The sequence below is a fragment of the Colossoma macropomum genome, unplaced genomic scaffold (assembly GCF_904425465.1).
Source record: "Colossoma macropomum unplaced genomic scaffold, Colossoma_macropomum, whole genome shotgun sequence".
NCBI lineage: Eukaryota > Metazoa > Chordata > Actinopteri > Characiformes > Serrasalmidae > Colossoma > Colossoma macropomum.
Genome location: NW_023494803.1, coordinates 36,163,171 through 36,419,810, shown reverse-complemented (window position 1 = coordinate 36,419,810; position 256,640 = coordinate 36,163,171). Strand labels below are relative to the sequence as shown.

Below are 256,640 nucleotides of genomic sequence, written 5' to 3'. Positions count from 1 at the left end.
TTTGTACTGAATTCAGTCATGGCCAGTCCAACCCACAAGTTAGGTCTCCCCCATGACATGTTGGTGAACTGGCTGTTGAAGGCACATCAGCTCAGAGTCAGGTGAAGTATTACCACATCTTTTCAAACTGCCACTAAGGCAATGTCACAGCTCAACACGTTTGGAGGAGAACACTAACTGCCAATTTTGTTACATCAGACTGCTCCTGAGTCTAGCATTGAGCTGAGTAATAGGGGAGAGGGAGGGCCATCCTACCCACCCCACAGAGAATGTGAGGCCAATTATGCTCTCTTGGGCTCTCATCCACTGATGTCTGTGGCATTGCTGGGGATTGAACTTGTGATGAACTCCCTTCAACAGAGCCAACGCTTAGATAGTTATGCCACTCAGGAGCTCCTTGACTGTGTTGTAAGAGTGAGGACTGGAGAACTGTGGGGAGATTTTGGCCATTTAAGGGGTTAAAGAACCATCCATTAAAAATAAAGTGGTTCTTCTAAGGCATTGCTCCAAAGAACCTTTTTAGCACCATTATTCTATAGGGAGTGTATAGAGAGCAGAGTATTAGGTGGTCTCCAGGTCGAAACTGGAATATGCTCAGAACCATTCAGAACCATTACTTCTTATTTTCACCACACAAATTTATCAGTCTGAAGTTACTCATACCATCAAAACAGCCTGTCATTAAGGTTGGCACAAACCCCTGATTGATGGTTGATTGAATGTCCAGATGACAGGTGCAGCCTAGGTTAATTTTCAGCACTGCAGCTCAATATTACTTTGAGGACTTCAAACTGAGACACGTATTGACACGGATCCCTTCAATTTACCAAAGCAAAACAGAGTGAGAAACACAACACTGTCTGAAACCTGCAGCACTCTGCTCTTCACGAAACCTTTCACTCTGCCACATTACCTTGTAGCTGTCTCTGGACCTAATAATTGGTGTTAGTCAGTGGAACATCCAATATTTATAATTTCTGCTCACTCACTCTGATCGTTCCATTTTCTGTGAGCATGAACCAATGGTGTAATTTAATACAGTTGCAGAGAAACATCTTGGAAAAGTTGCTCATGAAACCCGAGCCCCTCCTGAGACTCTCCGGATAAAAAATGGTTCAGGCCCTGAGTGCACGCCAACAGAGCTGTCTCTATGGCAACCAGACTCTTTCTCCTCCCCCCTTACACATCCAACTGTTTAATGTCAGTATAATTGGTTCAGTATATCAGCAGTGAATTACTGTATTATATGCTCTTCTATATGCTAAGAGAAAACATGCCTTGATTGAATGCTGTCTGAGCACACTCGGTTTTCATCATGTGCTTCCCTGATTGATTTTCCACAAATCATATTGGGAGCTAGCATCATTGGTGCCAGAGCCGATACACAGTTGCTGTGTGTCAATTTTCAAGCCATAGCTTGTATCTAAATGAATAGATTTTCATCATATTTCCCATCTGTGAAGACTGGCCTCATATCAGAACAACCCAAATACCTCCCTAAGTAGGTCTTCACAGGCTCGACTTGTACATTTGCAAATCTATTCTGATTATTTTCATCAGTCTTGCTGTAAGACATGTCTTTTCTACTTCCAGTCAGTGCCCACATCGCAGGCAGTGAAGCATTAACGGGACAGGGCTCTTCCAGTTCTTTAACTCCCTTAAATTTCTGATTCATTCACGCCTGGGGCAAAGGCAGAGAGGAACCGTTTCCTTTAAAAGTGGGCCAAAAGCACGGGGCCAGCGTGATGCTCCTTTCCAACTGGAGCCCTTTCTGAGAGAAAGAGAAGGGGGATTACTAACATAATACTGCACCCTGCATGTTCTCTGCAGCCAGGACCCTCCCAGGGGTCTGCTTGAGTCCTCACAAAAGCATTGATCCCTTGTTATTGATCGGCTTTATGTACCACTTTTTCTTCCTCTTCTCTCGTCCATCATGCTGTGTGCTTCACCACTGGCCTGTCTGCATACCGTGGCATGTCGGGACTGCAGATGTGTTTGGATAAGAGTCAGCGTGAAGCTCACAGCAGGCCGTAGTTTGGTCCATTTGATGTGGACGTGTTAGCTTCGTCTCAATGTCTGCAATGAAAGGTTAGCAACCACTTAGCCTGAGTTTCAGGGTTTGATGGGTTTCGTAAATTAATGTGGTCAAGAACCACCTGCTTTGACAGGAAAGGGCCATTTGCCATTGTACAAATCGACAAACAGTAGTTGTTTTTGTGTGATGTGTAAAAAAGCCAACTTTTTTTCTTTATCGCCTTCTTCTTATTATTCTACGCACAAAAAATATATTTTTTTTTGCCATTAAATTTAAGGTGGCACTGAATTTAAGGTGGCAGTGAATTTAAGGTATCAGTAAATTTAAGGTAGCAGTAAAATTAAGATGCAGTGAATTTAAAGCATCAATAAATTAAGGTGGCAGTAAATTTAAGGTAGCCCTGAATTTAAGGTATCAATAAATTTAAGGTGACAGTAAATTTAAGGTTGCACTGAATTTAAGGTGGCGGTGAATTTAAGGTGACGGTAGATTTAAGGTAGCACTGAATTTAAGGTGGTGCTGAATTTAAGGTGTCAGTAAATTTGAGGTGGCAGTGAATTTCAGGTGGCAGTAGATTTGAGATATCAGTAAACGTAAGGTGGCACTGGATTCAAGGTGGCAGTGGATTTAATAGCATAGCAACCACCTAGCAACACCTAACCAATGACTTTGGATACCATAGCACCATAGCAACCGCATAGCAACATCTAACACTTTAGCAACCATCAACAGTCTTGCACAATTTTAACGTTTTGACATAATTAGCTGGCTTTTTCAAACTTCCCCTTTCTAGTATACATTCTAGAGTCCGTATACCTCTGTGGGAGGAGCCTCTGAGTCTGAGATTGGAAACCACTGCACTTGATCTTTCATTTTGGCTGATAAAAAGTGGTACATGGCCTCCAGCTGCAGCTGCTGTTATAAGTCTCGCAGCCATTGCTTTTTATGTTCGAGTTAAGAACAGTGGGGCATAGGGCAGTTAAACTTGAATGGGTTCTGCTGTGTCACTTTGCTGAGTCAAATGTGCCAGATCGATACGGTGACAGGCTCACTGCCCTTTATGAACCTCCAGTCATTTATTTGTTCTCCCTGTCACTGGCCACTAATTACACTTCACACCTTATGGAGCGCTACACAACTACTGTGCAAACCTTCGCTTTTGATCATACAGACCTGATCCCCACTCTCTGATCATGATCTACACTTTAAAAGGGTTATTTAAGGGTTCTTTAGGAAAGGCAAAGGTTACATGCACCATTCTACCAAATTAGTTCAAACTGCAGAAAAACGCAAAATAATAAACTAAATAAGTCATTCTTTATAGGTTACTTTCTGTTGGGAGGTGGCTGCTAATTTTGTATTTTCTATTCCAACATCGGCTTTTTTATTTATTTAAAAGTGAAGTTGAAAGATTGTACTTATCAGGAGTGTTAGATTAAAAAAAAAAGTAAATGCATATCATTACTATAATACACTACAGAGCCTCATTTTAGCCACATTTTTGTAGTGACAAAATAGAATGTGCAGTTGTTTATCTTAATAAAATAAACATAACTAATGCATAAGGTCACTCAAGGTAAAAGCATTTTAGCCTAAAAAAGTCAGTAAAATGTCCTAAATGTGGCTTTGAAACAATTCAGTGCAATGGTCCATATGAAGAGTTTGTTTGCCAAAAATGATAAACAATTTTCAGCACTTTACCTGCTTGTTTTATGTTAAAGAATGTTAAATTTTGCACTTAAACAAAACATTTTTTCATTAAATGGCTTTTGTTCAACTCTGAAATATGAAATGACTATTTGAGTTATCTGCCTTCACCAAAAAAAAACAAAATTAAAAAAAAAAAATAATAATAATAATAAAGCTTTTCAATTAAGTTTAATTTTGTAACTTACCTGTATTCTGTTGAGTTATTTTTACTTAAAGAACTACTGCAGATTGATTGATATTACCTGAAATGCACAATAAAAAAACATGATTTATTAAAATGAATTAAAATGGAGGTATTTGTTTTTGCAAATGAACTTTTCATATATAGAACTATGACACTCACAGAACTATTTGCACGTTTAAATGTTTTATTTTTGTGGTTCAGTAAATGGTTCTTTTTATGGTTTTAATGGTTTACCTTTCTGGCTAAATCATATTTTTTAATGAGGCTTTCTTAGGCCTTGCTTTACAACGCAACAACTCCTTTAAATGTAGTTAAACAGAGCTTGTATTCTCTCTGTGGCTGCTGCAGCTGAGTTTTGTGGTCTGCACACAGATTAACTTCCTCCGAACAGAGCAGTCTGTCTATTTGTCTATGTCACCATTTTGTCAACTTCAGTAAAGAGGAGTGGGCTGCTTAACGTTCTAGTGCAGCTTTAACATGGACACTAGTCATTAGTGAACTCGTGAGCCATGAATCACTAACTGATAGACAGACCACAGAGTGGACAGACAGGCAGGATCAATGAGAGGTGCATCTGCTGTGCTGTCCCATTCATACAGCCCCGCTGACCTTTGGCTCAAAACTGACAACACGCTAAAGTGCTAAGAAGCTTCAGTGCCACACATGATTAGAGTGGTAACATCACAATGTCTTATTGGTCTCAACAGCATTAGAAGGTATTAACAAATTTTCTAACTACAAATTATAAATACTGCTTAATATTTATACCATTTTGTACCATATTGTTATTATTATTCAATAACTACAGGGAAAACCATGCAAGCTGGCTGAATTTTCGTAGCCTTTTTGTCTGTCAGCAGAAAATGCAGATATTTTGAATCAATATAATTAAACAAAATATTTTTTCCGGTATCTCTGTTATCAGATTAACCAGTGTTGAGCTGCTAGTGAGCAATGATTGGTGAAAGGGGGGCAGTTCAATTCTCTCCACAACAAAAGCCTGAGATGCAGTTTTCTTGATTTAAATAAAGTGCAACAATAATAAATGACATTTAAACAGTAAAAACACTTTCACATGCCTGCCCATCTATGAAGATAAACATCCAGTTTGGTACAGGTTTCATAAATTATACAAATTTCTTTCAAAATATATTCTGACAACAATATTGAAGAATGAAAAAATACATCGATCTGTGAAAAAAGCATTGTATGGCTACTGTGAAAAATGGTTAATTTAGGTCAGCATATTTGTATGAATCAAAAAAATAACTGAATAATTGATGTATAAGAAGTGCTGTAGTTCAGTATTCATGATCAGAGACACAAGAAGGAGATTCGTACTGTATTGTCAGTACACTTATCCAAATTAAGGTTTGCATAGGATTTAGTACCACAGGCGTTTAATTTAGGTCAGCAAATTTGCATGAATCAATAATAACAATAAAAATAATAACATAAAATAATGTATAGCTAGTGCTATAGGTCAGTGTTGTATTGCAGTCAATACACTGAACACAGTTACATCCAAACTAAAGTCTGTATAGGAGTGAATTTGTATAAATCAATAAAAATAACTGAATAACTGATGTACATCAAGGGCTGTCTCAACAGCATTAGAATTTATTTACTGTGTTTCTCACTACAAATACCCTTCAGTATTCATGATCAGACACAGAAAAAGCAGGTTTGTAGTTTATAGTGGTCACTACGCTCGCTACAGTTACATTCAAACTAAAGTTTGCATAGGATCTAATACCACAGGCCTTTAATTTAGGTCAGCAAATTTGTATGAATCAATACTACTACAACTACAACTACTACTACTACTACTACTACTACTACTACTAATAATAATAATAATAATAATAATAATAAACAGAGTAAATGATGCATAACAAGTGCTGTAGGTCAGTATTCATGACCGGAGACAAAAAAGCAAATCTGTATTGTATGGCAGTCAATACACTTGTCAGTTATATTCAAACTAGCGTTTGCACAGGATTCAGTACCACAGGCCTTTAATTTAGGTCAGCAAATGTGTATAAATCAATAAAAATAAGTGAGTAACAGGTGTACAACAAGGGCTGTCTCCACAGCATTACAATTTATTTACTGTGTCTGTAACTACAAATGATACATACCCTTCAATATACATGATCAGACACAGAAGAGGCAGGTTTGTGGTGTATTGTGGTCACTATACTCGCTACGGTTACATTCAAAATAAAGTTGTCACAGGATTCAATATCACAGGCCTTTAATTGAGGTCAGCAAATTTGTATGAATCAATAAAAATAACGGAATAATTGATGTATAACAAGTGCTGTAGGTCAGTATTCATGGTCGGAGACAGAAAAAAAGCAAATCTATATTGTATGGCAGTCACTACACTCACAATTACATTCAAACTAGCATTTGCACAGGATTCAGTACCACAGGCCATTAGTTTAGGTCAGCAAATGTGTATAAATCAATAAAAATAAGTGAGTAACAGATGTACAACAAGGGCTGTCTCCACAGCATTACAATTTATTTACTGTGTCTGTAACTACAAATGATACATACCCTTCAATATTCGTGATCGGACACAGAAGAAGCAGATTTGTATTGTATTGTGGTCACTGCACTCTCTACAGTTACATCCAAACTAAAGTTTGCACAGGATTCAGTACCGCAGGCCTTTAATTTAGGTCAGCAAATTTGTATGAATAAACAAAAATAACTGAATTAAATCTCTGGGAGTTGTGGTTTATGGTTTTTGTCTTGGAGTACAGACTGTATGTGCAGACCTATTTCTGCCCACAGAGTAAACACAGCGTCTGGGAATAGCAATGTGCTTGCCAGACAAAAAGACAGGAAGACACAACAATCTTATTCCCAGTGTACTTCTTTCAAACCTTCTTTTGGATGAGAAACAAGTCAAGAAAGTTTACTTGAGTGTATAAGACTGTATTGGCAAACAGTGCATGGTGAAGACTGAGCGAGGGAATGACTGAATGCACGGTATGAATGAGTGCACTGTGTGAAATAATGAATGAGCCGCAGGAGCCTGATGAATATAGACCTTCACCTTTAGCTAACAGCCTGCCCCTCCTCCCCGTCCCAACACACCGAGAGTCAGTTAACCCACTAAAATCGCAGCCTTGTTACATACTAAAGCTTATTATTCAGCAACTACAGGGACTTCAATGCATACTGGCTGAGCTATTCTTAGGTTAAAGAAGTGTGTATTCAAACTTTGGGCCTGCCCGTGGGCTCTAGCCATTTAAGGGGTTAAGTAAAAAAAACATCTTAACCAGCCGTTTTCTGCTCCTGTAATGATGTATCAAGGCTTGCAAAAGAGAGCAGCACCTTTTAATGCGCTCGGAGCATAAAAAAGGGTGATAAGAGGCACTTTAGAGGCTGCCAGTGCTATTTACCCAGGCTAATTGAGCCAAACCCCCTGTAATACTGTAATATGGATTTCAACAGGTCGTGCTCTGTTTGCACATATAATTAGAGTTCTCTGAGTGCGCTCTCAGCCGCTGAAGAAATGACAAAGAGGAAAAGGGGAAGCAGTATGGAGGGATGTATTGGGGAGGGGGGCTGGGTTGTAAGCTCTGGTGTATTCAGCATTGCTAACTGCCTGGGTGCTATCAGGTCCAGGTGCAGGCTGACACACTGTGCTTTTAACCACTTTAGATTAGCGACTGGCGCGAGCGCAAGGCCTCTCCTGCGTTGAAGGACACAGTGTACTCACACTCTATACATAACCATATTATAAAGAGGGTTTGTGGTGCCACCTCATTAAAGTGACTTCAAAGAGTAATTGCCTCATTAATGTAACTTCAAAGACTAATCAGCGGTAAATTCCTATTTTACTGATGATACATGTGCCATTTTTTTCTCATGCACACACCAGACAAATGAATTAATCATCTAGAAAGTAAGAACATCCTCGTCAAAATCAATAATTATCAACTCATCGCTGCGTGATACCCCCTGACCCACTTTATGCAGCGGTGATACCGTACTGCCCAACATACCGAGCTCAGGTTTTTGATGAAATGAGACCCTGTCTGACACTAGCAGTTCTGTGACCTTTGGAAATGGATATATAGACTGCCTTTCAAAGGTTTGTCATAAGGTGTGTCCCAATTCAGGGGCTGCATCCTTCAAAGGACGTGGTTCAAGAAGGCGTGTCCTTCGAAGGCTGCGTAGACCTGTGACGGCTGAACCGAAACGAGACGGTCTGCTCTACGGCGGATTCCCTGTTTGCGTCACAGCACCGCTGTTCCCGCACTTAGCATCGCATTATGAAATGCCGCTCCTGTCAAGTTCTTTTAAAGTTCTTTAAAGATGTAGACAGAAACTTTGATTTTAGTTTTTTTTATTTTTTTCATTTATTAGAGCTGGAGATGCCTCTCTCTGTCTGCTCCTTGCTCCCTAAACCAAAACGTTGCGAAGGATCCACCCATTGGATCCTTTGTTGCCACGGAAAAGAAGGACACATTTCTCAGTCACGTATGAAGGAGGCTTCGAAATAGGACAGCCGAGTCATGCCGGTGTGACGCAATTGGCCTTCAAATGCAGCCTCCGTAGGGTGCAGCCCCTGAATTGGGACACATTGGGACACAACAGAGTCACCTGGACATTTACCATGATCTCTCCCCAGTTCCAGCTCCACCCCTGACTCCACCCACTCATAATCCTAAACACTTACACTCCTTGCTTTAACATGTTAAGTTGTTGCAAAAAGAAAAAGAAAACATGCTCATTCAAAAATGAAAAGCATTTTGGAAATCTAAGTGTCCCCAAACTTTTGACAGGCAGCATATGTAGTCTACAGACTCAAACTGGGCCTCAAAATGTATCTTATTATATATAAGGAGTATTTTGACTTGAATCTCTTTAAGCCACAAAAAGGATGAATCGTTAGATTTGGTGTGTGTTTGCATGAGGTTGTGCTGAGGTGACAGAGCTTCATCTGTCTGCCTGTGTCTGTATAAATCAACTATGATTCTGCTGGAATCCTTTCCATTATGTTTGGGCTCTTGTGTGGCTAAACTCAGCTTACGGCTGAAAGAAGGAGAAAAGTATCTATAAATCATGTTTAATAAGCTCCCCGTAGGAAGATCAATATGCTCATAGCACCCCAGAACTCGGCTCCACTGTTAGCATTCGTCAGTGACAAGCGCTCTCTGAGTAACGCTTTGCTCAGAGGGGATATTTTCACAAAACTGCAGTTGATTCTGCCACAGATGGCAGCAAAGCGAACAGGGGAAAGTTCCTATTTGGCAGTTAGTGCACCCTTCGTATCTAAATCTTGATCAAAAACATTCTCCTTTTTTTCTGCTTCACTTCTGTAGTCCAAATTGTACAATCAACAATATTTGTGTGAAGGGCATATTTTGAAGATCAGACAGAACATACAACATACAGAGCTCTTTGCTCAGTTATTTATCTGTTACGCTTAAAAGGGGAATAATCAGGAAAGCGTCTTAACACAGTTGTTAGATGATTTGAGAGAGTACCTACACTCACTGGCCATGTTGTCAAAACAATCTATCAGCCTCCTCTACCCTGAAAGGGACCACCACAGGACCACCACTGACCAGATATTATGGGGGCTGTGGATCATTCTCAGCACAGTAGTGATACCAACATGTTAATTAGGCATGTACCAATACGACATATCGTATTGTATAACATTGTATTGCACTGCATTATACAAATAAATCATGATAAGCGCACGGTTAATGTGTTAGCTTTGGGCTTTGGGTTAACTTTAAAGCACAGCTTTTGTTTCAAATATTGTACTTTTATAAGGCTGAATGCTCCAATAAACTGAAAACAGAAACATTAACATATTAATATTTATAGGCATATTTTAATGCATGTCTTATTTTTGCTAAATCAAATTCAAAATGTTTCTAATTGAGACAGCACTGTATTGAATCAAATGAAATTATGTTTTTGTGCATCCGTAATCCCTGAGTGGTGCTGCTGACTGAAAATGTCCAGCCAAGACTGGTCCAGTGGTCAGAAACTGACCACTGATTAAGGTATAGAGGATGAAATAAGACATAGGAGCCATAGTCTTTTACTATACACCTACACGGTAGACCAACAAGGTAGGTGTGTCTAATAAAGTAGACAGTGAGGGCCGGACGCATGTACTGCGCATAGCCTCGCCCACTAACTGCAGGCCCGTAAGGCACAGTGAAATAATGGAGCTGTCAACATGCTCGCAAAATGAAAGTTCAGTGTTGAAGGGTGTCTTCCTCACCAAAACATTCTACAGAGGTGTTGTTTAACTCTGACTAAGAAAACAGAGTTTGTGAAATGACAACACAGAGAACATGTGCATAATGTAGCCGCATCACAGGGTATTATGCAGAGCGGTTTCTCAAATGCGGGACCAGAGAATTTAAACAGTGTAATTCTGCTGGTCAACATTCTTTAAGCACATGTTCAGTGCTCATCTAGCCGCTGCATCTGATAAAGGAAGTATCTCGACAACATGTCTTTTTAGACCTAAAGCAAATTTATAGCTGGCTTTAAAACGAGTAGGCAAATTGATGCAAAACTGGTCAACCCTGGTCAAATCTCAAAACGTTGTGTAGTATGTAATTAGCCATATGCAAGGCACGAAATACAGGGGGCCCTGTGGGGGGGAGGGAGAGTTTGAGACCCCCTAATTAACCTCTTGAACCACTTGAATGTGTCAAAATCAAAATTCTGGGGGGTGCCTGAAATTATGCTTATTATACTGTTATGCTGTTCATTTGGGTAAAATAGACATTCAATTACAAAATCTGGGAAATTCAGTGCTTCAAGAAATGCTCAGCTTCGCAGCCAGCCAATGCTGGAGTAGCCAGCCAACATGGGACCCGCTCGAATACCAGGCCGCACGTGTAGTATCTCCACCCACTTTTTATGCATTATCCTCCCGAAAATGCATACGCATGAGAAAGAGAAGCACATTTGTTTTTCCAAGCACACTGCTCATTTAGGCTCAAGCACCACTTTTGTATATAACATGAAGGCAGAATTTGTGTGTCCGATTTGCTGCCATAAAAAGTTTAGCCATAGGCTTGGACCCTGAGTGTACACAGTCTACACAGTATCTGGTCAGTGGTGGTCCTTGTTTGGATCCTTTCCACAGATGGATGGGGTTAAGGGGGGTTGATGAACTGTGCAGCAACAAATGGACTCTAGTCAGTAATTATAAACCAACAAAGCATTATGTAGCTACAAAGCCAAAGGTAGAGTCGTCTGCAACATTTGTAGGTATATATATTGTAGTACATAAGTAGTAAATAATTACATATCCTCTGCATAGGACACGCTTCTGCACACTTTAATGAGCAATTATTGTTTATTTCCAGAATTTAACGAATTGGGACATAAGAAAAGAAAACATCATAAAAAGTGGCCAGTGCAAAAGTTATGGCACATTTTATATCTGATTTTTTCTGGTATGTTAAACACAGCAAATAAATAGAAATCTACAGAAAAATGCTATACTTTAGTTTGTTACCTGTAGAGGATGTGTCAATATTTTCACTTAGAAATTCAATAAAACATGTAATTTAAGCCGAGGTGCTTAAACTTTTGTAGCTGTTTCTAATAAACGAATACATTTTCTAATACATTTTCATTCAGCTGTTACACTGCTTGAGAGAGGTGAAACTCAACTGTCAACTGTACAGTAGGAAAAAAGTAAAGCTGTATATATATATATATCTCCTGCCCTGCTCTCACCCTGCTTCCTCTGTTCATATTCCTCCTGGACATCAGACGGGCATGTTAACACTGACCACCTCCCCGTAACAGCTGGTTAGAGAGGCGCGCAGGCCGATCTTGACCAGATTGCTCGCTTAGGTGGACACGTCTCTCATCTTCTGACCACTTCCAGCACAGAGCCACTTCAAACGGCTGCGGCTGACGGAGGACAGAGAACAGAGTGCCTCTCTCTCTCTCTCTCTCACTCTCTCTCTCTCTCTGCAGACAGCACACTCTGTAGCGACACTCTGTATGTGCACGCAGGTAGAGCAAGGAGCAAGGTCCCTCATTTGTATCTGCCAAGACTGATTAATGATATTTCATCCTCTCCATGTTCTCCTTTTCTTTTCGCTGCTTCTCTCTCTCCCCTGCACTCCTTCTCTCGTTCTCATTTGCCTACAGCTGCTGAATCGCAGGGACTGCACTGGCGAGGATGACTTCATTTAGGCCACATCAAACTGCATCATAATGACACATGCATGCACAAACACGGCGGCACTGTACTCTCTGCGTGCATGTTTACATTAGGCGTGCCATAGCCTTTACAGCAAGCAAGCACATCAAGGTGCTGCTGCTGAGGCTGATTCATTAACCCTCCCACTGACACACATACACGCGCAACCCTGTTCCGAGGAGCGCAGGTTGTCTATCACGTTGGTGCAGTAGCTACGAGAGCCAATTAGAAGTGCTAATCAGCCTAAAGCGCCACTTTCTACCGCAGTCCAAACAAGCGATATCTCTCTCTCGCTCTGCGGTTGTTGTCTTGTTGTCCCTCCCCCTCGTGATGACTAAATTACTCCTGATTACGTTGGTTCTGGCCGGTAACTGTCAGACGTGGAATTATTTTCTCCGCTGTCAATCTACAGCAACTTCAAGAAAAAGCGTCTCAGCGAGCACAATGGAGCATGTTCTGTTCCTTCCCATGGCTGTCATTAACAGCAGGCGCCCGATGTTTTATTCGTCAGTTTTTCATTCCACTGGCGAGACTTAAATTTGAACCACACTGCAACATAGCACTGTGTCGCTTTCGCCATACAGAGTTTGGACCATTGTGCCCCTCTCCTTACACACACGCACAACACAGCAATTGAACGGTGGGATTCACTTAATCTAGTTTCAAAAGAGGAAGGTAAAGATTAAACCGGCTCGTTCCTGATCATTTTCGAGGAGCAGACCATCGCTGAGAATGAGCCATGTGTGGATTAAACACATATTTGATTAAAACTGCATTTGATTATTTTTTTTCCTCCAAGTCCATTTCCTTCCGCGCTGCCTCCTGAGCCCCCCTGATGGATTTGTGGGTAGGAGCGTGCGTGCACTGTGTCGTACAGATGAGGACTCGGGACTGATTACAAAAACAAATTAATCTTTATTCAGACGGGAGTGCAGTAAATCTCTCAAAACACAAACAAGTATTTACAGCTCCATAATCGTGTGTAACAAGAGGAGTCCCATAAAATCCTCTAGAAGAGTGCGCCCTGGCTTTTTAATGTAAGGCTGCAGAGGGGCGGTTTTGAGCAAAACTGATTAAAAGCAGAATCTGATTACGATCGTTCATATTCAGCTCTGAAAGCCACCTGCCTGTTTCTCAGGTGCAAATGGGTTTAGTGAGGAGGATTATAAGACATCCGACACTCGGCATGCTGTGTAATGGGACAAAACATGAGGTATACACGAGGAGTCTTCTGGAAATGCCTGGAGAGCACCTTGCAGGAGAAAGAACAGAGCTTAACTATACTGCAGGAAAGATGAGAGAGGGCAAGAGAGAAGAGCACGACCTAGTAAATTAAACCTGGCGAGATTGGGTTTATCCTTAATGCAGCTTGTAAGACAACTGAACAATAGAAATGTGGGTGTCCCTATTACGCAGCGCAGTCTTGCACTGACTGGATCGATATGACATCAAAGCTCATCATCAAACTCAACTCAAGGCATTGAAGCTAGTCTGCCTTTCAATAGTCAAGGCCAGGGTGCACTCTCCTAAGTGCTGACCGCTGCCTATCAGAGAGCGAGGGGTGAGCATTTACCTGCTTAAATAGTGAACAATGAGAAACAGAAAATATTTACATTGAAGCATGTACAGTGTAAGTCCAGATGCCTTGGAGCTCTTACAGCTGTTCCTTGACATTTCTTCACAGCATCTCAGTGGTTGACCAATCCATAGGTCATAACGTTCTCAAAGTCCTTGAAGCTGATATGGCCGTCCGAGTCGTGGTCCACATGTCTGTCGGGAGAGAAAATTCACAAAGTAACTCAAGGCAAAGACTCTCAAAAAACAACATGTGGCTCCTCTTTTACTGCCCTGGATTAGTAAAATAATCCACCTTTGCAGTAAAACAAAGCTCTGCTGATCGTTTAACACAGTTTAACAATACATGGTCTTAAAGCTGGAGTTAATGTAGAACTGCTAATTCACCCTTTAACTCTGAAGGTGAAATAGCAATATATAGCAACGCAGACAACAACCTTGCCTAGCTAGTGGCTAATGAAAAGGCAAAGAGAAAGATTTAAGATGAACATCGATAATTTGGAGACGAACTGACTTATTTGCGTTTATAATCACTCCAGCTGGTTTCCTGATACGTTTAATCTGCAGCGAGACACTGCCAAACACTGGAAAGTCGCAAAGCTTAAGTCAGTTTCTTGTTTGAATTTTCCTGTTCCACCTTAAATGGTGAAGCAGTTACGTTCATTTAAGGTGTAACGGAAAAATTAGAACAAGAAGCTGGCGAATGAGAAGTTGACTTCAGCCTCATAACAAGCTGAACTTTGAGAGACATTTTACAAGAAACTGTTCTACTTTTGAGGAAAAGTTTCCTGCTGGAGATGCGAGAAAAGTGGCTATAGCTGAGCTAAAGCTTAAAGTCTGCGTTTTTGTTCATATTTTTAGCCTATAGTAGTACATTAGCACATACTGAGACATATTTAGAGACAAGATGGTAAAATAGACTACCATCAAAATGTTGTGGCTCCCAAGGTGGTTTGATGTTTACTGAAAGGACGAAAGGGCTCTTTTTCACATTTGGGTAGCCAACCCCGGCAGGTGTGGGTAATATTTTTAATATTTTCTACAACACTCACCAAATACATGCTTGCATCTGTAACATAATATTAATTCTTAATATAATAGAAGAACTATAATCCACATAATTCTAAAACAGGTGTACTGCATGATACGATTAAAAAGTGCATCCCACCCTGCTGTAGCTTTTAGAAAAATGCTGAGTATACCTAGTTGGCCGTGATTATGGATCAAGGTCTAAGTTTCATCAGAAACTTAGATGATCTGCATTCAGATGTGTGGGAACTCAGTAAGCAGGGATGGAAATTGTAGTCAAAAGCGCAACTCGGTCACTGCGATGCTTGTTCATTAGTGTGATATGTAAAGAAAAACAGAAGAGCAACAGTTCCTCAGGTGACTGAGAATGTCTATGTAGCACACGATCAGACCGTCTCTGCAATATTATAGCAGGGCTGCATTGCATAAACCCCTCTTTACAAAGACAAATGCACATTTGAGAATTCAGTGGTGTAAAAACCATCAACACTGGTCAACAGAGTTGTGGAAATAGTGATCTGGCCAGATGAGTCATCTTTCACCAAAAGTGAGACTGCATGCGTGGTGTTCAGCCCTGAATGCTTAACCCCTACAGTGAGGGGGTCTGCTTGTTCTGTTATCCTACGGGGGGCAATGTGCTGCCATGGTTTGGGTCCACTTGTCTGCTTATAGGGAAGGGTCACTGCAAATCAATGCAAAGTTATTTGGTCTTTGCAGTCACCAGATTTCAATGCAACTGAACACTAATAGAGGTTTTGGAAGTGTTAGCATTCACCACCATCATCAAAACATCAATTGAGGGAATATCTTTTGGATAATTTGTGTTCCATCATATACGTCAAGGTACGCTGAAGCTGTTCTGGTGGCTTGTGGTGGCAACTTACTGAGACACTTTACCTTTACATTGGTTTTTCTTTCGTAATTTGTTGCATTTCTCATGATGCATATTGTGTATCGTGAAGATATTGTGATGTGATGTCTCTTATCGTGATGTTATGTGTTGTCTACCTTTAGGCAACAGCGTGATCTTGTTAGTTAATGAATCCTAAACACAAGTGCAAAGTAGCCTGAAACAAACTGCACACAGCCAGAATGCCACCAACACAGAAAAACTGAAGGCTTTATTGAGCAACTGTCAGTGACTGATATTAGCTCAAAGCGAAAACAGGAAAAGCAATAAAAAAAACTGTTTCAGCTTCCTCCCTCAAATTCAATATGGCATGCTGTGTTTAATTTCGACACCGGTCATCTTCATCAGTATCACTCTCGGTAATGCAAGCTGTGTATGACACAGTGTTATTCTGGAACAAATACATATATTGATAAATGCCTAGCCAGTACGTTTCCTATGCCCTCAGATTGTATAAAATGGTCATTTGAAGCTTGCAGTCCCACTTGTTTCCAGTGCCGGTGGCTATGTGCTGTAATAACAGAATGGCAGCAGTGGTGGCAAGCCCACACACTCCTCTCCCTCCTGAGCTGCTCGTCTTGCACTGTAAAGCCACAAGTGAGAGCTGCCTGATTGACTTGAGTGAGCCGGCGCTTGACTTATTTCATGTCCTGATGGAGGTCCTTCCCCAGACAGGTGGTGGGCGTGGGAGGGAGGAGAGCCGCTCATTTTCAGCCGACTGAGCCTTTTATCAGGCCTGAGGGTGAAGGCATGCACTAAGAGCAGCCAGCCCAGTGGAAGAAGCTCCAGCAGCAGGGCAGGGTTTACACTTTTTCCCCTGGCAGCCCTGGATATGGGTGATGAGGGAGAGAGTAGCACAGACGGTGCTGCTGAACGCTTGCAGGAAATGCTCAGATTATAGTGACTTCAAATGAGAGCTAGCCATTTCATTTCCAGTAAGATTGTTGTTTTTGGTGGTGATGCTGGCACACCGTGAGCCTCATTATTAGCACACAGTAAGGTATGTAATACAAGCCATTCGGATTCCTCTAAATAATGCAAACCATAGTAATACAAACCATATAGATGAAGTGGCATAGCCACAATGTCATTTTAAGAGGGGCCTGGTTACAAGTTGAGGGGGATAACTAGGAAGTATTGCTCCTAGTTATCCTCCTTAGTAGCCTATTGGTCACAAAAATGGAACAGTCCTAATGAGGCTAAATGGAGAGCAAAAATGGAGCCCACTGCGTTGTGTTTGTTGCGTTTGCATTTCTTCATGGAAATGGAGGAGATGTTCTTATCTAGTACGATAAAATACACATACAAATACTTCTAAATAAAATACGATATATGGGCGACATACGATCTATGGACGAACGCTTTAATTGATCAGTCATTTTACACTTTATAAGGTAACGAAGACGAATTCAAGGAATGTGAACAACTTACATTTTAAAACAAGCTCTGCTCCAACGGCTTTGTTTTCCGTCATTTGTGTACATAGAACTGTGGGTAACCGGAAGGATACACCTGAAGTGTCCTTGAAATCGCTCAGAACGGAGGCTGCATTTCTAGGCCGAATACGAAGGATCCTTCAGTTTGGAACAGCCTGCTACGATGTAGCAGCCGAGAAGTGCAGCCTAGGCTTTGGAACGCAGCTAGAGATTTCCTAATTATTTTTTTCTGTAGTACTGAGCTTTGTTTTCTTCATGACAATCAACTTACCTATTCACTAGTCAGGTAGGTGGTAACCTGTGCTAGGAACAAGCAAGCAGCGCAGCTAAGTTCCAAAATCTGCAGAAACAGCTAAACAGGGTAATACAGTGTTTACACGTTGGTGTTGTCCATGCCCGTGACATCCAATGGCAGGATGCAGCGGTGTACCACGTTACCAAGAAAACAGCAGCTGCTTAAAACTGGTGACGATCAAAAGGCAGCTTTGGTGGTCACTTTTATTTGCTTATGGTGGAAGAAGGCACAAGGATGTAAGATCTCAGCACTTTTGGCTCATCCTGTACAATAAGAGTGCAAGGTGAATTACATTTTGAAACATCTGAAGCATTAGGGCATCAGGACAGCATTTGAGCAGTGAAAAGGAAGGGGGGCTTCCAGATAAGTAGGCCTGCCCCTGATATAGAGTACAATATATAATACAAACCATATAGAATACCCTAAATAATACAAATCATATAGAATACACTACATAATACAAACCATCTCAAGTGCATTATGTAAAAACACTGGCTGGATTAAGTATGTGGACTCCATTATGTAATACAAGACCATTGGTGATCACCCTGCACAAACACACCTTAATTCAGTAAGTTACAAGGTTTAATAGCTGTGTTAGAAGACAACCTGTGCGAGACTCTCGAATTGGAATCGGACACCCTTGGAAATATGTAATACAAGCCAATAGACTCTCTCCAGTATTAAATATAGATAATACATCTGAACTAGATATACTACCTGTATAACACTGTATGTGTAACAAATAATGGTTCATGTACTGTGTAGAAATCAAGGATCATCAAGTTTTGCTGTCTTTATTCCAATTTAAAGACGTGACTTTAGCCACTGTCCTATCCTCTACACACTCCAGAGCCATCTCAATGGACCAGAGAGGAAATGTTTCTGTGTGCTCTCAGAGCGAGCAAACGCTCGATGGCATCGGCAGACGAGTGAGGATGAACGAGCAGATAAAGACGATGCGAGAGCAAACTGAATTGCATCAGTGCAGGGAAGGAGGGAATTACAGACTATTGGAAGAGCTTTCTTTTTCACTCAGTGCCCACTTCTCCATTGGAGATTAAACTCAAATGGCCATACTGTTGCTGGAGTGGAATCTCCTATTTCCTGCTCATTGGATCTTCCTTCCTCCATCCGCCGCTTATTGCCAACACCATGTCACGCAAATCTGAGAGCATCCGTGTTGCCCCATCTGATAAGACCAAGCGTACATGCAGAATTCATTAAGTGGACGTTGTAGCTGAAGCCAGAATCAATCCAGGGTGAAAGTCACTACAAGAAAACCCGTCTCTTCTCCTGTGGGTGAACAAAAGAACAAACATGGGTGGGGATACTCACGGGGGGGAGGCTGTGTGTTTTCCTGCCTCATTCTCTCACTGTGTGATTTCTCTATTACTCCGAGCAGCAGACTGATCGAGTGCAAACACAGCAGATGTGAGGGAAATTTGGTAGCAACAGGGAGGAGAATTAAAACAACATTAAGTATCCAGCAACTGGAAAATCACACTTTCTTGTTCCATGCGGGTGACTCCCGTTCAAATGGAAGTGTGCTACGGATCTAATTAGATTCTAATGCAGTCCTCCCCATGGAGGAGAACCATTGAGATGTCCTCAGTGCTGCTCTTCAGAGACCCTACATCTCTCCACTGCTCTCAACACATGCCTAAGACACCCAACGGTACTTCAGCACTGGCAGAACTGATGCTGCAGCCATAATCACTAAACTTGCTATTAAGAACTGATTAGGGTGAATGACTGCATGTGCTAGCAATCTAATTAAGCAGTGATTGTGACCGCTTTATGTATCACTGTGTTTGTCTGACTTATCTAACAAGAACGTCGAAGCAAGATGTCAGGCAAACTTGAAGACACAATAGAGATTCTTCAGGCTGCTTCTTCTGATAGCCTGCCAGACACAGTTATCTAAGCACTGTCAGTCAATGGAAAAGTCTACAAAATCTTTATCAGGGCCAGGGCTGTGATATGTCCCCAGAAAATAGTGACAGTGGCAGATCTCAAATTATGTTACTGACAATGGTGGCCTGTACCTTTGGATGTTCAACTGAAGCTCTTTCTACCACAGTCACCAACTCTGGAGAACTAGAGTGCTGCCAAGTTCAGCTCCAACCCAAAAGTCTGAAACCTAAACACACATTAGGGGCATTCAGACAGTGCCTATTTTGCGAGTTTGGACTGTGCCTTCAACATGTGGTGATAGAGTGCCAGTCGACCCCCCCTTGTAACTGTGGCAGGACTGTCATGGGACTGAGGAACAGGAAGGAGATGGGGTGGTGGTGGGGATTCTGAGAACTTTGTCATGGGAAACGGAAGGTAAGGATGTGAATTTATAGGGTGTTAGATTGGAGGGTGAGGGGTTTCAGGCATGCTTCTCCTCCCAAACTTCAGTTATTCCATAACTCCATTTAAATGCAAAATGTGCCTTGTCTCATGACTAAAAAGAAGCAGGATGCATTTCTTAAGGAGGCAAGTAAACACAATTAATTGACAAGTGGGTAAACACAAGAGAGTGATTTGAAAGAACACAAAAGGCTAAGATAAATGATAAGCATTGCAAAACTGACATAAACGAAGTTGACGTTTTTCAACTTAAATGTATGGTTTAAAACTGCAAGGTGTGCTGTGCAGGCTAGACGGTGTGTATTGCTCTCTAGACGACAATGCAAAAAAGCACACTTGAGGCATTGTCTAAACGCCTCCATATTCAGCTTATAAAGCCTTGTGAAAAACACTGATTATCTAGAGCAAGTGGGGTTGATTAGGGTTGGAATAAAACTTTAACGTAAGGTAGATCACTGTTCTAAAATATACTGTATAATATATACTACCAACTAAAACTACCAACTTTGCATGACGTCGATCAGGAGCATTTCTCAGTCGTTCAACAAATCACCTTGTTTCATGAAACTTGTTTCAAAGTTGCAACTGTTGGGGCTGAGTCTCAAACGAGTTGAAAATAAGTTGCAGGATACGTTACTTTATGCAGTGCAAGTGAAATTTAGTTTAATGTAAGTGTCAAGCAACTAGAGTTGCATAAAAGTTTCACCATGTAAAGCTAGCCTACACCCCTACATAGTATAGTACACTCTTGTCTCCTGGACCTGGACTGCTAGCTGTCCCTAAGTTCACACACACACACACACACACACACACACACACACACACACACACACACATCTTTTGAGCCGCTTATCCTTCCGGGTCACGGGGGGAGCTGGAGCCTATCCCAGCAGTCATTGGGTGGAAGGCAGGATACACCCTGGACAGGTCGTCCCTAAATTCAGATTATTCAAAAGTGGAGGCGGACCTTTTAGCATCATAGCCCCTAAACTCTGTATCCTAGCTCTTATAATCTGGCTCTTAAATTCCACTTTTCTCCATTTTTTAGTTCTCTTTTATTCCTGTTAAAACTGTTTTTGTTCATTTTCATTTAACGCTGTGATCCACACACTCAGGCAGTGACCAGGCTTCAGTGAGTGATGAGGAATTTCCTGGAAACTGAGCAGTGATGAAAGCTCACTCAAGCATGCAGATCTTCTAATTACTGCATTGTCATAGCTAGAATACCGTCATAATCAGAATAATACCACCCGGCTATGGGATGTTGTTTTCATTATGATGCCGCGTGGCAGCTGTATCTGTGAAAGCTCAGCCAATTGACTCGTCCAAGAAGCAGCCAAACTCATCCAGACTTCTCAGAAACACTTGCCGCCTGTGATCGGTGCTCTTTCAGATAACGTGTGCTGTAAAGGAGTGAAATAGAACCTGGACAAACAGAACAGCAGGAGCGCCAGGCTTCTTAAGCACATAGGATTTGTGCTGGGACAGAATCACAGTGGAACCGCGAATGGGAAAGAAGACTGGGCAGCATGTCCTCAGCAAAAATGTGTTGGACAACCCTAACTGAGATAAATATTGCCTGGCCAATGTGTTGCTCTCACTTTTCCGTGCCAGAATTCCCCGCGGAGGATGCAGCACTCTTCCCAGGAGACACAGCCCGGTAATGACATCATCAACGCGCACCAGAGGCACAGGTATATTAATCTGAGGGCTGCTTGGCTGTTCTTTTATTTTTTTCATTTTATTCTTTGCTTTTTCTTTTTTTTTTTGAAAAGGGAGCTGTGGGAAAAGAGGCATGGCAGAATGCAGGCGCTACTCTGTCATTGTCAGAAGAAGCACACTTAGCTCCCATACTGACGCTGCAGAAAAGTGAGAGAAAAGATGCTCGGCCAGCTTCGCTTGCACGACCTCTCTGCGCAAACACTTAGTGCTGAACGTTATGATTTAGAGTGCAGAAAAGCATGTGTCCAAATTGTGCTATGAGGCAGTAAATCAAAGTTAGCTATGATGTCAGCTGCTAAAATGCATGGATCCAACATCTGGTTTACTAATATATGGTTTTTAGGACTTTACATACGAAGCATGACTTTTTGCTTTACTTGGACAAGAATGAAGTTAAACGTGTATTCCAAATGTTAAGAAGAGCCATTTTGTCTTTTCAACAAAAATCAAACCACCTTGGGAGCCACGACATTTTATGTCCATTTTACAATCCTGGCTGTAAAAATGCCCCAGTATGTGCTAATCTACTAGTATAGGCTAAAAAAACATAATATAAAACAAAACACACACTTACTTTGCTCTGCTGTCTGCTTTAGCTCAGCTGTAGCAGCTTTCTCGCATCTCTGGCAGGATACTTTTTCGCAAAAGTAAAATAACGTTAGTTTCTTGTAAAACATCTCTCAATGATGATTTTTTACAAGGCTGAAGTCAGCTTCTCACTCACCAGCTTCTTGTTCGAATTTTCCCGTTCTACTTTAAATGGTGCCTGATGCGGCAGAATGTATCTGCTGCACCATTTTAGGTTGGAATGGAAGAATGTGAACAGGCTTTGAAGTTGGTTTGTTTTGATTTGTTTTTTTATTTGTAGTGATACTGACAGATAAGAAACGTTTGACATCTATACAATGCCACGTACACTATTTGCACTATTTTCTATAAATTTGATTTTTTGTCTGGTTAGGGTTATTGTGTAAGGTTCCTTTTAAAAAGAAGCAGAACAACTCAATACATTCAAAACAAGCTTTTTTAGGTTTATGTTGACATACTTTTACAACCCTGTTTCCAAAAAAGTTATGACGTTGTGCAAAATGTAAATAAAATACAATGCAATGAATAGTATTTTCCCGTACTTGCTTGATACAGGACTTAGCTGCTCAATATTTTTGAGTCTCCATTTGCCATTTATTTTGCTTCATAATGACCAAATAGTTTAAGTTGGTGACAGATCTGGACAGCAGGCAGGCCAGTTTAGCACCCAGACTCTTTTACTATGGAGTTATGTTGTTGTAATACATGCAGAATGTGGTTTGGCACTGTCTCACTGAAATAAGCAGGGCTTTCCTGAAAAAGACATCATCTGGATGGCAGCATTATAAATATAAATATCATTCAGCATTAATGGTGCCTTCACAGATGCGCACATCACTCATGCTATGCACCCATCACAGATGCTGGCTTTTGAACTCTGATGCTGATAGCAAGCCAGATGGCCCCTTTCCTCTTTAGCCCAGAAGACGTGGTGTCCATGATTTCCAAAAAGAATTTCAAATTTTGATTAGTTTGACCACAGGACACTTTTCCACTTCGCCTCAGTCCATTTTAAATGAGCTCAAGCCCAGAGAAGAGGATGGTGTTTTTGGATTCTGTGTATATAAGGATTCTTCTTTGCATAGCAGAATTTCAACTTGCAAAAAAAAGGTTTACTTAATTGTGGAAAATATGTGTTTCAGTAGTGACAATTCTTTATGCTCCACACTGATTTTCCAACTTTGGGACACATTTACTTCAAAACAATGGGATCTAACTGCTCATCATGTGTCCATTAGGGACAAGGATGCAATCTTATTTCCTTCTATAAAATGCAGGGGTGTGGCTAAAAAATATGATTCCACTTATGTACTGAAATTCTTTGTGTTTCAGCAGTGACATAAAAAACACTGGACAGCAATTCTGAAAAAAACAACACTGAAAATCCCCCAAAATTTAAATGTTATTTTCACAAGTTGAAATTTATGAGTTAGGGTTTGGGACAGCTTCCAACAGAAAGTGCCCTATAAATTATGGTTTTGTACATATTTAGCTTATTACTATCTCAGTTAATGCTTTGGGATTTAATAGATCATAAAATAATTCCTTTTTTACTATGGGACCACAGTTTGAACTAATTTGGTAGAATAATTTAATGAATGGTTTGCACTATCACTAGCTTCACCCGTATGATCCGTCTCTGAGGGTATCCAAGTTCAGCAATATGTCCTAGGGCAGTGTTTCTCAACGCTGGTCCTGGAGGCCCACTGCTCTGCACTTTTTAGTGTCTTCTCTGCTGCCAATACACCTGATCACACTAATCAGCTCATTAACAGCTCATTATTGAGTTAAAGTGGTGGGAAAAGAACCAGGGTTGAGAAACACTGTCCTAAGGCACGGTACTGGTCACTTACTCTGTACCATACTGCACAGCCCGGTGGAAAAATGGCAATAGGGTAGCAGCACTCAGGAAGTATGAGTTTATTAACCTTACTAATGCTAAAATCATCTGAAACTCTGATATATTTGGAAAATGTAGTTCTATTGAGTTTTATCAATACTGCCCAGCATTACGGATGCTATCTCGTAATTGCAAACATTGTGCTCCTGCAGGTTGGGAGGCAGTGGGAGAGCAATCGTGCTACTGAGCCATGCTCTGATTGTGCCTTAATTGGGACAACTCACTGCGCTCGTAGTGCTTCTCCTTTTCATGCCCCCCCTCCACTCCCTTCAGGAAGGATAAGGCTGGGGCCGTGGTCTCGGAGCGTGGCGTTTTCTTCTCTGATCGATGGAGAGCTGCCGCGCCACGGGAGAGATGTTACGGCTACAGCCCCCTTTTTAGATTAACTAAATCACTTCCATTAAAAGCGGTGCGCCACGCTGTCATGGCAACCCCTGAAAGCATCAATGGGAGTTGTGAAATGTGCAGCAGAAATGTTCTTCCCTGCCCATAGCCCCCAGACGTGATATTGATGCCGCTGTCATGGGTGGCTGGCTTTCGCCTCCGCCGCTACCTGCTGAGCCTACAAACGAGAGGAGGCTTAGGCCTGGCAGTGTACGACAAGCATCCATACATCTAATCCCAGCGCATACATACATAATCCCAAAGCTGCTTAAACACAGGCGCCGTCGCACTCATCTGTCGCTACACAGCGCTTTCTTCAAACAACACGGCAGATCAACAGACACTGTGATTAAAACTTCGTCATGGCTTTTAGAGCTACATTCGCACCACAAAATCAAGAAAGATGCAAAGAAAAGTGGAAAAAGCCTGTAATCTGACTAGATTGCCTTTAGTAAATGATACACACCAGGTACGTCCACTATGTATTTACACTCAGTCGCCTACCAGATATGTACATCATATCTGGTAGGTTTACAAACACTGACCGTAGCTCTAATCTATAGCTGAAAAATTTATCTGCCTCCTGCTATCCCATCCATCAGTGGAAAAGGACCACCACAGGGCCACTGCTGGCCAGATATGACCTGAGTAGTGGGCCATTCTCAGCACTGTAATGACTCCAACCATGGGCGACATTTGAGATTTATGTTGGGGGTAAGCCATCTCAGTCAACTCTATAGTAAGTATAAAACTTATATATAACAACCTATATTTATCAAAATATATTAATCAAAGTCCTGGCTTAGTGAAGCGACTGAGCCACTATTTAGGCTTTTGAATGCAGCATAATTTAAACTTACTGACTGCAGTGTTTTTGATAGTACACTGCATTGCATGAGAACTCCTCGCATCAGAATGCAGACTGCCCCCTAGTGTCATGGAGATGAGTCTCTATACATAGTAGATAGTTTTGATAAATGTCAATATTCCATAAAGTGAGTTGACGAACACTTTAGCGGGGGCAAATGTCCCCACAAATGTTGCCCATGACTCCAACATTGCAGTCGCACAGGACTGTAACGCACTAGTATGAGCGTATCTGCCATGGTGGTGTTGTCACTGCTGGCTTGAGAGTGGTCCACCAACCAAAAATATCCAGCCAACAGTGGTCCTGTGATGTAAAACTGACCACTCCAGAAGAAGAAGACTAACTGTACACCTACAAGTAAAATGAAATGGCCATTTTATAACAATGAACACTATCCCTAAGGCTTCAGTAGATCCTTTTTGCACTTTTAAGGGCCATACAGGATATGAGATATGGAAACTGTGGGCTGATGCCAGTATTCTGTGCATAAAGTAATGTGCAAAAGTCAGAGACCATCTTCGTTTATCAAATTTCATATATCAAAATAACATACAAGTGATTCTTTTTTTAACATAAGGAAAAAAACAGAAGACATTTCACAGCAAGTTACGCAGAAGCCTCAACAACGAAACATATATATATATTTTTTTTCTACTCTTCATCTTTATTACACTTTTATTAAGTTCAGTCTTAGAAGTTGGTTGCAGTTTCTACTTTTCACAATCTAAATAATCCCAAACACATTCAACGATGCTGACTTCTGGACTCTGGGGTGGCCAGTACATTGTTCTGAGAATACACAAGAACACTCTTTGTAGCAAATGTTCCTCTTTTTTGTCTATTTCCTTTTCTCAGTGAGGCTTCTCACAGTGGAAGGATGGACAGAAACATTGGTGGATGTTTTCAGATCTGAAGCAGCTTGATTTTCTCCTCTCTCTCAAAGATGAAAGCTTTAAGTGCTGCTTATCTGATGGGGACAGTTTTGGTGTCTACCAGGTCTTGCATGGTTGCTTGGAGCCCCATTTTCTCAGTAGTATTTTATGATTTTCTTAATTCCAGGTTTGGAAACTCCTGTTTTCCACTTATTTTCCTTTGACTTTCTCCAAATCGATTATCTTATATCCAACCTCCTCAGAAATACTGATACTGATATGATTCTGATAGCATCGTCCACCCATCCTTTGTTTTCTTTCTCTCTTTACTCCAGTTGCGCCACATGTCTGCAGCACCAGGCGGCCAGCACTGGAGGACAGAGAGCTGTGCCAGCAAGGACAGCCTATTCTTAAACATCCTGCAGGAGTGGACAGAAAACTAAGCTGTTCCTCCAGCAGCTCCACACACATCCCCGGAGAGAGCTCATGCCAAACAGCCAAACACACAGGCTGCCAAACCCTGCAGCCGCTCTCACACACACACTGGCATAGGGACACAGACACACTCATGAGACAATTACTAGTGCTTTAATCGGGACGGAAATTTTGGCCTGTGCCCGAAAACAGCCCAAGAAATTCCTGCCAGAGTCTGACCCGTCTCACATCATCAAGTTCAGAGTCCGGACGCAAACCAAGTCCGACAAAATTCTGTCTGAACTTGACCCGAACCACATCAAGTTTTGAGTCCAAATCTGATCCAAACTCAACAAAATTCTGTCTGAAACTGACCCAAACTTACCCATCATCACTAAAAGGCAAAAAAAAACACACATTTTCAAAGATGATGGTTAGATTATCATGTAGCAACAATAACAGTCATCATTAGATCAAAAAATAATGCAAAATAATGATAATAAAACAATACTTTGTCCAAAATTAAACTTAAATTTCACTTTAATGAATTTATTCATCAAGCAGTGCTTCCAAACAACATCCCAAAGATTTTTAGTCCGGATAAACTTTCCACAACGTGCTGTTCTCTTGCTGCACAGTGCTGATATAGTGAAAAGTTAGCCTTCAAAGTTAGCCGTCATCTGTTTAATCCTAACACTCTTCTGTACATAAACATTTTACATATCACATAATAAATTAAAATGACTAAACAAATTAAACTGTACTCTCCTGAATCAAGTCACGTTTTATTTACCTTGTGGGATCTCACGGACCTCGGTGCTGAATTCTGTAAACAATACAAGTGGGCCACTCTAGCATACCAGATTAAAACCCCAAACGCAGGAGAAAATTCAGGGTAAAATGTGTTAAATGTGCAAGGGGGGGGGCTGTGACAACCCAGACTTTGAATGTGAAAGCATTCGGGTCCCATTAGGTTCAGACAAATACATTATATGTGAAAATGGTTGTAGACACTTGCTTATCAGTACCATGTTTACATGCAGCCTAATAATGTGTTAATAATCTGACTAATAGCTCAAACGGAATAGAATAGGTCAATGTATACACCTCAATCGGAACAGACTAGTCTGACTGAGGCCATTCTGAATACAATTTCTATCCAATTGAACAAGGTGGGTAATAGCCACGTAAACGTCTGTATCCTGTTACATTCCCAAACAGAACGTTTATGTCTGATCTTTAAAAGACGGTGGTGGGACGGGCGTCCAGCGTATGTGTCTCAGAACACAACGTCTTCCTCTCGGCCTTCTTTAATAAGTACGTTTTCCTGAGTCTGACCTCAGTCTTAATCTATAATTGGAATGAATTCAGTCGGATTGGCAAAAATCTTTGCATATAAACACAGCCATTGTTTCTTCTGAAATGAAGGGTATTAATAGGGAGTTTGTCCCCCTTTTCTGCTGTAACAGCCTTTACTTTTCTGGGATGGTTTTGCACTAGATGTTGGAACACTGCTGTGAGGATTCGATTGCATTCAGCCATGAGAGCATTAGTGAGGTCAGGAACTGATGTTGGCTTCTAGATCACAAACACAACTCCACTGCATCCCAAAGGTGTTGGATGGAGCTCCATCACTCCAGAGAATGCAGTTCCACTGCTCCACAGCTTAATTCTGGGGGGCTTTATACCCCTCTAGCTGACACTTGGCATCGGGAAGGGTGACCTGAAGCACATGTGCGGCTGCTTCAGAGTGTCCCACTGTATTGGTCAATGCTTTTCTATGGAGACTACACAATTATATGTGATTATATGCATGCAACTGAACATGTGTATCAGCAATGGGTGTACCTCAAATTAGCTAAATTATAAGTGGTGTCTGGACACTTTTGGGCATACAGTGTATGTCAAGCTCTAATACATACACATGCATGGACAGACACAAAGACACAGACACCATGCAGATGTACACCTGGCATTCTAGCACAAAGCACTGAAATACTGCATGCAGAATGAAGGCAGCAGATTGTGTCATGCCATACTGAAATCCTGACACGTTCACGGCACAAAAGCCGTAAAGGCGCAGCTTGTGGTTATAAATTAGAATCTGCTTACTGGGAGGAAAGATTGATGACTGCACTATGTGCATCCCGTGACTCTCCTGCTTAGTTAATAGGGGGATTGCAGTGACTTTTCACATCTGCAATCATGCAAGTTACTGAGCAGGCAGGTTCTTAAAGGGAATTAAAAGAGACGTCAGGGAGACATCCTCACAAAACTTGTTGGCCAATTGGAGGGTGAGGCAATTTGTCTGGAGGGTCTGCAGGTGGTAAATGGATTATGTAACTGGGAGCGAGAGCCACACAGACGCAGTTTCTTAGAGCATGCAGACACAAATGAGGGGAGTGCTTATGTTTTTTCTTGCTTTTCTTTTTTTTCTTTTCCAAGACCATAGATTCCTAATAAATGTTTACCACTCGCTTTGGCCCCAACACACTCAACAACAATCCGTTTAAGTCATGGGAGAGGAAAAAAGTCAATTTATTTAAATCCGTTTCTTATCCTGAAAAGTCATCCTGGCTCCAGCACCGTCCCAAGCCACTGGCTCCATTTGGCATTGCTGTCATCTTCAGCCATCTCCATAATAACTCCTGGTCTTAACCCAGTCCCTATTGCAGGGAAGCTGATATTCAATCATCATCTGCTCCAGGAGAGACCAATTCACTGTTTATACTACTTCACAATTTAGCCCACTTTAAAAGACTGCCGCCGCAAGAGGCTATGAGACAAAGAGAGACAGAGAGAGAGAGAGAGAGAGAGAGAGAGGGAGAGGGAGAGAGAGAGAAAGAAAGAGAACTGGAAGCGCTTAACAAAACGCCAGATTCATCATCAAATTTGCTCAGTGTTTAATCAGCCAGTGTAATGAGAGGGAGACAGAGCTGTAGTCTATTCAGGCCCAGTCATTCCTCCTCTGCCTATTGACACTATTCAAACACTCAGCTGTTCTAGCTCTCACGGCACTTCACAGGCCTCCACAGCAAAAGCCTCTCAATGGCATGCGCCTCTGAGAGACCGGCTGCTCTCTGACAAGCGGAGGGCACATTCACCTAAACAAAGCATACGAGGCTCCAGAATGTGCAACCTGCGCTGGTACAAACTGATGCTATTGATCCAGTGCCAGTATTGTTCTTCGTCTGGCTCGGAGCACAGACCACGTAGGACAAAACGGAGGCAAAACACAGGCGCACAAAGTAATCAGGCCTTTTTTCTCTCCCTGGAGGGACGCTTGCAGACATCTCCTGCAGCACCTCGAGCTTCATGCCAAGCAGCAGGATATCTGGCAGGAGCAGGGCGCATTCCTCGAGACAAAAAAGCATGGCCTCCGCCTCCAAATCGGCATAAGAGTAGCAAAAACACATTCTTTACGCCTGGAAGAGCGACATGGTCAAAATCAAGCCAAAATATTAACTGCAAAATCATTTTATTAGTAAAATCAAGTGTAAAAGTCACTACACTACACAAAAAAGTGAAGCAAGGTGCATTCCCATAGATAAAAAAGCATGGCCTCTGCCTCTAAATTTGCATTTCTAATTATCAAAAGCACATATCTTATGCATGGAAGAGGGACATGGTCAAAATCAAGTTTAAAAAAAGTGTAAAAATGACTTTTCTAGTGAAATCAAGTGTAAAAATCAATACACTACACAAAAAATGAAGCAAAGTGGATTCCTCACCACAAGAAAATATGGCCTCTGCCTCTAAATCAGCATATCTAAACTATCAAAAGCAAATTCTTCACGCCTGGAAAAGGGACATGGTCAAAATCAAGTGTTACAATGACTTTACTAGTAAAAGTCAAGCGTAAAATCACTATACTACACCAAAAAGTGAAGCAGGAGGAATTCCCAAGACAAAAAGCATGGCCTCCACCTCTAAATCTGCATATCTGAATACTAAAAGAATGTCTGAAAGTGGGACATGATCAAAATAAAGTAAAAATCAAGTGTAAAAATGATTTTACTAGTAAAATAAAGCGTACAAATCACTACACTACACCAAACAGTAAAGCAGGGTGCATACCTCGAAACAATGAGGCATGGCCTCAACCTTTAAATCAGCATATCTAAGTATCGAATGCACATTCTTCATGCTTAGAAGAGAAATATGGTCAGAATCAAGTCAAAGCCAAGTGTAAAAATGACTGTACTAGTAAAATCATGTTTTAAAATGACAGTAAGTAGAAAAGCTTAAAACCCAGGAGAGCGCGTAGGCGTTTGAGTGTCAGGCCTTAGTGTTGGGCAAAGATGAGAAATCCAGAGTAGAACTGAGGCTCCATATTAGGAAGCCCTGCTGGGGATGAAATGACCCCACTATTGAGGAGGTAAGGATGGCAGCTTTTCCATACACACTCTTGTGTGTGCTGATTAGCAGGAGTGGGCGCTCCCGCCTGAGTCGGGCCAGTGGACTGATGGGACATCACCAGGGTTCCACGCCGCTTTCATTAACACTCCATCTCACTCACCTGAGGGGAGCTGAAATATGAAATCAAATATAAAGAGCAGCCAAGAGAGAGAATTTCTAAGTGCGCAACACACACGCCAAAACTCTAAGACACTTGCCCCCACATACACAGCAGAACACACGCAGCCACTTTTAACACACACACATACACCAACACTCTGTAGCGTGGTGCTGCATAGCAAACAGTACTAAGCGCAGCTACACCACAGCAGAAGTAATACAGTGAGAGCGCAAATGAACACCAAGATCATTTTACCCCCTACTCTTATAATGTGAAATAAAACTTTCAACATAATTAAGTGAATTCATTGTATTTGGTAATATACAGCTAAATATAGCTAAAATATACAGGGTCAAAATGATGTGACTAGGCAAGAAATTAGCTGAGGTAACAGATGATTAGCATTGGTCTGTTTATCTTAAAGTAATAGTTCTGCAAAAAATGTACACAATTTTTCGACTTATTTCAAAAGCAGCTGAGACACGTCTGGTGTCCAAATTTCGCCTCTTTATTTTTAAATCAGAGCTATGAGACAAACATTGCTAACAAACGCAAGCTTCCTCAAAACTTCTCTAAACCTGCCAGAATCCAGGTCTTCATTAAGATCGTATAGACTTGTCGAGCTGTGGTTTTGAGCAAAGTATGACTTACTGTGAGCTATAACAACTGTACACTTCACAGTGTAGCTGGACGCTGCAGGCAGCCATTTTAGACAACAGGTGTCTAAGCTGAATTCCTACTCCATTTTGCATGTACAATGTCACACAGGCATAGGCATAAATAATATGTTTAGGATTTTTGTTCTTTCTATTTATAACTGTTAATCTTGAAACAGAAGCTATAGGTCTAAAAATAGAAACAATGGAAACTGCAAATGTAATCTAGCTTCTATAGGCCTACATGTGCATGCACGCACAGGGGAGTTGGATTCTGCATTCGGCACAACACTTGTTTTCTAAAACGGCTGCCCCAGTACTCAGCTGGTGGTTTCTGCAGATTTTTATAATTCAAGTTAACCACATCAACAAATCTGCACAACCTTAATGAAGAACTGGAAAATGTTTAACAGTGCTGAGAAACGTTTTGGGGAAGTATTTACAGAAAATATTTGAGTGACTATTGAATTTTAGTGTTAGCAACGTTAGCCTTGTAAGGGAAGTGCTAAACTAAAGAAGCAAAATTGTGTACGTGGAAAAATTATGTAAATTTGACTTCTTAATGAATTACTTTAAAGATTGTAGACTGGCTGCCTTTCTTGGTGTAAATTTCAAGCCTATTGTGATCTACTGTTGCATTTTTATGGTCTGGTTCTGAGTTTAATGTACACTATTAAAAAAGATGGTTCTTTAAGGTTTCTTTAATAAACAAATTGGTTCTGTATGGAGCCATGAACACTGAAAAAAACCCTTTGCGTGATTAAAGGGTTCTTTCAGACTGATGAACATAGCACTGTATATGGTTCTATATACACTGTAACAATAGCAGAACGCTTTTTGGTGTTACATGGAAACCTTTTCACAAAGGATTTATATAGAACCATTTACAACACATTGTCCATCAATCTGAAGAACCACTTCACCATGCAAAGAACCCTTTAATCAGGCAAATAGTGAGTATATAGATTGTTCATGGTTCTATATAGAATCATTGTCTTTACTAAAGCACACTTCAAGAACCATCTTTTTAAAGAGTGTATGTGCCATGCGCCCATCCCCTGGGCCCTGATGACAGCCGTGAGAACCCTGAACACCGCCGAGGGATGTGAGTGACGGCGGGAGGAGGACATCAGCCACAAGGAGCGTGTGATGATGACAGCCGCGAGAGGAACGAACTCAGAACATGAGTCCCAAACTCCGCTGCCCAGGCCCTGCCCCCTGTTCCGCAGTGAGGCCGCTAGACTACACCTCATGTTCCATCCAGCAGTGATGGGGAGGTGGAGCTACAAGCGCTGTCCTTCTCGGCTCTGGTGCCTTTTAAAAAGAGCAGAGAGGGAACACTGGAAGAGAAAAGGGACGAGTAGCAGCAGTGAAAGACTGCGGAGCGGAAGAGCCCGGTTTGAGAAATGGACTGAAAAGTCTAGCTTTGAAGCCACTGAAAAGTGGCCAGCTTTGGTTTTGTTTCAGTTTGAGTTGTTTGTGTTTACTGTGAGTGAAAAAAAGGCTCCTGCAGACGTTTCTCCTGCCTCCAGCGTTCTTCCTGAGCCTGGGGTAGCACACGGCGTGCTACAGTGTAGTAAGTATAAAATGCTGAGTGGCGTGCTGCGGCGCTCAGAGAAATTGAGCATTGGTGAAAGTCATCAAGCGACAGCGCGTGTCGACAGCAAATGGCGATGTGTGCACCTTCAAAAAGCAACAGATTTGAATTTTCGGAAGCTGTACGATGCATTGTGGCCTCGCACACACACGTCAAAACACATGTGGCCTTATGCACTTTTCACCACACAGACTCTCCTAAGTGAGACTCCTTAGCACATCCATGCACTCCAGCACTCCTCTGGTTACGTATTCAGATCAAACGCTCCATAGTATTCTCCAGCTGAAGAAAAGCAGGCTGATCCTTGCAGCTCCTTGTGCTTGTGTGTTCTTGCTGGATGTTCCTCTGTGCTTTGTGGATGAGGGGGGAGCTTTCTCTTTGTATCTTAAAATACGCCTCTTTGCTTCTTTACCGAGCTTCTATTTCTTTTGTCACAGACTGTTGGATGAAAGACCTTCATCTTTTAAGGAGGCCCGTCGAGGCGCGTCACATGCGACTGTCAGAATCAGTGGAAATGCAGAGTGCTTTTGGGAATTTGTGTTTTTAATTCAATTTCTCTTTGCCGTCTAGACTGGTGCTCTAAGACGAGCACCGTAGCCACACTCTCTGTTGCTCCCCACAGTGACATATGCCACTCTATGTTGCTCCAAAGCTGACATATTTCCCCCGGTACTGTACAGCAGGAAACTCAGGGAGAGCCAAATGAGTACACGTCCTCCAAAGGTCTCCTAACGGACTGCCAAAAGAGGTGGATGGGGCGTCAGTGGCCGTGAGAAGCCTTGTGGGAGCACTACAGCGGGCACATCATGTTAAACATCATCTCTGGGCTATTTTGCCTCAGAGGCAGACTGCATTCCTAATTTGTGCCATTGTCCGCACACATTTATGGCTCCTTCTCTCCTCCCTTCTTCTTCTCCCTCTCAAAAAGTCAACACATGCTTGGGAGGAAATTCAAATGTGGAGCATTGCAGTAAATGTCAGGAACAATGTGGGTCTTTGAGATCAGTGATGTGAGTGCGGGGGTTGTCAAAGACGAGGTCCAGCGATGCTTTCAGATAAGGACGTCCTTCTACCCGTGGGCTTCTCACAATGAATACGAGGAGGGGATGCAAGACGAGAAAAGAAGTTACAATGCCACAGTAAGAGTAAAGTAATGTAGCGTTAATCCACCGGAAGTCTAAAATTAAAGCGAATTTTGCCTTCAACACAAATGTAGCTGATTAGCCAAGACTTGGCTGATGGACACGAGCAAAACAGTAATAGAACTTATCCTGAAACCTGAATTTTATCTATACTTTTTGTCCATTTTTATAGATAACAGTATGTCTTACAGTGTCAGAAACCACATAAGCAAACAGGCCCAAGCACAGACATTTAGGGGGGCATGAGCTCAAGGTAAAAAAGGGGCAACATAGATGTTAATTAAACATAATTTAATTTTTACAGCATTTTGAAACCACTCTTATAAAGATATGCAGTGTTACCATGTGTAAAAGAAAACTAAATAGTTTAGAAGTTTTCACCACTGCAGCCAGAAACACTAGAGTTACTTTCCAAACTGGGACTTCAATCCCAAATCTCCAGCATACAAGGGCATAATGTTAGCCACTATGCTATCTAATTGTTTTTAGCCACTACATAACTTTTTAACTAGCCTAAGAACAGTAATAGGCTACAATGACTTTAGCATATAGGCTAACTTAATACGGTAAGCTTTGGCCATTTGAACAACTTTATAAGCTGCAAAGATGGGATTTTACCAAACCATACCAAAGTTTAAAAAAGCTAGCTTAGAGTATGTTTACTTTTTCTGCTTTAAGCAGGCTTTTCTGTGGGAGTACTGCATTACTTGCTTTGAACCCCAATCTCCAGCATACAAGGCTATACATTTAGCCACTGTTTTTAATTGTTTTAATTGTTTTTTATCTAATCCGTTGTAACTGTAATTAAGAGCTGCACAAAGCCTGGCGTGATAGTTCTATGATAACAAAAGCACACTTTTGAAAATTATTACTACCCCTTGCTGCTGCCGCCATTATACTTGGTTGTTTTCCAAAATAACCAAATTATACAACAGTGGCATTTTTTAAAGAGACATTTTATTGCAATAATATTTATACATCAACAAAGAGGGCACTAGTACAGTCTGAGCACCAAAGAGCAGGGGCTCAAGCCTCCCTTGGGGTCTGTACATGTGTCTGTAAGCAAGTCTATTTGAGACTACTTAACAACTCAACACAGTTTGCAGCAAGTGTGTCATGATTTAGGCATTCATTTTGCAGTGTTAATTGGTGAGGTGTAAGCTTGCAGTATTTATTAGCCACATTAGCTTTGTAGCAGTGCAAAGCTTAAAAATGCTAGTGATAGTATCAGGAATCACCAATAGTTTGTATCTACTAGCTTTGAAGTTGGACTTAAACATGCACTACTGCACTATTTGCAGCTTTGGGATGCATAAAAGGAAAACATATATGCCTCATAATCTCACAATCAGTCTTCTTTTAAATGTTTAGTCCTATATCAGTGCTGATATGGTGCATGGCTTCTGAACATTCTAAATCAGTGTGTGGCAGCATTTTTACTGTTGTTGTGCTTATTAAACAGATATAATAAACTGAATTTGTCAGCTTTTTAACTGACTTTTCGTTCCCACCTTAAATGGTAGCAATTACTTCTGCACTATTTAAGGTGGAACGGAAAGTTCAAGTAAGAAGCTGGCAAATAGGCAACCAACTTCAACCTTGTGATAAATCTATGTTGCAATGCCCAGAACATCTTTCCTCATGAAACATGACTGCTGGCTTAACTGGCTGATGTGCCATCAAAACTGTAAAAATCTTAAAGGTAACTGAACACAGCCAAAGAATAAGCTACAATAAAAGCAGCATACAGGTGAAATTATGTTAAGCTTTAGCTATTTGAACAACAAGCGATTTATAGCCTATAAATTATAGCCTATATTTTTTTTAGAAAAAGCTAGCTTCACAAGTTAACAAGTTTCTCACCAGAAACACAAGCATGTTTACCTTTCCACTTTAAGCAGGCTTCTCTGTGGTATTACCACATTACTTGCCTCAACTGTAGCAGCCTCCTCAGTCTGTAGGTTAATAACAATATTTGAGGCACCTTTGAAGCAATATTTGAGGCAATATTTGAGGCAATATTTTTCGTAAGCACTTTTTTGGGGAAAGTAGCGCTTGCTTGCCTGCCACCATGTGCCCCTCAAAACAGTACAGTCGATGGGGATGGCTAAGGAGCGCGATCTGACTATGGTATATTGCACTCACAACTCTATAAAGAAGCAAACTTCAGGCACCAAACATGTCTTGGCTGACTGTTTCCATATGGGGAAAGGAAAACTGTGTAAATCAGATTATTTGACTACTGCTTTAAATTGGGAACCATTGGTTATCACTGCTACCACTACTTCTAAGTAAGGAGTTTTTTGTCAGCTCACATAAAGTGCATAACAGCAAAAATAACAGCACTAACTGTGATGTTAGCTTACTTAGAGAGAAAAAAACTAAAAAATACACAGACACTGAGGATCTTAAATGAGGCCGCAGATAGCAGAGATATGCAGAAACCCAGAGGGAAATAAAAACAGGAAGTATCATTTATTCAGGAGGGAGATCGAGTTTTAAATCAAAAGGAGAAAAAAACTCTGTCTCTTTTCCCATATTACTTTTTAAAGCTAAAAGCAAGTCCCCAGTCCAGTTCTCAGAGAGCTCATTGTTTAAGGTGATTGATAGTAATTAGGTAAAATGAGGTCACATACTGGATAGACTTACCTTCATTAGAGCAGTATTTACTGCCTCTTCTCTTTCTCCTTAAGTCTGTTTAAAGCTAAAGGAAATCTCATGCAGGTTTTTCATGCAATAAACAAGTAGATAAACATAAAAAATAAATGCAGCCAGACTGCAATTGAAACACTACAGGAATAATCACTTTCTCAGTCATTTGTGGACACTGTGAAAAACAGCACCACAGCAAATAACTTTGTCTTCTTCTTCCTGGTGAGATACTACATTCTCCCCTAACAAGCCAAGTGTTGGATCTTGCTAATCTGATTTAATGGCAAGTGGATACATTACATCTTATTCTAATGCCTCTCCAGAAGAGAAGAGCACTTCTCGGTTGGGCTCAAGTCCAGCGTCATTAAAAGTCAGGGGCGACACGATCTTTAAACGGGCAGGAGAAAAATCTATATCTCCGGAATGAGCATCTGTTGGAAATCAAAGCAGCGCTGGAGTGTCCTTGAAATCAAACGAAAGAGGAACTGTTGAAAGGGAGTGAGGTGGGCCTCAACTCCCTGGAGATCAGCATCGAGTCCTTCATGTAGCTGAGAGAACATTACACATGCCCTCTGACTGGTGTCCTCCCCAGAATTCTTCTAGAGGAGAACACGGTGCTTCCTTTAAAGACGAATAGAAAGGGCGTGCACTCACCTACACATCCACACAGAGGTAGAGGCCTTCAAGGTTGCTTTAGACTGATACTGAACTTCAGGGGAAGAGAAACATTTGGACCGAATGAGCATTTGAAAACACAGTCAGTTGGAGAACAGATGGAGACTCTTTTAGAACTACTACTCCGAGATGTTTGGCATGCTTCTGTGCTGTACTGACAGGCGGGGAATAAGGGGACAGTGTGGGTTCCTTAAAGGACTCATGTCATAAAAAAACAAACACTCCTTTTTTTAAACTTTTTAAAAATAATTTGATATGTAAACACTGTTAAATTTTCCATAGATGGAAACTAAGCTGTAAAAAAGTTTTGAGTTGATTATATGAAAAACAGGTATTTATGTTATGTTTTTTAACTCATTTTCCTGGTTTGACCCTTCAAACTATCTGTAGTTCCCTGCTGAAGCCCAGCTGCTCACACACTGTATGTTACTATGACTCTGTGGTCCTCTCGCTCTATACAGCATCTAAATGGTAAGTTCCAATGATGGCTCTATTGATAAAATCAGTAATTTCCAGCTACTGCAATGCTGGAGATGAATTTGTTTATCACCAAAGTATCAATCTAAAGTATTATTTACAAGCAAAATACACCACTGGCGCAGCAATGTCAGTAATTCGGCAGACTGTGCTGGACAGTGCTTGCTGGAGTATAACTAAAAAAGCAACAGTAAAATGGAAAGCCACAGTCCCACGAGAAACAAGAAAGGAAAAAGAGGAGCTGGAACATCTAACCACTGTTACTCTAACTGGACATCAGTGATGAAAGCTGGAAACTGCATCACCTTCATCACCTGCATCATCTTCATCTTCATGTTCAGGTGTTCAGCTTCATGTGAACTCTGCATTCACACAATGAAAGTAATTTTACTGAATTACTGAAAGCAATAAATACATTCTGATTAAGTTTATTTTGTCCATTCATATACAGTTGTGCGCAAAAGTTTGGGTGCCTGGGTCAAATGACATCATGTCTTCTACAGAGGACACGTTTCTGCACATTTTAATGCACAATTACTGTTTATTTGCTGAATTTAACATCTTGAGAAAAATAAAGCATAAAATATGGTGCAAAAGTTATGGCACATTTTATATTTTAGGCTTCATTTTTTTTCTAATATTTGAAACTATTGCAAATAGGGGTGGGAGTGGGTAGCGCTGTCACCTCACAGCAAGAAGGGCCTGGGTGGCCGGGGTCCTTTCTGTGTGGAGTTTGCATGTTCTCCCTGTGCCTGCATGGGTTTCTTCCCACAGTCCAAACTCATGCAGTCAGGCCAACTGGAGATCTTAAAGTGCCCCTAGGTGTGAATGTGTGTGTGAATGTATATGTCTGTGTGTCTGCACTATGATAGACTGGCGACCTGTCCAGGGTGTTTCCTGCCTTCCGCCCAATGACTGCTGGGATAGGCTCCAGCACACCCCGCGACCCAGAAGGATAAGCGGCTTAGATAGTGTGCCTGAGTGTATTGCAAATAAAAAGTGTGCACTAAATGCCATATTTAAGTGTGCTGTCTGTAGAGGATGTATCAACACATTCACAAAACATAATCTGTCCATTCAAGCTCTCATAGACATGTAACAATAACACAATGAGAAAAAAAGTACTGATTTTAAATTAAGAAAATTTTTCGTTATTTGAGCAAATAAAACAAATGTGATTAATCGTGATTAACTACACAAAATGTGATTAATTGTAATGAATTATTTTTATTATTTGTTAGCCCTGATTTACATACATCTACCTATTCAGCATGTAGCAGTTAACCCTCCCCATTCACAAGTTATAAGGAGTGTTTCAGCCCATACAGCTTTGTGAAGCACAACACAGGGCCAATCAGAACAGAGATAAAGAGATGTTGGGAAATAGTTGTGTAAAAATGAATTATGGCTGGTGGATCACAAGGATAAAAAATAAAATACAAGAAAAATGTAGGATATGACTCCTTTAAGGAAGTAAAACTTGTAACCCTGAACAATGACAGCACAACTCCAGGACCTATTCTGACATCACTATCAAAACTATGACTCAGCGCTTTACTGGATGACTCAGGCATCTTCCAATGGCACCTACCCAACTCGCCCTGGTTAAAATCATTGTTACATTCGAACCAAGTAACTGAACTTGTATTCATCCTTATATTCATCTCCACACTCATTCTCAGTCATCTGACAAGAGGTTTTGAAATCATACAACAAAACAGCACTCAACTGAACGGCAGACACAATAGCACGATTTCCAAATAAAAACTTGACAAGTCAGGTCACAATCAAGAATTAGAGTGACAAAAGCTGATGATGGCGATGCAAAACATTCCAAAGAACCTCATGGCCTTGTGCTAACTGCGGCCTTCTCTCAAACATATTTACATTTTCAGCACAAATGGAAATCCAGATATGGCACAGAGGGGGTAAACAGGCCCTGCTAAAGAAAAACACGGCTGATTGAGCCCTTGTCTCATTTGATTACAGGTTTTATATATCAACTACGAGAGGGGGAACAGCCAGCACGGAGTGTTCACAACTCTGCCGCTCCACGGAGCAAAAGCTGAGGGATCCTGCACTGCAATTCATTCATTAGCATGCTAATTACATCCATTCACAAACGAAAATACCCAGAAATACCCAGTGCTGCGTCAAACAGCAGTGGAAAACAGGAATCCATCAACGCCTCTGCGGCGAGCCGGTGGTGCCTCCTTCATGTCAGATTTGGAACGTTATCAGCTCCATCCACACCGTTTTTAAGTGTGCCGCAGAATGATGTGGTAATATTTGTTAACCAATTGGCCCTGAAAATTTGACGGAATGTGATTAGTGCTCAGTGTGAATGAAGTCGGTGCTTGGATGAGCCCTGTCAAATTTCCGCTGACGAGTGAAGAGATTATAGCAGCATTTAAATGCCAGTTTAATTTTTGGGACTCTTTTTTGACACTTCATCTTTTTTTTTCAAAGAACAGCACGATATGTAATTTACCTTCAACCTAAAACTGCAAAAAGAAATTAAATGAAGTGAAGGGATACAAATTCTTCCCTCGAGACTTTAAAAAATATTCCCTATCAATTACCGAGGAAACTTCACTGTTACCAGGAATAAACCGGAGCCATATCCTTTACCGCACTCATAATAGTGATTCCCTGAATTTACTTAAATGCGTACTGTACTGTACTGTGCAAAACTCAGAGACCACCCTTCATTTATTAAAAGAAGTTTTAGGTATAAGTTATTCATTTTTAGCAAATATTTCTGAAGAGATCAGATATAAGATAATCCACCTGCATAAGTGGATTAGTAGAAAATAGGTGGAAACTGAAAACTTATTTTAAGAATTTCCAAAATTGAAGTTTAAAAAAATGATTAAAACAATGGACTGGCCTCTCCAGAGCCCAGTCTTCAACACCACTGAATGTGTTTGGGATTATTTGGAAGCAGAAAATTCCTAAGACTGAACTTTGGAAGTATGGAAAAATATCCCTGCAGATTTCTTTGAAGAATATCTGAAAGCAAGATACAGAACCTGTAATGAAGACAAAGTGTGGACCTTATATTGCCTTATATATTCTTTATATATCTTATATTTCATCTTTGAGACTTCTGTGTAATTTTTTGTAAAATATATGTTTTCTATTTTTTTCTGATGATAGTGTTTTGAGTGGCAATTAAATAAATGAAGAGGCAATGGTATGTACAATGAGTGAACAGCTGTTACACTTTGAGTCTACGTTCTGCCACTTATCATGAGCGGCATGCCACCAGAATCATGTACAAAATAGACTCTTGCCATGTTTTTCACTCGTGAGTCTGCAAATAATGTCGCTTCTGGTTTAAAACCAGTGTTTTACAGCAACAGAGCGTTAAAAACCGAGAGAGGAGCAGGCTACTACATGCACATTACAGCAACAAGAAACACCGGCACATTCACAGCACTATAAAATATGTAAGTAGTCCACAAAAACTGAAGCTATAAGTTCAGAAGGTATAGCATTACGCAATTCACTGCAGAATATTAAACTGGTATCCAAATCATCAAATTGTATCATAAGCAAATATTAAACACACTATAAAATGGTCATTTGAAAAAAGTAGACCAAAAAGCAAAACATGTCAATCCAGAACGTCACAGTGGCTGTGTTTATATGCAAAGATTCTTGCCGATCCGATTGAATACATTCCGATTATAGATTAAAAGAGAGGTGTTTATATGCTCACTCTACTCAACAATCTGATGGAAATCTAAGTTTACATGCACACAAGTAATCTGATCTAATAGAGAACCACTCAGTTTAGACGTGTTGTTAACTACTTTAAAATGATGTCAGACTCAGGAAAACATACCTCCCACGTACTTATTAAAGAAGGCCGAGAGGAAGACGTCGTGTTCTGATACACATAAGCTGGACGTCCGTCCCACCGGCGTCTTTTACAGATCAGAGCATAAACTCCGTCCCCTCTGCAGACCAGTTTCTGCTCCCACCATGTTGAACGTTATAAACTTTCGCTATGACGCGAAGAACATGTGCAGAACGTACTTTCCGATTGGGAATGTAATCAGATACAGCTGTCGACATGACTATTATTGTTCTGTTTAATGGATTATTTACAGGATTACCCACCTCGTTCAATCAGACAGAAATTGTATTCCGAATGGCCTCAATCGGACTAGTCTATTCCGACTGAGGTGTTTACATGGATGTATTCTATTCCGATTGAGCTATTAGTCGGATTATTAACAGATTATTAGGCTGCATGTAAACATGGCTATTGTGTACATATTAAAATGAAGTCATTCTACCGTAGCATTATTTGGCAGTCTAACATACATTACCTAAATTATGCATCTGTATTATCTACGAAAACAAAAAGGTTGGTTCGGTATTGGCTGATACTCAACATTAAAGTACTTAGATCAGATCAGTGAGCAAAAAAATTACCTCAACACATTCTGTCTTTCAGGTCACGCAGGTTTGACAATCCTTGTGTGAATGTATAATGCGGAAATGATGTACACATCTGAATCAAATAAACGACTTGCAGTGCATTACTTTGTACAGTAGCTAGATCGGCTGTGTGCTTCCAGTGCAGTCTTTCGGAAAACGAAATGCCTGATGTATCACAGCAATAGAGCAGCTCCTCTGCACACTGTCAGGTCATCGTTAACAGATGGAGAAAGAGGGCACTGCTAGCGTTTTAAATGATTACCTCAAATTGCTCATGACACATGCAATGCAAGGTGCTCGGTAGTGCACGATCCTGGCTTTAAGACATACTGCCTTGAGGCGTACACTGTGTTCAAAGGCTTTTGATTAGAAAGTAACTGATGAGGACACTACCTCCCTCTTCCTGTGGTGGGAGACAGTCCTAATGGCTGCATGGGGAAGCTTGCTTTCTAAGCTACAGAGACACTACAAAGCAAATTAAAGACTTTTAAACCGTCATTAATTAAAGTCATAAAATTCCAATGTAAAGCCTACTAGGAAGAAATTATCCCCTAATGTACATTCATCAAATTCTACCTCATTCAAGCTGAGAATCTGTGCACAACGCACAACACACTTTCACTAAACTGTCAATGAAAGGGAGGAAAATAATCAAATAAATCAATGTGATTTTGAACTTTTGGATGGCAAACAATAAGAGCAAACGTTTATGCTTCTAAGTTGTTTCTAAGACAGCTAAATGCTGTAACTTTACCCTGGTACATTCTAACACAACAGAAAGACATGTAGGAGTACTTTAAGCACAAATTCCACCATTTTTCTCTTATATTTCTGTATAAGTCAAAGGCTGTGATGTAAACAGAGTCATTCAGAGAGATTTGATTGGAATGGTTGCATTGCTGCAAGTTACCTACACAGATTCCTTTACAGTGATGGTAATAGTATTTAGAGGTCACAATGTCTATAACGCAAATATAGCCATTTTATTTTTTATTTAAAATGACCATCAAACATGCATGTGTCTTCTGTGTTTCATACGTAATGCTGGTATTGGCAAAATAGCAGTAAATCTAAAAATTATTTTTTTTTGGGACTATTTTGCCTTACAACAACCTGCATGTATGTCTCTGCCATGAATGGACTGGTATTTAAGCCAAAACCTTACCTCAAAACTACAAAAAATAATGTTTCACACATCACACAGTGCTACAAAACTGGCGTTATCAGTAACAAAGAGTTCAAAACTGAGAGAAAGGAGTGGCTACAGCATGCACAGTGGAGCAATATGAAATTCTAGAGCGTTCATGGCACTATAAAAAAGTTATTTCACAAAAGTACACACAAAAAACAGAAGATATAAGTTCAGAAAGCGTACTATTACTCATGTATCAAAAATTAAGTACTTTCACTGCAGAATGTTAAAGTAGCCAAACCATCAAGTAGGTCCAGTTATATTATAAGCCAATATTAACACACTATAAAATGGTCATTTAAAAAAGAAAGAGGCTTTTAGAGGTTCTTCAGATGTTCGGTTCCTATCAAAACCATTTTGAGCAATTCTGACCTGGTAAGTTTCTCCAGAATGGCACATTTCACATCAAACCACTTTGAAAGACTTTGTCAACATAGTAACCATTTAATTATGCAAAAGATTTTGAAAACTGGGTGGAATTCCCCTTTAAACACAGATATGGCCCTTCCCCATTTTCTCTGCTTATTCCTGGCTTCATGTTACTGGGCAGAGAGTGGCGTTTGCCCTGGAAAAGAGATTAAAGAGGAAATATGTAGCAGTGTACCCATGGCTTAGCTGGAACACAGAGATGCATAATCCCTTGTTGCCAGGCCAGGAGGAGCCCGAGAGAAAGCTCATGCGCCGTGAGCCGCTCGGGAATCTCACGCGACCATCTCTAACGTCGTTGCGCCCCCCGTTCTCGCAGAACAGCTGCTGGACGGACGCCACCTCTCTGACCACTCGACACAAGAGTCCACCAGCTCCATTAAGCCGCAGGCACATCTGTGACAAAGCCCTAATCACTTCAGTAGAGGTAGCTCGTGGCATTCTGAACTTGATTATAAGATCAGGAGCATTGAGAGATGGTAATCATTTAATCCTCTCAGAACACAGAGGAGCCTGATTTCTCAAGCACTCCAGCGTTTCCTATTATAGAGCTCATTATTGGATGGAGGGGGGAAAAAAGAAGCACCAGAAAACAATTTAGAGCTAGGGAGGAAAAAAAAAAAATTATGTCTACGATGCCTGCTCCTAAAATAAACATTTCATTCGGAAAAGTGCGCTCTGTGTTTGATGATGACAAACAGAAAATTCACGCAAGAATGTGAAATCATCTTTACCAAGATAGAATCTTTGCAAAGCCTTTGCAAACCACGCACTAACAGATTGTGCACTTTCTCCGCAGAAGCAGAGCCGTACGTCGCTTTATAACGGAGGGGCACGGCGTGCTCCTGACGACTGGACGGAAAAGAAGCACTTTACACTGAGAGCCCATCTGCCACTGTGTAAAATAACACAATGGGGAGGAGAGCAGAGCCGTGAAAAACACACAAATGTGCGCCCGCTCCGACCAGCGTGGTGAGAGAAGGAACGCATGGCGCCGGTTATGGGGTAGTGAGTGGCCGTTTTCCTCGTCCAGGATGGAGGATTTGCCCCTGCCGCCATGGCAGAGTGGTTAATGGCCTCTCTGCGGAGTTGAGCACCTTGAAACTGGACTCTAATTGCCCCCAGCATCCGGGCAGGAGGCAGAATGGAGCCTGGGCGAACCGGTCCATGGCAGAGAGACGAGCCCTCACAGCCTATTTGCTGGTGGAGAAGGATCTGTGTGAGGCCAAGAGGGTCCTAATGCTCTCAGATGGCTCCATCAGCCTGTCAGTCAAAACACAACACACACACACACGGCAGATCACACACTCTCACAGCCTCAGCAGCCTCAGCAGCCGGCCCACCACAGAGAGAGGAGCAACTACACCTCCTTCAGTTTCAAAGACAAGTCTGAGAGAGAGAGAGAGAGAGAGAGAGAGAGAGAGAGAGAAAATAGGCTGAAGAGAGAGAGAGTAGAGAGAACGAGAGAGAGAGACAAAGAGAGCGAAAGAGGGAGAGAGAGGGAGAGAAAAAGAAGGAGAGAGGAAAGGAAAGTGAGAGAAACAGAGAAAAAGGGGAGGAGGGAAACAGAGAGAGAGAGAAGGGGAGATGAGAGACAGAGAGAAAGAAACAGAGAGGTAGAGAGAGGGGAGAAAGTGAGAGGGTGAGAGTGAGACAGAACAAGAAAGAGAGAGAAATATAAAGACAAAGAGTGAGAGAGATACAGAGGGGCAGAGAAAGAGAGACAAAGAGAGAAACAGAGGAAGGGAGAGACAAAGGGGAATTGAAAGTGAGAGAAAGAGGGGAGGAAAAGAGATGGAAACAGAGAGAGAGCAAGAGTGCAAGAGAACGGAAAGAAAGGGGGGAGAGGGGGGACAAAAAGAGTGAGGGAAATGGAGAGAAAGGGGAGAAAAAAGAGAGAAATAGGGAAAAAGGAGAGTAACAGAAAGAGAAAGCGAAAGAGAAATAACTACAGTTAAAATACAGAAGCAGAAGAGAAAGTGCATGATGCTTTTACCTACTCTCTCTCTCTCTCTCTCTCTCTCTCTCTCTCTCTCTCCCTCTCCCTCTCCCTCTCCCTCTCTCTGCACTCGGCAACTCAAATGTCAACAACAGATAAACACAAGGGATGTTTGTTTCTGGTTTACCTGAACTGGAGCAGTGCTGATTGAAGTGAAACAAACTCCTGGTTTTTTGTTTACCGTCTCCCAGCAGGAAGTGTGCAGCTTCCTGACGGTTCTCTCTCGTTCTCTCTCTCTCTCTCTCTCTCTCTCTCTCTCTCTCTCTTTCTCTCTCTCTCTCTCCCTCCAATAGTAAAGTGCCAGTCTTAGAGACGCCACAGAAATGGAAAACGAGCCCGTCTCTGCTCGGCGATAACCCATGCCCTTGCTCAAGGCTCTTTCACTGTATAATCTGCCTCAGATCTCCTCACTGAAGTCGGCTTGTTTGATAGAAAGGCCTGTGCGGGGCCACACCAGCTCAACACGTAGGGAACCTGTGGAGGGTCTGGTGAAAAACGTTAACCTATCTACACCCTTCCTCTTCACTTTCTGATGGTGCTTCTACTTCTGCTACTGACAGCAGAGACAGACTCTGAGGCCGTCAAAGGTGAAGGAAAGGTTTGTTTTTAGCAGCCGCTCACATCCTGAAGGTAACACTGGTGTCCCTGCCTGTTCTTGACTGATGGAGCTGTTACATGAGACACCCAAATGGTTTCTTTGTTTCTCAGACCACCTAAGAGCGGGCAGGAAACAAAGAGCTCAGCTATTTAATTTTTTTTTAATGGTATATTGCAGTGAAAGTCTATTTAACCCATACACTTCCAGAGTTCCTATTGTTTTACTGTATTATTTAAATGTAATTACATAATTACATACATAGTTACACAATGAATTACATTTCCATTCAATTTATACTCTGTATTGACAGGTTCCAGTCTGCACTTCCAGCTTTTTTGTTGTGTTGATGTGTTGAACTTTTCATCAAATTAAAATCATAATAAAATAACTCCTCTTCCACTTACACGTGCTGATATAATATTTATCGAGAGTTTCGAGTCCACACCTTCAACAGAATATCTCCACTTGTTTTAAAAAGCTACCATTGAGAAATAATTAATAGCAAATTAAACCATATTTTGCTTTACAAGAGACCCGACAAGATCAATGGGAGTCCAGAAGTGTACACATATATGAATAATAAGAATTTGGATCATAAGGTCAAAAATGACCATGTGATACAGCCTGATGTAGTGGTACAGGGTCATTCTGAGTCTTAAATAATGGGCTCATATCATAGAAAAAATGAACTGATTTTTTTTTAATTCACTGTTCCTGTGATGTCATGAGACCCACAATTACACATATCCATCTATTCAGCCTTCAGCAGTTTAGCTTCATCCATTCACAATGAAGTTGTAAGGAGTGATTCAGTCCAGACTGCTTTTGAATGAGGCAAAATAATTGTAATATGAATTGTAATAAAACTTTGGGCCTGCCGGCAGGCCCCAGCCTTTTAAGTGGTTAATGCATTTTACATCAGAGGTTTTCAAAGTTTTATAGGTTTTGTTTTTCCATGATAGTAAAGCGAAATGAAGTTCATTTAAGTCATAAGAAGAAACTACATTGTTTCTGTACCACTACAGCTTGCAAAGAATTCCTGTGTGCATAAACAGAGGTTATACTTTCAGCATTGAATGTCATGCAATTGATGAATATCAAGATTCTATCCAGACTGAGATTATCCACATAATAATCCAGGTGTAAACACACCCAAAACAGATCCAAAGCTGATCTCTAAAACCACTTCAGGAGGTCTGAGATGCACTTCAGCCAGATGTTTATAAGTGCATCCATCTTTCCAAGCCACATTCGACAACCAAAACCCCTCCCTTCTTTTGAACAGGAAAGAAAAAATGAGAAAAAAAAAACAACACAGTGAGTTGGTTGTTGTGCACGAACTGATCTGCATTATACGCGCAACACAGCAATCAGATTTCAATCAGACCAACCAGAAACGCATTTGATTAACAAGTGTAAAGGCACTGTTTAAAATCTTATCAGGTTACAGTCCAGATACAAGTCGCATAAAATGACCAGGTGTAAATGGGGCAAAGCTTCAAGGTTACCTTTCTGCTGTTTGCCGTGAGGTGCACGCTACTTAAAGCATGAAATATTTGCATTTGTCAACCAGCATCACAGAAATGTCCAGCTTGCATATTGCATCTGGGACAAAATAAGCTTGGTTCAGCCCAGTTTGTGCTGTTGATATTTCACGTTGAATGATAGCATGCAGTAGGCTAACAGTAAGCTGACTACTGTTAAGGTAATTCTAATGCAAAGTTATAGGCCTATTAATTTTTAATACTGAAGTACTAATATTGACAAGATTTTTAGTATGCCACCCTAGCACCCCATGCTGCTAGCGGTGATATATCATGCAATGGCACCTATCATGTAATGGCAACTAAATATGTAACAGCGTAGGCCTATGCACACTTAATTCTTTTATCATAGTATGCTATTTCCCCCAAAATAAAAAACAGTCATAGTGAAATTCTACTGATTTTAGACATTTCTGCAAAATTCACTGGTTGAGATGTATACATAGTCCCTTAAGGGCATTTTGATGTGAAATGGTTAATTATAGGGAAACTTACTGACTAAGATTTCTTTACAGTGGTGGCGATAGGAACCAGGGGTCACAAAGTCTACAAACATAGTCATTGTATTTACTATCTAAAACTATGAGTGAACCTATATGTGTCTTGACAAAAAGGTGCAAAAACCGCAAATCTAAAGTTTTCTTTGGTGACTATTTTGTATTAACACACTGCATGTACCTCTCCACCCTGGGTGGTTAAAAATATGTTTTATACCAAAGAAATTATCTCAATACTTGGGTAAAGCAATGTCTCAGACATTCCGCTACTGTCGGAAGAAAACCTCGTATCTCCATTTTTGTTGTTTTTCAGTTTTTGACATAATTTGAAAATGCCTGTTGCTTTTTATATCGTGTGTAAATTTCACGAAGGATGGACCAAAAGAAACGGCCCAACATGACTTGGAAAAAAGTCTGGTTCCTTTGACTCACATTAAAAGTGAAGTGGGTTTTTCCTTTTCCTGGAAAGTTACCATTTTGGAGATATGAGGTTTTCTTCCAACAACAGCGATATATCTAACCATTTCATGTAATAACTTTCTGTGAGGGAGCTTTCAGAGGCATTAAAGAAGTCTGGTTCCTATCACCATCACTGTAAACAATTCTGACTCGGTAAGTTTGTCTAGAAAGGAGCATTTCACCCTGAATCGCTCTGAATGACTTTGTTCCCAATTATTTAACTATGAAGAAACTTTGAAAAATCAGCAAAATTTCCTTTTAAAGACTTTTATGACAAGTTTATGACTTACTTCACAAATTTTAAGATAAATACAAGACAAATACTACCTCTACATGTGGATTCTGGCATGAAAAAGTTTGGGAACCCCAGTTTTACACAGACACAGCCAGAAAAAGCTAGCTAAAATTCTTTGCTCTTTGAACTTTTCATGGCAATCACACAAGCAAGCTAAAGGACATGTGGTTGGTACAGTGTAGTGGGCAACACCTTTGCCCTTCACACTACAGAATTGGGTTTGATCTCCTCCTATCCCATGTCAGTTACAGTGCTTGAGCAAGAGCGTCTGCTTAATGCCATAAATGCAAGACATAGTTTTCTGTGTTAGCTTTTGCAGCTTGGGACATTGTTGCAGGAACAGTTTCAGCCTTGTGTCCATGCTACTCTTAGTATGCACAAAACTATTTCCTCCTCAGCAGCACCCACAGCTTTCTACTGCTGACAGAAGACACTGGCCACAAGCCATTACAGGAGACTGCTAGACCTACACCAGCATTCATTTTTCCCCAGAAGTTTGATGAACTCACGCAGTTAGTCTATATAAATCCTGCTGTGTGCAAGTGACTGTCTGCATAAAGTTTGTGTTGTGTATTCCCTTGCCTGACCCCTGGCACTCTCTTCCATATCAGTGGTTGAAAATGACTGTCCTAAAGGAGAGAATATGTGTGCATTAGCATTTTTGACTCTGTGCCCATTCTGTGGGCCAGAAGCACAGCTTCATCTAAAAAGGACTCATCATCTCTATTTGCTATGGGACTTACAAGCTTAACAACGTCATGATTTTAACTGATACGCTCTTAAATATCCCCATAGTTCCAGCATCAAACTGTGACATCAGTGGAATGAACCTGGAGTTAATGTGAAAAGAAACTGTAGTGCGAGTACAGTAGCCGAGCGGCTCATCTCTGAGATACTGTGCAAAACCACAACAGGTGTGAAAGTCATTATGTAGTAGAAGCAAAGCAGAAGAGAAGCAGACTGAATGTACTCCATTTGCTTTGCTGGTCTGAAATATATGCACTAGAATGAGAATATCTGACAGACAATGTACACATGCATTGTTTTAAGGAGTAGTTTTTTTATATATTTATATTGGGGCTTTATTAAGGTCTTGTTCTATATCTTGTTCAGTTGTAATTCACTATGCATTGAGCTTTATTCACTATGAACTGGATTTGGATTTGTTATGTAAAATGCACTAATAACTGCATTAATATTTAATATTTAATTTTATGTTGTACCATTTTAATGCAAACATTAAGCATGAATTATCATCTACATTTACAATTTTTTAGCGTAAAATTGGCACCATTTGTGTCCTAAGGGTTATGGGTAGCATGTCTGATTTGTGCCAGAAACTGGTGCAAAAAAAAACTATGTTTTGGCTGATCGACTACACTTGGGTAAGGAGAGAGAGAGATGAGGACTAGAGCTGTACTCGAGCTGCATGTTGACGTAACTCATAGCTTGACTTGGACGAATGCTTAACTGAGTTGTGACTCAACTTGGTAAATTTCAGCCAGAAGAAAAAACACGAATAAAACTGACTGATTTAAGATTATCTTAATGCTGTAAATGAATAAAACATTTGGCTTCCAATCTTGCATGTGTGATTTTGTCTTTTAGTTTTAGTAAAGTCATGTGAAGTCTTGGGGTTTGAAGGCACTGCATTACAAGTATTGTAATATATTTACGTTATTACCATGGCAACTGTAAGCACCGCCACAATTTTTTTTTAGATAAGTGAACTCGCACTCCAGACTCGAAACTCAACCCACACTTGCACCCTGGAGACTCAAGACTCAACCTGGACTTGCACCGACACTGTTGTACTGTTGTACCTCAAAGACTCAAGACTGAACTCGGACTTGTAGTCCAGAGACTCGAGAATCAGCTCGGACTCACACCTCAAACACTCGAGACTTGACTCGGACTTGAACCTCAGAGACTCAAGATTCGACTTGGACCCATATGCCAGAGACTCGAGACTCAACTTAGACTCTCACCTCAGAGACCCGAGACTTGACTCCGACTCATACCCTGGAGACTCAAGAATCGATTCAGACTCACAATTCAAAGACTCAAGACTCGACTTGGACTCATACCCTGGAGACTTAAGAATCGATTCGGCTCGCACCTCAGAGATTTGGGACTTGACTTGGACTCGAACCTCAGAGACTCAGGATTCGACTTGGACTCATATGCCAGAGACTCGAGACTCAACTTGGAGTCTCACCTCAGAGACCCGAGACTCGACTCATATCCTGGAGACTCAAGAATCGTTTCGGACTCGCACCTCAGAAACTCGAGACTCAACTTGGAGTCTCACCTCAGGGACTCGACTTGGACTCGCACCTCAAAGACTCGGCACAGACTTTTACCACAGAGACTTGAGACTCGACTTGGACTCAGACCTTAGAGACTTGAGACTCGACTCAGACTTTCACCTCAGAAACTGGAGACTCAACTTAGACTTGTACCCTGGAGACTTGAGATTCAGCTCAGACTTGCTGCTCAGAGGCCTGAGATTCGACTTGGACTAGTATAAAGTGACTTGTTAACATCTTTGCGGCAACCGTGTGAACTTTTCAACCAAACTATTCCTTTAAAGATAAGGGTGGAGAGGGACATCACAAGTGATCACAACAATGTCCACTGTCAGTTACGAGATTGTATCACTGCCGTTATATCAACTCCATTTATTTTTGCCATTTGAAAACACCAGCTGCCCTTTGCATTGTATGGACATTTCATAATGAATATACCAAGAGAAAAAGTTCAGATTTATTTGGAATAAAGTCTTGTTACATTACTGTACATTAAGAATAAGAGCCCTTTTTCATTCTCCTATAAATCTACCATTTCAGATAAACAAGATTTTGTTATGACAGCAAAGACATTTAAGAACGTCAAGAATAAAAGATAATCTACTGGATGTAATGTGTGCCACGTCTACTGAAGAGGTTGAAAGAATTTTTTTTTCAAGAAAAAGGCTGGAAAGTAACACAGAATACCTCCCAGTGGTCAGAGAAGGAAGTGTTTTGTGAATGATATAAAAGAAACCTTTGATTCCTGAAGACCAGCACTAAGCTTGAGGAGTTAAAGGCACTGTTCCTGTATGTGGCTGAGCAGTGCTTTAACCCAGTCCTCCACCACCGGTTCCTTCTCTTCTCCTAACATACCGAGACGAGCACGCACACATGTGAACGAACACACACGCGCGCCTTCCTCAGGGACCCCTGTCTTTATTATCACAGCCCAGCAGCTGACTGTTTCCATGGCTCTGCGAGATGGATTAATCACACCATTTAATGTGTTTATTTCTCCCTGTCCAGGAGGCAGAGGAGGCGGGTGCGCTCTAACTGGCTTTGTGCACTCTTTAATTGGCATGAGAGGGGGGCTTGCTGTGCAATGACCCCCAAGTGAGGCGTAGCCACGAAGGTGTGTGTACCTCGTGCCGTACAGCAGCGCCTGAGCCTCGAGGTGCTCCCTCACACGCTCCCTCAATTTCCTAAAATCTCCGCGCTGATGTGCTAAATAAAATCCTCCCCGAATAAGAAGAGTGATAGAATGTCACATCTACAAATGGCTCGAATTCTGTTTCCAAGACAACGGCTGAGAATGCCCACAGAGCGCGTGCAGGAGAGCCCACTGTGAACAATTTTCTGTTACACTTCTTTTCGAGGGAACCTACAGAGGAGTCTACACCTCTAAATCACCTTGAATGACCACACATAAACACAGCCATAGACATTACAAACATGTGGGGGGGCATATACAGTACATATGTGCATACATATATTCACCCATGCATATATTCAGACACGTACAGTACTGTGCAAAAGTCAGAGACCGCGCTTCATTCACTTAAAGGGAACTCCACAGCTTTTTCAGAATTTCTACATAATTCAATTGCTGAGACATAAATGAAGTCAGTAAAAGGGGATTCCACCAGTTTTTCAAATTTTCTGCATGATTTAGTGATTAAGGTGTAAACAAAGCCATTCAGAGTGATTTGATATGAAATGGTTCTTTGTAGAGAAACTTACCAACTCATTTCTTTACAGTGGTGATGATAGGAACTAGGGGTTGTGATGTCTACAACACAGATACAGCCATTATATTTACCACCCAAAACCACCAGTGAACCTACCTGTGCCTTCTGAGTTTTATATGTAATGCTGATGGTGGTAAAATAGTGAAACATCTGAAAAAGAAATTGTTCTCTTTGGGTACTACTTGCTTCACAATGACCTGCATGTACCATTCCTCCATGAACGACTTTTAGAAAATACCTTCTAGGCTGAAAACACATCTCAAAACTATCGTAAACAATGTCTCAGGCATTAGGCAGTGTACACATAACCATTTCATGTAATAACCTTCTGTGAGAAGGAATTTAGGGGCATTAAACCCTGAAAAGTTTTCAAAAATTGGTGGAATGTTAACAACACAAATATAGCCATTTTAATTACTATCCAAGACCACCAGTGAACCTACATGTCTTCTGAGTTTTTATATGAAATGTTGATAGTGAGTGCGTTTGCATGCACTTAATTATCTGATCGTAATAGGATTTCTGCAGTTATCTGATTATTCTAATGGTCATATAAACAGCATACTCCGATTTCTTAGATCGGAGTAAGGTCAAGAAATCTGATTAAGAAATCTGATAAAGAGAGCTGGATTTTAGCTCAGTAATCAGATTTCTCAGTGCATGTAAACTCTTACTCTGATTTCTTTTGGATTTCAGACGGTGGTACCGGAAATAAGCAAGCAACATTGCTGCGGGACGCAGCAATACACCTTTGGAGAGACACTGAAATCAACTACATGCTTGACGAAATGAAGGATTTAAATATTCTTCATCTTCTAGGTGATGTATATTCATAATTTTACGTAAAGTGGGTCGTTGTGGGAAGTTTCAGTTTTACATTATGTTTACGTCACGTCTTCTTCTGTAAAAAGCAGAAATCCGACTACTGCCCGACTCATTTAGACCTGGAGTTTCCCCATTATCTGATTACTTATGTCCACGTAAACGTGTTGATCGGGTTACTGACAAAATCTCATTTTCTGCAGTTATTGGATTATTAAGTACATGTAAACGCACTCATTGATAATGTTGATAACAAGAAAAGGAAATAGACAAAATAGAAGAAAATCTTACAAAGAAGCTGCTGGGTCTCTCAAAACAATGTACTGGCCACCCCAGAGTCCAGACCCCAACATCACAATGTGTTTGGATTGTGAGGAGCAGAAAATATAACCAACTTGTTAGACTGAACTTTGTAGATGAGAAAAATATCCCTGCAGATTTCTTTGAAAAACTGAAAGCACATCTTCCTAATAAAGGAAAAGGGTGTTCAAATTAAATACTGAAAAACATTTTATATTTAGTTGTTATGGCTTCTGTGTAATTTTCTGTTTAATTCATGTTTCCTGACAAAAAGGAATACTTAATTATTTAATGGCCATTTTGACTGGGAATGAAATGAATGAAAGGCATTCTCTCCACTTCTGCACAGTACTATAACAGTTATTAATGAATACAATAATGATAACTGATGATAAGTGATTCTAACTGTAGTGCATGCACACACACACACACACACACGTACAAAAGCATGTGGAGAGATTTTAAAAGTGTGTTATACAACATTGCTCGCTCGCAACTGGTACTGAGCGAAAAGATCACAGGCTCACGCTTGGTCTTTATAGACCACGGTGAATCCGTGTTGAGCTCAATTCTTTTTTTCAGTCTGCAGCGTTTGCTCACAGGTCCATATTATGGTCCGTTAATTGGCGCGCAATAAGCCCGTGCCTTTCTTCCTTTCCCGTCTGTACAGGATAATTACACCTGCATGTGTCTGATAGCTTTATTCGTAGGACAATCCTTTCAGTTATCCTCTTTGATCAGTTTGAGAAAAGGCACTTTTGGTCTGTCATCTCCATCTTTTCCAAAGCCCCCTTCTCCCTCTCTCTCCCACTCTTTCTCTCTTTTTCTCTCTCTCATGCTTTGCTTGCAGACGGGGAGGGACGTGTGTTTGACAGCTCGGGGAGCCGAGAATAATCTGAATCTGACTGCAAGCTTTTAAAGATGTATAGAAAACGGCTCACTCAGATGTTGCACCACTCAATTTCCAGTCTCTCACTGGAGGAAAAATAAGGTGCCATGTTGAAGCAAAACTAACTTTTCCTTTTTCCCCAGCTTATGTTTAATTCATACGTGTAAAGCTGTTCCTACTCATGTAGAGGTGGAAAAAAGTAATCTGGTCAAAAGTAATTTTTTCTTCCCAACAATTCCCAGTACAGTCTGCAGTACGACTGTAGCATGTAGAAAACGTCTTGTACGTATGTACTGTTCTCCATCAGACTGCCCCAGTGGTCTTAACTAACCAGGTCCTACTCCATATGTAGCTGGAACCCCTTGAACATGAATATAAACCCCTTGAGAAATGCTGCTGTGAGAAATCTGCAGCAAGCATTCAGGCAACCTGCTCTAGATTGCTAGGGACTTTTTCGAGCTTCTGGAAAAAAAAATAATAATAAAACAATATTGTGGCATGACCCTGTGCAAGAAATACCTGGCTACACAAGACTGTACAACTGTACCATAAAGCCATAGTTAAAAGGGCATTCCAGCCTAAAATTAGTGTTTAATATGTCACGTATCATGTTATGTAGTATTGCAGCGCAGGATTTGGGTCCTTTGGCCTCATCGGTTCAACAGAATTCATGATTATATATGTTTTCATTCATCAGTGTTCACTACAATGCCCAGTATGTATAATGTGAATATGTCATCACTGGGAATCTCTGTGGTGTCTACCAATTCCAACTGATCTATAGGCTATGGCCACTGATCTATAGGCTAATACAAACAACCAAGCCAGCATTAATGTAACTCTTACCTCAGTCGTCAAACAAAATTGTAAAGAAAACAGTGATTCTATCTTTATTCAGTACAAAATGGACAGCAGAGACAAGTTTTTTACCCTTTCAGCCAAAAGAAAGTGGTCTATAAGACATGAGCACAAAGATCCGCATGCTGCCTTTGCTAACGTGTTTTAGCTTGTTGTCCTCCTCATCTGAACTTTTTTGAAAAAAGTTCTATATAGCACCTAAAAGGGCTCTTCTACTGTTACAAACTTGACACTATAACAACAGCAGAACCCTTTTTGGTGTTACATGGAAACCTTTTCAAAAGGGGTCTACAAAGAACCATGTACACACATTTTCTGTCAGTCTGAAGAACCATGTCACCATGCAAAGAACCCTTCAAAAAGGCGAATAGTTCTTTTGTCAAGCTTGTAACAACAGAAGAACCACTTTTGGGTGCTATATAGAACCCTTTTCAAAATGATTCTATATTGAACCATCTATAGCACATTCATGCACATTTTCCATCAATCTGAAGAACACTTTCACGATGCAAAGAAGCATTTAATCATGCAAAGGGTTCTTTGAGAGTACATGGTTCTATGTAGAACCACTTTCTTAACTAAAGAACCCCTGAAGCACCATCTTTATAAGGGTGTAGGATGCAAGCAAGCATGTTCACAACAGATGTAGCAATGATTTTAAATTTATACTGGAGCACCAATACAAATGAAAAGTCAGATTTAGTGTTTTCCTCTTATGCCAAACTCAGTCTCCCAAGACTTGTTGCTTCTTTATTGGACAAAAAATGTACAAAAGTACAGATAAAATTCAGGCTTTAATGTGGCTGCTACTACTGTTTTTGGCTATGCGAAGTACTTTTTCCCATTTTCATAGATAATAGTATGGCGCAGAGTGTCAGAAACTACATAAGCAAGTTTATTGGAGAGTACTTAACAACTCAGCACTGCAGTTTGCATGATGCTAATAGGTGGTCACAAGCTTTCCTTACTTGTTAGCTACATTAGCCTTAGAACTCCGGCGCAAAGCTAAAGAAGCAAACTTAGGACACTAAACATGTCTGCTGATCAACTACATCTGAGGTAGTGGGGAAATTGTGTAAATTTCATTTTCAAAACATTGTACTGAAACACTCTGACAAGACTTCTTAACATTCTCCAAAAGTCTTCTTGAGAAAATGGCAAAAAAGTGCACTAGGCCCAGGTCTTCACAGCTTCTGCCAGTTTTATTTGCCCTCGTTCCTTCAGCCTAAGAGACGACACTTACACAAACCTGTGTCACACACTCCGCCTTAAATCCCAAGTGCAAAAACGTTAATGGCCTGTGGCTTTGAAGCAGCCTTTCCATGTGGAGGATGTTTAATAATAAAAAGGTAAAAGCGGAAAAGGCTGATGAGAGAGAGGCCTTCCCACAGTTCCCCAGAGCCTCTGCTCCGTCACAGCCAATCAGGAGAGAGGCTCCTGCTGCTCTGGGCACAGGCACGCTAAGAGGAAGTCTACTTTTTCTTGCTCTTGCCTACATATTGCTTCAAAAACCAGCCTCCCGAAGCTAAACTTAAAGCTGCAGGGTGCTGAAGTGACTGGACTCTCAGCCCTGTGGTTAAACCGGGGGGAAAAGGACAGTGCTGCGTTCACAGCATGTGCTCTACCGCGTCCTCTCAGGAGAACCATCAACCCTGCCCAGTGACCTTCAGGGCACGGTGGGCACTGGGCCGTGCATCCAGACTGGCCAGGGCAGAATTGGACAATCAGCATAGTGCCTGCAGAGATCAAAGCTATTCTGACCCTCCATATGGAGAGTGGCTTTGAGAGACACTCCACTGGAAAGCCTCACAGGTAATGGAAGTTCTTACAGAGGCCTGGGGTGAGCAGAAATGAGGAACTGAGGATGAGGGGCAGATGAAAGACGGCCACCTGCTCTCCATGAGGGAGCGCTGCCCTGCTCTCGGAAAGGGAAGTTTTTGATGAAAGTTTTTTCTTTTCCTTCTTAGCTGTCTAGGATGTCGCTTAAGCTTTGGATACCATTATGTTACCATAACATCAAAAGCATTTACTGGGGGAAAAGAACTGCTCACTTAGAGTCTAAAGAAGAAACTTTTTCAAAACTTCCAGACCTTATTAAGCTAATATAAAGTCCTGTTTCTGTACATGCGCATGTAGTACAGCTGGACAGTCTAGACTTCAAGGGGCTGTTCACTTACTTACTCTTCTCTTACGCATAGCAGGGGTTAGAGGCGGTTCATTTTTTCCGAGGCTCCTTCAAGACTGTGATCTTAAGTGGCTCAGACAGCCCTTATCCACTCTCTACTGCTCTCCACCATCCGCTCAGAAGGACTACTCATTCAAATAGCAATAATGGCTCACGTCAAACTGAAGCAGCATAATCATATTTTTGTTTGAAATACAACAGAATAATGAGATAGAAACAGCCAAAGGAAGTTCTTCAGAGATGCTCGCCCACTTAGAAGGGGGAGGAGAGTACACAGCAGACGCAGGGATGGAACAGCATATGAAGCATTATAGGCCCTAACAAATGGAGTGCTTACTTTGATATCTGTTTGGCTCCACTGACTTTGGACTTGAACCACTCAGCTGCATGATAAAGAATAGCATTTCAGCATGTCGGGAAAACTCAGGCAGTGTGCCTCAGCGCCGGCCCTTCACTCTGAGTGCAGAAAAGAATGGCAGGTCATTCATTAGCACTTTAATTACCTGGGAGGTAACAGGCCCTTTTAAAGAGCTAGCGCAGTTAAAGTCGGCAGCATGAGCAGACTGGCCCGTTTACAAGCCTGGCAGCTTTTCACACTTCTGTCTGAAACATTCTCATTCCAGTCAAGGGAGGCTGCAAAACGCGGAGGACGGGTGCGTTATTTTGTGGAGTTACGAAGTGACACTGACAGACAGGGCGCTGTTCGTGCCATAGCTACTGTAGCTTCTCCGGGCGCCAGATGCCTGCTGCGGTTTTCTTCCACTCGCTTTAACACGTTTCAACCAAGCAAGACACAGTTTATCAAAAACTTCAAAGCTGCTGACAGGTTTATCCAAATCGGACTAATCCCTGTCCAAATCAACCACTACTTTCAAAACGGTGTGATTTCTTCACGGAATTAAAGTTTCAGTGTAGGAAAACTTATCATTAGAATCAGAATGGACAGATTCAGTCAGTGTACATTTACAAATCACAGGCTTTTCAAAATTATTCTTTAAAAAAATCATAATAATAAATGATCATTGCATGCAGAGATGTCTGGACACTGCGTCACTATGATATGTCACTCAGCACCAAAGAGAGATATTTCCTACACTTTTAAAAAAGATGGTTCTTCAGGAGTTCTTTAGTAAAGAAAATGGTTCTACAGAGAACCATGAACACTCAAAGAAGCCTTTGCATCGTTAAAGGGTTCTTTGCATCGTGAATAGGTTCTTCATATTGATGGGGAATGTGCTGAAGATTTTTCTTTTAAAAAGGGTTTTACATAGCACCAAAAGAGTTCTGCTATTGCTACAAGCTTGACATCTTTATAACAGAAGAACCCTTTTACAGTTTATAACTTTATTTTTATTCATTTTTGTACATTTTCACTTGATATATTGTTGGCCATGTCTCAGCTACATTGTAAATGAGGGTTTCCCCCAACGTACTCTGAGTTTAAATACAGGAAATTAAAAAAAAACAGTATGATGTTTTACTAACTTGCTAACTAAATTTGCCATGGATGAGCTCACTAAAGGAGAACTGTTAAAATCCCATTTTTTCCACTGTAGAAACATTGTAGAAACATAATGACCCATTTGTTACTTAAAATAAAAAGCACACTGGTCATACACAGTGTGGAGTTCACAGTAGTAGTTTGGGTTATGAATTAAAGAGGACAGGCACGCTTTCTCTTCAAGCAGGTGTTTCGCGGCAGTGTGAGAGGGTTTGGTTCAGGAGCTGCATTCAGGCTTTAATGTCATGCCTGTTCATGACCTCTGACTAGCACAAAGCATACTGTCACTTTCAGAACAAAACCTTGTTTCTCGATTTTTCATAATTTCTTTTTTTCATTATTTAAAAATGCAAGCTCCAGTTTATACTGTTTCAAAATTTCTTGAAGAACGGGCCAACAGAAACTGATTCTAATTATTAATAATAATAATAAACTATTCTTACACACACAGAAACATGAACAATATGGATTTTTTGAGAGTTCTTGGCTAAGTTTGGCTTGGACTTGGTATAGCTACTGGAGACAGAGCGCTGACCCACCACAGAGACGGAGAAGCACCCGCTCATCTTCAAAGTAGGTTGTTGACGCCAAGACTGAAATTTTTAAGGTCAGAAGGAAAATAGACTAATCAGGCATAATATTATGACCACCTCCTTGTTTCTACACTCATTGTCCATTTTATCAGCTCCACTTACTATATAGGTGCACTTTGTAGTTCTACAGTTACAGACTGTAGTCCATCTGTTTCTCTGCATACTTTGTTAGCCCCCTTTTACCCTGTTCTTCAGTGGTCAGGACCCCCATAGACCCCCACAGAGCAGGTACTATTTGGGTGGTGGATCATTCTCAGCACTGCAGTAACACTGATGTGGTGGTGGTGTGTTAGTGTGTGTTGTGCTGGTCTGAGTAGATCAGACAGAGCAGTGCTGCTGGAGTTTTTAAACACCTCAGTGTTGCTGCTGGACTGAGAATAGTCCACCAACCAAAAATTTCCAGCCTACAGCGTCCTGTGGGCAGCGTCCTGTGACCACTGATAAAGGACTAGAGGATGACCAACACAAACTGTGCAGCAGCAGATGAGCTATCGTCTCTGACTCTACATCTACAAGGTGGACTGACAAGTTAGGAGTGTCTAATAGAGTGGACAGTGAGTGGACACAGTGTTTAAAACCTCCAGCAGCACTGCTGTCTGATCCACTCAGACCAGCACAACACACACTAACACACCACCACCACATCAGTGTTACTGCAGTGCTGAGAATGATCCACCACCCAAATAGTGCCTGCTCTGTGAGGGTCCATGGGGGTCCTGACCACTGAAGAACAGGGTAAAAGGGGGCTAACAAAGTATGCAGAGAAACAGATGGACTACAGTCTGTAATTGTAGAACTACAAAGTGCACCTATATAGTAAGTGGAGCTGATAAAATGGACAATGAGTGTAGAAACAAAAAGGGGGTCATAATGTTATGCCTGATTGGTGTATGTGATCCAATGCAGTGTGACAGATTTACGTAAATAAATAAATAAACAGCAGTGAAAAAGAGCCCTCAATCCAATGAACAAATCAATTCTGATGAAAAAAAGCGGGAGTGACCTTGTTCAGGTGGAGATAAATCTCTAAAGATGATCTGATTTTAGCTGTATTGGTCCAAACCCCGGACAGAGGGGAGATCATTTTAGATGATAGCTCTAATTAGCTCTAAAGGACAGCTCTGACATTTTTAGCTAATAACCTCACTAGTCTGACGTGCAATAAACACATTCAGACACTTCTGGATTGAACGGGTCTTGCAGAATTTCTTCTGGGACGTGAATGTCCATTCTCAAACATGACAGCAGTTACTTCTCACATTTTGAAAGCCAACAGACATAGTTATTTTGGCTGTAGTGTAAAGACGATCTGCTTCAGTTCATATCAGGCCAAAAGCACATGTATGCATTTTATGTGTGACAACATGCAACATAAAAGCCGTAATGCTGGTGTTGTCCTTTAATGGCCTGATTTATTCCGTACATGAGAAGCTCCTTGAATCGCTGGCATGATTACGATCTTCCTGGTAGACATCAAACGCATAAAATCTGGCGTCTTATGTGCGGCATCAAAACACCCGCAGGTGGAAATTAAACGAATAGCATTAGAACGAGAAATAAATATAGCACTGTAATCTGCCAAATGCATGGAACACAGGAGCGTCATGCTCGTTTTTAACGCACGCCCCTCCTCCAAAGGCAGGAAAATAATGAAACAAACAACAGGTAAACTACATTTTCCAGTATCGCACGTGCTTATCTAGCAGCTCCAGGGAGATTGGGGCCAATGTTTTGTGGAACACTGCGGAACAACTGCTCCCTCTCAGATGGGGCTTTGCAAGCAGGTCTTCTGATGGACATATCGGCCTGTCTTTATTAGCCCTGAGCTCAGAGAGAGAGAGAACCCCCCCCAGCCCAGCAGCCGGCCGCTATCTCCCTCAGACAGCGCACCATCGCCCTCTCCGTGGCCCTATTTAAAAGACACTTATATTTTTGCTTCGAGGAACGCGCTCCTCCGCTACCGCAGGAGATCTCTGATAGCCACACACACCAAAAAAAAAGGGAAGTGAATGAAAAAAAGCTTCTCATTAGAATTCATACAAGGTGAATGTATGCCAGCGGAGTCCAGTATAACTGTCATGGCAACTACATTCGCTACAAAGATCCCAAAGGAATCACCCCCCCCACACACACACACACTATCCGCACCCTCGTCTAAGCCACAGATTAAAAGGAAGTGAAGGAAATTCCTACTGGAGATCTTACATTAAAGCAATAGTTCTGTGAAAAATCTAATTTACACAATTTTCCCCTTAGCTCGAATGTAGTCGATCAGAAAAGACATGTTTGGTGTTCGAAGCTTCTTTAGTTTTGCACTGGAACTTCAAGGCTCATGCATGGGTGTAACGGTCTTTTAAAAAGTGCTGGGAACTAAAAAAAAGGCTAATTTGGCTGTTGATTTTCAAAACAGTGCTGCACCATGGATATGCACAGTCAAACACATATTCACCAGCAGAATTTTATATTTTTTAATTCTGTGTTTATGACTGATCTACACTCACTTCTTAAAAAGCGACAAAGCCTTCACCTTTGGAAATAAAAGAGCAGCACTGTAACTGTATTGCAGGGTAGATACATTATTTTTATATGCATTTTAAAGATATTAGAAATGTGTGTAGCTCTTATTAAACACTTCCAGTTTTAGCTGAGCTAGTATGTGAAACTATTCTCCATTTCTGTTCTAAGCTGCCACTCTAAACATTTAATGGTTTGCCACTTTAAATGTAGGTTTATCCTGTAAAATACACTATATATGACCGAAAGTATGTGGACACCCGATCCTGTTCATCACACCTATATGATGAGCTTGTTGGACATCACATTCCAAAACCATGGGTATTAATATGGAGTTGCCCCACCTTCTGCAGCTATAACGGCCTCCACTCTTTTGGGAAATCTTTCCACAAGATTTTGGAGTGTGTCAGTGGGAATTTTTGCCCATTCAGTCAAAAGAGTGTTTGGGAGGTCAGGCTCTGATGTTGGATGAGAGGGCCTGGCTTATAATCGACATTTCAATTCATCCCAAAGGTGTCAAGGGGATTGAGGTCAGGGCCCTTTGCAGGCCACTGGAGCTCCTCCACACCAAACTTATTAAACTATGTTTTTATGAACCACACTGTGTGCTCAGGGACACAGTCATCCTGGAACAGGAGTCTCCCTCAAACTGTTGCCACAAAGTTGGAAGCATGTAAATGGTTAAAACGTCTCTGTATGCTGTAACATTAACATTACGCTGCATTGGAACTAAAGGACCCAAACCCTAAAAAACAGCCTCAGACCATTAACCCTCTTCCACCAAACTCTACTGTTGGCACTACATGTTCCAGTAGGTAGTGTTCTCCCAGCGAAACCCAGAATTGTCCAATAGACTGCCAGATAGTGAAGCAGTATTCATCACTCCAAAGAAAACATTTCCACTGCTCCTGAGTCCAGTGACAGTGTGCTTTATACCGCTCCAGCTGACGTTTGGCATTGTGCATAGTGATCTTCTGCTTGTGTGCAGCTGTTCGGCCATGGAAACAAAGTTCCTAAAGATCCTGATGTTAGGCATTTTTTATGTGCTCACTCTGCAATTTTGTGTTGTCTACCGCTTTGTGGCTGAGCTGTTGTTGCTCCTAGATGCTTCCATTTTACAATTATAGCATGTGGGCAAAAATGTCATGGACTAAATTGTGGCAAAGGTGGCATCCTGTGACAGCGTCACTACTGCCACTGTTTGTCTTTAAAGATTGGTATATGGGTATATGTTTGCAATGGGTGTGGCTAAAACACTTAAATAATTAGGAGAGGTGTTCACATGCTTTTGGCTATTAGTGTAGCCTGGTGGCGTACAGCTGTTGTTGTGAAAAAAAATTATTAAAAATTTTCAGTACAAAAAAACACAACAAAACATATGTACATAGAGCCGCACAAATAAATTAATTCAAGTAAGTACAAAAAAGTAAAACAAATTCAAACTAGACAAGGTCCTGCTCCAATTTATTTTTTTTGACCGAGTCAATTGCCACAGACCAAGGGGCCACCATCTCAGCCTTTGCTCAGTTCAATCTGGCATTGGCCGCTCCATTACCAAAAAGTCCATAAAACTGTGCAAGACTCAGTTCTGAACAAAATTTCAACATGGCTTTTTCACTGCTGTCAAAGAAGCTGTTGCTGTTTTCTTTTGACAGTTTCAAGTTAAGTGCTCAACCAAAACCAAACAGAAACAAGGCTGGGTGTAAAGGAAGATCTACATTTAAAAGAAAAGTGAGCAGGAAAGCTGTTGCTTCCCAGAGATGTTTCACTGGGGGACCCTTCAGAAAACATGTATACATGTTCTGAGAGCATCTAGAGAGCATTTAGAACAACATTTATCAGTGCAAAGTTTCACTTGGAATATCTGGTGAGGCGTCTTATAAAATTTGTCTGCAAATTTATAGAAGATCAGCTGACGAGGAAAATTTTTTAGATGAAATGAACGTATTCAGATCTAATCCCAGTCCAGATCTAAGTCATCTATGGCTATGTCACCGCTCCAAAGTTTTGATATATCAAGCACGTGGTGAAGTAAATTTGTTACAAACAGTACATACCAAACCCCCAAATACGGATGTAACTGGGAAAAAGCTAAGCAAAAGATGTGTTTCTAGAGGAGTGTCCCATGGGACCCCATATGCCTGCAGTGCTACATGAAGCCTAAGACACAAGAAATAACAGAAGCTTGGGATGGAACGGGAAGCTTACACCTTCTGTAAACTCAATATATGATACAATTATTGTTGTTTCCAAATAAAAAATAAGAACTTATCCTATATTACCCTGAAAAGTTACATTTGTCTTAATATCCAGTTATCAGACGGCACAACCCACTGCATTCACCTCTCATCAGAAGAAACAGCATTTAACTGCTTTTTCATTATTATCTCATTATACACCACGGCAGAACTGTTTTTATTACTGTAGAATACCCACCAGAGTGTCATGTGTCAATGTTAAATCAGGAATGACCAAAGATACTTTTCTGCATTGTTTGAGTGGCATTTTTAGAAAGCAGTGGACTACTACATAAAAACTATTGTGTAAAATATAAACACACTTTCAAAAAGTGGTAGGGAAAAATTGGCCATTTCAAAAAGTCGTCCACAGTGTCCCCAGTATTCCCAGTAAAAATAATGCCTATGGGCTAATATAGCTAGTGGGCAGTGGAAGCTTATACCCTAACAATTAGCATCATGCAAAAAACATGTCTAAATGATCTCATACATGTCTCAAACTGTGTTAAGTGGTTAAGTAATCTCTAATAGACATGCCTATGTGGTTTCTGACACTATGCAACATACAGTTATCTATAACTGGATCTATAACTGGAGCATGGCACCTCGTGAAAAACAATAGCAGCAGCTATTTTGAAGCCAAGATTTTGTCCAAACTCTTATGCAATTTTAAAAATAACCATATGCCTTGACTGTTAGATTACAATCTAAATCTGAATTCTCACCGAACCACTGTTTTCACAGAAGATGATCGATTTACACAGGATAGATTATGCATGTAGATTTCAGCCAAAACAACCATAGAGACTTGTAACATGCGCTGGTGTTGTCCTCACAAACCTGACAGACAAGACAGAGGGCAAGGCAGGAGATGTACCATCACTAACCAGATGTAAAATATGTCCTTATTTCGTCTGTGTATGTGTGTTTGGTTTATGTGTGTGTGGTTTGTGTTTATGAAGCACTCTCAGTAAGTAGCGTGGCACGCCAGCCAGCCAGACTTCTTTAGAGCAGCAGCTGGGGGAGCAGCCACAGGCAGAGGGCAGCACTCTGCTAACCCATTCGTCCACTCCAGGGGGAACGAATGTGATTACTGCATTACCCTCTGGCAACCCAGCCTGCATTCGGAGTCTGCCCTGCACCAGGCCGCTCCCTTTGAATCAAAAACAAGCCTGTGGAGGAGCACAGCGCCAGACGGTAAACTAACGAAAAAAAATAAATAAAACGAATTATATTTCAATGAAAGAAACAGCTAAGCAGACTGAAGAAAGCTCCACTCCAATCTGTGCGCTCTTTTATTCTTAGCGAGCTCATAGATGAGACAAAAAAACTCTGTGACAGAAGGAGTAAAATGTATTGAAATGAAACATAAATAAATTGATCGACTCTACAAAGGCACAAGGAGGTCCAGCGCACTATAAAATATAGTAAAACAAAATGATGCATTGATTTACTGGATTGCAATGTATCCAACATTTCTACATTAATAAAATATATTATATCAATTGGATGTAAACTTTGGGAAATTTTTTCGACTGATAGCCGGCAATTAATAGTTAACAGGCAAGCCTAAATCAATGACCTGACCCGTCAAAATATCAGTTATAAAACAGATAGTTCTGGTTCTGAAATCTGATTGGCTGAGCCATGTTTGATGCCATTGTAAAATATAAGCTCACTTACGAGTGCACACATCAACTGAATTCTGCATTAAGACAGCAAGATATTATAAAGTGTTCGTTTATGGACTGTGGAACATGCAAGAATGTATATCAAGCACACAACCTGAAACTGTATTAAACACTCCCTACATAAGAACCCAGTTATGCTTAAACAAAGGCTTAACTATGATATATTCATGATTATATGACCAAAACTAAAATGATAACTACTGAAAGTTCACCATGCGTGTGTTCCGGTGTAAGTATGCTGGCGCAATAGGTTGCTGCTTTACAATGGTTTTGTTTGCTGTGTTTTGTTTGTGTGTATTGTTTTAATATTCCCATGCTGGCTGAGGAGTCTGCCATCGTATCCACCAAGATAGCAACCGAGAATGACTTTCCCCCATGGTCCAGAGGCTTTTTGAGCTGATTGCTGGAATGACATTACTTTGCAGCTACAAGGCTGCCTGGACCGGCCATTTGAGTGATGCTACACTGGCAAATACATGGCTTCTTGGGCTGGCCGCTTCAGTGACGCTACATCGTAGCTTTGAGGCTGCCTGGGCTGGTCGCTTGAGCGACACTATATCATAGCTATGAGGCTGCCTGGACTGGCTGTTTGAAGGATGCTACACTGCAGTTATGAGGCTGCCAGGACTGGTGCTGTTCAGCTGTGAGAGTGACGCTACACCGCAGCTATGAAGCTGCCTGGGTTGTCTGCTTGAGCAAAGCTCTTTTTTCCCGACAGCATTGGTCGAACATTGTTTATTTAATGGTTAACAATTACCTGGTTAATCATTTACATCCCTAAAATCAACAGTGTTGTCCTTCAGGTTACTCTTTTTGGCACTTATTGTGTTGGTACATCACATCCATGTGCACATGTGAATCAATTACATTCAATACATCACCTTTAATTCAGTGTGGTTACAGTTTGTGTGGTTGTAGGAGTGATCCCGCTCTGTCAACACTGACGTGACTCCCAGAAGCCACATTTCAGTTAACCATTAGGTGCTTTTTGAACACCAAGCACATTACTGCTTCGACTGCCTCATTGTGCTTTCATTAAGCTCAGTGTGTCGGCGAGAGGAGGAAAAAAGGAGCTACTTTAAGGGATTTATGCACTCCGAGCTTCTATGGGCAGGCAATAAAACTGCAGGCCAGTGATGCCTCCTTTCACAGTGCTACAAAAAGGAAATGTAATTACCTTGATATGGTGGCAAAAGAAAAGGGCAAACTCTCAATATGCAGTAAACGCACTCACGCTGAGAGCAGGCAAGGCTAATTGTGCAGCTGATCTGTACGAGTTTCCCTCTCTCACTCGCCCTGGTCATGAAGGAGCACCCACTCTAGGCTCACATGAATGGCCTGCAACCTGCCTAGGCTGGAGACTCCTGAGCCTGGAAGCCACCAAAGATGCGGGGCTACACAGTGGGCAATTCCCCTTTGTGAAAAATAGAGGTGCAAAAATCAGTTTGAGAGGTACTTGCTGGTAACCTCTTCCTTGGCTTCAGGCAATCACATTGTGAAGCAATTTGCATGAATATTTTGGAGGAGCTGAAAAAAGCCATCATTGGTTAATAGGAGACAGAAAACTGCTACAGAAGTTTAATTTAAGAATGCTAATTAATTCACTTATTCATCAGCCTTCATTTCAGCTGATTAAAGGGACTCGGAAGACAGAGGCAGAGCAAGCAGCAAGTTTTTTTTCGGGGAGTCTTCGGGTAAACTGCCACTAATCTTTTACAGTCAAGTGCTGCAATGTCGAGAGATATATAATTACATTTCTCTTTGATAAGGGCAAGTGCTTTCATATTCCGCCTTCTCAAGCTATTCTCTTCGGTTTACTCAATTTCAAAAGTAATAGAGGCAAAGTGACAGAGACAAATGCAACTACTTTACGTTCGATATCTTTAATAAAACAGAGGTAACCAAACTCAAATTTGACCTTGAAAGAAAACAACATCTGGCTCACTCGTTCAAACTGCCATTTATTGCTATTCTAAACTAAGGCGAAAAAAAGATAATGACACCAATTATCACTATTATAATTACTCTAATTTGCTTTGTTAAATTGTGCTTTTCCTACTGTCTGAGTGGACATTTGTCTGCGCGGTTGAATTAAAGCCAGGAACGTTCAAGACAAGACAATGCGAAAGCAGAGGCTGCTGGGCGAGCCTCCTCGTAGTTACTAAAGCACTGCAAGAATGCGTGCAGCAGGTATTTATGGAAAGGCGATGACAGATAGTTGCTCTGGAAACAGTGACAACAAAAGAGAAGGAGAGCAGAGAAGAGGAGAAGACGTGGAGAAAGAGAGAAAGAGAGAGAGAGAGAGAGAGAGAGAGAGAGAGAAAAAAAAGCCCAACTGCAGGCGCTGCTCAAGGTGTGATGGTACCAGCTCTGCGTACCCCGTCGCCATGGCAACAAGCGGCAGCGGGGAGAGATGACGGTGTTAACATTCATTCAGAGAGGCGGCACACGTCCATAAATCTCCCGCACATAAAGAGGCACCAGCCTCTCCGCTAATGGTGCGAAGCCTGCAGGGTGCTCCATTGTTCTGCTATAATTATGACAAAAAGGACAGGACAAGGGTGTTGCTCTTTTCTTCACAAAGAACCGCAAACATACGCACGCGCCAGCACATTTAAATGGAGGCTTCAGCTGGTCTCAAGGTGCACATGAAGAGCAGATCTGACAACAAACACACACTCACACACACACGGACACACAAAGTCGTGCGTGCCCCTCTGAAGGAGGCACCAGAGGCAAGCGTTCTCATTTATCACTTTGTTGTGATAATCTGTCCTAAACACAGCCCTGGGCTTGCAGATAAACTCTGAACACAACAGTCGAGCTGGGCCTCGTATCTCTCGCTCTTTCCACTTTTCTTTCACTCTTTTTTTCTTTTTTTTCTGGGGAATTTCATCTCTCCATCCTGCCCAGCCGTTGCCTGGCATGCTGGTTTAGCAGCAGCATCATGACTGCGGAGAGGAGAGCGCTAGGAGGGTGGAGGGGGGCAACAAAAGAAGATGGCACAGTGGCGTGAAGGTTACGACTTTGAGTGTGCTTATTTGGTGCTGGCTGGGGACCTATAAACAAACAAAATAAAACAGACACAAAGGCTGAACAGCACCAGGTCTAGCGTTTCTATCACTAACTCAGACAGCTAGAAGTTACATTTGAGACTTCTGCACATACTTCATCATCTGAGTAGGGTTCAGCCGATATACTGGTTGGCTGATGATATTGGCTGACATTGCCAACCCGGGGTTTTACATGCTATAGGTGAAAATATTACAAGTTATGTACTAAAAGGCAGGCCTTTAATTTTTTACGGTGGATGCAAAAAGATTGTCAATTCTGCTTTTAATTCTGCTCTCGCCTGTAATTGCCGAGACTTCTGTTGTTGCATTTATTTGACGCTGTACATTTAATTTAGTTGTCACAAATTACCTCTTTGAATAAAGAGGAACGAAAGATGCCATAGTGTCCACCCCTAATCTATTCCAACAACAGCATGCCACTCGTGAACGAAAGATGAAGCGACCTATCCATGTTCTGCCTAACAAACAAGTTCTTTCATAGCACTTCTTGATAGGTTGGACAAGCTTTGTTGTTAAAAATTACTATTTAATGAGAAACTGTAGTGCACAAATCAACGTTTATTAAAGGGCACATATTATACAATTTTCTTTTATTTTATGTTTTTTCCTTTAAGATTCACTCATGACATTTCCATGGGTTTATCGTAATTCATTTTCACATGCGCCTTTTCCAATCCCTACCCATCCCTTAGCATTAAACAGGTTGTTTTAGTTTCCATGCTTTTAATACTGATATATGTAAATGAGCTCTGTTCTGAATGGCTGCCCTGTATTTGCCTCACTCAAAAAGCAGTCAAAGCTGAAAAACTTCTTATAACTTCAGTGAGAATGAACAGGGCTAAAGTAGACTGAATAGGTGTACATATGCAAATGTGTTGTTTTTTGTGACATCACAAAAACAATGAATTAAAAACAGGCTGTTTTTGCAGCTTAGTTTCTACATTCAAACTGGGGACTGAAAGCTACTTTTTGAAACTTTAACAATACTTACATTCTATATCAACTCTTTAATAAATAAAATGGAGGAAAATTTAGTTTTTGATGATTCACACATACACACAGACACACACACACATCATCTAAACCGCTTATCCTTCTGGGTCGCGGGGGGTGGTGGAGCCTATCCCAGCTGTCATTGGGCAGAATGCAGGACACACCCTGGACAGGTCGCCAGTCCATCACAGGGCAGACAGACAGACATACATTCACACACACATTCACACCTAGGAACAATTTAGCATGTCCGATTGGCCTGACTGCATGTCTTTGGACTGTGGGAGGAAACCAGAGTACCCAGAGGAAACCCATGCAGACACGAGGAGAACATGCAAGCTCCACACAGAAGGGACCCTGGTTGCCTAGCTGGGAATCGAACCCAGGCCCTTCTTGGTTTCTGATGATACAGAAATATGTACATTATTCAAACTGATCTACAGTGTTCGTTTAGAACTGCTGCAGAACGCAGAGTCTTCTGTTTAAACTATTCCCTCAATCTGACTTTTAACAAATACGCAAAATAAGTATCATTTGAAATTAATAACGCACTTTAAATGCAGGTATTTTGACCAAAAAAAATGGAATTTCCACTCCAATTTCTCATTAGATTAAATGGGGTTATTGCCAACATACAGTAAAGCTTGTCTACCCTCACAACAGCAGTTCCAAAAGAATGCCTTTGTGGGTGGGGTATGAATCGCTCAGCTACTAATTCAACTTTTATGATCACCAACAAGCAGAATGTATCTCCGTCCTCTATTTCAGCTGATGTACACAGAGCATTAGTGAGCTGAGCCAGAGATTTGTGTGGTAACACAGCCATGCTGCTCTCAGCAGTAACTGCACCACGCCACCATATCCTAACTGCAGAGGATGACTCACAGCCACCACAGCATTAAATCTCCACACGCACACGCACAGTCCCCAGCGTGAGGAGGCCCACGTCACACCTCAGAGAGGTTCCAGGGTTTCTCCTCACACAGAGGGAAGAGACAGCATGCCCTCTCACTGCTACAGCCAGCCTTCACATCCTCTCTCCAAAACAGCAAAGAGGTGGTAATAATGTGTTACAAAAACTGCAGATGCAAGCAGACAGCCCAAACCTCTTGGTACACCACAAAACACACACACGGATAAATACAGAAAAAGCTGAGCGGGAGATGCTAGGCTTGGTATTGGCTGGGATTCGGTAATAGATCTCAGCCTGGTGATAAATGTTTGGAATGAGTGTGAACGCACACAGAAGCAGGCTCCACCTGTTGGAAAATGGAGCTCACTTTAGAGTGGAGAGTGGGGGGTTGTTTGGGGGGTGAGGGGGGTCGAAAGAGAAAAGATTTTGGGTGTGAATAATCTGGGGGAGACGATGCAGCTGAGGGAGTGCGAGGAGGCCGTGGCATGGACACCTCACTAGCCTCACTATGCTTACCTATGCTGTAAAAACATGATCTGATGTTTAAACTTTACCAGGCTGATGGACTTTAAATAATAAGTTAAAACAAATTATTGTTCTGTTATGAGAGATTCAATGGACGCCAAACTGTAAGGCAGCCAGATTATGTAACTTTTTAACCTCTTAAATAAATTATTACATTTTAAAGCTCATAATTTAGTATATACTTGAAAAACAATGCAAACTAAAAACTCTGACCAAAAGTATCAAAACCGCTTATCCTTCTGGGTCACGGGGGGAGCTGGAGCCTATCCCAGCAGTCATTGGGTGGAAGGCAGGAAATACCCTGGACAGGTCACCAGTCCATCGCAGAGCAGAATGGATTACTCAAATGACTGAAATAACCTGTCAGATGAGGAAAGCAATAAGCTAAAAGCTAAAGTTAGTAGGGATGCTACCTGGTTATCTAGGTTGGTACGTGAGTTTGGCTTCTTTTCTCTAGTTGAAGGTGAAAACCTGTCCCTGGTGTCTATTTTGTCATATAAATATAGAATCACTGTTTCATTATACACACTCACAGTCACATATGTGGTGTATCCTGCCTTCCGCCCAATGACAGCTGGGATAGGCTCCAGCACCCCACCGCGACCCAGAAGGATAAGCGGTTTAGATGATGTATGTATGTATGTGTATGTTTCATTATAAATTTGTTTGATGGTCGAGGTAAGAGTTGCAGTACTGATAGCTTTACTAGTCTATAGATCAGTGGCTAGCCTAGTAGTCAGGATTGGTTGATACTATAGGGCTTTGTAATGGTTATATGATGCTTTTGCATAATACATGTGTGGTATTTTAGTGAGAGAACACTGATGTACGAAAACATGAACATAGCATAAAATCATAAATTCCGGCAAACCAACGAGGCTAGAGGATATAATACTGCTCTAAAGATGTTTTAGGCCAGTTGTAGGACCATAGTGAGTTCACTGGTGGTTCTTGTTCATTAAAAAATTTTTTTTTCTTCTCCTTTTTTTTTTACAGTGTACAATAGTGGCTCTCGAGGTGGTTCTCCAACCTGCCTCTAACCTGCTTCCCTGCATTGCCTCCCTTACCTAACACTAATGTAAGTGATCCTACCAATCAAGGACTGGTCGAGGGTTTGGTGGTATAATGGTAATCAGGTATACTGCAGTATTTAAAAATGATGCTGGTATTTAAAAATGATGATGGTAGTTCAAAATTATGACAAGTCAAATTTTTATTCTACATGTGAACGGCCAAATAAACATATTCCACCAATTCGTAATTTTAGAGGGCTCATCGATTGGTGGTGTGAGAGCTCACTGACTAGAAACATGGGGAAAATCAGAACCAGGAAAAACCTCAAAAACTACGCATGACTAGTCACATGACTTACCCCCTGTATACCGTGGTAATATTTGGAGACGGTTTAAAGATATGAAACAAGTTGATACTGCCCAACCCTAGACTGGACTCGACAGGATGGTAGATCTCCTGAACTAGAGTTGCTAACAGCTTGCCTTTTATAAAAAAAATCTGAAAAATGATTTCCACAGTTACTCTTCAATTAAATGATTTTAAAAAAATAATAATTTGAGTGTATTTTGCGATGTCAAAGTGTCTTTTTTTGTCTGAAGAATAAATTTTACCTAAATAATCATTTGAACGATTGTTAAAAGCACATACTGAAACTCTTTTGGCCCAAAGGAGGTTTAAACAAATGAAAGGTTTGAGCGCTGATAAGTGCTGACATCACAATAAGGGGATAAGATGCATGGGCTTTGGTGTTATTATCATAGTAGATTATTTGTCAATTAAACCTTCAGTTTTGCCGTCGTTTACAAAGAGAAATTGAAATATCTCTACAGATTTCTATTTAATATGTTAAATTATTGCAAAATGACAAAGAAAACATGTTCACTTACTAACCGCTTAAACCTTAAGGGCCCGTAGGGGACCAATATTTCAAAATCTTACATTCATCATCACTACATAATTTATATTAGTTTCATTTTAGCTACCAAATAATTTATGCTGAATAATAAGACTTATGATTTATACCTGAATAATAAACCTAGAGTTCAAGGCATTTAAAAAAAAATGGGAAAGTGTCCCCAACCTTTCACTGGGCAGTGCACACACACATACATAATGTTTGCAAAACTAACTGCACCAGTAGCAGAGTGCTGAAACTTCAGTGGGGTGTTTGATCTGAGCTTGGGTTTAACATCAACATCCATTGATGAACTCCAGAATAGGGAAGCGAGGAAGAATGGCGTTCTGCACGCCAAACACGAGAGACGAAAGAGAGGAAACACTGAAGAGAAGATCAGAGAGCACATCACTCACTGAATGATGCATCAACACAGAGGCATGGCTTCAGCCGCTCGCTCTTACCGAAAGGCCTCCAGCACCGTTCTGTCCGGCAGGCGGGGAGCCACACGCGCAAAGACGCTTTTGAAGTCCTCCAACTTCAGGAACCCACGACCTGGAGAAAGAGCGCAAACTTAGGCTTAACAATCAGACCCAGAATCATCAAAAACACATCAAAAGACATTTACTGTAGGTCTTGGCAGAATTTACAGCAGCACAATGGAATAAAGCACACTGAGGGGAAAGGGATGAGCAGCCTCTTGCAGCATGTTCTGAAGAATATCTGTAATTGTATCTGTAGTGTCTTATAATCCCCTTCTGTCTTTAACCATTGGAAGTCTAGAAGTCTAAAGTTAGAAGTCTATTCAAATTCAAATTCAAGTCATAAAAAATATTTTCTCTTTTACTTACAAACACAAAAGCGGTATTGCTTGAAAGTTTAGAATATAGGCTTTTGACAGAATGTCTCCATTCGTTTGCAATGAGTTGAGAGGAAAAATTAATAAAGTAAAATTTCGATTTTTTTTTGCAGGCTGATTACATCAGCCGATATTGACGACCCATTGCTGATAGTGTGCTAATTGATTTATAAGAGACAACTAACAAAAATCAAAACTGTAAATGTTAATGTTTTTATTATAATACGGAGCCCTGCTGGTGACATCCCATATAAATAAGAATAATGCATGGCCACTCTTTATTAACACGTGGGAATGAGATCCTAATGCGTGGCCACGACTTAGTAAGGTGTGGGAATGAGATAATTAAGTCATGGCCACTGCTTTGTAAGGCATGGGTACTTAGTAAGGCATGTCTTACTAAGCCGTCACAACTTAATTATCTTGTTCCCATGCTTTACTCAGTCCTGGCCACGCGTTATTTTTATTTATACAGGATGTTACCAGTGGGGATCTGTATTATAAATATTTATGGTGTTTATATTATATATGAATTTGAGAGTCGACAATCTGTCGAATATCTGTCAGTGAAGCACTGTTTATCTAAAGGAGTACAAAATTAAACAAAAATATAAATATAAAATAAATCTAATATTATATCTGTCAATTTAGTCAGTTATTCGAACTTCTATCTCATTAAAATTGGTATTGGACATAACATTTTTATATTGGTAGGGCTTCAATAAAATGACAGCACATGTTTGTTTATCGCCAGCGGTAACTGAAACTTCTAAGAGTTAAAAATGAACTGGTTTTCCCAGTTTCCTCTTCTCACTGTAGGGCTGGTAAGTGTTTGTTGTTGGCTGAGAGACGAGTCTGCTTAAGTCTCAGTGAGTCTCGCGGAGCTGCTTCCTGAGAGTTTTCCGCGTGTCATTCTCAATGGCTGGCACTGAGGACTTTGATTCGCGGGAAATAGCTCCCCTGAGGAGCTTTAGAGCGCTAGCAGCCAAAGTCAGGGCTGAGAGCGGAATATGTTTAGCGCATCTGCTGAAGCAATGAGGGTTGCGGTGTGGCTCTGAGCTCTGGGATCAGACAGGTGCTGTGGAACACACCGCCTGGCACTTGTAAGCATTCCAGCCTGAAAACAACAAGCTACTGACCACTAACTACACCACACTTCCAAAGCCTGCTCTGAAAGCACCAATAATCACCACAACAACATGAAGCTAATAAGCAAAGGAGAAAACAAACACCTGCACAAGGGAAAGCCTATATTATTATTGTTTTAGTACAGGGTTTGTCAATCAACTACATTTTATGCTATAAAAAATCTGAAGATACCATAAAACCCATAAAGAAGTGTCTAAATAATGTGTTTAGCCACTATAAACTGCCAGAAGAGCTTCAATGGCACAGATTCTCCAAGTCTCTGGAACTGTACTGGCGGGACAGAACACCATTCTTCTGAGTTGGTATCAGGGACGCAGGAAGGTGTTTTAAGTTAGGGGTGCTGAGATTTTAAGCAGTATACATGTGATGTGAACAGCGACATCATGTAAAATGATTTGCCTTTTTTTATCTGAATTTTTTTATAATTTACATCAAACAGAACGTGTGATAATGTGGCGAGACAACAATATACCCACACATTAAACAGCTGATACACACCCTGATATCTTTACTCTCGCTCCTTCCAGACGAACTTTATGGAAATGAGTTGAGTGACGTCCAATCAGATTATTTTAGTTAATGTGAGGCACACTAACCAACTGCGTCATAGCCACACACTCAAGCGCACTCTGAGCGGGAGATATAACGGTTGATAAAAAAGAATGCAGGAAGGGCAGGACATCATTAATTTTTTTAGGTAAAAAAAACAAAAATAGGCAGATTTGGCTCAGACATGGCCTACAGCTCTGCACACACTTTCCCTCTTTGCACCTTGACCTGCGTGTGATTTAGTGATGCTACCCCAAATCAGTGAGCGAGGAAAGCGGTTCACCTTGCTTTAATGAAAATACACTGTTAACGTAAATAGTGCAGTTTCTGCAAGTTTTTACAATATATGAATAAAACATAAAAATATAAACTCCACTTAAAAAACAAGCAGATACAGGTCTTTACTGCATTTAAATTCCTTTCGAGTTCTGATGTGTTTTTATTATTTTCAGCAGTTAGCAGTTAAGCGACCCTGAAATCCCTGGTTGGTGTTGATGATGGAAGTGGAGAGCACAAAGACTACATTCACACTATAATCTTCACCGCCCAATTTAGTTTTTTTGCTTCATCCTATCTTTCTAACTTGATGGCTCACATTCATGTAGGGATGTGATCCTTGTGATAGGTGTAGGTTCAGATCTGGTGCTTGTCAAGGCCATATACTATACAAGTTCCACAATTCTGATACTCATCAAACTATTCAGTGAGTCTTTATGCCGTGGGGGCACTGTCATCCTAGAAGAGAACACTCCCACTGAGATAGAAAAGTTTCATCAAATAACTTTAATGATTTGCGGTGACCCCTTCCCTCTAAGGGGACAAGTGGCCCCAAACCATGCAAGCAAAATGGTCTCCCTCACTGTAGGGGCCAAGCATTCAGGCCTGTACCATTCTCTTAGTGTATGTCGCACATGCACTCTCCTATTTGTGTGGAATATGGAGATGGCTCATCTGACCACATCTTTTTCCCACGTCTCTTGTAAACCAGTGCCTGTAGTTTTTATACCACTGAATTCTCAAATGTGTGTTCATTTCTGTAACGAGGGGTTTAGGCATTGCAACTGTACTATAATATCCCGCTGGATGTAGCTGCGGACATACTGATTATGCTGACACAGTCTCATCACATCCTGCATTGACATTCTCAGTCACCTGAGGAACAGTCGCTCTTCTGCAAAAGCACTATGGTCATGGAATGTGCTTTCAAGCACAATTTCCAACTGTATTAATTAATTAATTTCCCATAGATTTAAAGGCTTAGTTGAACAGTCTTTGGGACTGAAGCTCCTGCCATCAATGCCAAAATAATGAACCCTCGTTTAGCACCACTTAGATTTTTTTTTCCTTTTGCCATCTTGATCCAAAATGAAGGTCAACCGGGCTTGCATTTGTCTACATACCACAGATCAAGGCAGCATGTTAATTGCTCAATCTTATCATGCAGTACACCTGTATGGAAGCATCTGCACTTGTGTTTCGCCACTCATTTACTTTCAGATTCATTTTTCCTCTTTAATTTGTATGTGAAACTCAAACTTCGTCTATCGTTCTGTTAAAAATCTGTGACATCCCTAAAAGAGACCACCACACAAATAAGAGAAAAAAAAAACTCCCTGCCTTGCACCCTGAAACCATTTCCACAGTTCAATGTATATGTCTTCTATGAAAAGTATTAACTAAGCTTTTGCCTGGTGCTGAGGTCTTGTTTTGGCAAATTACTTCCATATTAACATATCCATACTTCCATATTAAAAATACGTATAGATCATATTGTGGTGCCAAAACCACAAATAAACTGTTTAGTAAACTTTGTGTTACTGTTACACCTGTAACCTGCACAATCTATAATTTAAAAAATAAATATAGTGGGTGTCAGCTAAAAGGTGTAGTAACACATTTATTGCACCCATGATATAAGTGTAGGTAAATTTGCTCTATGGGAAAAGCGTGGTCAAAAATGACGCCAGGATCGAGAAGTGAAGTCAATATGGTGTGTGGCCTGCTTTGATGGGAAGGCTGGGCCTGCACTGGAAAATGACAGGGTCTCTGGCAGTGCTGAGCCTACTCCATCACCGGGCACACTGCCACATCAGCTCAGGATGGAAGCAGCACACTTAAGCGTGCTTTTCCCCTCAATTTGTTCCCATTGAAGATGAGGATGGGGTGACAGCACTGACGAAACCTTCAAACACCTCGTCCTGCACTGGCTGGTGAGCAGCAGACAGCAGAGGGCTCGTCGGCATTGGCATGCTGTCAGAGTCATCACACAGAAAAAGCCCAGACATCAGTTTTAAGTTAAGTTGGCAGAGGAACAAAGGCAATCTATCCGGGTTCTGCCGGAATTATTGAGACACTTTTCAACGACTTTTAGCCTGAAAAGCCTGCCTCACAGTTGCTACTCAAGTGCTTTTTGGCTTTTTAATATGCATGGAGAAAAAATTAATAAAATAGTACTTGAGAAGATAAGAAATTGAAATATTTAGAGCATTTCAGTAATGTGGCAATGTACTGAAACCTAAAAGCCCAACCATGAACTGTCATGGTTCCCTGGCCAAGCTCCGCCCTCTCCTGTCTCACCACATCTCCACTCCAGCCTGCCTCCGCCCCGGTCCTGCCTTCCTAATTAGTACTGTCACCTGTGTTAATTCCCCTGTAAGAGTAGCCCTCATGCTTCCCCTCCCTTTAGCCCTGTCCCTAAACCCTTTGCTCCTCCTCTAAGACTGCATGTACTGACGACCTCATTGTGCAGATGTTGAGGGCTCTAGGTTTAAAAGCGTGCTTTTGGGACACTCATGTGACATGCAGGCTTCCTGTGTGTCGTATCTGGTGAGATGACGTTATCGCTTGTACTCATGCTAGTTTGCTTATCTGCAGTAGCACAATTCAGATTGCAAGCCTAAAGCAGCTCAATGGTCAATTAATAAAAGAGATAAAAACTCATGAGCAGTAAAAAAGTGACAATTTCAGGAACCAAACCCCTGTAGGGTCCAGTGACATCATTCCTAGAAATTTTTTTGTAGTGATTTTAACTTTGTACTCCAGGACTCAAATACAGGGTAGTTGATGTGGAATTATTTTGTTTACTAAGCTTCTTTCAACTATGCGAACACAAATCTGTTCCAAAAATTGTACTGTTTTGACTTAAAAACCTTCAGCTTTATACACTAAAACCTCAATGTGTATGAAATTTCGCCGACATCTTATTTTAAGACCCCGCATTTACTATAAACAGAGGACTATCAGTTTGTTCTACTGGCTGCAAAATGCACTTCTTGGACCCCTTGAATCGCTATTTCTGATGTAGTTTGTGGACACTCATAGCACAAACAACAGCCAAAATGAAGTGCTAGCTGGTTGTCTTGTCATTATAAACAATGACAGTTTTCACATATTAACCATAGTTGCACACTGTTTAAAAGCTCTTGAAGAAAATCCAAATGTGTGAAAATTAAACCAACTTCACCACTCACGAACCAGGGCTCTCTGTCGTTCTTGGCTAAATGACAGTTTAGTTCTGATTGGGTTAGCCATATAATGACTCTCCCGACAGTAGGGAAATTAAACCACATGAACAGCACATACATCATTTTTGCATATACGTTATAAAGAAATTAATTTTAACCTAAGAATCTTCTTCTCTGTCATGTTGGTTAGCTGCAAACAAACCCCTCCACTCTGACTGGTCTTCAAGGAATTTTGGGTAAAAGGCCGCTGGGTCTGCATCGGTCTGGCCGCACTGAGGGCGCACAGAGGGCGCTAGTGAGCACACTTTTGAATGCCAAAATGAGATACTCTACAGCCTCACAGTCCTCACAGGCATGCATAAATGAGGACTGCAGGGCAGTAACTGCACTCTTTGCAACAGGGCTTGTATCAGGTCTTGTGGTTGTGTTTGTTCAGGTCCCTTAACTTTTTTCCCTATATAGCAGCTTCAGATCTTGCATGATTATTTGCCCCTGGTTGGGTCTCTTTACATTTTTATGTGCTTTAATAAAAGTGATGCTCCCACCTACATCCTGCCTCTACAGCTCCACACAAACAGAAGACCTGACCAGGAAACTGTGACAGAAGCTAGTGAAGGAGGGTGCAGCTGACCTTGACATAGGCCCGAGTTTCTGGATGTTACTGTTAGTGTGTGCACTACTACTATTTCAAAACCTCTGTTCTTTCAGAACAGTTTTTGCTAACTGCTGATTAGGGCTCTAAGAAAAAAAAGTTCTTAAAACCACAGAGAATCTTGTAAGTTTGATCGTAATCACTAATCTTAAATGAGCTAATTTTCAGGTCTTAAGAATTCAAAGGGTACAGCGAACTCTCCCAAAGCAATTTGGCCCTTGAGATGAATTTGACGGTTCACTAGCAGCCTCATTCCAAATTAAAATCCACTGTATTGCTCAAACTAACATCAGAACTTGTTGCTCAAACTTTCTTTTGCACACATTTGATCTTGAGGAAGGCAGGGAACGGAACGGAACAACTGGTCAAGCTCTAAGAAGGGGCTCTAAGAGAAGTCCAGGACATGTCAAAGCTCGAGTACAGAGAAAGAGAGAGAGAGAGGAAAGCGGATGGAGCCGGAGGGGACAGAGCAAAGTCCAGCAACATCCAACGTGGGTTGAAGAGACAGCTTTAACATGCATAAAGGAACCTGTTCAAACACAAGCATTCCCCTCTTTAATGATGGGTCAGCGGGGTTAATGAAATAAGATCCCCTGGCCATTCCACCCAGATTGAATCACAGTCACCTGATACGCTCCTTCCAACTCGCTCTCCGAAATTATTTCAGTAACAAAATTAATTAGTTAATTATACTTCTGCCACTCTCTGGAATATCCAACAAACAGTTCCGGAGAGGGTGGGAACGATCCGCCGAGACCACGCAACCCATTTTACCGGCTGTCCTCAAACAGCCTCAAACACACTTTGATTCTAACGCTATTAATTTCAGATAATGACTTAATTTAGCGCTCAAAGTACTTCAAAAACACTGATAGAAAAAAAAGTACATCCAGAGTATTACCATACCCTGAATAAGCAGAGGAACGATTTAGGGACCTGCTGCTATGTCGGCTGTTTTAGCCCAAAGGCAATCACTCAAGCTCTAACAATGAGCTCACACACAGACACGTACAAGGCTGAGGGAAGGAAAATAAAAAACAAAAGCCCATTTACATTCGGAAAATGTGAAGCTTTGTGTGCCTCCCATAAAACTGCTCTGAAAAAAGCACCCTACTGGAATGGCATTGGGGGGGCTGCAGTGAGCGGATCAATGGCCCATTAGTGGCAGAGGGAGGAGGAGACAGACAGCACCCTCTATTGACCCATCAGTGGATTGCTGTTTGCTTTCAGGAATGTAAAGAACATCAGAAACACCCTGCACACCCCTTATAACGGCACAGAATAGAGCACTGTGATGTTCCTTGTCAAACCAACAAATGCATAGCGAGCTTAAGGAACAGCAAACTATGCGAATCATTGTGAACTCCTTTGGTATGCATACATTAAAGAAATACTCCAACCTAATCTCTATCTGCCACATCTATATTGTACCCTTAATTGAATTGACAAACACGTTTCCCTGTACTTAGTAAAAGAATTAAAAACCTGCTGACTTCAGTGCCTCCTCACTGGCTTCAGTTAGACACAGTTATAATAGAAGCCAATGGCCAGTTGTTTCTCCTGCCAATTGGCTTCTTTTGTAAGAGTGTTTGAAGTCAATGGGTTTTCTGTTCTGTTACTAAACAGAGGAAATACACGCCTGTGGTAATCAACCATATGCTATAGATTTGGCAGATACTGATTAGGATAGAAAATGCTGGACTTCTTTGAAGTGTCCTGGGCAGTGTCATCCTATGGCAGTCCATATAAGCCTGTGGAGAACGTTAGGTTGGTGCATAACTGCGCAAATGTCAGAGACCACCATTCGTTTATTTAATTCCCAGTCAAAATGGTAAGTGGTTAAGTTATTCATTTGCAGCAATAAAAATGTATTCTTGGGAAAATAAGCCAATAACATACAATAGTATGCAAAAGTCAAAGGTTTAAGCACATTATTTTAAACCATGTATCACACTTGTCGCATTTAATCAAAAGCACACTTGCATTAACAGAATGAAGTATTAATTATCCAAACTGGGCTACCTCAAGGAGATGATGGAAATGGTTAAACTGACATAAAAACATGTAGAATTACTTTTAATTGTATTAAAAGCACTTAAATCTAATCTTCTAAAGTGACTAAAACATTTGCACAGTACTGTATATTTAACAGGAAATTAAAGAAGCCACAACAGTCAAATACCAAAATTTTCACCACTTAGTTTCTCCACCTTTTGCTTATATTGCAGCTTCTATTCTTTTTGAGAAACTTGCTTTCACTTCTTCAAAGAAATCTGCAGGGATATTTTTCCACACCCTCAAAGTTCACTTATGCTTTCTCGCAATCCAAAATCCCAAACCCACTCTGTGGTGGTGAGGTCTGGACTCTGGGGTGGTCAGTCCATTGTTCTGAGAAAACCAGCAGCTTCTTTTTCAATCTGTGGATTTTATTCTTTTTTGTCTGTTGCCTTTTCTCAGTGAGGTTCTTGACAGCTACACATCCTTTCAGATCGATTGTGATGAGTTGTCTTCTCACAGTGGAAGGATGGACAGAAACATCTGTGAATATTTTCAGATCTGTAGCAGCTTGATTTTCTCCTCTCTTTCAAAGATGAGAGTATTATTTATCTGATGATGGTCAGATAATGATGATCTACCACATCTTGCATGGTTATTAAGAGTTCCATTCTTTCTGTATCTTGAACTACAGTTTTGGAAACTTTTTGGACTTTCCCTTGCCTATACAAGTGGATTATCTTACATCTACTCACCTCAGAAATATTTTCTGAGGAATGAATAACATGTACTTAATGACTGTTTTGACTAGAAGTGAAACAAATGAAGGGTGGCCTCCGAATTTTACAGTATTGTATATCTATTGTATATCCCATCTCTGTCATTTAATCTGGCTGGCAGGGGGTGAGAATATCAGTCACCTGAAAGGCATCTGGACTGTTAAACATGCAGAGCAGAGAGAGAGACAGAGAGCGGTGCAGGAACATACAGTGTACATCAAATGCGCTGAAGATGTGCCTCGTCTTCTCATACGGATCCTCTGCTGACAACTTCCTCCCCATGAGAGACACAAACCGCTCCAAAGGGACCCCTTTCAGAGAGAGAGAAAGAGAAAGAGAGTGTGAGAGAAAGAGAGAGAAGCCAGGTTTATTACAAAGCTCTCCTCAGAAGTGCCTGTACTTCCTTTACATGGCAGTCATCTGAAAGCACTGTGTTTAAAGGAGTAATATGTCTCCCTCTTGCCTGCAGGGTAGTCATTTTTCTCTGAGTGCTGTTATTGAGATGAAAAAGGTAGGCTGGGGGGCTCTAGACAGCATTCTCTAGAAATACCAAACACACACAGGGCTTTGGAGAGCGGTTCTGGGTGGGCTGCTTTGACAGTGATGCTTGTGAGACTGGGGAGAAATGCCTTTTGGGATGGAGAGTAATTAATTAAGAGATACGAGGCCAGACGGGATGGGCCCCAATGTGTTGCGAATAACGGCTAAACTAAATGTAGCGAAATCACAAATCAGAATGACATAAAAACATCTACTCCCTAAAAATGATAAAACTGAGCATCTGGGGGAAAAAAAGGAGGGAATAATGTCTTCCTAAGGATATGGATAAGAAACTAATGAGTGACAATAACTGACAAAGCCCATCTTTTTCTGGTCTACAGTGCTTCGAACATTGAGAGAATTAGGCCAGACGTTGCCTCGGGAGATTTTAAGGACATCACAGAGGAAAGTGGCTATCACTACCCCAATCATACAGACACTGACTTTTAATACATGAATATTTAAGAAAATAATGATCCATTTTTACTCAAATGGCGTAATCAGAGCGAGATGATGAGTTTGTCATCTTGCCTTGTAGTTACCCTGTTTACCTGCATCTTATCCAAAATACATTTTCACTCCCTCTCTTTTCCTCACACATACACACACAGGCGTTCGTACGCCAGGCAGAGTGTTTGGCAGCAAATGAAAGAAGGAGATCTGTGTGGGCTTCTTTAAACCGCCCCCCCCCTCTCCTTCTCTTTCTCTCTCTCTCTCCTTCAAACAGTGCTGTGGTGGGGAGCCAGTGGAGGGCTGATTGCCATTCCCTCAGATGCAGAGCCCATCCGTCACGGGACAGTGTCAGCTGGGTGGCCATCGTTTCTCTCCTATTCCTCTACCCTCTCTCTCCTTTCCTGTCCTCTTTTCTCATCTCTGCTCCTCCCTTTGCCTTTCTCCTTTCCATATTCTCATCCTTCTTTTCTCCTTTCCTCTAGCAAAGTGACTCACCCAGCAGCCTTGGCCACTGCCAGCCTGTCACTTTCCATACATGAGAACACACACACTTCTATTGCTATTGTTGTTTTTCCATGAGGCATCAGATCCAGAATCACTTTATTGGGCAAGCACTCTTCTATGTACCATGAATTTGTCTAGCTGGTGCTAGTGCTCCCTAAATAGACAATACAGAACACAATTAGCCTTCATTTATTTAACTAGCCACTAAGCAACACTCGTCATTTTTCAAGAGATGCTTCTGAGGAGATTAGATGTAAGATAGTCCAGTTGAAAAAAGGAGGGGAAAGTCAAATGAAAATTGAAACTGGTTGAAAAATGAAAACTGGAGTTAAAAAAATGATTCAAAGCTACAGAGAAAATTGGATTCCTAACAACCATGCAAGACCTGGTCGACACCAAAACTGTTCCTGTCAGATAAACAGCACTTAAAGTTTTCATCTTTGAGAGAGAGGAGAAAATCAAGCTGCTTCATATCTGAAAACATCCACAGGTGTTTCTGTCCATCCTTCCACTGTGAGAAGACGACTCAGCGCTATGGGTCTGAAAGGATGTGTAGCTGTCAAGAAGCCTCACTGAGAAAAGGAGACGGACACATCAAACAAAGAAGCTGCTGGTGTTCTCAGAACAATGGACTTAACATATATTTGGATTGTGAGAGGCAGAAAGTGCAACCAACTACTAAGACTGAACTTTAGAGGTGTGAAAAATATCTCTGCAGACTTCTTTGAAAAACTGACAGCCTCTCAAACATTATGGAAGGGTGGAGACAATAAATACTAAAAATTAACTGTTATTAATGTTGACGACGTCTGTTAATTATGTTTTCTGAATGTTTTCCTGATGCTAAAAAGTTCTTCTACTTAACAGCCGTTTTGCCTCAAAATTAAATATATGAAGAGTGGTTGCTGACATTTTCTCAATACTGTATATACATTTTACTGCCATCAAATATCAAATATAGTGCTTCTGAACAAGTACTCATATATTTGTTCTCAAGAGCACCCTAAAAACAATAATATTTACCTCTCTGAATTATATTTACCTCTCTGAATTAATACTGGTGGTAGAGCAAATGAGCTCAAATCAGCTGTGGTGTATGGCATGTACCAAGCGGTACTTGTATAAGGATCACTATGCTTGCATATTTGAGACGATTAATCAAACCTGTTGTGTCTCTGGGGTAAACCAACCTCTAATCTCAAATTTTGCACTGAGCATTTTTCTTATCGTATTATAACTGAATGTGCTCCCACATGTGCACATGTGATTTCACAGACATCTCTGCTCTTTTAGCTTCAGTGGCCCTCCCCCTCCCTACTCACTTTACCAAATGAGAGACCCCTGGAAAAAGAGGGTGCATGGGTATAAATTGAATTTGTGTGATTTTATATATCCTCACATCTCCAAAATGATAACTTTACAGGAGAAGAAAAAAAACATACTTTACTCTTAATGTAAGTCAATGGAACCAGACTTTTTCCAAGTCATTTTGGGTTAGGTCTTTTGGTCCATTCATCATGAAATTTACAAACTATATAAAGGGCAATGGGTAATTTGAAATTATGTCAAAAGCTGAAAAACGTCAAAAATAGAAATACATTTACAAAGGTAAATTTGACATTTTTCACTTCTTCGTCGTGGTTTCGTGTCAAGTTTAATGTGTTTAAGTACACAACTAAACAGAAATGACTTAACACTGTACTGTGTGTATTCTTGTAGCTAATTTTTATACCTCAAATTTAGTGGCCAAAAGGATTTTTTGTTGTTAGCTTTTTTAAGAAATGCTGCATTGACTTCTAGGGACCAACAAACTGTCTTCACAACATTCGAGATTCTATGCTTTCCAGTTATGTTACAGATATTATAAGGAGGTTCCTCTCTAAGACACCAGAAAGCACAGTGCACAGATGCAGTAGTCTGGCTGTCTGCTGTATCTATTTAAAATCACAGGCCTCTTTGATCTATGCCCATTCCTCTCGTCCCTCTGCTGTCCCTGTGCTCTAGCTGTGCAGGTTATAGGGGGAGGTGTGCACATTTGATGCTAGAATAAATAATATTTTACAAATGTTGCTGGTGCTGTTGATGAGGCTTGAATATAAATGAGAGGAGTCTTTTCCCTCTCCAGATCGTCTTCAGATACATATGTAGATCTTCTGATCTAATCAGCTGCTCTGTTCTGGCAAAGCCAAGCATTTGTTCAGGCATTGTGATGTGCCGGGATGGCTGTTCAAACATGGGCCACACTAAACAACTCCATCTGCAAAGAGAGGTCTGGGAAGATTCTGTATTCGCATGCGTTTTGCTTCATGTCTGGGTGTTTGACATCTGACACAACATTGCTTTCACATTTTCAAAGCAGAAATTCAAAGGAAACATTTGTATGATGTTTTGAAAATAAGACTCTTTAAAGCCACAATCAGGAATCCTGCAAATCTCTGAACAGATGTCGATACTGTAACAACAGAAGCTTTCCAAAAGCAGCAATATTGCAGTTAAACATACAAAAGTATTAAACCCATAGTCTTTGTTTGTGAATTCTTGGCTAATCCTATAATAGCTACCAATCTGAAATATCTAGACGCTGTCAATAGATGCATTCTTTCATGTAGAAAGGCGTGAAAACACACCTTGTTAAGATAACTGGAATAGGGGTGTAAATTATTAACTGATTAATCTAAAACTATTAATCAACAAATCAAATGGTTTGACCAATGCAATCGGTTAAAAAAAAAGGTTAATTCAATTGTATATAATTTCCAACACTTTTCTGACAGTTTCTATTTGAATTAGTGGGTTTATTGTTCAAGTTAAGGAACGTTATTGAATTGTAACTCTGAGGCCATAACAGGCAACTGGTTCTACTAGAGAGGCCTACTAAAAAAAAAGTGCACAGTTAAAAGTAGTGGTGTTCTGGACCACTTTTCCAGAGAACAATGGCACAACTACACAATGTACTAAAGCACCAATTCCAAATAAGTTGAGACAGTATGCGAAATGCTAATAAAAACAGAATAAATTCTGTATTTTATTAATTAAAAATGGTACAACAACACAATCTATTATGCTTTTTGTTTTTTTTGTAAATACATGCTCATCCTAAATTTGATGCCTGCCACATGTTCCAAAAAAGTTCCATGTTTGAAAACTGAAGACACAAATTGAAATTGAAAGTGGAATATTTTTGCAATTTTTTGCTATACAACAAGTCTGCAGCTGTGCAACCGTACAGGGCCTTCATTGTTGTATTTTTGCACATGCTTTCACACATTTTCCGACAGGTCTGGACTGCAGGAAGGCCAGTCTAGCACATGCACTCTCTTATTACGCAACCATGAAGTTGTAATGTGCAGAATGTGGCTTGATGTTGTCATGTTGAAATAAGTATGGACATCCCTGAAAAAGACGTCATTTAGAAGGCAGCATATGTTGCCCCTAAATGTGTTCAGCATTAATGGCGCCTTCACAGGTGTGGAATCTTCCCATTAGTATCCCTTCATACTATGATAGACCTTGGATTCTGAATTTTATGTTAGTAACAATCTGGATGGCCTTTTTCTTCTTTGGTTTGGGGACCACAACAATTATTATTTCCAAAAAAATCTGATAGGTTGACTTGTCAGACTACGGTATGTTTCCACTGCGTGTTACTGGACGCTGTTGATGTATGACTTTCACTATACATAGTCCAGCCTTAACTTACATTTGTGGATGCAGCAACGGACAGTGTATACAGAAACACAAGACAGAAAATTATTTTGTCCATGTTCTGCAAGAGAAAATGTGATGCAATTTTGTGATGCATGTTTGTGTAAAATTAAAAAGAAGGATATGATAGATGGTGACAGCTTTTAAGAGCTGCTGGGGTACACTGAGCCAAAGCTAGCCCTACTCATAGCATTTATGTTTGTTCGAACTTGGGCTAATGAGTGCTGAATATCACTTTAGAGCTTTAGAAAACAGAACTTTCAGTAGCCCATCATTGTACATTCCAGCCGTTTGGTCAACTTCACAGTTTTGGTCATATAATCACCCACATATAGTTGTCAGCCCCTCAAAACTAGGTTCTCATGTAGACTATATTTAATATGGTTTTGGGCCATTTGGTTCATGTAGATATCTATGCGTGACCCCACCTATCATTACTTCCATGGTCCATACAAGAGCATGTTTTAATATCTTGTTGCATTTTAGTTGATGTGTGGATATCAAGTATTTTGTAATGGCTTTAAATGTGGGTCAGCCAATCAGATTTCAGAATAGAAACTATCCATTCTGTAACTGAGACTTTGATGGGTTACAAGTCAATGATAAATCGCCGACAAAAGGCGATCAGCTGGAGGTCAAAAGAATTCGCAAAAATATACATCCCTAGTTGATGTAATACATTTTACTCATGTAGAAATTACATCAAATATGAATCAAGTGAACTCAATGTAATTTTTCAGAGCATTTTAGAGTGCAGGGGACTTCCATGTGTCTTTATAAAGTGTATCAATTCATTTGTACTTCATTTTCAAAACATTTTTGTCCTTCTCTCACAGTTTCCTTGCCCCATCAATGTTTTGGCTGTTGGATAAAAAGCATGTAGACTGCCTAAACGGCACAATAATGGTACCTAATACATTGCTGTAACTGCCAACTTCCAAAGTCTAGTGTCAATTAGATTCAACATCACAGTCCAGCTTAGCAGCTTTTTTATACTGAAAACTCAATGTCACGAAGCAACTTTGAACTGTGAAGCGTGTTGTAATTTCTCATTAAGCTGAATGGGATTTTTTTCATTCTTTAAACTTTGTGAGTGAAGCATGGATAGGTCAATTGTTCCAGGAAGTCCTGATTAGGGCATAAAAGTTACAGTAAGTAGAGATTTCTCATAGAAGTTCATCACTTTGGATTTCGAGGTAACACTTTATTTGGATAGTCCACTTTAGTAGATACTTAATTTACTTTCCAGTTACATTTAAATAAATATCTACTAAATTGACCACAATTTTCTTTAACTCTAAACCTGGCTCTAATCCTAGCCCTAACCTCAACCTAAAACCTAAACCCTAAACCCAACCCTCACCCAGGTCCTAACCCTAACCCTGGTCCAAATCCTAACCCTAACCCCACCACTGTTTAGAATCAACTGAGTTTCATCAGATAGTTTGTTAACAATTTGAACTTATCTATAGATAATCTACAGAGGACTACAGTGGACTATTTAAATAAAGTAAGACTGATTTCTGTTCTAATACACGAAGAAATGACCACTTCTCAATAGCCAAACGTGCTGTGAGGCAACTCTCATGATTGATAGCAATTTAGTTACGTAATTCACCAGCAACATGAAATAAGAAATACCAAATCGGCCAATTAAAATGCTGATAACAGCTCATTTAAACAGTGCCATCATAAATGTAAAGAAGTGTCGGTTGCATCCACAGAAAAGAAATAAAAAGCTAAAGTTAAAGCTCGAGAGCCATGCCGATAAGCGGCCCACCCTACCGCACTGCACAGAGGCAGCTTATTAAGACTTCCCTTCCTTTCATGTGATATTTTGTTAATTTTATTACACAATTGGGAAGCCAGAGAGTAAGATAAAGGAAAAAGGATGAGAAAAAAAGCAAGTAGAAGGGGTGAGTGGGCTAGTCAAGTGGTGGTGGTATTGTGAGGATTGCAGTGCGGCTCAGGCGCCTTAAGTGGTCTCTATTCTGTGTGAGAGGCTGCCAGAGGGATCCCACTCCTCAGTCTAGCCAAGCCTTCCACATTACTACCAGCAACCCACTCCTTCCTGCCATCACTAATTTAGTAATCACATGAAATTCAGAAGAGGGGCAATTTAATTCACCATTTGCTCTGAGCAAGATTTAATGGTGGAATATTTCATCACACCAAGCATGCCACTTTAACTAGATTATCTTACGCTTTCCTACAGGGCAGTATACAAAAGCAATTTGCTCGTGGCGTAAAACAAGAGACAAATTACTTACTAATCTAGGTCTTCAACCATTTAATGTCTCCCCTTAAAAATGTCTTGCCAACCCCCTTTTCTTCACTGTTCCTGTCTGTCAAATGCCCTGCGAAAGCCTGTATGCATTTCACGCCAAAATTATTTTGCGCCTTTTGTGGGGGATTCTTTCATTTCTGGCAATGTGTAAAACGATTACACGAAATCAAGTCAAGCTCCTTTTCCTTTCATTTTGCTTGAGTGGTTATAAACACGGTTTTCTCTGTTGAAATCAGGAGAAAATTTTGCGTATCGCGCTCGGGCTCAAAATCAGCATGGGCTGCAGAGCTCCTGTCTCGGCTGGAGGTGAGTCACCTCAATGAGTTGTAACGCGATGATGAATGGCGCATGAAAATGGAATGACGGCTCAAATAATGGACGTATACCTCACAGGGAGCAACTGGAGCTATCAGGGCATTGAGACAGGTTCAGGAATATTTGTCAAATTAAAAAGCACTGTGTTGGAACCGGTGTTCGTCCTCTTGCCTGCTCCTCAATAATCATTCCAGATTCTCTCATAATTTCCAGACTGAATCTTGTGATGTGTCTGTTTACCTGAGAGGTGAGTAGAAACTGGTTACATTTACTCAGTTACAGTGAAAGTTTAATGGATTTGTACTTTCAAATGATTCTATGTTTGCTCAAGCATATTTGTGAGAAAATGAATCAACTCAGTTACAACATTTAGTTGCTAGCTCTTTTTTGTGTGTTTACTTTCATTATGTTATGTTACGTTGGTGATGGCATGTGTTCTGCTTTGGCCACATCTCTGACTTCTGAAGTTCATCGCTTTAATTTAGACTCAGCATACACCAAAAAGAGAAGAAGCTTAATAAACTTCTCCTGTGAAAAAAGCTCCTGTGCTGACAGACGTACTAAGAAGTTCCGCTTCAGTTCCACTTAAGCAGTTTTGAGTTCTACTTTTATACTTTTACCCAAGTTTTTTTTTGGAAAGGTACTTCTTCTTTTACTTAAGCCATTATTTCACTTAAGCATCAATCCTTTTACCTCTGGCTCCCTTCATATATCTCTAAACTGACAGTCTGTGCTCTCTTATATGCACTAGTGAGGTGACAAGCTGAGCAAGCATGTCCTGATCTTACCTGGACAGTTAGGTACAGCACCAGCCTGCATCATGATATCAGTTTCTGACTGCAAAGGAGGAAACATAGCAATGTGAAAGACCTACATAATTATACAGTTAGGATTACATTTCCATATCTATTTTAGGCAAGACCTGGCCTTGTACCACGCAACAGCACACTGTTGCAAATAAAGCCCACTTTATAAACTATCAGATGTCGCCCCCTAGAGGCCGGAACAGGATTTACCTTAGAGGGTTTGTATCCAAACAGCATGACAACTGCAGCCTTAAGATCTTCTCTGGATAAGTAACCTTTCTTTTCCACATCACATTGATCGAACACCTGAAAGAAAGCAAAACCAGGCCAAAAAATCAGCACCTGTGTAAAACTGTAACTGTAGCTTTGATATGCTAACTTTATGAGCCATAACTTAGATTTCATTTTATGTTTAAAATCCATAATTCAGCCGTTTCATTTATCACTTTGCCGTTCCTGTTTTAAGAAAGATGTCAAAAAACAGCACCGAAAAAAAACTTCGCTATGTAAATTAACGTTAGCACAAGTTAGAGCTAACGGTTTTCTTGAGCAACTCGGTTTTTCCCACGAAGATGTAGTCAGCCTCTTGTTTGGATTTTCCCGGTCCACCTTAAATGGTGCAGCAGTTACAGCTTACCACGCTGAAATCAGCCTCTTATTCGCCAGCTTCTTGTTTGAATATTCCCGTTCCACCTTAAATGCTGTAGCAGTAAGCTACAGTCTGGCGTCTGAGGCCGTAACTGCTGCAGCGTTTAAGGTGGAACGGGAAAATTCGAACAAGAAACTGGCGAATAGGAAGCAAACTTAAGCCTCGTGTTTTTCTTGATCTTAATACTTGTCTTGATTGCAGCATAAAGTAATGATGTATCCGAAAAGACCAAGGAAAATGTATGAATATATACTGTAATTCCAGAGACGTTCTTCAGAGCCCGGATAGCTCAGTCGGTAGAGCATCAGACTTTTAATCTGAGGGTCCAGGGTTCAAGTCCCTGTTCGGGCGAGCAAACCTTTTCACAAAAACTCAAGCTTTAAACGCTGTTTTTGACTGCTAACATCATTACATATTAATGTCAGCGTTTTAATTTGACCTGAGCTGATTCAACGACATGGCACTCTCTACCTATGGACACTTTTAATGGTACTTTTTTGTCCAAAACTGTGGAGATGTTAATACTTATATGAATAGAAGTATATATGTAAGCTTTGTAATGATCTACTACTAGGCATAACTTTATACACTTCAAAAGACTTCACAGATTCATCTAATAAATCCTCATACTACATTTCTCACAATAATAATGATAATATAGAAAATACCCAATGTTCAGATGTGGATGGTAACTAGAGCTGGGTGGTGTGGCAAAAACGTAATAGCACAATACTTCAAGACTCATTTCTGATACACGGTATGTCACGATTTTTTAATTTTTTGACATCTGAAAAGTTGTAACAGACAAAATAGCACCACATTTATAAAATACTATAAAAAACTGTGAATCCACACTGCCCTGCACTAAATCCAATTAAACAGGACTAATTATGCTGCCTTTTTATCAAATATGGAGTTAGAAAGTTTTTTCAAGCACTATGATATCCACAAACGCTCAGAAAAGTGATATTGTGACATATTGTCACGTAAGTTATCATGATAAAAATAAATACTGTCATATTGCCCGGCCCTAGTAGTAAATATGCTTGAAATCAGTTAACTACATGTGCTCAACCACAAGTAAAATTTCCTAAAAACGCTTTCCAAACATTTTCAATTTGTGATACTTTCACTTCTGTATGTCTATATGTGAGGAAAGAAATCTACTTTTTATTCAGTGTAACAGTTTAGTAATTTAATATCTAATACCTTTTTGTGTTTAGTTTCATTATGTTACACTGATGACAGCATACCGCCTGATTTGCAGCTGGTCACACCTTTGACTTTAGAGTTATAGCATTTTATTTTACTCCAGTTTTCCAAAAAAGAGAACAGAGCTTAAAGGGGAACTCCACAGATTTTTCAAAATGTCTGCATTATTAAAATATTAACATACCAACAAAATAATTCAGAGTGGTTTGGCGTGAAATGCATCGTTCTAGAGTAACTTGCTAAGTCAGAACTGTTCACAGTGGTGGTGATAGGAACCAGACATCTGAAGTGTTTAATGCCTCTAAAAAAAATCACAGAAAGTTATTACATGGTATGGTTAGATATACACTGCCTGATGCCTGAGACACTGTTTTACAACAGTTTTGTGATAATGTTTTGGTGCAAAACATATTTGAATCAATTTACTTTAATCCATTTATGGTGTAGGGATACATGAAGGCAAAATAGACCCCAAAGAAAACTTAATTTTTCAGATTTACCACCTTCATCAGCATCACATATAAAAACTGTGTGTATGGTCACTGATAATTTTGGATAGTAAATAAAGTGGCTATATTTGTGTTGTTGACACTGTGACCCCTGGTTCCTATCACCACCACTGTAAAGAAATCTGTACGTTTGTCAACAATGAAACACTTCACATCAAAATACTCTGAACAACTGTTTACATCTAAAGGACTGAATTACTTTTAAATAACTTTTTAAATATTGGTGGAATTCCCTTGTAAGCACTTTTTTTTTACCTGACACGTTTGTACATCGTCCCAAGTTGTTTAGGAAAGGTACTTTTTCGAGTCACTGTTTAACATAAGTGACAGTATTTTTCTTCTTGGGTTTGGATGCTTGTCTACCCACGTTTTTCTAAACACACGGTGAAGTTGATATTTTATAATTGCTGTAGCATAAACATATTCATAAAAAATATCTACTGTTATTTTACTACACGACAGCACCCTACATGGCCTAAATGTATGCCTTACTGTGAACAGACTTCTCAAAAAAAAGCAGCTAACTGTTAGTTAGCTAACGTTAGCTAGTTAACTGTTATTGAAACGTTACCTGTAGGTTGTGATATGATAGCTAGCTAGCTTGTCCACACGTCCTCTACAGAGAACACACAATAGCATTTTTAGCAAATTATAAAGTTTAACATACTGAAAAAAATGAAGCATGTGCCATAACTTCTGCATGGACCACATTTTATTTTTCCCAACATGTAAAATGAGAATTGTTCACAGTGGTGGTGATAGAAACCAGACGTCTGAAGAGTTTATTGCCTCTAAAAGTTCCCTCACAGAGTGTAAGGTAAGGTTTTTATTAATGGCAGTGGGTGTTCTAAAGAAAGATAAGACCCAAAGAAAACATTTTTCAGATTTACAACTTTTATCATAACATTACATTACATAGAAATTTGGAAAACACAAGTAGGTTCACTGGTGGTTTTGGATAATAAATAAAACGGCAGCATTTGTGTTGCAGACATCTCGACTTCGGGTTCCTATCACCACCACTGCAAAGAAATTTAAGTCTGTAAGTTTCTCTACAATTAACTATTTCACACCAAACCACTCTGAATGAGTTTGTTCAAATCTCAACGACAGAATTATACAGATAGCCCACAAATGAAGGGTGTATTCAGTTATGGTTTGCAGTAATCTTGACGTGGTGGGACTTGCTGTCATATAGAACCGTTTGTACACCATGTAGACCAGCAACAATAAAGCTGTGTGCAAAGTTTTATCCTTTAAAAATAAATAAATAAAAAAGCCAGCCAGAGAGATATGATAGTTAGAGCCTTACCGAAGCAAATCTTTTCCTCTCAATATCGGTCATCTCTCTGTCAGTCCTACAAAAGGCTGCGGCACTACGAAAAGACATATCTACTCTATTACGACAAGATATCTAGCATTTAAAATCTAATCTCTAGTTATAGTTTTTAAAACAATTTTGCAAATCAATTCACTGCTCGGAGTTCCGTTTAAGTTAGCTCAGCTCTTGTCGCTTGGCAACAGAACACTGTCGAGTTTTTCGCTGACAAAAGCCGGGAAAAAACGGAAGAGTTTGTTTAAATAACAGCGCAAATCAGCTACTTAATTGATGGATTTTAACAAGCAGTACGCACCAAATCATACATCTTAACGCGGTATTATGTATTTAACCCCTTACGTGTATTTTTTACATGTTAAAACGAAGAGGACTTTTATTTTGAAGAATAGTTTTACTCTCTGTCCGCTGCGTTGATTCCCACCTAGCTAAACAGAAAACAACGTGCAGTGCGGAGTTCAAAACATACAAGAATGAGGCAAACGCTGTTTCATCAGACAAGACCAGTCTAGAGTTAACTGTAGATGGTGTATTTGATCACTGTGAAGCAAGTTCCACAAGTTTTTCATTTGTATTAGCTGGAAACATCCTTTACCCTGCAAAATCCCTCTCTCTCTCTTCCCGCCAGAGTAAGTCACTCTCTCTCTCTCATGGCTCATGGCTCTGTAACGTTATGCAGCTGAATATCGTATTAGATCAAAAGTTAGAGTTAGAAAGTATCCCACTGTTGAAACTGTGTTCATTTATTAGGGTCTGTAATTATCTGTGAGTGTGCTGATGTTATTTAACGTCATATGTCTTAGTTTTAGCCAGCTAACTGTTAGCTGTTGGGAATTAACTTACCAAAACAACGTCTACAACATCTGTAACGTTACCTGTGAGTGAATGATCCCGAGAAAGAGAATTAACTTAGCTATTTAACTTGAATAGTTTAAGGGGAATTCCAGCTATTTGTCCACTTTTTTTAATATTTAAATGGTCAAGATGTAAAAGTCATTCAGAGTGGTGTTGATAGGAACCAGACGTCCTCTAAAAACGTGGATGTCAAAATGCCTCTAAAAGCTCCATCACAGAAAGTTGTTACATGGAATGGTTATAAATGCGATGCCTGAAACGTTTTAAACGATACTTCTGAGAAGATTCTGTTCCAAAGTACCTATATATCTTTAATACATTAATGGCAGAGAGGTACATACAGGATGTTGTGTGACAAAATATTGCCTAAAGAAAACTTTTTTTTCACTATTTTATCATCAACATTTATATATGAAAGCTCAGAAGACACGTGAAGGTCCACTGGTGGTTTTGGATAGTAAATAAAATGGCTGTATTTGTGATGGATACATTGCAACCCCTGTCTCCTATCACTACCACTGACTTTATTTACATGTCAGTGATTGAATTATTCAGAAACTTTGAAAAATCAATGGTATTCCCCTTTAAAATACAGTAAGGTTTTTTAAGCTATTCACTTGAATGACATTGTCCCTATCCTGAAGTCTCCCTGGACTGGACACTTCAGTGATTGTTTTCCCTGCTCCAATTTCCTTATCTGATAATGAGAATTTATAAAGGTGAAAATTTGTAATTGACTTGTTTGCTGTGACAATCCTGAAGTTAAAATTGGTGACGGTGCTCAAGAAAAAAAAAAGCCAGTTTTTACCCATTAAAGCCTCAGTAAAGAGTATATTGGAGCAGATCAGGAGGTCACCAGGATCACGACTGGGAAACACTCTACTAAAGTGGCCAGACAAAGTCAGAGAAGGCTTAACTGTTTGGTTTCCACAGCATTTATCGGTTCTCTTTACATTTTAAAGAGGAATTCCATCTATTTTTCAAAATTTTTATGTAATTCATTCAGTCACTGAGATGTAAACAGTCATTCAGAGTGGTGAGATGTGATTTGAAATGGAATGTTGTACAAAAACATGCCAAATTTATTTACAGTGGTGAACCAGAGATTGCAGTGTCCAAGCACAAATGTAGTTTATTCGCTATGCTGTTTTTATACGTAATGTTGATAGAAGTAAAATCGTGATAAATCTGAAAAAGGGTGCTGTTTTGCTTTTCAACACCCTGCATGTACAACTCTACCATGAATGGATTAAAAATTTTTTTTTATGCCACAATCTTATCTCAAACCTACCGTAAAACAAGGTCTCAGGCATCAGACAGCATATTCCTTACCATTTTAGTAACTTTCTGTTAGGGAGCTGCTGGAGGCATAAAACTTGTCAGATGTCTGGTTCCTACCACCAACACTGTGAACAATTCTGGCTTATAAAGGCTTATAAGAATTAACAGAAGTTAAAAAAAAATGGAATTTCCCTTTAAGGTGCCTTATGTTGGGTGGACATAATAATAGAAACACCTAAGAATATTATGCCTTAACATCAAGAACCTAATTAGCAGCAAAACCAATTTTTTGCTCTTCAGAGCAGCCTCTGAACTCTGTGTACTGGGGATACTGGAACGTCCTTCAAAAAGAAGAGCCTCCACTTCTTTGGAGGAAATGTTTGTGCTCAAGCATAACTGACTACTTTCCAACTTTCCATCTAATGATTGGGAAGGTCATAGAGAGCTTCTGATTTCATGCTGGTGTAAATGAAATCCCTCTTGAATTTGTTGAACACAGTTTATCTCACAATGTGGGAAGAACATAAGTGAACAGTGTTGCTCCTGTAGAACATCCTCGTTGTTTGGCCGTTATACAGCCTTGCGGGGCAGTTAATAGACTAATGATGCCACACTAGGCCCAGTGAAGATATAGCAGCTTTGTGGTAGAGCTGAGTCTGGGTTGTAGAGGTGCTATTGATGTTCAGTGGTCAATTTTGTGTTTAACAACAGTCTTATTAAATGTCCATGTGTTTTGTGAGCTTGGAGTCAAGTCCACTGCTTGTGCCTTTTATGTTATGCATGAGTCATGCTGATTTTCAGGACTTGACACATTAAAAAAATTGGCATTTTTATGGCCAGTGTACCTGAACTTTGGGTGCTGATCATGTGGATTTTTCCGAACTCTATTAGTTGACTCACATTTTTTTGAAAAGACATATGAAAGTGTTTTTACATCACTTTTGTTCCTGATACTTGCTGCTTATTAGCATTTAACTCAGTATGACTCACCATGTAGGTGCCATTGTACTTGTGATTTAGTTTTTTTTCCATGTGGTGCTTTTGTTTATGCTGTTAGGCACTGGAACAAACTCCTATTTAAAGCAGGTAAAGAGTAATCGTTTTTGAATTATCAAATGACTACTGTTGCTTCTTGTTTCCACAGTAGAACAGAATGTCCCAGGAAAGTCAGCATGGCAAGTGGACGCTGTCTGACAGTGATGATGATAACGTAATACCCCCAACACCTCCAAAGAAGCCAAACCTCAAGCCTGATCCAGAGCACAGGGCCAATGCAGTTAACACTGTACCAAAGCCAAAACCCAAATCTGAGCCATCTATTAAGACTGAAGAAATATCTGCCCCTCCCATGGGCTCCGAGGCCCGTCAAGCAGCGCACCTTAACCAGAGTAATCCAGTGAAATACGAAAACAGTTCTTCACCAGCTGTTAAACGGAAGAGAGAAACGGATGAGGGAGGTTGGAACCTCTCGAGCAGTGATGATGAAGCTCCTTCATCTGCCCCTAAAGTAAAACCCAGACAGTCGAGGTCAAGTCCTGCGAAGAAGAAGATTGAGGACAAGCGGCCGCCGAGTCCACACGGTCCCGATTATTATAAAGAGGAGCCGAGTGATTTCTTTGAAGCTAACTTATCTGCCATGAGTGACACATACCGCTTTTATTTAAACAAAGTCACTGGCATAGAAAAGAAGTACAACACTGGAGCTTTGCACATCAAAGGTAAAAAAGTGTTAGAAAATATTTTAGCTTTCTGTCTGTGAGGTTTCTATAAAATAGACAGGGGTGTGAGTTCTTTTGAACTTCATTTAATTAAAAACTGTTAATTTATTTATTTCTCTCTTTCAAATTAGAAATACTTTCCCCTATGTTTGGCACTCTGAAGGAATCCGTCCAGGTAAAGTATTCATGTAATAAGTATTTTTCTCTTGTCATCCTTTATTTTTCTTACAGGACCGTTTTCCAGTATTTCATTATCCTTTAGAATTACATGTAATACATCTAAATAAACTCTGTTTCGACTGGCTGCCCTGTATTGACCCTCGTTTAAAAATAGATCTAGGCTGAAACACTCCTTATAACGTCAATGTGATAATGTGCAGCTAAACTGCTGTTGGCTGAATGTAAACATGCTGGTTTTTGTGACTTCACAAAAACAATTAAAATAAATTCAGAACTTTTAACAGTCTTTACATACTACATCAAACCCTTTTTTTATTTATTTATTTTTTAAAAGTAAAGATATTTAGATTTTTTTTACATCTGTTTTGACATTTTATCTCCACATTTGAAATAGGATGAATTCTGTATACATATTTTATCATTACTTCATGTTATACAGCATCTCAGTCATTTCAGAATCTTCTACAGCTCCTTTCATCATTCTGGACACATTTTTGTACGTTTCTGATTTTATCCACAGCTTCCTATTGTCCAACTAAGTGTTTTATACTTGAGAAGATGCACAGGACTTTCATATCGAAATCAGTTAATACGTTTATCTGCAAGGACATTGATTTTATTGCATTAAGAAACATGATTCCCAGACTCTTAATGTATCACAGGCATGTGTATTAGGTTCATAATTGTCTCTGGTTCATCAATTCTGTTTTCACAGTTCAACTACTGCTTTGATATTCCATGGATGGTGAAACAGTATCCTCCGGAATTTAGGTAATAGTATATGCTTATGTACTATTGGGTGTTGTTTTCCAAACACAGATTAAAGATGGTCTTGGGCTGTGATCGATTTAGGTTAGGCATGTCAAACTGGGGACCTTCTGGGCTAAAGTGCTGTGGATATTAGCAGTTACCCTCATCTAACACTCAGAATTCAGTTCGTGAAGGCCTTGCTAATTAGCTGGTGAGCTGAATTAGGTGTGTTTAATGAGGCAGTGTGCTGAAGTCTGCAGTGCTTTGGCCCATGAGGACTGGAGCCTGACACATGTGATTTAGGTGGTGATTATCTGTTGGAAAAAAACCCTGCCAGTCCATTATATTAACACCCATGTTCTGCAAACTGTCCGCAGTGATTCGCTCACTGTTCAGTCTGGACCATCTGCACGTTTGCATTTTAAATCAGCTGCTGCCTCCATGCCATGTTTGGGTATGGTGTCTTTCACAGAATATTTCTGTTTGTCAGTTGCTCCCAATGGATATCACACCCGCAGAATGCAGAGAGATTGTGTGGTTTTTGTGCCAGCTTATCAACCTCTTTTTTTCTTGAATGCATTTTAACCCAAATGCAGGCAGAACCCAGACACAGCCATAGTTCAGGGCTAAACTAGACTTATCTGTGTCTGGAAAAGAAGGGTGACGAAATTAAATAATGTTTAAAGGAATATTCCAGCATTTTTCCACCTAAACTCTAACTGCAGCATCTGTAGTGCATAGTCTGTTACCATGAACAGTATTTTCAGTTCATCTCTCTGTACTTAGTAGAGGTGGCACAATGACACTTTGAGGGTCAGCCAGTACTGGTCTGTTATTTTTTCTCTGAAAGCTACAAAAATGAGCTATTTTTAATTGAAGCACTTTACTTAGGATGAACATCTAAAAATGAGTGAATATGGTAAAAATTCTCAAACGCTACCCAACAAGAAGAAATACAGCCCTAACAACATCACATCACACGGTGTGAACGTGTGCTATTTTAGGATAGATTTGTTACAGGATTGGCTCAGATTCGGGTTTTTTTTCCCCTCTGATATTCGATCCAGCATTTTCTGCTTATATCGGCCCGATATCAAAACCAATAAGCCATCTGTAGTACTTAGCAAAGAGAAGACCTGTTAAAACACACTTATAACAGAAGCCAATGGGCAGATGTACCTATTATAAGTGCATTTTATGTCTCTGGGTTTTGTGTTCTCTCCCAAAGTACAGAGAAATGCCTCTGTGTTATTGGCTCTGGTGATTGACTGTACTATATGGATGTGACTGGTTGAGATTGGATTGAAAAATGCTGAAGTATTCCTTTAAGTGCTATTGTTCAAAGTGTTCTGTTAGTCACTGTAAAAGGGTTTTGACCTCAGCAATTTGTGCTACTATGCTTTGGTGACAAAGAAAGATGTTTTCTGTTCACAGCCTGTGGCATTTCACAGAATTTCTGTATTCTTGCTGTTCGTTTTAGAGACAAGCCCGTGACTATTGTCCATGGGGAGAAGCGAGAGTCGAAGGCTCGGTTAATTCAACAGGCTCAACCTTATAGCCACATTCGCTTCTGTCAGGTACTGAGGCTTAACTGTTCTAACTCATTTGCTTTCCTGCAAAGATCTGTCACACATTTTTTGGTATTATGTTATCACCATCGAACTCTGAAAGGTGTAATAATTCTTCTCTCCACTTGAGGGTAGTATTCAGCTTTAATTGAGCCATAATAGTTATAAATGATCAAGCTGATATGAGTTGATCTATGTTTTGTTTTGTCAAATTGAGCTTGTATCCACTTTTAACAGGCCAAGCTGGATATCGCCTTTGGCACTCATCATACGTAAGTTTCCCTTTCTCCTGCTGCAAGAACCCTAAACTAGTTAAAAAGTTCAAATGAAGCTTAAGGTGCTACAGTGCTTGCAAATTTTATATTACCAGTGCTAAATACTCAAAAAGTTTACTTACTGAGTAAAGCCATTTGCCCTCAGGACAGCTTCAGTCCTTCTTGGACTGTTTTTTATTTACCAGCTGTATCTCATTTAGATGGTTCAGGAGATGCATTGGAATACAGTGTATATTCATCCATATTTCTGTGCAAGATTGAAATTGATTTGTGGCAATTTTTAATACACAAGCCATTACATTTTTGCCACGTCCAGCTTTGCATTATATCAGCACCTGGCAGCGCAGATTAGAGCGAGAATCGTATAATCTACTTATCAAAAACATCAGGAGAGTGTTTAACCTCTGCCGTCCACGCCGGGGTCTGTTGAGCAGCCACTCGGTAGTTTCAGTGAGTACTTGTTAAACATGAACAGCGCTGAATATTAATGTACTACAATCCTAGTTTACCAGAATTCAGAGGAAGGTTTAACATGTTTTATTCAGGAACAGAGAGAGGGAGCAGGCATTGGAGATTTGAGCAGGTTCTGCTCCCTCCTCTGTGAGCTCCTATTGCCTGGCTCTTAATGAAGTAAATAAAACATTAATGCCATGATCTCTCTCGCACACCTGCGTCGAGCTGCCGAGTTCACATCTCTTCTCAGATGGATAATACCTGCGCCTCACCAGTGCATGCAGATTTATTTATAAATGTGCCAGACAGAAGTTGACAGAACTGAAAAGCTCCTAATCGAGCTTCATGTTGTTTTTGTCGCGTTTAATGTAGTTTAAAGACGAACACAATGCATGCCAGTGATAATTTGGGTATTAAATATTAAATGGCAATTGTAATGTACAAAAATGAAGGCACAGAAGCAGGAATGTTTTTTCAAATCACTTCTATCTGAATAATCTATTCCACTTCCAGGAAAATGATGCTGTTGTGGTATGAGGAGGGATTCAGAGTCATCATTCTGACATCAAACATGATCCAGGCTGACTGGTACCAGAAGACTCAAGGGTAGGACTGGTCATCGTCTCTTGTACGTGTGCGCTTGCTTGTTATAGAGTGGTAATAGCAATTAATTAGTAACGTTCTCTGTCACACTTGATGAAGCAGTTTTTTGTTGTTGTTGTTGTTGTTGTTGTGTTCTCTTTGAAGTGTTTTGTTCTCAGGTTGCATAAAAAAGGCACATCTTTCATATCTGGCGGGTTCTGCGTTTGGCGGCCCTAAACATTTTTGGTCAGTTGCCATGACAACACACCTGAGGAAATGCTTTCAGGAAATTGAAATGAAGCCGATTTATTCCAAATAGGTTTTAATAGAGGAGGACAGAGCTTTATAGACCTGAATAAATCAGTCATATTTTTAAAAAGTATGTTTAGTTTGTTAGTGAGGTAAAGGGAGTTAATAAAACTGAAAACTTTTGTTTTGTTATTATTTTTAAAGCTTCTGATTCAGGCAAAAGTATATTGACCTGTTGCAGGTCTTTGTGATGTGGAGTGCATGAAAAGGTAGCTATAGTTTTGGACCATTAATATGTTGTGCCTTTGAGTCTTCTAATGGGTCTCACAAGGGTCTGTGTGTGTGTGCACACAGATTTGTTTTGTCATATTGCAAACGCAATATGTCATCTTGTCCATATTGTATGGTCAGAGCACTAATGGCTAACCTACAGAAGGCTATTTTAGACTTGCCCTCCTGGCATATGGTGGTGAGAAGAAGAAATCTGGCAAATGTGTTTTGTTTCTTGGGTCAGTGTAAATCTCTCTGTGGAAGGTTATACTGAAAGATTACTATGTAATATTTACAATATATAATATACAATAATCTATATATAATATAGTGAGGCATGACAGAAAATAAAATAAAAAAATATTTATTAAATACTGATCTGTGTTGTAATATACATTGTGGCATCACTGAAGATGTAAACGAAATGGCAGTTCATTACACACTGACACATAAGTGTCAAATCTAATAGTAATAATTTGACTGATATTATGGTTCAAATGGTCATTAACATAAAAATTTCTTTGCTATATAATTTGTGCACACCAGGTGCTCAGCTGTGAACATGTCATGATGAACAGACGATAATAAATGGTTCAACAATACCTGACATAAAAGCTTGCTACATTAAAAAGCCCATACCCTAGTTTTTATTTTTCCCTCTGAGGTCCACTTACAGTATTTGTGCGGTTTATGTACCAAAAGCGGTCATTATTTTTACAAGGCCATTTTCCATATAATTACCAGTCCCTTAGAATTTACCAGGCTGTTTTTGTTACTGTGCCTTTAAGACTGATATGTAAATGACCTCTGAATGATTGCCCGTTCTGTTTTGTGATTCGTTTATAAAAGCAGTCCAGGCTGAAACACTCTTTACAACTTCTTTGTGAGTGGGCGGAGCTAACCTGCTGTAGGCTGAACAGACAGGTATACAGTCATATGCAAAAAAGTGACTCATTTGTTGATTTTCTAACTGCAAATAATTGAACTCATTCTCTACAGGGAAAAACTTAAATGTAACATTTTTTCTGCTAATTAAAAGTGCACTCAATTTCAATTTATTTGCTGAATTTAACGTATTGAAAAAAGTAAAACTTTTCTACAGGCCACATTTAATGTTTTATGTTTGTCCCAATATGTTAAAATTAGCAAATTAACAGTAAATATGCATTCAAGTATGCAGAAGTGTCTTCTCTGTAGAGGATGTGTACTTATTTTCATTAAAAAAATCAACCAAACTTAAAACTGCAGCATACAGTGTGTTGGTTTTCTTGGTCCATGTAGACTCTATGGACTGTGGAGTGGACAGTATGTTTAGAAACATTTAACAGTGTTTATATACTATATCTAAATCTTTTATCTTGACAAAAAAGTGAGTTTAATTTCTCTTTAACTGCATTATAAGTTAAGAACATTTGTTCCTTCTCTTGTAAAGTTACCATTTTGGAGATACAAGGTTTTATTAGAACAGAAACAATTTACAGAGGTAAAAAAAGAAGATACAAAAGAATTGTTTATGTTTTAGACATTGAAATGTTAAAGTCTGTTAGTGAAAAACTGAAAACTTTTGTTGCTATTTTTAAAGCTTCTGGTTCAGGCAAAAGTATATTCACCTGTTACAGGTCTTTGTGATGTGGAGTGCATGAAAGGGTAACCATAGTTTTGGACCAGTAATATGTTGTGCCTTTGAGTCTTCTAATGGGTTTCACAAGGGTGTGTGTGTGTGTGTGTGTGTGTGTGTGTGTGTGTGTGTGTGTGTGTGTGTGTGTGCAGATTTGTTTTGTCATATTGCAAACGCAATATATCATCCTGTCCATATTGTGTGGTCAGAGCACTAATGGCTAACCTACAGAAGGCTATTTTAGACTTGCCCTCTTGGCAAATATGTTTTGTTTCTTGTGTCAGTGTAAATCTCTCTGACAGCTGAAAGTTAAACTGAAAGATTATAACTTAATAATTGCAAATGTATAATCTGTGTATAATATACTGAGAAATAACATAAAATAAAATTAATAAAACTATTTATTAAATACTGACCTATTCTGTAATGTACATTGTATCATCACTGAAGATGTAAATGAAATGCAGTTCTTTACACATTGACACATAAGTGTCAAATCTGTATATAAATTTAATAATTTGATTAATATTACTTTTTAAATAGTTATTAACATAAAATGCTTTACTCTTTTACATAATTTGTGCACAGCAGGTGCCCAGCTGTGAACATGCCATGAATAGACGATTGTAAATGGTTCGTCAATACTTGATATAAAAGCTTATTACATTAAAGAGCCCATCTTATTGGCTGTCCTGTGTTGTGCTTCATTCAAAAAGAAGTCCAGGCCGAAACACTCTTTATAACTTCTTTGTGAGTGGGCGGAGCTAAACTGTAATATGTTAAGTTCAGCAAATTAACAACTATTATGCATTCAAGTGTGCACAAGTGTGTTCTCTGTAGAGGATGTGTGCTTATTTTCATTTTAAAATTCAACCAAACGTACAACTGCAGCATTCAGCTGTGCCAAATGTTTTGGTTTTGTTGGGTTTTCTTGACTTGACATGTAGACTTTATGGAGTGTGGAGTGGACAGTATGTTTCGAAACTTAGAACAATATTTATGAATTACATCAGACTCTTTTATCTTAAAGTGAGTTAAATTTTCCATGATATGGACTCCTTAACTTATATTAAAGTTAAGAACATCATTTCCTTCTCATGTAAAATTACCATTTTGGAGATAGAAGATTTTATTAGAACAGAAACAATATACGAAGGCAAAAAAAAAGATATAAAGAAATTTTTGTTTTAGACCAGAGGTGTCAAACTCAACCACTAAAAGGGCCATATAAAAAATCTCAACAAATCCGAGGGCCAGAGATCATTTATGTTTAAATATGCCAAAACATCAACAGCAAAATATAGCCACATGTAGTGTAACCTTCAAATATTACATGTGAATACTGGATATATTTAGGCTACATTAGCTGCAGATAACTGTTAGGTCTCTTTAAATGTACCCAGGATGTAGGTCTTTTAAACCTACCTGTGTGCTTGATCTCAATACCTGACATCTTTTCTGCTGCAAGTTCATTAATTCTTGGGATCAGTTTCTGAGCTGCTGAGTGTTTATACTGTTTATGTTGGTTGAACTGCAGCTGAAACTCAGCCGGTGTGTTTGGTGATATGACGTGTGGAATTGGGTAGAAAACTGCTGTCCCATAGATTGTTGTTGGGAGTGGGGTGTCAGCGGAAATTATGCTGCAGTGCATACTGGGGACTGTAGTGCTGCTGTTTGTGAAATGATAATAATAATAATATTAATAGGAAATCTGATCTGGCCCACGGGCTTGACACATGGGATTTAGACACTGAAACAGTTACAGTATGGTTGGTGCTGTTCAAATGGTCTGTTCAAATGGTCTGTTCAAATGGTCATCAACACAGATAAATGTAATGTACAGAGGCATAACAGAGGATATAAAAGAAATGTTTATTTATTAGACACCGAAAGACCAAAGTATCAAGTCTATTAGCAAAACATAATTAAAAATGATCACTATCGAATGGCAACGTGGTTGAGGATGCAAATTTCTTCGTCTTCTGTACTCTTATGCCTTCTATGGCCTCGGATCTCATGTGTTCAGCACGTGTTCAGCGTATGCTGCACGCCTGTTTGCCACATCTCGCTCATCTTCAAACATTACACAGAAAGACGTACAATGAATCTCATTAACGTCCTGCTGTTCCCCCATCAGGTTGCATCTGATCTCATGCGTCTTTTCATTATTCCAACCTCATCCTCTCTCTCGTTGACATTCATATAGCTGTCGGGTTCTCCCCCAGGTCCACCATAAAAGGGCTTTTCTGCTTCTTTCTTTTTAATAGCACCAATCCGAGTCCATATTGATCTGCTCTGAAAACACCCCAGGGAACGGCTATAATAAGTCTGTCAAGTCCCCATTCAGCTCCAGTCATGAGTACTTTTACTTTTCAAAATGAAATTTAGCATGCAGAGCTTTTTTTTCCCCCTTCTTTCCGATATCTCAGATGCTAAATTATGTTTATTGGAGCCTGTCCATTAACGCAGCAGCAGTGGTGATATAACCATGGAGAAGTAGCCTAATACAGACATATTGTACTTACAGACATTCAGATTCTTGAAGCTGGAATGAATCATTTTTTCAGCATGGATTGAGGAAAAATAATTAATATTTTGATTTTTAGAGCTGGAAAGAACAAAAAGCATATTCCTTACATGAAAAAAGCTTTTAAACAGAAAGAGGAGAGGAGAGGAGAGGAGAGGAGAGGAAGGAAAGCAGGGGGTGGGTATTTTATACACCCAGAAAGAGCGAGACCAATTGTGCTCTCTTGGACTTCCAGTCACGGATGACTGTAGCATCTGCATTTTTTTCTAATCCTGAAAATGAAAAATGTAATGAATGGTACTTATTGGCCGTTAAATGGAGGGTGGTCTCTGATATTTGCTCAGTGCTGACATTTTCTAAAATTCTATATACCTTATAATTCTTTATAGGCTCATGTCTCAGCTAGTTACATAAGTTGACCGTTTATATTGGGTGACATTGACAATCCGTGGTTCTATTAGTATCAGCAAAAATATTGCTTGATGTGTGGCCAGGATTCAGACTTGTCATCTCCTGACAATAGGGTGAAACTTAAGATGGTTGTGCCACTGAGGAGCCTTGAGCATGAAAATTATTACGCAATGAATTAATGAAAAATAAGGAAAATAACATTCATTTACTGTAACCAAAACATTAAAATAGTTTGAGATGCTCAACCCCCAGTGTAAGAATATTTATTTCATTTAAATGAGTTTCTACTGTTTATGAAACGAGATGACTGAGAATTGACGATCATATCTTTAATTTTAACTAAAACTATTAGAGTATAAAAGTCTTACGGCATAAATGAGTAGTGTAAAGATTTCCATATAAGGTGTATATTTATTTCTAAATGAAATCATTTAAGATGCTTACATAAAGCACTTCTTAATAAGAACTATTTTTAACAACTAAAGTAAATCTGAAATATTGTTTTTGTGCAAAGTAGTAAAAACAAAACTGAGCGATATATAGATAAACAGGTCAATATTGCTTTCTGACATTAGCCCCGCAGGCCTGGAAAAATAGTGCTAAATGTAGTTTCAGGTCTGAATTTCTGCAAGGCTGAATTTGGTTTCTTATTCTCCAGCTTTTTGTTTGAATTTTCTGTTCCACCGTAAATGGTGCAGCAGTTATGTTCTGGCACCTGTACAGGCGCATGAATGTAAATGCTGCACCATTAAAGGTGGAGCAGAGAATTTGAGTAAGAAGACAACTTCAGCTTCACTGAATTTCTCAAGTCATTTGTCTCATGTTCATCCCGCATACTCATGCTGCTGACTGTCAGACATCAGCTGGAATTCGGAAAATGTTTCACAGACAAGACCCCGAGAATGTTGCAAAGACAAGACCCTGAGACTTTAACACAGCTGATCGAGGCAGGTGGCCTCCCAGACGGTACGAGAGGAAATGTTGCGATCACTCCCTGTTAGGTGAGGCTGACCCCAAAAGACTGGCCATCCTTTATGTCCAAAAACAAAGTGGACTACTTTAAGGGCAACAGACTAGACAGCAGGAGGCGATCAAAGTTTTATTTAAAATGTGACTGAAACATCCATGACTCAGCCGCTCAGCTTAATTTGGTAACATTAGCATAGTTTGCGCTATTCGTATGATGCTTTATCTGCGCTTATTTGTGTTATACTGGTATAACTGTTATTACAAAACTCATGCTTCAGGGAGAATTTCAGCCAGTATGTCTGATGTATGCTGCCCCCTAATAATAGAAATACTGAATTATACCAACCTCTTTAATAGGCTATCAGAATTTATAGGCCTTTAAAATCAGTATCAGCCACAAAAATTTCACATTAGTCAGGCACTGGTAACAGCTGACGCTGGAGTACGATATATCAGCCAAACTGTATTTCTCCCTTACCGTTATTGCTATCAGGCACAATAGCAGCGAATATCTAAGCGACGAATAAAAAGACTGTGTTTCTCTTACAGACTCTGGATGAGTCCCCTGTACCCCAGATTACCTGAGGGAAGCCCAGAGACTGCAGGAGAGTCTCGCACCTACTTCAAACGTGATTTGCTGGAATACCTGAGGGCATATCGAGCCCCTGAGCTGGCTGAGTGGATTGAGCGCATCAAAGAACACGACCTGTCAGAAACCAGGTGAAACAAAGTTCTCTGCTTTTCAGCCTAGGTGGGCTGTGTTGAAGCAATGTCATTTTAATTGACTTTTTATTTTGTAGGATCTGCCTTATTAGATCCCACTCCAGGGGTACATAAAGTACGAGTCATTTTCAGTCATTAATTTAATTAACTCTCGTTATTTTGCAGGATCTACCTTATTGGTTCCACTCCAGGGAGGTTCCAGGGACCTGATATGGAGAAATGGGGTCACTTAAAATTGCGCAAGGTTAGAAAGTCTGCGAGAACATTAAATAATGGCAACAACCTGGAAAGATGGTAAAAAATCACATAAAATTTCCTTGACCTTGAAAAGTACTGTTTTAAATCATGTCAGTCAGTAATACAGAAAGCAAAAAATGGCACAGAACATTCGCTGTTCAACACTATCTATCACTCTACGGGTTTTGTTCAGTAATATGTCTTGTCACGACATGAGAATAGAAAATAGCCTTGAGTGTCAACCTGACCACTAAAGAAAAGAGCCATTTTCGCAGCTCCTTCACTGCCTTGAGGCTTCATGTGGGCTCTCTGTGCCTGCTTTATTATGTAAAAAAATGTAATATTTAATGATGCTTTGCTTTTGAAGATTTCAAGGAATAGTGGCCTTTTATGACTTCATCTGATGTCTCACTTTATGCAAATTTAACATATGGTGTGAATATAATATGTACCAACCTTATTGGTGAGATATTAGCCCAGTACAGATGTTATATGTGCGTTCATTTGTTTCAGCTTTTCATTTTGTCGTGGAAACAAGCTCACAGCACCTGTTGTCAAGACTACATGCATATCACTGCTGTCGGGACAAAACCTTGTATCTCCATGTCATTTTTAATTTTTTGACCTAGTTTGAAAAAGGCAGTTGCCCTTTACGTTGTGTTAAAATTTTATGATGAACAGACCAACATAAATTGTCTAAAATTACTTGGAAAACCGTGTTTCTCCATTTACTTCCATTAAAGGTAAGATCATTTTTCCTTGTCCTGTAAAGTTACCTTTTTGGAGATACAAGGTTTTGTTCCGATAGCAGCGATATGTAGCTGTGGACTCTCTTTTCTTCAGTGTACACAGTGCGAAACAGATTTGCCTCTGTTTATAAGATGATGTCAAAAAAAAAATGCAGAAACACTTTAGATGCTTTGTAGATACTTAACTTACCTTTAACTTATATACATACATACATCATCTAAACCGCTTATCCTTCTGGGTCGCGGTAGGGTGCTGGAGCCTATCCCAGCTGTCATTGGGCGGAAGGCAGGATACACCCTGGACAGGTCGCCAGTCCATCACAGGGCAGACAGACAGACAGACATATAAATTCACACACTCACTCACACCTAGGGGCAATTTTAGCATGTCCAATTGGCCTGGAAACCGGAGTACCCGGAGGAAACACACGCAGACACGGGGAGAACGCGCAAACTCCACACAGAAATGACCCTGGTCACCCAGCCGGGAATCGAACCCAGACCATTCTTGTTGTGAGGCGACAGCGCTACCCACTGTGTCACCCACCTTTAACTTATGTTCAACTAAATATTTTAAGTTCAGCTTAATTTTCCCTAACCCTAACCATAAACCTGAACCTGATTCTAACCTTAACTCTAAACCTGGACCTGTGTTTTCATTTCATTTTAACTTAACATTTTGCGATGTTGGGCCATTGTTATGCCAAAATATGCCAAAACTGCAACAGCATAATAAGCATTGAATACTTATTCAAAAATAATTCTAAATAAAATGAATTGTTTTTTTAACTGCCTTTTTGCTTGAACTTGACGCTTGACATCTTGTCTTATTGTTGGCCCATAGATTGTTGGAGAAAGGGGGTCAGAATGCACACTACGTTGCAGTGCATGCTGGGGACTGTAGTGAATCTCAGGGTGAAACGAACTAATGTCACGGGCCAAATAGAACTGTGTCATGGGCCTGACTTGGCCCGCTACTTGGGCCTTGTGTTTGACACATGGGATCTAAAGGAAGCTGTAGTGTACTATCCAAATAAAGTGAGAGAGAGTTTTCTAAGTTACATTAACAGAAATGTAATATTAATGGCAGGAATTAAAAGTGTATGCTATTTCTTTATCCTTTATTTCCTTATGCCAAGTGATGCTATGTAGACAAATATTTGGCTAGTAACCAATCATTAGTCTGTTCCATGCAAGCAAAGTGAAGAAATTTGGCTGGGTTGTTAGTCTGTCTGTATAACTCAGGCAAAGCTATAAAGTGTCCTTTAGTTTATGAGAAACTGAATCTGGCTCAGCAGGAACTCTACAATATCTCCTTTCTGACATTTTGTCTTTTGCTTCATGTTCAAAACACAGCACACCATTTATTCCATTCATGTATCTGGTCTCTAACTCTCTGTGCTTAAGAAGCACATGGGGATAGTGGTGAACGGTTGGTCAGTTCTCAAGTTCAGTCTGTGTAGGTGTTGATGCTTGATCAGTGGCAAGAGAACATATGAATTGGTGACTATAATTACTCAGGGGACATGCATTCGATTTGCATATCTGATTATACATTACATACGCAAACGTGTAGGCTCTTGTTTATCCCCTGTTTCTTCTGAAATCCAGGGTTTTAATAGGGAATTGGTTCCATTTTGCTGCAGTAACAGCATCTACTTTAGATTAGATGTTGGACCATTGCTGTGAAGATTTGATTGCCACAAGAGCATTAGTGAGGTCAGGTACTGATGTTGGATGATTAGTTCTGAGATCACTCCAGCTCATCCTAAAGGAATTGGATGGAGCTCCATCTCCAGATAACACAGTTCCACTGCTACACAGCCCAATGTATCTTTGGTGTCTTTATACACCTGTAGCTGATGGTTAGGCCTGGTGACCTTCAGCGTGCTGCTGCTCCACAGTGTCCCATTCTATTGGTTGGTGCTTTTCTATAGAGATTATACAAGTGTATGCAGTTGAGCGGCTAGGTCAGCAATCGATGCAAATCACAGTAGTTAAATTCAATAATTAGAGGGGCTATATTGACCCTGTCCACTCCTGATGGATGGTGCATTTAATTTGCTTACTAATGTTAGTCATATTTTGAGTTTGCATGACTGCCAGTGGCTTGTGCTTGAAATGATCTCCATTTTTTTACTCTTTGCCTTCAGCTGCTGAGTGAACACACATGCCCAGTACAGAATGCAGAACAGTGGCCAGTGATTGGTCAGTTCTCCAGTATTGGCTCTATGGGCCTTGATAAGACCAAATGGCTCGCAGCAGAGTTTCAGCGAACACTGACGACGCTGGGGAAGGCTAGCTCATCATCCAGTCCAGGCACGCCAGTGCTCCTGGTAAGTATTTCAAAATAACTCAGCAAAGCACATGTTTCTGCCTTATTCTCACTTCATTATAGAGCGCATGCCTGGAGAGGTGTTAGGATAAACGCAGAACATTTCCCCTCTAACCTTATCTGTCCGTTAGGATGAATGAACACTTGGTTGTCTCTGTTGGTTTAATGAGAGCCAAATGAGGTAGCCTGAATCTGCGCCTCAGGCAACTTCTGTTTTCCTGGAATTCCAATGAGCAAGGATATATAGGGTTGTTCAGACTGTGTTGTATATGGTTCTATACATAACCTTTTTTTGAAAAGGGTTCTATACAGCACGGTATAATGCACTGACATCCAGTCACCTACTTGTTACTATGCACAGATTGTTATCCAGTTACGCTGGTTATTGTTGTTTACAGTCTCTCTATTATTCTGCTATCTAAATCAGTCTATTTTAAGATAACAATAACATATAATTGCCCACCCTTGCTACATGGTCTCCCTGCGACCCAGCAGGATGAGCGGCTTAGAAAATGTATGTGTTTGTGTGTGCTACGTGGCCTGCATGCCAGAGTCTGTGTGTTCTCCTCCAAGAGAATCAATTTAGCTTTTCACGGGAAAGAAACCTGCTTAATTGATAATTGGCTGCAGCTAAATGGAGTTGGCAGCAAAATCATAACCAAACCACAGAAATAATCTTGTAGTCATGGAAAACTTTTCATTTATGTAAGTGTCTTTTCAAATGTAAGGTCAGAGATTGATTTTTCTTGATGGATCTTGTTAAATGTCAGTGGTAACAGTACGGCACCCCACTGAGCCTGCGCTGGAGAAAGTGATGGCAGATAGTGTCATCCAGCCTCAAATGGCACCGTGTTATTATGCACTTCTGATTGGAATGAATGTCATTGTTGAGAATTCAAAGCACTCGCCTTTCACAGGACACCCCTTCAGTGCAGGCATTATTGAGAGACTAGATTTTCTTTCTTTAATCACCAAATACTCAACCCACACGAGGAAAAGGCTGCTGTGTCTTAAAGTTTGATGGTGTGAATAGTGATAATTCATAGTGTTTTTTTTTTCTTGAGGTCTATCCTTCGGTGGACAACGTTAGAACCAGCTTAGAAGGTTACCCAGGTACCATTTCACTTACCGTCTTTAAATAAAATTAGCATTTTATGTTTGTTTTCTTTTGTTTGTAGATGTGGGAGAAATTTTACCAGGGAATCATTTGTCTTTTAATCTTGTTAAAGCAGTAATCAATGCTTTATTTTCTCCATTACTCTAGTTTTAGTATTTTTCCACTGATTCAAAAGTTTTATTATTGACATATAACGTTCAGTACTTCATATGCTCTATATAAAAAGCCCCTGTTGCCAAATTCAAATACCTAAAACAAGATTAAAAATGAAAGAGGCTTTATCATTTATTAAATGACCTTTTTCATGGTGTTCCTGCAGCTGGAGGCTCCTTACCCTACAGTATACAGACAGCACAGAAGCAGCTCTGGCTCCATTCATACTTCCAGTGAGTTCTTCACGTTGACACTTCTCTTTTACTTCTTTCCACGTGACATAATCTTCAATGATATTGGATGTCAGTGTTACTCTGTGTCCTTGTCTGAGGATTTTCGTTATGAATATTTCTCTGTGGAGCTCTTAGAAGTGCTTCTAACTCAAACCTCTCCGCAGCTGCTAAGAGCCTCTCTGAAGAGCTGTCCAATTCTATAAATGTCTTCTTGGGGAAATTCAAAGAGGGTCTATATTTCCACTGTCCCACTATCATGTAATTGACCAGTGAGTGTGAATGGGGTATTTATAGCCGGCCTCTTCTTCCAATCCAGAACGGAAATGCCCTGACAGTGACTAGGCTCCATCTTAATATCTTTCCTGATCTCTGTGCTTTTATTGTCATCTTGTAGAGAGTAGAGACCAACTGGTATGTCAGGTAAACAAAAATATCTGCCAACATTGATCATGGATGTTTTTATCACTGTATGTAAAAATATCAAAGATAAGAGTGTGTGTGTGTGTGTGTGTGTATATATATGTTTGTGTATATATATATATATATATATATATATATATATATATATATATATATATATATATATATACATTGATCGGGCATAACATTATGACCACCTCCTTGTTTCTACACTCATTGTCCATTTTATCAGCTCCACTTACTATATAGGTGCACTTTGTAGTTCTACAATTACAGACTGTAGTCCGTCTGTTTCTCTGCATACTTTGATACTTTGTTAGCCCCCTTTTACCCTGTTCTTCAGTGGTCAGGACCCCCATGGACCCTCACAGAGCAGGTACTATTTGGGTGGTGGATCATTCTCAGCACTGCAGTAACACTGACATGGTGGTGGTGTGTTAGAGTGTGTTGTGCTGGTCTGAGTGGATCAGACACAGCAGTGCTGCTGGAGTTTTTAAACACTGTGTCCACTCACTGTCCACTCTATTAGACACACCTACCTTGTCAGCCCACCGTGTAGATGTAAAGTCAGAGACGATAGCTCATCTGCTGCTGCACAGTTTGTGTTGGTCATCCTTTAGTCCTTCATCAGTGGTCACAGGACACTGCCCACAGGACGCTGTAGGCTGGAGAATGATCCACCACCCAAATAGTACCTGCTCTGTGAGGGTCCATGGGGGTCCTGACCACTGAAGAACAGGGTAAAAGGGGGCTAACAAAGTATCAAAGTATGCAGAGAAACAGACGGACTACAGTCTGTAATTGTAGAACTACAAAGTGCACCTATATAGTAAGTGGAGCTGATAAAATGGACAATGAGCGTAGAAACAAGGAGGTGGTCATAATGTTATGCCTGATCAGGGTGTGTGTGTGTGTGCGTATATGTGTGTGTGTGTGTGTGTGTGTGTGTGTATGTATGTATGTATATATATATATATATATATATATATATATATATATATATATATATTTATACCACAGCAATGTTGACTGAGCAAATTAATTCAAATCTAACCCTAACCATGAGAATTACATTTTTTATTGAAGAGAACATACAAGGTAATTAACAGAAACCAAACCACAAAGAAAATAATTCTGGGTAGCTCCACCCCCAGGACTACAATATTAATATTATTTAAAAATGTATGCTGTTTATGCTGACAGCCATATCTGTCCATAAAGCACTGTTTAACTAAGGGCCCATCCACACATATCCAGTTATTTTTTAAACATAGTTTTTGGCCTTATGTTTGGCCTTCTGGGAATTTTATGTGACTGAAAACCATGTTTTTTTGAAAACACTGCAGTTGGAGATTTTTGAAAACTCTATTAACTTGCACATTTCATTTACTGAGCATACAGAACTCTGCCTGAAAGCTGACTCACGAGCTATTTCCATGCAACCAAAGCAGTTTGAGGGCGGATAATATGTCTACAACTGAATTTAGCTACACCTTTTCATTTTACCGTTGTGCAGTGGATGACAGAATGTACTGCACTCAGTTCTTTTAATGAGGTATCGACTCATTTTCAAATCTGTAAAAAATCTCAATGACTCGAAAGATATGTGACTTGACCATTAGTTGAGATGTGAAGAAAAAAATCCTACCTGCATAATTCAGATGGAGTGAAAAGCTGGCAAAACTCCACTTCTGTACAATTATCAGAGCTTTTAATTTGGTATCAACTAGGGCTAAAGATTAATTGGTTTTATATTGAAATCGCAGTATAGTAAAATAGTAAAATTTTCAAATCACAAGAGCTGCAATTTTTATTATAGCATATAACAACATCGTAGTCTTATGTTTTAAGTGGAGAAGTTTAACCTGATAACTTAGAGCTTGTAAACTGCCTGTATAAAGGCGTCAAAAGCAACGAAACACTGATGTGCTGTGACATCACAACCACAACCAAATGACAGTCTGGTGCACTGTTGAGTCTCCTTGGCCTCAAACAAAAGGGCGGGATCTCAGTTCATAGAAAATACTCACAATTTAAGCTGCAGTTACAATATTGGTCAGAAATATTTTACCCAAATCTAGCAGTTGGTGCTATTTATTGATGTATAGCAACCTTCTGCTTTTCTCGGGTGACACTTGCACTTGCAGTCTATCAGTCAGTCAGTCTATCAGTCAGTCAGTCAGTCAGTACGAGACATCAAGGCAGCCCATCAAAAATAGAGCTGACAACAGTTGATTGGAGCTGACGGTGATGCACAGTGACAGGGACACTAAGGCTTTGTTCACACAGCAGGTAAAAGTGGCCCAAATCTGATTTTCTCACCAAATCCAAAGCTTCACGTTGCTTCACGTGGCTCATCCAGAGGTAAACAAAAACGACGGCCAACGATCGCCAGTTGCTCCCAAAGGGTTCAGTTGCACCTTCACCAGCATCACAGGAGCCATCATGAAGCTTCATTGACTGACAGCTGGGCTCATCACCCAGTGATGTGTGTAAAAAGGGTGCATTATTCGGCCACTGTCACTACTTTGTTTTGTGTCCTTTAAGACTTTTAACCATTCTTTGACGCTCCAGCCTCGTTCTCCTACGGCCGTATTCCGCCATTTCATTCGAAATCCCTTCGAACACGGAGGGTTTTGGATAAGTCTCTTCTAATTTTGTACCAAAATATCACCCTAAATGTTTCTTAGGTCTCAGCAGTGCGAAATTATGACTAATGTCGAGTTGGATTGCCGTAAAAGTTTCATGAATTCCGATCTGGCTGTTCAGTCACATTGCCGCATATCATATCACATATGAAGAAAAAGATCGGATTTGGGCCACTTTTACCTACTGTGTAAACATAGCCTAACACTCACTGAAAACTGACTACTTGTTTCAGGGCCCTTAGTGTTGTTGTGTTTTTTTTTTGTTTTTTTTCTTCAATATATTTGATTGATAACGAGCAATATATCAGGATAAACTGTTTGATCTCAGTTTTTTTAATTCTGTTTTGTATATTTTACTTATGCTGTCCATTCAGTTACATTTCTAATACAGTTCCGTTTGGTATAATTTTAAGAGGCAAAATGTTTCAGCCTTAGTATCGATATCTGCCACAAAACTGTTCTTATCTTTAAGAATATTTCTTCAAACTACCTACTACATACTTGTGTCTTTCTCAGTCTCTGACTTTCTCACGAACACCCTTTGTCTCTCTCTCTCTCTCTCTCTTTGTCTCTGTTTCTGACTGTCCAATCTACTGATGTCCCTGTTGACCTTTCTCTCTCTCTCGCTCTTGTCTGTATCTCCTCTCTCTCTCTGTATCTCCCCTCTCTCGTCTGTATCTCCTCTCTCTCTCTCTCTCTCTCTCTCTCTCTCTCTCTCTCTCTCTGTCTCTCTCTCTCTCTGTATCTCCCCTCTCTCGTCTGTATCTCCTCTCTCTCTCTCTCTCTCTCTTTCTCTCTCTCGTCTGTATCTCCCCTCTCTCTCTCTGACTGTCCAATCTATTATTGTTTCTGCTGACCCCCTGAGAACAGTCGCTGGAAGGCTGAGGTGTCAGGCAGAAGCAGTGCCATGCCCCACATCAAGACCTACATGAGGGCCTCTCCGGACTTCTCTCAGCTGGCCTGGTTTCTCGTTACAAGGTTAGAGACAGCCGGAGCGTGATTCCTGCTCACTCAATCTCTGATGTTGAACTGAAGGTGTGAAATCAGACCAGTCATTTTAGAATTTGCTGTCTGTAATCATTTTCTCGCTGGGATTGAACCAATATGTATGAGATGCTTTATGAAACAGCACTTGCTGTAGTGGAGCACGCTCTAAAACGAAAGCAGGTCTGTTGGTTGTTATCCTGCCCAAACCAATGTTCTGACACTGCTTGTAGCCTCACCATCCCTAGAGAAATACTTTGACACCCACTCTCTCGCTCTTGACAGACGGCTTTTTTTCTCTAAAATCTCTAAGCTGTGCCGGGTATTGGTATTGTTCTATCACGAGGATTCCTCTAGGACCCGGGCTGACCCCTCTGCACACATTTACCAAACATAATTCAGACCTGTGTTTAGTTAAGCTTCGGTCGCCCTAATTTCACTGGCCATTTCCTAACTGTTTTCCTAACTGTTTTTACAGTCCTTGTATTTGTGGTTTTTCAGGTTATATTGAGTGAATGTTTGTCAGTTCAGCCCTGTGGACTCTGGACCAGGAATGGGTTTTGTGCTAACCTGCTTTTTGTAGGTCATCACAGTGCTTCAGTATGATTGCGGCTGTAAAGACTAGTTGTAGTACTTAAGTGGAGTGAACGAGTGCCCGGTGGACTGTAAAACACAATGAAGCATTAAAAGAGAGCACTCTTCTCTTTTGATTATCTTTCAAATTAAGCCTCAGAGTCTGCTATTGAAAGCTGTTTGAAACAGGTACACGTTTGCACTTCTTAAAGTCTGACTTCTGTTTGTGTTTTAGGGCTGGGCAACACATTGTCTATACTGTTATATACTGTGATATTGACATAGCATGATTTTGCTGCCACATACAAAGTAAAGGATATCGTGCCCCTTAGAATTAAGGTTCTCTCTGTTATCTGAGCAGTGTTGAGATATTGAGCTTCAAAGATTTTGGATTCCAAATAGCAAAACTGACATGTGAAAAGAAGTCTCTTTATACATGAAAATGACGGACACCCTGAATGTATTCTAAATGTACAGTATCATATGAAATTTGTAAATTAGATTTTTTGCTTGAATGCAGAAGAACCTTCTAATCTTCAGAACTCACTTTCAGCTTGGAATTATAAGGTTCTATCTGGCAAAACATGAAAAGAAACAATGATTTCCAAGGAACACAAACAGTTTACTTATAATTCATTTTGAAACATAGTGTTGTAACAGAGTGTCTAAATGTGTCAGAGTTAAATTTAATGCTTTAATTAAAAATTTAATGACATTCATTTCTTGTTTTAGGACAAATCATCCTATTTTTATTCAAAAAAGCATTGCAGATTAAGTACAAAGGTCAGTATTAAATATTTTGTCCAGTGCAGAGGTCAGTTTTAGGTTGGAACCATTAGTTTATCTCCTTTAGTTAGACAGCAACCAGTTACTGTAATAAACTGTCACAGCAAGTAAGTGTAGCAGGTCAGTCTAAAGGCAGTGTGAGGTTCTGTTTTGTATCAGAAATGTGACTCTATTGCAACAAAATGTCTTATTTTGGGAGAAAGAAGAAAAGGAAAAGATGGATAAATGAATGAAATTAATGTTTATGTTGTAGTTAAAAACCCATCAGTTTTGTCAAAAATGTCAGACAGAACCTTATAATTCCAAGGGGACGATGTTTTATATAAATGTTTTACAAAGTTGAAATGGCTATGTTTAAAATATCAATTCCTAGTGATAAAACAAGAATTCCAATTGAAGTTATTTTACTTATTAGGTTTGTTATCATAAGAGCCATAATGTATTTCAATTAATGCACTTTTGCTTTCTTCCAGTACTTATTAGCCTTGGGCTAGCATTGGGAGGGTATTAGAGTGACATTTAATGGCGTATAGCGCCAGCTGCCACTTTTTTTGGATGACACTTGCGCATGTGCATTTCAACAATGGTGATCAGTCAGGAACTCATCGAGGCGGCCCATCAAAAATAGCCCTGGCGTCAGCCAACTGGAACTGACCGTGCAGGACAAACTGCACAGTGCTTACTGAAAAGTGACTTCCTGTTTCAGTGCCCTTAAGGATTTATTTATTTTTTATTTATTTATTTATTTATTTTGCAACATATTTGATAGATTACGAGCATTATATCATGACAAACGATTTAATTAAAGTATTTTAATTCTGTTTTGTGTATTTTAACCATGCTGGCCGTTAGGTTACGTTTCTGATACAGTTCCATTTGGAGTCATTTTAAGGGAAGAAAACAGGCAAAACATGCCATGTCAGTTTTGTAAGACAATCTTTTAGCATAGAACAGAAGTACTTCGGAAGAATGAGGTAAAAACTTTATTAATGCTAACTGAAATATCATCAGATACCGTGATATTGTGACATAATGGAAAATATTGCGATATTGAATTCTATCAATACCGCCCAGCACTCATGTGTAACTTTGTTTGACACGTCTGAAATATCTCCCAGATAAAAGTATGCCATTTTGTAGTTCTGCTAGAGAATGCCGCTGTGCGGATTCCGGCCCTAGCCAGCCTGAATGGTCAGCGCCCTGCGGCTCTGTCTGAAGAGTGACAGTTTTAATCATGGTAAATTTACACTGAGAAGTGGAGAGGATTTTGAGCTGCGTCTGCAGGTCCGTCGCGCCAAGCCCAGCTGAGTTATTCATTCTCTTTCATGAAGATTAAAGCCTGCAGGAGACGTGAGGTGCCTTTGCCACAGCCTGCCATGTTTGTGCCTTTTCTAATCCCAGCTCGGTCTCCAATGGAGAAACCCTGACCGTGGGAAACTAAACATCGTTTTTGCTCTGTCATGATTAAAATTTCAAAGCATTTGTAATGTTATTGATCATATTAAAGAAGGAAAAAGATTAGAGAAGGAAGGGGAAGCCTGGGTTGAATCTAGAGTTTAATTTGCAATTTGTTTTGACATGAATATGCAGCTTATCATGCATGTTTAATGCAGTCTGATGCAAAAATTTGGACACTTTTTAGGTTAAATGACATTTTGTTGATTTTCTAAGTTAAAATAAGTTAACACATCATCTACAACTTCAACTGGCCTTTTTTATCCAAATTTCAGTGCACAACTTCTATATGTTTGCTGAGGTTAACAAACTGGGGGAAAAAGTAATATATATATATATATAACTTCTGCAGATAACTTCGTTGTATTTATTCTTTTTTCAGCATATTAATTTCAGCAAATTGACAGTAATTATTTATAGAAAGGTGCAGAATTGTGTTTTTCTGTGGAGGATGTGTTCATTTAATTTTAAATTTCAAATAAAAAAAAAGTCTAATTTGACCGAGTTGAACAATTATAATCATATTTGCATGATTACTGTTAGATAATAATTCTAGGTTATTACCATTACCACTTTTTATATCTTCACATCACAGACGTAACATTTTACAACAGAATTTTATAACTTTTTTTTTTTTTGGTCTGTCTTTTACAGTGATCCTTTTTAAGACAAATTCCGACTGAAGTAGCTAAAAATTGAACGCTTAAATAAAGTTTAAAGATTAAAAATATTAAACTGAATCTCTGCATATGTGATCCACAGTGCCAATTTGTCCAAGGCTGCCTGGGGTGCACTGGAGAAAAATAACACTCAGATGATGGTTCGTTCCTATGAGCTGGGAGTTCTCTACCTGCCCTCAGCCTTTGTAAGTATCCTCACAAAAAAAAGGATTCTGGCAGATATGAATATCATTATTTAAAACGTGACGTAAAGCTGTCTGAGTGTGCCTCGGTTTTTCTGTCCCAAAGAAAATTACGAAATCAGTCATACAGATGAGCACCCTCCGACGACAGCACCTTTTCGAGGAGCTCATTGGAGAGCTAAGAGATGTTCCTTCACTGTTTCTGAGTATAGTAACAGCCCCCGACTACATAATAACGCATACTTCAGATCACTCTTAGAATGTAAATGTGGTATAGTGTATACCGTGCCATACAGCGCATTCCTGTTTGTTTTTCTTCAGTATGAGGAGAGAAAGCTTTTGTTCGGTCCTCACATACTCACAGGGTAATTTGTCCTTGTTGAATTACTTCAAAAGTTGCTAAGCAACAGTCTGGTTCAGTTCACTAGCTGTGGTAAAAAGGGAGAACCATGATTTTGAAAGGATCGGGATAGGGTGTGCTGCTTTATTGAAAAAAGATGTGCTGTGTTTCAATAATCATAATGTTGTACATTGCATAATAACATTGTTGCTTCCTTCCTGATGCATTTACTCAACTGCTGTAAACACCCCAGCAATCTAGATTTATGAGTCATCTGAATCATTTGCAGTAAATTGGTTGAACAGTTTTCATATTTGGATAATTAGTTTCGATGAATGATTCGAAGTTATTACCATCCTTTTTTTTTGTAGTCTTTTCACATCCAAATCCAAATGGCTTTTAACACATGAAATATGCCAGAATTAACATTAGAAAATGAAATTATATCTGCTTTCGTTGGGCTACAATGCCAGTCTATCTCTCTCTCTTTAACATTTGTTGCAGTTGTGCCTTAATTAAACTCTTACCTTTTGAAGAAAATCGTAGGCCACACAGGCTGAACTAACAATGTCTCTACTGTTCTCTTAATTAAGGCCTCATATTTGGTCCAATTCTGAAGTGCCATTTGCTTTGCAATCAGTAGCTGTGGCCCTATTCGGGTAAGATCACGTCTATGTAATTATACAGCATTGCCGTGTACCACCTGGAGCCCACGCAGTCATAGCTGTAAGACTCAGAGTCTGGGTCACATTTCACCAGCTCTATTACTTCTGTTTGGACTTCACATCAACTTTAAACATCTTTTATAATGACTTTGGCTGTAACTACCAATTAAATTCATAACTGGATAATGAAAAGATTATTTTGATGATTGAGTAATCAGAGAAAAGGCTGTTTGTTTTGATGATTGCGTAATCAGAGAAAAGATTAAAAACAATAAAATAACAATAATAACAATAAACAATAAAAATTCACTTCAGTGAACAATAATAAACCATGCATAGCCTTTCAGAGGTTCTAAAATACTAAAACTATGAACTAGGAATACACTAGGAACCTTTACAGTGATTGCATTTAAAGAAATAAAGTCTATAAAACACTACTTGGCAAAAAGGGTATATAAAAGGGTGTCCATGACGTGTTTTTTCTTACTGTAAGAGAGACCAGTAGAACTAAAATATGCATTATTATGAAAATTGCCATCTAATCAAATGTTAATCAGTATTTTTTAAATCAAGTAATTGCATGAGCCCTATTTTTAACCCAAAGCTGTTAAATCCACAGCTTCCGTTCATGAGTTGCGATTCATGAGTGATGCAAGGGTTTCTTTCATCAGCGTGTACCATGCTGAGAGAGAAAACCAGGAGAGTGGCAGCAGCATCAGACGGAAGCAGCTTGAGCTCAAACACAATAAATCACTCAATTAGGAACTTACCCCAATGCTCTGGCTTACATAAACCAGCATGGTTTGTGCTTGACCACCCATTGCAACCTCCTCCTGCTTTAGTGCCGGCACTCTCCGACAATTTGTCTGCATTAACTTGCATGACTTTGAGAGACAGAATGATGTTACAAACTTTTTTGAAGGTGAAAAGTATCTGCTGAAAAATAAGTGAACAATACCTAGAAAGGCTGGAATACTTTGTATAAGAGTACAGAAGAGCGATGGTAGAAACGAGCGAGACCATCTCAGATGTTTCAGTTCTTTTGGAACCTTTGTGTCTGAGGCAGAAGTTTTGAAATGCACATTCTCTGAGTCATCATGTACACTCCAGTCAGAAATAACTTGCGCCTCTGCTGCTTCTGAATACAATGATACTGACTAAATGGGTCTTATTCTTGTGTATAAATAACACAGTCCTGAAGGAAATTAAAGCTGTAAAAAGGAAATTCACATTTTTTATCAGTACCAAATGGGAGAGAGAAAGAGAAAGAGAATGAGAGAGACATTCATTGTTTAACTTTTCACATCACAACCCCACTATAGTTTCACTTTTTTAGAATTTTGAACAGGTGAATGCTGTGAATAAATAAGCTAAGCTTATTAGAATAGATTTTTTTTTACGTCCATACACATTAAACTTATGAAGAAGCTCTATTTTATGCAAAGAACGTATGCATATTTCGTGCCAAGGAGTGACATTTTGTTTTGCTTTGAACTGAAGTCAGTTTACAGCAAATATATAAGCATTCCAGAGGTCATTAGTCCACGAGACGTCAGATCATGTGCAGATTTCGGATTTGAATCGGACCGGAGCAGTACGGGATGGGAATCAACGCCACGTTGCGTTGCATTAGGGGATTGTTACTTACTGGCAAAATGTATCCCAGATTTTCTAAATGGACTGTAGTAGCAAACATGTCCAGTAATACTTTATTTGGAGTGGTCCTTTGTAGATGATTAATAAACTCTTAACAGAGTATCAGTAACACATCAACAACACATCAGTGAAGTAGCAGTAGTGAAACCTCTGAATACACTGAAGTAAATATCTTGTAGATGTTCTGTTAATACATTACTTATATTAAGTTGATGTATTGTTAATGTTACTTCCATTAGGCATAACCTAATCCTAACCCTCACCTTAACTTCAACCCAACCCTCGTAGGTTTTTGACATGTTACTGTCCATTAAGTGTTTGTTTCATCTAAAAGGACCATTCAAAATAGTGTCACCACATTTCCACTCCGGATTTCCCACTCCTCGCTTGCTCCCCGCTCACACATCGGAGAAAACCCTTGGTATGATTCATTCTTGTGATATTTATATTATGTCTTGAATGTGTAGACAAGACACTACGCACATCATTTCATCAGTTTTTTAATGTATTACCATTATTAAACGATCTGTGCTGCACAAATCTTTTTTCGTTAGGTATAAATTTGAAACAATCTCCTAATCACAAAAACTGCAGAGGATGAACAAATACATCTGCTTTCTTTATAATTTGCACAGCAAAATTGATGACAAATTATGTATCATTTATGTAGAACCTTGTTGTGATTGGTGAAAATTTCCAGTATAGGTCTGCTGAACAGTTCTGCAGCACAGACGCTGTGTGTAAATACCTAGGAAGTCTAGAATACTTTATATAAGAATACAGAGAAGTGATGGTAGAAACGAACGAGAACGTCTCAGAAGTTTCAGTTATTTTGTGTGAACAATTTTTTATTTTCAATACTAAACAGAAACAAAATGTACAATGACAACACAGATACAAATAAATGCTTTCCCCCCTCAGTTCCCTTCCTCCACCCCCAATCTCCCATCCGCACACCCCCAGTTGAAAACCGGCACAATTAACACAGAAACAAAAGATAAACACCATAAATCTACAATAGCTTAGTATATGCGTCCATATACATAGACACATGCACTTGTATTCATGCATACCCTTTCTGACACATTTAAAAAATAATAATAATTTAGTAAATAAATAATGAAATAAAAAATAACTAAACTAAATAAATACATTTTGCTGGAGCTAACAGAGTGAAAACAAACTGAATAATCTGCTGTCCTGTCTTTGCGTGCATTACAGTATAAGTTACTCTATATCCCTAATTTACCATTTTCGAACCCTTTACTCATACATTAAGTAATTCAGTAATGTTATTAGCCAGATTTTCCCATGTTTGGATTGTTGGAGCCTTAGCATTGTGAATTCTAGCAGTAGAAAGCTCCATCATAACTATATCGTGAAAATAAAATAACCACTTTCTACTATGTAACATGTAAGGGGGCATCCAACGCTGAACTATCAGTTTTTTTGCTGCGGTCAAACCAGCAAACATAATTTTCCTCTGTTTCTCATTGAGCTGTAGTTGTGAATCGTCATTAAGAAGCAATAAAATTGGTTGAAAGGGGAATGTCCTTTCCTATAAGTTTAGAAAGTATAGATGTCACCCTCTTCCAAAATGAATAGACCCCTGGACAGTCCCAAACCATATGTTTCAAAGAACCAGGTACCCCTAAAGAGAGAAGTTTCAATTATTTTGGAATAGTGTCTGAAGCAGGAGCTTTGAAATGCACATTCCCTGTGTCATCATGTACACTACATGAGTGGGCTGTCAGTGTGAGTATAAAGGACTGGCTCGTGGGACGGAGTGGTATTATAATGGTTTCAGAAAGACAACGCCGACATTCTGAAATGCCATACGGTGGGAGAGTTTAAAGATTGCTGTTTTCTCAGATTTGGCATGCATAAATGTATCATAACCAACTTCAGAGGAATGCTAAACAATATTATATGAATAAAATTAGCCTCATTGATGGTGTGGATTCATGAAAAGCGGAGCAGTGATGTGAATAAGCTTCCTCCACTGCCATTTACATTTTCCTAGCTGGTGTGTAGCTTAAGTGCTTGTTCTGTAATTAACCTAATTTTTTCATGTCATTTGAGCCCCACATACAGTTTACAAATGGGTGTTTTGCTCAGGCTTAACTCAGTTACTGCCGTATTTCACTTGGCAAGTGGCATATTTCTCTCACTTGTCGCATATTTTACTCAGGAACAGGCATATTTCACAGTATGTAGCCTTTTAGCAAGCACTGCTAGCCTACATAGTCAGCTAACTAATGACAGTATTACTGCACTGTACTATATTAAGTCACACAAAAATCCACAGTAGATCACATGTGGCTTAAAGTTTGCACCAAATGGTTGAACAGTCTATCTAAAGCCTTGAAGACAAACATAAAAGCTAACAGCTAAGCCCACGTTACTAACCTAGCCGCATCATACCTCAAATTCATACCGTTTAGTCGGAACACAGCAAGTTTGTGAAAGGTTAGCTATCTGATGCCTGATCTTTATCGCCACTTTCAGTGCATTGCTTCATATATGCTGTTTGACTAGGGCTGCGTCTAAATAATTGAAGGAACTTTCCTTTCCTATCTGCTTTATTCGATTTTGCTCAGATCTTTTGATCTGATAACCATGTAGATCCACATATTAGTCAACTCTGTAAACATGTGACACCACAAGACAGATCAGTCAAAATCAAGGAAAGCATTCAGGAAAGGGAGATTCAATCAACTATTCAGAATCAGCTAACCCTGCCACAATGGTGGATCACCCATGAGACATTGCATCATGACATCACATACCAAAGGCCTGTAGAGTCATTTTGCTCAAGCGGTTACAATTGGACATCACTGCATTAAAGAAATAGTTAAATTTAAGCAATTTCGCCCTGATCCCAAGTGCAGACGAGTTATTTGGCTGTAGACGTGCTTATTTGGTTTCTGACACTGTATGACAAACTAGTCTATATATACATGAACGAAAGTATGTTGCGTAGTTAAAATGTAGTATTTGACCTTGGCTGTAGTCTTATTTTATGCATAACATTATGTCATACAGTGTCAGTGTCAATTCAAGAATACTTAATTTAGTCATGCAGTTAGCACAATGCTAATGAGGGGCCACAAGCTTCCATTACTGGTTAGCTACATTAGCCTGCTCAAACACACCTTATTACACTCACCTGTTAATTGCCAGGTTTGATGTGTGTGTTTGAGTAGGGAAAACTATCAAACTGTGCTGGACACAGGCTATCCAGGACTGGAGTTGTGCACCCCTGCTTTAATTCTTAATACTGTGGACATTTCCAGTCTTTTTGTGTCCGTCATTGAGCTGCTTTAACGGTCACTCTCTTACAAAGGCGTGAAAGGAAGACCGAGCTCATAATTGGGCAAGCTCCTAGGTGCCTTCACTGTCATTAAATATCATCCATAAGCAGAGCTGGGTTCAGATGACTGTTTACAGAGAGCAGCTGTTGACTCACCTAATGGGTTTGTTCCCAGTGCCTTTAGAGCTGAAGCTGGCATTCTCAGTGGAGCAGCCAGTGAATTTGCCCCCTCCCTTGTTGTCCTGGAGCTGTGAGCACAGCTGTAGCCCTCTGTGGGTGATATATTCTTCCTGCCCTTTGAATTCAGCCACCTCCACATTCGTGCACAGACGATACTTTAACCCCATATAGAACAGAAAGAAACATTAGCCCTCTGCTCTTACTCCACTCCTGGTCAACAGGGATTGTGCAGAGTGCACTGTGTGTACATACTGATATAGATCTTATTATTGAGTCCAATAATCTTTCTTTTGGCCATTCCTCCTACGTCTCAAGGTTTGTGTATATTATAAACATGCCATGGATCCATTGTTCTAGCCACTAAAGGAATGAAAAGAGTTTTTTCATCCTGCATTTGTAGCTTACTATTAATTACTGCAGACAATAATTTCCTTGTTCTTAGAAAAGGACAGAAAACCCATTGACCAAAAGTACTAATAGAAGCCAGTAAAAAGGTGTTGCCTTAACCCTACATGCTTCAAAGGCAGTAATCACTGTTTTGGGAAACAGAACTATAGAAGACAAATTTTTAAATGGCTCACTAAATAATATTAAATCATATGTACATGTAATGTTATATTCACTTTTACTGTTAAATTGATGGTTTAATATTGGCATTAATAAGCAGTTAGGCATTTTCTGTACAGCTTAATTAAGATTATCGCTGATTTTTATATTATCAGAATAATGTGAACAATTTTGACTTGGTGAGTTTCTCTAGAACAGTATATTCTACATCTATCCACTCTGACTCACTTTGTTTACATATTAACATTCAAATAATTAATCAAAATGTAATACTTCATGGTTTCCCATAAGCATCTATAGTTGAACCTTTTTTATCTGGAGCTCTCTTATTTACTCACTCACATTCAGCATTTTGAAGTTTCTCCAGCATGTGGTGCTATCAGCACACAGTCGCTTTTGTGTGCATCACTTAAAGAGAACAGCCATGAACCCACACCAGCAGAACCTTATTAGTGCACATGTTTGGAGTAATTTCTTTCAAAACAAGTGAAATAGTTTCCAAAAAAAAGTAATGATTGAGTCAATATTAAAAAGCATATAAGCTGAAAGTAGATTGAAATTGCAAAGTATTGTGTGTGTGTGTGTGTGTGTGTGTATGTTGGTGTGATGGTGTAAGGGAGTGGAGTGTTGGGGTGATATAATCGACACTCTTGAATTTTTTAACAAGAAAATATCATGCTAATAAATTTTAGATATTGCTCAGGACTACCACAGATGCAGCAGGTAGAGATTAGGTTGGAAAACACTGGAGTATTTCTTTAATTCTTTAATTACACTTTAATTATAGAAAAGGTATGAAAGTGTCACTCTTGGGTGGGACCCTCAAGGGTACATCTCAGAACCTTTAGTCAGGGAACATAACTGTACCATAATCCACTGAAATGATATTTTCTAAGTTGTATTGACTCCACACACCCCGTCTCGTCTCCAGGCTTTTATTTTATTGTTCTGTTTTAAAACATTCGGTTATGAAAAGGTACAAATATGTACTTTTCCACTACGAAAAACTTGTAAAGTACCCAACTGGACCTTCAAACCTCTGTTGTACCTTTGAGGGAGCATTTACCTGAACAAAGTACCTCTATTTCTAACAGTGTATGTGTCTTGGATTTGGACTTATTATAATGTTGCACCTTCCCCTCCCTCTCTTTTTTGTTCTCTCTCTCCCTCCTTTCAGGATATGAGCACATTTCCAGTGGAGAAGAACATCTTCCCTGTCTCTAGCTCCTCCACAGGTTTTCCTGTGCCTTTTGATTTACCGCCACAGCACTACTCCAGTAAAGGTGAGAATGGGTTCTCTATACATGCAGCTTCATGCTCTAAGATTCTTCTGTAATCTGAACTGCTACAGACAGAGGTAGCACTCTGAAAGGGACATTATGCAGTGTTAGTCATAACTATCAATAACAATTATTATGGCATTCCATTTGGCAGTTTGATAGCTTCATTTACAGTGTTATATTAGAATTTACAGTGTTATATTAGTTTTTTTTTGGTCAAGATTTTTAAATTCACTATTGGAACTGGCATCCAGTATACTCTGTTCAGGAAACAAATGTTAATTACACAAGACTGAGGGAAAAGAACATGAAATGAAGTGCCGGAGACCCCGCTATCCTTTCAGATCCAGACACTGACCATTCAGATCCTGGCCTTTCATTCTGCATAAAGAATGAGTCATTGAGCTCTCATTTCTCCCACACTTCAAATACCTCCTTCTGTAATTTGTTCTGATCAGTTCATAATGAGGGAGTGGAGGACTCTAATTTATGTCAGTATGAGACAAGGCCCTGTCTAAAGACAAGGTAGAGTGTGTTTTAATTGGCTACAGCTGTGAAGTGCAGCTTCTGCTCAGCACATACTGACCCTGAGCAGAATCATTTCCTCTTCCGCTGTGATGTGGCTAAGGCCTACTAATTAGTGATTAGGATGCAGTCTAATTTCACTTGCACTCAGTTCTCCACTACATCATCTTTAGTGACACCCACTAGAGAGAACTAGATTAGGAGTGTTATTTTAGTAAACATAAACAATGTATATGTTTAAATATTTCACATTTTTACAATGTTTACATGTTGTTTTAGTGTGCATAAACAGTAGCATTTATTAGAGTTGAGTCATGAAAGTTTAAATAAAATGTTCTCATATTTAAAAGCCATGAGATGTCTGAACTTTATGCTCCACCAAAGGGTAGTGTAGAGCCTGCGTCTTACATTTTGGTTGGAATTTATTTGTTTTGACCATATAAACCATAAAAAGGCTACTGCAGCTGTCTGAGCCGGACAAGAAGCTCCGCAATACGCAGCAGTTAGTACAGCAGTTAGTCCTGGCAAACCACATAGGAAGTCCTGCAGAAAAGCCCAGATAAACTTCACGATTATGTTCATTTTACTTTCTGCTCATGTAGATTTAATGGAATAAAACTGAAAAACATTATCAGAAGTAAATTATCATTTATCACTTTTTCTTTAAGACTTCATATTTACTGCCACTGACGTCGCCTGCTACAGATTATGGTGCTCTGATTCAGTACAGTAATAATAAGATGCTGCAGGGTGTTTTGTGTCTTTGTACGCTGCGTTTTGTTAGCCTGAAGTAGTCTGCATCCTTAAAGGGGAATTCAATCAATTTTCCAAAATTTCTGTGTAGTTCAATCGTTAAAATGTAAACAAAGAGTTGTTTGATGTAAAATGCTCCATTCTGTCAGAATAGTTTACAGTGGAGGTGATGAGGGGAAAAAGACGTCTAAAGACTTTAAAGCTTGAATGGGCTCCCTCACAGAAAGCCATTATATGAAGTTGCTATGAGTACTTTGTCTGATGCCATACTCCGATCTAGAAATCCGATTAAGAAATCCGATAAAGAGAGCTGGGTTTTAGCTCAGTAATTGGATTTCTCAGTGCAGGTAAACTCTTATTCGGATTTCTTTCAGATTTCTCAGTCTGCGCATGTTTTGGGGCGACGATGAAACCAATTACATGCTTGACGAAATGAAGAATTTAAATATTCTTTATTTTCTAGATGATATATGTTCATATTTTAGGTAAAGTGGGTCGAGGTTTTTTTTTTGTTTTTTTTTTTTAAAGCCGTGGCATGAAGTTAGATTTTTCCATTCTGTTTACGTCACGTCTTCTTCTGTGAGTTTATTGGCTGGTTGCAAAGCAGAAACCCGATTACCATCTGACTCATGTAGACCTGGAGTTTCCCCATTATCTGATTACTTAGGTGCATATAAACATGTTGATCAGATTACAAAATCTGATTTTCTGCAGTTATCGGATTATTAAGTGCATGTAAACGCACTCAGTGTTTTAAAACGATAGTTTGGAGAAAAGATTTCGTTTTTTTTTTTTAGACCTCTGTGATGGAAACTGTCTCTGCTGGTGTCAAATTGTCGCTCACAGGGCATGCTGATGACAAGCAATTAACTCATTATCACCAGCAGAATAATCACAACTTCCAGTCGGTTAGATCATTATGCTGTTGCAGAACCGCAAAACATTTGCGAGCAAATAAAGGATAGTAATTTTGCCATCAACACAAATGGTTATTATCTTCACACATAATCTACGTATAAGTCGACAGTTTTTTTTTCCTGCGTTTTATTTTTCCTGTATGACAAAATTGCTTTTGAAACCCAGCTTCATGAATGCAGGCGGAATGATATGCCGTCACTCAGTTGGCCCTGGTATTTTGCTGTGCCTTTCTGATTAAGTTGAAATAACAGGGTCCAAAATGTACTCATTCACTGATATAACCTAAGAGCTAAAGCCAGCTCTTGGCTCTGTGAAGGCGACAGACGTTCATTGAGCTGAAAAGAAGAACGCTGGCTGGGTGATTCAGTGGCCTTTTTTTTTCTATTACCAGTCTCTCTTCATGTCGTCAGCAATCAGTTTGTCTTTCTGAAATTGATGACATAATTGTTCTCATCACATATCTTTGCGCTGCCTGCTAGACAGACTACCACTTGCGCGTGACGAATGTGTGGTATATCTGTGTAAGTGTCAGTCTCTGGTCATTTTGATTGCTTAGTCCTTCACTGCAGTAGAAAATCAGAAAATCAGTCACTGCCCACAGGTTTCTCAGTAAATGATTATAGTCTTTACCGCAGGTCTTTGCCCTGACGCACTGGCTGGCTGACCTCTGTTCGCACAGAGCATGGTGACTGCCTGTAATCGGTGGCGCCATTGAAACGGAGGGTCTCATCAGTTTATGAACTGAGGAAAAAGCCCTCTGTGGTTGCCATGGCAGTGCACATCTTTAATAACAGAGGCTAGCCTGGCCAAGGGCTGTTAGCCGTGTCATGGGATGAGTGGGTTGAGCTAGGGCTTGAAAAAAAGCAATCTGTGTCTCTCAGTCCAGGGAAGGGACACCATTAAAGAAGATCTACATGATTATTTTAGGGTTCCTGCAGATCCTTAAATGGTCATGGGTCTTAAAAATTGAAGGGAATAAAATGTCTGAAAATGGTTCATTTTTTTACCATTAGAGGCATTAAATTGTGTTGAGAAGGAGTCATTGAGTATATTAAATCAATTCAGAATAGTCTGCCAACCGAAATACATATATGTGTATATATATATGTACGTATGTATGTGTGTGTGTGTGTATGTATACAAACCTTGTTTCTCCATGTCGGAAGAAAACCTTGTATCTCCAAAATGGTAACTTTACAGGAGAAGGAAAAAGCATTCTCTACTTTTAATGGAAGTCAATGGAACCAGACTTTTTTTCATGTAATTTTGGGTCATCTCTACACACAATGTAAGGACAACAGGCATTTTCAAATTATGTCAAAAACTGAAGATACAAAAATGTAGATACAAGGTTTTGTTCCAACAACAGCGTCTAAACTAGCAGTCTGGCATAGTACATTGAGTGTTTAAGCCTCAAGTCTGAAAAAATGGAAATTCTGGTCTTCTTGGTGATAAAACCTCAAAACTCTAATTCATAGAAAATAATCGCATTTAAATTAAAGTTATTTATTGGTCAGAAAAATCGCAATTAGATATTTACCCCAAATGAAGCAGCCCTAATACTAGGGCTGTTGTCATCATGAAATTTTAGTTTAAGTAGCTGACGATTAATTGCCATAAATAATGATGATTAATCATTTATTTTATTTTATTTTTCATTGAATGTAACTATTAAAGTACAAAACCTAATGTGGCCAAATTGGCTGTCCTAGCCATCTTCCCAGCTATGTTTGATTATTAACACAGGTTGTACTGTCGAAATAATACACTGTACTGTGTACTCACACAAACGTCTACATAAACATGTAGAATCAAGCAAAGCTACACGAGAGAGACAATATAAGCTAAAACTCATTCTGCTGGCATACATGCTAAAAATGTTAGAACTAGCTATAACTTACCCTCCAAACATGGTAGAGGAACATTTTTTGTTTTCAGAAGCCCCATGATGTCTCAGTGAATGCATTTACTGCTTTCCTTTATTTTTATTCATTTGCCTCAACCCAACACAGACAGCTCACATTCTGCTTGTTACAGAAACAAATGTGGAAGATGACTGTAGTCCAAAATAACTGCAATTATCTCAAAGAATTGTGATCATCCTGGAGAATCATCTAGTCAATCATGTAATAATTGTGACAGGCCTACATAATGCATGCCATGTTTGAGTTTGTGTGCATAGCTGTGTGGTGGAAATGTTATTTTTGTTTGTTGATCTCTTGAAAAGTGGTAAAAATGTTGAGATTTTTTTGAAATCTGCAGCAACTCTGTACAGTGATTTTTTTTTGTTGTTTTTGTTCTTTTCTGCTTCTCTAATCAAATATAAAGCTGAATTGTGAACGATGTGGCTTTAGATATGAACTCTTAGAACGTCTGTGCCTGGTAGAAATTCACCTCGTAAATGTTTCGCTGGAGACTCTGAACGTTTGGCAAAATCTTTATTTTCTGGAGTCACGGCAAGGACAGAGTACTCAGCCACTGCTCTGCTGAAAGTTATTAGAATGGGGTTCTTTGGCCTTGCACTTGTTTGGAATAGCAGTTAGTCTCCTCTTTTTCACAGTACATGCTGGCTTCTGTAAGGAATGTTTGCTCTGCTATATTTTTCATTGAATACACAGCTGCCGTTTTGCCCTTGAGCAGAGCGTTTAACATCAGTCTGCTGTATGTTTCCTATAAACGTTTAGTAGCCATAGTGACATTAAGAGAGATTAATGACTTCTTTCTCTTAGGGTCACCAATTCTCCACTGCAGTAGCTTACTAAATCTAATTGCATGTTAATTAAAACTGGTCATATCCTCTTTCTGTCTACGACTGGGGTCACTTGATCACATAATGTGGCCTTGATTCAGTGGTTCATGGAATGGTTTGCTGTCTGTGTCTGTACAGTAAATCAGACGGGTTTAGTGAACTCACGTATCCACTTTGCCTTTTAGAGGTGCACATTGTTAGAAACCTTGCACGCCTCAGAGAATTCGTGCTCCAGCGCAATGCCACAGGAGTGGAACACGGGCAATTAAAGCTTTTAGGAAACAGACGGATAACCTGTAGGCTCTACAGGCAGTCACAAAATCTCCATTGAGCACCATAGCAACCAAGCAACATTTCCCAGTGTTATCTTCTTTGCTCTACAACTAATGAGTGCATTTCTGTCGCTGTGGCACTTCAGATAAATTAGCCAAGTAGAACCGAATTGAATAAAAGTCCATTGGTAAACAATGCGGTTGACATACTGTATCAGTTCAAACAGCCAGGGTTTTAAATCAGCTTTTACTTTGATATTACTCACCTTTTGAGTGGTTGGCTGAGTTTTTAAGTAATAAAGATCATGTAGTGGAGCAAGAAATACAGAATAAATGTGTTTAATGGATAAAAACAACAAGACTAACACAGTGTTGGAGTTACACACCCTCATAGCCTCTTGAAGAGTCAGTTGTGTTTTTCAGTTGTTTTAACTTTTTGTTGTTTGAATGTTAGTTAGATGACGTTACTTATGTTTTTTTTTTCTGTTTGTCTGTCTTTACGACCATATGTGTGGTAGAGATTGTCACATTCATGAAATGCAGAGGCAGATTTACTGTGACGTTAAGAGGTTGAGAGCAAATAGCGTAGCAGTAAGAGGTTTGCTCAGATTTACAGTGACATTGAGAGCAAATAGCGTAGCAGTAACAGGTTTGCTCATTTGCTCAAATGAGGATTACTGGGATGTTTTTCTGCTTGTGCCATGTGAGGCACACGCATTTATCTCATTTACATGCAGCAGCAGCAATTCATAACGACACAGTCATGCAAAAAAAAAATGCCTAAAGCACTCTGACGATAATTTTCCTGGAAACGTTCTAACTGTTGTTGTAGGAGAACCTGAGGAAGAAGAAGACTTGTTTGAGCAGGATTTCAGATCAGCATGTTTAACTGACACTACTTAAAAAGCCCTCCTCTTCCTGCGTCACATTCAATGAGTAATTTGACGTGATGAGATTCTGATCAGTTGTAATGTTTTTGTATTGTAAGCAGTTTTAGCTTTAAATCCTATTTTTTAAATTAAAAATTTTAAAAATGATATTTACTAGTGAAGATTGAAAGTGAAAACTAGATGAAATTTAATATTTACTAGAGGAAGTTTAATTTTCACATGTGCAAATTGAATTCCTGAAATCAATGATTAAAGAATTACTAGGTGAAATGTAATGTTTACATGTGTAAATGTTCATTTTTTTAATAGTCCAGAAAAACAGCATGTTAAACTATATTTTTACAGTTACAATAAAGTGGGAAAAAAGAGTTAAATTCTTACCAAGGAGAATTGAAATCTCACATGCTAAAATATAATTCCCACAAATAAACGTTTAATTCTAAGATGTTATAATTTGATTTTTTATGTTGTTTGTCTGTTCTAGTATAAACAGCATTTTCCTGATCAAAAATTTAAGGCATCTTTACTAAACAATTTTCAATTATTTGCCTGAGCTTCGTCTATTAGTTGCTCTATTTCTGAAAAATTTGGTTGTCTTAGATTTCGTTTCTTTCATCATATCCTGTTTGGCAGCCAGCCAGAGCTTCACTTGGCAAGTCTTTAATATTTATGACCTCATTAACATGTCCATTTTGATTGGCTCATGCCTCGAACACCAGTGATCATATTGCAGCATTAAAAAGACACCTGTGTGCTAATCACTTATTTACTGTGCCACACATAACACTGTTACCGCTGAGTTCTATTAATCTGGCACTGTGTTTAATACACAGGTATGAGACAGCAAACCGTATATTCATAGCCTCCAAACTGTATGAATTCACTGATCCCTGTACAGTTCTTTGATAAAGAATGAGAAATATATTTTTACTTTATTTGACAAAAGTTATTTTTAAAGTTAAAGATAAACAGCCTCCCACACAGTGAAAGACACATATAAACACAATCAAAGGCAGTTAGACAGACAGAGGGAGAGAGAGAGACAGACAGACTGTGTCAGGCTGTGTTCTGTGATGAACAGTCACTATAAAAAGTCTTTGATGATGTAATATCATCTGCAAGGTGAGACTGAGAGTTAAATATATCTCTGCTGATGCATTTTTAAGGAAGTTCCACTCCAGACACAGCAACTTTAATGTTTTTTCCGCAATCAGACAATCCGATTAATACAGCACAACACTTCCTGGTGAGTGATGCGCTTGTGTACTGGCTTGTTTCTCATGTGTCCAACAAAAGAATTTTACATAAGTCAGTATAACTACTCATACCTGCCATCTGCAATCAGAACAGATGACTGTTTAGGCCAGGAAGTCTTAAAAAACAACAGATAGTGAAAAATAAATCTGAGCATGAGAGAATTTTTGACCAGAGTTTATTGGGAACCTGTATTAGACCACATTTCCCTTAGCCTAGCCTCCAAAAATACAACAAAACTGTATTTTAAACAGCTAAATCTATGGGTCGACACCTGTGTTCATGGTAGTCTTGGGAGGGTTTTCTGCTGCACAAAGTACCCAAAGCTTTGGCACCAGAAAAATGGAACTGTGCTTTTACCATTGGTCATCAGTCCAGTACTGAAGGTTCCAGTTTTATGGCTATTGGTACCTGCTTAGGACCTAATAGTGTTCTCCTCTATCTTTGGTAACACTGCAGCTGAAGCCAACAACAATAGCATGTCCCTTACTCTTTCAGTTGAGGACAAGGTCATCACGACCTATAATGGCCCCAGAATGTAAACAGTGGTATGTTGAGGTGTTGATTGCTGCTTTTAGAATTTTTTCTTTTACTTAATCATTATAATCATTAATGCTGGCCCCTACAGAATTACTTTTTTTATTATTTATATAATTATATACATAATTCTGTGTAATGGTAGACATGTGAGAGTGTGTAAGCTCAGAAAATTGTATGTTGTCATCACAACTAGTGCTGTAGTAAGCAAGATAGCAATTCTGATCGTTCACACTGAAGAGACAAGTTATGCTTTGCTTAACTTTACACACAAGTCTTGTGTTTAATTATAAACATATTTGTGATTATGAGTGCAAAACAGTGCAGTGTACTGTTTCATATCAGCCTGTAAGTTGACCTATGTCCAGCAGGTACCTAAATAGCAAAATTAGTTGATTTAAAGGCCATTACACACTAAACATGATGCAAATATGTGGCCCAAAAATGGCAAACAGACAGAGTGAAACTATATACATCAGACATAGCACTGTTTAGTGGGGAATTTCACAGTGTTGTTTGCGCAAAACAAAAACAAACAGCTGGGCTGAATGACAAGTACAAAAATATACAATTTGCTCCTCACAAAACAGGCAAACGATGGCACTTTGTGGCCTAATTTCCATTTTGGGAAAGTGAAAGAGGCACAGAGAGTTTCTCCTCATTCAGGAGCTGGAACTTTGAGAGCTCTTACATGCAACTCGGATGTCCGTAACCCACTTAGAGCAGCTTTTGGATACACTAGCACAATCGGGGACAAAGCAGACAAAGAATCCTTTTGAGATTTTTGTTTAAATTCTACTTGTGGGACACAACTCATCAGTCAACTTGTTTACCGCTGTGTCGAGTGGTGGGCGATGGAGGTGAAACATAGTGTTATTGGTTAATGTCATTTGGCCTCACTTACTGATGCAAAGTGCTGTCAGAATATGTAGGATATGTTTGAGGCAGCAAGACTTTGTCTATTGAGTCATACATCATGAAGCATTCTTAATATGAGCAGCAACTTGAACTAACCAGTTCAAAAGGGTCCATTTTGATTTTGAGTTGACTTCAAAATATTGCATGCCTAATTTAATATTCAACGCAGAAGACCTAAGCTCAAAATACTGAGAGAGCTTTGTTGATATAGAGACAACGTACTCCAGCTGGTCCCTAGCTCATATTGATGATGGGGGAGCAGGATACAACAGCAAATATTAATCAAAATTCACAGGCAGAATGTTTAAAACATGCCTGTTGGGAGTTTTTGGTCCCTATTATCTAAGATTATCCTTCTCTGACTTCACATTTTCATTTTGTTTCAAAAACAAATTCTTGAGTATAATAGTGTCATAATTACAACTTGACTTTTGCTGAATGAATCCAGAACCGCCCTGTGACCTTCTATTAGCTTTACTCTGTAACAATATTTTACACTCACTGTTTTTTGGGGGAATAAAACAAGAATCTGAGCAATTTTTCTAACTCTAGGCTTAATCTTGAGTTCAAATAAATTTCTGTAAAAGTATCTGCTATAGAGCACTTGTATATTAATAATAAGTCGTATTTTCATTATATAGGGCTTTGCTTTATTATGCTTTACATATCAACTGCATTAGGCTGCAGTTTGCTTCATTTTTCTAGTTGTACTGAATGAAGAGCATTTTATTAGGAAAACTATACTAATACTGGGTAGGGCCTCCTTTTGCTCTCAAAACAGCCTCCGGCATGGATTCCACAAGATGTTGGAAACATTTCTTTGAGGTTCTGGTCCATGTTGACATGGCTGCATCATGCAATTCCTGCAGATTTTTTAGGTGCACTTCCATGCTTTGAATTTCCCAATCTTCCACATCCCAGAGGTGCTCTTTTAGATTCAGATCCGGTGACAGGCCACTGAAGAATATTGAACTCATTGCCATGTTCATTAAACCAGTTTGAGACAACTTTAGCTTTTGTGACATGGTGCATTATCATGCTGGAAGTAGCCATTAGAAGATGGGTAAATTGTGGCCATGAAGGGATGTACAAGCTCAGCAACAATGCTCAAATAGGCTGTGGCATTCATTTATTAGTGTTAACAGGCCCAAAGTGTGCCAAGAAAACACTCCCACACCATTACACCACCTCCACCAGTCTGAATGGTTGACACAAGGCAAGTTGGGTCCATGGATTTATGCTGTTGGCACCAAATTCTCACCCTGCCGTCTGTGTGCCTCAGCAGAAATCGAGATTCATCAGAGCAGGTTACGTTTTTCCAGCCTGTGTCCACTGCAGCCTCAGCCTTCTGTTCTTGGCTGACAGAAGTGGAACCTGACATGAACTTCTGCTGCTGTAGCCCATCCACCTCAAGATTTGATGTGTTGTGCATTTTGAGATAATTTTCTGCTCGCCACAATTGTATAGAGTGGTTATCTGAGCTACTGTAGTTTTAGTGTCAGTTCAAATCAGCCTGGCCATTCTCCATTGACCTCTTTCGTCAACAAGGCGTTTCTGTCTGCACAACTGCCGCTCGCTGGATGTTTTTTTCTTTATTGCACCATTCTGTAGAGTAAACTCTAGATTGTTGTGGGTGAAAATCCCAGGAGATCAGCAGTTATAGAAATACTCACACCAGCCCGTCTAGCAGCAGCAATCATGCCACAGTCAAAATCACTGGGATCACGTTTTACTCATTCTGATGTTTGATGTGGACGTTATCTGAAGCTGCTGGGCTGTATCTGCATGATTTTATGCACTCCCACGCGATTGACTGATTAGATAATTGCAATGAATAAGTAGATGTACAGATGTTCCTAATAAAGTGTTCAGTGATTGTATTAGAAGTCATGCTACTACACAGAGTACATGCGGGGGGGGAATAAGTGGAACTGATGGTCAGTAAAAATGTATGTCCCCATGTTTATTCTGTTGAGACCGTTACATTGCTGTGCTTATCAGAAACCCTCATCCTTGGAACAGCTAGTTCCTCAGTAGATTTTTCCTGAGATGTACATTCAAAGAGCTTTGTCCAGGTTGCTATTCACTGGCTGAAGTAAAAAAAAATGTGATACCACATCTCATTTCCTTGGTCTAGTTTTTTTTAGTTAAAAAGCTCAAACAGTTCTAACCGTATTTGTATTGGAATATTAACAGTGGTGTGAGATGGTCAGGGACGTGTATGTGGATCTGGGTAATTTGCTAAATGCCCCCCTTTCAGCTCAATATTCCACACTTCACTGTTCATCCAACCATAGAGGCTTAAAGGGACTATATCTGACATTTTTCTTGTATTTTACCTTTTTTTCATTGAGGTTCACTCATAATGCTTGTGTGGTTTCATGTACTGAAGAAACAGTTGTAATTCATTTTTACATTTTTATTTTCCAATCTCTCTTTATCCCATAGAACTTAGGCTCTCTGTGGCTGCCCTGTGTTGTGTCTCATTCAAACAGCTGTCCAGGCTAAAACACTCCCTATAACTTCAACATGAAGGGGGTGGGACTAAACTGCTGTAGCCTGTACATTTGTAGATGGGTTGATTTTCAGAAATGGACTGTATGAACTCAAGTGCGAACAGTATGGTTTAAAAGTTTAAAAGCTTAAAAAGTTCATATACAACATTAGACTCTTTTACTTTAAAAAAGGGAATTTTAGGAATGTTAAGGGCCTAATTCTGTCCACTTTTTTGATATTTCAGTGTAGTATTTAATTTAAACATCATCAAAACATGCCATTTACTTCCTGGTCCATACAGTTTGAAGCCAGGACTAGTTTAAATTTTTTAATTTCTGTTAGACATATAGAGATTGCACAAGGCTTTTTAAAGTTATGGTAGTCTTTATAGCATAAATTCATGTTTCTATAGCCATCAGATAACTCCCTTAGCCAATGAATAATGGACAAACCATAGAATATGTTTATGCTGCACTGCATGAAGGCTGTTTTTTTTTATTTTTTTTTGCTTCAACCAAGGTCACCACTGAGTATTTATTTTAATGTCTTAGAACCTAAATTTCCCAGCCTACTATGAACATAGCAGGCTAGTGTTTGCTTACTTTCCAACACATCACCCCAGTTCAACTTCCAGTAAACAATTAGCAAGTAAAATGCTTTTATGTGAAGAGTTTTTAAGACTACCATTCTATACAGAGTTGGCAGTTTTTTGGTTAGACCTTAGAGCTACACTCATTGTTCATTTTATCAGAAACACCTACTATAAACCTACACTCGGTAGGTTTCCAGTTACTGACTGTAGCCTATTTGTTGTGCACAGTATATCAGCCATTCTTCGGCCAGGGTTATACACTCCCAGTCCTGGAAAGATGCAGTTCCAGCAGCTTGAAGATGGTGTGGCCCTCCAGGACTGCCCATCAGTGGAATCAGACCATTGTAAGGCGACTAATGATGAGATATTATTTGGATGGTGGACAAGCACGGTGGTGGCATGGTAGTGTGTGTGACGCTGGTGCGAGGGTCTTACTAGGAGTTTTAAACACCTCAGTGTCACTGCTGGCTTGAGATTAGTCTGCCAAGCCAAGAGTGTGACTGTGGTTTAAAACTGGCCATTAATGAGGGGCTAGTGCAGGGGTGTCCAATCTTATCCACCAAGGGCTGGTGTGGCTGCAGGTTTTCTTTCCAAACAAGCTGAAGCACACCTAATCGGTTGGTCTTAGTCTTCAAACATTTCATCAGGTGACCTCCTGCTTTGTAGGAGTGAAAACCTGCAGCCACACCAGCCCTCTTGGGATGAGATTGGACACCTCTGGGTTAGAGGATGAAAAACAGATTGCAATGATTTGCAAATCTCAGACGTTTTATTCACAATAGAACATAGAACACATATCAGATGTTGAAAGTGAGGCATTTTACCATTTCATGAAAAATATTAACTCATTTAGAACATGATGGCTTAGCATTGTCTTGCTGAAATATGCAAGGCCTTCCCTGAAAGAGACGTTGTCTGGAGGGGGAGTATGTTGCCAAAACCTGTATATTTCATTCAGCGTTAATGGTACCTTCACAGATGTGCAAGACACCTATGCCATGTGCACTAATGCTCCCCCATACCATCATGGATGCTGGCTTTTGAACTGTGTGCTAATAACAAGCTGGGAGGTCTTTAGTCTGGAGGATGCAGTGTCCATTATTTCCAAAAAGAATTTCACATTTTGATTAATATGACCACAGGACACTTTTCCATTTTGCCTCAGTCTATCTTAAATGAGTTTTGGCCCAGAGAAGTTGGTGGCATTTCTGGATCCTGTTTATATATGGTATTTTTTTATATATGTGATTCACTGAATCTTTTGATGATATTATGTACTGTAGGTGATGAGGTACACAAAGTCTTTGCAATTTTACGTTGAGGAACATTTTCTGAAATCGTTCCATAATTTTAGACGCAGTTTTTGGCAGATTGGTGAACCTCTGCCCATCTTTGCTTCTGAGACACTCCGCCTCGCTAAAATGCTCTTTTCATACCCAGTCATGTGAGTTAGTTGCAGATTGCTCCTCCAGCTGTTTTTTTAGTACCACTTACTTTTCCAGCCTTTTGTTGCCCCAACTTTTTTGAGATGCGTTGCTGCCATCAAGTTCTAAATGAGTTAATATTTTTCATGAAATGGTAAAATGTCTCACATTTCAACATCTGATATGTGTTCTATGTTCTATGAGATTTGCCAATCATTACATTCTGTTTTTATTTACATTTATTTACATTTTACACAGCATCCCAACCTTTTTGGAATTGGGGTTGTAATTGTGCATGGAAAACGATGAGCTGTAGTCTCTAACTGTGCACCAACAAGATAAATATTGTGATCTTATTCAAATACTGAAAGGATTGTCTGAATTGTGAGGTTGTGAAGAAGTCAGAATGTGAATTTTGCTACACAAGTGTGGCTAATAAGGTGGCCGGTAAAAACCCAGCAACACCGCTGCGTCTGATACACTTGTACCAGCACTACGCACAACCATGTATCACGGCTGTGCTGAAAACAGTCCACCACCCAAATAATATCTGGTCGGTAGTGGTCCCTTTCTGTCGATTAGTGTGTGCCTGTCAGCCCTTTCATGTAGACAGGTGACAAGTCTGCCTGTGCTGCCCTCACCTTACCTCCATGATGAGGAAGGCATGGTTTAATTAGGCTCTAAATCACCGTGGGAGTTCTGCCATCTTTCACACATACGCTCTACCTGCACATTGCAGGAAATGTCAGGGGAGCAGCACAGTATGGATTACCATTAGAATGATGCACTGCTGTTAGTTCATGGAGATGCATTTACTTACCGCCTGTGAAAAGAATGAAAATTGGTGCTAATGATGATGCGCGTAAATCAGTGCTTAATGCTAATTGTGTTGTGTTTTTTCTTTTTGGATGCAGTCAGTGCATTTCTGAATCCATTCGAATGAGAGAAACGTTAGGGACATTTTTAAGTGTGAATATTTTCATATGGAGCGGAGTTTCTTAGTGTTCTCCTTGTTGATCATTCAGATAATTACCATGTCGTCTTTTTTATGTGCAGATCACATCTGCTGGAATACTTTAGTGGTCGTGATAAGCGACATTCTGCTTCCTCTGAAAGCACGATTCTGCTTTTTCTGTGACATTTATGCCCGTTTGTGAATATTTTATACTAATTGAGGAGTGCCTTCCTCTCCTATGTGTGGTGAGACAGAAAGAAGTAGCCACCCTTGACCAAAACATATAAACTTTGACATTTGCCTTTTGTAATTAGCAGTTTAATGTAGTTGCAGTCCGAGGATGCAGCTGTATGTGTGCACAGTGTTGAAAGTAGGTCTCATTCCAGGCTCTGTTCAGAACATTCAGCTTCTTTTTTATTGAGAATGTTTTATTGAAAGGATTTCATAATCGTAGGTATAAAGCGAAGCACTGAAGCCTCTTTATGGTGCTGCTTTTCTGAAAACGAAGGTCCCTTACAGATGATAAGGAGCTTTAGGACGTCTTGTGGGAGACAGAGGCGCACGCGAATTTCCCCTGTCAGCACTATTGTTTTGAATCTTATTCAGCAATGCATGGGGTGACTCATAAGCTCTGTTGGTTTGTTAATGTGTTTATGGGGATGTTTTGCTACGCTGCTGGGTTCTGTTTTCATGGTTCAGTTTAATCCTGTTGTGTCTGCTGGTTACCATGGACACTGTTGTACAGCCCATGCCATTATTTCTGGAAATCTGGATCTTACTACTAAGTGAATGTGACGGCGCATGGCAGTGAGATGCTTGCAGTGAGCAGCGAGTCTCCCTCACATTTTTCATCCTTGGTAACGTGCCCTACACCCAGCTTCAAAGGCTGGTTTAGTTCCAGATAGCGCTGGGTGTTCTGTCAACTATGTCAGTAGACCAGTGATGGTGTGAGACTGTGATATTGATTTTCAGTTTTGGCAGGATTGATGGACAGTGAGCCCTATTATATCCACAGTAACAATCTGTTTCATCAATTTGTGGCAGCCCTGTTGCCAAGCAGTTTGTTTAGTTCATTTTTTCAAATCAATTTTGTGCAGTTCATCAATCATATCCAAGACTTGGCAGTTTAATGTATTATATTAGTGCTGTCGACAAAAGTAGAGAGGAGTAGAGAGCCAAGTTTTTAGTGATGACATGTAATTTGCTGGGTGCTTCAGATCATTATCAATGATATATATATCGCTGCTGTCGGAACAAAACCTCGTATCTCCAAACTGAGAACTTCACAGGAGAAGGAAAAAGCATACTTTACTTTTAATGCAAGTCAATGGAACCAGATGTTTTTCCAAGCAATTTAAGGTCATTTCTTTTGATCCATTCATCATGAAATATACACACAATGTAAAGAACAACAGGCATTTTCAACTGACCAAAATGGAGATACGAGGTTTTGTTCTGACAGCAGCGGTGTGTGTGTGTGTGTGTGTGTGTGTGTGTGTGTGTGTGTGTGTGTGTGTACGTGTATATATATACGCCAATCAGGCATAACATTATGACCACCTCCTTGTTTCTATGCTCATTGTCCATTTTATCAGCTCCACTTACTATATAGGTGCACTTTGTAGTTCTACAGTTACAGACTGTAGTCCATCTGTTTCTCTGCATACTCTGTTGGCCCCCTTTTACCCTGTTCTTCAGTGGTCAGGACCCCCATGGACCCTCACAGAGCAGGTACTATTTGGGTGGTGGATCATTCTCAGCACTGGTGGTGTGTTAGTGTGTGTTGCACTGGTCTGAGTATGTGTATATATATATATATATATATATATATATATATATATATGTGTGTGTATGTGTATCTGTTTTTGTTTCATCTGACCAGAGTACATTGTTCCAAAATGGTTCTGGTTTGTCTAAATGCTTGTGTTTAAAATATAGATGCACACTCCTGTGCTTCTTTTTCAGCAGAGGAGTTTTGTGTGTCGTGTAGGAAGGGAGATGATGGTGGTGCAGTTCATCGCTAATTGTTTATGTAACTGTTGTTTCTGCTGAGTTCAAGTCATCCTACAACTCTTTTCAGTTCTTTTCAAGTGGCTGCTGGCGTCTCTCTTACCTTACCTATCATTATTTACATCTTGCATGATTCACCTGTTTGAAGACAATTAGTTGTGGTTCTGTGAACTTGCATGTTATTGAACCAGTTGTGCTGCCAGAAAAGTTAAGGTTTTTGCTTTCAGCTTCTGTGGATTTTTCCATTCAAGTTTTGTTTAATAATGTTGTCCCTGAGAACTTTAGGAAGCTCCTTCACCTTTACCATGATTGCTGCATAAAATCTTCTCAGCCAATGGCGATGTCTTCTTTTATAATGCCACCAGGTACATTTTGCACAAGAACATTTTTGTTTTTATTTTTACAGCATTAAAATGGGGTTAGGGTGTCTGTGGTGGTGGAAATGGCTGCAGCAGAGCACATGATAGAAAGACCATACATGACATCCAGATGCTAGCACTTCTTGTGCTTTGTAATGTGCCCTACTTCCAACTTTTGGAGGTCTTTTCAGGTCCAGGTAGCACTGGGAGAAGTATATCGCCTATAGCAGTATACAGTATTGATGTTTTAAGCTTGTTTATGCTGAGAGCCAGTACAGTAACAAATGTACCAGCCAAACACATCATTAACACATCATGTTTAATGTAAAAAATCTTATGATTCACTTTGAAAGTAGCTTTTGTGTACTTATTTGCGAATTTCTATTGGCACTATAATAGGATTTTTAAGATCTCTAGCTGAAATTTAGACATTTGAAGCTTGTAACAGTAACCTGTTCTTTACTCTGAATGTTACAATTTGGATGTTGTACAACCTCTTCAGTTAAGATTTAAACTCAAAGCCTGTCTCTGAATATTATTAGAGCTTTAGCTATGTGCCCAACTTACTTTAGTGGGGACAGAATAAGGTCCTGTTTGCCCACAGTGAGCCTCTATGAACCATCCATGAAGTAATCAGCTGAATCAGTCACTAACAAAAAATTATGTGTGTGTGATTTCTGACATTACCTCACTGTTTTCCGCTGTCCTGTCCATCAGAGATATCTCTATAAGGAATGGCAGCTGTGACGGTGAAAGTATGAAGGCAGGGTGAGTGGGAGTGTTTGTTAGAGTGGGGCAGGATGTTTGCTTGATGTGACTTCATCAAACAACAAATCCTAGGAGCCTGTAGAGTCACATGCTTTCTTGGAATATGTGAAAACAGAGACTTCACATTTCACAGTTTTTTTGGATGGTGGATACAAAAAGTAACATACAGATGAGTGACAGATTATTGTGAGTGACATATAAGTGTCTTAGGAAGGTGTTGAACCACCATGAGCCGCCAGAACAGCTTCAGTACGCATTTGCATAGATCCTATAAGTCTCTGGAACTGTACTGGAGGGGTAGAACACCGTTCTTCCGAAGGATATTTCCTCTTTTTATTTTTTATTTTTTCTGGACAATGGCTGTGGAGAGTGGTGCCTAACACATCAGTCCAAAATCTCCCAAGGGTCTGCAAAAGTCCATCACATATGATTTACATCCTTTCACACATCCACACTTTTTTCCATTCTCATTTGTCTCTGCAGTACAGCACAAAAGTCAGAGACCACCCTTCATTTATTTGATTTCCAGTCAAAATGACTATTAAGTACAAATTATTCAAAAATGACAGAGGCCTCAACGAAATATCAGTTTTTTCATTATTTAGTTTGTCCACCTTTCACTACAGCTTCCATTTTTTTGGGAGAATTGCTTTCAGTTTTTCAAAGAAATCTGATGATTTTTTTTCCAGTTCAGTCTTAGAATTTGGTTGCAATTTCTGCATCATTGTTTGCATGTTTTTTGAAGAGCGTGTGGTCACTTTTAAAAGAACTACATCTTGTGAAACAATAAACTTACCAGTGTTGCTTTGCATATCCTCTTTTTCTCTTTAGATCAGCCATGGATCTGGAACATCCCTTACACACAAGCACCAGACACTCATGGGAATATATGGGTTCCCGTCCTGAAAACCTTGCAATGCTATGCTATGGACCAAAAGTAAGACAGGAAGATGCTGCTGCTTCTAACTGTATGGACTGACCTTTGTTTTCTCACATGTGAACTAGAAGCCTATAGGCTAGTAAAAATGGTGCTTTGAAAAGAATAAAAACTGTATGAAACATTTTTTCCTAATCCTACATTTAGTTTTTAGCTATTAAAGGTGAATTCCGTCAATTTTTTAACGTTTCTGCATAATTAAACAGTAAAGCTGTAAAGTGATTCATAGTAGTGAGGAATACAGGTCTAGAGTAACTTGCCGAGTCTGAATTGTTCAAAGCAGACATCTGAAGTGTTTAATACCTATAAAATGGTGTTTACATGACCATTTGAATAATCGGATAGCTGCAGATATCCGATTATGATCAGATTATCGAGTGCATGTAAATGCAGTCATTGTTTTACAATAATTTTGAGAGGGTTTCTGCCTACATGTATTTATTAAAATGTATGCATGATGCAGACATACATAAAGGGTTTCCCCAAAAGGGCCTTTTTTCACCATGTTTTTTGCCCTTTTTTCCATTTTACCTTTTTCAATAATACATGTAAAAAGAGAGTAAACAAGATGGCTATATTTGCATTGTAGACGTTGTGTCCCCTGGTTCCCATCACCTCCACTGTAAAGAAATTTGAATCGGTACGTTTCTCTACAGTTAACCATTTCACATCAAACCACCCTGAATGACTGTTCATATATCAACCTCTGAATTATGCAGAAATGTTGAAAAATCATTGGAATTCCTCTTTAATATTGTTAGGCAGTAAATAAATAGTTGTAAATGTGCTGAAACTGTATTTTTATCTGTTTTGATATTCTTACTGTAGTGATGATTACCCCTTAAATATTTCTTTAGCTAGTATTATTTTTGTGCCTGAACAGTATGTGCACATAAGCTCTGTAATAAAACCTATTTTGAATTGCACAGGTTTCCCGTTGAGTCTTTCAGCAAGATGCAAATAGCAAAACGGCACCTCTTGAGACCAATTGCTGCTTTCGAGAAAGTGCTGCTTTTCTGTTTGAAGGACAGCTGCAAGCGATGAGGCAGGAATAATCACGCTCCAGCTCAAATCTGAGCGCTGAGAATTAGTTTGCATCCAGACCCACCAATCATTTCAGACGCCGTTTATTGCAATCATTTCTCTGCAAGTGTACTTTCAGTGTGTTTGCTGTGTAACATAAGAGACCAATCTGTTAGAGGGAAAACAAGAGAAATAAACGATGTGGGGAAGGAAAAATCTTCAGCTCTGGATATATTTCCCTTCAGAGATAGGTGCCATGGCGACTTTGTGTGGTGATTGGTTTCTTGCTTTATGTTACTGCGATGTCGTAAATGTGTACATTGATGACTATATACTGCATGATTGCACATTATTCAGTCATCTTATATGGAAATTGGTATGTTGCTTAGCAACAATGGGGGGGGGGCGGACCTCACCCTGCATTGATAATGTCATGGTTTCCAGTGGGCTATATGGTTTGATCTCAATCTCGATTTAGACCTGTTTGCTGCATCTCTCCCAAATGAGCACATCTAGGATCTGCATACATTAACAGAAAAAGCAGTTGAGTGCATGGCACTTGAGAGAGGAATATGAATTATGGATGTCACTCAAAGCCTACAAGGACATTTGTGACATTTGTGGATACCATTTTTGGCTTTGACTGAAATTCTGTCTCCCATCCTAAAAAGGTCATTCAGTATTGATCTCGGAACAGTTTGGTTATTTCTATCCATTATCATGAGAGAACAACCAAATGGTGGGCACATAACATCTTTTCCAGTCAGAGTGACCTTATGGAAAGGTTATCCAGGTTCAAATTGTTTATTCCTTACACCAACAATTATGTTTTTGCCGTGATATATGCCTGATTTATATGAAGGCGGCCGTTCTGCATTTCACACCAATTGAGCCCTTGAAACAGAAAACCGTACATGTGACAATTTTTTTGTAAAAATCAAAAAGTAATTTATGGAATTGTTTGATGCCCTTTAGAAAGTAGAATGTTATACAAAATAAAGTAGAAAACAAAATAACTGATAATCCAAAAAAGGTAGAATGGGTAAGATATGGTTTTCATTGGAGGGGCTCAGTCCACCCAGTAATGTCCATATCTGATCTGTGGTCCGTATGCTGTCTGAGTTTGCCTGAGCAAAAATCTGAAGAAATTGTATTTTTTTTTTATGTATTTATGCTTTTTAATCATATTGCTAAAAAGTGAGCTAACAGTCTATTATGAATAAAAGGATGAAAATTATGAGGGATGCAAAATGATCAGTATTGGCATATCATTTCTTTAAAAATAATTATTGACATTGTACAGATGTTTAGATGTTTGACGATATATTAATTGCTTGTTCTAGTTTTACCTTGAGTTTTGCCTTTGGTTAGTGAAGCGTGTGCTTGATTGGATTGAAGTCGAGTGATCTGGGTTGACCGTTACAGAACGTCCCACTTCTTTGCCTTAAAAAAAGGCTTGGGTTCCTTTGCTCTGTGCTTTAGATCATTGTCCATTTGCACTATGAAGCATCATCCAATGAGTTGGAATCTGTGCAGATAATACAGCGCTATACACTTCAGAATTCATCCTGCTGCTTTTGTTAGCAGTCACATTATCATTAAAGACAAGGGAACCAGTTCCATTGCAGCCGTACCTGCCTATGCCGTAACACTAACTCCACCATGCTTGACAGATGAGGTGATGTGCTTTGGATTATGGGCACTTCCTTCCCTTCTCCATACTCTTCTCTTCCTGTCATTATAATGCAAGTTGACCTTTATCATCTGTCCATAAGATGTTGCAGCAGGCTTTTTGAGATATTTTTGGCAACCTCTAATCTGGTCTTCCTGTTTATATATTGATCATTGACACAGATACATTTACCTTCAGGAGGGAGTTCTTAATCTGGCCAACTGTTATGAAGGGGTTTATCTTCACCAGGGATAGAAATTTTCTCTGTCATCCAGCACATTTTTTTTTCCTATTGTTTTCGGGGCCTTTTTGGTGTTGATGGTGAATGTACCAAATAGATGGTTTGGCCACACCTAATGTTTTTGCTGTTTCTTTGATGGGTTTGTTTTGATTTTTCATATTATTGTTAATATTTATGGACCCAAATGAACAACCGATATGCACATGTATAAGCCCACAATTCCCACATCTGTGCTTCCCTAAAAGTGACGTGATGAAAAATATTCATTACAGTTAGAGTCCAGTTAGATGTTCATCCAAGGTAAGACTATATAATACTTTTCCCACTTTTGAACCAATCAGAACAAGTTCTGTGGCCTTTTTCCTTATACATATATATAAATTAGATTTGAATGGGTTAATGCTTTGTATAGGCTCAGTCAAAATTGACAAGTCTTTTGTGTGTTTAATGACATGCTCTTTAAGGAAACCATATGCACCACTGTCCACATTGATTGAGTCATGACAGTTTCAGTAGCTAAAAGAAAAAGACAAGAAAAAGAAAACAATCAGCCAGATAAGAACATGTTAGAACAAGCCTCACACTAAGCCCCTCCAGAGAGTGTGTGCCAATGAGAGATCTTTTAAAGCTAAGCACTGGAACCTTCAGTACCATGGACAGCAGACAGCAACATCTCAAGCCGTGTTGAGTTGCATGGATAGTGCATGGATAAGCAAATGTATATTGACCTATTCTTTTTGCTGCTGTACTCTAACACATTTCAAATGCAACAATAACTGTAAGCTGAAGTGCCAGCTTTTAATTCCAGGCTATTTATATTCAAGGGACTATAATTGGCTGCTCAGTTGTTTCTTGGCCAGCTGTGTGTTGTTGCATCCATAGTTCATGCAGAAGAGAGCTAACAAAAGGTCTGGGATTGATTCTAGGCCTGCCATTTGCATCTGGAGTTGGTTGCTGTTGCCTCTCACCATGAGGACGTGTCCGTCCCGGTAAAGCAGGCCATCAAGAGGCTGAAAAATGCAAGTAAATCAATCAGAGACAGAACCAAAACACTAGGACTAACACATCTGTTTGGAACAGAGCACAGAAGCAAACTGGTGAGCTCAGTAATAGTAAACAACCTGGCAGACCACTGAAGGACCACTGCACAAAGAATACTTTCAATCCTGAACAGATCAAGAATGCAGGAATAGACGTTTCAAAGCCTCTAAGCATAAAGAGGAGGAAACAAGAGCTGGAGCTCAAGAAGCGAATCTCTTCTAAGCATTAAAAACAGAAAGTCCAGTTTGCTACAAAGTGCATAAAACAGCCTGTAGAGTTCTGCTAGTCTTGTACACTTGAGATGACTGGCCTGTTCCAGAGTGATGTAACAAGAAGAGACAACATCCAAAGCATACTGCTTCGTCTGTGAAACATCTTTGAAATACAAATACTGACATGGGCTTATAAAGCATTCAGTAGGACTGGCTCACTTTATTAATAATGTGACTGCTGACAGCAACAAGATACAGCTATAGAGTTTTTCCTGGCCAAATATTCTTGACTGGCCAATGGACTATACAAACAAGTTTTATTTAAGTTAATTTATATTTCGTTTAAGATTATGGTCATAGAATTCTTAGGTACAAAAATACACACACATCATCTAAACCATCGGGCGGAAGGCAGGATACGCCCTGGACAGGTCGCCAGTCCGTCGCAGGGGGTACAAAAATAGTTTTGGTATATTGGAAACTGCATTAGACAGTCAGGATTCGGTTTACTGACAAAGCTATACAGGATAAACAAGACAAGGGGACAGCACAACAACACGAATCACACTGTATACATTAGTATCATACAATGGACAAGCCACAGTTCACAGTTCATACAGTACTGTGCAAATGCCACAATCCTAACAACCGTGCAAGGCCACCAAAACTGCCCCCATCAGATAAGCAGCACGTAAAGCTTTCATCTCTGAGAGAGAGGAGAAAATCAAGCTGCTTCAGATCTGAAAACACCCACAGGTGTTTCTGTCCATCCTTCCACTGTGAGAAGACGACTCAGCTCTATGAGTCTGAAAGGATGTGTAGGACACCGAAATTGGACAACTGAGACATGAAGTAAGGTTTTATGGACAGATGAGTCTAAATTTGTAACTGGAATTAGTTGGATTGTGAGAAGCTGAAAATGCAACCAACTTCTAAGACTGAACTTTGGAGGTGTGGAAAAAAATATCCCTGCAGATTCTTTAACAAACTGAAAGCAAGTCTCCTGAAAAGAATGGAAGCTGTAACAGATGCAACGTGTGGGCGTGATAAATACTGAAAAGGCTGATATATTTAGTTGTCGAGGCTTCTGTGTGATTATCTGTTTAAATATATCTTTCCTAGCACTGAAAATGAATAACTTCTACTTAATGTTCGTTTAGACAGGAAACTCAGTAAATGAAAGAGTGGTCTTTCACTTTTGCACAGTACTGTACTGTATTGTGGTGGAGTGGCATAATTAGAATCGTATAGGACCCCATATGAAAATGACTTTTAACAAAAAACAAAATTGTATTTTGTCACTACCAGGACAAAACCTTGTATCTCTGTTTTTGTTTTTTGCACTACTTATAAACGCGGTTGTCCACCGTGGGCCCAGTGTGCTTGTCCAAACACAGCCCCAATAGTTATGCTAATATTTGTGTGTAAGAGTATGTAAGCATTATTAAGCATGCAGCGCAGCAATATCCACGTACAATAACACACTACAGTTACTGCGACCTCTTGAAAATGCTGTGACAGAGCTGTGATTCATACATGGTTCACCCAATATAGATATAAAAAAGCAAACATTCTGCACTTTAACCTCATAGGCATTGTTTTATTTCCAGTGTGCCAGAGTACAGGGCAGCAACAACACCACTGTAAATGCGGCAGTGATGTAAATGAAAAAAATTGGCAAAATTTCATACATTTCAGACAAATCTGTTCAAAAACTCACAAAACATGACATGAACATGCTTTTTTCTTCTCATCATCAGCAGAGCCACCTTTCCAGTCTTGGCAAGCTTCGGCTTACAATAAAAACCTCTCCATTCTTTGAGAATACTATTAATTGCATTCCTTAAAACACCCCCAGCAGTAGTGATACTCGGTGCTTCAGAGCTATTTAAGTTCCTTTTGTTGCCAAGTAGGTTTATGATTCATGCATTTCTTTTTCTTTGGCCTTGCTTTCCCGGACACTTGACATTTCTAAGCTAGAGCAGCAAGAATTGGAGGGGCAGCATTTGTTGGAGACTCCTTAGTTTTGTCCTTGACCAAAGAATGAAATGCTTTATGTTAACAAAAAACCTTTATGTTGAGACTCAATAAGGCCTTGTACAACAGAATTGGGGTGGAATGGCCTGTATTGTATCTGCTGATGCTTCTCGTGTGTGTGTTTGGTGGACTAATGCCATTTGATTTGTTGTAAAATCACTGAGTTCTGTGGGAGTCTAGGTTTTCCTTAAAGAGGAATTCCATGGATTGTCAATATTTCTGCTTCATGCAATCCTTGAGATGAAAACGGAGTCATTCAGAGTGGCTTGATGTAAAATGCTGCACTGTAGAGAAACTTACCAGCCTGGATTTTCTTTACAGTGGTGGTGATAGGAACCAGGGGTTCAGTGCAAATATAGCCGTTTTATTTACTATCCAAAATGAGCAGTGAATCTAAACATGTCTTCATATATCTATAAATATATATATATGTATACACACATATAACTTTCTGTGATGTAGTTTTGAGAGGCGTGCAATGCTTCAGACGTCTGGTTCCTATCACCGTGAACAATTCTGACTCAGTAAATTTCTCTAGAATGGAACATTTCACATCAAACCACTCCGAATAGCTTTGTTTACATCCTACCGATTGCATTACGCATAAACACAGAAAAATCAGTGGAATCCCAGATGTTTACGGGTTACTTCTTACTCATGCTCCGCTTCATGAAGGCTTTGGCCTTGGGGCCCATGGTGAACCTCCTGCTATATGACTAACCAGAGTATGTATCATCTACAGATTTACTCAGGTGCATAGTGGGCTGTTGACACAGTCATTACTGTATAGGATGTATAGTAAGGAGAAGAAAACAGTGATAGTGATAAGCTAGTATTACTCGCCTGTATCTTCAACATCCATCTGCCTTATTTGACCTGTTTTGTCCTTTGAATTAGAAAATCCATAATCTTAATGACTGAATGTGCAGTGGTGTTTGCGATAAAGGGCACATGACAAATCAACAAAGAGCATCCTCTCCAGTGTCCACAACAGAGACTGCGCTTGCTAGATAGTTAGTCTGACCAAGCCTTTATCCCACAACCTTTTGTATGTTAACAGCTGCTCACTGTGTACCACAGAAAAAGGGCAAAACCTGCCAGATCGTCCTGTCCTAATGACTGTCAGTCTCAGAAACACCTGGAAGGGTACAAAAGCCATGAAAAGATGCTCTTCGTTGATTCCTCCTGTGCTGTTACACTACTGCACATTCTGGGATCCTGTTCAGATAGCTCTCCAGCAGGAGGGTTATGTCCGGGCCTGTTTCTAAAATGTGGGGGCCCCACAGACCCCAATGATAGTCTTTTGTATGCAAGAGTAAAACAAGATTTAATACTTAATTGATTTTGAAAAAGAAAAAAATCTTAAAAAGTACATACTGAGGGGCCTCATGGTGGCCTGGGGGCCCTGATTGACTGCTTATGGCAATTATAGCAAGAAACAGCACTAGCTATGACCACTTTATCTGTTGGCTTTTATGCTTTTGTTGTCCAGACTTACAGGGAGGGGACACAGGTATTCAGTCACTATTGTTTTTGTTATCTAATATACTTGCAGTGCATTTATCCACTTCGAATAACACACAATGTCTTTTAACATTGTATTAATGAATATGAATGAAATAGTGTGTGTTTAAGCATAAAAAGATCTGTTTAAAAACAAAAATGATTGGGAAAAAAGTATTCAGACACCACAAATGAATAATATTAGTACTTTGTTGTAAACTCATTTGCAATTACAGCTTTGAGACGCGTACGGTTTGGAGTAATCAGCTTTCTTCAACATTGTAGTTCAATTTTGGCTCCTTAGCTCCTCTTGTCTTCAATTCCCCAAGATTAAAATGGTCCCTTTGTTGGACTCGTCATCTAACCAGTCTTGAGTTATTGTGGCTGCATGTTTGGGATTATTGTATTGTTGAAACATCCAACCTCTTGCAAGATGATATTAAATTCTTCTCTAATATCTCCCAGTTCATTGCACCTTTCATGTTTCCTTCGATGACATGTAATGCTTCAGCACTGTTTGCAGAGAAGCAGCCCCATATTGTGATGCTCCCACCTTCTTGCTTCACTGTTGGTGTTCTTAGGATCATATGTCTAACCTTTCTTTCTCCAAACATGACAAGCTGAATTGTTGCCAAAGATTTCTATTTTCATCTCATCTGCCCGAGATAACGGCAGTGTATTTTGTGGCTTATTGTTCTTCATGATGATTGTTTCTGCTGCTTTCAGGTCGTCCTGCAAGTCACCTGAAAGCAGCAGTCACAATTGCGTATTATTGAGCTACATATAGTGACAGGGTTGTTTAAGGTCTTTGCTTCAGCTCTGTAGCTGTTTCCCTTTGACTGTTATTCAGTGATGTTGTCCCTGAGTGCTTTATGAAGCTCCTTCATCTTCACAATGATTGCTTCTTTCCAATGACAATGTATTTTGTCTGAAAAAAAAAAAATGTTGTCTTTGGGGTCTGTTTTTACTCACAATGCTGCATGTATCCCTCCACCATGAATGGATTAAAAAATATGGATTAACAAGACATTTCAGGTGCATTTTGCACGAGAATGTTATTTTTTGCAGCAGTAATATGCAGAACTTTATATATTTATATTTGTAACCTTTAGATATATGTATATTTTAAAATAGTGTCTGAATATTTTTCCCTGTCAGTTGTTGTGAAACATTAAATGACAAAAACAGGTGTCTGAATACTGCAGTGTAAATTGCCGTTTTTTATAATTGTGGCAAAGCAGCCTCATTTAACCTCAGCCACAAGACTGAGCCAGTGTCCTTCAACATGTAGCGCTGCAAATCAGGCTGCTGTTTGAGACAGAATCTGATGGTTGGCTGAAAGAAACTTAAAGGGGAATTCCATTAATTTTACAAAATTGTAGCATAAATCCATCATTGCCATTTTACATCAAAACCATTTTACATTAAAGTCATTCAGAGTGGTGTGATGTAAGATGGTTATTTGTAGAGAAAGACTCAGATTTCTTTACAGTGGTGGTGATAGGAACCAGGGGTTGCCATGTATACAACACAAATATAGCCATTTTATTTACTATCCAAAACCACCAGTGAACCTACACCTGCCTTGTTTTTATATCTAATGTTGATTAAGGTATGATGTAATATGATTTCTTTGGGGACTATTTTGCCTCACAATGCCCTGCATGTATCCCTCCACCATGAATGGATTACAATACATGGATTAACAAGACATTTTAGTTTCAGACATCAGGCAGCATGTTCAAAACCATTTTGTGTACCAATCTTCTGTGATGGAGCTTTTAGAGGTGGACGTCTGGTTCCTGTCACCACCACTGTGAACAATTCTGGTTCTGTAGGTTTCTCTAGAACTAAGCATTTTACATCAAACCACTCTGACTGACTTTGTGTACATTCTAACCACTTAATTACATCGACATTTTGAAAAGTTAGTGGAATTCCCCTTTAAGACGGACTCAATGCAAGACATTAGAATGGGAACTCCGTGGCCTTTTTGTTTCCCTACCCCTATTCAGAGAAACCCCGCCTCCGCGCTCGGATTGGCTAGCAAAAATTGTATCGCTTGTCCAGGACTGGCTAATAGCTCATAACGAGACGGGACAGCTAGCCAATCCTAGCGCACAACACCACCAGCCAATCCACGCTCAGAGGGGCCGGGTTTGTCTGAAAACGGGTGGGGAAAGAAGGACGAAGCTGTGAAAGTTTCTGGAGAGCGAGAGAGGGAAAGAGAGTCGCGGCTGCCTCACCACATCAGCTCAGCTGTGCTTTCAGACAGACCGGAGGAGTTCAGGCTGAAGCGATGCGCGTTAATGGATGTCTCGATCACAGGTGAGAGAACAGATGCGTGAAAGCGAGTCAGCCTTATGCACGCTATAGCTGCTAAACATATGCATGACTAATGATTGCTAAACATATGCATAGTCTACAAGTGCTACATATGTCAGTCACACATAGTCTGTATGAACTAAACACATGGCTTTCAATTATTGCTGTTTGCTAAACATAACGCTCTGTAGGAGCTACAGGTATGCATACCTGTTATTGCTGAGCAGATGCATAGCCTGTATCTGCTACACTGCAAGTCCCTGTTATTATTAAACATCATGTACAGTCTGTATCTATGCATAGTCTATGTGTGCCTAACTTACCCATAAACCATATCTGCTAAATATATACAGCTTATATGAACTAAATGCATGCTTATTATTACTAAACATTATGTATAGTGTGCTAAATATGTGCATGGAAGTTAGACATATGCCTAATCAATGTGTGCTCAATTTATACATACCCTATTTGATAAACGTTATGTATAGTCTATATGAACTTAACATATGCATTTTCATGTATGCTGAACTGTCTTCTGAACATGTGCATGGCACATATGAGATAAACACATGCTTATTATTACTAAACATCATGTACAGTCTGTATATGCTAAATGTATGGAAGCTAGACAACTGCCTCATCCATTTTGTGCTAAATTTATACATCTTGTACATAGGATAAACATTATGTATCGTCTGTGTGAGCTAATCAAATGCAAACCCTTCCGCCTATATAAGCTAAATGCATGCCTGTTGTTACTAAACACATTCAAAGATCATATAAGCTACACTTATGCATGCCTACATGCTATACATATGCATAGTCCGCATGCATTACACAGTATTATGCATTACCTGATACTAGCATATGCACTGACTGTATGGGCTAAGCATATGTAGTCTACGTGTGCCAAACATTAATGCCTACAGAGAAAAAAATGCATAGTCTAATATCATGCCACCCAATGTATGCATTGCCATGTCTATGAAGATCTCCTTCGCAAAAGAACCATTTGACCCTGATGTGCTTTTCTTCTATTTAAAAAAAAAAGAAGGTATTGTCACATGTGAAGACCACCAGTGATGGCTAGTGCACTCAGCTGTAGGATGTGGACCCCCCCGCTGTGTCCTGCCACAGCTGGGACATGATGGCATGCCGAGGCGCAGGCTGCTCGGGCTTTGCCCCCGTGAGCCAAGACACGGCGAGGTTCGCCATGCTGGCACTGCTCATCCTGCTGTACCTTCTCTGCGGGGCCGCCGTCTTCTCCGCCCTGGAGCAGCCCAAAGAGAAGCAGGCCAAGGCCCGGTGGATGCAGAGGTTCGAGCACTTCAGTCAGAAGCACAATCTGAGTCGGAGCGACCTGGAGAGCTTCCTCAGGCACTACGAGGAGGCCAGCATGGCTGGGGTGCGGGTGGACGGACTCAAAGCTCGATGGGACTTCCCAGGAGCGCTGTACTTTGTGGGTACTGTGGTGTCCACTATTGGTAAGAGAACGTCTGGCAAGCCACAATGGGGTCCTTATTGTGAGTGCAGGCGAGGCAGTCATACTAGGGCCTGTAGCATAATGGGGCTAGTTGCTCCTGTCTTTATTGGCCCCCTTATATCACTACATAGGCAATTTTACACCCATGACGTATGGCTAACTATGATAACTTAATAAGATACTTCAACCATTAGCCTACATTAGGGTAATCTAGCTGACACATAGCAATAGTGAGTCAACAAGCAAATTACTTTGGGGGCCCATCAATGCTTTTGTATTAAGACCCATAGGATCATACACTACTTATTTGTGTCATTTGGCAAGCGAGAGGCAAGCTTTTGTTGTCTCACATGTGCAAAAGGGGCCAGAACTATTGGAAAATGGGATTGATTTAGCAGCTTTTTCATCAAGATAGAGTAGTAGACTGGCTTTTATTAATAAAATAAGCTTACATTGGCTTTCAAGACACGGTCTGAGAATGTGATCTGCTTCACCAACCAGCAAAAGATTATGAATGCTGGACTTTCCTTCATATCTGAAACCAAACGATTCTGTACACAACCCACTTCACATCTCTTGGGCTTCATAGCAAAATCCCCAGCTCTAAATTAACACTTAGCATGGACTCAACACTGTGTGTTCAACACTATATGTGTTAATTTAGCTCTGCAGATATCGACGTGTTTGCCTGAAGCTTTATATATAGTATAAGTTATTTATAAACCATGTTCAACCAATATTTTTCTGCCTCAATCTGGAGGCCATGTTTTATTAATGAGCAATTTATAGCCTACGTTGTGAAAACATACGAGAACAGAACACTGCATGTGTAGTAATATATACAGTGGAGTTTTTCTCAGGCTGCATTTGGTGAATTGTAGAGAAAGTGATTATTTCACTAGTTTAAGAAGCGAGAGAATAATCAGCGCTGATGCAGATTTTCATGTGGCTATGCAAGCAATGTAGCAGTGACATTTTTAAGCCTAAGTGGCCAACTTAGAGTGTTTAAAGAGCCCATATCCTACATTTTTTTTACATTTACATTTTTTCCCTTGAGATCCACTTATGAAATTGGTGGTGTCATAATTCAGTCATAATTCATTTTTACATGACCATTTTCCAATCTCTTTATCCCTTAGAATTAAACAGGCTGTTTGTGTTACTGAGCCTTTAAGACTGATATATGTAAATTACCTCTGTTCTGATTGGCCTGTGTTGTGCTTTGTTCAAAAAGTAATCTATGCTAAAACACTTTCAACTTCAACATGAATGGGCGGGGCTAAACTGTATGTAAATGTAATGTAATGTATGTGTTGGTTTTTATGACATCACAAAAACAACTTAGTTTCCATATATGGACTGGGGGGGGTGAACAGTATGTTTTGAAACCTTAACAGCGCTTACAGACTTCTTTATGCAAATAAAAAGTAAATTAAAAGTAATTTTTTTTTATATGAAATACTACTTGGCCAATAAAGCTTTTTCTCGTCTCATGTCCCACAGGCTTTGGAATGACCACACCTGCCACAGTCGGCGGCAAAATCTTCCTGATCTTTTACGGGCTAATTGGCTGCGCAGCCACTATCTTGTTTTTCAACTTGTTCCTGGAGAGAATCATAACTGTGCTGGCCTTTGTGCTCAAGTCCTGCCATGAGGTCCAGCATCGACGGAAAGGAGTGTTACCTCACGACGGCGGGCAAGGCCCAGGAGACATGAGGCAGCGTGGAGAGGACGGTCTAGCAGGGTGGAAGCCGTCAGTCTACTGCGTGATGCTGATCCTCTGTGTGGCGGCCGTAATCATATCCTGCTGTGCCTCGGCCATGTACTCCTCTATGGAGGGATGGGGATACTTGGACTCTCTGTACTTCTGCTTCGTAGCATTTAGCACCATTGGCTTTGGGGACATGGTCAGCGGTCAGCGGACCACCTACCACAGCCAGACCCTCTACAGCCTGGGGAATTTCTTTTTCATCTTGTTGGGGGCTTGCTGCATTTACTCGCTCTTCAACGTCATCTCCATCGTCATCAAGCAGGTTCTCAACTGGCTTCTGAAGAAGCTGGAGATACCGTGCCGCCACTGTCCAAGAAGGTCCCTGCGGCCGGGTCGAAACGCGGTGGTGCCCGGACACTTCCGCACGCGGGTCCGCAACATCTCCATAGATACGGATGCTGTGAACGAGAGCGAAACGGATGGCCGCAGGTTGTCCGGGGAGATGATCTCCATGAGAGACTTCTTGGCTGCCAATAAGGTCAACTTGGCCATCATGCAGAAGCAGCTGTCCGAGACAGCCAATGGCTATCCACGGCCATCTGGCTCTGCTAACCGGCACAATGAATTCTCTGGTGGAGTCGGGGCTCTGGGCATCATGAACAACAGGCTGGCTGAGACCAGCGTGGACAGATAAGTCAGACCAAATGAAAAACGACTGCACAAGAAAACTGAGGCCATATTGTGCTGTTCTTACTACAGATAAAACTGTTTTAGGGCAGTTAGTGATTTGTCTGCCTTCCATTCGTGGATCTGTACACTACTGTAGCTAAAACACATGCATTGCTGCTCTGAATGTGGTACAGATGCTCAGGTGTGGTTGTTCTAGAGGCTTTGCTGCTTCAGTCCTTTTCTACTTAAAGCACAACTAGTTCTGAAATGAGCTGGAGGAAATACAGTGTCCCTCAGTTCCACTGTTCCATTGTACAAGTCAGCTTATCAGTTTGACGCCTGTCACATCAGCAAATCGGCTTCTTCTCTAGAATTACTTGAAATGAATGAGGTGAGCTTAACTCCACAGCCATCGATCCGTACTGCGCCTTGAAGCTGCTGTCTTTAATAATTCGCTCTCATGTATTTCCATCTACTTTGATGCCATCTGCCACTACTTTGATAGAACATAAAGCCTTTGGAACAGGTGAATGATCTTGGGAAATCATGCAAGCACTTGTGTGATGCAATTTGCATTTTTCTGTAACCCACTATCCTTTTAAATTAACATATTCGAACATATATAAGAAGCATGGCGGAAGAATATGATTAAGTTAGACCCCCATTCACTTCATGATGATAGTAATGTATAATTTAGATGCTAATGGCTGTACAGTACTGTGCAGAATCAAAGACCACCCTTCATTTATTTCTTTCCAGTCAAAATGGCCATTAAATACAAGCATTTTTAAGGAGATGAGATATGAGATAATCCACTTGCATGAGGAAGCAGAACGTCAAAGGAAAATGAGTAAACAACAGGAGTTTGGAGTTTCCAAAACTGGAATTCTTAGCATCATTGGATGTGTTTGGAATCACCTGGATCCTGAGAAGCAACCAAGTTCTAAGACTGAACTTTGGAGGTGTGGAAAAATATCCCAAAACAAGTCTCCCAAAAAGAATGGAAGAGCTAATAAAGGCAAAGAACAGACACACTAAAAATGCTGACATCACATGTAGTTGTTGAAGCTGCTGTTTAGTTTTCTGTCCAATATGTTTTTTTATGCTGCTGTAAAATGAATAACTTGAACGTTTGGCCATTTTGACTGGGAATTGAACAAATGAAGGGTGGTCTCTGATGTTTGCACAGTGCTGTACCTTTTAAAGTATAAATTGCTCGGTGCTTAATTTCAGGCATTGAAGGAAAGATGTGCTTATTATGCAGGTGGAAGCAGAAACAGTGGAGTTATGGGTCAGTTATGGGCAAAGCCAAATGTATATGATGCAGGACATCAAAAAAAGAGACTATTTTTCAGCACTTTGTATTGAGAAAGCTGGTTAATTAATATTGAGAATGAGAGAAGTTATATGTGTAGTTGCATGATGAATAAAAGTCTATTTTACAGGTTTTACTTCACATTGTCCGTCCATGATTATGGGTCAGAAATTTAATAAGCTCATTTTTTATTATCATTTGTAAATTGCAAGGGCAAAACTGCTGCCGTTGTGCTTTATATTGTAGCGTCATCATCTTTACCCTTAATGCCAAAGTCATAAGAAAGCAGAATGTAAAGATTAAAGACAGTAACCTAATCTCGCCTCCTCTGCACTGAGCTGCATGTCTGAGTGTGCAGTTTATTTCATCAGTGACTAAACAGGTTAATGTTCAATTCAATGAGGATATAATGCCCTCTATGGTTACAGTTGTGTCATTACACCACCTCTGTTTTCTGTTTTTCCTTTTTTTTTTTGCACAGATTGCTCAGTTGCATTAAAGCCAGCTCTGCACAAAAGGTGATAAATGGGTTTCAGAAATGAATAGTCTCCAGACCTCACGGCTAAACATGACTGGACTCTAAATCAGTGCTATTTGGGCTATAAAAGACGTGCTGTTTTAAGAAGCCAGAAGATGAAATGCTTTTACTGTTTTAAGGAGTGGCTCTCACCTCTTCACAGCGTGCTAGAACAATGCAGAAATAGCTGCCTTATGTAACAGCTGATTTAAATAGTTAGGTTATTCCTTAGAGAACAGATACAGTTTTTGAGGAATAGCTTGGTACATCTTTTATCCTCATTGTAACTGGATCATTTTGAATGATGTGGCCTGGTTCAGTACAGATTAACCTTCACTTTAGGTTAATATTAGGCCACCATAGAAATTCAGGGCAGCTGAATCCAGACTGAAATTACACCCATTCAGGTTATCGTATATCTGGCTTTTACATTTCATATTATAACTTTTTTTTGCATTTTGTGATTGTCCCTTTTCTCCTCGCCAGCTAATTCAGGTTCAGTTATGTGTCATGAAGAGTTGCACTGCTGAACTCTGTTACCCTCTCTACTGTATTTGAGAAGAATACCTGTGGACACTAGAGGGCGCCATTGTGCCTGTTGCAGCAGCTCATCCATAATTACTGCTATTCAGAGATGGAGCTGCCAAAAAAAACACTAGTGTTTTCTTCTTCAGTGAAATAATAACTCAAGTAGAAAAGAAAGTAGTGCAAGAAAAGAGAAATAGTATCAGACCAAAAACAATCTGAAACACTGACAAGGGTGAAAACTACTTAAGTGACTGGATAAACTGAATATTTGTAGACTTAATACATTACATTTCCAAGAGAAAAAAAAAATTGTAGTGCATACAAAGTATAATTCCAACTATCAAAAGATTGTTTTCTAAAATCTTTCTTATGCTGGGTTTCTTTTGCTGAATATGTTTTCATTAAAACATGAGAAACTGATTTTTTCTGTGTGCAAAGACTAGCATTGCCCACTGGTCACCACATTTTATCTGTTAAAACATTTATGTAATTAAACATTTTTAAATACAGACTTTTTTATTTTCACTCAAATATATTTTTAGCTCTATGCAGTTTTAATACAGTAAGATTCTGTTACTCACACTTTCACTTAGGTATAATGTCTCTGTACTTTTCCCACCTCTGAGCACTGAGTTCCACACAGAACTGCAGTGGAACGTCTTACTACATTCAGCATCTATCGGCATAGTCCTGTGCAAAAGTTTGGGTGCCCCTGGTCAAATGATACGCTTTGTTTTTTCTCTAAGTGAACACACCCTCTACAGAGAACACACTTCTGCACATTTTAATGCACAGTTACTGTTTATTTGCTGAATTTAACATATTGGAAGCAAAAATAAATTATGGCCTGTGCAAAAGGTGTGGCAAATTTGATATTTAATGTTTTTTTCCCAAAAGAAAAAATCAACAAAATGTCATTTGACCAGAGGTGTTCAAACGTGCGCACACGACTGTTGAAAGCGAACTTTGTGAGGTGCTAATCTGCTATTTCAGGATTCTTTTGGTCTAAAATAAAACTATGATGTTCACAAGTGAAGGACTAACTGGAACTAAAAGTATGTTCCATCCGTTGACATGCAGAAAACAACAAATCTCCAATATAGCAAGAATATATGGGCATATTTGTTCCAAATTGTATTCTAAAGACTAAAGCACATCAAACAAAAAAATTCTAATGTATTTGAAACACTTTACATATATTTATTTTCCAAAGGGGCTACCATTATTTTATTTCAGTGCATGTAACTAAGTAAATCTCTGCTTTCTCTGTAAATTAGAGGTCAGCTCTAAGCATCTATTGGAAAACTCATATGAATAGAGACAATTATTAGTTTTTATATCAAAATCACAAATTCAGAGAGTGCAATTTTCAATTAATCAATATTAATCAATATTACCAACTACGTAGGCTTGTGTTATAAGCAGGGAAATCTAACCTAATAACATAGATCTTGAGTTAGATCAATCAAAAGCAACGAAACACTCATGTGCTGTGACATCACAACCACAACCAAATGGCAGTCTGGTGCACTATGTTGAGAGTTCAGGCCTAAAGCCATAAAACTGGACATTCTGGTCTTCTTAGCCCAAAAAAAAGACCTGGATCTCAATTTAAAGAAAATAATCACAGTTATACATACAGAGCTCTGCTGCTGACACCTCATGTTACTAAAAATAATGCAAGGCCATGCCATATTAACACATGGGAATGAGATCCAAATATGTGGCTACGCCTTAGTAAAACATGGGAACAAGATCATTAAGACGTGGCCACGACTTAGTAAGGCATGGAAACAAGATCATGCCTTATTAAGCTGGGGCCAGGGCTTAATTATCTCATTCTCATGCCTTACTAAGTCATGGCCTCGCATTAGGATCTTATTCCCATTCCTTACTAAGTCATGGCCACACATTATTTCTATTAACATGAGATGTCACCAGCAGGGCAGTTACAACACTGGTCAGAAAACTCACAATAAGATATTTTAATTAAATCGTTCAGCAATGTGGATCAGTGAGCACAGGACACACCTGTACTCAGGCCAAACTGCGCCTGGGCTGCAGCTGATCTTTACTTTTTTCACCAGTTACCTATTTACAAAATAGACCCACAATATTTAGAAACTTTTTCCTTTCTCTTATGCTACGTTTCCTATTATATTATCTCTGTAATCTGACCTCCTTTCTTTGGAAAGTAGTGGACGTTCTTTAAACTAATGGATGAAAAAAAATCCTACTTTTTACGTTGTTTTACGTCCCCAGCGACACTGGAGCGTTTGCTGCGAAAAGTAAACTTCGCAAACTTTAATAACATGCATTAAAAAAATACATAAAAATGATCATTTTTTTCTCTCGTGGCAAAGGAAGTCAGAACATCATGCTACATTTTTTTTCTGCAGTACAGTCTTTGCAAACAGTCGACGATGATGAAGGTGTGACATCTCTCCTCTGGATTTGTAGTTTTCAGTCCTCCAGAGTTCCCGTGCACTTCCACGTTAGGCGGCAGCCGCGGGAACTACAACTCCCATGATGCCGCGCATGGCCGACTGCTCCTATCAACATGGCTTCTGTCAGTCGCACAAAGGCGAACCCTTTCTGCTGGAAAAATGCGGTGTGATTGAGGAGAGGGAGTGAGAGAGAGAGAGAGAGCCGGGGTGGGGGTTTCGGAGAATGTCTGCTGCGTGTTCGGAGACGGGGCACCCGAGGAAACCCTTGCAGTAGGAGCGATCTGTTATCAATCCATTTAAATGGTGTGGCGGACGGAGGCCCAGCACTTCCAGAAGAAGGTAGGTCTGCACGAACAGACGGAGCTGAAGTCAGCTTCTCATTCGGATTTCCCCCGTTCCACCTTAAATGGTGCAGCAGTTACGTTCTGGACCTTGAGGCGCCAGAATGTAACTGCTGCATTTAAGGTGGACCGGAAAGACTGGAACGAGACGCTGGCGAATAGGAGGGCAACTTCAGCCTAGCGTTTGTGCATGTTACTGCCATAAAGCCAGCCGAGAAGAAAAATGACATCCATACCTGCAAATCTATGTATTGATCCGCGGATCATTTTGATGCAGTAGGTGCAGAAAATGGATCAGATAACATCGTTAACACCATGCAGAGCAAAGCTCAGCTCAGCTCAGCTCAGCCTGCAAGATAACATCGTATTTCAGCATCTGCAGTCTGGTTCAAGCAGAGTTGCAAAGGCGCTGCAATCACTGTTATACACCAACCAGCCTCTTCACTAACTTACTTACACCTCCTTGTTTATACCTTCACTGCACTGTCCATTTCATCAGCTCCACCTACATAAAGGTGCACTTTATAGATCTACAGTTACAGACTGTAGTCCATCTGTTTCTCTGCATACTTTTAGCCCCCTTTCACCCTGTTCCTCAATGGTCAGGACCCCCACAGAGCAGGTATTATTTGGGTGGTGGATCATTCTCAGCACTGCAGTGATACAGAAGTGGTGGTGCTGTTAGTGGGTGTTGTGCTGGTGTGAGTGGATCAGACACAGCAGTGCTGCTGCTCTTTGGCGGTCCTATGGGGGTCCAGGCCATTGAAGAACAGGGTAAAAGGGGGATAACAAAGTATGCAAAGAGATGGTCTGTAAGTGGAGCTGAAAAAATGGACAGTGTGTAGGTACAAGCAGGTGGACTTACTGAAGTGGCCCATGGGTGTACTTGCAGATAGCTGGCTGTAGTGTTAAGATTACAGTGCTGCTGCTGTTGCTGCATCTCAGTTCTCATACTGAGGTCCTGTTGGTGTGAATGGCTGAGCCCTGAGCTCTGTGGCAAAAGCCCAGCACCTCTACAACTCTACACCTTATCACTCCACAGCATGCATCATACTGATCCATACTGATTTGGGGGACCGAAGCTGAGATATAACAGCTTTGGGTTTATAAGAGTAACTTGAATCCTGACAGTACAAACTGGTGGCTGTAACCATGAAGTACAGCAGATGTTTTAAACAGAGATTTGATGGCTTGACTACTTATCAGGGGTCTGAACTTTGAACCATATTTGCTGACATTTGCTGGGACATTAAACAAATGGTTCAACAAAAAATCAGATCTACACAATTTTCACCAAACAGTTTATCGGTCATAGATTACGTACTAAAAGTGTCCCGACAGCCCCTCTAATTCCAGAATTCAGCCTCTTTTAAAGTGCACACATTGCTGACACAGGCTTTCAGTTGCACAGCCTGTATAATCTCCATAGAGAAGCACTGCCTAGAGAATGGGACGCTGGATGTCCAATGCGAAGCACTGTTAAGAGGAGTATAAAGCGCCTCCGGCATTGGGCTGTGAAACAGTGGATCTGCGTTCTCTGGAGTGATGGAGCTTCATCTAATACCTTTAGGGTGAGCTGGAGTGATCCAGAGCTAATCATCCAACATCAGTACCTGACCTCACTAATGCACTTGTAGCTCAATGCAATCTAATCCTCACAGCAATGTTCCAACATCTAGTGTAAAGCCTTCGTAGAAGAGTAGAGGCTGTTACTGCAGTTCAGAGGACACACTGGGCGAGCAGGTGTCTACAAACTTTTGGACATAGTGTGTTTGTTGTCTGGAAGTTTGCTACTTGAGTTTTGCAGTGGAGTGACAAGGCTGATATAACAGATAATAAAAAGTTTATTATCTGTAGATTATTGCATACTAAGGCTTATTATGCAGTAATTACATGATCTACAATACAAACTGGCTGGCTTATGCTTAGGTTATAGACATATGTAAAGTATGTAATTAACACATTTTTATTTTAATATCATGTTCACTTGTATTTTAAGCAATCATAATTGGCTAGACTGGTGTTTTTTTACTGGGGGCTACCAGGGGTCTGCCGTGGGCTGCTTTTTTGTATAAGGTGCGTAAACTGTACATCTGCAGGGTGTGCATATTGTAGGTGCGTTTTGTTCTGCAACTCTGCCAGGAATGAACCCTTTTACTCCTGAACAAGCCAACATAGTTTGTGATACACCTTAACAATGTGACATTTTTCCTGTGGGGTCATGTACAACACGCACGGTGCTGTGGAATTCTGTAGGTTTATTATTATTTTTGCCAAATTGCAATATGTGATGCTGGCAAACACTTCCAGACACTTCTTTGTAGAGATGAGGTGCTTGGGTGAGCAGAAATCTTTTCTGCTGACCAGATGTTTAGACAGAAAACTGACCTGTGCCGGTTTTAGAGAATAAAGAAAGCTTAAATGCTCAAAATATCTCACACAACAGACACTGTAAGATCAGCCGTTACGCCGTTACACTGACTTGAGAGCAGTTGGTTCAGTTGTGAACCATTTTGCTACTTTATGGTCTGGCATAGTGGTTGAGTTGCATTATGTTGCTGATTTCCTAATGATCTCCATCAGTGTCCATGTACATTTGGGGATTCATGTTTTTTGTGCTTTTGAGTGTTTTTGAAGGAGAATTCCACCTCTTTTCCAAAACTTTGGCATAATTTACTCTTTAAAATGTAAACAAAGTCATTCAGAATGGGTTGTGTGAAGTGTTTAATACCGCCAGTAATAATAATAATAATAATAATAATAATAACAGTACTATTTACTCATAGAGCACTTTTCATGCCAGTGGCCTCTCAGAGTGCTTTACAGACAGGTGATAAAGCTTAACAGTAATAGATGAAACTATGAGTGTTAATTTCAAGTCATAATTTGATTTAATTAAATGCTAAGTTAAAGAGATACGTTTTCAAATGGTTATTAAAAGTGGGAGCTGAGCTTGACTGTCTAATAAAAGAGTCTCTCCATGTTTTCTGTATGTAACGGAAGGAAGCTGCAGATCTAAGATCACATGCTAAAACATAAACTCATCACTCTGTGATGTAAGCGGGTTCTAGGTCAGTTAGAACTTTAAAAAATAGTAGCAGAACTTAACAGTCTATCCTGAAAGATGTAAAAAAGTTACCTTACCTAAAGCTGATACATAAAATGGTTATGAATACACTGCATAATGTCTGAGACGTTGTTGTATCATAGATTTAAGAAGGTTTTGGGCTAAAACATAGATTTATTTTACATATTCATGACAGAAAGATACATGCAGGATGTTCTAAGGCAAAAAAGGCCCTGAAAAGCATAAGCTTATATTTTACCATTATTAACATTACATATAAAAACACGTGTAGGGTCACTGGTCGTGTTGATGCTAAGTTAAATGACTATGTAATGGTGTTGTAGACATTGTGCCCCCTGGTTCCTGTCACCACCACTGTAAAGAAGTCAGTATTATTCTCCACAGCAAACCGTTTCACATCACACCACTCTGAGTGACTTTGATTCAGCCACTGATTTATGCAGAAATTCTTAAAAATCGATGCAATTACTCTTTATTGCTAATGCAGTTAGAACCTCTCCTCTGTTGCAAGCTTTTGTAGGTATGGAAAAGAAGCTGAACTGCTATTTTACTTCCATAGTCCACCTTGGCTGATACTAAAAGATAAAAAACACCCATGAATGTTGGAGCTGACTGGATTATCCTTCGCCGTCTGGTCTCCTTTAGTAAAAGGCAAAGCTGCTCATGAAAAGGCTTTTGCACATTCAGCAGTTCCTGATAGGAACAGTTGATTACATGACTTATATGTTCCATATGGAACACACATCTGCAATCAAGGCAGGACTGTAAATGCGTGTGGGGGTTTGTGCTTGTGCATGTGCATGCACGCTCCAGATCTAAATGTCTGCCTTCTTATTGCTATTTTCAGTCCCTGTAGCGCCGTGCGTGTGCGCATGCGCCGGCCACGCTCAGCAGTAAAAGAATTATTTTCAGATAAAACGTCTGTTCTGAGTGACTCATCCACTGGCGGCTTTGTTAAAAGTAGCTTGGCTATCTCGGATGGAAATTTTTCTTGGCAGTTTTCCCTTAAGTTAACCTCCTCCTTCCTCTTTGCAGTCTCAGCTCTCTGCCTGTGCTGTGTAAAGGCCATTAAAATCCTGTAGTAATGCATGTATTATCCTTGCCTTCACCTCAGAGAGGCTCCATACTTCATTGCAGTGATTGCAGGATAAGAGTGGCAGTGAGTGCCGTTGCGCCGAGATTTGGCAACTAATAATTTTAGCTCTGGTTTAGTGTGTCAGCCTGTAATGGCCTCATCTTTCCCCAGTAGTTTGGCTGGTTGCCTCTTTAATTTAGTTTTAAATGAGCAGCAGAGCTTATGCTGTATGACTGTTACATTTGACATCACTTTTTTAATGCTCTGCAGTAGAAGTGAACCTTGGAGGACCAAAGTGTTCTTATTAGTGTAGGTCAGGGGTGTAAAACTGCTGATGCAGCTGTGTCAGTTTTGGAGTGTTAGAACTGATAATATCTAATAATATTCAGGATAGTGTAAATTATTGAGCGAATGTAAAAAGGTGTGTTATGTTTATTGTCTGTATTTCTTTATTCATAACTGAGTGAGTCTTATCAAAAAAATTTAAATAGAATTGAATCAGGTTGTTGTGAAATTTGACATTGCAATCAAATTGGTGAACCCTCAGGAACTTCTAGGTCTTCAGAGAAATCATCAGAAGGCCCAATGATTTCAGGGAACTAAAAGAAAAACATAGGTTTACTCTGCAAGTATTGTAGTAATTTTAGTGTTTAGATTTGGTTGAGAACAAAAGGGTTGAAAATCTTGAAGGACCAAATGGAAAATCATCCAATTAGGATTTTTTCCCCCCTGTGGCGTCTGGGTGGATACAACCACGAAATCTCTCCCATTGTTTAAAGCATTAGATTCACTACCAGCGACAGTGGAATCAACTAATTACATTTTGATTTCCAGTGGGTGGGACCAATGTTTTTGAGAAAATTGTCACTCTATGCCAGACATGTCAAACTGGGGACCTTCTGGGCCAAAGTGCTGCGGATATTAGTGTTCACCCTCATCTAACACTCTGAATTCAGTTCATGACGGCCTTGCAAATTAGCTGAAGAGCTGAAACAAGTGTGTTTAATTGAGGCAGTGTGCTGAAGTCTGCAGTGTTTTGGCCCGCGAGGCCTGGAGCATGACATGTGCTCTAGGCCTTCTGGTTCTACATTAGTTCTACATTCTACATTCTGGTTCTACATTCGTCACTGAGTGTGAACACAAGCCGTAGTCCAGCCAGGTTTCATTTAGTTGTTAGAAATGGAAATCGAACAGTGGCTTTAAGGCAGGGCTCTTTACTGTCAGGGCTATCCGAAAAACTGCAGCATGTAAGGTAAATATATATTGTCTGTATAGTAACGAGTAACAAACCGTAACCTTGTTAAGTTATTAACAAGGTTTATTATTTTGTGTGTTAATTCTCTTCTTGTTACTCTTTTCTTGAGTGCCTTGCTGTCACTTTGCTGCTGTAGCCCTGTGAATTTCCCCACTGTGGGACTAATAAAGGATTATCTTATCTTATATGCTAAAGTTTTTTGCAAGTTGTATGAGCTTCAAATGTCTGTGTTAAATCTAGAATCACCAAAAAATATTCATGTGCACCGATGTTAAGTTAGAGTTCCCAGTGGATCGCTAGCAGAAATAGCGTTATCATAGACGTGAAATTTAGTTTTTCACCAAGTTCTGATATTTAGGGTCCAAACGGAAGGCCTAGCTCTAATAGTCACGGTTTTCTAGTGCTGGCTAAATAGCCCACAGTAGAAGTGAATGTTTGAGGACCAGAGTTTTCACTTCAGTTTGAACACTCTCTCTCTCTCTCCCTCTGTCTGTCTCTCTCTGTCTCTCTCTCTGTTTTCGGCAGAATGTCTCACTACACGGAGGAGCCTCGCTTCACCATCGAGCAGATCGATCTGCTGCAGCGGCTGCGCAGGAGCGGAATGACCAAGCGGGAGATCCTGCACGCGCTGGACACGCTGGACCGGCTGGAGCGCGAGCACGTGCAAAAATTTGGCCACCGTCACTCCTATGGAGGAGGAGGCGGAGGAGGTGAAGGAGTGGCAGGATCCGGGCCGGGAGGAGCCTCAGCAAAGTCCAGTAACAGTCACGGGAGCTCCAGCACCACTGGAGCCTCCAGTCACGCTCCAGCCTCATCCTCCACCGCCTCTGTCTCCACGCAGACTGTTTTCCCTGGCAACGCTCTGTCCCCGCTGTCTAACAGTTATGACACCTCCCCACCCCCCACAGTCACCATGCCAATGTCCTTGATGGCGCCGCCGGCTCAGAATGGACGGGACAGTTTGGTGCCTGTAAGCAACGGAACGCTCTCCCCACCCCAGTACCCTGTTAGCACCGCCCCAGTGAGGCCTTTTGGATTTGAACCCGTCGAGGAGGAGGTGGACATTGATGACAAGGTGGAGGAGCTGATGAGGTCAGTGGGCATGACTGGACATTCCAGACATGACTGACACAGTTTGCACTCTGTCACATGGGTGTTTTTAAATGTTTCTTTTTGTTAAATCCTTTTTCCTCTTTCTTCTAATGTCTTTCTTCTTCTGTCTCTCCAGGAAGGACAGTAACATCATTAAAGAGGAAATCAAAGCCTTCTTAGGGAGCCGGCGGATTTCACAGGCTGTTGTTGCCCAAGTTACAGGTTAGTACTACAGAGTACAGGAGAGATTCATGACATTCAGTTGTGTATGCTATATAACTATTGTGAAACGATTGTGAAACAATCTAGAATGTATCGACACATTAAGGAGCAGGATAGAGTACTTTTGTTTTTAAGTAAACAAGACATTGACTTTTTCCCCCAGAAGTGACATTGTTGACGACAACCATTCAATCAATCAATCAATGGACCTTTATTTACCCTCGGAATACATTGAAGGAGGCCCTCATTTACAGTGTAGCCAAGTAATACAGGAATCAGGGATTGAGAATTTGTACAGTAAAACAATAAACTGTTAAATCAGTAAGCGATTAAAATTACACTATAGTAACTTATCAAGTAACAGAGCAGATAAGGATAAAATAAATAAAAACATAAATTAATTAAATAAAAGAAATAGATGTAAGATTACTGTCGTTGTCATTGACAATGACAAAATAAATAAAAATATTAATACAAGAAATAAAAATTCTAAAAAGAATGATAAAAAGAAATAAAAGTACAAAAGTAAAAACGAAAAAGTAAAAACAATAGCTAAAACATACCAAAAGTCATATTAAAAGTTAAGTAAAATCAAATAAAGCAGTTGCAGGCTGTGCGGAGGCAGTTAAAGACTAAAACCAGACCTTAAACCAGACCTGTGACTATCAGCATAAAGCCCGGCATAAAGCGAAGAACCGCTTACGTTGACAGGAAAGGGCTTTTTAACTGACAAGCAGTGAAGCCAATCGGAAGTCTTTCTTTTGCATGACCTAAAGGGGCAGTCAGTTTTCAAAACGGTGCTACAAAAAACACTCCTGTGGGAAAATGTTATGCCAGTGATGTCTTGTTAATGCTTCAGAAAACTTCCGAATAACTTTTAGAAGTTTTTTTTCAGCCTAGGGTCTTGCTTAGAAAGGCTAATTAAAATAAGATAAGATAAGAGACAAGACAATCCTTTATTAGTCCCACCACAGGGGAAATTCACAGTGCTATAGCAGGGAGAGCAAGGCACTTAATAAAAGAGCAACAAGAGAATTAACAAACAAGGTATTAATCTTGTTAATTTCTTAACAAGGTTACAGTTTTTTACTTATTACTGTATATACAATATGTATTAAAAGAAAAAATAAACTAAAGATAAAAAAAAACTTTACCCTTCACAGAAATTAACAACATAAACGTTATAAATAAAATAAGCAAAAGACTCTTTACACTATAAGGATATTTACAAGTATTGCACATGGAATTTTGCACAGGAAGTATGATTATATTTGCACATAAGGTGTGGTGATGAATTAACAGTTAATTTCTGTAGGTGTGTGATTATAATAACCCTACATAAATGGCAGCTGCATGCTGCTAGCCAGCATTTAGCTTGATAAACAAAGCTTTGTTTTCTATGAGATGGATAAAAGTCAGTGCGTGGAAGCGCATATAAGAGATCTGCTACCAAACAGAGCCTGACAGGTATCAGGTTTTGGGCCAGTTTTCCCCATAAAACATCAGATTCACACTGACCTTGAGTTTGTTTTCTAATTAATTTTTTTTAGCATTTGTTTTTGTTTTCTGTCAGTCAACACAAGCACTTAGCAACAAAGCAGAGCACTAAAACACCATGTCTGCAATAATCTATCTCTGTTGTTGTGTGACCAGACATCTGAAACTAATGACTAATCAAAATAACTAATCGCTACTCTTGTTAGTTCAGTCAAGTCTTCTACAGTGTGACCGTGTAGCTAATGCCACGACCAGTCCTTTTGACCCTTGTTCGTCCGTGTCTTTAATGTGTTCTGCAGGTATCAGTCAGAGCCGGATCTCGCACTGGCTCCTGCAGCAGGGTTCGGACCTGAGTGAGCAGAAGAAGAGAGCGTTCTACCGTTGGTACCAGCTGGAGAAGACCACGCCTGGTAATGCCCAGCCCCACACTCAACACCAGGCCAGCTAAACCCTGCTGCCCTCCCTGCAGTCCCTCTTCAGCTGTTCAGTCAATCCTTCCATTATTAAAGCACTCATGTCCATCCACTGTATCCTGGTCTCTGTCTAGTTAGTCCTCTGTATTTGGCCAAAGACGACACCAGCTGTATGCAGCAGTGTGTTACAAGGCACACCTGGGTTTATTTGTTGTGGACCGTGTAGCAGACCAGATTAAGAAAGTCCACACTACAGGACTGAGACAGCTTGGACTTGGCTAAAGAGAAAGGCACCTTCATAGGCTCACACTTTGTATGCTGTCCAAGATTCCTCTATTAATGTTTAATTTATGAATGTGAAGAGTGGGAAGAAGTAGTCACTGTGTAACTCTTTCACTAGGATAGGGTCGGCATCCATTTAAAGATCACAAAGGGTTGTGTAAAAGCCAATAATAATGGCCAGGGGTCCAACCAAATATGAGAATATTTGAGAAGCATATTCTGTCAGCAGAAGTTGCAGCCTTCATTAAAATAAACACTGCTCTCAATTCCAATCATAGCCGACTCAAGATTCAATCAGTGCAATGATCACACAAAATATCTCATGGCTGGGACGATGAGTAAGTAAAACAAATATATATATTTGAATAAAATTAGAGAAACATTGATATTTCCATTATTTTAAAATCACAGGTATTTTACAGTAACTTTCAGTATATCGCTGCTGTCGGAAGAGAACCACGTATCTCTGTTTTTGTCGTTTTTCAGTTTTTGACATAATTTGAAAAGGCCTGTGTGTGTAAATTTCATGATGAATGGACCAAAAGAATCGGTCCAAAATTACCTGGAAAATTACTTGGTTCCACTGACTTACATTAAAATTAAAGTATGTTTTTTCCTTCTCCTGTAAAGTTACCATTTTGGAGATACGAAGTTTAGTTCCGACAACAGCGATATACTTGACAGCAAGAGCAAGAGAACGACAGTTCCTTCTCACACCAAGTCAGAGTTTTACATACCAGAAAAAAAACAGAACAAGTTCTAAAAAAGCACACATCAACAGTAAAGGTGCATTTCACATGGGAGGAGGCTGTTAACCAGCGTCTGAGTCACACTCGCTAAAAGACAGATGATAACTTTGTCACTGTTACTGCTAAATGAATCCATTTTTCTTCTTCTTCTTCACACGAGTGTTTAAGTACAGTCTGCGAAGTTTCAGTGTGCTAAGAAGTGCATCTGCTTTTTTCACCTGTAAAAACTGGCTCAGTGTGAAAAGATCTCACAATGACTAAACATTCGCTGATAATTAAGAAGTAAAAGTGCTTGTCAGAGCACAGAACAGTCATGCATTGGAGATGAGATCTGAAAGGTCTGGAGCACCTTTGCTTTCCTCACACCCAGTGTGTTCCATTTTCACCATAACTGGTCAGTAGAGATGAGCAGTCAACATGGATTAAATTACACACAAAAGTTAAATAAAATAAAAAGAGATAAGAGTGAATGACCGCTGAACTTAACCGTTGCTAAAAAGGAGCATTCCACCACCTCATTGCACCACCACCAAGTTTAGGATGCTTATACACACACACACAAAATAAGTGCTGCAGTGTGGGCTGCACAGCAGATGTGTGATGTTTCTGTGTCTCAGGTGCTACTCTGGCGATGCGTCCTGCTCCGGTGGCCCTGGAGGAGATTGTGGAGTGGCATCAGACAGCTCCCCCCATCAGCTGCAGCCCTGGCAGCTTCCGCCTGCGCCGTGGCAGCCGTTTCACCTGGAGGAAAGAGTGCCTCGCTGTGATGGAGAGGTGAGAGAGAGACGGCAGATGGAAATGCAGCTCCAGAATTGAGTGAATTCATATCCGTGTTCTCAGCGTGGAGCTGGCATAAATCTCAGTAGTCCTTGCTTATTTGGTTCAAGTAAATTGGCAGCTAAAATAGAACAAGAATAAGGAGAGATTGTGGGTCACTGAAAAAGAAATCTCTTTTAGCCTATTTTTGGAGTAAAAGACCTAAGAGGTCACAGTGAAAGGTTCTGAATGAGTATCTCCTGGTAGAAACAAAAGCCATTCTTGTTTGCAGTGTTGCAGTGTTTGCAGTTTGCAGTATAATAGTCTCTTAAGTCACTTATAGTCCTGGACAGCCTCAGCAGTGCATGGTTTAGCGTTTATCCTGCTCTAACTCTCTTTAAACTCATTAAAGGAAAGGTTAAGTAGAAATTGAGATGTACACAGTTCACCCCAAATACATTCAGAGATGTTTGGAGTCTGAAGTTTGCTTCTGTTGTTTTGCACTGGAGCTACGAGGCTAATGTAGCTAACAAGGAATGTAATTTAATTTGGAAAATAATTTCAAACATCAGGGGTGCATATTCGGCCTGACGAGTGGGAGGGGCCAACGTCAAGAGAATAGTTTACATACAGCAATTTAGACATAAAACTGAGTAAACAAAGTAAGAATACAATCACACTTACGTTGATATCTAATGCTTTATGTGTCAATATTAAAACAAACGAATATAATTATTAACAGGAATATCATACACGCTTAAAAAGATGGTGCTTCAAGAGTTCATGAACACTCAAAGAACCCTTTGCATGATTAAAGAGTTCTTTGCATCATGAAAATGTTCTTCAAGATTGATGGAAAATGTGCATGAATGTGCAATAGACGGGTCTGTCTAGAACCTTTTTGAAAAGCTTTACACCATAACAATAGAAGAACCCTTTTGGGTGCTTTATAGAACCATCTACAGCATATTCTCCATCAATCTGAAGAAACCTTTCATGCTACAAAGAACCCTTTAATCATGCAAAGGGTTCTTTGAGTGTTAATGGTTCTATATATAGTACCAAATATATAGAATAGTACCAAAAAAGGTTATTTTGCTTGTAACAATAGTGGAACCCTTTTGGTGCTATATAGAACGCTTTTCAAAAAAGTTCAATAAAGAACTGTCCCCAGCACATTCTCCATCAGTCTGAAGAAGCCCTTTATAATTCAAAGAACCCTTTAATCATGCAAAGGGTTCTTTGAGTGTTCATGGTTCTATATAGAACCATTGTCTGGACTATAGAATCCTTGAAGAACCATCTTTTTTAAGTGTGTACATACTTCGTTTTCATGTTTTCTTTCCATTGTGTCACTAAAATGATTAGTCTGATCTGTATGTTGCTCTAAGTACTTCAGTGAAGCTCCCCAACAATGATAAATATGATGATAATTAAGAAGAAAATAGAAGAACTATTATGTAACAAATGATCATAGAATACTCTTAGTAAAAAGGGTTCCATATAGTACCAAAAAAGGGTTCTTTGGCTTGTAAAAGTAGTGGAACTCTTTTCAAAAAGGTTTTGTATAGAACCATCTACAGTACATCCTCCATCAATCTGAAGAACCCCTTCACAATGCAAAGACCCCTTAAAGTGTTCTTTGAGTGTTCAAGGTTCTATATAGAATATTTTTTTTTGACTAAAGAACCCTTGAAAAACCATGTTTTTTAAGAGTGTACAGTACAATGTGTTGGAAACAATTCCAGGACAGGTTACTGTTTCTTTCTTTTTGTCATTACTGACTACAACTGTTCTGGATTTTTAATCTATTATTTGAGTTTTAAACTGTAACTGACAGCTGTACAATAATTGATATCTGGCAGCTCTTTCACTACTCAGTCATGCACTTTTTTGACGACCCCCAAAATTGTCTCGCATAATTTCAAGTGGTTATTTGGTTTCTGTATTACATACAGTATTTATATTTCTATTTTTTAGGAGTCTTTACTGTAGGGACAGGCAATATTACAATACTTTATTGTATCATGATAATTTCACCATAATATGCCATAATACGCTTTTTGAGTACATCCTGGATATTATCACTACTTAAAAACCATTGAAGAACTGCATGCTTCATTACACAGAGAGCATGATTAGTCCTGTTTAATCAAAGCTCATACTGCGTAAACATATTGTGTATTGTGAAAATGTCTAATTTGTAGTATTGACTGAGTGGTGTTTAATAATTAGCTGATAAGTTAAATTGTCCGTGTTAGAGCAGGGAAACCTCTAAAACTCTAACTGCGCTCTCACTGCCGCTCCTACTTTAAGTATGCCTAGTTTGTTGGCACACTAACTCGGTCTGGACCGTGTCATTGTTTTTTTCTTTCTAGCTACTTTAATGATAATCAATACCCTGATGAGGCTAAGAGGGAGGAAATAGCCAATGCCTGCAATGCAGTTATACAGAAACCAGGTAAGTCTGCTCTGTTAAACAAGGTGAAGTCTTTTAGCACTGAACTGTAATGGCTGGAGTTCGTACAGTAGTTTTGAACATGTACTGGAGAATTGTGTGTTGGCCTGTCTGTTTAGGAAAGAAGCTTTCTGATCTAGAACGGGTCACGTCTCTAAAAGTGTACAACTGGTTTGCTAACCGGAGGAAGGAGATAAAGAGAAGAGCCAATATAGGTAATGTTGAAGGCCTTTGGGGACGGGGCTTGATATACAGTGCTGTGCAGAAGTCGACTGCGAAAGTGAGATGTTAAACCATTTATGTATGCAGTTCTCCTTTAAAGTTACCATTTTGGAGGTACAAAGTTTTGTTCTGACGGTGGCGATGTGCTGGTTTTGCTGGTGATCAGCTACACTAGTCTGTGCTGGTTTTTCTAGCCGGGCTGTGACTGGCAAAAAAATACTTCCTGCCAAGATGAAGAGTTTTCATTGCTGTTAAGACTTTTGCACAGTTCTGTATATTATACAGCAGCATTCTATTAAAATGACGCTTTGGTGAATCATATACTTTGTTTTGTTGTGTTGTTTGTGAGTGTGACATGCCAAAAATTTCTTTGATGCTGTTAGAAATAGAGAAAATTGCTCGAAACAGGCCGTTTTCCAGGCAGTGTAACTGTCTTGCATTCCCGTCTTCTGCGAGCTCAGATATGTTATGGCAAGGTGTGTGTTTTTTCGAAGAAGCAGCAATCCTGGAGAGCCATGGGATCGATGTGCAGAGCCCAGGGGGACAGTCCAACAGCGACGAGATTGATGGCAACGACTACAGCGAGCCAGCGGCCGAGCCGGGGTTAGGGCCGGTAAGGACCACACTTATTACACCTTGAATAGTTACTTGCACTATTTTAAAAACATTCAAGTCTGCTGCAATCCAGCCTCCATCGATCCGGTGTCATTAATCTCAAACATTGATCTGAGAAGACTGCCTTGCCTGAACAGAAATGACTGCAGATTCAAACGATCATAGAGCTGTGATTTCATCTTTTTTTAAAAAGAGAGCAGTGGCCAGAGGCTTTGGTTTCAGCAGAGGGGACCTGTCCTCCCCCATTCAGGTATGCAGGACATGCTTAGAGCCGGAAACACAGACAGAAAATCAGTTAACAACACGAAGGCTTCACTCACTTTTACCACTGCATGTGGAGGTATTACACTCAGTTCATTCATACTGATGATAGATAGGATACATGCACTTGGAGTTCCCCTAACTGCATGATAAAAACAAACTGAAAACTGCTATGCATGTGTTATTACACATGTGTAAATGCCCACTTGGTTTGTTTGATAACTTTGCACTTGGACAAGCACCCTTTATTACCGTCTGACTCAAAATATAACAACACATGCATGATTAATTAACTGATTTACCCAACAGAGCCTTTTTCGTGTGTAACCATAATGTACACTGCTGGGCAAAAGTCTTAGGCCAGTTGAGAAAGCTGTTAATGTGGGCAGTTTGCATTTATTTGCTTGGAAAAACACGAACATTGGAATAAATACAAATAGATATTATCAGAATACTATTTTCAAACCTCTCCTTAAAGAAGGCCAGTATTTACAGTTACCAGAACCTAGTTTATCTAGTCTTTCAATAGATTACATCAGGTGTGCTGGTGATGGAACCTAATAGAACCATGCAATGGCTGGTTGGACAAGAGGAACCAAATCAGTGTTCTTCTGACCAGCAAACAAGAACTTTTTTACAGTATCAATGCTTATTTGTATTTATTCTAATATTATCAAGAGCCTTTCCAAGCAAAACACATATACTGCCCAAATAAATGCTTTTTAAACAGTTTTCTTGGCTGCCCAGAGGGTTTTGTCCAGTTTTGTAGCTACTTTTGTTCGCAATAACAGCACACCAGTATGACCTAGGCAAATGATCACAGCTTTTTACTTACTGCCTCTGCACACCAGACAACCAAGCCAGAGAGCAGGCCCCATTGTGAACGAAGTGATCTAAAAGGCCATTCTTGCGGTTGTAGGTGCCCACTCTGCTTCCCGGCTGGTTGGCTGCCTGGCCGGGCCTGGGTCTGGGCCCAGGCAGGGCGGGGCCTCCCAGAGGGGCGGGGCCGGGCCGTCAGGGCAGTGGGGCGGGGCAGCAGGCGGAGAGCTCCAGACTGACCGCTGTCTCCTGGTCTCCCTCCTCCCCCCAGGATGACGGCACGGGCCCCGGCGAGCACCAGGACCCCATCACCCTGGCTGTGGAGATGGCGGCGGTCAACCACACCATCCTGGCGCTGGCCCAGCAGGGAAGGGGCAGCAACGACATCAAGGCAGAGGTGCTCGACGACGACTGAGGACCCCTTCATACACACACGCAAATACATACACACTCACAGTACTGTGCACAAGCCGTGGGCCATCTGAGAGTATTATCATAAAGGCTATTTATCTGGGCAGTGAGTATTTCTTTGTAGGCACCAATATGGGGCCTGTGGGCCGATGCTGATATCCAGTACTTTTCATGTACATATCTGCAATTACATAAACATTTGTAAAACGTAGAAATCGGGAAGGCGTCTACCTGGATTAGCATTACAGAGAAGTGTAACATCTACGTTTATAGGGTTACAAATACAGTAAAATGAATAAAATGCAGACATTTCAGCATTTTAGGAGCTCAGCATCACCATAACATTCTGCTCTTCCAGAGTGCAATAAATACCTCATCAAATGTCGCTTTGAAATATCGGTAAATTCTAAACATCTGTCTGATGCTGATCGCATTTTTTCAGCAATTGTCTGTTGACACCAATATGATTACAATATTATCAAGCATACCTATTTATTGCTCTGAAAAAGGCTGTCAATAAACATACATTCAGTAAATTTGATTTTATTCCTGTCAGCGTCTCAACCATTTCCAGACCTCTCCTCGAATAAGCTCAGTATTTGCAGTAACTATTCAATACCTCAACTAAGCAGTGCTTCATTAAGTTATATTTCATTAGGTTATATCAGGTGTCCCAGTGATGGGATTAAACAAATCCAGGCTTTCAGTAACTCTTCTAGTAATTCTTATTACCTTTTAGTCTATTAATGCTTATTTGTATTTATTCTAATAGTATATATGTTTTTTACATGCAAAACAAATGTAATGTCCAGATAAATAGCTTTAAACAATGTCCTTGGCTGGCCTAAGACTTGTACACCATATGGTACTACATACCTTTCTGTACACTGTATCTGCCAAAGGGGGAGATGGGGTTAGGGTGGGGGCAGCGAATGATATACGCTTTGTGTTTTTGAAGAGAGATAAGAGTGGAAATGCTGTGATACGGCTGTGCGTGGGGCTTTGCTGCTGATAACCAAAGCTGGTGCAGAGGTTTAGAGACAGAAACCCCACATGACCCCCACCTACTTCCCTCCTACAACTGCCACCTCAGTACCATAATATCCATATGGTGCCCCACCAAAAGTCCTCAGTCACAATATATGCTCCATGACTAAAGTCAGATAAACAGAAGCTTAAAGCTTTAACAGAAGAAATGAGTAACTCGACTAAACGTGCTAACGTTGCTAATAGTAAATGGAAGGTAGTAGCTATTAGCATGATGTGATTTACGCTGATCGGTGGTTTCTTTCATTCACTCTTAGCAACGTTCATGTTTTTGACTAAATTTTCTATATAAGAGAACATCCTCACAGCCGGTGAGGAAACATTTGCCTCTCAGTTTTCTATTTCTCTTTAGATTTAGCGAGGGTGATCTGATCCCTCTCCCTGCTCTACCTGTGGCAGTACCAGGCTGTTCCCTCTGGCACTCTATGGCAGTGTTCCCCAAGCCTGCTCCGAGTCTGTGGACTGGTTTGTTTCCTCACTCTGACACACACAGTGAAACTTACAGAGTTAGGTCAAGTGTGTTAGAGCAGGGAATCCATTAAAGGGCCCATATGTGGAAAAACACTGTAAAAGTTTCACTCCTTGAGAACAGTTGCACGATGCTGAAACACCCAAGGAATCCAGAAACATCGACTGATGTTGTTTTCAAAAGCAACAGCAGATGTACTACAGATGTATGCAAAAGTTTGAACGCCCCAGATGAAATAATGTTTCGTTGATTTTTAAAAAATTTTTTGGGGAAAATATTGTAATTCCTGTAACACATCTTTGTACAAAGTAACATTTCAGCATTTTTCTGCAATTTTAGAGCACAATTTCTATTTATTTGTTGAGTTTAAAACATTGAAAAAACATAGTATAACGTTTGCACAGGCCAAGTATAATAGACCAATATTGTGTATATATATATATATATATATATATATATGTTGTCGGAAGAAAACCCTGTTTCTCCAAAATGGTAACTTTACAGGAGAAGGAAAAAACCTACTTTACTTTTAATGTAAGTCAATGGAACCAGACTTCCTAGTAATTTTGGGACATTTCCTTTGGTCCATTTATAATGAAATTTACACACAATGTAAAGAGCAACAGGTATTTTCAAATATTTTCAAAAAAATTGAGATTATATATATATATATATATATATATATATATTCTGTGCCCAGAATGACTTTTAAAAAAAAGTCAGGTTCTATTGACTTACAGTAAAAGTTGTGAACCCACAGTATAGGTTGACTTTATTGAGAAAAAGTCAAATGTAAGAGATATAAACACACAGTGCAGCAGGATTGGGAAACACTGCTCTTAGATGCTGCCACCACCTCCTGGCCTGTGGTTGTCGGTCATGGTAGCCTCCTGTACTTCAGCTACCTGTGGATGCGTATGTATGTCTTCTGTAGTGATCTGAGCCTTGCTCATGTGCTTCAGCATCACCTGGCCAGGGTCAGGTCGGCTCTTCTACAGGCTTCTTAAAAAGCAATCGGACAAATGCTGTTAATTGCGCCATGTGTAACCTCATAGTATTCTATAGTTGGGTGCTGTACTGAACACTAAAGAACGTGAAGCTTTGGAGCTGCGGATGGATGGAGCAGTGCAGGACCGGAGAATGTAGCAGCAGCAGCTTAGGTGAATGTTCAGTGGGTATATGGACTCCACAGTATTGTGGTAATGTAATATTAAGGTACATATCGATTAATGTTGATCTTATTTGATTTGAGAAGATGATTGTAAATGGTTACAATTGTGTCATTCTTAATTAATGGATATCGAGAACTGCAGTGGAATGAACCACTTTAATAAATTCCCAGTTCAGTCTTTTTTAAATTATATCCACTTTAAGTGTCATCATGAGTAGATGTAGAGATTCTCGCAGTGTCACTTTAGGGACGAAAGCCCGAGTGGATCGAAATATGATTTCAATGATCTTACTCCTCATAATCATGTATTTTTTTGTTCTCCTATCTGCTACTTTTCCAATCAGCGAGAGAAGTAGAGAGTTTAGAAGAGACAGCTGCGCTTCACGAATCAAGTGCAGTGCTATTAGAGAACGATACCCACCGCCTGCTATTTTAAACTCTCTTCAGTCTCTTAAAATGCTTATTTCAATGTGAAATACACAGTGACGGTCAAAATAAGCTCTTTAGATTTAAACGTAACGATTGAATCGCATACAGTCTAACATCTGAGATCCAGGCTGCTTCTAAGCTTGTAAATTTCTGGCTTTTGAGTTATTTTTGGAAAGCAATCAAAAGAGAAATGATGACAAAATGAATTTCTCACCTTAAGGCAACAATCCTGCAAAGCAGGAGTGTCAATTATGACGGAGCGAAATGCTTTTGCATGTATTTCGTGTCGTTTTTCATAACCTCCCGTTTCATTTCTCTTCGTTCTCTTGGAATATAAAACACTCTCAGAGCTAAATTGCGCTCTTTTCGCACAAAGGGTCATTAGTATCAGATGGAACCTAATCACATTTCACTGTAGGACTTGCGGTCTCTATGTGAGGATTATGAATCTCCTCCCACTGCTTGAGTAAATGAGACAAGTGGAGGCAGAAAGTGGCATTTGACAATCTCAATCGATCTCAATTTCCAAGCATGTTCCACTTAAAAAAGAAGAGGAAAAAAGACAAACTGATTATACCACTTTTCTGTTTTAGTCTCAAGCAGATCTAAAGTGAGGATTTCATTGTTGTAGTCCATTTGTCCTTAACGAAGGAGCGATGAGAAGAGGCCCGAGTCACTGAAGAGTCTTCAGAAAGTGCCAGCGGTTCATCTTAAATACTTTATTTGATGCGGGTCTGTCGTGGTCCTGTCCTTGTGCTCAGAAGGGCGCGGTGTGATTTTATATCATTTGCCTACTGTCAGCAGAAATCTGACATCAGTGACCTCTCTAAATGTAATCCCTTTATTCATTATAACTCTGTCGTCTTAGTATTGATATCATGCTCCAACCTTCATGACGTCCACGGTTAAATCCTTGCTCGCGGAGAAGAACCCGAACGCCCGTTCGGGGCAGAATCGGCTGCAACCGACTGTTTCTGTTCGAGGGAAATCATGAGGGAGTTTGATTGTCCTGTTAATCTGTCCATGTTCAATATGTGAATATATTAAAAAATATATAAATATTCTATACAATTATATGACAAATACTGTTGTATCAACTCAAAATAGTTAAATCATGTATCTCCTATTTCAGAATTTAGTGCCTTTTTTGGACAGTAGACTGTTCAGTAATTAATATGTAGTATATGTATGCTTTATTACTTTTTTAAGACTTTTTTTTTAAAACTTGTGTTTATTTTAGTACTGTATCTTCTAGAGAATAAAGACTGATCAATGACGAATGAGGTTGATTGTGAATTTTGCACTTTTGTTGTGAAAACTCCATTATTGACTCTATTATTGATATACTTAGTCTTATGCAAAAGTTTGGGCACCCTGGTCAAATGACGTTTTGTTGATTTTTTTAAGTTTTCTGAAGAGACTAAACTTAAATGTGACTTTTTTTCTGCATATTTTTGCATAAAATGTGTTCCAGAAGTTTGTTCTCTGTAGAGGTTGTGAACTCATTTTCATTTAGAAAATCAACAAAACATAATTTGATCAGGGGCCACACTACTGTCTATTGGCTGCACTCACATTACAAGCCTTATTGCTCAATTCCGATTTTTTGCTCCGATGCAATCTTTCTGCTTTGATGGGTCACATCAGTGTGAATTTCTTTATTTGAAACCATCTTCACAGGCACATCCTAATCAATAACGTTGTGTATACGATCCATGTTCATCATGAATAACAACAACAAATGAACAAACTAGCAGCACAAGCCTTCATCACAAAGATCATGTCTGATCATATAAAGCATGATTCATCGTATCATTTAAAAGACAAAATTCTTGTTTTTCCTGTGATCTTTCATCAAAATGAGTTTTCCTTGCCTCTAAAACGTCTTCTGACTTTTGATTACATCCATGCACCAGTAGGCAGGAAAAAAATCATTTTAACCAATGTTTCACCTCCCCCGCCTAGAGTCTTTAGTCTGTCACAGTACTTTAATTTACACCAACTGTAATGCTTTTGCAGCATTTATTAGCAGAAACTTCAGATTAGCTGCTCTTGCCATGCTGCGAACACAGGAAAATGATTACATGAACAAAAAAAAAACACCAATATAAAATCCGATCAGACAGTTCTCATTGAAGTCGTTTGGCCACAAATCCGTTTATTCTCACAAATGTGATAAACACTGAAACTTCATCCACTAAAATGACTAAAACCTAATACTTTCTTTACAGTAATTAAAGTAATACTGGTTGAATATTAAGAAAAATACTGAAGAATTTTGATTTGATTTTATTAACATTTTTCAGCGCAAATGAGCAAATTCTCATTACAGGAACATAGTAAGATTTGAAGATAAATATTTTCTCCTCAGCTTTTCTTGTCATACTATGTCTATTTTTATTAGCCTAAATATTTTAAAGCCAACTGTTAAGACAAATATTTTACAAAACATAGTATTTCGCACTTTTTCCCTCATTACCGCAACATATTGAGGTTTCTTTTTACTTGTGCCACATATTTGTTGTTTTGGTTCACTTCGGTTGAGTTTACAAGAAAAGAATTACGGTTAAGAGATTCAACAGTTAAAAGGAATAAAGTATTTTTTAATCAAAAAATAGAAAAGATCAATATTGATAAGGAGAGACAGCTGTGTGGGCACAGTATGATAATGACAATTTGGGAAAGAAATAAAAATAGTATAGCTAAAAATAGTATTAAATTTGATGCATATTGTGTATCTGCATGATGACTGACACTCAAATACTTACGGATATGATCTGAAACTGTCTCATGAAAATGACCCAGTTGCACAAATATCCAATCTAGGACCACATATGAATGTGGCTCAGATCTGTTTGAAAACATTCACACAGCTCTGAAAATATCAGATCTGTGTCTTTAAGGCAAAACAACTGAAGTTGTGCCACTTCACTCAAACATGGTGACCTAAAGCCTGTGGCCAATTATAATAGTCAAGCACATTAATATTGGTAAATCAATTCACTTTTTATTTTTGCTTTACAGGGAGATTATTGTACAATTGATATAAAAGAAATTATAAATGAATTATTATACATGATTATTCTTTGGATATCAGCATAGAATTACAAATAATTAAATTAATCCCAAACTTGTGCTCAGATTGGAGTCACAGAATGCAACTATATACATACACACACAAACATATACTCTGCAATATACACACACACACACACACACACACACTCACACAATCAACAAGTGAGGAAATGATTCATGACCATAAAAAAAAAAGAAAATCACTAAAACTCCAGGACGAGGCACAGACCAGTGTCGGAGAACAATAGCAGTGTACAGGGAATCACACTTGAGAGAGAGCGAGAGAGCAAGAGCAAGAGAGAGAGAGCGCGAGAGAGAGGGGAAAAGGGCAGAGAGTTTCTGCAAAGAGCGCCGTCGCACATCTGTGTAAACAGAGACAGCAGAGCGCTTTTCTCCCCAAAAAGCCCGCTCTCTCGGCCGCGGTCCCTGTGGGGTGAATTTTAAATCGGAAGAGAGCACTTTTATCCATGCTGGCATGAAGCCAACACAGTCACTGACCCAGCAGGAGTGGAGCTGAAAGGCCACTTTGCGGTCGCTTTAATATTGCTTTGGATCTGTGTCACTTTGAGAAACTGCAGGCTAGATAGGAATATCAATAGCGTGAAAACACACATGATAAATGTACATATGCCATTGCAAACAAGGTAAAACTAGGGCTGGGTCTCGAAATTCAATACTTTAAAAGGTACCGACCAAATTACTTAAATAAAGCGGAATACAGAGTAAATCACAAGTGTCAGGATCCGGTCCTTGTGGGCCAAAACACTGCAGACTTCAGCAAACTGCCTCATTAAACACACCTGATTCAGCTCATCAGCTAATTATCGAGGCCTTCGTGAACTGAATTCAGAGCGTTAGATGAGGGTAAACGCTAATCACTGCAGCAGTTTGGCCCGAAAGGTCCCCGGTTTGACATGCCCAGAGTAAACTCTATGATGTTTAATATGGCATTTCAATAGCTAAGCAGCCAGTCTTCATCATCAGTGAGCCAATAAGCATGCTTCTTTCAAAATCTAGCCAGTTGATTGGCTGTTAAGCATGTTAACATCAGCAGTCTGTTGAACAAATACAAACAGCGGTGTCTTTGAACACTCCCCACTACAGTCTTCCAAGTCTGAGACTGCCGGGTACCACGCTGAGACTGGAACTGTTGGAATAAATTTTTTTTGCTGGCTTTAAAAAAAGATAATTAAAAAGAAAATGAAGAACAAAAAAGTACAAGTGTACAATTTTTCATCTTTACTATAGATATAGAAATGTCTGTCAATGTATCTTTTTTGTATTTAATCAAAGGTAAAAACTACTGTTCAGGAATTTGTAATCAAAGTCAAGGTATCAGTATTTGTATCAGTATCGCATAGTTCTGAACGATACCCAGCCCTAGGAAAAACATCAATGCAAGGTCATGAACTGTGATCACTGGGTAAGATAAATCAACAGTAAATCATTGACAAAAAAAAATAAAAAAAATCAAATTGCACTTGAACATTAAAACATGCTATCCTTGCAAAATACAGTATTTTGCCTCAGTAATACCGATGTTGGTCACTGAAATGACAAACAGGGAAGGGGATCCCTTTACTGAGAACCAATCAGTCAACATTAAGATCACTTCCCCTCTCTCATGATAAGCAGTAAAACTAACTAAAGTCTTATGCAAGTAAGGCCACTGTGGCCGGCACTCACGATGATATGAACTATCCTCATAACTCATTGTATACAAAAAAAAAATATATATATATTTTAGGACTAAGCTGTTAGACGCCTAATACTTACAACACATCCCCAGTGTAAAGTGAGAGCCATGGGTCAGACAGACAACATCGAATAACGAAGAAACCTTACTCTCCCTTGTCTGATGTCTCTGCACACCAGTCTGATCGAAGCAGCATTTCAGTTGTGCTACTTGTGCGTTTTAATTTATTGATGCACGAGGCACAGATATGAATAACGATATGTTTTCAGGACTGAGACAATTTCAAAGGAGTCGAAGTCTCTCTCTGCAGTGAGGAGGAAGAAACAGTGTCTAATGACAATACACGCATGTATTGCATACACACATTTCTTCTAATAGAAGACTCTGGAACTATCAAATGAAAAAAATCAAGAAAATAAATACTACTTTAATGGAACCTTACCCCTTTTTAAGGACAGGATATTTTTGTCAGGTCAAACAGTGAAATGCAATGGCTTTATACTTCAGCACCAAGTCCTACAAAATTCAGAGCTTCTGTGGTTTGATTAACTTGCTATAAAATAAACAACCCACTGGGTGGGCACATATCTAATATAAACCCAATGTGCAAATTAATTTTTAATTCAAAGGATTTCTAAATTTTTAGGAAAATCATTACACCTACCTATAATCATTAAAATAGATTTTAATAATCTGATATTGCATTAGAAATCACATGACTTTAAGGATAAAAATGCAATGGTATAACCCATCCTTCTTGTCCGCTCTGATGTGCAAAGATTATTTAGGAAATTATACAGAATCATGTTTCTTATGCATTAAATTATGTGCATAATTTGCTATGTAGTGGCGCAAAATGCTCGATACATTTCATGGAATGACTTTCGCTGATGCAAATAAAAAAAAATGTAGTTTTAGGTATTGTCAGGAATTGGTCCATACTGTCTTATATAGTGTCCTTGCTAAATTCATTTATCAGAACAGGTTTCTCATGGAAGACTGAACTTCATGAACCACTAAAATTCTCATTTTTCAGTAACTGTTCAAACTGTTCATTAGCTACATTTTCTGTCAGCTTCAGACTTTAGAATACTTTCAACTGCTGGACACTTAGCATCATTACAAATGCCCCTATAAAAGGGCCTTATTCCAGTGCAACTTTAAAACCTTTGCAAGACAGCTCAGTTCAGTTTATCACTTATTTAACCATTTCATGCTGTAAATCCTTTAAAGTTTTCCAGTTACCATTAATAGCCTATGTGTCCGGAACTGATATAAATCAGATACACAGGCCATTGCACTACATCACAGTTAAATCAACATGCATGGAGCTCTGCTGGACAGAGGCATCCAGTGCCCTTTTCCCTGTAAACTACTGATAGACTTTTCTCCCAATGCCACTTCAAAATTCCATCTTTTCTCCGTTCACTGATCCACTAATTATAGCACTTCACAACAACGCAGCATTAAACTTCCATTCACTAATGACTGCCTCCACTTTACCATTACATAAAGACAAAACACGAACAAAACCACCTTCAAAACCGGATCACTTATTATACATGCATACAACCGTGCTATTGGCAGCTTAGGGTGCAAAGCCCTCTGACTCTTACGACAGGCACAACCAGTATCTCTGACCAGTCCCTGAGATGACCTTGCGCTGACAACAGGCATTCTCACTAGTGTTAAGGAGGAATAAGGGGATGTCTATAAAAATAAAAGAAAAGCTGAATTCACAAAAGGCACATTCTGGAAACTTATCGAGGATTTCTGACTGAACAGGGAAGATCAATCATGCATAAATCACTTAAAAAGTCTACAAAAGGACTCTTGAGGACAAGATAAGGGCAGGACAAGAACGATGGTTTGACCTCGAAGAACTGGAAGTCTCATTCGGTCAAAGTTCTGAAGTTAGTTTAAGGTCTGTTAACTTGAGGCGACCCATTACACTCCCATAGTTCATTCAGTGTCGCCGTTCCTCGGTGCTACACATCATGAGAACACTTAAGCTGGTGTAAAGCCATTGAGGTGTGGGTGGAGGAATGCTGTACCAGCTCACATGAGCACCAGAACTGCAGCCTCAGCAGACTGAGGAAGAGCACAGAGCACATAAGTCTTCCTCAGACAGGCACACATAAGCTGAGGTTTCACTTGATCTGGAACAACAGCGTTTAGCTGCTCCAGGATTTTCGGTTCTGTCCTTTCTGGATCGTTGTGCCAGAACCTCCTCTTATCTGGGGTAACAAGGCAGACTGACTGAACTCTCCACTGCGCCGGTTCTCCCCGTGACGTTTGGACCCCTCCCGTCGACTGACTCGGTCCGGTCGCACCAGCACTCCATAACCAGGGTTACAGCGAAAGTACTGACGGCCTTCTACCGAGCCATCATTCTTTCCTGGTGGGAAATAAAACAATAAAAACAAAAAAAAAATAGTTTGACCAGAAAGATTACATCAGAGTGTTAAAGCAAAATATGAGTGATTCTTTAATTTTGTAATGGAGCTGTAGCTAACAAGTAAAAAGAGGCTTCAAGATGACAGCTAATACTGACCTTTTAAAGAGATGTATGATCAGATTCGGTTAATGCCAACCATACACTAGAACATTTTGAAAAGACTTTGGAAAGACTTTTTAAAGACTAAAGTCTGATACCCTCTCACATATAAAGACAATGTCAGAAATTTTAGTCACAGACTAGGATTTTGCCAAGACCTTTCTAGGATCTTGCAGGGTCACTATGTGAGAGACTGCAACTAGATTTTTGAGATAATTTCCCATCATGCACCTGGTGGCAATTTGCAAGAGAAACCCTTTTTCCTACTCCTGTCTACAGTGGTACAAATGGGAAGATGAGTTGGCTGGGTGTGAAAAGATCTGGGGCTCAGCCCAGGTCACTGTAGTAGTGTGTATTCTGGCAGATAATCACCCAGAATTTTTTAATTACCCTGTAAAATGTGCAGCTACTTTTTTAATTTTTTTAATTTAATATAAGGATTTACACATCAACAAAACATGCAGCGTTGTTGACTGGATGTTATGAACTAAACCATAAAAAACAACCCAACAAAATATAAAACCACAAAAAATACATAAATAAAAAGGAAAAAAAAACATTGATGCTTCTTCAATATTGCCATTCTTAAAGTCCTCTGCACATTTCCTTACATTATTGTTAACACTGTAAACTTGAAATATTAAAACAGCCAGTTTACATTTTTAGGTTTGATTTATTATTTTAAAGTGGAGCAGATTTTTCATGTATATAATGCTCTTGTACTAATAAAAATAATAATAATAAAGTAGACACAAGGTTTTAAGACACAAAGATTTCAGTCAGTCATGCATGCATTTTCTCTCCTGCACATCACAGTTGATTATATTGCAGCGTCAAGACAAGAAAAAGACTGACTCAAGGCGGCTATAGTGACAGACTCACATTAAATGATCAAGATGACGCGAGCGTGACACAACTGTAGCATGGCATTGATTTTGGCCAAATTGGCAAATAATGTTTACACTGCGACTTTTGCTAAAAGAAGGTAATGGAAATGTGCTAGTGCATTTCATTAGGATATTCAACTCAGAGTGTGAGTATTTTGTCAAAGTATTTTGCTGTAAAGAAATCAAAATCGACCACAAAATCGGTGCATCCCCAAATTAAATCCCAAGAGGAAGATGACTGCAACTGACCTGCAGGAGTGTCAAGTTCCACACCGACCCAGATGCCACCTGAGAAGTCCGTGTGCCCGACGTAGCGCACAATGCCGCACTTACTGCCGGCTACCATGACACTCTCCCCTACTTTCAACCAGTGAGGAAGGTTAGCATCTCTGCCTGCCTCTTCATCAGATGTGATCTCCAGCTTCTCAAGACTGTCCGCCTGCTGAGGATTCAAAACATTTCCTCCTCGTTCTTCCTCAACCAGAATACGACTGAATGACTTGAGGTCTGAGGGTTTGACCCTCTGGAGGGAGAAAGGGTGATCTGTAGCAGCTTTGGGTACTAAAGGAGGGATGACTGTCAGTTTTGCTTCAGTGTGAGAGGAGGGAACCCCATTTCTTGAAACAGCCTGAGGGTCTTTGGGGTATAGGGTCTGCTGAGGCTCTTCTTTTCTAAGCAGATCAGCAGAGCCCCACTTTAGCCCAGCTTCTGCAGGAGTAATGGAGGCATTAAACGGGGTGCCTAAACCGTCCTCGCCCTCATCCGCTGCCCGTCTGGCTGTCTCTAATCCCAGCTGAGTATTGGGGGTGGGGGTAAGTTCCCCGCAAGCGGTGGAGACATCAGAAAGGGTTGCGGTGGAGACACTGCTGGAGAAATAGCCACTGGAAGCTTCACTGATGGGGCTGAGGGGCAGGTCATGCGAATCATGCATGGAAGAGGGCAGGGCATCAGGACTGTCTGAGAGTTTCTCTGAGCCAGGATTTCTCCCTATTACTGGCACCTGAGGGAAGGCATGGCCACAGCTAACTCAATCTACAATTCGATGACCAAAAGCATGCTAGAAAACTAAAAGACTCAAGACAAGCACAGTATAAGACATGCAGGAGAAGCAGACCATGCTTTTGACAACTAACTCAGTTAAAGGGCCCATATGCTACATTTTTATCATTTTCCCCCTTAAATATCACACTTTGGTTTTATGTTGTAAAAACATATTTCATTATTGCATGATAATTTCTAACCTGTATTAATCCCTTAGAATTAACCAACCAGTTTTTGTTACTATGTCTTTAAGACTGATATATGTAAATGACATTTGTTCTGATTGGCAGCCCTGTATTGTGCCACATTCAAAAAGCAGTGTGGGCTGAAACACTCCATAGAGGTTTAACCTGAATAGGCAGGATAAACTGCTGTAGACTTAATATGCATATATATGTGTGGCATGTGCCCACCCCCGTGCCCCGACGATGACAGGCGTGAGAGCCGGCAGGAAGGCAGGGCCCGAACACCTAGCGCCGACGAACCTCGGCCGGGACGGCAGGGAGAGAGCAGCGAGTGAGGAGGGGGCAGAGTGCAAAGCCCGAGCTCCTCCGAGTGACCCGAGTGACGCAAGTGATGGCAGGAGGAGAAGGACAACGACAACAACGGTGCCGGCAACAAGAGGCACATGGACAAAGAGCGAGTCCCGAGCTCCGCCGCCCGAGCCCCGCCCCTGTTCCGCAGCGAGGCCGCTTCATTACACCTCACGTTCGACCCGGGCGGCCCGAGCTGCAAGCTGGGGACGGTGACGGGGAGGCAGAGCAGCGAGCTCTCGTTCCCTCTCGGCTCGGGTGCTGATCTGGCTGGCAGCCTGAGTGCATTTTAAAGAGCTGAGGGGGAACAAGAGAGAGGGACAAGCAGCAGCCGGGAACTGAAGAGCTGAAAAGACTGAAAAGTCTAGCTAGCTTAAGCCACTGAAAAGTTTTGTTTTGTGTTGTATTTATTTGATGTGTGATTAAAGAATACGGCTGCTACAACACTGAACCCTGCCTCCAGCGTCCTCCATGAGCCTGGGGTAGCACATGCCGTGCTACAATATGTAAATGCACTAGTTTTTGTGACATCACAAATAAATAATTAACATAAAACAAGTTTTTTTGCAGCTTAAGTGCCATATACGGACAGGGGTACATTTTGAGACTTTAATCATATTCAATTGTTAAATACTACATTACTAAATTGTGAGACGCTACATCAAACACTTATTATTATTTCTATTATTATATTACATTATTATTTCCAAACCAAATAATAATATGGGCCCTTTATTCCCTGAAAACATGACCTATTTATTTATCTCTGGGATATTTCATTTACATATAGGCAAGGTATGCAGGGTTGAGATTCTCTTACCGGCTCTACTCGAACTCTGTTTTCATCAGGATTGTTGCTGGTTTGCATCATAATACGGGGCACATGCTGGAAAGAGGGAAAATCTTTGCTTACATTTTTATAATGTTTTATAATTGTGGAGTAATTGGATTTGTAAGGTTTTGCAAATAAACTGTAGGATAAGCTTGATCTAAAATCGAAAGTAAGAGTGTGAAGTGGGTGTGCGTGCATGAGCGTGTAAATACTGCCACAGATTTATCTATCTATCTATCTATCTATAGTCAGCCTACAGTGCCGCAGCAAATAAGATCAAAGATTATGACAGGAAAATTAATCTTCAGGAAATTATGCAGTAGAACTTTAGTGCTCATGCATACTAAGCAGGTTCCTTTAACATGACAGATAAAAGAGACAATTCATCATAAAAACATCATCTTAAAAGATGACTGCAGCCTGCAAGTCTTACAATTACTACTTAATTTGCCATAGTCTATGAAGAATAACAGCATGCTTGAAAAACACTGGCAATACAGCATCAGCAAATGCTCTCTATATGGAAATTAAGTAATAGGAAAACAGAAAAGCATTACCCAAGTACTAAAATGGTCAAGTGAAATTAAATTGGTCATACAGGAAACACCAATAAATAGCACACAGTTTAAATCCAGCCAGCATAGGAAGAGATAATTTTGCTAGATTTTATTAGAGATGCTTGAGATTATGGAATGCAATATATGGATTATGGATTTTATCCAACAGCTGCTATTGAGTTATTCCTGAAAATGTATGCTCTTCTTACAACTGCTGTTTCTCTTTATAAGATAAATAATTTATGCCTTCAGTTCTGCATGAGTGAAAAGCTTAAGCAGAGGTTGCAAGTTATTAAAGAATGTAATGAGACAATTACGATTTATTGCACAGTCAGTTATTACATGTAGACTCGATTAATATTCTGTATCGCCAGGTTCGAGTCTGTACTTCTAACTTTTTTTTTTCCAATGTCCACAAATGACAAACATGGCAAACAATGAATTTTCATCATATTTAAGTCATAATAGAATCATCTACTTATGACCACAAATGTGATATAGATAAAAAGCTTGCAATCTGCACATTAAAAATAATTCCTCTGCTTGTTTCAATAAGCTATGAGTAAATTAGGGCTGGGATGAAAAGCAATTCTGAAAGATTGATGGAAATAAAATTATCCATAAATATCCAATAAATCTGAAAGCTGTCAAAGTTTTGCAAAGGAAAAAAGTTTTTAAAACGTAAAACACTCCAATGTCCAATGCCATCTTTCACATCAGACCTCATGTTTGTTGAACTTTGCCTCAAAATGAGCTCTTACCCAGCATCTGCATCCTTGAGTCACACTAAAGGAAAAATTATGACTTTGTCCCCATTACTAAATGAATCTATTTCTTCTTCCCGTGTTCTCAGTGTTAAATAAATAATCATTGATGTGAAGATTTCAGTGTGTTAAATCTGTAATGATTGACTTGATGTGACAAGACCTCACAACGATGAAAACTAGAATTTAGCATGAAAAAATATTGCTTTTGATGCAATTTTCCCAGATAAATTCTGTTAAAATAATTAAATGGCAGTTAACAATATATAGCGCTCAAATCAGTAAGTGGTCCCAGCCCTGATGTAAACTAATAATCAACATCAAATTTCACACACTTTTGTTACTGCTAATGAAAACGGCAGTTGCTAGTGCCACTCCCTACAGAAAAATGTGTTCAGTAAAAGGAAGAGCCAGACGCACCTGCTGAGAGTGAGGAGAGGGACGGAGGTCCTTCTTGTCATCGCGAGCAGGGAACAGGGACTTAAGCAGCTTGGGCATCTGGGGGACCAGGGCCTTGACTGGGGAGAGATAAGAAGCAGCAAGCCCTGAAAGACCTGTGGGGAGGTCGGGTAGGAGCCAGAGGAGGACAAATGGAGCCAGAGACAGGCCAACAGAGAAGTGGAGAAAAGAAAATATGAAGAGAGCAGACAGGGACAGAGAAACAAGGACGGACGTGGCGGAGGTGGACAGGAAGGGTGCAAGAAATTGAAGGCAAGCACACATAAATGCCACATTGACAACAACATAAATAGTTTGACAAGACAAATAGAAGCAATGGAAAAAACAGTGACATGTCTAGAAAAGGAAGTCTGATTATTCTATTCGGTTTAAGTGATTTGAACTGTATTTCTGAGGTTCTATAAATACCTCTGTACATGCAAGTAATTAAAAGTGAATTACTCAATTACAAATACTCAAAAAATTGCAATTACACAATTTTATGATTTTGGGATCACTATTATAGGACTGGATTAATAGGATTAATTTTATGTAACATGCATAGGAGTCACTAGCACAGTTTAGTAGACTGATAAAGAGTTGACGGACAGACTGGCCCAGGCAGATGAAGATTCTGCAGTGAAGACAATCAGACATCACTCAGTTTCAAAGCACTCAAAACAGAAGCATGGCTGGTTTACCTTGCTCTGGATCCTGGGGTTGTGGTTGGGATTGGGTTTGGGTTTGGGTTTGGGTCGGTGGTGGAGGCGTCGGCTCCCTGGTGGGCCGAGGTAGCGTGCGGCTGAACTGAGGAGACGTCATGAAGATGTCCTGCTGGCTTTCCCATCGATTCTTAAAAAAATAGGAGAGACAGTTAAAGTGAGGTTAATCTGGGGTCAGGCAGGGTCCCTTTTAAAGCACCACATTAGAATTCAAAACACTTGTCATTTACTGCTGATGAGGCACACAGAACAGACTGGACCCCTACCTTGTTGTCCTCCAGGCTTGAGTTTAGAGACAAATCCTGTCTGCTCCCAGATAACTAAGGAGAGAGTAACATAAGGGTGATCTTACAAAACCAAGTAATGTCAAACACTACATCATCAAACTTGAGTGACACATGGGGGGAAAAACATTTTAAGATAGTTTTCAAAATAGTTTCACTATGGGCATGCTTGCATGTTGTAAAAATGTAAAAAAAATGTTTTTATTTCCAGAGCAAATCCATTTAAGAATTTTAAAAGGTCTTTGGCAGAACAGAGAAAGCTACCCACACATTGGAGCTATTATTTTCATCAGACTGCTCCAAATAAACAAGTCATCTTTGTCAGGTGTGCTTTTTAAATACATCTAGTAAAAACATAAATAACATAAAATGACTCAACCTTTTTACTTACTAATTTACTATACTTACAAATGTGCAAAATATAAAAATTTGAACATTAATGTATTTTTTCCATGCACAATGGTAATGAGAACCCCACTATGGAGGAAGATTTTATGTTTCAGTAATGTGAATGCATCTGATTTCACTCACTAATAAAGTTGATGTTTGTTTAAAATAAAATATATATTGTTTAAGGAACTTCTCACAAATTTTCAATTTCACTTGGTTTCAACTAAACATTTTTAATGATTTTACTCCACATTTAGCGCAAAGCTGTTGCTATGCTGGAGACAGTAACAGATTCTCCCAACTTTTTTCAGGCCTTGCATGGTGTAAGACATGCAGGAGAAACAGTTAGACTACATCAATATATTCAGGGGAAAAAAATGACGCATTTATTTTAGGGACATTTTATCTTTCCCATCTACAACATCAGAAAAAAAAATCATATGAACCAATCATTTCAAAACTGTTGATTTGATCACCTTTTAGGCCTTCCTACAATACTCAAATTATAGAATGAGTTCTGACTCTAGCAAAAGTCAGAGAGAGGCCAGGTGACTTGCACACAACTTTGCTGTCATGTGAACATGTTAATCTGAAAGGATTGTTCTCACTCTAATCCCTGGAGTTGGGAACTCTCTGGAGGCATGTTCAGCAGCAGCTGTGAGGGCTTACCCTGTGCACACTGGGGGAGCTGAGACTCCGTCTGCTTCCTTTCCCTTTGCCTGCCAAGTGTTCTTTTACAGCCACTTCCTGAACACGAACGCAGGAAAAAAGAACACAGACACATTGCAGGACATGGAGAATTACCATCACAAATCTGTAATAAGTCATTTAAAAGTAATTAATTATTCAGCTACACAACTCTGAATGAATTACAATGAGAGTTAGTTCCTACCTGCCGTAGGCGGTCCAGGGTGAGGATGTTCTCCACTGCAAGAACACTGCGCAGATATTTTTCAATGGCTGCCTCGTTGTCTGAGGACTTCGGGTTCTCTGCGCTCGTAGCCATCCGGGCCAGCATCTCCCTGTCCTCTGAGCTCTGAGCATCCTGATGGGCAAATTCATTTGTGTTTGATTACACACATTCATAAACTCCATATTCTCCTTTGAAGTCAACCTTTTTATCATGTTAGTTTTATGTCTCTAGTCAAACATTATTCATCATACATCATTCAAAAGACAAAATGCTTGTTTTTCTCGACAAAAATGGGACATTTGCCTGCCTCGAAAATGTCATTCGATTTTTGATCATGTCACTCTGACCACCCTCCCACCCCATCACTGATAGAAAATGGGCAGCGAGCTCAGAGACGCTGCCTAGCTGTTTTTCACTCAGAAATGTCACTGCATGAAAAAAAAACTACATTATGATTTCAGATTTATGTTGACTTTAAGGAGTACATTAAATCTCTTCCGTAATACTGTTTAATGAATTAATAGTGAAAAGTAATACTTTTTTTGAAATATAATATCCATTTAATGTAATTTAGGACCCAAATTCTCCTCCTTTTCCTTCTTAAATGTGCTCAAAGTTGTTATTGTTTTGTTGAAGCTTTTTACTATTTCACAAATGTCAAAAACTAAAAATCATGATACAATTCAGTACCATGTTAAAGTCGAAGTAGTTCTGCCATATCGCCCACCTTTGATATCCTACATTATGTACCTACGAAGGCTTAACAGAACAAAAAATCTCTAGATATTTTGTTTTTCCTTGCTCCTGATCAGACTCCTAAAAGCCTTAAAATACAGTTCAGCTGAATCTGGTGTTTTCAAGTAGGAAAAAAGAATAGACTAAGGGTTGCCTCAGTGCTATGATTTGGAACCGTAATATTTAGAAACACTAGCCTACAACTTACACTGTAAGTGGAGGTGTTTTCATTGTTTGTTTTGGCATTAAACTCCACATGCTTACCCCTGGGATATTGGACACAACCTCAAAGGTCACCCCACAGCCAGGGATGGTGCTCCGTGTGGACATTCTCCTCAGGAAGTTTTGAGCAAAACCCTGCAGCCCCAGAGACAAAAAAAAAAGATAGTAGATTACAATAACATGTCTGAAAAGACACAGCAGAGGAAAAAAATGATATATTTTGCCCTTCATAAAACAAGACAAATTATTCAAGAATTCAATTTATATTCACTGTTGCATGTTTGCACAAAGCAAAAAGAAGGTAGGCAGGAAGGCGCTGCTCACCTGTCGCCCAGTAAGATTCACACAGATGCGCTTGCGTAAAACCAGCTGCATCTCTGCTGGATGGCTGAGTTGCACCACAGTCCGTATAGTCAGGTAAACCCTCTGGTCTGGAGCTCCTCCTCGACTTAGCTGAGGACACCCGTGAACCGTAGAGTCCCAGGACGCTTCTGCTTTTACCTGAGAACAAATCAGAAACAGTTGGTGTTAACATTTTGCTTGCTAATAGGGGTGGGGAAAAAAACTTCAATCTTAGACGCAATTCTCACTCAAAAAAATCTGAATAATTTCACAATCAGATTTTCTGTAAAACAAGCACCCAGACACATTACAGGGTAGGATCCTTTGGTGCAATTTGTTTTTTGAGGAGGAAAGACAATGAGAGATCTCATGCACTCACAATTGAAAGAGATAATTCAATAATATTCAAAGCTATGCTTTAAATAGAAATATTTAGCTGTGAAGGTGCAACATGCAAAGTAAAAATATGCTGCGGGTTTCTTAGTGTGGCATAACATCCGAGCAAGATTCTCAGCATTTCCTGTTTAGCTTAAGTGCCACAATGGTTCAGATAAGTTACATCTTTAAATTTCTAAAAAAATATTATACTTCATGGTGTCTCCACAGGCACACACACACCCACCCACACCTTCTAAGCTGCTTAACCTTCTGGGTCGAGGGGGGAACTGGAGCCTATCCAAGCAGCCACTGTGCGGAAGGCATGATACACCCTGGACAGGCCGCCAGTCCATCGCAGGACAGACAGACAGACAGACATATACATGCGCACACACACACACACACACACCCACCCACCCAGGGGCAATTTAGCATATCCAATTGGCCTGACTGCAAGTCTTTGGACTGTGGGAGGAAACCAGAGCACCCAGTGGAAACCCACGCAGACACGGGGAGAACATGCGAACTCCACATAGAAAGGACCCTGGTCGCCCGGCTGGGAATCGAACCCAGGCCCTTCTTGCTGTGAGGCGATAGCGCTACCCACTCTGCTATCGTGCCGCCCTCTCCACAGGCAGATCTAGCTAAATTCCAGAGCAGCTCCACTATAACAATGGAAAGCCAGTCTCATGGACTGGACACGGCTTGGGAACTCACTCACTCACTCACAAGAGTAAGTGTTGCAGTCTGACATTTTTCCAGTACGGGGTGCTATTAGTCATTTAAATGGAAGAAAGCCACAAATGCATGTTTGTACTGACAACTTCCAAAACAAGAAATGATTTTCAAAAGATGTAAAATTGCTCACTTACTTCCCCATCGTAATGTTTGACGATCTGCAAGTCAAAGAACTCGTCCTCATCCTCACCACTGAGTGAGGCATCCCAGCCACCAGCCTCTGGTGTCTCAAGGTTTTCTTGAGAGCTAAAATCATCCGCTGGTAGGGAGAGAGAGAGGGAGGGAGAGAGAGAGAGAGAGAGAGAGAGAGAGAGAGAGAGGAGAGGAGAGGAGAGGGAGAGAGAGAGAGAGAGAGAGAGAGAGAGAGAGAGAGAGAGAGCACGTGAGAGAGAGAGACGAGTGAGAGAGAGATTTTTATGGGCATTTCACATTAAAAAAGTAGCCAGCACTGGCGTTTTGGCAATTTTGATCCACAAGAGTTAACATACCACTCAGGTCAAGGAAGAGGACTGGAATGTGAGTTTCCATCCCAGGCACCGGTACCCTGCCAAGACCAGGCAAAATATCAAAACATGCTCAATTGAAATAAAGCATTAAGGCATGAAAATGTGTTTTTTCAGTGTCTAAATATAGCCAGTTTAGTACGAAAACATCTTTCACACAATGAATACAAAGAATAGTTGCCCTGGCCACAGCATGTTTTATTTCTTGTACTATTAAATGTGGGCAGAATTTAACTGAAGTCATCAACTGAAAAATAAATAACAGAATATATTATGTATTCGAATAATGATAGGAGAATACATCATGTATTAAGAACCAGCATGCACTGTCAGTCACTATTGTCTCACCACTCTGCAGGAGCTCCTGGGATGCCACTACCAGCAGAGGGCACCATCACTGCATTCCTCTCCTCAGTCAGAGTCAAGCGGCACTCCAGCAGCTGGGCCTCTCGCTCCACATCATCTTCTGACTTATCTGACCATAAACAGGCGAGATAAGATCTTTTACAGTCACATAATAACATGTTAACATGTAGCCTAATGTAACTAACCTCCTCAGTCAGAACTTTTGGTTCACCAATTCCCAAAAAATGGCCACCCACTCCATACTGATATTGAGAACCTTACAAACAGCAGCAAGTCTATGCCACATGATGTTTTATACCCAGGTGATAACAGGACACTGTAGGCTAGCAAGCTACCTCACTGTGCACCTTCTCTCTAACTTTACCATTTCATTTAGCTTTAATATTTTGATTGACTTTGCACGCAGTGGAGGCACGCTTACATGGGCAGAGCAGAATGTCTGCCAGCTGAACTGAATGAATGCATGAAAGCAACAGTGATCATTTTATACCTGTTTTGCTGACCAAGGTTTGGAGATGCTCATCCAGGTATTCCTGTCTCTTAGTGAGAGCTGCAAGCCACTGCCGTCTCAGCCTCTCCAGGTCTCGCTCCTGTGATGGAAATACAACTAACTAAATATTACACCACCAGGGGAACACTGTCTATAAAATTGCTGACATTCAACCTGTCAGCATTTTTATAGACATCTATAAAATTCAACAGGTCAATATTGCAAATCAAACATACCTGATAGCTCTTATTGCAAATCAAACATACCTGATAGCTGTCCATTTCATCACCTTCCGACTACAAAATAAAAAAGCATTTCATTTCACAACAGTAAATGACCAGCAGGCATTTCCTTAAACTGTAAAATACATAAATAAATAAAAAAAGAATAAAAAAAATATATATCCAAGGTTTTGTTTATCACCTCCTGTGAGTCACTGGCTTTAGCTGGGCGAGCTTGTCTGATCTCCACACACCCAATGGACACTCCCAGGATGATCTCAGCTATCAGAGGCATGGTGCCAGAGTCCTGCACCGAACGCACATCCACCTGTATCCGCCGAGACTGACCCTGCAAAGCACATGTACACATGTACCTTTCAAGACACCCCAGAATCCAGTACTTTTCCCATATTCCTAATCTCTATCATATCTCTAATCATACCCCATATAAATCATAATAACACACAAAATGCCTCAAGACAGGGTTTGATATCATGCACAGTGAAAGTCACCTGTCTGAGCTGGAAGATGCCTCCTGTACGAATGTCTCGTGCTGGCACAACCTCCACAGGCATATACTCTCCATTCTCATTCAACTCCAGGATCTGCACCCACATCTCCAGCTTCCTCGTCACCTCACTCCACCTGGAGAAAGAATGAAAGAAGCACATGTACAGTTACACAAACAACATCATGCTCCACTCTGATGTACTGGGTACAGACACAGACAAACTGGCTCTAGGGGATTAGTAGTAATTGTACTGTTTTATACTGCTTTGTAATGCGTTCACTATGGCGCAACAAAAGAAATCACAGATACTGCAACATCGAACCAGCAGAATTAAGAACTTACAACAAGAAACAGGATCATTAGACAGTAAACCCTCTTAAGACAGGGGTAGGCCAACTGCAGAAGACATGTTAATAGAGGAACTAAAATCTGCTCAAAAACTCTGCCTAGAGGAGGTTATTTATTTTTTTCATTTCACCTGCCACTCACCTGTCACGCAGTGTACGGGTCTTGGCTTGAATGATACTGAGGTCCCACAGGGCAGGGTTCCCGCCTGGATCAGACTGCCTGTGACCATACACTTCAATGGCCACTGCACCCTCTGTTAGATACTCAATGAAATCCTCTGTCACAGCCACTGCCAGCTCCTACCACACAAAAAACAGAAATCTGTCTTATTTTCTTTGTTTTGGTATGATCTCTAGATGACTGTAGATGGCAAAATAGAAAAAAAAAAACGTGCACAATTACTGCTTAAAAGGACTCGTATCCTACATTTGTCTTGTATTTTATTTTTCCCCTCCAAGGTTCACTTATAACATTTGTGTTATTTTATGTCCAAAAAACGGCCAAAATTCATTTTTACATGACCATTTTCCAATCTCTCCTTATCTCTTAGAATTAAACAGTGTTTGTTGCTGTGTCTTTAAGACTGATATATAATATATGAGTGTCTGGTACTGCGCCTCTTTCAAAAAGAAGCTTGGGCTGAAAGACTACTTATAACTTCAACATAAATGGAAGGTTGTTGTAGGCTGAGTAGGTGAATATATACATAAAAATGTGTTGGTTTTAAATGACACCAGAAACTGTGAGATCAAAATGGGCTGTTTTTGGAGCTTAGTTTCCATACATGGATTATTTGGACTAGGAAGTGAAAGGTACGTTTTGAAACAACAATGTTTAAATACAGCATCAAATTCTTTTATTTCATGAAGACTGGTTCTTACTTTACAGCTGTCAAAAACCACCATGCAGTGGGGGTCTTTGCTGTTTGGTGATGAGGCAGAGGGATCCACCTCCGGAGCCACAATAATGGGTTCAGCTTGGTCCCAGAAAGAGTACTGGCAGAAAACAAAGTTGGACAGGTACTGGGGAAGGCCTGTAGCCTGCAGGATCTTAATCTGTTAGGGGGAGATGGATGTGGAGGGAAAAAAAACTTGTGAAGCATCAACCGAGGTATAACGTAAACTAAAACGGAATAAATGCTGATTTGCCAGCTGACTAGATACACTTATCGTGCACCTACACGCATACTATTTTAGTTCACTTTGTAGGTGTACATTTAATGACCGTAGCCCATCTATTGCTGCACAACTGCCAGCCACCCTCTACCCCATCCACCAATTCAAAAGGACCACCACAAGTCTACCACTGACCAGACATTGTTAGGGTGGTAGACCATTCTCCGCACAGAAATTTTTTCAAACACCTCAACATTACTGCTTTATCCAACAACAGAGGTCCTGTGGTCAGAAACTGATGAAGGTATAGAGGGAAGACTAACACATGTGCATGGAAAAAGATGAGCTGTAAACTAACTGTACACCTGCAAGATCTGTCCCATAATGTGGCCAGTAAGCACTGATTTCTGGATTATCTAGATAATTTATCTAGATTATCTCCAGAGAACATTACTGTACTTACCATACAGACCAGTTTACGCTCTTGATTCTCTCCCTCAGGACTGCTATCACTCTCATCACCTCCAGCCATGCTATCCTCAACCCCTCCAGCAACACGCACCACTTCCACATGCAGTCGTCCTGCCACCTGAACCAAACACAAGCCAGTGTAACACCTCAAGGATCTATCAGATCAAGTCCTAGATTGCACACCTTCACACAAAACAATATGAACTCTGCAGTCTTGCTTTGGAGGTGAAACCTGCACAAAGGTAGCTTTCCAGGAAAAAAAAGTGGTGACCACTTTCACACAATAACAGATTCATCGGTTTCAACGTACCTCTCCCTTCTGATTGATAATAGGCACAGCATACTGCAGTTTGACATCATAGAACAGGCAGGACAAGAAGACATTAGCCACTCCGATCAGGCTATGATTGACTTGCTCATCAAAGAAGGGGTCTGCTCTCTTGAAGTATGAACGCATCACCTGAAAGGAAGGGGGTATGTTTGGATCATTTGTCAGCTGGTGTCAGGGTAATATTCCACTAGTTGTCAGAAAAGCTCCAGCACTTACAGGGTTGTCCTCATCATAGTCCTTCCACTCCTGATAGAGCTCTCTCATATCCACCAATCTGTTCTCCATCTTCTCCAAAGCCCAGATCTGTTTGCCTTTGCCTTTTCGCCTCACCTGAATGGCAGGTTCACTCAGCACAGCATCCCGCTACACGCATGCAAAAACAAACAATGTTTTCCTGCATTATGTTGTATATAATCCTATTGCAATAATGTCTGAGAGTCTAAGCTGCTATACACTCGGCATGGATGAGGAGGATGAGGTTACCTTCCTGTTGGCGTTTAGGTTGGCAGCAGGGATTTGAAGAGTGACTTTGTACTCGGTTTTCTTGTCCAGTTCCTCAGCAATGAAGTTTGCCTCTTGTACCAGCAGATTGGCCTTTACGATCTGCTCTCGAAGCTTCCGTAAGCTTCTTGTAAGCACTGCCTCTCTGGACCAAGACAGAGGTCATCAGGTCAAGTTTGTTATATTAATAAATATAGAGGAATGAGTCAGTTGGCACAAAAACACCAGTATTTCTACTTTGACTAAGTGTGCATTATCCCTGACATGTACTGATAAAACAAATAAAATGAATAAACATAAATAACTAAAATTAACAATAATATAGTGACAGAAACGTGCTTGTAATGTATTTTGACACAAGTCTACTGTAGCATATCATGTCTGTTTTCAGTAAGGTGTGCTCCAACCTCTCCTCGCTCCACTGGCGCAGGCGATTTTGGGCACTGGAAGAAGAGGACACTCCTCCTAGGCTGAGTCTTTCCATGCTGCGGTAGTGCTGTTGCGAAGGCAAGGCCTGTGTGCTTTGCCTTTCTGGAGTCAGTCGTCTGCGCAGCTGCTGCAGCTCCTGCTCGTACATCAGCCGCTGGCGTTCCAGAGCAGATCGCTTCTCCTCCTCATGCTGCCGCTCCAGACTCTGCAGGACTGCCTGCATGGGATCTGCAGAGGGACAAGGAGAAATCAAATCAGAATAAGAACATCACAGAAATCAAAGATGCATATCCAAAAATAACTACTAAAAGTATTTGAACAGTAATTGGATTAAATCAGCCCTCTTTTAAACTTGGCACACTATTTTTAGTGCAATCATTCCTTTCGTTGGACTCACCATTGCTCCCCAGTGCCTTCATCATGACCTCTGTCTGTGCAAACTCATAGCTGAAGCTGACCTCACTAGACACTTCGCTGGCTGTGTCTCCATCTGCATCTAGCTGCTCACTGCTATTACTGTTTTTCATATTGCCCCCTTCACCCTCTTCTTCTTCAGCCGCAGGCCGCGCACGTCGCTTTGGAAGGTTTATCCTGGAGGACAGACAGCAGGGCCAAAAGGCTGACATTACACTGAGTGTACGCAATCGAGTACAACAGCTAATGACCAGAAATCAAAAGACCTTTAACCAAAATGAACTCGGCTCCTCTGTTAAGTATATTTTAACCTCATTTTTCACAAGCAATCCGTCACTGGTGAAAAGACTGACCTAAAAAAGTGGTTGTTGCCCCACAAAATGCGGTCACCATGATGCAGTTGCTGCTGGCTTGTGACAGGAGATCCGTTTACACATGTCCTGCAACATGACAAAACAGTAGTTTTAAACAAAACAGTTTTCTTCATTGAGTCCATTTCTGTAAATAAGTCTCTATGCTGTAAATATGCAGAACTAAATGGCAGAACTAGTCCATTGTTTCTAAAAAATTCTCAGTTTCTAAAAAGTAAATTAAGCTTGTTTTGCAGTTATAAAAATTTATTTTTCAGCTCTTCAGATAGTATGATCCTTGACCTAAAAAACCCACACAACAATAAACAATAAAAAAGGACCATTGGTTAAATTACTGTAATAATGAGGCAGTCTACTGACTGAATGCTAAATTACCTAGAGTTCCTGTAGGGATTGAGGAATACGGCCCCCTCCGGAGTGATGTCGATCACGCAATGCTCAGCCTGGATGCCCATCCCACATAACTGAATGTCCTGGGAGTCTGCTGAGCCCACCTTGGTATGCTCCTGCAAAACAATCCCATATTAGCTGTCCATTAACAACAAACTGAAGGCTACAACTACACAAACTACTCTGTAAGCAATTTGCTCTAAATATTCCTTATACATGCAATGACTTACAAGTGTTGTAAGTAGTAGTAAGTAAGTAGTAATAAATGTCAAATAAAGAAGGTATGAAGTCCAAAGCATCAGCGTATTTGAATAATAGTAGGATTTAAGTGCTGATCCGAAGAAGCAACTTACAGAGTATCTGCTGTGTCACCTGTCTAAAGGAAAAAAGCTACGCAAACAGTAGCATACCTTCAAGTAGTAAACTAGCAGTTCATTGAGGGCAGGGTCAGCATTAAGGTTAACTAGGAAACATTTGTCCTCTCCCACACGGATCCCTGATGACTGCAAGGAGATACCCAGGCTCTCCAACTGTTTTTGCCTCTCCTGAAGAAGGTGAGAATTATGTCACGATTTTTGTTCAAGTCTGCACTTATAAAGCTATAATTTCTGTAAATGTTATAGCATGTAAATGATAACATCATTATACATTATATAACATCATAGTCACCCCAATCAGGCTGTGACTGATTCACTTTTCAAAGAAGGGGCTATAATGTGACAAAGGTTACTTGTGCAATCTCCTCAGTCTTCCTTAGCTTCTCCTCCCAGGTGACTGTCATCTCCTGGATCAGCTTCTCAGACTCCTCCAATCTGTCCTTCAACTCTGGAGCTTTCATGGACTAAAGAAGACACAAACATCAAACTCAGCATCAGCCTACAAGTTTTCAGGTCACTGACCAAAAATTCTGATTTAAATGTTAATCACATTGTCTACTAGAGGTGCAGACCGTAGATAGCAACTCTATTTGATTACAATTCTTTAGGAAGCTCTTCGGTGCATCATGTAATTTCTTGTTTTTATTTGATTCAATTCTTTTGGTACACTACATATCTTAAAAATATACAAAAGAAGCGGCTGCAACATGAGTATAGAGCGAAGAGAGACAATAAAAACATTACATGAAACATTCGTATGGATATTAACATTGAAAAATATATTTGGCCAAAGATGAGCACACACTATCAAATATTATTATAATCCATTATAACATTCAAAAATGATTGTGGTTGAATTGCCTCCAGATTGATGCATCAGTGCATTTAGAAACCATTACTGCCTGCTGAGGCATGTTTGGTTAGGGTGTACCTCTGCTTGTGTGAGCTGGTCTCGTAGCTTCTCCACCTCCTCCCTCAGCTCTCGGATGATCCTGGCGTTGGGGTCCTCATTCACCACAGCGTGGTTGACTATACTTTTCGCTCGGTCAGCATAGCGCAGCGTGGATAGGGTCTCATCGTAGTTATCAGCTGCCGGGCTCACTGTGGCCACCATGGCAGTCCGGCTGTTCCCACCTAAACTGTCCTGCAATCAGAGGGAAGGAGGGGTGCAGATTAGTGGACAGGAGCATAGAGAGATGGTCACTTTCCAGAGAATACTCAGTGATTCATACATCATGAACTGTTTTTGTGTGTGACACTGTCTATGTAATGCAGAGACAGAGAGAGAGAGAGAGAGGAGAGACAGACACAGAGTGAGCATGTAAGGTGGAGAAGGAGAGAAAGGGAGCGAGATAGAATAGGAGAGAGAGAGTGTGAAAGAAAAGGGAGAAAGAGGGCAAGAGAGAAAGTAAAGGCAAAAGAAAAACAGCATGGGGGAGAGAGACAGCACAAAAGAGAGAGAGAGAGAGCGCGAACATGTAAGGTAGGGAGGCAGAGGAAGGAAGCAAGAGAGACCGTGAGAGAGAGTGTGAGAGAAAGGGGAGAAAGGGCAAGAGAGAAAGAGTGAGGAGAAAAAGATAAGGAGAGCAAAGGAAAGAAACAGAACGAGAGGGAGAGAGAGCAGAGCAAAAGAAAAACAGAGCATGGGAGAGAGACAGCATAAAGGAGAGAGAAGGGAAGATAGAACAAAAGGGGAATGAGAGAGAGAGAGAGAGAGAGAGAGAGAGAGAGAGAGAGAGAGAGAGAGAAGAGGGCAAGGATGACTAAGAGGAAAATGGGGAAACCCTGTGGAAATTTTTCCTGTGTTGATGTGGCAGATCCACTGGCGTTACCTTGAGAAGCCATGTGAGCACCGAGTCTCGGTATGGCACAAACTTGCTCTTGTTCTTCCCCGCACCCTGGTCAGCCAGCGCTGAGATCACCAGCCCCAGAGTGGTTAGAGACCTGCCCAGGGTGCCAGAAAGAGAAACAGAGAGTGAAGCAGAGAGCGTGTACAGTGCCCCTCTATGCCCACACACATTCTCCTCTTCACTTTCACAACACACAAAGCACACAAACCAAAAGCCAACCTCTTAGCTGGATTTATTAACCACCTAATGATCAACATCAGGACAAACTGTGCCTCAAAAGTTTAACATTTTCACATGCCTGGCCTTCCAGAAAATGAGCTGCCTCTCAGCCAAAGTAAAGAGCAGCCGAAATAAATACCATAACCACTCATAACTGCAAAATTACACCATTACTCAGAAACACTTAGACCTTTATTGAAACTGTGAACCACGTGAGAAAAAAACAGGATAAAAATAGATGAATGCATCATGGAGAAAGTGCCACATCAAAGCTTAAGTACTGTGTTGTGTTCAAAGAGACAGAGAAGTGTAATGGTTATGTACTTGTTAATGTTGCTGCCTTCCTTCAGTCTCTCGCCAGCCGCACCAGTCTTCGCTGCTCTCTCACTTCCAGCCAGATCCACTAAGCTCAGCTTACTCACCTTCTCTCCACTTGTCTGCACAGAGAGAAAGAAAGACACAGAAAATTTACTCACATTCAAACATCCAAGGCTGCAGGGTGATTTGATTAAAGCAGAAAAACAATCTTCACCTTCATGCAACCCTTACTATTTAAGCATTTTCATGCCTGTCAGGCTTTCCCCTGCATCCTTCCTCCCCAAAATAGAGAGACTGCTTGAATATTTGTGTATGAATGACTACGCTGCCCAAACTGCACTAAACTGTCAAACAGAGCATGAACAAAGGCAAATGAGGCCATGCCAACAAGGACACAAGTATCCATTGTTCTCCTCTGTCCAGCGCACTGCTGCAGTATGAAGAGCAGCCAGGCGAGCACAGACCTTACTATAAACACCATTACTCACATTACCATCCGAAATAAAGCGTTGCTGAGAGGGGCAGGACACGAGAGGGTGAATTGGTGGAGTGGAAGGAGGGGATGGAGACAAAGACCACAGTGCAACAGCATTTGTACTAAAAGAGTTAAAGCCTTATACTGTCACTGTTGTAAACAAACCTTGTATCTTTCATATAATTTAATTAACCTTTAATATCACAACATTTTAATGTTCCCAAAGACCATTTCTACTGGTCTTTCCAAGTAAAGCGCAACAGTACTGTGCAAAAGTCAGAGAGACCCACCCTTAAGATATTTGACTTTCAGTTTAAATGGCCATTAAGTACAAGTTATTCATTTTTCAGTTTCAAGAAAAAAGCAGAAATCAATAATACACATTTTTTCAGTATTTAGTGTGCATTCACCCCAAATTTCTAGAGAGACTTGCTTTCAGTTTTTCAAAGAAATTTGCATGCAGATTTTTCCACATTTCTAAAGTTTAGTCTTAGAAGTTGGTTGCTCATAGTGCTGAGCTGTCTTCTCACAGTGGAAGGATGGACAGCACACCTGTGGATTTTTTCAGATCGGAAGCAGCTTGATTTTCTCCTCTCTCTCAAACATAAAAGCTTTAAGTGTTGTTTATGTGATAGGGACAGTGCTGGTGTCTACCAGGTCTTGCACTATTACTACTGTAGTTTTTAATCATTTTTTAAACTCCAGGTTCGGAAACTCCTGTTTTTTCAAATATTTTCCTTTGACGTTCTTTCCTCAGAAATATCTTTTACAAAAATGAATAACTTGTACTTAATGGCCATTCTGACTTGAAATTAAATAAATAAAAGATGGTCTCTGTCTTTTGCACAGTACTGTAAAAATATAATATAAAGGTGGGGGCCGTATTTCCTTTTATGTACTCTTTTATTCACTCACCAGGTGAACTGGTTAGCAAACACAATGCCGAGCCACTATAAGACCAGACAAGGACAAAGAAAACATGAATCAGAGTGCCACACCTGCTCTCAAAGTTCAACAATGGCAGAGTGTAATTTGCATAGGGAAATCTCATGTAAAAAGATTTTGCACTCATCATTTCTTGTCTAAAGATCCAAACTTCCATCACGTAACCAGGGTAAAAAGATGTGTGCAGTTAGAGACATGGTTAGCCTTTATTTCTGGGTCTGCTTGAATGGTGGGACTGCTACTATATTTAGAGCCACATCTGCATTTGAGTGCAGTGCACCTGTTGAGTAAGAGGCATGGTTCAGTCACTGCTGAATTATTGATCTGGAAGGGAAGTGAGCTGAATCAGGTGACCGTAGCAAAAAAGGCAGTGCAGAGAAACGCAGCAACAAAAGCACATGGGCCAGAGATAAGCTGAAACTTGAGTAAGGAAAACGTATAACTTATTCATTGATTTTCCTGCTTTTTGAAGTCACAGCTCTCTTGGCTTTGAGTCATACAGGGTGGATAAAGTAAGGCCTTCTATGTGTATACTGAGCTTTCCTTGCTTCCCTTCCTTTCTAGTAGCCCTGAACGAGCTCATAATGTGCTTGATAATATGCTAATGCGTTCGGTTGCATTAAAATAGTGAAAACAGAAAAATGTGCAGAGAGTGCAGTGCCTAGGACTGGGATTAGGAGAAACTGGAACTAAAGGACACAACACTACACATTACAGAAGGTGGTGAAAGGAAAGAAAGTTAAAATGCATTTGCATGCAGGGCCACTGATAAAGAGAAAGTCAAACATCAGCAGCAGTGCAGCAATGATAAGTTAAACCTTACCCCAGACTGCAGGTCTTTGAGTGTATGTGTGAGGATGATGTTGAAAACTGCGTGGGAGCGACTGCTCTCCTCATTCATGTTGGTGGCAGCCACTGTACGAGATTTATTCCCCTCAGACATCAATGACTCAATGTCCTTCAGGAAAATGAAGACAGGGACAGATTAAGTTCCTCATTTATACTTAGAGTTTGTACACATACTGTACTTCTACTTATGAATGGTATTTTGTAAATCTTCAAACATTACAGAACGTAGCATTTGTAGACCAACACTGCAGGGAATCCTACTGGCTCTCACACAAAAATGCGTAAGGGACCATGCAAATGGCTAATTTGCAAAGCAATGTAGCGATGAAAGGTACATTCATCACACGTAATTGCCAGTCCCACAGTCAATTATGTTAGAGATCCATTATCACCACTGCTAGTGCGAGAATTGTCAACTGTAACCACGTGAGAATGATTTTCACCAGCAGTACATCATCAAAAAGCCATTATATCAATAACTCTCACAACCCAGAGATCTACCCTATTTCTTGGTGTACTGCATGGTGGCAGGCATCAGCTAGTCTTATGCAAAAATAACTTATCAACTGCAAAACATTTCACTCTGTAAAAAACCTCAATATGGATGAATTGTTTTTGGTCTGCAAAATAAAAATATCACAGCTGTGAAAGTCTAAAAAGGGGAAAGCAGTCAATCAGTTTGTCTGACAGGATTTTGGTCGTCTGTCAACACTAGGCACAGTTTACCTTATAGCTAGCCACAGCAAGCCGAGAGAGTCCATCCACATACGGTCCAAGGACTTTGTGTTCTCGTACTCTTAGAGCCTGTCGACTCCTGTGGAAAATACACACAAGCATTGGAACAGAACCACTGATGGAACGGAATTAATGAAATATCCAAAATGTCCACACCAGCCTGCGCCTTGGACAGCAATTTACTTACATGGTATCATGCTTACTGCCAGCATTAACTTTCATTAACTGATGGATGCAGTAAGATTGTCAGGTAAAAAAATGCCTTCAAAAGACTTCAAAAGTCCTTATAATTAAGACAAGGGGGATGATTTTACATGGAATGATATTGATTTCAATATGCAAACATCAAGGAAATCAAGAAAAGAATCAAGAAAAATGACTTACAGCCAAGTATTTCTAAGCCTTCCGAGTCATTTACTTTCTTTTACAATTAACTACCAAGTTGATTATTTAATTCTAGACCTGTCACAATCATGAAATTATTGCTGGTCTAATTAATTGCCATATACATAACTGGGATTAAAATTTAATTGTTATTATATTCATTATATTCATCTCTTGAAATACAAGCCTAAATTGACTGATTAACTATCTTGTTTCCTAGCTGCTAGACCCCAACTGATGACAGACAGCTCAAGTAAAAGGAAACATTACTCAGCGCTGCCCTGTAAAGGTATTATAGCACAGAGTTAGAGGCTAGAATCTTTTTTTTGTTGATTTTTTTAAAAAGAGACCTGATGTTTCTCAACAAATGTTTTATGCTTTCTTTTATTTACATGGATTTGCTTCGATCCAACTGATGAAGAAGCACTCAATTCACATCCTGTTTGTTACTACATAGACATATTTTAAAATCCAATAACTGTGGAAAACAACTTCTCAGCTTAAATAATTGTGATCAACTCAAATAATTGCGATCAGGCGATTATGTAATACTTGTGACAGGTGATGTGTGTGTGTGTGTGTGTGTGTGTGTGTGTGTGTGTGTGTGTGACAGGCCTACTTAATTCACCACTAATTTGTTATTCAGCTGTAAAGGGCCAGGTGATTTTGGGGTCAGTTCTTCCAATCAATTTCATACTAAAGCAGAATAATCTCTTTAAACAGAGTAGTGTTTGTCACTATTAATCGATTACATCATGTATGAAGACCCTCACCCTTTAGGGTCCAGGAGGTCTCGAACTTTCTCATTGTAGATCTCCATGTAGGAGACTTCTACAGTGAAGCTCTCCTCCTCTCTCTGTTGCTGCACTGTGCGCTCAAACAACGAGCTACAGAGCCGGGGGATTAGACCTGGCTGGTCCACCGAACCCATCATGGTATACGACTTCCCTGAGCCTACATACAGCAAAAACAAACATGATATTAAAACGCTGTAATAAATAAACAGATGTACACACTTTTGTGCTGTTCACAAAATATCTATTAAAATGAATAATTAATAACACAGTCATCACCAAGGACACTAATAGGTTATATATTGATTGTATAAGTTTATAATGCATTATATGCTGTGTAGGGAGCCTGTCTCACCAGTCTGCCCATATGCGAAGATGCAGGCATTGTAACCCTGGAAGGCATTGTGCAAAAGACTCTCCCCAAGGCACTGGAACACCACATCTTGACCTGCAATAAAGGTTAAAGAGAGTTAAAAACAGTTCCACTGTCAGAGTAACCAACAGAGACCAGAGGAGACCATCAACAAAGCTTTGTTTATGTAACACACATCAAAGTCACATTCTTAGAAAGTTATTACATTTGCTTTTACTAGAATTCTCTGACATCATCTCTGTAAATTTATGTGGAAAATGCTCTGTTCACTTTTGAGTATACAACTCTTGGATACAGTGTCTAAATATAGATGGTTTAAGGTGACACAGCACTGCTTAAAAAACTCAATCTGTCACATTAAGCTTAGCTTCTGATTTGTAAACATAACCTTGTCACCAGCAGGCTGCTGAGACACCGGAAACACAGAGAGTGTTTACTGTCATCCCTAAACTAATAGCTAATGCATGAAAACAGAGTAAAAAGGGCAGTCAGAGCTCACCTGCATATTTCTCCTTTTCTGATTCATCCATGGACCAGAAACAGTAGTCATAGGCAAAGACCTAAAAGCCATGAAATACACAGATACAGAGATATAGAGTTATACATACACAAATTATCTAACGGTCTGTTAACTTTATTATTATTAGATTATTCATTTGGTTATTTTCATACAAGAGTTTTCCAAAGAGATAGATTACCTTGGGCTGACTCCTGCTACAGGACATTCCAACATGGAGTGGTTGCACATAAGGGGAAGAAAAAGATTCAGTGAGGTGAAATGGTTAATTGAGAAACATGATGACTTGGATTTCTTATCAATGGTGGTGACTGGAACCAGCAGTTGCAATGTCTAGACTTGTATTTACTAACTATTTTATTTACTATTTACTACATTTTGTTCACTGATCAGTAAACCGAATGTCTTCAGAGGTTTTATATGCAATGTTGATAGTGGTAAAATAGTCGTAAATTCAGGGGAAAAAAATTCTATGGGTACTACTTTGACTTAGATCGCCTACATGCAGCTTTCCACCATGAATAAAAACAAAACAAAACAAACAAACAAAAAAAAGTTTTAAATTTTTTTAAAAATCCTATCACAAAACTATAATAAAAACAATGCCTCAGACATAAAGCAGCGCATTAGTAACCACTGCATGTAATCGTTTTAACTCTGAGGTTTCTCTATAAAGGCGCATTTCACATCAAACCATAATGAATGACTTTGTTTATATCTTAACAATTTAATCTATGCAGTAAATCTAAAAAATTGGTGCAATTCCCCTTTAAAGCACAATTATTACGCTAGAATTAACTACTGTTCATGCATGACTTTGCTGGACCACTAGCTGACATTCAGAGACAAAAGACAAAAATGAGGCACATTTTTCCTAAACATTTAATATAAATGTGTATTTAATTGTTGCAGAAAAATGATTATGGTCAATAAATATCAATTAAACCCCTTCTGTGAACCCAGTGACTCAAGGGGGACCAAATTAGCACACTATCAGTAACATGCATGAACGGGCAATAGGACCCAGGAACTGAGCTCCTATTCACAAAAAAACATGAGCGAGTCCATGTCATCAGTTGTACTTTGCTCAGTGGACCTGAACACAAACAGATCATCACTCGGTGAGAAAGGGCTGGAAGTACTGAGTAAATACGCATTCAGAGCTCTGACTCAGAGCTGTGCTGTCTGTCAAGGAGAGCTTGATGGCTCTGCACAGCAACACATGAATACAATGACCTATATAAACAGTTCTGACAGACTGTGGGGGACAACTGAAGGAACCTAATCTCTCTGAGAGGGTGCATATCCAGACCTTATTTCAACTATGATGTTTGCGAGATAATGAAAAAGGCTCTGTTTAAGACTGTCTGTTCCTGCCTTTTATAAAAAAAAAACATTACTGCTATACCGCCTATCACTAATGAAGTGCAATTACAGTCTGTTTATTTCTGCCTCCTGCACATACCATATTCAAAAACAGTAATAATGACCATGTTCAGTGGCAACGATCTCTGTTGCTCCAATCTGATGCGTGCAATTCCGAGAAAGCGCATGGAAGTCAGTGAAGCATGTGGAGGAACGGCACAGCCAGCAGAGCAGGGCAGAGAGCGAGAGAGTGCTGGGGAAAAAGTATGCCCTGCTTCAGTTCCAATGACCCCAGGCTCAGCTTGTCGTTTAAAATCAGGCCATGCCACGCCACGCTCTCTCACTGTATAATAAGCGGAACAACAACGTCTCCCATCACATTGCAGAAATAGCTGGGAGAGAATCGGCCCCCCTGCAGGAAGTGTCAGGATGAACTTCATCTCGGGGTGCCGAGAGAGGAATGCTGGGTGGCAGGAACAGGAAAGGACTGACAGAGCCGGTATGTTAAAAGCTGGCTGGAGGCAGAACCTCACTGCAACAAAATAAGTCTGTTTTTTAGTGACAAACCCGCAGTTCTGACGCCGAGCAAAGACAGAGGCAGAGAACTGCCTATTCTTAGAATGTGACTGTGCTGCTTTCTTTTTCTCTATTGTCTCTTATAATGGCTATCAAACTGAGTGACTGTTTCCAAAAGCTTTAAAGCTTTCTAAACCACAGTCTCTAACCCGCCTCTGTGTGTTTGGTCTTAAATTATTTCAGGCAAGACATCCGAAGGCCAGATGATTTCCTGCTGTTCTGCGCACAACTGAATGTGTATGTGAGAGACAGAGCTCTCAAAGAGTTATGACTGCAGCTTACAGTCACAGAAACCACGGTAGATTAAAAATATTTCATTTATAAAACATAAAATGATGAAAAAAACTTCCTTGGCCTTAGCAGAGGCACTGTGTAAAGCTTAACCGCTAAACCTAAGCTAAGATATGCTGGGTAATTAATGTGGGCCCCATGTGAAATGGCCCAGTGTCCTATGCTAACTAAGCTAACCCAGTGAAGCAGTGCCGACACAAAGCGGGATTCAAACCCACCACTGCCAGGTGCGCAACTGAATGTGTATGTGAGAGACAAAGCTCTCAGGGAGTAATGAGTGCAGTTTATAGTCACCGAAACTGTGGTACCTCCTTTGCCAAACAATCATCAGTCCAATGGGAAACACATGACTGTTTATCAAACTAAAGGCTAACAGCAATCAATTACCATCTCTGCATACCAATGAGCCTTTCAGAGCAAAATACAGTCGCTGCTATCCCATTTTATCCCATAAGTTTAAAGAGGGCTGTATTCATTCATGTTACAATTATAACTATATTCTGCACAGATGGCACAGGACACCCTTAAAAACCAGTGGATCACTGAGTTAATTTGACTGAAAGCCAACATATTACCAAACAGGTGAACTGGCAACCTTCTTCTGGACAAGCTTGTCTATTTCCCTTCTCAGTAGAGTAGATCTCATGTGCTGGAGTTTCTTTGTTTCATCTGAATGTTGCCCAGCAGTCTTTGTGAGACCGAAAATCTGTTACAGACCTAACCTTTCCAAGCACCAGTCGAGGTATGCATGCGTGCAGTTAACTAGGTGGTAATGTTCTGTTTGTATAGCCTACAGTTTTTAACTAACCACAGATTAAAACGGTTGTACAAAGGGAATGATGAAATAAATAAACAAATAAATAAATAAGACATGGCCCATGATAGAGAACAATAAGTTACATTAAATAGACACAAATTATTGCAATATTTGACAAGCCCAATTATCAGCTGAAAGTTACTGTACTGTAGCTCTCTGATCATGAACACTGCAAAATTCATGTACAGTCAACCACTGATAGCAAGCATGAAACTCAACTGCCCAAGTTCAGTAATCTGGTTCAGCTGTTCACTGTCCCATCGGCTTTGCTAGAAACATAACGCAGCCTATCGCCCTGTTTTAACACGGCTGCAGTGTGCATCTGCACAGCATCAAAATGCCAACTGCACAAATGAAATATGCGCTCCAGCCCTCTAAAGTGTCTCTGTCTGCCTGCTTTGCAAGATCCACTTATGAATTATGTTGATCCTGAGAGCGAAAGCATATGGTTGTTATTACCAAAAAATGCCTGTGCGACAGGTGAGACCAATCATAGGAGATAACCAAGCTAGAGGATCAGTGTAACTACACAGACTTTAGTGTATTTGAGATTTTTAGTGTCTATTACTCATAGGATTTCTTTCATGATGTCACTCAGCAGTCCTGCAAGTCATTCTGAGCTTTAGTGAACAGCACTGTTTCATCTTCATTTCTGGGTGAGCACTTATATGAGGGAGGACTGACAGTGTGAGGCTTGCAGCTACAGCTGCTGATCTCCTGCACAGTGCACACGCACAGTTGTTCCTTCCTTCTCACACCCACCCACCCACGCACACACACCAACGCATAATATAAATTTCACTCTTGCATAGCTTTAAAGTTAGACAATTGGTGCTGGCAAAGCCAAAAAACAACATGTACCTTCACACCTCAATCAGAATAGACTAGTCCAATTGAGACCATTCAGAATACAGTTTCACTTTGATTGAATGAGGTGGGTAATACTGTAAATAATCAGTTAAATAGAAGAATAATAACCATGTAAACGCCTGGATCTGATTACATTCCCAATCAGAAGGTATAAGTATGTTCGGTCTCACTTTATTTGGATGGTCAACTATAGCCCCCCATCGATTACCTACAGATGTTCAAACTGTTAACAAACTATCTGTTGAAATTCGGTTGATTCTAAACAGTGGTGGGGTTAGGGTTAGGATTTGGACCAGGGTTAGGGCTAGGACCAGTGTAAGGGTTGGGTTTAGGTTTTGGGTTGGGGTTAAGGTTAGGGCTAGGAATAGAGCCAGGTTTAGAGTTGAAGAAAATTGTGGTCAGTTAAGTATATATTTAGTTGAATGTAACTTGAAAGTAAATTAAGTATCTACAAAGCATCTAATGTGGACTATCCAAATAAAGTGTTAGCGTTTGTTCTGCACATGTGCGTCATGTCATAGCCTAAGTTTATAATGTTCAACATGGCGGGAGCAGAAAACTGGTCTGCAGAGGAGACGAAGTTTACGCTTTGAACTTTAAAAAGCGGCAGTGGGACGGGTGTCCATCTTATGTGTCTCAAAACACGACGTCTTCCTCTCGCCCTTCTTTAATAAGTACATTTTCCTGAGTATGTTTTCCTGAGTTTGCCAAAAATTTAAGGTTTATTTGGATAGAAAAAAAACAAGCACCCATTATGAGTCACCACAGTCAGACACTGTAGAGAAATGTCTCGCGCCTTATTGTGTGCCACATCTGTAAAGTATAACTATGGGGAAACACTGTGAGCCTTGACGTTGCTAATGTGATGCTAAGCTAATGTATCATTTTATTACTACAGTAATACTACAGTTAACATGGACCGCTAGCTATTGCGCTCTCATAAGTGAAGTCATTCGCTTACAGCAGGATCCTGCAACAGGTAGGAGCAGGAAGCAGCATCTATTTACGCTACAAACAACACAGTAATAAACCTCCATAACCAGCACTGTTAACACATTTAGAAAAGCTTACTTGCTGGAACAAGCTGATGTATATTTATTGCTAAATTTGATTGGTACTTTGGCAGATCTGACATCACCTATGCCAAAGTTAGTCCCACCTCAAACAGAACTGAAGAAAACAGCATAAAAAATGTTTTCATTTTAAAAACGTCTCAACCGAAAAGCCTATTTAGAAGCATCAATTTAATACAGCTCAGATAAATGGCCTGAAAACAATAACAGGCTACAATAACAGTTGCCTATATGATAACATGGTACATTTTAACCTATATTACTGTTTAAACAAGCAGCAATTTATAGCCTGTTAAGGAGTGATTTATTAAACCTACAGCAAGAGCTACAAATCCATACCGAGAAATAAGTTAACCTACAAGTTTCTTTCCAGAAACACAAGCACTTTTATCTCCTTAGTTATACAGGCTTCTCTGTGGTGTTATCACATTACCTGCTGTACTCAGTGTTCTAGTGGTGCACACAAGAAGATATTTCCATGCGATACTGGCCATCATGGGAAAGTTGCTCTTGTTTGCCTGCAATGATGCCTAGTAAGATTTCAGAGCCGGACAATAGTCTACTGCACATGAAAAATATCTGATATTGGCATCTGTCCGGAAATTCCTACATCAATGCATACCTATTCGTCGGCTGCAATTGTCGCTGGACTGATGATTCAGTAATGATTCAATTATCCCCTTTCATTGGCACACAATATATTGGTTGACAATATATTACACAGTCCCAAAGGAAATCCTTGTAAGAATTTCTCCAAGTAAATTCAGGACTGGTGGAATAAATGATGGACTTCAGAATTACTCCAAATGCACGTTCACTTTCATCATGATTCAGCCTTTCTTACAGAGAGCAATTACAAAATGAAGAACGTGCTTGCAACTCCCTGCTGTGCAAGATAGGAGATTTATCCACAGCCTCGATAGCATTGACAGCACTTCTAAGTAAATATGGTCTCTTTCAGCTGCAGAGTGCATTTCCTATAGAGAATCATTTAAATCTCTCACACGGAACCGAGAACTGATGACTTCAGGATAGTGTAGACCCAAGTCCCGGCACGTAAACCTCTGTCTTTGTCGGTGGTCTGCAAAGAACTCAATAAGCAAAAGAGTAGGGCTTTCAAATGCACATTAAATTATTTTATTAACTATTTATCAACTTATTAATTACTACATACTGTGAAATTAACATAGCAAGATTTTATGTTACAATATAAAAATACTTATTACCACCAGTTAAAATGGTCTGCACTTCCCCATTACAAAATCTTCCATATTTATTCTATAAAGAAAAAAAAATACTCTGAAAACATTTACACATTGTGTGCATTTAAATGCTCTTGTCTAATAAGAAAACAACTATGTTAATTATGCTTTCACAAGGTACTGAGGTCTTCATTTGACAACTGGACTTTAATTAATATCTGCCATTCTTTTTCTTCTGTATTTAAAATGTGTCATAGTTGCGCAAAACATACAATTCAATTTATATAGTGAAATTTCTTTATCATTACAGCCTTGTAAGGGACTGATCTGAACCATGAGCCTGGCCTTTAGTCGCATTCTCAGGGTGTACCGACATCCACTATAGCGACAGCTGTCAGTGCAAGTCAGTGAGGTCATTACAGGGCACACTAAAGTCACACCTCATGACCAGGACCCACATGACAGAAAGACAGTCTGACCACTACTGTGCTTGCATGCTCACTCACTCCCTCACACACACTCAAATCCACCCCTTCGTCCCTCCAGTCGGATCAGCGTCATTTAAAAAATTAGCTTCCGCTTCAGTTGTTCACAAATACGTAGTCCACGACTGGAAAAATGACATTCTGTACACTTGACCTAAATTACAATCACTCAGACATGTCCTATTCAATTAACGCATAGGAGGGGAAAAGATCTCGTTTGTTCTTGATGCTCTTGAACAGGTTGAGGTCAATATAAGGTACAAAACAGTCTAATGCAGACACAAAATCCTTATGCTTTGATTTGAAGTGGACAACATTCACATATATGCAGAACATCACCTACTGTGGCCTTAAGAAGCCAAAGAGGCAGTGAAACCTAAGGCACAAAATCTAAGGCTCTGAAAATAATTTTAATGGCAATGAAAATTCAAAACAGTGAATAAAAACACTGCTTGGTCTGCGCAGGTCAGCGCAGACATGTTGAAACCATTTGATCAGCAGCAGAGTGTAAAAGTCTGCTGTGTATAATCATTTCACAGTTTCTACGACAAACAGACAAGAGATTCATACTCTCTGTTCATGTCGAGATCAAGAGGGGTTATGACACTCAAGAACTTCTTCACTAAAGGTTTGATATTTGCAAACATGACACTCTACTCAACACACAGAATGAAGCAAAACAACAGAAACAGAAAGGAAAGTCCCAGGTAGCACACTAATGTCTTGCCAGAATCAAACGACAATCACAGTTCAACACATCACTTAAAAAATAATAGAATCCATTGCCTTAGAAGACCAATCATGCTCCGCTGTCTTTTGTGCTGTAGCCTACATACTGTAAAGATTTTATTAAGTTTATTGTATGTAAACTAGCTGCCACACATGTAGCCGAGATGTCCTCTAGACTCAGACGGCAGAATTCTATCAGGAGGGCAAAGTGCACCATGGCATCCGGTTCCTTGAGCTCATTATGACTGAGAATGAGGTGTGTCAGGTCTGTCTCACTGCCTTCCTCACACACACACACACACACACACACACACACACACACACACACACAGTCTACACCGGTGATGACACACATCAGTGCCCTCAATTGGGGTACCTCAGCCAAACAATGCTGTCTTTTAAAACAGAACTGATTCTCACATTTAAATGACTGTGAACAATGAGTAAAACCTATAACAGCTGATTGCTCTAAACTTTCAGTTCTTAACATCAAGCTGATCACCGTGTTTTTTAGTAAACTTAAGACAGAGTAAGCATATGTTTTTGAAAGGACTTTTTGAAAGCTTTAAATAAATAAATAAGTAAATACATAAATAAACAACCTGCAAATAAGGACACTGACACCACAGGCACTGTTGAGAGATTAGTAAGTTCAGCTGTCAGTGACTAGGACTGCTAGGCATGTCTCAAAGGATCACACCTCCAAAAGACAAGTACAGCACAAAATTACTGCCACAGGCTTCCACGGGGAATAGAACTGCATCCAGTTTTGGGCTGAAAACATCCTCAGCTTATGAAATAGTTTAGCACACTGAATATTTTTGGTTTGCAAAATATATGTATTTACCTATTTGCTTGGTAGTTAGCTTTATTTACCTGTTTTCCTCTGTCTGAGAGCTCAACAGCAGTGGAAAGTGATGATGTTCAAAATGTTCACATACACACAGAGCAGTAAAATAGTTCCAGAAACGTAAGATTACAAGCTTTCTGATATAGGGTATCAATCAAGTGCTGACTTGTGCTATTGAGTTTGCAGGAAGAAAAGCCAATCATCAAATATCAGCAAATAACTGTAAAATTTTATATGTATTCTCAGTCATAGATGCAACTGAGGGCCTGCCAGCTAGCTAGTAATCCAGAGAAGTAGGAAACTAATTTGGACTGCACCTGGAGTTTGTTTCCCCAGAGAAGCACCTGGGTTCATAAAAGCAGCAAACATATCAGTTATTTGAGTGGCTTATCCTTTTAATTAGAGAATTTATTGAACATTACCAATATCTGTTGCAGCCCTAATCTAAAGTGCAACTAATACTTTCTGTGGACACTAAGAAAACTGAACTTAAGGTAAGGTGTCAGTAATAATGTGCTTTAGCTGCTACAAAAAGTGCTTGGTCAATTATGACCGAAGAAGTCCAGTTATTCCTTGTTTTTTCTCTGAAATAATTCTGACTGTAAACACCACATGTTTCAAAGCTCTGGCATGCCACAGCAGCTCATGAAATTCAAAAATAGCCAAACATGATGTTTCTTAATAAAATAAGATGAAAATAATAGCACAACTGGACTGCTGCTAGCTGGCCTGCATGATTGCTAATCTATTGCAGGTGGTCCAGAATGCAGCAGCCTGACGTGCACTCTTACTGGTTTTATGTCTTATTATTAAGCCACTGTTGCCTGCACTGTGAGATCTCGCAATTCTTTCCTTCTTATTGTGTACAACTAAATTGTACTTTAGTTGAGCTGGCAACATGCTAGCTAAGCTAATACTAACCAGCTAAACTCTCCTGGTTAGCAGCACTGTTTAACATTTAGAATTTAATGAACATGGATTGAAAATTGTGCATTGCTTTCATTTATTTGGTGACTATGTAAGCGGACTGGACTTATTTAAATGCTTTCGGGTTTGAAATGACGCAGGATGCCGTAGTACAGCATCGACAAAAAGATAGAACCAATCAGTGAGCAGCCACCAAGTGGTTCTTTAGCCCAGAACACCAACCATGTCGAAAAAAAGCTCTTTTCGACGTGGTTCTTCTGTAGAAATGTCACTGGAAAGGCTGCCCTCCGTGCTCAGAACTGTTCGGCCCTGTGGTGTAAAAGAGACTAATAATAATAACCAACAAGAACCACTAAACTAATTAGGCCATTGTTTAAAATTAATACAGGCAAGAGTTATGCCATTACAGTGTAAAAGAATCTGTATAAGGTTGCTGTACTTTATTCATTGAGGTCCCTCATGTGACGTCCACATGCATAAAACTACTGAAGTGTATTGCTCAGTGTGCAAGGGGCCCTATTCTTTTAACAGTAAAAATGTCAGGCACTAAGACCCATATGAGTCATTAGTATCAGCTGCCTGAGGCCATGCTGAGAAGAATATGCTCACACAAAGGATGGCAATCCTACTTCTAAGCATGCAATGCCATATACAAATATGGCATCACAAATAGAAGAGGCACGTCCTGTTTGATGAGGCGCATCTTACACTGTCTAATATGTAGATTATCAATTAATATGAATCAGTAAGTAGGACAGAAACTGTGCTGTTTTGCCCATGTGAACTATGCCATTTGAAGCATCTGGGCTGCAGGGGGGCGTCCACGGGGCCAGCAATTCAGCACTGTAGCTCATGAACTCGCCTGCAATTAAACTGTCTCTTGTGTGAAGGCAGCAGGCGGCACGACCATTCACTTCCAAGTTTAAAACCTGTTCCACCTCGCCCTTTGTCTGTGAGCTACAGCAAGAGAAAGGGAGCGAGAAAGGAATAATTGTGCTCTCTTGTTTACCCCCATAAAAGTCAGAAAAAATGTTTATGGCCGACAGATGCTAAAGCTAACTTGTACATCCCTCTCTTCTCCTGAAAACCGTCCTTCAGCTGCGGGTGACCTGGGGTTAACCTCCCTCTGCGTTGCCATAGCAACAGAGGGTAGAGATAAAGAGAGGAAGTCAGACAGAGGAGAGTTATGTCCTGACACACGGCAGGACGGAGGGCCGCATGCCTACACTGCTGCTGCCCTGCCCCCACCATGCCATCTATACCATTCACATTCACTCGCACAAAAACACAGCACTGTTCACAAGGCAATGCACTTCACAAACCTAATTTAAAAAGACCCATCAATCTCCCGACCGAAATCCATCAATCACGTGACACAAAATGGCCTCTGGAGTTGCTTAGCTGGTGGACCAATGTGGCTACTGAATTTTTCAACCCTCTACATGATGCCAATATCATGCAAAAAGCCGCTCATTTGTTACTTCCTTCACCTTATGTGACTGCTAACCCCATTGATCATTTACAAGACAAGCAACATTGTCAAGTTTGGGGCACAATGATGTTTGGGGTTATATCCACTTACACTTATCTTTAAAAGTAACTACTTCATAGCCGCCTTTCAAAGTATTTCACGACATCATGTTCTTCTACAGGCTTAAAACCTTGAAAGAATTTAGAAAAGCTACGATCCTGAGCTAGTAGGGTATTTCAGTTGAATGTGGGTCAAGGTTATTCTGCTGAGGTCCAGTTGCAACAGGAAATGCTGTAAGACTCACTCTTGGTCAAATGACTTGGAAAGACTCACTGTTTCTGGACACAAACCTTAGCGACTACTAAAACCAGTGTTATCTGAAAAAAATTACTACAAGAATCTAACAACTACAAATGTTTATATTTATTTATTGGGACGTTATAACAATAATAACAAATAATATATTATTTATAATTATAATATTTTACCCCTTAATGTTCCCAGACTTATCAGTGAGTAAATACATGGAAAACAATGCAAACTGAATAAGTTATTCTCGGGTTACAGAAGTAAGGAATGGTAATCTGGACCCAGAGGAAGCTCATGGGTATTTGAGAGGTTAATAAAAATAGATCCATTTAATTCAACATTTTTAAACATATCCACTTAATACAAGCCTAAATAAAATTATTCCAAGCATCCAATTACATGAATAATCTGTAATATGAACAGATTTTGTCAGAACTAGAGCCAAGGCCAAGGCTATGACAACACCAAGGGTTAAAGGAAACACCTGCAAACAAAATGAACAGCAGCAGGTCATGCCCGACCCAAATGATTTGACCTCAAAAGACCCTTACAGCAAGCCAAGGCGTTCAGAAGTGAGCTTACCTCGAATCTGCTTTCCCCAGGTTTCCACTCGCTGGGTGTAGGAAGGTCTGGTTTCCCTCCATTTCTACGACACATTTTGTGTTCAGTTCCTTCTCTGTTAAGGTGAAACAGGAAAAGAAGGAGGGGATCCATTTAATTTGCTGCATTACGTACACAACACGCAGTTTCCATACACTAATCTAAATTATTAGCTCCTCACTACGTTTTACAATCTGACTCAATGTTGCATTGTTTACATGGTTTTAAAATGCCTTTGTGACCTGCTGACTATATGTATGCTGCTTTTCCTAAAGACAAAACAGTGAAAGCAACAGCAGTAAAATGTATAGCAGTACACACTGGTTTTTCAGAAAACTGGGGTCTAAACAAGAGGGAAAACACATAAGATCACTCTAATGACCGTGCCTGAAGATGCGTGAAACAGCTTATACCAAAGGCAAAACAAACTGAAAAATACAATGCAAAAGGGTCCTTAAATGGCTTTTTGAAGAGCATTTTAGGACAACACATTTGATACGGTGATTTCAAGGCTTAGCAGAGAGAAATTCATCTTAATTAATTACAAAAATCTGTTTAACTGGAGCAAGCCTGCCGGTCTGCACATGGTAAATGCAAATGGTACTGTCATTTGGGAATCTTATTAACAAAAGCATTAATCATTGTGTTCTCCAGCTGTACAACCAGGCTAAATATGGGCACATATTTAATCAAATCATGTCAAGATTTTAGATATTTTATGCATTACAGAAAGGCTCAACATGAGACCCTCACGAGACACAAGGGTTGCATCATCAGTAAAGGTTTTTTTTTTTAAATACTGTATTGAAATCACCACACCCTTAATATGCAGCATGTGCAATTGCATGGCACATGGTCACTGTCTGAAGAAAAGCATGCATCTCCAAAATGGTTAACATTCTTAACTTCTGATGCAAGTTAAAGCTGCACTATGTAAGTTTTTGGTTAGAATTCAAAGAAGTAACATTACTGAGTCAGTAAAAAAACACGGCAGAATATGGCATTCATGTGCTGCTGCAAGTCACCCTGTAAAGCCTGAAATAATCATAGAAAAGTTAGAGGTGTTGAGTCTGACTTTGGGGGAATTTTTCAGACCACGTCATAAGTCTTTACATATTAACACCACAAGTGCAGGCTCAGACAGAAAGTCTTGCTCGATGTTCTGGTCTCAAATGCAAAATTTATTATACTGATGAAGATATGATGACAATAATAGACAATTCACTAATATCCTCTAAAGACATGTTCTTCTCCGAGTTTTGATCGAGTTCTCGGTGCTACAATATGTTCTTCTATGTTGCTTGCAATTACAAAAGGGAGAAAGAAAAATATCTGGCAAAGGCAAAAACGATTTTGGAGACGACAGCAACAGTACGTTTACATGTTCATTCAAGCAACTGGCATAGACACCAACACCATCTGTAGCCAACACAGCCAAATGTTAGCCAAAGCAAATGGAAGAAAAAGTTATATAATGTTAACCACCAGATTGAACAGTGAATGGAAAGTAAACGTAATTCAACAATCACATCCAATGTTTTAGCACCACTGTTGGAAACCAATGGAGAACTAAGAGGATATATAGCTGACTCAGAAATCCTTGGAGAGGATACACCATGAAACCAAAGTGCCTTTGACCACCTCAGGCTTAAAGAGGAAACACAGGCTTCCTCCCTCCGCTGGTGGCTCAAGCCTGCTAAATAGGAACAGCCAGGGCAGCGGGTGCGGATAACAGCAGGGGAGAAAATAACGCCTAAAAATCTTAAACTCCCTTAAATGTGCTACAGAGGACAAGAGCGAAGTAGAGCGAGAGAGAACGCCATGGTAAAAGGTTGGTAAAAGTGACACATTAAGTTGATGTTTATTGCTTCCTGCTCACTCTGTAGCATCTGTGTTTGAAGGTCAGCAATCACATGTGACCTGTGGCAAAATGAATATGGTTTGAAACCAATAAAGACAATGACACTAAATTCTAATTCTTATTTCTATTTGCATCTGATTAAAGACAATGAAATCACACGCAGCACCTCATTAGTCATGAACTGTACAAGCCCTTGACTGCAACATGACAATAGATAAGAAGTTGATGTCATAGCTTTACTTTCCATGTGGACCATCAGGAAATTATTAACGAGTTAGACACTTCCTTGCCATGGTGTGTCCGAATAATTTGGCACAGTGGTCTTCGGACAAAGGTGTGGATGCATACTTTTTCTTCGAAGGTCTGAAACTCCTATGGCCATGGGAACATGCTCTGTTATGCAACGTTAGCAAACAGTCCATTATAGTCCATTCAGACTCCCTTCCTGCTTTTGTCCAGTGCACACACACACACAGAACGGGCAGAGCTATGGAGGGAGGGTGAAGGCAGAGACAGTAAGCTAGCCTACATTTTTAGGGCTCTACAAATGTATGCAAGCTAAGCCTTCAGCTTCCCTTCAATAAAAAAAAGACTTTTTACCAGCATGTATAACAAAACTCATTAAATGTGTGACCAAAAAACCACTTTGGAAATCATTCAGTGTTATAAAAGATGCAGATCTACTAAATACTTGCACAGATCCAAACATTAAAATGGAAACTGAAAGAGATTATTGTTGATCTCCAAAGCTAACACAGCTGATTGCTTCAATTCATTTAAATGGACTGGGTGGTTGGGCCACAAATCGCGGCCGACAAGTCTTGTGACCGAATTTTACGCTCAAATCTGCCACGTGACTAAATCGCACACTGAAACATTTTCTGCTTCGGTAGCTTTCATTTTCAGAGGCACAAGTCTACTTTCTTCTACTTTCAGAAGAGCTGTAAAGGCTCAATCAGAGCACATGTGACAGCTCAATTTTCAGCACTTTCAAACAGCTGAGGCTTTTGGATAACAACACTGCCTTCACTGGAGTACATTATGAAGCCTCAGAGTTGTGGTACTGTTTTAGCAGATCCCAGCTGAGAATTTAGCGATTATTATTTCTGTAAGATTTACACAGCCTTTTATAAAACTTACATTTTGGCATTTGAGAGGTCTAGGCTCCATAGAGTAAACTACTATGTATCACCACTGTTGGAGAGTTGAGGATTACAGGCATATCACTGTCGGCGAGTTGAGGATTACAGGCATATCACTGGAACAGAACACTGGACTGTCTTTTCCTAAGTAAACACTATTTTTGCATGATGTCACCACTTTCAGAAGAAGAGTCCACGTTGCAATAAGCTCCACGAACAGTTCTGTCCAACATATTATGACTTATACAGTGACACTGCTTTTCAGCTTTAGCAATACTTAGACATCCTTAAAAAGGGGGTTCTTCACTTCTTTACTGGTTCTTTAGTAAAGGAAACAGGTAGATATAAATATAGATATACTCATGACTACTTGAAGAACGATTGGGTTCTTTGCAGGGTGAAATGGTTCTTCTCCACGACTAAGAAACTGCTGTATATGGTCCTTTAGGTAACCTTTAAAAAAGTGCTTCTATAGCAGCAAAGATGGTTCTAAGGGTATCTTTAAAAGTCAAAGAAACGATTTTTGTACTATATAGCTGACACTGAGATCACGATATGATGCTTATAAAGTAACAGCTTCCCTGTTACCAGTCCCTGTTGTTTTTAGTTTTGCTTGTTTTCTTACTGTATTTTGCGCAGGTTATTAAAAGGTGTCCAGGCCCTGAAAGTTAACTGCAATGCATATAATGTGGATGTGACTGTCGTGTGGCTTCAGCTTGTTAAGAAGGAACAGTTCAAAATACATAAAAGTTCAAATAAACAGTAAGTTTCCTTTTTGGAAAATGTGGTTTCAATCTGGTTAATGTTTACAATACCATGTAAGATTCCTTTTGGTGTAAAAGAAGAAGCCAACAAAGAAGAAGAATGAGAGTTGTTTTAAGAGAAGAAAACAGAATACAGTCCAATGAAAACAAGCTATGTCAGATTTGTAAGACATTAACAGTACTCAGGAAGCACTGAGTCATTAATTTTCTTATTGATCACTGTAATGTCAGTAAATGTTTATTTTTTTTTTTTACCCATGTGGTTTTCAGAGATAAACAGACAATTTACCAGTCTTATCAATTTATTACCTTTTTTTTTATCTTACATCCCATCTTGACACAATACCGGTGATACAGCCACACTTTGGCCTTTCAGTTATTCATGCAGCCCTTTATACTGAGACAGAACTCATAAAGAGGTGCTCATTGTGGTGTAATTTTCCCAAGGTGAAAACATTCATAACTCACCTCTCCGGTTCATGGGACGGACCCTGACAGCCACCTTCACATTAGAGTCGTTCAGGTTGGTTTCACCCATGTTGTTTGCTTTTTAGTTGCAGACAAAGACAGCACGTCTATCTCCACCAAAGATGGTCTGGATGACAAATATTCAGTCAAAGCATCTAGGCCAGACACACCCAGAATCCTTGAAATCCTTGAAATAATGTCTGCTGTCAATATTTATTTCTGTGTCATCTCACTGACAGCATTCATAGCAGCAAAACACCCAAAAAGACGTTGTCAGCATTTTCCTTAGAGGACCGAGAGGACCGTTTCTCTCCAACATCTTGAACTCGGAAGAAAATCCATTTTCCTCTACACACTCAAAAAAAAGTCTGGCAACAGGCAAGAGAATATCTTCACAGATGAAGTCCCTGCTGTCTGTTAAGAAGCTGCTCCTGAGCAAAAAGCCAACCCAGCAGAGGACTAACACAGCCAACTCCCTGTTTGCTCCATGTTAAACTGAGCTCAGGAAAATCTTAGCCAGTCCACTGAAAACCAAGCAGGGCCTCAATTATTCATTGCCCTTACAGTCCAGCAGCTACCACTAACTATTTAGCCAAGTTTTACATTAACTGTCAAGCCATATAGCCACCTCACATAACCAACCGGTAACCAGTGAACTGTTATAAATCGTTCAACTAACACTAGCAAGCTGAGACCGGCTGTTAAAGCACAGCTGAGCAAAAGCAAGTTATCCGGCCGGGTGTGTTCACTCCTAAAGCCGGTCAGCTCGTTATTTAGGTCGCTAAACTCACTGAACTATTTCAGCCTGCTTTGCTAAACCGACTGAATTAAGCTTAAGAAAACAGTATTAGCTAGTTTAGCTAGCTAATGTGCCGCTAAACCCAAAAGCCCCTAAAGTTTCGCAGCCCAAATTAGTTAACTAAACGAAAACAATGATATGCTATAGATACCGTCGGAAGGCAAAGTTAAACACGAACACAAATACTGACTAAAATCGTAATTATCGTTGTCGTTGCTGTTATTATTGTTGTAGTTAGTTAGCTTAGAGCGCTAGCTGCCGTTACATAGCGACAAAAACTGCCTGGCTAACTAACGGGTCCGTTCTTCTTCTCATTATTAAAACAATTAAGACAAAGACTTCCAGCCGCCGTGACTAATCTTCCAGCTTCTCCTAGGTATGAATGGTGTTTCTTGGCTGTGTCATATTAATAGGAAAAAAAATCTGAAGAATGACCAAATAAAAACCGAAATTTGAGGCGGATTCCAGTTTGGGGTCTTGCGTTCAGCCAGCCAGCGCGGTGAGGGCGCTGCAGCCCCGCCTCCTCTAATACAGCCGGCACTACTTTTCTGCCATTGTGGTGAGGTCAAAGATTAAAAGACCTCACTCTGCATTGGTCTGCCAGCCTGATCCCTTATTACTAATATAGCAGAACAAAAAGAGCTAAAAATACATAAATGAAATTAGTAAAGCACTACATTGAGTAACATAGATCATACTCATGTATGACTTACATGGCAGTGAAATTTTTATTTTATTTTATTTCATTTTATTTTAGTGTTATTTATGTGTGGATGTATGTATTGTCCTTTCATTTGAATAGGCTCAATATAAATCTGTATGTTCAATTCGTCCAAGATGTAATTGGCATTAGGGTTCATTTTAATCTTTAAAAAAAACATAAAATACAAAAGAAAAAAAAATGTCAGTGTCAGAAATATTCTCCCTTATGTGGGGAAAGCAAGGGTGGAAAATACTCACTTTACTCAAGTGTTATTGAAAAGAATGCTTGTAGTTTTACTCAATTGCATTTCCAAATGAAAAAAAAACATACTTTGACCAGGAGACTATCGAGTTCCTGTGTATTTGATATGCATATTTTTATTTAAAAAATCCCACAAAATTAATATTAGTGTAAAATGATACTGCTCGCAACTATGTGAATTTCTTTGTTCGAGGATTATTATCACTGATCATGCACCACTGTGCGACTCACCACCAAACAAATAAAACTTCAAATTATTCTGTGTCTCTGGAGGAGGATTACTGGAAACCTTCGCAAATAAAGAGACTTGGAGGCTTATTTGTGAATCAGAATATTTATTTGCCACATAGAAGATGTACACCAAATTTCTCTCAGCGTCAACATAAATTTCAATAAAAACACAGAACAAATATAGACAGAAAATATACAACCCAAAATAATCTACAAGTGATGTGAGAAAATGCAAATAAACACATTTGTTATGCAAAGATGCAGAGAGGAACTAGGCAGAGAATTAGGATGTAATGGTGTAAAACTGTACCACCAGAGCTTGAGGCAGCTTAACTTTTCTGTAGCTGTCACGGGAAGTGCAAAACTTCTTTGTAACTAGTGTATCTGACCCATTTGAGGGTCAACCGAATAGTAGTCCAGGAATTGTGTTGTAATACAGAGTTAAGGCAAATGGATCTGTGGTAAAATCTTGAAGACCTTTTGTGACTCATCCGACCTTTCACCACCACTCATCTGACTAAGACCCATAAATGAGTGATGAAATGTCTTTAAAGGGCCATATACTTACATTTTCTCATTTTCTTTTTTTTTCCTGTGGTCCACTGGTGACATTTATGTGGGTTCATATACCAATAATAGTTATAATTCAATTTAACTTGACCATTTCCGACTTCTCTGTATCCATTGAAATTAAACAGTCTGTTTTTTATTACTGACCCTTAGAAAAGGGTTGGTTTTCATGATATTGTGAAAACAGTATAATCAAAACTGGCCATTTTTGCAGCATATTTACCATATATGGACTGTATGGACTGAGAAGGGAACGGTATGGTTTGCAACTATAATAGTGTTTACATATTACTTTAAACTGTTTTTTTTTCCCCAAAATAGTCAGGAAAAGTATTTTTCCATGATATGGGCTCTCTACACTTATACAAGTCCAGCGGTACTAAACATTTCTGCTCCAAGAAGCTACCACACATTTAAAATGAACCTCCTCAAGATTATACCACAACTCCAGACCCTGGAGATTCACTACTACAACTAAATGACCTGCTGGATGACTGAAAACCTCCACAAATGCTTAGAGGGAAGCTTAAAAAATGAAAGAAATAGCTTGAAAGGGAGGTTTAGGGAAGTGAGCACCAAAAAATCCTTCATTGCTCCCAAAGATGTTTCCTCCAGAGCATGGATCAAACATTCTCATGTTATTGCTGAAAATTATCTTCTCAAGTACTTTAATTAGCTCATATGATTTTATTAACTTTATTAGAGCAGTGCCTCCTCACTCTCCAGTCCTGGAGGCTCCAGCTGCACTGCTCCTGTCACATCATTAACTAATGATCAAGTTCTTTATTAGCTTAATTAAGTATATTAGAGCTGGAAAACATGAAACTGTGCAGGTGGACTGCAGGACTGGAGCAGTAAACACTATATTAGGCTAAAGAACAGATTCCCCAGTGGTCATTCCTGTTTATGGCTGGTTATATAAATATGCTAATGGTAGCCTACAGTCTGTGATTTTAAAACAACAAAAGCTAAGAAGTGCCTGTAGGGAAAGTTCAGGGAAGGACAAAAAAGTCAATCGCTGCTTATAGAAACAGCCTTTCTGGGCCACTGACCTTAAATTATATGTAAAAAAAATAGAAATTACTAATAATTCATGGATTTATTGGTAATAATCCATAATCCATGTTGCATTGGTGGAATGCACCTAACGCTAGGTCCAGATCCTGCAGATCAAAATCCTCATTAAGAATATCTCAGCCAGTTTGCATTGTTTTCCATGTAGTTACTGAATACTAACCCTTAGCAAGTAATAAGTCTGGGATTTTAAGGAGTTAAAAACCTAGTTACCTTTATCCTCATGTAACATGGCATTTTATTCATTCATTTGGCAAATCTTGTTTTGTATCCATTCTATTTTCTCTCAAGGCCTCACAAAATATGCTTCACACTTTCAACACATTTGTTTACACTCTTGTGACTCTCTAAATTTTAATATACTCAAAATATGGAACAACTAAAGAGCTGAAACTGCAATGATGGGACGACATCTGGTGGTAATAAACTCAAAGTCCTTTCCTTCTCAGCTGACAAGACAGGACTCGTATTCACAAAGCCTCTTAGAGCAGGAGTGCCGATCTAAGATTTGTTCCAGCCGGTAAAATCAAAGTAAATAAGGCATGAATCTGTTCCTAAATCAGCACAAGAAGAGAGGATTTCAAATAATAGAAGCATCCCCAGTAAAGCAGATGTCCTGAAGCAGTTTCCCTGTACAATATGCTTAGCACACTTTCTTTGAGTTAATCCATGCAGTGGATTGTGTACTTTCTAAACTGGACTATATGTGGTTGGAACATGGTCTGTCATGTTCTGTGGACACTACAGAAAATGCATTCTTTGCCGTTCGTTCCCTTCAGCTTGTTCCTCAGCAATCAACAGGGCTCCAAAGTCCCAGAGGATGAGGACTCGTACCTTTGGTTCCCCATTACTTAAAATAATCATCCAAACTTATTGCCTCAAAAAAATAAAGTAAAGTTACTTAACAGCTTTGTATTTGAGTTATACACTCTTAAAGATGGTTCTTCAAGAGTTCTTTAGTAAAGAAAATGGTTACATATAGAACCATGAACACTCAAAGAACCCTTCGAATGTTTAGAGGGTTCTTTGCATCATGAAAGCGTTCTTCAGATTGATTGAAAATGTGCATGAATGTGCTATAAATGGTTCTACATAGAACATTTTGAAAATGAGTCTGTATAGCACCCAAAAGGGTTTTTCTATTGTTGCAGGCTTGAATCAAGAATTTTTTTTCATGCTATATAGAACCCTTTTGAAAAAGGTTCCTTCTGGAACCATCTACAGCATATTCTCAATCAATCCAAAGAGGCTTTACATGATGCGAAGAACCTATTAATTATGGTTCGATATAGAAACATTTTCTTTACTAAAGAACTCTTGCCGAACCATCATTTTTAAGAGCGTTATATTTAAGGCTTTAATGACCTAGAACCTTTTTACATCACAGAATGTCTGTCTGTTTATGTTCCAGCACGTGATCTTAGATCTGCAGATACTGACCTTCTGCAAACACTATAAAATACAGAAATCGGGGAGAGACTTGTTTAGTTATTCTGCTTCTAAACTGTGGAACTCAAATCCACCTTTAATTAGAAAGTCAAGCTCAGTGCTCACGTTTAAGAAACATTTGAAGAAGTATCTCTTTAACTGAGTGTTTGATTAAAATTCTCTGCCTCTTTGGTATTTATCTTTTTAACTTGATCTGTCATTGTCTGGTCTATTACTGTAAAACATTATCACCTGTCTGTAAAGCACTTTGAGCTGCCATTGGCATGAAAGTGCTCTCTCTATATGAAAATATTATTATTATTATTATTATTATTATTATTATTTTCAATAGTTTCAGTTCAGCTGGCAGTACTCTGCTTTCTGAGTTGTGCTTACACTTGAATTATTTAGGTGAACTTGAATCAAATATTGTTCTCTGTGTAATATATTAGTGTCAGTTGAAACAAATCCATAATTTTCCACATATTCTTTCATAAACTAATAAATCAGTGACTCAGAGATGACCAGATTTACTTGTAGCTTTATTGTAATTCTGTTGAGAAACTGCTTGGTGGTTGTTTTTCACCCCGTTCTCCTGGCTTTGGGCTGTACTGATAAACCTGAACACAAAACACCATCATGGTGAGAATAACAAAAACATGTAAAATGCATCCAAACCTTGGATTTATCATGAGAATATGCCTTGAAATGCTCACAAATTACTGAACACAACTATTGAAATGTTATAAAAATGAGAGTTAATTAACAGAAACCAACAAAACCGCTAAGAACGCTGGGAAGCTTTTTGGACAAAAGACTCAGTCTGTAAGACTTATAAATTACTGATCTTAGCTAAATTTTCTCAGCTAAATAAAGCATCACAGAAAAAACGGCAATACTAGATTTGCACTAGTACTTTTTTGTAGGATACAAAAAAATTTCCCCATTCTTGTTTGCGGTTCAGTTCCCTATTCTGCATACGCATGAACTAAGGAGTTTACAAAGATTTTTTTTGGTGATAATCCCAAAATCTCTTTCAATTTCCCTACATAATATTTGCAGATCTTTTATTTAGATGTGTTATTACAACTTTGCACCTGCTAAAAACATTACAGAAAAATAAAGGGTGTTGACTGGCTCTATTAAAATGGCAAGCCATGAGGTACCCTTGTGAAAATCAGTTCAAATCCTATCTGTTTCTCAAAGTAGCAGAAGGTAAAGGGTTTTTAACACAGGATGAATTGTAATACTCTCTCATTTTGAGGTAAATACATAAAATCGACATAAAATACATAAACTTACCAAGTCAGAATTGTTCACACTTCTGGTGACAGGGACCAGACTTCTAAAGAGTTTAATGCCTTTAATTACATGAAATGGTTACGAATGTGCTGCTTGAAGCCTGAAATATTGTTCTACAATTATATTTTTAAAATACATACAGGCAGGTGTACAGTAAAACAGTCCCAAGAAAACTTGAGATTTACTGTTATTTTATCATCATCATTATCAACATTTCGTACAGAGTCTGAGAAGACACACGTTCACTGCTCATTTTGGATAGTAAATAAAATGACTGTATTTGTGTTGTAGACATTGTGTCCCCTGATTCCTATCAGTGCCACTGTAAAGAAACCTAAGTCAGGTTTTTCTACAACGTACTGTTTCACATCAAACCACTCTAAATAACTTTGTTTACATCTCAACCTCTCAATAATGCAGGAATTTTGAAATATTGGTGGAATTCCCCTTTAAATATTATAATTATAATTAAATCTACTTGATTATAATGTGTAAAATGTTTAGTGATTTCAAACTAAATAACCTACGTCATGACTGAACGGGATAGGGTGGGCTGTATCACCCCCCCCCCATGATGAAGGTGTGGGGGCTCACAGACACTACACTGTAAAAAACAAATGTTTTAACTTTTTAACAGTAGGTTTACAATAATCTACGTTTTACATTCTGTTCACTTATTATTTGAAGCTCAATGAACTCAATATTTTAAGGCAACCGGGTTACACTGAATCATCTTTACAGTGTAGAGATCACACTGGCAAACGGCCCCAAAAATACTAAACAAAGACAAAAAATAGAATAGGCGTTGACTGTTTTGTTTTGTGCAATCATCCCTATTTCCTAAAAAAAAACAAAAAAACAAAAAAAACAAAACAAAATAAACAGCTATTGTATGATTCTGCACTAGAGGGCGTTAGATTCTAAAACATGCTACTGGCCCGACATCTCCTCCGTCCTCTAATACTGAATGTTGTGCATCCAACACTCCATAAAGCACAGATTTATTCTGACAATTTCTTACAAAGCAGTAAATATGTAAAGTATGTACATCAAATACGTTAATTAATTGGCAAATCCAGAACTAAAGTTAAAGAGTCTAAGGAAGCCTCTCCTCCAAATGGTGCATGAGCAGTACTATTCTTTCTGTTATTCAGCTTCTGTAAAGGAAGAGCTGCAGTGGTGAATGACACTGACTCTGTTGCCGACTTGATAAGACATCCAAGTGATTTTTGAACATGAAACAAACAAACAAACACTGTTAAACCCAGGCAGGAAGAAACGTGAGTCACTGTTCTGCTGGAGTCCCTCCCTGTGCACTTACATGAGTCAGATTCACTGTCTGAAATGTCACGGTGTTGAAGTTGTGCTGGCACTCGTACCAGTCTTCTGAAAGTTTTATAGTTGAATCTGTCCTCAGGAGAAAGAAAGCTGTTTTGTTGACTGACAGCAAGTTTAAAAAGTAATGAAAAAGAGGATAAGAAGGAAAAGTCTGTATCACAGTTTCACCCATATCAGTGTGATGCAGTATGGCATCAATCATCTCACCATTTGTCAGAAAGCTCCACTGAGTAAAGAGTGACCCAGAGAACTTATCTTATCTACTATTTATAACGTCAGTTGTAAATAGCACTAACAGACTGATTCACACCGTATGCGCATTGAGGTACAGGTCTTAATCATTTGTTTCTGGGTACAGAGCATTCTCTTTGAAGCTTGCTAATTTAGTGTAAATGTTACACTGTTTGGGCTCTTACTGGGCTTTAGAGGAAGCCGCTATGATGTATTCAGCTGTGGCACCCTGGGGAAAGGGCATTTGCTTTGAACCCTGTGACGCTGCTAGCCTCCACCCCACTGTTCTGCTTTCTGCACCCATCAGCCCCAGCAACTTAAAGCTGCTGATCAGCACACGACACCAATCAGGGGATGTATCTGTGACCTTCGCGAGTTTTAATGTTTTCAAAGTAGCCTATGATCCTGAGGTGTGGATGACAGTGACTACAAGGAATAAAATGATCACATATCCCTTAAAGTTTGGGGTGAATGAGTGAAACAGTTATTTTAACCATGTCCCATCCAAAACCTCTCTTTTTACAAGTACGCTTTGTAACTTTGGAAGTTTCTTTTCCATTTTTTATGCTGTATATTTTACAGAAAGTTACAAAATCACACAGCCTCAACTAAATATACAGTTGTTCAGTATTCAGTACCCACTCTTTCTCTTTATTACAGCTTCCACTCTTTTCAGGAGACTCGCTCTCAGTTTCTTGTTTCAACAGTTTCAAAGTTCAGTCTTAGAAGTTGTTTGTGTTTTCTGCTTCTCACAATTATCACACGCTCTGAGAACACCAGCCCTTCTTGCTTAGTTTTCTTTACTCAGTAAGGGATTCTTGACAGCTACACATCCTTTTAGACTCATGAAGCTGTCTGCTCACAGTGGAGTGATGGACAGAAACACCTTTTAGTGCTGTTTCACTGATGGTGAGTGTTCTGGTGGACTACCAACCTGGTAGTCTTGCATGCATTTTCAGGAGTGACATTTTATCTACATTGTTTACTACATACATTTTTAACTTTAGTTTTCTAAACTTTTCTCTTCCATATCACTGCTGTCGGACCAAAACCTTGTATCTCTATTTTTGTCTTTTTTCAGTTTTTGACATAATTTGAAAATGCGTGTTGCCCTTTACATTTTATTTAAATTTCAAGATGAATGGACCAACAGAAATGGCCCAAAATTTCTTGGAAAACTGTCTGGTTCCATTGACTTACATTGAAAGAAAAGTATGTTTTTTCCTTCTCCTGTAAAGTTATCATTTTGGAGATACAAAGTTTTGGTCCGACAGCAGCGATATGCAAGAGGATTATTTCATAAAATTAATAACTTGTACCCAATAGACATTTTGACAGGTAATTAAATAAATGAATACTGTACTGATTTTGCACAGTACAGTATACAAAGGAACAGGAATTTATAAGCAAGAAATAGCTAGTAAGCAGGCTATTGTTCCAACATCACTTTGATAAACTGCAAATGAACAAAGCCTAATTAACGCAGGATGTTTACATGTTTGATTTAGTTTTTTTTGCAGCGATTCATCTTTATTATAAAGGGTGATAAGGGCCAATATTGTGTGTAGGCGAAGGTCTTCTGGATTACTGGGCCCAGTGCGTCTTATCGTGGGGTTCGTTAAGATGACACGATTAGGGTAATTGTTCCGGCTGCTAATCAGACAGTGGCAGGGAACGGGTTCGATTTCAGGGACGACACTTATCTTTACTGAGAGAGTGTGTGTGTGTGTGTGTGTGTCTGTATTTGTGCAAGGGGATGGGGGGGTGATGTGGATAATCAACTTGCTCTCCCTTGGGCGAAGAAGAAGGGGCTCTCGAGGGGTCATCAAGGCTACAGTGCATTGTGCAATAAAGAGTAAACTTTTTCTTTAACAAACGTCTGACAGATCTTACACTGCTTCTGTGCGTCTTACACCAACTATATACAAGCTAAAAAAAACAAAACACAAAATACCACATGAAGCTTCCTAAATGGTTCTTGACTTAGATATCGACTTGTTCGATACTTGGGTTATTTTCTCATGAAGAAAAATGGTGGGTGGGTGGGGCTCGGAGTGGGGTGAGGGGGTACTATATAACACTATATAGCTGACCTGCTTCACCAATACTCTTGGCCGTTCACTGAGATCTTCTGGCTTTGGCCTCTTGGCAAAACTATCCTCTTCACCCAATACTTTGATGTCTTTTTTTTATCATATCTGTCTAAGATTATGTAATTGTTACACAGTTTCCTTGTTTCCTTCCAATCTTTTTTATTGCTATTTGATTAAATCTGTTTTCGTCCTTGCAACTACATTATATGTTGGTATTTGTTTTCTATTTGTTATTCTTTGATTGCCTTAGTGCAATTATGTGTATTGACATTGTTGTCTTACTGTAAAGAGTCTTTGGGTAGGCATAATAAAACTATTATTATTAAAAATAAACAAATAAAACAACAACAAAAACAACAACAACAACAATAATAATAATTCTTCTTCTTCTTCTTCTTCTTCTTATTATTATTGTCATTATTGTTAGTATTAAAAATTCAAAATTCTTAAGAATAATTTTGGAATTAGTAAAAATTAGCAAAAATAATTTTAAATAGTATGACATGATGAATCACTCTTAATATCATCGCTGTCCAAAAAACAAGTATCTTAATTTTTTCCAATTTTTAGTTTTCTGCATAATTCGAGCTCAGCAGCTGTCCGTTACACTGTGTGAAAACATCGCTTTGTTGACATATTGGCATTTACTGTTCTACCCCAGGTGTGTTGAGCTGTCCGATGAAGTCGACTTACTGGTAGTTTGAAAAGATGTGGTGGTGTTTCATGGATCTTGGAGGAAGCACAAGCTAGACTTCACCCTTCTATCTTGGTAGCACCGTATAACGGAGGGAGACCTAGCTAACAGGTGGAAATTGTCCACAACTAAATTGGAGAAAAAAACACAAATAAACAAAAAAGGTTAATGTACGCCACTAAAAGTGTTTTCATTTGGTGCTTTTATTTCTGAGCACAGATGTATCCATACTGAATATATGAAGCTGAGGGTCATTTCTTCTGCCTGCACAGTGGTGGCTTTAGGGAAAGGATGCGATAGTGGACGTCAGCAATATTTCAAGGAAAGGCAAAACTGAAAATGCTTTACGGTGGTCTGGCCTTTTCGCCCCATGGAGAATGCAGGGATAGTGCGTGTGTGTACATGTGTGATTGGAGATGAGTCATGTGGCCCGAAAGGAGGATTAGTGGATTTCAGGGAGGTGAAAAAAACAGAGAATCAAAGGTGAATGTCCATCTTCCCTCTCTGAAAGTAGCTTGAGGAGCTAGTGGGCTTCTTAATGGACGAGAGCATTCCCTGTTAGCATTGTGTTAATTTTATTTCATATTCAATGTGTGATCATCATAATAGATTTATCTCTCCATCTCCCCATATGAGAATAATGGGGTTAGGATAAGTGCAACTCTAACATGACTCAGCATGTGGTACTCACATCTCCTTTACAGTGGGTTTTTTAGATACATCAGATATGTCTGCTTTTATCAAGGTGCGAGAGAACACTGCAGTGCTTCACTGGTGTTCAGTCATGATGGGGAAGGAGGTAACACCTACCTCTGTCCACGGCTTAATGTAGGCTTAATGATGTGCACGTGTGTTGTTTGTGCTATTTTGTGCTGGGCTGTAGGGTAGTTGGTGCAGTGTTAGTGCATGTCGTCAGGTGAAAGTGTATGGCTAGAAGTGACCTGCCTGCTTCCTGATCATGTCAGCTAGTGCTGAGTGGTGGTTCTCCCTTGCTGCCTTTTCAATAAAAGAGCATTCACATTTAAAGCACAAAGTTCCCTGCATCATTCTATGCTGATGCCACACTGGTGTCAGAAGTGGGATAGCGCCCCACCCCAGCAGACTGGAAAGGAATAGTGCTTCCATGAACTCCAAGGCAGACAGTGGAGAAGCCTGAGCCTCGCCAAAGAGTGTGCAAGAAGAGGCGGCACGACGAGGATCAGCAATACAGACTGTGGAAGAAGTAGCACAACAAAGCTCTGCAGCACAGCCTGGCATGAAGAAGGCAAAAGTGGTAGCAATTATACATCTCTAATTGCTTAAAATTTATTTAGAATAAAATCTTTTAACATTAATTTACATTGTAAGCAAAGAAGATTTTAGCCTTATGGCCAGTTTAACGTTGGGGCTACAAGGCTAATATTGCTAACAAACACTAGAAATCAGTAGTTTGCCACGGATTCTGCCTTTGTCCCTCTTAGTGTGTCTATGGTAGCCATGTGCCTTTTGTTTTCTTGTACCATGTGCTTTTGTTGTTGTTCTGTGCTTCCTCCCTGGTCCTGCCCCTTATTATCTGTTCCACCTGCCTGTGCTCCGCCCCTCATTAGTCACAGGTGTTTCTCATTTCCCCTCTGTGTATTTATACCCCTGTGTTTGTTCAGTCTTTGTCTTGCATTGTGGGTGTACTCTGTAACTTGTTTCTTTCATTTTGTAGTTTTGTTTTTTGGTCATGGACGTGTCTGTTTTTCAGACTTCTGCAGTTAACTCTAATTCGAATAAAAGCAACTCGACTTTGCATCCCGCCTCCTTGCCTCAACCGTTACATAGTTCCCCAAATGAATTATGTAAATACATGACCAAGACTTCTCACAACCTGCTCAAACCACATCCAGGTCTTCATTAAGGGTGCCCAGATTTGACAATGTGATTTAGGACACAGTATCACTTACTGGAAATTTAAGAAATGAAAAAAACTTCATTATGCAGGCAGCCATATTAGACAACAGGCGTTTTCTAACAGGTGTTGGTTTGAGAGAAGTTTCTTTAAAGTTTTGTTCTGTGTTTTAACCACATCAACACGTCAGTGCGGCTTTAATGAATGTGGTTTGAGTGGGTCGAGAGAAGTTTTGTGAATGTATTCTCAGAAAAGATTAGTTGAATACTGACTTCTAGTGTTTGTCAGCAATGTTAGCCTTTTAGCACCATTTTAAAACTAAAGACACAAAATTTGGACACCAAACATGCCTCGGCTGATCGACTACATCCGGATTAAGTGGAAAATTCTGTAAATTACATTTTTTTGCAACACTATTTCTTTAAACCCAGTGTAATGAATGGAAGGCTGTGTTGTACATCCTTGACACCTGTCTAATCTTCCTTTCAGAGCATGTCAAATAAGGCCATTGTTAAATTGTTTTAAATTTAGTTTTAAATTGCTCAAAAAGAGATTTGAAAATCAGAGATGTTAGTTCAAGCCAATAGAAATTGGAAAAAGTGATGCCAGATGTTTTTACTTTGTTGCAATAGTATTATTTTGGTATATATATCTGTGATACTGCTTCATTTCAGTATCAAAGCCAAAATAATGGTAACCCAACCCTAATCCCACATACTCACACTGCCTGCACCACACATATGAAACTAATTCAAGTGAATGGTAGATTAGCATACTTTACTGAAATATACTACTGGTCAAACTACTCAAATACTGTAACTGTAGCTGCAGGTTTAATGTATAATTTAATTGACTTCATTGGCTGCTTTCTTTTGATCACTCCTGCTGCAACTCATACAGTCAACACACAGTTTTTTTCCTGCCTTGCTCTGTGCAAGGTTTGCTCTGTTCCACTGTTAATGAAGTCAAGTCGAGTCAAATAGGCACATAGTTAGAAAAACAAATTAACCAAAGGCTCAACTAAACAGGTAAGTTTTTAGCCTAGAAGTGTGGATTATAGATTACTGGATTTGCAGAAAAAACCATTAGAGCATGGATGAGTATCATTTCTAGCAGGAGATGGAAACATAAGTAGAACACCCTGTGTTGTTAGCACGTCATGTTTTAAAAACCTTTAATCAAGAATTTTGTTCACCAAAAATAATTTAATGTAATGTTAATATTATTGACCCAAAAACTAAAATCTAAGTCATCTAAAATCTCCTGCAGAAAGGTGAAATGTCAACGTCCACTCTGTTATTCTTCATCATTATACTGTTAAAGGAAGCCCTGAGTGTTAAGACATACAAGCCCCAATACAGTGTACATGTCTATTACCAAAATATTCACATATACTGTAGGCCGCCATTTTTGTTGCCATATCTAATGTTGCTCTCTCTCTCGTCCACTGCATGAGGATCACAAGCTAAATGTCTCATTTAACTCTAATATATAAATTAGCCTTTCCAACCTTAGCTAGAGCATAACATTACTCAAGAGAAAACCTGTTTTGATTGTCTTATTTTCTATAGGACTGTCTCCACTATATGATACCATATGATATCACAGTGTGACAATGGGATCCTACTAGTGAGGAATTTTGCCTATTTGTCATGTTTTTTTATAGTAAACGAAACGTTCCCATTTGGTTTATATGTCATATTTTAGTTGTCTTAGACAGGTACACTGGTTTAAGACACCAATAGTCCAATGAGGACATCTGTAACTTCATTACCATGTAATGATCATACAAACTGTAGCGGCGATGTAGTTTTTTCAGTTTTATTGAATTTCTTCATTTGCCATAAAATGTTCAAAGTGTCAAAGATTATTTTCAGTTTTCGAATGATGTAAAAAAAAGAAAAGAAAGAAGAAAAAAAATGGAATTGCAAAGTTTTGATACGACAGTGATGATTTGTTTATTTATCTCATTATCCATACAAAATATATAGCTGTATGCGAAAGTTTGTGAACATGAACACGTTCTCTACACAGAACACACTTCTAATGCACAATTACTGTTTATTTACTCAATTTAACATATTAGAGAAAAAAATAAGACAAAAAATGTTGCCCGTACAAAAGTTATTTTATGTTTTATTTTTCCGATATATTTTACTCAGCAAAAAAGAGTAACTGTACGTTAAAATGTACTGAAGTGTGTTCTCTATGGTGGAATATGTTCACTTTTTTCAGTGAGAAAATTAACATAAGATGTCATTTGACTGAGCATTTTGTATACGACTGTAGTACTGTGCTAAAGTTGTAAGCAGCCAAGTTTACAACTATTGATTCCAGCAATTCATGTATTTTTTGTGCCAGTGAAACATGACATAATTTTATAAATAATGCCAACTAACATAAATACATTAAAACAAGACTTTGGTTTTATAAAGGTTATTAATATGTTAGTAAGAAGAGCACAAGTTTGTTTACTGACTTCTCGCTGCTCTCCAGCCACTGTATGGATTTGTTCAATTCCATTAGAAGCACCTGATTTAATCTGATGAAGGACTGATTAGATAAACTAAGTATTGTATGGTAACTGTAAATACTGGACTTCCTTACAGAGAGCCTTGAAAGTGGTTAAGCTAGCACACTCCCATCAAATCACAGTGTTTTCATGATTTGTTCATTTGTATTTATTCTAATGTCTGTCATAGGTGTTGCTAAGCCAGTTTTAGGGGGGCTTTAGCCCCCACTAAATGTTATTTATCCCTTCCCACCCAAATAAATGTACAGTACTAGTTCAAATCATCTATGTTTTATTCTCTTTCACAATATACTACCATAGCAGGGTACGAACTGGGGGAGGCGCTGCTGCTGCTCTAACCTATCACTACCTTTGCTGTGCTGCCAAATATTTAATAAGGTAATCTGAAAAGTGAAATCCCCGGCTCAGCCAATCATATCAGATCTCTCAAGTTGTGAGCCAATCATACCAGACCTGGGGGAGTGACTGGGGGAGCTGCAACCGCTGAAGCTGAAGGCAGGATTCTGGCTAAAAACTCACTAAAATAAATATTAGACCTTATTCAAAATGTATAATCTACAGAGTGAAACAGTAAGAAGTTACAGAGTGAAGAAACCCACCTACAGTATGGATTTATTGTAAATTATAGTCAGTATAGCTGTGGGGTTTTTACTCGGTTGCTTTTGAATTAGCCAAATTTGGGTTAACATGAGGCAAAGAGAAGGGGTTAGGCTAACACTAATATTAGCTGGCTAGCTGGCAAGCCAACTAGTTTAATAATAATAATAATAATAATAATAATAATAAAGGCTTTACTTATATAGCACCTTTCATACATTAAATGCAGCTCAAGGTGAAAAAGCAACAGAGAGAATTAAAAACACAGAGAAAGATAAGTAGGAAAAGTAAAAAGACAATCAAAAATCGAACAATTAAAAAGAAAAAAAAAGAGAATCCAACAGTTAAAAGTAATAATAGAAATGAGGCACAAAATGTATAAAACTGTGAAAGTCGTATGAATAAAAGAATAAAGCCGTTTAAACAAGGAATCAATTTTTAAAACAAAATAAGAAAAAAATGACAATAGATAAAATAAATAAATGCAAAAAAACACATTTTGTCAATTGTAAGCTTGATTGAAAAGGGATGTCTTAAGTTGTCATTTAAAGATGTCCACTGAGCCCACCTCTAATACTTTTTGGTACACTTCATAGTGAGTATGAGAGTTTGAATGAATGACAGAGAGATATAAATAATATTATTGACAGCTCTTTATATTCTTTGTGTTTACATTTTGCTTCTGTACGTGGAAACAATGACGTCAGTTTTTGCCATATATTGATATATAGATGGAAATTAGGAGGAGACATCTCCGTCGAAGGCCAGTCAACTGAGAAGATTTTTACCAGTTAAAACAAAAAAATTGAATTGATTTATTTCTCATTATTTGCTTGAGTTCTTGTAAATCTGAGTTCAATACAATCAATACTAAACACAGAAAGAGAAGGAGAGAAAGAAGCTGAAGGAGGCTGACAGGGCTGAAGAAGCAGATCTGATGGAGGTTAGTGATCAAGAAGTAATCAAGGGAGAGTTGTTTAAGCTATCAATTAAAATTAATTTAATTTTGAATTTAATTGAACTTAACTGAGAAATATTATATTTGTCACTATGGCCATAAAATTCTGTCATGTAGCTTATTAAACATGCCTACAGAGCAAAATCAGGCTCTTTCTGACGGCACTAACTATAATCTGTGTATTTGAGTAATATATTTAGGACCTTGCAGCTTACCTAATGAGGAGACAGCATTGCTTGACTATGCTTGATCTGTGTCTGTTATAAGTGAATGGATATAGCGTTTAAGGCATACCAGCTCTGTGCCTAATACAAACTACAAAGAGACAAATCTACTGTGGCCATTTTGGTCATTTTTTATATATTTTCTAGCTTTTGATACCCTAAAAGTTCATTATGAACATTTTGGGGCCATTAAAAAAAATTCTCCTGGGGGACGATGCCCCCAGACCCGCCGAGTACAGGCTTAGCCCTCCGGTCTATGAATCCCTAATGACGCCTCTGTTGTTTGTTCTTTTTTTTTAGTAACCGCTTACTGTCCAGACATAGTACTACATATCATTAAATCTATTTCTGAATCTCCATGAATACTGTACACTATAATTTGGATGAAGATTAGGTTCTGAAATAGAAAGCACTGAAGATAAATGTCTCCATTTAGATTTCACATGAGGACAAGCATACATGCAGACAGATATCAGGTGTGTTGTATGGCTGTGATTATAACTCCAATTTCCATCAGCGGCATGTATCTAAAGTAGTAATGACCTGATTGTGTACGGCTGAATGAGGGAATCATCTATTCAGCAGTGGCAGGTGGGCTTTATGGGCTTCCCTTGTGCCTGCCGGCAGAATATTGTTTCACCATTAGGGAACACTCTATCAGGTCAAATGAATGGAATGAGTTTATGAGAACTGCTTATGAAGGAGAATCTCGTCTGTGGCTTTACCACTCACACTTTAGATTAGGCTGAGGATAATGCAGGCGCTGCTGAAATCAGAGCGTAGTTTCATCCTCAGGGCCTTCTCTAGGCTTGTGGGTTTCCCACACAGTACCGAGTGAGGTGAGCGAGAGGGCATTGCACTAATAAATGTAAGAAATGTGAATCACAGCAGAGACAAAAACATTCGTAAGTGGCTATAAAATGTAAGTGAAAACAAATTTCTTCATGGAAACAGAGAGATGCATGATAGATTTAGATGAGACCGACGCAAGCACCGTTTACTGAACTCTGAAAGCTGCCATTATCCACTGGCCACTAAAAGCCTGTATAACACATAGACCAAAGTTCAGGCTTTTTGCTGTTTGTTGGCAACAGGAAATCTCTCTTAAAAGAGCCACTGTGGGTTCAAAGCAGCATAAAAAATGTTAGTGCGCAATTGCAGTACTTTAACCGGCAGCTATTTCACCCGTAATTTACTGTTTATTTACAGCGCTCCTGCTGTATTACATGTTTAGCATGTCATTTTTGAATTTTACATTTTTAACATAAATTTTTTCCCAGTTTTTACAAGATAAGGTGCTGTTTCATTAATGTCCATCAAAAAATTTTTCCATGTTGGTGTGATTTTTATGCAGGAAAGTGAAATCAAGTGACAACAGGGATACGTTTTAGTGAAAGGTGTAAAAGCTTTAAAGTATGTCCAGATATGATCCAGGCATGAGTACATCCGATAGCAATGCTCCAAAATTACTTGGAAAAAATCTTGTTCTGTTAAGTTCCATTCAAAGTTAAGAAGGTTTTTTTCTTTCCCTGTAAAATTACAATTTTGGAGAAATGAGATTTTGTCGTGACTGTGATATAATGACTGTGATGACTGTGATACAATGACTGTGATGACTGTGATATAATGCAAGGTGTAAACGCATTCAGTTCTGTAACATTAGTCATACGGAGTATTTTGCTTTTCCTGGACAGTTTATTTGACTTATGGTGGTTTTGTGAGATTTCACACTCTGAACTTGGTAAAAGCTGAAGCAGTGAGATAGATGGGCTTGCAGCGGAAGAAGAGGGAGCTCCCAGCATGACCTCTAGCAGCAGGGAAGGAACCGGATTCGGGTTGCACCAGACGATGATAAGACACCAGTGACGTCTCATTGATTCAGCCATTGATTCAACGGTCTGCTTGTGCGTCAAATGCACTGAGAGGAGCTCTGTCCTCTCCCTCCGTCCATGTGTTTCTGCTTCTGCTCAGAGCCACGGGGAGGCGGGGGGTGGCTTAACAAATCTTTACTCATGTTTGGTAATTAAATGAAATGGCCTTTGATAATTAGGTGAAACGTCTTAAAATCGATGCTCGGCTCTCACTGTGCAGTCTATGTGGCAGGCAAATCATGCATGCTAATCTCAACATTCATGAGACAAACTGTTATTGTTCTACAGATTATTTTCTTTAGCTTACTCCTCTCTCCTTTTCTTCCATTAGAAAGATTGAACTCTATTGTTTCTAATGTGGATCCACACAGATTTGCGTTTCCATTCTGGGTGACGTAAGTAAGTTTAGAGCTGCTGTAGAGTGAAATGGGCCTTGTCCTGCAGCTGGAAAAATGCAGGCAGATAAGAGAAGACCTTTGTCTCTTGCTCTGTGGTAGACCGGTCACACAGTCAAGCTGATAAGGACAGGACAGTATGTGAGAAAATGCTGTGGTCAGGTTTGTGATGTCCGTCCTTCTGCTCCTACCTCATTGCTGTCAGACGGAAGCATCCTTGAAAACTCGCACAAATCAATTGAAAAAGACTATTTGCATGTTTTAACCTGTTAAAATGCAAGTTAGTAAGCATAGTCTCTTTCTGCCAGCCCCCCTAGTGGCCATTAAGGCCAGCAGAATGGAAATTGATTCTGATATTTTTAACTAAAATAATCAAATGTAATATTTTTTCCCTGTAGCTGTGCTATCAGATTAATGAGGACACTGTTAGCTCTCTGTGTGAAATGTTGAGCTGCTACTGAGCAACGAAGGGTGAAAGAGGAGGGGTGAGAACCCCCTGCTGTGAAAATGATTCACACCTCTCCACAAAGACAGCTGTGCTGAGATGAAAAAAATAGTGCACGACTGCCAGAATAAGGCAATTTAGCCCTGCCCATTCACAGTGAAGAGGCACAATACAGAGTAGCCAATCAGAAAAGAAGTCAAGAAAATTTTAATCATTCTGAATTTCTGCATAATTGAATCGTTAAGATGTAAACAAAGTTATAGTTTGATGTGAAATGCTCATCTTAGGAAACTTACCAAGTCAGAACTTTCCACTGCGGTGGTGATAGGAACAAGACGTCTCAGTTTAATGCCTCTAAAAGCTCCCTCATATAGAGTATTACATAGAACAGTTGTAAAATACATTGCCTGATGCCCCTGCAATAATCTTTTGGATTAGATGTATTTTTAAAACACATGAAGGGTGGAGAGGTACATGCAGAGTGCTGTAAGGGATAATAGTACACAAAAAACACATATTCTTTCAGATTTACCACAATTTTTTACTTTTATTATCAGAATCAATCTTTGTCCCTTTGAACCTCACTGCTGCATTCAATATTGTAGATCACAGTTTACTTTTTGACTTTGGAATGGACTTTCTGGAAATGTCCTCAAGTGGTTTCCCACATATCTAACTGATAGATGGTGTTTTGTAACCCTTGGTGAATTTGTATCAGGAAAACATGACATTTATTGTGGTATACCACAAGGGTTTATCCTTGGGTCATTTCTATTTCATTATATATGCCGCCACTTGGCCATATCATCAGCGAACATGGAGTCAACTTCCATAGCTATGCAGAAGACACACAGCCATACATCTCTGTTGTACCTGATGACATAAGTGGCGTGGATCAGTTAGTTAACCATTTGTCTGGTATAATTATTTGAAGGAACCACAATTCAATTTCTTGAAAATTTATGAACAAACTAGGACATTTGGCAACATATTTTAGATCTGAAATGTGAGATCTGGGTGTTATCATTTACTCTTTGTGGTATAATTTGACTGTATAATTTAAATTCTCATAATAAAAATAATAATGTTTTTATTATCTTATTTTCCTTTTTTTCCTGATTTTTAAAGTGTTTCTGTGTTATGGGCTGCAATTATTGTTGTCACATTTCATTATCTTTTATAATTATTTATTTTTACAATTTGTTTTACATTTTTATCTTCCTTCCTTTTCTAAATGTTTTTACCTTCTGTATTGTATATATATATATATATATATATATATATATATATATATATAATATATGTATAATATATATAGTATATATATATATATATATATATATATATGGAATGGATTATGGAAAATTGTTGTGTAAAATTAAATTATCGCTGTTTTTGGTACATAAAACCACACAAACCGTGGACAAGGGGAGAAAATGGATGTGGCCTCTTCAGGACTTATTATTCAGTAACTGATCTGACAGTGAATACAAAATGAATATGTAATTGCTGAGGAACTGAAGAATGGGTCCCTATACAGATCCTTAGGGTTTAAGGGGTTATGACACAATTTGTGGCAGAACGTATCACAATGTGTATTATTATGCCATTTGTGTGGCTCTCTCTCTGATGCATGGTCAGATATATAGGCCTTTGACTGTAAGTCTAGCTAAACCAGCTGTTTTTGAAGCGGAATTTACATTCTAAGAGCAAATTCAAGGCCGTTTCCCAAAACTATCACCATGATGCTTCAGTCCCATGAGCCCCAGACTGCTGCCATCTGTACAGCCAGCAGAAATGCTTTTGACCCCAATTAGCTCTTCTCATCTCTGGCCATCACCTCTGCGACAGTCCTGTCCACACCACAGCCACGTAAGGACAGATCCTTGCTGCTTATAAGCACTTTCTGCAAATGAACTATATTTAACCCAACAGGTATACGCTCTCTTCCAAGGAGGCCTGTCATATTTCAACACTGTGTGCTCAAGGATCTCAGCCTCTATTAGAGATTTGTAAAGCCAAGTCAAGACGCAGCTCTGCGCTGAGTAATAATGGCCTGCTTCTTTGTGTATCATCTACCTTTCTTCAGCACCACTGAAGAGTTTCATTACGTAATGTCCTGAAGCATGTGACGAGGTCAAGTACAGTATTGATGTCCAGACTGATCACTTCAGCCTGTGCACATTTTGCTTACCTGTGCTGAAAAAGCCTTTGAGGCCATTGAAGCCAGTCATGTGGATTATGTGAAGGAAATTGCACCAGGATGACTTAAACTTGACATGTCAGTCTACTGGGTGAATTATTCATTACTCATGTCATGGCAAGTCTGTGGTGTGTTAGTCTTCTTGTTTGTTCCTCTTTCAACACTTTCACTCTGCACCCTGAACCTGGCCAGCTGTCCACCATTACCGTGTTCACCAAGCCAGTTAATGAACAGACTCCTCGGTTTTGGATCACTTACTTAAGTGAATGGAAAACTCTCTTTATTTGTTTTCCTGTTTTTTTTTTTAACCTAGTATGGGAGTGGAAGTAGAAATGCGAATGAATTTTACTGAATGAGTTTTCCAAAATACTTTGGCTCTTCTCTGATT

The 256,640-nt window shown here is 39.7% G+C and overlaps 5 protein-coding genes and 1 non-coding gene across 14 annotated transcripts; 4 read left to right on the top strand and 2 right to left on the bottom strand.

The window, feature by feature from the left end:
- Positions 1–13,133: 13,133 nt before the first annotated feature.
- Positions 13,134–96,616, bottom strand: efcab11 (EF-hand calcium binding domain 11). The gene is made up of 6 exons (XM_036593615.1): positions 96,464–96,616; positions 92,992–93,087; positions 92,764–92,812; positions 84,381–84,482; positions 75,189–75,279; positions 13,134–13,920 (listed from the first exon to the last, which is right to left on the bottom strand). Exons 1-6 carry the CDS (start codon positions 96,539–96,541, stop codon positions 13,839–13,841), a joined length of 498 nt encoding a protein of 165 aa, XP_036449508.1. The 5' UTR covers positions 96,542–96,616; the 3' UTR covers positions 13,134–13,838.
- trnak-uuu lies at positions 93,709–93,781 on the top strand. Its single transcript has one exon. It is a non-coding gene; the product is annotated as a tRNA-Lys (tRNA).
- A 270-nt stretch (positions 96,617–96,886) lies between the features above and the next one.
- On the top strand, positions 96,887–150,112 carry tdp1 (tyrosyl-DNA phosphodiesterase 1). 2 transcript variants are annotated; one of them, XM_036593910.1, is made up of 16 exons: positions 96,887–97,116; positions 99,771–100,341; positions 100,473–100,516; positions 101,237–101,292; positions 102,752–102,848; positions 103,077–103,111; positions 104,081–104,173; positions 110,743–110,913; positions 111,082–111,160; positions 114,056–114,238; positions 115,302–115,350; positions 115,674–115,740; positions 119,679–119,786; positions 123,369–123,471; positions 131,367–131,472; positions 149,721–150,112. In XM_036593910.1, the coding sequence occupies exons 2-16, from the start codon at positions 99,777–99,779 to the stop codon at positions 149,828–149,830; spliced, it is 1,866 nt and encodes a 621-aa protein (XP_036449803.1). In that variant the 5' UTR covers positions 96,887–97,116; positions 99,771–99,776; the 3' UTR covers positions 149,831–150,112. The 2 variants fall into 2 exon arrangements, with proteins under 2 accessions (XP_036449803.1, XP_036449802.1); XM_036593909.1 differs by having other exon boundaries at positions 99,768–100,341.
- Positions 150,113–160,946: 10,834 nt separating this feature from the next.
- On the top strand, positions 160,947–163,890 carry kcnk13a (potassium channel, subfamily K, member 13a). The gene is made up of 2 exons (XM_036593763.1): positions 160,947–161,367; positions 162,870–163,890. The coding sequence occupies exons 1-2, from the start codon at positions 161,028–161,030 to the stop codon at positions 163,769–163,771; spliced, it is 1,242 nt and encodes a 413-aa protein (XP_036449656.1). The 5' UTR covers positions 160,947–161,027; the 3' UTR covers positions 163,772–163,890.
- Positions 163,891–168,652: 4,762 nt separating this feature from the next.
- On the top strand, positions 168,653–185,296 carry hmbox1a (homeobox containing 1a). Of its 6 annotated transcripts, none has more exons than XM_036593308.1 (10): positions 168,653–168,892; positions 174,838–175,404; positions 175,541–175,626; positions 177,423–177,533; positions 179,185–179,341; positions 181,702–181,784; positions 181,901–181,996; positions 182,504–182,616; positions 182,812–182,868; positions 183,799–185,296. In XM_036593308.1, the coding sequence occupies exons 2-10, from the start codon at positions 174,839–174,841 to the stop codon at positions 184,111–184,113; spliced, it is 1,584 nt and encodes a 527-aa protein (XP_036449201.1). In that variant the 5' UTR covers positions 168,653–168,892; position 174,838; the 3' UTR covers positions 184,114–185,296. The 6 variants fall into 6 exon arrangements, with proteins under 6 accessions (XP_036449201.1, XP_036449200.1, XP_036449202.1 ...); XM_036593307.1 differs by having other exon boundaries at positions 182,501–182,616; XM_036593309.1 differs by having other exon boundaries at positions 182,498–182,616; positions 183,970–185,296.
- Positions 185,297–190,210: 4,914 nt separating this feature from the next.
- kif13ba (kinesin family member 13Ba) lies at positions 190,211–235,722 on the bottom strand. 3 transcript variants are annotated; one of them, XM_036592540.1, is made up of 40 exons: positions 234,430–235,722; positions 230,177–230,270; positions 218,811–218,826; positions 218,612–218,672; positions 218,095–218,187; positions 217,719–217,899; positions 216,553–216,640; positions 215,801–215,935; positions 213,564–213,676; positions 213,003–213,114; positions 212,102–212,314; positions 211,524–211,634; positions 211,204–211,338; positions 210,779–210,909; positions 210,386–210,472; positions 210,016–210,209; positions 209,597–209,846; positions 209,172–209,334; positions 208,905–209,051; positions 208,668–208,817; positions 208,350–208,475; positions 207,653–207,826; positions 206,913–207,070; positions 206,425–206,557; positions 206,115–206,261; positions 205,958–205,987; positions 205,692–205,791; positions 205,184–205,310; positions 204,821–204,876; positions 204,467–204,591; positions 203,199–203,375; positions 202,917–203,009; positions 201,897–202,049; positions 201,674–201,751; positions 200,597–200,650; positions 200,310–200,460; positions 199,591–199,724; positions 197,838–197,903; positions 195,693–196,443; positions 190,211–194,397 (listed from the first exon to the last, which is right to left on the bottom strand). In XM_036592540.1, exons 1-40 carry the CDS (start codon positions 234,497–234,499, stop codon positions 194,174–194,176), a joined length of 5,601 nt encoding a protein of 1,866 aa, XP_036448433.1. In that variant the 5' UTR covers positions 234,500–235,722; the 3' UTR covers positions 190,211–194,173. The 3 variants fall into 3 exon arrangements, with proteins under 3 accessions (XP_036448433.1, XP_036448435.1, XP_036448434.1); XM_036592542.1 differs by having other exon boundaries at positions 199,591–199,688; XM_036592541.1 differs by having other exon boundaries at positions 194,174–194,397; positions 218,811–218,823.
- Between the last annotated feature and the right edge of the window lie 20,918 nt (positions 235,723–256,640).

Excerpts from the sequence above, each read along its gene's own strand:
- hmbox1a (XM_036593306.1), top strand. The coding sequence starts at position 174,839 with ATGTCTCACTACACGGAGGAGCCTCGCTTCACCATCGAGCAGATCGAT. Across the intron at positions 177,534-179,184 it reads GCTGGAGAAGACCACGCCTG|GTGCTACTCTGGCGATGCGT; the intron begins GTAATGCCCAGC and ends TCTGTGTCTCAG. Across the intron at positions 179,342-181,701 it reads TGCCTCGCTGTGATGGAGAG|CTACTTTAATGATAATCAAT; the intron begins GTGAGAGAGAGA and ends TTTTCTTTCTAG.
- kif13ba (XM_036592540.1), bottom strand. The coding sequence starts at position 234,499 with ATGGGTGAAACCAACCTGAACGACTCTAATGTGAAGGTGGCTGTCAGG. Across the intron at positions 211,635-212,101 it reads ACCAGCTCACACAAGCAGAG|TCCATGAAAGCTCCAGAGTT; the intron begins GTACACCCTAAC and ends TGTCTTCTTTAG. Across the intron at positions 196,444-197,837 it reads ACAGAGTTCGAGTAGAGCCG|GTGCCAGTAATAGGGAGAAA; the intron begins GTAAGAGAATCT and ends GCCTTCCCTCAG.
- efcab11 (XM_036593615.1), bottom strand. The coding sequence starts at position 96,541 with ATGTCTTTTCGTAGTGCCGCAGCCTTTTGTAGGACTGACAGAGAGATG. Across the intron at positions 92,813-92,991 it reads TTGGATACAAACCCTCTAAG|TCAGAAACTGATATCATGAT; the intron begins GTAAATCCTGTT and ends CCTCCTTTGCAG. Across the intron at positions 75,280-84,380 it reads CAGCGCATTTGATGTACACT|GTCGTGGGTTCCTGAAGTTG; the intron begins GTATGTTCCTGC and ends CTCTTTCTCCAG.
- tdp1 (XM_036593910.1), top strand. The coding sequence starts at position 99,777 with ATGTCCCAGGAAAGTCAGCATGGCAAGTGGACGCTGTCTGACAGTGAT. Across the intron at positions 111,161-114,055 it reads GTCACTTAAAATTGCGCAAG|CTGCTGAGTGAACACACATG; the intron begins GTTAGAAAGTCT and ends CTTTGCCTTCAG. Across the intron at positions 115,741-119,678 it reads TGGCTCCATTCATACTTCCA|TCGCTGGAAGGCTGAGGTGT; the intron begins GTGAGTTCTTCA and ends CCCTGAGAACAG.
- kcnk13a (XM_036593763.1), top strand. The coding sequence starts at position 161,028 with ATGATGGCATGCCGAGGCGCAGGCTGCTCGGGCTTTGCCCCCGTGAGC. Across the intron at positions 161,368-162,869 it reads TACTGTGGTGTCCACTATTG|GCTTTGGAATGACCACACCT; the intron begins GTAAGAGAACGT and ends CATGTCCCACAG.